This window comes from Hippocampus bargibanti, linkage group LG01 (genome assembly GCF_051943395.1).
Source record: "Hippocampus bargibanti isolate YZ-2025 linkage group LG01, ASM5194339v1, whole genome shotgun sequence".
In the NCBI taxonomy this organism is placed as follows: Eukaryota; Metazoa; Chordata; class Actinopteri; order Syngnathiformes; family Syngnathidae; genus Hippocampus; species Hippocampus bargibanti.
In genome coordinates, this window is record NC_142734.1 from 34,583,971 (window position 1) to 34,872,328 (window position 288,358).

The window sequence follows — 288,358 nt, forward strand, 5'->3', positions numbered from 1 at the left end:
AAAATCTCCAAGGTCAATAAGTGAGACATACAGAATGCACATGCGGGTGCCGCTATAAACAGTAATGGCTGCGCAGTGGAGTATGAGGCCAGGCTAACAAGACGACTGGCCCGCCTGCCGCCACAGATCAGCTGTGCCTTCACCATCGGACGTGACAGCCACAAGCGTTCACGCTAAAATAGCCACCATACGGCTCTTACAAGGCTCAGTAACAGAGCTCTGCTTACGAGGGCTGACGGCATCACATTTCAGCCCCAGCTGGCAGAACTCGAAGCTGGAAGGCAAGATAGAAAGAACAAGAGATACTATAAAAGATTGCGAAAAAACTGTTAATTTGTCTGGATTTACTCACAATTTTACTGAAAGAACGTTGGGAACGTTCTACGTGTGAGAAAATTAGTTTTCAAATTATATTGATGATTCATAATCGCCACAAGTGTAATACCCAGTTTTCCGATTCGCTTGTCCTTACGAAGGTCGCTGGGGGGTGCTGGAGCCTATCCCAACTGTCGCGGGTGGTATTGGGGCACCCTGAATTGGTTGCCAGCCAATCCTAGGGCACACAAAGACAAACAACCACCCACACTTACACTTTCGGATGATTTACATTGCTTAACTCATTCACTGCCAGACGATGTGCAAAAACGTGTCGACTCGAGTGCCAGGGTTTTTGTCATTTTCACTCAAATTGAAGGACCCACAGAATATTGAGTTTTAGGGCTACATAATCATTCAATGCGGCGGAAGAAATCACAGAATCTCTTATTTAATCAGAAAAAAAGAGTTAATTCCTAAGTTATATGGGTCTGGAGTTATCTGAACATGAAACGTGGGTGGCTGTACAAAAGGCAAATGCTGCCCCGTCCTGGGAGGGAAAAACCAGCGCTTTTTCGGCAATCCCCCGTGAGAAAAACCAACACCCAAACAAATTTGGGAATGGTGCTCCACGTCATGCTTTTCAATTGTGGAATAAATTAGGGAATGGCAGACAATGAGTTAATGAGCCCGCCATACATGTTTTTTGGAATGTAGGAGGAAACCGTACTACCCGCAGTACTCTAGAGAAAACCCATTGGGAAGTTGATGCACTGACTAATTGCCCACAGAGCTTTAAACCAAAAACTTGTTTTGGCCATTTTGTTTTGACCTCGCTCTTGTTGTGTTCTTGTTGGTTCACTGAATTGCACTGATTTGGAGTGTTGATGATGTAAGAGGGTTTAAAATGTTAGCGCTGCCATCCACGTCACAAATTGGAACAGGTGAGAGGCGAAGAGTGACCGAGTGAAAAGGAAGTGGGAAGAGATTTAAGGTTTCAAAAAGCCACTTTATATTATCAGCCTGCCTCAGGCTGCGCGGAGTCCGCCGCGAGGCCCAGAAGCTGTTGTTATCTCGCCTATATCTCAACAAATTATCCTTGCCAGACCCCACAGCCTTTCATCAGCCACGTCTCACCATGTCCTCAGGAGGCGGCCCAAAACCCTCCAATCACCTTACCTTCTCTCTTTATATAATAGCTTCAGAACCAGCCTGCTTTATCATTCAGCTGATATTTTGTTCATCTTCTGGGAAGTGGATGAACACCATAGAAATCTTTTTGCGGCGGGGATGAAAAAAAGTCTCTTCCATTAAGTTTGTACATGATTGGCACATTCAGTTTGGCTCGACTTCACTCAACAGCACATTTTTTATTTTATTTTATTTTATTTAGCTAATGTTTTTTTTTTTTTTACATGAACCCAGGCAGTGCATGTATAATTTACAGAGCGACCCTTATGAGGAATAAGCGGTACGGAAAATGGATGGATGCATTTATTTTATTTTATGTCATTTATTCAATGTATTTTATTGTATTTTTATTTTTGTACCCATTCATCTCCAATGTTGCGCTGCTTTTCATCAGGCTTTTGATTGTCAAACTATAGTTATGTCTTATTGTAACCAAAAATAATGTTTCTATAGCACGTGGTTGATGGCCATTTTGGAAAGCAGACAGTAACTTCATACAATAGTGAAACAGCATCAGATTTGTTATCTTGCTCAAGGGAACTTGGGCAGGAGTACAAAGGAACAACCACATAAGGTAATAAACGTGTAGCGGAGTAAGCTCGTCATCGTCCTGACACGTTTGTCACTTAGACTGTCATCCATTGGCAGGATTTATTGAGAAATATAGAAAGTGTGTGTGCGGTGGTGGCGCTGATTGTGTCAGCGTTACGTGAGCCATGACTATATTTAGACGTGTTCATTGATTTGCTACTGACACATTACACTGGGCCTGTCTGCGGACCATAATTTAGGCATCCGCAGAGATAGGCCCAACCCTGGTGTGTAAACCTCATAAAAGGTATCAATGCGCTGCATCACTTGAACACTTATAATGATAGAAATTTGGAAAACTCAAAAACAAGCCCAGAGTTCTTTAAACCAGTTCCAATTTTGGAAAAATCTCTACAGACACCAACAGACACTTTTTGTGAGGACTTTGCAGACCCCTTCAAAAGTAATATCGATCACGTAAAATACAGTTAGCAGTCTTGGTCCATCTGATGTATCTGACCTGTTTTTGTCACAGCAGTCCTCGTGGATCCTAAGGTCCTCTGGAAATGTCCTTTAAAGACGAGAAAAGACAGCAACAACCATTCCAGGGAATCCATTTGTGTTTGCCGGATTGAAGACTCATGGCGCTGTGGTTGTGTGAACAAGTGTTCAGTCGTAAAATATGACAAACCACAACACAGAGGATGCTCGATCGTCCATTCGGATGGTTGGGATATGATCATAGCATTGCTGTTGTCGTAAATGCTTTCTGAAAGGACTTTGAAGTTCTGTTCGTGATGAATTGACGTCCACAGAACCTGTTTGAGACTTTATAGAGGAGGCTCAAAACAACCAAACCTTCCGTTCTTCCTTTCATTGACTTTAGTATGTAGCCAACAACAGTAGCAAATCTGCTGACAGTATGCAAGCTGAAATGTCACTCAAAAATGCATCTGTGAATATTAATGACACAGTCGTCTGCTGCTCCCGTGACATCTTGTTTTTATTACCTGCGCCAGAGAGGTTATCAGTTAATTACTTCGTGGTTCATGGAAAGCAAACTACAGTAAAGTCTCGTTATATCGATATAACCGGGACTATCGATATATCCGACCCTGTTTGCATGTAATTTTCTCCGTGCGTGCATACAAATAGTATCGATATAACCGGGACTATCGATATATCCGATATCGATATAACGAGACTTTACTGTACTTCAAACAACAAAAAAATTTCTGATAAACTTTGATGTGGTTCGGAGTTTAAAAAAAAGAAGAAAAAATATGTATCTGTGTTAAGCAATCAAAATGTAATTCCATTTTTTTTCTTCAATATATTTCACATACCTTGATGAATCCATGTTTAGATTGTTATGATTGACTATTTATCTCAATGTGTTTTTGTTCAGCATTAAATACAAGGTCAGGAAAAAAGAAGTTGAATATAATGTATAAAAATGGTGTAAAATTACAAAACATACATTCAAACAACTGACAAACACAGGAGGAGACCATGTGAGGACAACGTGGCAGAGATGTTTTTGTCCTTTTTTACAAGCCAGTGGATCATCCACTGGACCCTGATTTCCAGGCTCAAATTACAAAATACGACATCCGGCTCTATTTTGGTCATAAGGCCCTATGGGCTTCACGTGAAAATGGGTGTAGCTTCATTGTGATGCAATTCCTTTTGGATGGGAGTCTCATCTGGCCCTATCAAGGTGTCCAGATAGTGAGGAAAGGACATTTGCTTGCTAAAAGATCAATGGACTGAAACGGTTAGCATCAGCAACGTCAACAGCAGCACGAGCTCCATTGACTGGCATCCTTTCTCACCTCAAGTCTTCCCCACCCATACACTCCCACTTTGACACCCCCATCCCACCCCCCAAATACTCCCTGTGCCACTTGGGAGGCTATTTTTTGCCACTCTTCACTAAATAAGGCTTTGCAACAGGGCCAGGATAGCTGGCTGGTGAAGGGGTGTGAGCCCTGAGCTTGTACCTTGGTATAAAAATGGCGGAGCAGCGAGGCTTTCCTCTGATCACATCCACTTCTCTCTCTTTTTATCTGTTTCTCATGCTTGTCCTCCTTTGGACTAAATGTTGTCTTTTAACTCCATTCTGTCTAACCTGCTTTGCAAAATCTTTAACACCGCTAATCATAACATTGTTAAGAATGTATTTTTTCGGAGGCTGTTTTTAATTTTTTGAAGGGGTGTCTAAGAGGAATATGATGGCAAAAGGAGGAACAAGGCCAACAAAGAGAGTAAGCAATAATTGAGATTTTTTTTTCTCGCAGAAGTCGAGGCTCCTGATCATTAAAAAGTGTTTTTAACTGTTCGTCATGAAATCAACATACCTTCAATTATTTAATCTGTTTTTTTTTTTCAACAATGAGAATGTGTTTTACTATTTTCATATCAGGGGTGGAAACAAAATCCTGACAATGGAACCAGACTTCATTTTTAGTACCATTTCATTATTTTAGCATGTGGCGATGCACTGGAAATTTGATCTGCACAAAACAAGTGTCTCAACTGCCCGTAATTAGATTTTTATAAATCCCGCTTACAAGTAAGTAGTTTTGCTTTGTAATTGCTCTAAATTGTTCCACCCTTCTCCTCACCCTTGCTACCAGCATTCGTTCTCGTCCTCATTTGTCCTTCAACGTTCACGACTAACTCGCTCCATCTCCTTCTTTTCTTCCTCAGCCTCCTCATCCGCTTGCCCTCCGTTCAATATGGATGGACAGCTGACACATTTTAGTGCTCGGTCATCACTTCACAAACATTCCACTTAGACAAACCTCTCTTTTGCTCGCCTCTTTTTTTTGCCATCAATTTCTGCCTCTGCCGGGTCACCCTCCACCTTCTCATTTTTCCCCCCTTCCGTCCTTCCTTCCTTTCTTCCTGCCTCCTCCTCCTCTCTCATTATAACCATCAAGAGAAAGAGTAAGTGAGAGAGTAAGTGAGAGAGTGAGAGAGAGAGAGGCAAGCCCCATGACCCTTTCCTTTTCCCTCCATGTCCTCTCTTTCACTCCTCTTCCTCTCCGCATCCTTCAACTCTCCATCGCTGAATCAGCTCCCAGCAAGGAGGAGGAGAAGGAAGGAAAGCCACCGCCTGCAGCGACCGCCTCACTCTGTACGGGCCGCCAGCCTCATCTGGACCACTTGGATTCCGGTAAGTCCGGAAGAGTCTCTTTATTTGCATGATGGAAAAAAAAGTGGACTTTTTGAAGCATTTGTGCTTAACGCCTAGGAGTGTGTGACACTGCGTGGTTGGACGCTGCTGAAATCATAGCAGTTTGTCAACGTGTGTAACTTGTAGTCGATTACGCAAACATTTGAGAGATCCTGTGTCAGACTTGTGAACATGGTTGAAAATGCCGCTTAGGCACATTTAGTTAGGGTGAAAAGGTCAAGTGTTGTATTTGGGTCTTTTAATTAACTTTTACAGTGCCGTTGTTGTGCTTGAATATGACAAAAAAAACTGTACAAGCTCATTTATCAGGTTTATATTTTTTTCCACAATTCAGCCAGTGAGAAGGATCCTGTTTGCATTTTTTGGGTCCTATAATCCCATCAATCACTCAATCAATAAATATTGTCAATTCTTATATGTATGTATTAGCATGCTAATCATTCTACTCTTCCAAAAGATCTTCCCATGAGATTTGCTTAACGATTTTTTTTCCAAAATTCAAAGCTGAACGTCATCATATCCCAGGCGTGACCTGAATTCATTCTATTTGTCTCCATCTCATCTCCAGCCACAAACACGTGTATGTCATTCCCTAAGGGGGGTAATGTGGGGTAGGTGAGGGTTAATAATAGTTTGAAGCAAAGTTTCTAAAAGCGTCATGCATTCCGTTCCCTTAAGTTGCACCGGCTAATTTTACCCACGTTGCAAATGCCGTGAAGATCAGGGGGTGTTCAGCTGTCCTGCGGAGATGCTGGAGGTGGCAAAGTGTCAGGTTTCCGGGCCCGAAAGGACACGGCCTGGCATGGCTGAGCTACTTATACTCCACATGCAGCTGTTATCGTGGGCATCGGTGGCAGGTTCGGAGAGTGTATCGGCGCTATGCAGAGTGGATGTGAAACTTAATGTGGACTTTGACTTTTAAAATATAAATCCTTAAGGTGGAAGGGGGGAAAAAAAGCATGAACGCAGATAAGGTCATGCAAGGAGTTGTTTTTGTCGTTCCTTAGTGGGCTGTAAATGCTGCAGCGTAACATAAGTTGATTACCACGAACATGGGGGCGGGACCTTCTGAAACTGGCCACTTCCGGTTTCAAATTGAAGTATTTTTAGACACTTTAAGTCATTTTTATTGGTGTTTTGCATTTGACTAAAAATATCAATATTTTGGGTATTTTAGATGCTATAAAACGTTTTTCTGATGTCAGTTGGGAAACAAAAAAGTGACGTCGGTTGTTCTTTAAGACAGCTGAGATATGCTTTGGGTGCCCGCAACCTTGAACAGGATGAACGGTGTCGAACATTGATGGTCACGTCAAGATATTGAATTTGGCTTTTTCATTGTTCTCGTCACCTGATTCACTTAATAGAGATTAAACCTCATTTGGGGAAAAGGTCAATTTCATATTACCATATATGGTTACTTGCAGCATAATTTACAGTATTGCTTGCATAATGACGATGAGCAAACCAGAAGCATTTCCAAATCTATTATGGAAACAAGTACAAAGACTACAATGAGCTTTCTTTTTGTATATCTTACTGAAGTCTTGCAATGTCATTGTGAATGATTTTCAACGCTGTGTGTGATTTTGTGCCAGTTTGGTGCGACTCTCCTCTCATTGACAAGTTGATTTACGAAATCTTTGTTCCTTCCCGTTGAAAGCGAGTGAGAATGAAAGAGAAGAAAAGAAGAAGGGAGGATGAGCGTGATTTATGTTTGAGACTTTTCGTTTAATGACTGGGCGGGCAGGGCTGATGTGCACTTCCCCCATGGCCCTATTTACAAAACAACAAGAATTTTTTTGGAGGTGGGACATATTCACGTCGTTTGTGCAGATGTAGTTTAATTCACTGACGCGATTTCTGTTAAAAAAATACATTTGACGCAAATAAGTTTATTTGTTCTGCATGAAAAGAAATGCCTTTATTCATGAGAATATTGTGCTATGTCAGCGGTTTTGCATTGGCAGTCAAGGTAAAACCTTCGCACATCACGACTGTCTTGTTGTAAACGTTTGACAGGTGCAATTCCATTTTTTTAACGGGGATGCGCGTGTATAACAGCTGCTCATCCAATTGAATCTCACAAACGCTCAACACACATGCAAATTGCGCAACAAAACCTTTTCTTTAACAGTGATCATTAAATACCCAGTGCGGCGATAGTTCAATTCATTAAAAGCGCAGCTTGACCTTTGTCCATTTACTTATAAATTGGTATTGATCCCGGAGAAAATTGAGTGTGTTGTGTGTGTGTGGGTATGTGTCTACATGTCAGCTTTTCTGATCCTTTAATTCTATAAACGCTATTATCATCACAATCATCTCCGTATCTCCGTATATCTACTGAAGAAGAAAAATAGAGTATGCTTGCCCTAAAATGGGGGTTAGCAAATGCGTGCCGGACTCAAACTTTTGCACACGGAGAAAAGGGAAGAGGGAAGCAAATAGGAAAGAGAAATATAGACTGCAGAGGCAGAACCTGGGCTACGGTGACTAAAGGAAGGAAGAAGGAGAGCAAAGAATGTCCATTTCTTCTTTTCTTTGCTGTCTATACTCTCTCCTGATTCATCGGGGAGTGAACGCAGAGGGGTGGTTGAGGAGGGCAAGCGTGTGTGTGTGTGTGTACGTGTTGGTGCAATCCAACATCTGCCAGCAGGTAAGTACATCTCCCTCATTTTCCTCTTTGCAGCCCAGCCCCCAACATTCACACACATTCACATACATACACACACACATACACACACATGCACACACACACACTACGACTGGGCGTTTCACACTCAAGGTGAAGCGTGTGACAATGCTGATGGATGACATGCTCACCAGATGTTATAGGAATGCCAAGACCTGCGCAATTTATAGCGCTGCAATTTTATTTATTTATTTATTTTTTAGGCCGAGGATTTAAGTCTGGGTTTTAGCCTGCCCCTGCATTTATCTGTCCGGCACTTTTTTTGACATCAGCATAAATACTGCATTTGTCCTACAGTTTTGGTATTGTGCGTTTCGTCGCACGTTTTTAGCGCTGGTCTCTCCTCGGTTTCGTTTTGAGCACTATTTTCTATTCTGGTACTTAGATTATATTTACAGTGTTTATGATACAGTTTAGGGTCTCATCTTTTGTGTATGTTTAGTCGGCAAAAAGATTTCTATTAGTTATCCAACATTTAGCTCTTAGCGTTAATGTTTCCTTTCGCCTATGATTAGCCGCTGATTTAGCTTTTAGCATTACCGTTTCTGCTTACTCATCAGCATGAATATTTCATCCACAATTAGTTACTCCAGTTGTTATTCCTTAATCTTTTTGCGGATTTAGATTTGTTTGCAAAATTAACTCCTGTATCGTTTATCGTACATTTTTCGGCCACTTGTAAAGAAAAAAAGGCAGGGTTTGATCATTTGCACTCGAGTGTGAAAACAATGACTGTCTGGATTTCTGTAATGAGACTCATTACATTACTCTTAAAGCCACACTGAGTGTTCCACAGATGTTTTTGTTTACAGACAGTATTTCCCGATACACCTGACAATTTGCTGGTTAAAAGTAGACAAACTAACTTAACGGAATATTGCCGCAGTTTGCGTAATGTGGTTTTACTGATTTGATCAAGGTGCAGCCAGTCAGATTCTTATGTCATCTGACATCATTTTAAAATTTGGCAACAATATACATACTTTGAAATTCCTGAACGATTACAGAATCAATTCATTGAACAAATTATTTTCAATTATTATCATTTTTGTCAAATATCAGCCATGGAGGTTTGGCGAAAAAATGGGGATGGTCACACGTAACCTTATCTGTCTACAATCCACATGAAAGCCAGTTTCCAGTATCTATACTTTCCCTGCGACCAACTTTATATGATCTGGACATGGAGATTTTCTTGCAAGTTCCTTGTACAGTCAAACCTTGGTTTTCGAACGTCTCGAACGATTTTTTTATGCCTCGGTTGACAACCAAAAATCGGTTCTCGACCAAACTGAGCTCACCTGAATGCACCACTCGACTCCCCTCCGCTTCCTTATACGTCCCTTCCTTGCGTCAAGTCTCATGTAGTGTTCCATTGTGAGCAGGTGCTTTTGTATTGTTCAATCATGCTAAAAAAAAGCAGACATTGATTACATTGATTATAATGGGAAATGTTTTTCATCCAAATTGGGTTTTGAAAGGTTTTCTGGAATGAACTATGGTCAATAACCGAGGTTTGACTGAAAATGCACTACAGACTATACGCACCTTGACCACAAATTCACCTTGGGTCTTAAATTTAGTGGCAGAACAGTCTTCCTTTTCTCTGATGCTCTCATGGGGTTTTTCCCAGTTCTTTGGTTCACTGCACGTCAGCTGGGTTTGATTCCTGCTCACCTGTGACACTAATGAGGAGAAGCAAGGTAGAGAATGAATGGATGGGTGAATGGGTGGATGGATGATTCAACTGTATAAAATATTCCAAGCAAACTATTCAGCATTCCTCCTTTTGTGCCGAGCTCAAATAAATACAGTGCAGGATTACAGACAATTATCCAGTTCTCCAGGGATGGCCAAGCCATTTGTATCCCTGAGTTTACTTTATTAGGGAATGAGGAGGACAGGCATCCCGGTCCGATGATAGCGCTTGGTTGACGCACTATTTTAATGACACTCCGTTAGACGATTAGCTTCCACATCCGTTTGCGTCCGCAATCAAGTTCATTTTTGAGTTCAAATTGAACTCCACTTGCCGCCATTTATAGTGATTGCGTTGTATTTTTTCATCCCACAGTTTCAGTTATTGATTTTAGTCCTTAATTTCCTTCTTTGATGTCTTTTTCCCTGACTTTGTTATTCCCCTATTGTAATTCGGGTAAAAAGAAGAGAAATTGTGTTAACTTAATGTGTGTAATCGAGACTATGTGCTAAGTGGTTTCATTTGACCTTGTTCTTGTTGAAACTGATGTTGATCCGGCTTCGATTGGCCAATGCCACTGAATAGGTGGTAAGTGGGATCCAAGGAACCAGGACTTGACCTCACCAAGCCCCACTCGGGGGACATACTTCTTTATATGCCCATATGAACAAGAGCAGCTATGGAATGTAAAGAAGTATGTATCTCTGGTCGGGACATTTGACAGCCAACCAGTTGTCTCATCATGTACCTGTCTGCAAAATGACTGCAACATTTTGAGTAAACGTGCAGTTGTACTGTACATTTCTACAAATCTTACAGTATGCATGCCCTGACTGATGAGGTCCGGTTGAATCCAGTGGATTCGGCGCTATATAAATATTAACAGAGTGGGAATGTGGAGATGCTGCAACAGCACGAGTCAGCAGTTGTTTGCTTTACATAGCCTCACAGATGGTTGTTGGGTGTATCCCTTTTAGTGTACTTTTTCATTCTATTGAACAGGGAAGTTTCAAATAGCATCTTGTGTATTCTGCCCCGTTTTTCCCACCAATAGAAGCGTTAGTGATAGACAGCCGTTTCCGGTCAACGGTACAGTGATTAAATGCTTGCCTAATGGATAGCATGGGCCAAGAGTTTAACGGGAGAGTGATAGACGAGTGGATGTATGATGTCTTGTCACTTGAGACTTCTTTGTAGTCATCCGGTCTGTATCTGTAAATGAGACTCAAATAGACTGGCATAATTTTTCATAAACATAGACCACAAATCGATCAAAACAAAATGAAAATTGCTGAGCAAAATTTGAAAGATTTAACAATGCAGGATGCACTTGCCATTCCCAAAATGCTTGGGGCAGTCATGGAGCTGACATTGAGACAAAAAGAAGCGATGACTGGATTGATGTAATGCCCACTGCTGATGTTTGACCGTGTATGATATGGAAAGGGATGGGCTTGGTATTATAGTTCTGGGCGGTTATTGTTCTGTCACTTTTCCTGTGTCAGCAGGTGGAAGCTCTCATCAGGACATTAAATATGCAACAATGCTGACTGCGGCACCATGCTGAGCCAGCCGTAGCCGCATGACTGCATGTGGAAGGGGGTCCTTTACAAGTCAAACGGCAACACACACATGCAGCACACGCATACGGGGATGCCCCGACCTTCTTTACCCGTTCTCCCTCGCTGCCTGGGTACCGGCTGCTTGACTGCTTCCCCATCTGTGAGCCAACGCAAGAGCAGCAATGAAAAAGATAGTGGCCACTGCAGCTACAAATAGAGCAATGGTGGAAGATATGGAATCCTATTTCTTTTACAAGCCCCATGGCCTCCATTCACCATCCTTGTGTGATTCCCATTTATTGATTATCACTTTTATGCACCAATAATGATAGCTTGTTACCTGAAATCACAACAAGCCGTCCAGGTAAAAAAGTTAGACTGGTGTTTTTTTTAAGTCTCTTTAAAACCACATCACTGCCGGGCACACATTGAGGTTAAACAATAGTAATTCTGAGTAACTGGTTGGACTCTGAGTTGTTCGAATTTCGAATCAAACTGTCCCATAAGATGTAATGGCAGGACTGATTAATTTCGGACAAACTGTTACCATCCTAAAATCTTTCTTCATTGTCATTTCAATGTTTTAATATTTGAATATTCCTGAATATCCAAGTGAAACGTGAACGCCAGGCATCGAGTGGAATGACATGAAACTTTGACATTTTCATTATTGTTGTAATGTACTGTACGAATCATGTTTGATTGTGGCTGATTTTTTATATAGAGTATTGATGAAATAATCACTTTCAAGATGTATCATTTACTTAGAGTTGGAAATTTGACCCACATTCCACCCATTTGTTTGATTCGTCATTTAGTTCAAAAGTCTTACAATTGCGTCCCCTTGTCTGACACATTGGACTTTCAAGAAGCTGATTGAATTGGATTAGCCATGATTAGTATTTACATTTTACAGCGGCAAAGTTCTGAAAGGAAAGAAAAGAAAGAAATAAAACAACAAAATACAGGAGCTACTGTAAAGGCAGCCACTCTCACGGCCCCATCTTGATGTCAAAAGAACAAATAACGTGACACAACACAAAAGACAGAGACAGTCATTCAATCAATCAAGATGGTGCACTTTCTGCACCATCTTTGTTGTATGAGGCATTTTCAGATGATAGAGGAGAGGATCAAAGTGTCCTTTTCACCAGTGGATCAGGGACGTTATGGTGGAATGTGCATATCTGGTACAAGCTAAATATTGAAAGCAAACACAAAGCTGTAGCATCCATTGACGAAAATAGGTTGTCTCACATCTCCTGTCCCACGTAAATCCGCTTTAATTCCAAGCCGAGACAGTTCCACATACGCATCGACGCTCTGCGCTGACACTCATTTCTCTCATCGCAGGCTCCTCAAGCCATGCATCCATCCAGCCGCAGATTGTCCAACAACACCGACCTTACTCTGTACTCTGTACCTTACTCGATTAGTCCTTACTCTGGGATGGAGATCGAATCAATGCTGAAATCATTTGTTTCAGTCAATTAAACAGACATCTGTTTGAATTAGACACCGTTAGACTGCCAAAGGACCCAACCCCGACAATTGTGTGTGAGTGTGTGTGGTGTGTAACATTTCTCCATTTTGTGTCACTGAATAAAATTACAGCAACTTAGTTTTGTAAACGCTTCACAAATTTGCACTTTAATGTTTCACTTTTCTTTAGCTAGAGCCTCATGACCATATAGGGTGGTTTCTTTTGACATATGTTGTACAATAGCACCATGTAACCTGTTTAACACCCCGTAATGTTTCTATGCGCAATGAAACTCTTGAAATACCGTCCAGGTACTGTGTTTTGTTGAGCGTGCAGGGAAAGAATGAGCTCTGGGACAGTTGTATTAGCCGGAGTTTAATCTAATGTCTCCCCCGTGTATTTTCTGTACATCACGCAATACTGCCGACACCAGAGCTACAAATGAGTGCACGATATAATGTTGTCAATTGATTAAAGTAGTAAGAGGATAGTGGCACTCCGCCTCTTACTCAAATACGTGCGTCCACATCTTCCATTTGTTCCTGTTCTGGAATGTTTATTATTTAGTAAAGTCATCTTGAAATATATTTAAAATCATGTGTATGGTCCACTGTTCTGCTGTCTTGAGTTTTTAAGCATAATTTAAGGAAGACAAGAAAACGGAGTACAATTGCTCATCAACAAAAGAATACACGGAAACCAAGGGATACGTAGTACTAAAGTAAAACAAAATGTAAAAAAACAATGATGATGACGGCATATGTTCTGACATGAGGTGAGCAAAGCAAATGCCTATTAAGACAATTACAGAAAAAAAACATGACCAAATAAAGAGCAAAAATTGGATAATAATCCAAGAAAGAAATGGTTTTGTTACACACTTTAACGTAAGATAAAATGGTCTTAAGAGTAATGGATTCTAAATATATTGCACAGTGACAGCCTTGATGGCCTACGGGTATAGGTAGTAATCTGACAACTCCCGTTTTCCACGACAGCAAGGCATATAAAACCAAACACATTGCAGTAGCTTGCAGGTGCGCAGAAACGGACCCCACCCACCAATTCTTACACAGAGTCAAGAAACACAACCTATGGATATGCCATATGCCACTTAATGTCGCCTGCATTGACCAGCTTTTTACAATTTGAATTTGCATTATTTTTACGTTATCTAACTTAAATGTTTACGGGAAGACACTGCTTGATGTACATGAAATGGATGTGGCCAAATAGACAGATTTTTACATTCTTTGTGAGGGGGCAATAGAATGAATTGAAATATGTTGCATGTGAGTGGTGTGATGTCGGTTTACATTATGTGTGCATGGTTAGAATTTTTTTTTTCATTCTAGTTTTTTTTCAGTATGACAACTCTGTACGGTGTTTTTATTTATTTATTGATAGATTTATTGATTAATTTATTTATTGTTTATTTATATATGTATTTATTTTATTGATCTACTTATTTACTCAATAGTTTATTCATTTGATTTTATTTCTGTGTTCTGTTCATAGAAATAGTATCGTAATAAGCGGTACTATTGATATAACCGATATCAATATAACGAGACTTTACTATATATATATATATATATATATATATATATATATAAAGTCTCGTTATATATATATATATATATATATATAAAAACACCGTACAGAGTTGTCATACTGAAAAAAAACTCGAATGAAAAAAAAAAAATATACGATATCAAGACTTTACTATATATATATATATATATATATATATATATATATATATATATATATATATATATATATATATATATATATATATATATATATACAGTAAAGTCTCGTTATATCGATATCGGATATATCGATAGTCCCGGTTATATCGATACTATTTCTAAGCACGCACAGAGAAAATTACATGCAAACAGGGTCGGATATATCGATAGTCCCGGTTATATCGATATTTTTTTCGGACTCCCTTGAATATCGATATAACGAGACTTTACTGTATATATATATCACTGCGTGGACATATTGAGGAACATTTGAGGAATATTTAAGGTGAAATTGAGGAAAAGGACATGACGAGTGAAAGAGAAACACAAAAGAAGAGACAGAAGTAGACGTTGAAGTGCACAGGATGGGGACAAAAAATAAACAAAGCACAAGCGACTGGAAGAAAAGTAAACAAAGGTAACATAAAAATGATTTTGTGTGTTTTTAGCTAACAAGAAACACGTGGATTCCTTGATCGATATGCCTACAAAAAAGAGAAAAACCATCAAAGATGAAGGCTCGGTCGTAAAGGATATAAATTCCAAAGTGCACAAGCACCATTCCCTCAAAGTAAATCTTCCAAAACCATAAAGAGTTACACGTGATCTTTTCCCCAGATCGGTGTGTGCTTTGGGATAATTGCTTCCATTTTGTAGCCCTGAGACTATTACAGTATATGATCGCTGGATTACTGTCTGCACAAGTGCGCGTTCCACGCTTGCAAAAAGCGCTGAATCAGCAGCAGAGATGCGGCAAAACATGAAGCTTTAGTGTATGCAAGAAGAAAAACGAAGAACAACCCTTTATTAGTGTTAACAGCGGGTGTGCGTGCGCTGGCCTCAGGCTGTTGTACCATTTATGAGGTCCATTTTGTAGAACAGTGAATGCATTCTCACCATCACACCCCCTTTCCCTCTATCCGCTGGATCCAACCATATCAGTGCATTACCTTGGCGGGATCAAATTCCATTAAGTGTGAAACAAGTGAGCACACCTCCAACCTCAAATAGGTGTGCGCATGCAGAGAGAGAGTCAACCACACTGTTATACTGCATTAAAAAAAGTTCCAATTGCAGGGGTAGGGAACTCCAGTCCCTCAAGCGCCACATCCTGCCTATTTGCATCTCCGACACACCTTAATCACTTGTTCATAATCCTTTCAGGTTTCGACAGATCTAGCAGATGAGCTAATCGTTTCAATCCAGTTATTATTATTTGATCTGTATGACCCTGTGATTGACTAGGTAACAAGTCCATAGCCGTTCTCCCAATGGCAGCTGAGACTCCAGCATGGACGAACGACATGAATTTGGATAGAAAACCATTCATACAATCGCCATCGTAAATATTCAGTGTTATATTAATGTTTTATGTAGCTGTGTAGAAATAGGGAATTATTAAGCCGTTATAAATTTGGGGAAGCCATTAGGATGTTTCGTGCCTTCCACATATTACATCCAGTATTGACTGCACACCAAATTAATCAATAACTGAAGTTCAATCCACGCATCTCACAACTCGAGACTGAGCCCTAAATTGTCCTTGAATATAAGTGTGAATGCTAGTTCCAATTATCCCACCTCTGCATCAAGTCAGCGGGGATAGCTTCCAGCTCACCCGGGGTGATCTAATAACTATAAATAGTCCAGAAAAATGATTGATGAAAGATTACAGACAATTGTGAGTTTCTGAGTGTACTCTTAACCACATCCGCATGTGTTTGATGACAGGGATACTTTTTGAGGTTCACAAAATTCTACTTATAGATCATAAGTTTATATACTATAGAATTACCTATCAATGGTCCATAAAAGTAACTTCTTGAGTTTTTAATTGCATTGGATAGAATGTACATCAATTACACCCATGTGACCCCGGTACAGCCTTGAATGAAGCAAAGCTTAAATAAGTCAAAGTGGTGGTCGGTTGAAAGGGAGTGGGGGGGGGGGGGTGTTGTGGAGGAGAGGCGGAATCACGGCGTGCTCAGCGTATGAATCAGAGTCACAGATACAGACAGGAAGGTGAAGATAAAAGGCAGGTTACGGCAGCTTAGAGAGTGTGGATCGTGACATCATTCTCCCGCACGTTCAAAATGCATTTAATCCACGTTGACAATGAAGGAAAACTTTCAAAAGAAAAAAAAGTGCAAATACACAAATACACATTCTTGCTTAATCTACTGTATTATGTGTTTTAAACAACACAATACAGCACATAGGAGTGCAGTGAATGAAACGATTGCTTTTACCGTTCATAGCAGTAGCATTTTTCTTCCTCTGCTTTGAGTTATGTTCTTTATTTAAGTATTTACATCCCGCAATGAACAGTGAAGCCTGTTTAGAAAATAGAATTAACTATAATCTGTTGCAATGATTAAAAAAAACTTGAAACATAGACATCTAAAGTGACATTTGAACTCATCAGTGGTGATGATAATTTTAACGTCTGGATCCATGACACAATATAATTTCACATTCAAAGCCATTTTACAAATGGACCTCAAAGGAAATCATGTGTGCCTTGAAAACATCACAATTTGGAAATTAGGCTATGCTCATACTTCACCAAGACATGTCTCTCGTGGGTACACAACCAACCAACCAAACAAACAAACAAACAAACAAACAAACAAACAAACAAACAAACAAACAAACAAACAAACAAACAAACAAACACATAAATAAATGAAACAAACAAATAAACAAATAGATAAATAAACACACAAATATACATAAGATATATACAAATATTACTAAATTAATACACAAATAATACATAATAAATAAACAAATATAAATAAATAAATAAATAAATACATAAATACATAAATAAATAAATAAATAAATAAATAAATAAATAAATAAATAAATAAATCTCCTTGGCAGAGAAATTAATGTCCACTTTTTGGTGCAGTATGCTCTGTGTGTGTCTGCCAATCAATAAACATTGCTCATTATTCTTTGCTAACATTTTGTAGAATAACCAAACTTGCTGATGTTCTGTAAAATGTGTGATGTTTTAGATTGATACACCTTTTTCTGTAGATCAAGATTCTTAAATCCTGAAATGTTCCAAATGCCAAAAATGAATTGCAAAGTGTGACCATCCTCAAAGAAAGGCGGGTCAAGTGTGTACCAATGAGGAGTGGATTTCATTAAATATATTATCTAAATAGCTATTGATTGTCTGCGGAGTGTTGCTGTTCGATTAAAATGTGAAGGAATTAAAGAGCTTTTAGCATTAAATCGTTATGATGTAAAACCAACAAAATAAACACCGCACAAATATAGTCATTCAATAAGGTCCTGGACTGTTACGGTATTTAAGATTTTTTCTGGAATCATGACCAAAGGTGCTCACGTGTTAGTTTGCGTATGCTCTGTGACAAACACAGCAGTGACACAAGGTCAAGTAAGCGGCCGCGGGAAGTAGATAGCATTATCACCAACTGCATTAACCCACAATGGAATGTCCAATGATAACGCCGACATTTTTCGCTGAAGCATTCTCAGTACCTGAGCCGACCGATGTTGCCGTGCAAGGTCATCACGTGTTGTTTTATTTTACAATTTTATATTATTATTATATCATTTTAATACTACTACTACTACTACTACTACTACTAATAACAATAATAATAATAAAAGGAACCATATGTAACGTTGTGGCAGCGCTCAACATTCAGCATGCCCCATTTATCTTAACAGATAATATTACAGCATTGCACAAAATGAGGATACAAAATAACTGTTTCTTCACAAACGCATACGACAATTTTGGCCAGCCAGCACGTGATGGTGTTGCGTTTCCTATCACAATGGCATCGGCGGGGAGGGGGGGGGAAGTGTCCACCGTTGCCGAGGCGGTGGGCAGAGGGCTGAGGTGGGTCGGCCGTCGCCGCTCGGGTGCACGGATGCGCGGGATCGCCGCAACGAGAACCCCGCGTTGGGCACACGCCGCCATCGCCTCTTTGAGACTTTTTTCTTCAGTGTCCGCCTAAGTCCGAGCGTGTGTGTTGGCCGACCTCTTCTGGCTACTCCGTTAGCAGGAAGACCGATTTTTCAACAGCGCGTATGCGTGGGAAGCCGTGCGTATTTGGGTCTGCAGAACGACACAGTCATAAAAATCGATAATACAAAATATAAAATGATAAAAATGACACTAAAAGTTATAAGATTTATAATTGAACAGTAAGCAGTTTGGTATATAATAGTATTTAATAGAAAAAGTTCTTTAACAACAACAGATTGAGATCGTATACTATTCTGCCATATAAACCTCGCGTCAGTCATATAGAATGCATTTCGATTTACGATCGTTTGACTTACGACCATTTTGTCAGAACGGAACCAGGTCGTAAGTTGTATAATTGGCATAGGATTGATTATAAGGTGCACAGTCAGCTTTTGAAAGAAAGTGAAGGCTTTTAGGTGTGCCTTATAGTGCAGAAAATACGGTCATTTGAATCATCGAATAAATATTTACTTGAACTCAAAATCATCCTTTTTAACTGTATGTGTTTTTCACCAATCACCAATAGAGTAACTATTTACTATATAAACTAAATATGGACAGAGCACTTCTGTTTTTAATTCCTATTTTCTTTAACTAATCTAGATAAAACAAGGAGGAATCGTGCCCGGAAGATAAAGCTGACCACAGGTCAATGGTTTTTTCATTGCTATAGTGGGCATTGCATTAAGTTAATTACCAAACTGGCAGACACTCTCATCAGACATGCGCTATCATTAGGATACCATGTCTATATGTGCTTCATTCGAGCGTTCCCGAGATTATTACCTTCTTAAGTGGATTTTAATGGATATTACGTAACGACGGGCTCGCTGTTGCCCGGGCCTCTTGATAGTTGGTCGCAACGAGAGCGAGACCAACGCTCTCGTTCAATCAACGCTCTCGAGGATGTGGCGCATTGAGGTTAGGCAAGGCCTCGCCCGTGTCGCTCTCATACTGTAACTGGACAGCGGGTCGCTCGCTGAGATTTGCTCTGGGTTGATTATGGGAGAAGGCTGAGAGGGAAGCTGAGGGAAAACAGAAGCCGACACTCAGAGCTGTGTGAGTGATGGGGATGTTGGGCTCGTTGAGTCCTGGCGTCGAGCCAGGAAATGGAAAATAAGACTGTGAACGAGAGTGACAGAGTCTGCTGTGGGACTGACTTGGAAGTGGTGAACTCGGCGGTTGGCAGACAGCTGTTCCTTCACACCACACACTCGTACTGCGAGCGGGTCCCCGGGGATACCTTGCACCGTGACTGACCTTCCCACTGCGACCCCCTTGACTGACTTTCCCACTGCGTCATGCCCCTCCTTGTCTCTCGCTGCTGGTGTCAAACTGTCCCCACCCAATGCCTGTCCTTCCTTTCTTTCAATATAAGGCCAGGAATGCAGTGGACAGCACGCACCCGGAATAGAAAAGACGCCAGCTCTGAGGGAGGGAACTTGCATCTGCAAACATGACACAGCATAAATAGTTCAGAGTTTGGAAGTCTATAGTAAACTGCTTTAGGTGTGTTATGTATTTAATTGGACATTCTCTCTATGTTTTCAATTTTCAACTCAAACGTATTTATAGAGCACAACCACCGCTTTACACAAAGTGCTGTACATGGGACAAAGATCAAGTCTCACGCTTAGTCGAAAGCCGAAGTATAAAAATGAGTTTTGCGATTTGAGATGAGTGTTCATGACGGGCAGTGAGAGATCATTACAAAGAGAGGGACCAGCAATGGAAAAGGCTAGATCCGTACTGAGCCTGCTTGGTTCTTGGAACTTCTAATAATAACTAATCAACAAACCTGGGGCATCAGGCAAGTGAGTAGTAGAAAGCAGAGGCACTCAGAGAGGTAATGTGGAAAAAGGCCACGTAAGGATTTGAAAAGAAATGATTAAATGTTCAAAAGAACTCTAAAATGTATCGAGAGCCAATGAAGGGATGACAAAAGTTATGTGCTCCCTCTTATGAGTACCAGTTAAGAGGCGAGTAGCAGTATTCTGGACCAACTGGAGGTGTTTTATGGAAGACCGGCTGGCTCCAAAGTCAAATACATAACAGTAACCCAACCAGGATGTGATGAAGACATGAATCGCTGTTTCAAACTGCTCAATGTTGTAATTTGTTCGATGAACAAATAAACAAATGTCAACAGGCTAAGCAGAAACTCATGCTGAGTGTTTCCTAGTTCTTGTAGTTTTTGACCATTTCTTTTTGTAGATTACAAATTATGGACACAACTTCTCCGAAGGCGTCGGTTGTCCTTTAATAGTTTAGGTGATGAATTCCTTGTTTTGTACAACTTTGGTAGTTTCTTATCTTTTAAGACCAAAAAAAAAAAAAAAACATACACACACAGACACACACACACACCCTCCCACCATTTTCATCTTGTTTGCACTTTCCTTTTCCGCATTCCCTTATCCTATTAATTTTCTTGATCTACTTCCTCCATCTTCACTCCATTCCCTTTTTTTGTATACTTATGCTTCCTCGATGCAAAACAGGCAGTTTTTCAAGGACAACGACTGATTATCAGCGACTGAGTGTTGACTGTGTTTCTCCATATTCGCACGAGTGTGTTGCGCATGCTTGTTTCGATTCATCTGCCACATGAATATGATATTATTTTTCCTTGTCTGGCCCTTGCAGGTGTCCACCCAGATGGATTCTACAGCTGCAACAACCTTCTGTCCCAGAATCCACTTTCTCCCCATCCCAAGCCACTTTTGTAAATGCTTTGCTAAAGCTGGTAAAATGGAACCAAATCAACTGTTCAATGGATTTGGTCCCCTTCAACCAGCTGTAGCTGTGCATTGATTGCTCCGACTACTCACCTCACCCGCTCGCACCCTTGTCACATGCGTGTGCATGCAAATACGTGGGACCATTATGATTGTAATTTAGTATGTCATCTTCAGGGAAGGAAAACATTGTTGCCATAAATATTTATGACTGAATGAACATACCAGCTTTGATTGTGCTACTAATCTTTCAATCAATAAAAGATAAAACAAATGTATCAGGTGATCTGGTTTCTTGATTTCGGGTCTTCAATGCATTCTCAATATAATTGGAAACTGAATACCCATTTTGGACACTAAGTACAAACTCAAATGTGTGGTTTACATGTTTTACAGTTAAATGGATATTGCGTAAAATTATTATTATCTTTCAAAAGGTTGGCTACTTTGTTCGCTTCATATTTTTGATAATCCGTAAACTACCGTATTTTCCCGTGTATACGATGCACTGGAGTATAGGAAGCCCCCCCCCCATTGAATGGTGTATTTTCAAACGTTTTTCATATATAAGGCGCACCAGTGTACATTATAAGACGCAAGGTCATCCATTGAAGAAAATGAAGGTTTTTGGGTGCACCGTATACAAAGGAAACTACATAACTTTTGTCTTTGGGCCATCACGTGACTTGTCCCTACATACATTTGTTTAGGCCACGCTAATGAGAGGATCATAACAACTTTACAAGCTAACTATGCAACATTGCTCGTCGTTGTCCTGCAGCAGACGGCTTGCTCCTGAAAGTCATCCATAAAAAAATAAAATCTAAAAGTTTTTTATTAGTAGTAAAGCAGTAAGACTAACTGTCTGGCAAATTATCCGCAAAGATATACGAACCAAAGCAAGCTGGCAACTTCCAAATAAACATGAAAACTGGCAATGTCATACGTTTCAGTCATTGATTTTAAACAGAAATTGCGTGAGTGTGTGTTTCTCTATAATAAAAGCTAAATGGCTAGCAACATTGTTACCCAAACGTCCCAATGAACCACAACAATATAAGATACTACTTCAATCAGTAATAAAACACAATGTATAATATAGACGTAGTGTGGATTGGCGAGGTGTGGAAATATAAATTGACTGATTGGATATTGATATTTTGAGGCAAAACAACCCAAACTGATGAGTCAAACATTTCATAAGACTGCAGTTCAGAAGATTTTATGTGGAGGAATGTTGAACTGGTTAAAAACAAAAGAAAAGAGAAAAAAATCTTGTCCCCAGCATTTTTTTCGGGTGTGTTGGGGGTGGGGGGGGCTTTGTTTGGAATTATATTTCACTTTTCTAAATAATGAATGTGGCCATCAAACTTCAATATGCGTGATAGCTTCTTTCACAAAGGACACAATGATAGAGATGCAGTGGAGTCAACAAACAGTGTTTTTGCTGTCACAGGCAAGTGATCCATTAGAAAATGTGTAGGTTGTACGTGTAATTGCAGCAGGGATGAATCAGTGCTTGTCAAAATTGGAAACGCTCTGGCAGAAGTGAGACAATCAAGCGGAATAAGCATATTACAAATAAAGTCACAACTAATCAAGCAAAGCGATAGCATTTTGATTAAGATCGTTGTGTGTTCACAAGCCGTTAAATCCGCGGGATTATTGAAAACACTTGTGCTGCGTTTCAAATGAGTTTGAGGATCACCAAGGGCTGAAGTAATCAATCAAGTCATAATACTTTTGTGTGCAAAGCATTTCATTTCAGTTACCAGTCCTTATATGTGTCTCTACATCATGGTTGTATTTTTATTTATTTTGCTTGCGGAAGAAAAACCCATTCACAATAAGTTGTCTTGCTTTACTTCACGAATGGAGCAACGTCCTCCTGAATAAGGTCAAAATGATTGACAGGCCTTTCCTCCTTGCTTCCTTCTCTATTGAACTTCTTCACTTCTTTTCTGTCTCCTGCTTTTCTGCTTCATGTCTCGGTTTCTGCTACACAAGGGCTTTCAGTTAAAATGTATTGATTTCTGTCCTCTTGTCCCCTTCTAACCACCCCGTGCCCCATTCACACACACACACACACACACACACACACACACACACACACACACACACACACACACACACACACACACACACGCACACGTGTGTGTACAATTCTGTGTTCAGAAAATAATGGCAGCTTTGGTACCGGTGAGTTCCGCTAGATTGATGTTACAGTTGAGTAATTGTTTGGCATTTTCTATCATGAGTAAGGTTGGATGTACCAAATGATTGATACAGGACTTTAGAACTTTAGATGTCCAAAATAATAATTGTGTATTAAGTGATTAAAAAATGGACAAACAAAATCAGCAGAGCAAACATCAGATTGTTATTTAAAACAGGTACATCCTGTGGTTTTTTATGTTTGTCCTTCAAGTAACAGAGTACAAATACAATGTTTATTTTCTTTTAAGATGATGAAAGATTTTTAAAGATAGTTGAGATTTTGCAGTTCTTATAAGACCATGTTGGTCAAACATTTTGCTGAACGTGTCAATTTAGATAGTTATTCATTGGTTTAAAAATAAAATAAATACATACATCACAACATTACTAAATGAACGAATTACTGAATTACTGAATTACTCAATTAATGATAAAATGATAAAATGATAAAATGATAAAACGATAAAATGATGAAATGATAAAATGAATAAAATAATACAATCATACAATAATAAAATAATAAAATAGTAAAATAATAAAAGAATAAAAGAATAAAAGAATAAAAGAATAAAAGAATACAAGAACACAAGAATAAAAGAATAAAAGAATAAAAGAATAAAAGAAAAAAAGAATAAAAGAATAAAAGAATAAAAGAATAAAAGAAAAATAATAAAATTATAAAATTATAAAATTATAAAATTATAAATATATCACCTAATAAATATATAACATAATAAATATACAACCTCATAAATATATAAACTAATAAATATATAACCTAATAAATTATAAAATTAATAACTTAATGCAATAATAAATGAATACATTAATAAAAAACAAACTTTGAAAGTGTATCTTAAAGACACTCAAGCTGGCTGCTTAGGTGAGCACAACCGAAAGAGGTTGGGGCATAAATGAGACCACGATATAACATGTCCAAGACTATCCATTGAAATCTTTGAAACTTACAAAAAGAAGCAGAATTCACAACTCTGAAGATGACTTTTGCCTTCTTTGCAGAGACACGTTACAAGGAGGAGTCGGGTCACCTTGATTGAAATGGAAGTAATGTCATCGTCTTATTTATCTCAAGCTGTCTTTCTTTAGGCCAAGAAGCGAATGTGTGATGTGTTGGCACGCCTTCGTGCGACATTGAGTCCGACTGATCCAATTTGAATATGCACAAGCACCTTCAGCACACTTGTCTTTGTTTTTTTTCCTATATTATGTGTGTACGTACAACATTCTGTCTTGTCCTCACCTCATTCACGTCCAAGATGAAGTCATTACCTACTGCGTGCTCAAACAAATAGACAACCCAAGAGGTATTTTATTTTTATGCCGCTGTATAAAATCTCAATCAATGGGCCTTATTTCAATCTCTGACAGCGGAGGGGTAGAAAAATCATCCTTCGTCATTGTGGGACTTCCAATTGACTTTATCTCAAACACACGTTAATCTTAATTACGATCATTAATGTTTTTACTTACCATTTATACTCATTAACCTCATTTAGCTTGGGAAAGCGGTACACTCACACTTATCATTCCTCAACATTTGTTGGTGTGTGTGCGTACCAAAATCAAGAAATTATTAATGACCACGTCCTAGGGGGAAAAAAAACTACATTGTTAGTGGCACTGTGATTGCATTAGCATTGCGACTGCAGCGACGACAGTTTGCGTCACTTGGATGTATTTTTTGTTATTACAAGAGGAAATGTGGTAAAATGTATTCCAAAAATGTATACTGTATTTTCCGCAATATAAAGTGCTTTAGATTAGATTAGATTAGATTAACCTGTATTCATATCACAATGGAGAAATTAACATATTACAGAAGCAAAAACAAAGGAGCTGCTGTAAAGGCAGCCACTCACGCAGTGCCATCTCGAAGTCAAAAACAAAACAAAACAAAAAAACAAACAAATAATGTGTCATAGGCATACAACACTTGAATAAACGGTCTATTTTAAAACTGTTTCTAAATGTAGGGCACATTGCATGGTAAGGCACATATAATCAAAGCCACAATAGTGGCAGTGGTTACGTTGTGGATCCACGAGATGGAGCTGCGCAAAATGGAATGCAATAAAATACAATATACTGTATTTTTATTGACATAGCACTTTCACAATTGCTGTGCCAAAGCGCTTTAAACACATTGAGAAAACTACATCCCAGAAATCAGAATATTTCGGGCTTTAGCGTGTCAACATGGGTACCATGAACACCTCAGGCCCTCTTTAAATCCCGCCTCCCTCTCTCACTCCTGTGGTGGGTGGTTATTTAAACTGCTGAGGAAGACATTAGTCCCATTGGGCCAGCAGATAATGAATGACCTCCATCCATCCCGCTCAGTGAGAGCAATAGAAAAAAAGACAGGGCAAGGAAATAATATGCACTGCTTTCACATGATATCAATTGCATTGTAATAGAACCTATACCCCCCCCCCCCCAACTCCTTGCTTTTTTATGGAATCAGTTCTATCGCTCTACATCCTCCCCGATCACCTCTATTTGTCTTTTATCAAAGCACGCTCTCATAAGAATGAGGCTGAATCTGCTGGCCAGCCCCCTGACACATATCCATACAGTATGCAGAATGTGACCTTCATCGACTGAGAGAGGTGGACTTTCATCTTGGATCTGTAAAGTCAAGCCAGCGTGTTTTTCCTTAAAAATGCAGTGTGTGTGTGTTTGTTTGTATGACTAGTCTTGTGAGGACCACTAACATGTTATAACATACGTAGTGAGGACATTTTTGACAAGTGAGGACCTTTTAGCCGGTCCTCACAAGTGTTTTTATTGTAAAGGCTTCTAAAGGGTCTATATGTGCATCTGTTAAAGTTTCAGAGAGGCACTCACAAATTCATCCAAAATTATTTTTTTTGATGTATTTTCATTTCATTTGGATACACACACTTGTTATTCGCCCTGTGTGTTTATGTGTGTGTGTGTGTGTGTGTGTGTGTGTGTGTGTGTGTGTGTGCGTGTGTGTGTGTGTGTGTGTGTGTGTGTGGTTAATGAGAGGAAAAAGTTAATACCACAAAAAGTAAAACAATATATAACCAAATTCACCACAGGGGTGAGGACTTTGAATCTACCCATTCAGAGTCCTCACTCTTGCTGTTATTTCAGTTTCAAGTCCACTTTTTTTAAATTTGTTTTTAAAGAAGTTCAAGTGGGAAATGGGGTGACATTTACTGTTCAAATATCACACTAGTTCTTCTCTAAACTTATCAGCAACAATGGTCCTCACTCCTTTATCTGGAGTTATCCGGACCTCCATTGAAACAGGAATGTGTGTGTGTGTGTGTGTGTGTGTGTGTCTATGCATGTGTGTGTGTGTGCGTGTTTGTGTGTCACGTATGGTACTGACTGCCCACAGAGCAAAAAGCAAACAGCTTGATGAAGCAGTAAATTTCACTTCACTTGCCTGCGTGTGTCCCCTGACAATCACTTCTTTGCCGAAAATGCTTTTCTGCTCCGTCGTGACCCTCCTTCACACTCGAGCAGCTTTGTTAGTTGAAACAAACGACAACCCAAACGACAAAGTAACTCAACACTCACACAGCAGTCGCACACAAATGTCAACAACTAAATTAGCACTCGGTAGACTTCAACCACTCTTCACCAAATAGTTCGTCGTAGTTTTGGGTTTAAGACAAATCGAATCAAATATACAATAGACTTAAAATCACAGAGGTTCAGTGTCTTGCTCAGGGACACTTGGACATGGTCACAATAGCCCAGGATCAAAGCGACAACTTTTGAATTGTGAGAGGACAACTCACCGACCATTTAAAAATGTAAATAAATTTCTCCACTGTGAGACTAATAAAGGCATATCCAATCCAATTTCCACATAAATAAATACAAAATAAATGTACATAAATACATTGAAAAAGTGAAAATGTGAAATTTTGAAAATTTGAAATTTTTAACATCTGAACGTTTGAAAATTTGAAATTTTGAACATTTTGAAAATTAGAAAATTAGAAAATGTGAAAATGTAAAAATGTGAAAATGTGAACATTTGAAAAAGGAAAAATAGAAAATTTGAAAAAAATGAAATATTGAAAAACATTTAAGAAAATTGAAAACATTCAAATGAAAAAAAAGCCAGGAGGGGGATGAGTGAGGACAGTAGAAAGCTCAAGTTTGCTGACAAGGACATAAAACGAAGCCTCCTTTGAGAGAGCAGCCTGATGAGTGCAACAAATGAGGCGACAGGAAAGAGCAGACGGCTCTGTCACACAGATGGGTGTCTGCCTGTGAGGTCGTATGTCTTTTTAGAAGTGTACAACCCGAGTGGGTGTCACTCTTTCTGATGCGTTTATGAAAGGAAAGTATTTACATAAAAAAGAAAAAGTTGCAAAAGGTGCAGTGGACTTTTAGGGGCATCAAAAGCACTGCGATAATTATCCAACCATTCATTTTCTGATCTGCTTTATCTTCACAATCCTCACAGGGGGTGCTGGAACCTATCAGAGCCGTTTCCGGGCAGTAGGAGGGGGACACCCTGAACCTGTTGTCAGCCAATCACAGGGCTCACAGAGAGGAACAACTATTCGGAATCCCACTCGCACCTAGTTTAAATTTTAAATGTTGTTTCCACCTGCCATGCATGTTTGTGGAATGTGGGAAGAAACCAGAGGACCCGGAGAAAACCCACGCAGGCTCAACGGTCCATACTGGAAGGCCAGATCCGCTAACAAACCCGCTCTTTCAAAAATGTGATTGTGGCCCAGATATTTTTTACTTAAGATATCGACACTACACTTTCCTGTGTCCGATTCTTCTTTAATACTGTGCTCTTCTATGATGTCATACCAGGAATGATGCTACACTGGGGCATTGATAGAAATGTATAGATCCCCACTTTCAGCATTTCATTTGATTATTTAATGCTTGTTCATTAAATAAATTGATAGATAGATAGATAGATAGATAGATAGATAGATAGATAGATAGATAGATAGATAGATAGATAGATAGATAGATAGATAGATAGATAGATAGATAGATAGATAGATAGATAGATAGATAGATAGATAGATTGAAAACCTCCCGCCGAGTGTCACGCTTTTCAGCAGGTTTCATTCGCATATTCAACACGTGGTGTTGACCCCCTCTGAAATGCACACAGCTCTAAACTTTACAACACACACACGCACACACACACACACACACACACACACACACACACACACACACACACGCTTGAACTCATCGCTCATGTTCCACCAAGCAATGGTGCAGAGCAATTTAGGATCACATCCATTTCAATCTAAAATAATAATCCTTGTGGCTAGAATAAATTATGGAGCCAACTCGCGCTGTGTTAGCACCAAGCTAATGATGCACATCCAGGTTATGTTCTTCATGCTCCAACAGATTAATTTTACTCGGACCAACTTGGTTTTCTGACGTGTAATCAAAAGTACTTGTCCTCATTCGGTGCTTTTAAAAGGCAAGCTGACACAAGATGTTTCAGGCGTTTGGGGTCAAAGGTCAGGCAGGGGACAAATGTAGCTTTTTTTTTAACTTAAAAACGAAGGAAAGCCTGATGCCGCTGTATCCCAGTGCAGATAGGTTGAAGCTGCCTATAATCTTCCATAGAAAAAGAAATTATAGAAAAGTAAAGGATGGAATATCCCATAAAGTTGGAATACCCCCCTCCAAACGTTATTTATAACATATGTTTTTTTTGTGTGTGTGTGTAATTGTGTTTTTTCTTATAGAATGTAGATTCATTTCAGTTTCAATTCAAAATTTCCCATGAGTATGTACACGGGGCATGAATGGTTATTTTCTTGTTTCTTCTCTGTGCCCTGCGAATAATGACCATTTCTCTACTGTTGGCTCGTGGGAGAATGAATTCAAGGAATAAAAAAGGTTCAGAAATCCATTTTTATCTTTTGAATGTTCCTGAACCGATGTTACATTCGCTTCCAGTCAAACGTGTGCGAAGCATGAGCTGCACACCTTTCAAGCACCTTATAGATCATGCAGTTATAAATTACAAAAAAAAAAACAATATTATGGTAATCGAGGCTCAAGTCGCTTGAATCTGACATCGGCATAAATGCATATTGGGTGTTCAAATAAAATTATCTTTCTTTTTATCGATTGGCTGGATGACTCATAATTAAAGCTCGGGGCTGCTGCGGTGTGTATGACTGAGTGTGATGAATGCTGAAGCCCCCAACATCAGGATTCCACCACTCAGCACTAGCGCAACCTCCTCTGGAAGCACAGTGCATGATTACGCAGAATCGTACACTAGCCACGTGCGTGCACACTGAGAACAAAAACCCAAAAATATTAAATTGAAAAAAAATGAAAGAAAAAATATATACATAAAAATATATAAAAAAACGAGAAAAAAAAGAATACAAGGAAATTGATAAAATAAAATAAAATATAAAAAAGTGGAAAAATACAAGACAAAACATTCATTTATATAGCGCTTTAATAACAGCTGAATATATATATACATATATATACATATATATATATATACATATATATACATATATATATATATACATATATATATATATATATATATATATATATATATATATATATATATATATATATATATATATATATATATATATATATATATATATATATACACAGTAAAGTCTCGTTATATCGATATTCAAGGGAGTCCGAAAAAATATCGATATAACCGTGACTATCGATATATCCGACCCTGTTTGCATGTAATTTTCTCCGTGCGTGCATAGAAATAGTATCGATATAACCGGGACTATCGATATATCCGATATCGATATAACGAGACTTTACTGTATATATATACAAATTTTCAGCTGTATAAGCGCTATATAAATGAATATATATTGTATTTTTTCAGTTTTTTATATTTTATTTATTTTTATCTATTTTTTAACCTTTCATGTGAAGTCACAATCCAGAAAAGGACCTGGTAGCTGACATACAATTAATTTAAAAATAAATTTGACCTACCTGTATGTGGCAGCCCTCCGTTTTCGAGGTTTCACCATGAGTACGAGAGCACCCTCTAGTCTAGAGTTTGATAAGAAGAAAAACATTAACCTCAAGAGTGTCTGGAAACAGTGGCGCTTTCCATCACTCCTTGATAAAACACATCCGATTCAAATGATCAGGATCAATATCACCCTTACGCAGAGCTTGCTGAGCATTCGTATCAGTTGTGTTGCAGCAAGAAAGGAGAGAAAGCGAGCAGCCTCCAAGAGTAGAAAGAGACATTATCATGTCTCTACACAGCATGTGATTTATCGAACTATCATTTCATTTCAACTCTCACGGAAATGGCGCCATAAAAGGTGCCGGATGCCAGCATCTGCAGACCGAGGCATCTATCACTACCAAGCACATTTGTTCGTGGAACATGACATCATTCAGCTGGAAAGGAGTGGTTCAATTTTACATGGCATATTATTGCCGCCGTATAAAGCAAATTGAGGGTGTTCATCTCAGAAGGAAAGATTGTACACCCTCCTCTTGAAATAAGAATTGAAACATTAGGGCTGAAGCCTTTAATAGTCCCACAGTGGCGAAATTTTCAAATTTGCTGAGTTGTTGATGAGAGTCATGCAGTCATTTAAAGGACAACCGACGTCACCGAACAAGTTGTGTCCATAATTTTAAAATGGCTTCAAATGACTTCTGAGCGTATTTTAATAAGATTCCACAGCATATAGCTATATTTTATATATTTTAAGACTCGCGCTGAATATTCCGGAAGTCTTGTTTTTGAGTTGGTGACGAGTCCATACGTTACGTCACTGAAGGAACGCCCCTGACGGAAAAAAGGACACATTGTAGCAGTCCTTCCATCACGTCAATGCATTTTGCTGTACTTCGCTGTTCTGAAAACTTTGTAACACCAAAAAAGAGGCAGAAGAGGGCGACAAAGCTCCATGTAAGGAATTAATCAGCCTGTGGAAATGGGCTTTTTGCCGCTTTTTGTGCTACATTTCCCGCCCCCAGATACCTCAAAATGGCATGGAATAAATTCTTTAATCGATTGCAAACATGTATGCTTTCCTCTTCAGAACTATTTGAATCATATTCATAATTGGACGAGTAACAAGAAAGCATCTTCTCCGAATCTGAAGCCATTGTTTTGATTCTACAGCAAGGCAAGACATCTTGGCGCGACACCACGAACAAGGGTGCGGGACCTTCTGAAACTGGCCACTTCCGGTTTCAAATTGAAGTACTTTTTAGACATTTTAAGTCATTTTTATTGGTGTTTTGCATTTGACTAAAACTATCATCCTGCGTGTTTTGGGTATTTTAGATGCTATAAAACGTTTTTCTGATGTCAGTTAAGAAAAAAGTGATGTCGGTTGTCCTTTAAATATGAATAGAACGAAATCATTTTTGACAAATTGGCTTGAAACAACAAACGATTTCTATGAATTGAGCAATAAACCACTTTTGGACAATATATTAGGGTGATGTGTCACTTTTGAATGTACCGTAATCTAGAGTAGATATATTTAGGAAAATAGAGTCAACATGAAACAGTTATTCTCGACTGACCTTATTCATGTCCTTCCATATAAACATCTGCTTTCTTCAGCTGATACTGTTGACAATTCAGAGTTGGAGACGATCCCGTTTTATTCAAGTGAAAGGCGAGGTACACCATGCACCTGGACCTTATCTCGGAACATGGATGTTTTGGGGAATGTGGGAGGATACCAGAGAAAAGAAAAACGTTAATCATAAAAGCAATTATTTAATTTTGATCATCACAAAAATATGCATTCAGGTACATCTTTCAGAATCAAATCATTGCTGCTGAGAGTCTGGAAGTCAGATCGTTGAGACAATTTTAAATTGTCTCAAGGATATCTAAATGCCTCTGTTATAAAAAAAAATCATGGTTAATTTTGATTATCGATTAGTTATCGATTCTTTGTTGCGCCTCTAATCTCGATTCATGAGGAGATATATATCATTTAGAACAATACATTTGAAGATGGTATCTCACTGAGCAGTGCAATCCATAAGTTTATACCAGAATGAGTTGCAAAAATAACACGTTAGAAAGACACAGCACTGTTATTTTCAACAGCAATAAAGCATGACGTGAAAATTTTTAAAGAAATTGAAAAAACAGTTTTGCAGAGCGCATCTTGTTGTTACATTACCTTTTACTGACCTCTGCTGGTCAAAAATCCATACTACAGCAAATGGAGAATTATTGCCTCTCAGTTTTGTTGAGGGATTTAACATAAGTTATCAGAAATGCAATAATACTGTGTGGCTGTAAGTGATGCCAATATACCCATTCGCCTTTATAAATAGACATAAATTACAATGGGGTGCATTATTTATTTATTTATTTATACATTTTAACTCGTGAAAGTGGCTGATTTGCATTACAGCTCTTCAAAGGCTTCTGGTGATATCAGTGTTGTGGATGAAAATTCAGGCTACCTGGGATATACTGTAATTGGACAGTTCGACAAAAAAAGTGTTGAAAAAGAGAATAGCTTCATGCCATTATTAAGAATGGAAAAAAAAATAATATGTATGTATTCGTACATCGTGCAAGTTCAGTATAAAAACGGATGTTGATTGTCGATTAACGTGCTTTCAAACTTTTATTTTGTAGAGCCCCCGTGATGGCCTTGGTCACATGACAACACAAAGTCAGTTAAAAAATGTACAACGGAACTGTTTATAATGAATATGATGAAGACAACGAGTGTAAAACTTTTTTTATAATTATTTTTGTATAATTTTAATTATGATATACCTGCAATTATAATTATAATTATAATCACAATTATTAGCCATGCTAGCAATGTTTAGCATTGACTTGTGTGCAATATGAAATTGAAGCTAAGTCACCGTCATTGCACACACACACGCACGCACACACACACACACACACACACACTCATATAAAAACCTAACTGTTCCACATCCGTACAGCATGATGCAATATATGGCTCTGTTGGTAAACTTCCCATCAAACAGTTTCATGACTCGACTGTTTCCCTTACCGCTGCTCTCTAATAATGTACAAGTATGCATTGTTTTTTATGTAGTGGGTAGTTTGGTGTTATTTTATGTGATTTGTCGTTAATTGTCTGAAGGTTCTCCATAGTGAGTTGATACAGTAGTTATTAAAATCTGAGATAGTGTCATAAAGTAATATAAACAGGGGGAAAAAAAGGAACCAATGCTTTGAGTCTGCTTCTTCTGGAAACAATACCACCATTTTTGAGAAAGCAACTTGCAGTCACTGGTGTGTTGCGGCTTACATAACTTTGGTTCCATCTCAGTGAGTCTTTGAATGTGAGTGGCAATGGTTGTCTGTTTCCATAAATGCCATGCGATTGACTGGCGATGAGTCTACTGGAGGGCGTAGTCTAAAGTTTAGCCCATGGAATAGCCTGCAGCTACTCGTAACTCTCAACGAGATAAGCAGTGTGGAACCTGGATGGCTTTGGTAAAGCAATATATTGATTTTCATGATGTATTTATGGGCCTAATGCAAATGTTAAGACTCTTCAGTATGAACGGAACCAAACTGAATTTGGTGCTCCTGCCAAGCATAAGCCCAGGGCACGTCCCTTGCTTCTTCTGAAGCCTTTAGGTACCACAGAACAGGAAAGACCACCTGAGGATGCAAATGAAAACTATGTCAATGTTTGCATACTATAGTCACCGATTGGTGGAGCAAATCGCCTCATTTGGCTGCATGTAACTGGGTTACCTCTCAGTGTATATGTGTGTCCTGCGATATGACTGCCAACCAGTTCAGGGCAACCAGTTCAGTAGCAAAGAAAGCCCCCCCACCCAACCTCCCCTGCGTGGGCGTGTCCTGATTTGATGCCTCAGCGCTCCACGACTATAAGAGGCTTTCTGAGATGGGCTTAGAAGCTGTTTCACTTTTATCTTTTCCATTCGTTCTTCTCCAGACCTTCTTGCAGACCTCTTCCTTGTGACATGTTGGAGTGGAGGTAGGGGGCTGTAACTCGCAATATTTTACTTGTTTTTAGGACAATCTTCAACAATCAATTTTATATTTGCCAACAAATATTTTATATATATATATATATATATATATATATATATATATATATATATATATATATATATATATATATCTTTCTCAGAGCAAAATGGAAGATATTATGACACAGCACAGGTACAATTTTGTTTCAGCAGGATTATTTATTTTTCCTAGAAATGATTGATTGATGTAAACGTTTACTAAGTCGCACTTTCAGAATTTTAACTCATTCACTGCCATTCCCGAATGAGAGGGTGAGAATGAGAGTGGTTGCCTTTCCAGCAGCTCCTGTATTTTGTTTTTCTATTTCTTTCCTTTCCTCTTCCTTTAATAACTTTGCTGCTGTGAAATGTAAATTTCACAGCAATCCAATCCAATTTTTCCGCAGCTCAGCTTCGCTAGAAACTTTCGGCTCTTCAATATAGTTTGTCTCCATTCCTTGAGAAAGAGTCACACTCTCCTTGACCATCAAAAGGGATATGAAAATGGTCTGTGACACTATACAGTTTTGATAACGTTTTAATTCATCTATTGTCTTCCCTCTGTAGGAGCAGGCCATGAGTCAACCTATCGTGTTGCCTTATAAAGCACCAAAACAGCCTTGCAAAACACTCAGAAAGAAACAAGAAAGAAGTACATTGTTTAATTGCAGATACCAGATGGATTAGAACATTTCAATTTGCCCCCCTCCCCTGGATTAAGTTGTTTCACAAGTCTCGTATCTTGTCATTGCCAAAAAGCCGTGTCCCCATTCTGACCCTATCTGCAGCTCAAGACCCTCAATGCTCAATTTTGATACCTCCTTCAGCTCCAGGCGGGAACTCCTTGACTTATGTGGCCTCCCTCTGAGCAGAGATCCATCTCTGGACAACCTGAAGTCTGTGGAATCCCACATAGACGGCCTCGTAGACTCTGGGGACAGACGCACCGATGCACCCGTTCTGCCGGCCATTCTCACTGGAGTTTCCACCTTTCCAGGACAGATTTACAAGGCACAAAGCAACCTTTGCTCAGAGTCACAGATTATATTAAATGAAGCCCCCACAGACTCAAATCAGCTTTGTGGCTGGGGGGCTCTAACACCCAAAGCTGTCCAAGTCTTCAACACTCCCCGTTGGGTGTTGTTTTTCCTGTGCGTGGCTTCTTTCCTCCAAGGGATGATCATCAACGGCTTCGTCAACACCGTGGTGACAACCATTGAGAGGCGTTTCGACCTGCGAAGCTACGAAGCGGGACTTATCGCCAGCTCCTATGACATAGCGGCGTGTATCTGCCTGGCCTTTGTCAGCTACTTTGGAGGTACAGGCCACAAGCCTCGCTGGCTCGGTTGGGGGGTCCTTCTCATGGGTGTGGGGTCTCTGGTCTTTGCCTTGCCTCACTTCACCACGCCACCTTACCGGGTCAGTCTGTCCGTGCAAAGTGGAATGTGCTCCGCCAACCGGACCAGCCCTTGCCAGGACCGAGAAGGATCGGAATTGTCCAGCTATCAATTTGTGTTCATGCTGGGACAATTTCTCCACGGTGTGGGCGCTACACCCCTTTACACGCTGGGAGTCACGTATCTGGATGAGAATGTCAAGTCCAACTGTGGGCCTGTTTACACCGGTGAGTTATGTCATGCCATTATAATTTTTAAAAATTATATATATATATATATATATATATATATATATATATATATATATATATATATATATATATATATATATATATATACAGTAAAGTCTCGTTATATTGATATCGGATATAACGATAGTCCTGGTTATATCGATACTATTTCTATGCCCGCACGGAGAAAATTACATGCAAACAGGGTCGGATATATCGATAGTCCCGGTTATATCGATATTTTTTCGGACTCCCTTGAATATCGATATAACGAGACTTTTACTGTATATATATATATATATATATATATATATATATATATATATATATATATATATATATATATATATATATATATATATATATGCAGCACAAAGAGGATGTAATCTGCCCCGCACCAAACATCTTCAACTGACAATTACTAAAATATACACACTTGTGTGAAACGTAATGGATTAAGAACTAACTACCTGGTTGATGGCCTATCTACTGCACTTTGCGTGTAATTTGCGTGTCAACAAGACCAAAACAATATCATGTGTCATTATCCTTTCTGAAACCTGATCCATTTTTGGGCAGAAAAAAAACACAGAACAGAGAAACATGATCCTTTTGTCACAAACTAAGTTCTTGTTACGAAAAAGAAAAGAGAATGTTCCACAATTAACTGACACACCCATGCTTTCATTTTCTGTCCCAAGGGATCTTTTATACCGCAGCCATTGTTGGTCCAGCAACAGGTTATCTACTTGGGGGTTACTTCCTCAACATTTACACTGAGATCCACCTGACGTGAGTCTTCTTATGTGGCTGTTTTTGGGGAGTCGATTTTAATGGTGTGTTTTTTTTCTGTCAAATAAGAGAAAGGAAAAATAGGAACCACTGTGTTTAGAAAGTCTTTGACGGGAGTACTAGTCATCTCAGGGGACTGCACAAAACATGCCTTAGTGGCAACCAATTACTGGACAATACAACTCACTACAACTCCGCTAGCAAAACATGGTTTATGCTAGCAGAAGGTGTGAATGAAAAGAAAGTCGATGGAGCAGATGGAGGGATGAATCCATCCATTTCTATGACAACCTATTTTGTTCAATATTGAAGCAAGTAGGCACCGTTCCTCACTGATTTTAATTTAGCCTTAGTGGCATCCAATCATTGGACAAAAAAGTGCGCTACAACCCTTCACTTTCAAATGGAACAGGGACAATTTTGCATGACATTTTCATAGGTGTTAGATACTTAAGCATATTTACTTTGTCAGTGGAATTTTTAGGCAAGTTTTCATCCGTCTTGAAGGGCAGGCAATTTGCCACATGCTGTCAACTGAGTGGATTTCACAAACACGTATTCCACAAACGTAATATGAATCAGAATGCAGTGTTTACACTCGGGAAGTCACATTCAATCAATTTTTGTCAATAAAATTTGGGAGTTATCTTCCCGTTGATGCACACGTTTCATGTCGTAACTGCATATTGCGACAGAATCATGTAATACTGTAATATACATTGTCATTACTAAAACAGCTTTCCATTCATGACCGACGCCTAATCGCTGCAGTCTGCTGCCAAGCTATTTATTGAGAGTACTGTATATACAAATTTAAGTGATACATTAGTAAATCAGTCTTCTTAATTTGAATACCACGCTCCTGGACGTCTCAGGCACCAATATCCATAAAACAACAGAACATAGACATTTTAACAGGTTGTCTTTCCACGAACTGATAGATTTGTAACCTGGCTCATGAGCTCTTCCTGTGAAGGAGTTTACTAAATCCTACATTCCGCTCAAGGCCAAATCTCCTACCTCTACCTGAGGATGACAGTTTAACAGGCTGTGTCCGTTCACCTCAGATTGACTGCAGATTTTATGTGCTTCCATTGTGGGCCTTGTGTTCGGCCAACAAAACATAACACTTTTATATATGATAACTTCTATTCCGTCTCTTCACTATTATATCACTCTATTTTGACATTGGTCATGAGAAAATTACATTATTTTCTATTGTCAAGAGATTGAGAATAACTAAACTGGTGGCTAGCAGTGAAGTCATTTCTCAAGTTGGGGTTTACATCATCTTGTACTGCTAAAATGCTAAACCCGCTACATTCTAAATTAATGCTCACTGTAATTAGCATATGGATGGATGGGTGTGTGATGACAGGACAGAGATGACCCCAGAGAACCATCTTTGGGTTGGTGCTTGGTGGATTGGCTTCCTATTCGGAGGAGCAGCAGCTCTGTTGGTGGCGTTTCCCATCCTGGGCTACCCCAGACAGCTGCCAGGTACTCATCATTGAATTGAATTGAGTTCTGTCTTTCTATGGCCCCATCTCACTTGGTGTTCTGCTACAGGTTCTCATGAGCACAAAACCACGCGGGTGTCCGAGGCCCATCAGCTCAAAGATGGCAGTCACACCTCAGCTTCGGACCCGCAGTTTGGCAAATCAGTCAAAGACATGCCAAAGTAAGCGCGGCTCCACTCTGCAGCTTTTGCAAATGTTCCATATCCAGATGTGAACAAAAATGGTTTTGTCATTCAAATGACATCCTAATTATACAATAATTTCTCAGAAAATTGTTTACATAAAAAAAGCAAAAACAGGAAGCAAAAATATTTTCTCCTCACTGTATGAGTCACCCGGTAATCCGCTTCAGTGACCCGAGAGTGAACATTTGATTATGATTAAACAGTGTGTATCTGAAACTAAAATACAGAAGGACAAACAAATACAAACACAGAACAGCATCGCATAAGCCCCAACAACAAAAGGTCCGTTTTTATTTAAGGCATTTTTTGGGCCTTTCGTTTAACATTTGAACCAGGGCAAAGTCCCGGTGAAGTTGTTACTGGACAACTAAATTAGCTTTTTGTGGCACAACATGGTCAAGGAGTCATGGCGCCATCTGATGCTTTGGCATGTTTTTGCCCATTTTATTGTACAAATTATCTATAACCCTCCCCCCCCCCCAAAAAAAAAATCTCTTCATTCAAACATTTACGGTTTTACAGACCACTTCAAGGTTTAACAAGCGATCAGTGATTAATTAAGCATTATGTTATGATACCACGTATATATTTCAAAAAAGTCCCATAGTCATGTGACCAAACCAAGAATAGCTACGAGCTGTTGGAATTAGAGCAGCCGGTTTTAATTAAAATGAAGTAATTCACTTATTTTGGCCTTAATCTGCGATGCAGTTCACACGCATTTAACTCATTCACTGCCAGACAATGTGGAAAAACGTGTCCATTCCAGTGCCAGGGTTTTTATCATTGTCACTCAAATTTCAGGACTCACTGAATATTGAGTTTTAGGACTACATAAACATTCAATGCAGCGTAAGAAATCTTAAACTCTCTTCTTTCATCGAAAAAAAAAAAGAGTTAATTCCTAAATTATATGGGTCTGGAATAATATGAGCTTGAAATGAAGGCGGCTGTACAAAAGGCAAATACTGCCCTCTTGTGGGGGCGAAAAACATTGCCAGAGGTCTGGCCAGGGCTTTATCAATTTATAGATTTTTGGAAGTGTCCGTTTCAGTCCTCTCACGGGCCCACGCCTGGAGGCAGATTCCCGAAATATGTATGTTTATATGATTTTAGAGTGCATTACAAGTACGCTGCTACCAAAATTGGTTTTCTGCTAGGCTTACTCATTTTTTCCTTTTTTTTTTAAATTCCATCCATGTACATCCTGTCAATTTCCCATTCAGGTGCAATTTCGATGAGTACATGTTGAAATCAATGCTTAGAATTAATTATTAGTGTGCTGCTGTTAGCATGATACGGTTATTTGCTAACTCACTAGTAGTATGATGACTTTATCCATTGCGGGATGTCATGCACATAATTATTTAGCGACTGAGATTGGTAGTTATTAGATGACTGTATTTTGCAATCCATTTTTGTGATTTTAAACATATATATATATATATATATATATATATATATATATATATATATATATATATATATATATATATATATATATATATATATAATACAATTAAATTGGCTGTTATGAAATACTTGAATTGTGATAAAATGTTCAGTTGTATCGGGCTGCCAACTTCATAGTGTCACGCAAAACATGTATTATTTTGCACTTCAATATATTTTCAACAAGGAATAAGCTTTGGGGATTTATTGTTTATATTGTCACTTAATTTAGATTAAAAATGAATCCTCAATTTAGAGTTACTATTTTATTTTGGACTTCAATTCTTGATGGCAAAGTGACTGTTTTGTCTTTTGTCAGAAATAAACAAAATGTCTTTAAAAATATTGGATTGGATTTTCCTTTATTAGTCTTGTATATATATATGTCATTGGTTCAATAGATAATATATGTATCAAGTACTAGTGGTATCTGTTCATTGAATGCACAAGAATCAAGGATTTGTACTGGTATCGGTCTTTAAAAAAGTGTTTTAAAAAACATCCTCACCCACCCTATGTTCCAGATCCGTGCTGCTGCTGCTAAGGAATCCCACCTTCTTGTTTTTGTGCTTGACTGGTGCTACAGAGGCCACCCTCATTGCTGGCATGTCAACATTTGGTCCCAAATTCTTAGAATCTCAATTCAGCCTCAGCGCATCGGAAGCTGCCACCTGGTTTGGTGAGTGATGAACAAATCATTCTTTTAAAGGACAACCAACACCACGTTTTTGTTTCCTAACTCACATCAGAAAGGATGATATTTTTCGTCAAATGCAAAACACCAATAAAAATGACTTAAAGTGTCCCAAACGACTTCAAAATGACTTCGGAAATGGCCAGTTTCAGAAGGTCCCACCCCCTTGTTCGTGGTGTCACGCCAAGACGTCTTGCCTTGCTCGAGAATCAAAACAATGGCTTCAGAATCAGAGAAGATGCTTTCTTGTTACTCATCCAGTTATAAATATGATTCAAATAGTTCGGAAGAGGAAAGCATACATTTGCAATCGATTAAAGAAGTCCTGTCATATCATTTTGAGGTATCTGGACTCCAATATAGCTCCCCGGAAATGCAGAAGATGGCGCCAAAGCTCCGTTGGAAATGGGCTCATTTGTCTCCTGGGAATTTTTGTCAGCGAATATCAAATAGTTGTCTCGGTGCAACACACGATTCACCATCGCGTAATTTATGTTTTCCGTCTACTTTCGCCATCAACACGGATCAACACGAAGTTTTCAGACCAAACTAAGTACCGCAAAATGCATTGTGTGTCCTTTCTCGGTCAGGGGTATTCCTTCCGTGACGTCAGGAATCGTCACCAATTCAAAAACAAGACTTCCTGAATATTCAGTGCGAGTCTTAAAACGTAAAAGATAGCTATATGCCGTGGAATCTTTGTAAAATACGCTCAGTAGAAGTCATTTGAAGCGATTTTACAAGTTATGGACACAACTTGTCAGAAGGCGTCGGCTGTCCTTTAAAGAACAACTGACATTTTTACGGTTCAGTCCTTCTCGCGTTTGCGAAAATGTGAGAATTTAGATTTTACAGATGTAAACTATTGTAGAATTCTTGATTTGCTCCTTTGTCCATTTTTCCAGGCTACATGGTTGTACCCGCAGGAGGCGGGGGCACCTTCCTGGGGGGCTACATTGTAAAGAAACTGAACCTCCGCTGCCGAGGCATCATTCGTTTCTGCATGTTCTGTTCCACTGTCAGCCTGATGGCCATTTTCACCTTTCTCATCAATTGCCCGAATGTGCCCTTGGCCGGAATCACCACTCCATACCGGTCTGCTGTCAAAAACTCAGTGGACCAAGACCGCTTCCAGCAGCTTTATGACCGACCACATCATCTGAGGGCAGGAAACAGGTAAAAATCGAATATGAAGGATGAAGGGCAAGGATGTACACAAATGCTGGTCAGCTGCTCAGATGTTCTGGAATAAAGACCAATTCTTTACATTCAGGAAAATTGGAAATACAGTAGTCTCGTTATATCGATATTCAAGGGAGTCCGAAAAAATATCGATATAACCGGGACTATCGATATATCCGACCCTGTTTGCATGTAATTTTCTCAGTGCGTGCATAGAAATAGTATCGATATAACCGGGACTATCGATATATCCGATATCGATATAACGAGACTTTACTGTATATTATTTTACATATGAATTGTGACATGGTATCAAGATGACTGAGTCCATGTGTAAATGGCTGAAAATATGGAACAGGCTGAGTAAAATCGAACGTAGGTCTCAAAAGTAATCATCTTGTCTCACTAAATATTAAAAAGGCTTCTCTATGAAATTATAATTTTATACATGACAGCAAAGCACACTTGCCAAAATTATGTGCAAAATCAATTCCAACAAAGTTCTGGGATATTTTGCTCAATACATGTTGAACACAGTGATGTGCATATAATGAATATAATTGAGTACACGGCAAAATGATGTTTCCTGTTCAACCTGAGCAACAGTATTGTTTGTAGCAAATAATTGGTCCATCTTAGATGAGCCCGGGCCCCTGTTTTTGGGTGTTGTTATCGAATGGTGTTGTTGACATATTCTGTTTTCTTTATATGAAACACAACGTCAGTGAAGTCCCAACGTCAGTGGAACTTAGTTTGTATTTTATGGAACAATTTCAAAAAGTCAAAAATGACTGAAATTCTTACACCCATTTTTTATTTCTATGCTGTTTACTTGATAGTTTAGGAAGCATCATCTAACCTTCTCTTTCTGTTCCATCCTGGCTGCTGGGTAATTCCTTCAGCAGCTCTTCTGTAATGGAGAGCTTGACAGTGAGCTGCAATGAAGGTTGTAGCTGCATCTGGGAGTTGTATAATCCCACTTGCGGTGCTGATAACGTCATGTATTACTCCCCATGCCATGCTGGCTGTACCTCCGTCAACCACACAGAAGAGTCCACGGGCAAAAAGGTACATCAATATCAACATTTTTTCTCTGTATAGGGCGCACCACATTATAAGTGTCCTTGAGAGTTTTGAAAAGCGCTTATAAATTAAATATTATGACAAGGCGCAAAAAAAAAAAAAAAATGGTGTAACAATGGCTGTGATCGCATTATACCTCCACTAGATGGAGCTATGCTAAAAAGAATACAATACAATACAGCTTTCACAATTCAACTGCAACAAAAGTACTTGACGGGCAATTTCAAGTCCAACAAATCAGAATATCGATCATCACACACACACACACACACACACACACACACACACACACACACACGCACACACGCACACACACACACACACACACACACACACACACACACACACACACACACACACACACACACACACACACACACACACACACACACACACACACACACACACACACACACACACACACACACACACACACACACACACACACACACACACACACACACACACACACACACGTTTCAATGGGTTTGTGAGGTCCGGATAACTCCAGATAAGAAGTGAGGACCACCGTTGCTGATAAGTTTTGAGAAGAACTAGTGTTACATTTGAACACTAAATGTCACCCCATTTCCCACTTCAACTTTCAAGGTTTCTGAATGGCTACATTCAAAGTCCTCACCCCTGTTCTGAATTTTGTTAAAATATCGTTTTACTTTATGTGGTATGAACTTTTTCCTCTCATTAACCACGCACACAAACACACATAAAGATACACAGTGAGTAAAAAGTGTGTGTATCCAAGTGAAATGAAAATATACACCAAAAAATCATTTTGGGTGAATTTGTGAGGACCTTTCTGAAACTTTAACAGGTGCATATATAGACCCTCTAGAAGCCTTTAGAATGAAAAACTTGTGAGGACCGGTCAAAAGGTCCTCACTTGTCAAAAATGTCTGAACTACGTATGGTATACACACACACACACAAACACACATGCACACACACAGAGGAAAAAAAATGGAAAGATGATCCAGTGCATCACATAACATCTTGTGGCTTACACCTAGGTGTACTCTGGATGCAGCTGTGTGGTGTCAGCTAATGGTTCTTTGGACCAGAATGGATTTGCTACAGCAGGAACGTGTGGCACCAGCTGCCAACACATGTCAGTCTTCCTCTCGTTCCTCTTCATCATGATCTTCTTCACCTTTCTCTGTAGCATCCCAGCACTCACTGCCACACTCAGGTAACTTCATGTATTGCAGGAAACTTGATTTTAATTTGATCACACAAATGCTATTTGGCAAGTGTAGCGTTCTGGCATGTAGACCCGGATTACTTGATATTATCAGGGGATTTGTCATGATTATAACTCGTGAACTCTTTTAGGTGTGTTCCAGATAGTCAAAGATCGTTTGGACTTGGCATCCAGTGGATTGTCATACGCACATTTGGTAAGATTCATGTTTACTTGAAGGGAGTCAGAGCGAACTTATTATTTATTTATTTATGTACCTGTATTTATGTATTTTTTAAAGCACTACATAAATCAAGTTGTATTGTATTGTATTTATGTATTTATTTATTTATTTATTTATTTATCCACCCCAAAACCCATCTTTTTAAAATTGCATTCACCGTTTAATTTAATCAGCTCTTTTTTATTTATAATTTTATTGATGCTTTTATTATTCTGGTGTTTATTTTTCTTTTAATCGTAAAGTGTCCTTGGGTGCTTTGAAAGGCGCTTGGAAATTAAATGTATTATTATTATTATTATTATTATTTATTTATTTATTTGCAATTGTGTTTATTTTTTTATTTATGAGTATATTTAACCCATTTATGCCGACCATGTTCATTTGAACTCAGATGAATTCCTTTTTTTCAAATCAAAACAAACTGCCAAATAGCTTCAAAATAAGTTTATAAATAACAATAATATAATTGGAAAAAATTAACAATCATTATTGTGGCAAGAAACAACATTTGAAAATTCATTTATCTGTGTATGAACACGCTCGGCGTTAAATGGATTAAGATTTTGTGACCCCATCCTAGTAGTCTTGCTTTAAACTAACTCAATGCAATCATGTGATTTGGACTCATATTCTGAAGATCTGATATCAATTGATGTTTGCCCGCAGGCAGTATTCCTGGACCCATCGCATTTGGCTCCATGATTGATCTTTCCTGCTTACTGTGGCAAGATAAGTGTGGAGAGCAGGGCTCCTGCTATCTCTATCGGAACACGTACATGAGCCGATACACGCTCTTTGCAGGCATTCTTTATAAGGTAAATGTTCGACATCAGTGCTCTGGAGTTTCTGATGTAACCTGTGAATCATTTATATGTAGAATGCGTCTGTCCTCAACTCCAACAGTAAAGAGACTGAATGAATTTTAGCAGGCCGATGGTGTGTTTTTAACTGGTCGAACCTTGTAGAATCCCACTTTACATGCATAATGACAAGCGTAAAATACATTATGTATGTCATGGAGACTTTTCAAGCATGAATTCTCGTCTTAGTGTCAACTTTCTATCTCATTAATAACGGCAAAGACGCCTTGCCTCGAAGCTCTAATAATTTTGCAGTGGAAAAAGTACTGTGGATTGAGTACACGGTAAGTATTAGAAAGACAGTGTCATCTGATGGGGTAGTGAATGTGACATGATCATTTTTCTGGTACCTTATTTTCCGCACTATGAGCCTTATAATCCTCATATATGTGTCAATATTCTGATTTCTTGTATTTTAAATGTTCTGTAAAGTGCTTTGCTACAGCTCCTTTTCATTTTATTTTAGATGCTATGAAAGGTTTTTCTGATGTCAGTTAGGAAACAAAAAATGGTGTCAGTTGTCCTTTAAGGTGCATATTATACTCCGAAGCGCCCAATCGTGCAGAAAATACGGTACTATGCAGTTATACTAAATTAGACTGGTTGGTGGGAATGTGGCTGAGTCGACTTTGGTGTTGCTTTCAGGTTTTGGGGGCCATCTTCTTCTTGCTAGCCAGCATTTTGTACAAGCCTCCACCACAGTCACCTCAAAGCAGCTGTGAAAGCAGTGACCACGAAATTTGCAACAAGAATGACTTTCCTGTGAAAGATATTGCTGCAGACGGTGTCATCGTCAACCCGCATGCCAAGTTTTGACAACTGTGGAATTTCGGTTTTAAGTAAGAGGTGCTTATTTTGATACCTTGAGCCATAGGGAGGTGGTTGTTCCCTAGAAGAAAAAACAAAACTTCTATTCCATCACAATTCCACATTTCAACTTTAACTTCAAATGAGTGACAAACTAAAAGTAAAATGTCATCACTGTATGTAATTTCCGGACTCCAAAGAACAATCGATTCAATTCATGATTGAATGTTTAATAAATACTGCTTTCATTCCCCTCTATCTGTTGTTAACATACGATGGTGTCTCTTGTTGTTTTGGATGTATTTGCTATTTATGTTGCCAATGTTGTACTTAACAGCCAGCTAGCCAGCTGTGTTTTTCAGACATTTTCCATGTCCTCAATGTCTTTTTTAAGGAAAGTGAATTTGAATATATTTTTACGTGCTGTCTCAATGATGTCAAGTCTTATATAAATAAAGTTTGAGATAAAATTGTACCAGTGGTTTTTGTGGGGGCTCTTATTTTGAAATAAAGATTTGGAAATTTGGAAGCTCGGGGATCAATGAAATGACGTTTTGGATCATCATCTAGCAATACACGGCTCCACTTTTGCATTACAAGCTATCAATAATAAAGAAGACGCAACGCTTTTGGAGCTGTACAAAACTTTATTGATAAAGAGGTGATAGATGGCAGAGGGAGAAGGGAGTAGTCCTCTGCTCCCCCCAGTCTGAGAGCAGGGATCTACCTGAGGCCAAGGTGGGCTGCGCTACTTGAGTCCAGGCCATCCTCTCTCCCCACAGGAGGCCTCGCCAGAGAAGGACAGGGGTGAGGGAGCGTAGAGGTCAGAGTCGGTATCGGATTCCCCTTCGGCGAGGAATGGCTTCAACTTGGTACAGAGTGTAGCTGGGGCTCCTGCTTCTGTCCCTGCTGTCGTCCCTCCTCCGCCGCCACCGGAGCCGGGAAAAAAAGACGTCCCGAAAAAGTCCTCCTTGGCCTGAGAGATGCTGAAGCCACTGAAGGAGCGCTCCAGCTCCTCGTGGTCCACGGACGGAATGGAGAGAGACGTGTCGCTTCCAGCCTTGTTGGCGTCCTGCGGACGCCGCCTCTGCCTCCGGTGACGTCTCCTGCTGAGGGAGCCGCTCTCTTGGCTTGAACGGTCGTTGGGTGGCGCTGGCGGAGGGGGAAGGCGGAAGAGTCTCTGGGAATCGCTGCCGCAGACGGGCGAAGGGGTATTGGCCACGCTGCTGTTCCAGGCCGGCTGGCTGACAGGGTGCTGCAGCTGATGTTGCCACGAGGTACAAGGGCGACTGTGACTACCAGATGGGGATGGCACTGATCCCGACACGTATGCATCCGACAAAGACTCTTTGTGCTCTAAAGAGCCATCAGTGCACAAAAAGTCCATCTGCTGTTCCTCCTTGACCGTCTCCTCCATCTGCTTGGTCTCCACTGGGCTGTGGTAAGGTGGCACTGGATAAAGTTCTTTCGAGTTAAAAAAGGCCTCTGTCTCAGAACGAGGGATGCCCATGTGCTGAATGTAGGCGTGGACCAGAAAATCCAGCTTTCTGTCCATGCAAACCACCTGCAGCCCCAAACCAAGAAAAAACATCTAACACAAACACAGAGGAGCAACGATTCATTCAAACATCTCCTGCCGTCCTCACCTGTTTCTCAACTTTGAGCAGACGTCCCATCATGCTTGTGTCCTCCGCAGCCTCTGCCTCGCCTTTTGAACCTTTACCCACTATTTGGTCAACTCTAGCAGGAGAAAATGTAAGATTTGAGCTTACAAAAAGGTTATATTTGTATAGCATACACAAAGGTGAAAGATAATTTGTGGATTTTCTGGTCTTTAAGAATGTCATAGGAACATGTAGCATTGCTGGCTATCATATCTTCAAATTTGGTGCAGTTGCCCCATTTTTCATTGGATGGCAACGAGAGTTATTGTCAGAGATATGACAGTCAGACACTGTGGACAGAGACTCGGAACCAGAAAGAATGTCTCTACTGCCGGCAGGAAACGCAGTCATCTATGACATACGTCTGAATTCTGCGGCCCTCTGCCAAGCTATTTATTGAGAGTACATGCAAATTAAAGCGATACATTAGTAAAACATAGTCTTCTTGATTAGAATACCACGCCTCTGGACGTTCTGAGCACCAACAGCTGTCAGCAATAAAACATAGATATTTTAATTGGTTGTCTGATGAGTTTGTAACCCCAAGTCAAGGCCGGATCTCTTAGATGAAGCTGACAGTTTACCTTGCTGTGTCTGTTACACTCAGATTTACCGTGGCCATCTGCGCCTTGACTGCGGGCCTATTGTTTGGTTGGCCAGCTAAGCACTTTTAAACATGATAACTTCTTATTCTCCATCAGTTATATAAATAGAATTTCAAAAGCATATATATAGTGTTGACGAGACCTTTGCCCATAATTGCAAGCAGAAAACTCCACAGAGAATACCTTTGCAAAAGACAAAGTCTGACTAACTTTTACATGGTAAAAATATGAAAACAGTTGACATTGGCATGCTAACGGTGAATAAACCAAGACATTTGACTATCAAACTACAGTGGAACCTCTGATTTCCGCTCCCCCTTTAAGAGCACAATTCTTTAGTTTTGCTAAATTTAAAATTCAAACGAGCAAAGTGATTGCGATAGCGGTTAGTAGGAAGTCGCTAAAGCAACAATAAGTTACCAATCAAAAAAGAAGAAGAGTACAAAATGTGTTGCTTTTACTATTAATGTGAACCCACTAGCTTTTAGGTGTGCCTTATAATGCGGAAAATATGAAGCATACTACACAGAGTGATGTTTGTGTACATTTTTCATGTACAATATATATTCAGTCTCTGTGAGGTAACGTTTGTTAGGTTTGCCCTGGACAGTGAACGTGTGCTTGCCTGGATTGCAGGTTCTTGATTCGGGTTAACATGTCCAAGTGACCGGCAGAGTACTGCTCGATCACATCCATTACATCATATGGTCGGAGGCTCTCCTTGAATCTTCTCTTTGACACCAAGAAGGTCATGATGCTGAGGGAAGTCATACATTTTATCATTAAACCTTTCATGTACCAATAATGATAACCTGTAAGATGATAACATGATTGGGTGTCCACTGTAGTAACCGCTGTCCCCGAAAGGGTTAAACATTGCTTCCAACTGGATTGGAATGGTGAGGAAATTCATTTCATTTCGCTTGTCTTCTTTCTTTCTTCTTCTTTCTTTTTATAGTATTTTACAAATGACTTGCTCTATTATGACGTGTTTATCCAGTTCTTCTTTTCCTTTCGGCTTTTCCCTTCAAGGGGTCACCACAACAAATCAGTGTCCTCCATCTTTAGATCGTTTGATCCGCATGTTTGTTTTGGCCAAGCTTTTACATCGGATGCCCTTCCTGACACAACCCTCTGTACTTATCGGGGCTTGGGACCGGCACAAGAAGACTTATGTCCCTTTGTGGCAACTCACTCAGTAAAAGGCTCCAAACACAAAATGGTCATCGGCACAGCAACATTCAAAAAAGATGTGCAGGGCTTCTTTATCCAGTCAATGCTGTAAAATGGTTAAAAAGTGCTTTAAAAAGGTAGTTTTCTAGACTTGGAATGGATTACAAATTTTGACATTGATTATAATGGAAAGTGTTGTTTCGGTTTTCAAACAAATCTGTTTTGGAACAGCTTTCTGGAAAAGGATAATGGTCACTGTATATTATTCAACCAATTATTAAATAGCATGTTATGTTCAGTTTCAGCAGTGGTAATGTTGCCTTTTGCACCCAGCCACGACTGATCCCAAACCAGATCTGGGACGTCCAATGTAAAAACTTTGCCAAACAAATAAAGTGAGTGACTTACTCTGGAACAAGCTTTTTGCTTATGAATGCTACATTTATACAATACATATGAAAAGACAAGCATGGAAAATTCAGCAAGTGTGATGCTAAATTAAGGTATGAATTAATCAGGAATTGGACTAATATTTCCATAAACATAGCAAAGGAGAATTTCATGTGAGCTAGCGCTTACCATATTGCTCGTATTGCAACCTGTAACCCTGGTGGTAATTCTTGAGCAAGAAACTCACAGTGACAACTCTTGTCGTCGCCAATGTCCTCTCCTGGAAAGCTTGCCTCTATAGAACACAGAGAAAGATACGTTTCAGAAAATATAACTTTGGCCTACCATACACGAGAGATGAGAATCAGCGAAGAGCCAAGGCAAAGCTGCTGCTTTTGTCTTTGACAGAGAATTGAATGATAAGTGATCAAAGGCATGTTTGTGAGTCTTTGTGCAATACAATAAAATCAGTGAAAAACCAATGGATAGTTTGAATTGGGTGAAGCTTTCTTGAAACCTTTGACTAGTACTCCGAAATTCGGCGGAGTCATTCTGAAATTCAATTGAGCCACGTGTTGTTTTGATGAATTTGACAGCAGTCAGGCAAAGATTCTTTGGACTTGACTGCTGTTAACGGATGCTCAATAAATAGCGTGAAGACTCTTCATGCAAAATGGTGACTCGGGCAATTTGGAGGCATTTGGCCCTTTAATTTGACACCACTTGATTTGAACCCACTATGAACTTACTACAGCCACGATCAATGGACCCCAATTTCACAGGTTAAAAAAAAATAATAAAATGGGTTCATGTCAAGTGGAAAAAAAAATCTCATCAGATTTCGGCACGCATGTTTTTTTCAAATAAATGAAGCTTGTCTTAATGACAATCACCCCACCTATATAAGCCATCCCAAAATATCCCAATAGCTTACTTATTAAACCTTCAATTGCTGCAAGGAGAGAGAAAGAAACGACACAGGGAAAAAAATGATTATGGAGTCGAGTGAGAACGCCAATAACAAACTAACGGCTGCACGTAGGGGGGGGGGGGGGAGTGAACAGTAAGCATTTTTATGTTTCTACAAATGAATGTCAATAAAAACAATGTCATGAATTGAAAAAGAAATGCGTCAGATTTAAAGGACAACCAACGTCTCCGGACAAGTTGTGTTCATAATTTGTAAATTCGCTTAAAATGACTTCTACTGAGCGTATTTTACAAAGATTCCGCCGCATATAACTATATTTTACGTTTTAAGACTCGCGCTGAATATTCCGGAAGTCTTGTTTTTGAGTTGGTGACGAGTCCTCATGTTACGTCACTGAAGGAACGCCCCTGACCGAAAAAAGGACATATTGCAGCAGTCCTTCCATCACGTCAATGCATTTTGCTGTACTTTGTTTGGTCTGAAAACTTCGTGTAGCACCAAAAAGAGGCAGAAGATGGTGACAAAATACAAATACAATTATAAATAGAAATAAGAGATACACAGAAAATGCGATTTTAAATAGGCGTGTTTTGAGATGGGACTTGAAGGTGGGAAGAGAATCCATGTTACGAATGTTGGGAGGAAGTGAGTTCCAGAGTTTGGAGGCAGAGCAGCTGAAAGCTCTGTCCCCCATCGTGCTGAGACAGGCAGTGGGGGCATACAGGGGTGGAGGGAGGAAGAAGATCTGAGGGAACGAGAGGGAATAGAAATTTGAAGAAGTTCAGATAGGATGTGCGGGGGTTATGGATAGCTTTAAATGTATAAAGAAGAATTTTAAAGTTGATGCTATATTTCAACCATTCATCCATCCATCCAATTGTCCACCATCCACCACATCCATCCATCCATCCATCCATCTATACATCCAACCATACATCCACCCATTCATCCATCCACCCCACCCAACCATCCATCAGAATCAGGAAACCTTTTTACGTCCCACAATGGGGAAATTTCATCCATCCATACAATTATGCATCCATCTAAGCATCCATCCATTTTCAGCACTGCGTATCCTGACCAGGGTCATCTGGATTTGCTGGAACCTATTGCAGTTGACTTGTGCAAACTACACCCTGAACTGGTCAACACTCAATCACATGGCACATACAGAGACAAACATTTGCACTGTCACCGAGAGGGAATCAATCCACGCTGCCTTCTCACAAGTCACCGAGGGTATGCTTATACCATCAGCGACCCAGCAGAAGTATCTTCTTTTTTTGCCCAAAATTTCTGAAGGTCTGGGAAATTTCAAAGAGCATAAACTATATGGCCTTAAAAAACATATTATACAATTAAACCCAGAATTTACAGATTCATGAAGTAAAGAAGAACTCTCCGAATGGATTCACAGAGTGTACTTGATATGAAATGCTTTACCCTCAGAGTTTTGACGTGAGGAGCTTCCTCGGACTTTGAGAGAATGCCTGGGTCCTCGGTTCTTCTCCGTAAAGCTCCAGCTCTTAGCGACCTTGCCTGGGCTTGCTTCCGCACCATCTTCTGGCCCAGGAGACTGGTCTTTCCCTTTGGCCAATGGAGCTTTGGAAGGACTGGAGAACATCTTGTCCTTTAGGCTCGCTTTCCGACTACAAGGACCAAGATGAGAAATGGTGAGGGTTTGTGCAAATAATAGTCATATTTTCCGGTTATGTAAAGTCATCATCTGTTAAGTAAACAATATCAGCCTCATTATCTTCTTGCTAGTTCAAATGGAAGAAGGTATCGCGCTCGTGTGACGCTTACCTCAACAGAACCTACAGCGGTGGAAGCCATGTCCGTATCGGAACATAGTAGGGCACATTCAGCAGGTCAGGCAAGCAGCAGGAAGCTACAAGCAAGCATGCTTGGGAAGCAAAAGTGACATCTCAAAAGAATGAGCTGTGGCGTCTCTTTCTACTGTGTGTGCAAAAGGATGACACAAATCATGCCATAAAAAAGGGTCATACTCAATGTCCTTTTGTGAACAGAAGATAAAAATAATCAGTCGGAAGATCGACAGTGGCAAAAAAGGCAGCAAGCAAATTAAAAGCTTTATTAATAAAATTATTTAAATCACCGTTAAATACATTGGTCTTCAAATACCAAATATTTCCCTGAGTGTAAGAAAGAGGTGATTTTATACATAGGTGGAACAATTAGGTTATTAGATTACAGGATTAGATGAGGATACAATGATGAAAACGTTAATTTATTTCCCGTAATTATACAAAACAATTTTATTTACAACTAAATCACATGCTTTTTTTTCGTTTGTACCACAACACTCCTTGCATGATTGAGTGGTGGATTTAGAATGCAACATTACAATGTTCACTTGATTTTCGTGCTAATGAGGTGGTACCAGGGCGAATGGGGCAATCAGGGCCAGTCATAGACCATATTCAGTCAGGACAAAAGAAGTAATCAGTCTAGCCTCAGGGAATAGTCCTCTGCTCCCCCCAACCTTACGGCAGGGAGCTATCAGAGCAGAGGTCTGGCACCGCCACCCCTGGACTTTATATATATATATATATATATATATATATAGGGCCAGGCTACCAGCAAATTTTAGTTTGCTGATGAAGCTTCTCGGATGAGGAGAAAAACGTCTGACACCTTCAAAGAAGTACAGATGATGGCTGACGAAACCTTTTCATTGAATTTTCACTTGACCTAAATTCACAAAACTAAAATAAATAAATAAATTTGTGTTGAAGGTGGGAATGGTACGGGAGGTGAGACACAAACTTGCAGTGCAACGGGTAGTATCTGTGCAATAACTATACCTAAAAGTTCTTGGACAGCAACCACAAAGTCTTTCTTTGTGTGCATTGGCATGACTAGAGCAGTTAGAGGAGACAAATACAAAAGAGTGGATACAGTGACAAAATCAGCGAGCGGCATGTGCTACACTGTGTTTGTAAAGACACTTTATTGCAATGACGACGTAATTATAAATTTCAACATTTTAGTGTTTGGATATCCCTCGAATTACCGCAGTCACAATAAAGTGTTGATGCGATGTTAACCTTTTATTTGTCAGTGTGCTGGGGAGCGGGTGACAAACAAAAGCATTGAAAAGTGTTTGTTTTTTTTAATTTATGACAAAACACTTTTTTTCCTGTGGTGATGTTGAATGCTTCGCTGTCAAAAACCAGCTTATTGATGGGATGTATAAGGTAGTTGTGAACACTCATCCCTGAGCATCACACACTGTATGCAAATGCAGAATTGCCATTCTTCAAGGAGGAAGTTGGTACACACAGCCACACCCTTGGCTACCAAATAGACACACACGCTCACACGCACACACGCACACACACACACACAACACACACACATTTATGCTTCCTCCCAAGAAGAGTGGCTCAGCAGCAGCTAAAAGCAGAGTTGAAGTGAAGCCAACAGGAAGAAGAGACAACTGAATCAATCGTATTACAGACCTGGGAGAGGTTTCTGTTTGGGAATCCTTCCTGTGAACAGAATGCGCACATTGGCCCAAGTGAAGATAGTAAAAATTCACTCAGAGGAACAGATAATTTGATCAAACGACATCTTCTAAGAAGACTTTAACTCAATCACTGCAATTCACACATTTATTCGGGAATTGAATTCCCGATTTTTTTTTTATTTAATGCTTGGGTGCCGATAAAGCGCTGTCCTTGGCCTCTGGCAATGCCCCCTGGCAATATTTCTTTTTTTCCACAAGGGGGCATCAATTCCCTTTTTTCCATGTTAGCGCTTTCTTCCAGCTTCAGCTCTTGTTCAAGCGCTATATAAACCAATATGTATGCATTGCATTGTACTTTGGACAGCCGCCCTCATTTCAAGATCATATAACTCCAGACCCTTATAATTTAGGACTGAAATGTTTTTCTAACGCTGTATTGAATGTTTATGTAGTCCTAAAACATAATATTCTGTGGGTCCGGCAATCTAAGTGATAATGACAAAAACCCTGACACTGGTGTGGACGCATTGTTGCACATCTGACAGTGAATGAGTTAAAAAATTGTGGTTGTCTTTGAAAATCTGGTTAAAGTAATACATTAAAAATGAATGATTGTAAATAAGCTACTGGTCAACTTTTCTATATTAAGATGCATTCCTAGTTTATTTTGTTGCTGGTATAATCAACAATTGGCTTTTTTCAGTTGTAATATGATAGAGTGTTATACAAGATTCCTGGAATGGATTAGGTTTCCCTTTAGATGTTGCACTTTAGTTCTTAGTCATCCTTAGTGTGATGACGGTACCTGAAAGATCTTCCTTTTAGATTCCTCAGCAGATCCAATTGATTCAGTGGCGGAATTAATCTGAAAAGGGCGAAAAAATACAATTGAAACGTTCAGCAACGCTGTAGAAACAAACTCACTCCCTTGCTGACCAAAGGTTGATTTTCGCCTGTGGGCGTTCATGCCATTTAATCCGGCAGTTGACTTTTGCGTGGCTCATCACCTTTTCACCTTCGTTTACGACTTGGAATGATCGAGAGGATTTCTAAGCAGAGCAGACAAGCTGCAATATCTAGGAAAAAAATATTGGCTGTAAAATAATTGCTCGAAATGGGATTAATGGTTTCAATTAGAGTTATAAACATGGGTTAGGGTTTCCAATATAATTGTGTCGTAAAATCGGATTTTGAAGTACACTTTCAAACTTGGGTTAGTGTTTCTGAGTAGGGGTTTAAACTAGTGTTCTAGTTTTTGATTGTGGTTTCAGACGGGCTTGAGAACTTCATCAAAGAAAAATGTCTATTTAAGGATAAGGTTTCAAATAAGGATTTCAATATTTGATTATGCTTCAAAGTAGAGTTCAAAACTAGGATTAGGGTATGAAAGTAGACCTTTAAACTAGGTTTAGGGTTTCTTATAAAGGTTTAAATCTAGTGTTGGAATTTATATTTCAGGTTTTAAACTAGGGTTATGGCTTTAAAGAAAAGTTCAATCTAAGGATAGGGTTTCAAATAAGGATTTCAAAATTTGATCAGGGCAGAGTTCTAAATTACGATTAGGGTATGAAAGTAGACTTTCAAACTCGGGTTAGGGTTTCAATATACGGTTTCAATCGAGGGTTAGGGTTGCAAACCACTGTGTCCATTTCAAAGTAGGGTTTTAAACTACGGTTTGGGTTTCAAAATAGGGATTTCAAACTAGGGTCAGGGTTGCAAACCAGGGTGATGATTTCAAAGTAGGGTTTTAAACTAGCATTTGGATTTCAATATAGGGATGCCATCTAGGGTTAGGGTTTCAAACCAGGGTGATGATTTCAAAGTAGGGGTTTAAACTAGGGTTTGGATTTCAATATAGGGATTCAATCTAGGGTTAGGGTTGCAAACCAGGGTGATGATTTCAAAGTATGGTTTTAAACTAGGGTTTGGGTTTCAATATAGGGATTTAATCTAGGGTTAGGGTTGCAAACCAGGGTGATGATTTCAAAGTAGGGTTTTAAACTAGGGTTTGGGTTTCAAAATCGGGATTTAATCTAGGGTTAGGGTTGCAAACCAGGGTGAGGATTTCAAAGTAGGGTTTTAAACTAGGGTTTTAGTTTTTATATAGGGATTCAATCAAGGGTTAGGATTGCAAGCCAGGGTGATGATTTCAAAGTAGGGTGTTAAACTAGGGTTTGGATTTCAATATAGGGATTCAATCTAGGGTTAGGGTTTCAAACTAAGGTTAGGTTATAGTAAGCATAAGCGTTGTCATGACACAACTCTCACTTTTTTTCTTGAATTTAACAAAACAAATATCTCAGAATATCCTTGTGGACGTCTTGCTTGACAGTCTGGCTCACACTGACGCGGAAAAGTCATAGTTTGTAATTTGGACTTGTGTTGGTGTCATCAGCCCTTTGTCAGGGAAAATTGAATTGAATGATAGCCTACCTGTACATTGGGGTTGCTACACTTTGCTCATAAAAATCCCAAGTGGATATCAGATCCGTGCGGGAAAGGTTGGTTGCATAAAACCTCCATGCAGCCTTGAATGAGACAAGGCAAAAAAAATCAAATTAATTATGGTGGGGATGGTTTCTGACAAAGACAAGCGAGCCAAGTGAAACATTGCGACCTTCAAAACAGGTACCTGGATGAGGCTTGCTGCAGGATTGCGTCTCTTTTCAAAATGTTTCTGCCTGTGCTGCTCTTGGACTTTGAGGGCAAAACCAGAACCAAGAATGCCCTACAAAGATCACAGTGGATTTTTACAGCAACACACTATGCTGTACGTACTTTCATGTTAGTACATACATAATGTATACAGTACTTCTGTCCTTTTCTCTAATTATGAGACAATTGTTTTTTACTTTGACTTTTCCCTATGCAAACCGCTTATCGTCATGCCATAGTCTACCCCAGTTGTCTTGGAAGTTGGATGCATACACATTTTACATCCTTGCAAACCAAAGCTTTCTTCATTTTGCACGACGGAACAAAGCACACGGTCTATGTTACTTACAGCGGGAAGCGCAAAAAATGCCACGCCAAGCATACTGAAGGTGGCCGCCAGTAAACGCCCATTCCAAGTTTTTGGAACCTTATCTCCATAGCCAATGGTGGTAAGAGTTATCTAGAGGGAGTTTAAAAAATACATTTCTTCCATGAAATGTGGCATAAGATGATCAAGTGAATGAACAAATACCTGGAAGTTTGACTATTATTATGATAAAGAAGTATGGATAAATCCTACCAGTCCCCACCAAAGGGCATCTGCATAGGTCTCAAACTCTTTGTTGGATTCCTTCTCCACTGAGTAGACCAGGAATGAAGCCAAGATGAGACATAGGAATCCGATGTACCACGCTGTTATGAGCTCCTGCACATATAAGTGATGCAGGAAGGACCAAAAGGCCAAAAATGGTTACAAAACCGGACATTATGTTGTCCATCTCAGGCAAGTACAAGGGAACCTCATTTTCATACTTCTTTTTGTTCATTTTGATGTATTTTGATGTAAATTATCTATCCTTGTTTTCAGGTGTACATTTTATTTTTTGCATTTGACTAAAAATATCACCCTGCGTGTTTTGGCTATTTTAGATGCTATAAAACATTTTTCTGATGTCAGTTAAGAAACAAAAAAAAAATGTGTCGGTTGTCCTTTAAGTGTGTCAATCGGCAGCAATTTTCTGTTGAATGATCCCGATCATTGAGTACAAAGTGAGTCAATTCATATTGCACAGTGACCAAATTCATGTCATTCTACAGTGCATGCTGTGTGTCGGCCCACCTTGCTGTGAGCGTACACGACTGATCCAAGTAGCTTCCAAGTTCCCCCACGGCGGTCCATACGCAGCATGCGAAGGATCTGTAAGAATCTCAGGCTCCTAATGGCCGATGTGGCGAAAACATTGCCTTGCGATCCAGCTGCTAGCACCGACACGGAGGCCACCAGGACCATCATGTCTGACCACAGCAGTACGCCACGTTAAATACCGTTGCACAAAAACATGGATGGATTTTCAATGTAAAGGTTTCTCACCTATTACACAAAAAGGTTTCCTAGCAAATTTTAGTCTCCCTCTCCATCCTCTGTATCGACAACAGCAGCCAGCAGCCCAAATCCGCACAATGTACTCCACTCCAAACACTACGATGGTCACAATTTCCTGTTGAAGGAGAAACAAAAGGGTGGCGTTCACGGTTTGCTCTGAAGGCCACACACCAATTAAGTTGTGTGTTAAATTCTGAAAGGGATACCCACCAGGATGTACAAGGCACTCTCTGAGCTATTTCTGAACTCTCTAATGGTGGCAAAAACTGAGAGAATGAGACAGGAAAAGACCAGGAGGAAACTAGGAAAGACCACAAGAAGAAAAGAACGTAAGTATTGTTATATGATAGTGAAAATTTACGATTTTGTTAACAAGTGTCAAGAAAGTTAAATTCTCTGTCTTCATTGGCATGAAGCCCCAAAGAATATTGACAAGGGAAAAAGGTAAGGTGGTCTGAAGCAACCAAGATTATTAGTTCGCTTCAGATTCAAAGCTGAGCTTTGGCTTCGTATAGGTCAATTTCAGACCATGGATTGATTCCAGGAATTTGAATCAACCCAGTAGGGAAAATGAATGAATCATATCTGGGCTGTTCTCTCATTTCCAGAGGCCAAGTAGCTCATTAAGGATGACTGATGATAGCAGAAGTGAGTGGGAAAGGAATGAAAATGTTGAACAAAATACATTTGACAGAGGAAAGTAAGATAGATAATAGCAAGCTTTTGGTTTCTGCGATCGCTAAAAAGATGTGCTTGCACAGCGACTACTGCAGCTTAAAGTAATCAGTTAAAAAAGCTATCAATTCAATGACTATGAGACAAGCACATGATCGATTTTGAGTCACTGAAGTAGTAGTGGGGGAAAAAAATATAATTTCAGCAAACGCCTGGTTTCACATCACAGTGTCAGGAAGCTGACGTAGAACCACCCTGCTGGGAAACTACAAAGATCCGACTATAAAAACAGCAGTGCTGAATGAGCAGTGCAGTTTTGGTAGACATTATTTTTCAAAATGTAGTAACTGAAGTGTATAAGTTCATGAGGAGTGAATGAGAAGAGACAGTAGAATTCTTTGTGTTGTTTTTTTTTTATCACTGATGTAGAGCGCATTGGTGTGTACACGTCAAAATGTGTTTGATGCACACACTCAGTTGTTTTAGTCAAGTTACAGTGAGGTCATCTTCCGTAATGTACGTGTGTGTTTTTAGCATCTCATACATCATTGATGGCTGCTGTAGTCAAAGCTTGCTGGGTAAAACACAGCACTTACTATGTGTGAAATAAGCTTTTTTTGTGCTTTGCCGTCGAACAGGTTTTTTTTTTTGAATGGTCTGTGTTTTCCGTATTTCAATTTGTTGGAATGAGAGAAAAAATGTCTTTATATTCTCTTTGGCTTATTACATGTGAACAACATGTGTGCGGTATTGCTTCTGGCAGCGTGTGCACAACTACACACATTTCTCACTGTGGGCTGAAAAGGTTACTGCATTACAGCCATTAAATAAATCGAGTTATCCATCAGACCATCTACTACCGGGACTTCTATCTCTGGGAATGTCAATTCACAGGAAGCATTTTACAGCAAACCTCATCAGCAGTAAATACCTGTGAAGATATTCTCCCCCCGTAGCAGCTTTTGGGGGGAATGCAGTGATACAGAAAAATACAGCAAGTAGAAATGGGACGATTGATTAATCAAGGCAAGTAGATGTTTCTGGATATACAAAAATGGCCTTTTTTTTGCTGAACCGCAGATCAAGGACTCAGTGTTCCATTGCCTCCACGGATATGCTCGTCAAAGCTAAATATAGACTGCGACAAATTCAAGCTGGGGAAATCGGTAAATTGTTGTGGGGTTGAACCTATATATTTTTTTGCCTTTCCATTGATAAGTGTTGAAAAAAACTATTTTCATAGCCGTACCTTGTAGTAGAAGTATTATATTGTTGAAAAACTGTGCTAAAAGAATGAAGGGGGTTTAAAAAGGCGTTTGTGCGAGGCAGGTCAAAGCTAAAGATGCTCAGTATCGGGCAGCATCTGTTTGCCTCCACGTTAGTTTTCAGCTGACTTGGTCAGCAAAAAAAAGTCATCTGTCCTCAGTGTCCTTCCTTCCCTTTCTCCCTTTCTTTGTTCCCTCCTCTCTTTCCTTGAGGTGACCGAATTTCATCCTCACTGCTAGAGACCTGTATACTTTATAAAAAGAACATAAATGACCCCCCTAGACATGATCTGGACTCAGTTACAGCTCCATTTTAGCTGCCAAGACTGATACGTGCCGGTGGACAAGCTGGTCTACGATGTAGGATATATAACACTCTTATTGACAAAATGATTCTTTGCTAATGAGAAATTAAACAGCTTAATGTCAGTTATTGATCTGTAATCCACACAAATGACCTTGGTAGTCAGTCCATGATGGTCTCATTTGATGCTGGATGATAATAATCAGGGCGTCCCCTGCATACTGCTGGGATAGGCTGAGTCAAAATAGGAAATGGGCCCCCATGATGAACATTTACAAAACCCTATAGTTGAAGTGTTTTCTCATTGGGTAATCTAACAGAACCGAAAAACTGTTTCTGTTCATTTCTGAAATCCTCAGGCTTGCAATGACAATGGTTTGAAAACGAAAAAGGTATGAAACGAACATTTTAACAACCCCAGACAGTTTGTGTGTGCGCGAGTCAATGTGTGTCTGTGTTTTTCCATGAAAGCACCGTCTTACTACTCCTTACAAGGCAGTCAATTTGCCATGCACTGTAAATATTTCAGTAGTCGGGCCAATTTGAGTGCCAACTACCCGAGCATGCATTTCACCAACACAATAACAGCCAGAATGTGAAAGTTTCTCCACTATGTTACCTATTGATGAGAAGGTTTCTTCAGCCATCATCTGTACAATTGTGAAGGTTTCGGACGTCCGAAACCTTCACAATTGTACAGATGATGGCTGAAGAAACCTTCTCATCGATGGACCACTCCTGTACGACTGAGAGCTTACACAGACGTACTGTCTTTTTACACCATAATTCCCCAAAGTCTGAATCAATCGGTTGATGAAGCTCTCAAAACTTAAATGTCAAGGATAGAAAGCAGGCGTGCCAAACATTTGAGAAAAGAGTAGTTAGGCGAAAAATCCAATCACCTATCACCCATCCAAATGTCGCAAGACAGCAACACAATAACGATTACAAAAATGATGACATAGGTCAAGTGGTGCCAACTTGCCTGCTGAGCAGCATGAACACCACATGAACTTTTTACAACTTCGATCGTTATCAGGAAAGAATATGCATCGCATAACCCTCCTTTCTTCCCAATGGCACAAAACCCAGCATCTACGACCACCCCCTCCCAAACACCACCACCGCCCGTCCCGTTCCACGCCCGAACCTAAAAGGCCAAGAACAAGCATCACTCACACATAAGCGTGGTAGATGAACGCCCATCCCCGCGGTCTTTCCAGCGCATTGTAGAGGAAATTCTGCAGCTTGCGATAACTGGCATTCTTCTTGGGCGGTCTGGATCTCCCCCTGGCGGAGATGCTCCCTCTGGGTCTACAAAGGATGCCGCTGCCCCGCTTGGTGCTGCTCTCCGCGCCCGCGATGAGGAGCGCTCCATCCCGGCTCGATTCGGGACCTCCTGGCTCCAGACCCACGAATCCGACTTTTTGCTTCCTCTCTCCGGCTTGAGTTGGGTAAACACCGCCGTTGAGGGATTTCTGCACCATCCTAAAATCGGGTCGACTCAAGCGAGGAGTGGTCCGTGGCGTCGGAATGCATCGCTGTGTCTGAATGAGGACGCGTGTTTGTGTGTGTGCGTGTGCGTCTATGTGCGTGTGTGTGCGCGTGTGTGCGCACGTGCACAAACATCCTCATTGAGACAAGTGTTGCGGCCAATGCGGTCTGTGCGGGAGAGAAAAAAATGGAATATTCTCCTCACCAATAGCAGTTTGACTTTCACCTCGTCTTTTCCACATCCGCCTTCCTGGAATAACATGATCACGAAAAGCGAACACGTTTCTTTAGTTGACCAGTTTATCAATTAGGTGTTTCTCCAAATGATCAATACTGCCTTTTAGTGGAATTAATGTCTTGTTTCTTCAAAAAAAAAACTATAAGACTGCACAAATGCTAAGGCTTAAGTGCACAATGAAAAATGACTTAAAGACAGAGCGAGGCAGAGAGAGGCAGAGAGAGACAGAGACAGTGAGAGACAGTGCGAGACAGAGAGAGGCAGAGAGAGACAGAGAGACAGAGGGACAGTGAGAGACAATGCGAGACTGAGCGAGACAGAGAGAGAGAGAGATACACACAGAGACAGACAGAAAGACAAGAGACAGACAGAGAGACAGAGACAGAGAGAGAGAGAGAAAGACAGAGACAGACAGAGAGACAGATAGACAGATAGACAGAGACAGATAGAATTGATATACTGTACACAATTATTCACTTCCACAAATGTCCATGTTTGACTGATTTGATTTTGTCATCCATAGCACAGACAAGAATACTTGGAACATTTTATTGACTAGCTTGTTACGATTGCATTTACAGTGAATATCATTTTAGAAACAAAAGGTCCTTTGTACAGTTATTCTTTCCAGCGAGATAAAATTGCAAACATCGTATATAAACACAAGTAAGAAACGTTAGAATAATGTCAAGACATTGCGTCACAGACGACATGCTTTTTGTTTATTCAACATGCTGCAGTCATTAGCAAATTGAAATACGCGGAAAGTGAGCCGACGCGGTGATGATAGATCTCACCTTGAGGCCGAATTGGATGTGGGTTAGGGTCCTGATATCTTCTGAATAAATAGTAAGTCGAAGAAACCATCTAATAAACGCAGCATGTTGAGATTGCTGTAATGCATTTCAAACCTTTTTCATTGCCAGAAAAAAAAAACACTGGTCGATGAGGTTACACTGACAAAGCGTCCATTTTTTTGAAAGCACACCTTTGACATCCTACAATTGACATAAAAAAATATCCAATTCAATAAATGGCATTGTTTGTCTGCTTGCCACGATTACAGCTTGTATGTACAAAGAAATGTTACGACAATCCCTTTCTTGAGCATCGTCTAACTAACTCTTTACAGTACTTTTTTTTGTCTAACACTGATGAAAAGGTTTCTTCAGCCGTCATCTGTACTTCTTTGAAGGTGTCGGACGTTTCGCTTCGAAACTTCGTCAGCAAACTAAAGTCTTACTGGTAGTTTCGGCCCTATATATATATATCCCTAGGGCCGAAACTACCAGTAAGACTTTAGTTTGCTGACAAAGTTTCTTGGATAAGAAGCGAAACGTCCGACACCTTCAAAGCAGTACAGATAACGGCTGAAGAAACCTTTTCATCGATGGACCATTCCTGTATGACTGAGAGCTTACACAGACGTATTGTCTAACACTGTCATAATGCCCTCATTGAGTCTATTTTAATACCTAGTCGTATGACCAATTAAACATGTTAAAATAAACGCCAGTATCAGAAGGTAATCCTTCAGGTAGTACATTTTAATGAATATATTAATAATTTACCAACGATTAAATATTGTTGACCATTGACTGGTTTTATTTCGTTTTGTGTGTCCCAATTGCAGTAAATCACCGCTCTTTTTAATCCACCCTGAATATGAATCAAAGACCACCTTGTCAAAAGCTGAAATTGTATAAATAGATCACAAGAAACAAGCACTGATGGCAGGTCATTGGTCCTTTAAATACTGTTCAATATGCCAGCTGGAATGCTAATTGATTTTTTTTAAAAACCTGGTGCGGTATAAGGGATTTAAAAAAAAAACACTTCTTTCAAACACAATAAATAACTATCCTTCATTTTGTGCGGTAATACAGTACTCACACTAAGCCTACAGTAATTGCACAGTAACCACATGCACTGGGTTGGATTGGCCTTGAAAATCCAGAGTTTCCACCAGTTTGACTTTTTGTTTCTTCATCCTAGACAAACACTGAGCCCAGCAGAACAGCTAGTCTTCATAACAACACAGACAGTCGTCCGGAGTTGAGGTCTGAGAAAAATAAAAATAAAAAGAGGACAATCTTGGAGTTTTCAGGTGGAGGTTACAGCTAGTTTGGTCAATCCGGTTCTTGTGAGGACTGTGACGACAGCTCAAACGGATATCGGACTGCTTCCCGATAGAACTTATTCCCGATAGAGGATCTGTCCAAGCGCTTCTCCTTTTGATGATAAAGTGATGAAACATTTCAGTGTTTCGTGTCTCCCTTGCCCACCTTTGTATGTACTGTATTGAGTATGTTTTGTTAATGTGTTTGTTTTCTTAGAGTTCTCCATCTGAGGGTGGCAAACATAGCTTGAAGAGTCTGTTTCAAAGACAAAACATAGGATTAGGGAATTGCTCTTGAAGAAAAGCCATCCGTTGTGGAATGTATTTTTGTAGTACCTTGGTGCTGATGGCGGCATCTGGTCCATTACCGTGAGGTTTTTAGCGGAGAGCTCAACTCTGGCCCCCTGGTGGCAAGCAGAGATAATATGACATTTCCTGTGTTTTCCGCAACGAGAACCATTGCATTTTTTTTTTTTCAAAACATTGCGCCCTATCATCCAAAGCACCTAATACAAAAGGACTGTAATTATCTTTCTATTCCCACTTAACTTGTTCCCCTGTTAGTGTTCCTATGAAATTTGGTGATTATTAGCATAAACCAATTACGTCGCTGTAAGTTCTCAGTCGTACAGGAGTGGTCCATCGATGAAAAGGTTTCTTCAGCCGTCATCTGTACTTCTTTGAAGGTGTCGGACATTTCGCTTCTTATCCAAGAAACTTTGTCAGCAAACTAAAGTCTTACTGGTAGTTTCGGCACTATATATATATATATATATATATATATATATATATATATATATATATATATATATATATATATATATATATATATATATATATCCCTACTGTCCAGACAAGGCGGTGCCGGACTCTGCTATGATAGGTCCCTGCTCTCAGGTTGGGGGGAGCAGAGGACTACTCCCTGCGGCTCCACTGATTGTTCCTATTGTTCGTTCGTACAACAACTTGCTTATTATTATAATTATTATTATTATTATTATTATTATTATTATTATTATTATTATTATTATATTATAGTACAAACCCAAGTGTTAAACTATATTTTTCCCCAAATTAAATAATTGATATTATTTTTAAGTACAATGTAAGCTAAAATTCAAATGATATCAATGCATTTGTGATCAAGATTTATTTTTACAGTTGAAACTACTACTATTGAAATCCGATGGTTTACCTGTTTGCGCATGATATCCATGGTCTGCATGATGCATCGCGGCATAAGGCCGTGATTCCTGGCAAGGATCATTGCCTGTTCCAGTGTCACACTTAGAGTACTTCTGCAAAGAACACATTAAAACATATTTTAGGAATACTGTGAATTTATTCCACGTTCACATGAGGTCACCAGAGCACATGAGCAAGGCTGACCTCTGCATGCCCGTAGCACACATGGTGATGTGACAGGCTCCGAGGCGATTGCACAGCTCCGAGGACACGCACAGCACGCTGACACCCGAAGGGTGGCCGTGGGTACCGGGACGCACATTGACGTACGACTGCATCAGCCGACAAAGGTCGTCTAATGTGTTGAGGGGGCGGAGTAGCTGTGAGATGGAAGAGAGGGTCAAATGAGGGAGACTCTACGGTAGTCATTTCAATTGTATTAGGAATTTTTTCGGTAATGTACAAATGTCATTTTTTTTGTTCTAATTTCATTTCAATGTATGTGAACAAAAGTAATCAAAACACACTTGAATGACACTTCAAATTCAATCACAACTTTAGAATAATATGCTACAGGCTAGCACTAACGATTGGAGTATTTTAAGATATTATCGGGAAAGTACATACGCTATCATCAGTTCTGTCTCTAAAATATAATCAATGCGGATGGAGATGACAGAGGATGCGACGGCGTTGATGTTAGTTAGAGTTAATGGAGGGTTCTTGATAAGCTAACAGGGGTCCAGTGAGGGAGTGGGACACCAGTTCATCTTACTTTGGCAATGCTCGGTCGAAGATCTCTAACTTCACGGCCCAGTATCTGTGCTTGCATTTATACATTCAGTCACAACATTGCATACAGCTGGACTTAAGTTGCAGGAGTTGCATAACACTCGATATTGGAAAACAGCAAAAACAATAAAAAGAAGCGCACACAGTGAGGGAATATTTACCTGATCAATCTTCATAGCTGTGGTGTTGGAGTCTGTGGGGAGATTTGATTTCTCCAAATAGAAGGCCCTATTGTGACAGCAAAGGTTCTTGGGTTAGCTTCTCTGTTTTTGAGTTTAAAATCCCACAAATTTAGTCTCATGCACATTAGAATTCACATAAACCTGCCCAACACTAAAATGATCAAACAATATACTGAAAAGTTCTATTAATACGGGAAATAATGATCAATTAGCACCTGGCGTTTGTATAAATCTCCATATCTGCTTTTTTTGTTAATTTGTTTTAAATATGTTCATCCATTTTCTTCTAGCATTCATCCTCATTAAGGTGCAAGCTGCAGCGTCTTCCAGCTGACTTAGAAAAGAGAGCCAAATACTGGTTTGGATGCCAGCCAATCACAGAGCACAGAAACAAAGAAGCATTCACACCAAGAGGCAACTTAGAGACTTTCAATTAACCCGAAGAAGCATGTTTTGGAAAAGTGGGAGGAAGTTTGAAAAACAACATAAAAACACAGGGAGATAATGTAAACTTCACAGAGGAAGTCTGAAGCCTGGATTCAAACGCCAGATGTCAGCATGTGGGGCAGATTTGCTAACCACTTCACCAATGCGTTGTACAGCCCCCAATCTCGATGAAATACCGATTTGTCACGCCTGCTGACATTCAAATAGTCTATCCACAAACAAATTAAATCCTTGCTTGATCATGTCTGTCAACCATGTGTTTTGTTGTGGAATGCTTTGATGTTCCATCTTGGAATTTGCAGCAATGCAACATTTCTTAATCATATCAGACAGTTCGCAATTTCAGGGGAAACCCGCGAGGATTACCCCAAAAGTTGTTTGAGTGAAGGAATGTGTTCTAAGTAACTACCTGAGTTTGCGGTAGTAGGCCTTGACCTTCTCTAAGGAGACGGCATTGGTGCGCTGCTGGAACTCCTCCATGGTGATGTAGTCCTGCTGGGACAGCCCCTCTGGGCGCTCCAATGCTGGAAAACATGTCGGGTAAGAGTCAAATCTGCACAGTTAATCTCTGTAACACGTGGCTGGTGACAGATTGTGACACCTTTGACATATTTGCAATCTGTGATCTTGAAAGGACTGGGAAAAAAAAAAATCTGCATTTGCTCTCTTCGACACGTGGTGTGATATGGGCTTCGAGGCTTAGCTTGTGAATGTCAAATGACCAAACCCAGAAAATAAGGTGAGCCATGACCGTCGTTACATACGCCCGAGGGTACTATGAGCCCATTTTCAGTTCACAGCAACGTTGATCAATCATCACATCACAAGTTAGTCTCTTCTTCACCTGTATATGAGAGGGCTTTCCACTAGGGGGCGATGTACGTCCTCCTATTCTCTTACATCTGAGCTTTAAACAGCTGCGCTCTTAATAATCAAACATATGAACAACATATGAGCTCTTTCATTGGATGAGTGTTGAAACTAGCGATTGTCTGTGGAAAATAAATGACTTCATAGAACCAGCGCGATGATGCATGAGGTGAAGTATTCACATGAGGCTGATACCGGCTGAGAACCGAGCACTATTGAAGTGAAGTGGGAATGTGAAAGGTGGATCAGCAAATTGATTCCAACTAATTGAATAAAAGCACTTAAATTTGCTATGAAAGCAGCTGAGAGCACTAGTGATCCATTAAATCAGAGTTGAAAATGTTAGCGCTTGAGTTTTGATTGACATTTCCTGAACACTTCTGTGAAATATTAAAATGAAGCAATGCTTTTGAATGAATTTTGTTTTTTGATCACAACGTACAGAGGTTGTGGGTTAAATTCTAGCTCTGGCTTCCTGTATGGAGTTTGCATGTTCTCCCTGGGCCTGCGTGGTTTTTTTTTATTAGGGCAGCTGATAACAAAAAACAGAGGTACACACAACTACTTTGGATATGCATATCGGACATTATTTGAGTAAGATGTTAATATAGAGCAATCTGGTTCTACGAACAGTCTCCTGCATACCTCTGGTGAAGAGAATGGTGTGAAGTTTGAGATGGCCTCCGTTTTGCAGCCGGCTCGGCAGCTCACTGAAGTGCCAGCTATCAAGGTAGAGCATCACCTTCAGGGCCTGTCGGCTCCCCTCCACCTGATAGCACACGGGTGAGTCTGCAACACACAAACAGTCATTTTCGAGACATCCGTGAAACACAATTAATTAATGTGGGAGATAGTATTTAGATTTTATTGTACAGTACAGTTTATTTCTTTAATCATAATAATATAGCACATTTATTATACATAAACTAAGGTACATTTTGTGTAGTTTTAAGGCTTAGAAAAGTAGAAAATTAGGTTTTATGGGGACCTGGGAACAGATTATTCTCATTTTACTGGTTTCCTATGGGAAATTAATTTTTGGGATACACACTTTTCGCCTTACACACTCTGTCTGGGAAGCAATTAAGTTTGTAAGCCAAGGTCCCACTGTATCGATATGCCTTTCTTGATACTTGCACTATGTACAGTTTTTTTTATGAAACTGTTTTGCACATTTACGCACAGTTGACATTTTCATTTTGTTATGCTTAGAATATCTTGTTTTCTATCCTTTCACACCCCCCCCCCCCCTTTCAAATTGCTGCTGTGGACTGCAAATTTCCCCGTTGTGGGACGAATAAAGGTTTTCTGATTCTGATTCATGTTTGAAAATAGCATACGACAACTGGATGTACAGATAAACACATGCAAGTAAGTCTTTTACCAAAATATGTATAAAAAAAGCACGGTATTTTCCGCACTAAAAGCCTTCAATTTTTTCAAAAGCTGACCATGCGCTTTATAATACAATGTACCTTATAGATGAGAAAATAAAATATGTCATTCATTCAAGGTGCACCTTATAGTCTGGAAAATATGGTAAGTCTGTTTGTAGAATAAAAGTAGGGATTGCCTGCTTTGGCAAATTGTTTAGTGCTAATGGAGACAGAGAAACATTAAAAAGAATTTTGTTCCCTTCTTGTCCACAAATAATCCATGCTTCTCCTGATTTTATTACTCTGGCACATTATATCTTTCAACATCTGTAAAAGCAGTAATAGGATTTTTACAATGGTGACACATCACTCAGAAAAATGAAACGATGACATTTACAGAGTCTTTCTGGGGTCAGCGCGTTTCCTTGCTGTCAGCATGTGAAATTGGCTGAGATGCGTACGGCAGCGACGATGAGGTGATTGCATACTTGGCATTGCTTCTTTTACAGTAGTCCTGGGAGGGGTGATCAATAACGTCTAATGGACATTGCCACTATTAATTGATGGAGAGCGTTGTCGCGGGTCTGAGTTGTAAATAACGGTACAAGTAAAGCAGTTAAAAAAAACAGAGTTGAGCTTGGTCATTTTCATGTGAGAAGAAAAAATGTTTTTTAGATTTACAAATGCTCTATTTTGGTTATAACTATATAGCATATATTTTGGAGATGGCCACAACAATGACTTTAGTTTCCTTTTTTTTATTGTGGATTAATATTTAATGCAAATTTCTGATGATGTTTTGCTGTGAGTTCTAACACGTTCCATGCCATGGCACAAATCACTCTTCTAAGTATTCATTCTCATTTGAACAAACTACAAGTTTCAGTCAGCATATGCATACATTATGCAACATTCTCCCAAATTTAGTTTAACCATACAGCTGCTCATCATTGACTGGGCTGGACCGACTTAAGACGTCTTTGTTATCTTACTTGCGACGAGACATTCATCCTCCAGTTGCCTGAAGAACACTGTGACTTTGTCCAGGTCTGACAGAGCCGCCTTGATGTCTTCCAGCATGGTCCGTTCTTCTTTCTGATGGGGAGGAAGAGGCGCAGCAGTTTGAGAAAGTGCACCGGCAGGATAATTTTGATACATTATAAGCACAAACCTATTCCAACAAATATATTCATATCAATTCCTGCCAGGTTGTTTTTTATATCACATTTTTGCTGGTCACCAGTTACAAATTCACATATCTTGCTGGTGATAAAATGGATTGATGGAAAGACGGACACTTAGGGACATTAGGGTAGAAAGTGTGTGTGCTAATCTGCAACACTAGTCCTCACCACATGCGGTGCTAACGTGGACTGCAAGTGCACCAGCACGCCAATGGCAGATATTTGCTCCAGCCATTTGCGGCTAGTTTCCTTGCTGTCCTCCTGGTACTCGCCGGCGTTGTTGAAGCGGCAACGTAATGCGGCAAGCAGTTGCTCGGCCAATGTGCACACAGCCGCCGTGGCGGCCTGGCAAAAGATGACATCGCGCCGAAGCTGCAGAGCTGTGTCTGGTGAGAGAAAGATGGAAATCTTGATTTTAAAAAAGGCATTTTTTTTATTGGACTGCACGCACAAGTGAACTCACTGAATCATTAATATGGTTCAAATATAGACTTCAATGTAATTTAGAATTTTTAGTTGACCAAAGTACTTTGAAGGTAAAAAAATCTATCTGTTAAAAACAATCTGAAAGCAACACCTGCTTGAAAGAAAAGTACTTAAAGGACAACCGATGCCTCTGGACAAGTTGTGTCCATAATTTGTAAAATGGCTTCAAATGACTTCTACTGAGTGTATTTTACAAAGATTCCACCGCATATAGCTATATTTTACGTTTTAAGACTCGCGCTGAATATTCCGGAAGTCTTGTTTTTGAGTTGGTGACGAGTCCTCGCGTTACGTCACTGAAGGAACGCCCCTGACCGAAAAAAGGACACATTGTAGTAGTCCTTCCATCACGTCAATGCATTTTGCTGTACTTGTTTGGTTTGAAAACTTTGTGTTGCACCAAAAAGAGGCAGACGAGGGCGACAAAGCTCCGCATAAGGAATTAATCAGCCTGTGGAAACAGGCGGATTGCAAACATGTATGCTTCCCTGTTCCGAACTATTTGAATCATATTCATAACTGGATGAGTAACAAGAAAGCATATTCTCCGAATCTGAAGCCATTGTTTTGATTCTCCAGCAAGGCAAGACGTCCAGCAAGGCACGACCAAGGGAGCGGGACCTTCTGAAACTGGCCACTTCTGGGTTCATTTTCTTGGCAGATTTTGGACACTTTAAGTCATTTTTATTGGTGTTTTGCATTTGACAAAAAATATCATACTGTGTGTTTTGGGTATTTTAGATGCTATAAAACGTTTTTCTGATGTCAGTTAGGAAACAAAAAAGTGATGTCGGTTGTCCTTTAAATGCAGCTACAGAAAATAGCATTCCACAATTAAGGAGCAATGGATTGCAAATCATAATCATTTTTCATATTTAATGTGAAAGCCATTCAGTAAAAGTCAGTCACAATACCGCAGTGACCTAAGAGGACATAAAATGGTGTCACATCCACCAAGTATGCAGTAGTCTCTTGCTTTCTGCTGGACTGCTTGCTCCAGAAATTAAACAGCAAACATAAAACAATTCGAAGCAGGGAATTGTCTACAACTCTACACTGACCCGCTACAATATTGGATCCAGCTGGGAAAGACAAAATATAAACTCTCACACAATTGTTGTCATCTTACTTTTATTGTCTGTCACAGTTAATAAAAATCATGTTTTTCACTACCTGTGCATTTAAGCAGGGCCAGGAGAAGCTGGCTCTTTCCATCTGAAGAAAAAAATAACATGAAAAATTGTACAAACAGAATACAGTCATACTGGCATTTGTATATTGGTGCACATGTATTTAACAAACCTTCCACAAATCTCTGTAGGCTCTCCACCAGCGTTTTAATTGAGTTGGGAAGATTCCAAGGGTCCTCCTGGATGTTCTTGTGAATGACATAACGACAACGAACTGTCCAGTCTTCCGTCTGGCGAAACTCTGTCGAGATAAAAAAAGGCAAAATGAGTGAGTGTTGCCTATGGCGGGCGACACGATTAACACACACAAACATACACACTTCGGCAAATATGAACCTGGTTGGCTGTGATCAGAGTAGAAGTACTTGGTCTCTTCACAGGCCTTGGTCATGACACTTCCTTTGAGTAGGCAGTTGATGGAGTCAACCTGTGTTCAAAACGCAAATAAAAAAAGGAAATTATGCAAGAATGTCAACCAATTTACAGCATTCACCAGCGGAGAAGCACACAGAACTTTAGTGCAACCACTGTTGAACACATATATACAAAAATGAACACACCTGGTTGAAAAGGTGCTCCAGACAACCATGTAGTTTGTCTTGTTTGTCCGTGGGGATTCTCATGTCACAAGGCAACTCATCCCCTGGCAAGCAGAACACATACAGTTTAAATAGATTTTTTTTCCGGCAATATTTAATATATTGTACTGTATATTCAATTGCATGAGCTCCTACAAAAGGTGGTGTGGGGGGATGAAAACTTATGCAACTTTAAAGGACAACTGATGCCTCCGGACAAGTTGTGTCCATAATTTGTAAAATCGCTTCAAATTGCTTCTACTGAGCGTATTTTACAATGCTTCCACCGCAGAAAAGGAAAGGACACACAATGCATTTTGTGTGTGACTTTGGTCTGAAAACTTCGTGTTGCTGGCGAAATTAGAAGGAAAACACATGTATAGCACGATGGTGAATCGTTGTGTGTTGCACCAAGACAACTATTTGATATTCGCTGACACAAATTCCCAGGAGACAAATCAGCCCATTTCCAACAGAGCTTTGGCACCATCTTCTGCATCTTCTGGCATTTTCTGGCTTCTTTAATCGATTGCAAACATTTATGTTTTCCTCCCCAGAACTATTTGAATCATATTCATAACTGGATGAGTCTTCTCCGAATCTGAAGTCATTGTTTTGATTCTCTAGCATGGCAAGACGTCTTGGCGTGACATCACGAACAAGGGGGCGGAACCTTCTGAAACTGGCCACTTCCGGGTTCAATTTGAAGTAGTTTTTGGACACAAGTAATTTTTTAATGGGGTTTTGCATTTGACTAAAAATATCATCCTGCGTGTTTTGGGTATTTTAGATGCTATAAAACGTTTTTCTGATGTCAGTTAGGAAAGAAAAAAGAGGTGTATTTCTTGATGACTGTGGTCACACCTCCACTGTCACTCCTTGGCGCCTTGGCCCATACGTAGTAGTCCATCAGTATTAAAAACCAACAAAGTGGAAGATCTGGAAATGATCAGTGGCCATCCTAGCAACCACCAATATACACTATTCTCCAAATGTGATCCGAAGTGGTTTACCGCTCACAAGTTATGGAGCTGTTTTCAGACTGGATTCTTAATTGTTTTACCTTTAAGGTGTGATGGGAGATGTTGTAATCTTACACTTTTGTTTTGTAAATAGAGTATATAAAAAAGAATACATAGTATTTTTAATCATATTAGTGTCAAAAAAGAACTGCACCTGAGGGCATGTTTGTTTCAATATTAGTAATTATATGCACTGACACATTTTTTCTCACATTGGATCATGACGTGAGTCTTTACTGTGGTGAAAAGCCAGGTAGGAAAAAAAGGACTGAAAGTGTGTGAGATCAGACTTAAAACAAAAAAGAATGACCGTTTGATATTTTGGATGAAAACCCAACAACAACAATATAAAGAGTTGCCCTACATTTTTTTTTTCAGGTTTTTCTTACCTGATCCCATTTCGTCACTGCCCAGGTAAGAGCTGTTACTTCTCACACTCGTGTAGGAAAGGACGGAATCTCGGTTGCTGTTGCATTCGCTAACATAGAAGCATATCAAAAAACAAACACGATTAAAATGTGACATGTAGAAAAGGGGGTCATTCCTCTCATGAAATGATGCTGTCAGATCCAATTCTGATAGTCTAGAACACAGGTGTCAAAGTCAAGGCACGGGGGCCAAATCTGGCCTGCCACGTTATTTTATTCAGCCCGCGAAAACAAATCAAGCTTGCTAAAGTCTGAACCAAAATTTCAAATGGTCACATGGAAACCACAATAACAGTCATTATTTTTTACTTCAGATTTGAAAACTACCTAGTTCTTCATTAATTTGTGATGCGCTCTGTCTGTAATAAGTGAGATGAAACATTCTAATTATTTCATAGCGGCCGTAAAGGGGAAACCGTAACTACAATGTAGCCCGTGGCTAAAAAAATTGTTTTTTATGTATTTATATTTTTTTGTTTTTGGTATTTGATTGGTATTCATAACATAGGTATTTATATGTTGACATGTTCAACAGGATTTACAAGGAGCACCACAACGATTTATGTGCTTTTAATTACACAGCAATTTTAATTCTGACGACTTTAGTGGCTCAGAGACATTTGCAAATGATTCACAGAGAACAAAGTGATGAATGGCCAAGCAGTAAGTAAGTGTTCCACACGACAAGAACCGTCTTTCTCTTCCCCCCGGAGGGCACGGGAAGGGGGCAATGACTAGTTATCACCTGCTTCACTATTTCTATGACGGCGTGCGTGTCAGCTTGGTGGGTGGGGCCGGATGTCAGCAATTAAGCGGACAGTGTTAAAACAGCAATCTGTCACCGGTTTGGCCCAGGTTCACTTTTCACATTTTTCTTCACGGGTGCACTCATCCAAGCAAGTACTCACTCTAATAAATGTGTTTATTTAGGCTGCTGTAAAAAAAGTATCAAGTATTTTAAAAGGTTTTATAGATTCGTTGTTACAAGTATACGCCACAGGTTCAGAGCCAGAACGCATTAAATCAGACATAATAAAAATAAATCGTATAATAAGTCATAAATATGGAATGAAATATCCACAAAGTGATGAAATACTATAAGAGTAAAAATAATTACAGTGTATTCAGATGTATAAATAGAAATGCAATCATAAAGAAAAGTCAATACTCATACTGGAAGAGCTGTAATTTAGTCATTACGGTAACAGGCAGCAGAGAAAGACTGTCAAAACAATCTGCGTTCATTGACTTAACGCACTGTCCCAACCATGCCAATCGGCGAGGTGATGATGTCACCGTATAATTTCAGGTTGTATTCAAAGCCTGGATCATTTTTCAAGAATAGAGGGAGACCAACATAAACGTAATTGAACATCAAGAAGCCAGGAAGGGTCAACAACATGCCTAAAACTCACTACTCGTCTTCTTGGACCACTGGCACAAGTGAAGGGACTTCATCGTGATATTTGCACATACTTCCTGCAGTCATATTTAATATCACCCTATTTTCGACAAGCCCAGCTCTTGACCCAGCACAAAACAGATGATTAATAAACATATTACCCTCTCTGTGCACCTCCCCGACCTCAAAGTTATTGTGAAAGTAACAAACAAAGCCTGGCCTACATTTTTCATCATATCCTATTGCGATGAGGTCTTTCCAACGCGTTGTGGAAGAACCTTAATGAGAGACTGGACCAGAAGGCCACACCCCAAAAGCTTGGCTGGATTATAGACCGTCCCACCGCACCAACAACCAATAACTACATCTTTGTGGGTGGTGGAGGGTGGGCCTCAGTGGGGCAAAACACACACGTGCACACACAAAAACACATCTCAAATGAGCTCACAACAAGCAAATAACATAACCAGATTTTCAGACCAAAATATTTTGAAGTCATTTTTGGCCACACGGTCTTAAATTACAATGCCAACATCTGGAATGAATTGTCCGGCTCCGAGAAGGAGGGGAAATGAGCTGCATTATGGGTTTGTGAAGTCAGTCAATGAATTGAAACACTTAGTCATGTTTAATCCAGGTGTGAGACAAGAGTTTCCTGTGTCTCCAAGAACTTGGGAATTTGATGTTGGGAAAATATAGTGCAATGAGTCCAAATAGCTCAGGTATTGGGATACTATTCTGTTACCTGTATGAATCTCTGTAGCTCATTGTGTCATGACCCGAGTCCTCCTGGTCTTCCTCGTTCACCTTGAAGCAAACTCGTTTGATACCACCTTGCTCCACTTTGTCTTGTTCACAGTTGTCCTCAGGGGGGCTCAAAGACGGGGGATGGCTTGTCTCATAGACGGGAGCCTCTACTCCACCTGTTTGGATCTGTGTCGGCTCGGTGATGGATGACAGGAGACTACAGAAATACAAGAAAACATATTGTGATTTAAAAAAAAATCTTATAAACAGGAGTCACTACAATACAATAAACCATGTGTTGACTGGTACTCGTACGAGGGAGCATATAACTCCTAGTCTGGCATCCCTATCCATTTTAGTTCTTTTCAAGATCTTTTTAAGATCTTACTCGGTGTTTTCAAATCTTTAATCAGAATCATCTTTATTGCCAAGTATGTAGAACACACAATTAATGTGTTTCCGGTAGAGGTAGAACACGCTGTACTAGTATCATCATCAAAAAATTGCAAAGAGGCACTATACAGTTCCATTTGGGCTACTGTTCAAAGACTTCATGGCTTGGGGGAAGAAGCTGTTTAAATGTCTGCTGGATTTGGTGCGCATGGATCGGTCGCGCCTGCCTGAGGGGAGTAGCTGGAAAAGGTGGTGGGCAGGGTGCGGAGGGTCCAGTAGGATTTTCCGCACCCTAGTTTGGATTCTTGCAGTGTGCAAGTCCCCGAGAGTGGGTAGGGCGGTGCCAATGATTTTTTCCGCCGTTCTAACTGTCCGTTGAAAATCCTCCTTGCGTCTTCAAGCTCATCCACCCCTACACACCTTTAGGACGCCTCAAGTCGGCTGACTAGAGTTATTAAATGTGCTAAACACTAAACGGAGGCTCATAGGGGAACGCGCCTTTCCCATTGCTGATCCCACTCTCTGGAATGACCTGCCACTGAACATTCGGCAAACCCCCCCTCGCTGCCCATCTTTAAAACCCGTCTCAAAACTCAATTGTAATATTTGGCATTCGACTCAGCATGATTCTGACTTGATCTTACTCCTTTGTGCTTTCTTCTATCTTTGTGACTGCTTTATTTCCTGTATATGATAGCTGTCCATGTTAAGCACTTTGTTACGGCTTCAGCTGTTGTTAAAGCGCTATATACATCAATATTTATTGTATTGTCGCAAGACAAAGAGGGGTCTTCCCCCTCCCCTTCACAATCAATCATTGCTGCACGTTACACCCTTTCGCCCATACTGACTCACAATCAGCATGTATTTCTCCCTCCTATTCATGAACTGACCTGGTCCATAAATATTTTGGGCCTGAGGAATTTTCCTTTTTTTGAAGTGTCAGCCTTAAACAAAACAAAGAGCAAAAAAAAAAATGTACGCCTGACAACCGACGGACTCTTTCCACAAAGTTTTCTAAATATCATTGTGGATGCGAGACGCCCATAAACGTCTATGCCAATGTTATGTTAAGATAAGTAAAGACTTCCTGTTGAATGAAAGACAAAAAGGGAACAATCAACCAATCCCACTTACACGTCAATCTGAGCCACATATTGCTTCATTTCCCGAACGGCAACGTCCAAGCGGCTGTACAAGTGAAGGTAGGCATCCTGCGTCTCCGTGTCTTCCTGCTTGAGCAAAAAGCTCAAGCCGCCTTCGCCGTGACCCCGGCTGTCCATCAAACCATCTCCCCCATTCACGGACTCCTCTCCTTGCTCCCCATCCAGGCCCGTAGAGTTCCACGAAGGCGCACCCATGCTTGTGACACAATGCTGGGTGTGTGACATCGGGTTCAGTTGAGCTGGGTGTGAAAAGAAATACAACGATGAAGAGTGGAATCAAATACCGCAGAGAGAAGAGCACATGTGGGCTGTGACGGTTGGAAATAAAAAAAACACACTCGATGATCTGACATTGATATCCACAACAGATGTTTCAACGTATGAAGTTAACACTATTGTCTGCCTTCCATTTAAAAGCGAGAACATGTTGAGATGCACTCCGGCGGTTGACACTCAGTTATATAAATACGTTGAAAGACAAAATAAGCGGCAGAAACCTGAGAAATCCCGCTATGAATCCAGACTCAGTAGTATTATTAGGAGCATTGAAATAAAGCAGTGCCTCGTCCTCTATTTTTAAAACCGGCATTTTTAGATGAATAACAACATCTGCTCAGTGCAACTGCGAGGCAGATGTCTGACCGAGTATGAGTAAGTCCTGATGAACAATGCAAGGGATGTTGTCGGGACAGCTGCATTGCATTTACATCTTTCATGATGGAATTATTTCACTGTTTAGGAAGTCCAAATGGAAATCTACTATGAAAAAAATAGAATTGCTTTGTAGAATTATTTTGTGAATACATCCATGAAAAGGTTTCTTCAGCTGTCATCTGTACTTCTTTGAAGGTGTCGGACGTTTCGCTCCTTATCCAAGATGCTTCTTCAGCGAACTAAAGTCTTACTGGTAGTTTCGGCCCGATATATATATATCCCTACTGTATAGGGCCGAAACTACCAGTAAGACTTTAGTTCTCTGAAGAAGCATCTTGGATAAGAAGCGGAACGTCCGACACCTTCAAAGAAGTACAGATGACGGCTGAAGAAACCTTTTCACCGATGGACCACTCCTGGACGACTGAGAGCTTACACAGACGTTATTTTATTTGATATACACACAATGTCATTTTTCACTGACCTTTGTGCCATCACATTTCTACATAGGTAAATGACACCCATCACTTCAAATGTCGATTAAAAAAAAAAAAACGCAGCCAAGGGCTTAATGGGGTCCGAACAACGAAGCACTCTTCAGATGTAATATGGGAATAGCTGTAGCGAACTAATGGCATTCCATTCCCTGCACTGAGGGATTTCACTGGCCATAAAGGTCAATTAGCCAGAGTCATTGCAGAGCTGCTGTTAAGCCGGCGCTTACGACCCCAGACCATAAAAACTAAGCTATAAGTACAGCACTTTTTTTCACCACTGTAACTGAAATCCGATGAAATGTTTTCCATTTTCAACATTGTGTACAATTATTTATCATGGGGTATTACCTTGATCCGGGTCGAGACCAAACAGAGAGTTCTTCCGTCCAAAGCGGATACTAAAGGTCCTGCCAGCGGAGGTAACACTTTTAGGGTAGGAAACCTGCATCAGGTTGACGTGGAAGTTGGTAGGGACAAAGTCCATGCAGCTGAGTGGGTGGGTTCCGATGCTAGCTTGCCGAAAGTTGGGCCAGGCCATGTTTCGAAGTTCCAAGGAAAACTGGGAGAAAAATACAGAAAACACAACTAGAACTAGTTCATTATGTACATAGGCTCCTTAAATCATTCACTGCCGGATGATGTGCAAATATGTGTCCACTCCAGTGTCAGGGTTCTTGTCATTTTCACTCAAATTCCAGGACTCACAGAATATTGAGTGTTACGACTACATAAACATTCAATGCAGCGTAAGAAACTTTAGACTCTCTTCTTTCAGTTAAGTTACATGTGTCTGGAGTTATCTGAGCTTGAAATTGGGGTGGTTGCATAAAAGGAAAATGCTGCTTCCTCATGGGAGGCAAAAACATTGCCAAAACCTGAACAAATTTGGGAATAGCACTCCGCGTCATATTTTCAATATCATTCACGAGCTTTGAAATAAAGAACTGCAGGTCTATCTCACCTTAGCTCATCTCAGATTAAACAAGATAATGTCAAAAATGGGCAAAAATGACATCTATGGTATAAATCGCTTGTGACCAAAACATAGTATGGGGATGTTTTGCTCGTCCAGGACTTTTTGATTTGTTGCGAATAATTGAAATGTCCCAAAGCGATGTGAAGCACAATCGACATTAAAAGACAGTCTGTCTTCTTGAGAAATATAACTAGCACGTCAATAAGTACCATACTCGACTCATATGTTCATGAAACAAGACCAGTGAGCTTGCAAACCTGTTGGTAGTTGTTGATGCGCCATCGGATGCTCTCCAGCTTGGTGTCACAGATGTGCCTGAACTCGTATTGGGGCATAGTGACCACTTTGTCACTCCGCGAGATGAGCTGGCTGCAATTGCTAACAAACAGCCTATCATCACGACAGAAGGCCTCAAGGATCTGTGTGCATCGATCACGGAGAGGTTCAGGGAATGTACCAGTGAATTTTTGAGATAACACATTCATGTGATTTTGGAGTAAAGCCAAAATACTATTTTATCAAGTTTAACCTGGTAGACTACCTTAGCAGTGAGACTAAAGCAGCCTTTGGGTTGTTTTATCTTCTCCAGAACATGGCTCTTGATCCCAGCAGTGCTTACATATTCATAAAGCACCCCATGCTCCAGATGGACATTATCCACAGTCAAATTGACAAGCGGTGTCTCCTCTGAGATGGAAAGGCTTCCCAGGCTATAATCTGTCAGCCATAGAATAAGAAATGACAAGGAAAACCATGAATAACTACTTTGTGCCAAACTTCAGACGGCGTAACATATTTTGTTTTCTTTTTTTTTGCCGCATTTATCATCCATCCAGTTTGTGAATTTAACTTTTGTGCAATACTTCCAAATAATTAATTTCTCACTCAAATGTGTATTGAATTGACTGTGATACCGGGCTTCAGTTCTTACAAGCTGCTGAACTGGCTTTTTAACGGGCCTGTCACAGATTCAATGCAGACGTCAATAGCCTTTGGCAAACGATATACCGGTTAATCAATATTTTTATTTTATCATATTGTATGTGGATGGAAAAGTGAAGCAATGACCGAATGTTATGGTTGCAATTTTACTCAATCATCAATAAGATAAGGTCGGCCCGGTAGTTGAGTGGTTAGCACGCCGGCTTCACAGCATGCTCCGGCCTTCCTGTGTGGAGTTTGCATGTTCTCCCCGCGTGGGTTTTCTCCGGGTCCTCCGGTTTCCTCCCACATTCCAAAAACATGCATGGCAAGCATATTGAACACTCCAAATTGTCCCTTGTGTGAGAGTGACTGTTGTATGTCTTTGTGTGCCCTGCGATTGGCGGGCAACCAAATTAGGGCGTCCCCCGCCAAAGACAGCTGGGATAGGCTTCAGCACAGACCCTAATGAGGAATAAGCGATAGGGAAAAATGGATGGATGGATCAACAAGATACAAACTATAGCTCATCAGTCAGAATGAAATGGCTGTGCGACGAAGGATTCACAAAACAGTCCAAAATATGCGGGGGAAAACCCAGCGAATGGGTCACCTGTTCCGTTGGTGCCATTTTCTTCACTGTGGTCAGAGCCGTTTTCGACGGGGAAAGGCCTGAATGGGCTCTCTTCTTTTTCAGCTGAAGTATGCGGGCCTTGAAGCTCTTCCACATCCTCAAAAGTGCGGTACACCCACTGACACTGAAGATGCAGAAAAGTAGTACTGAATATTAATCGGAAAGTCCATAAATAGAATATTTAAAGGACAACCGACGCCTCCGGACAAGTTGTGTCCATAATTTGTAAAATCGCTTCAAATGACTTCTATTGAGCGTATTTTACAAAGATTTCACCGCATATAGCTATAGTTTATGTTTTAAGACTCTCGCTGAATATTCCGGAAGTCTTGTTTTTGAGTTGGTGACGAGTCCTCACATCACGTCACGGAAGGAACGCCCCTGACCGAGAAAGGACACATTGTAGCACACACATTGTGTTGATCCGTGTTGATGGCGAAATTAGAAGGAAAACACATAAATAACGCGATGGTGAATCGCTGTGTGTTGCACCGAGCATCTATTTGATATTCGTTGACAAAAAATCTAAGGAAATAATCAGCCCGTTTCCATGGAGCTTTGTTGCCATCTTCTGCCTCTTTTGGGTGCTACATTCCCCCCTCCAGATACCTCAAAATGACACGGAATAAATTATTTAATCGATGTATGCTTTCCTCTTCATAACTATTTGATTCTCGAGCAAGGCAAGACATCTTGGCGTAACACCACGAACAAGGCGCGAGACCTTCTGAAACTCACCACTTCCGGTTTCAAATTGAAGTACTTTTTAGACACTTTAAGTCATTTTTATTGGTGTTTTGCATTTGACTAAAAATATCATACTGCGTGTTTTGGGTATATTAGATGCTATAAAACGTTTTTCTGATGTGAGTTAAGAATGATTTGAAAATCGATTTTTAAATATCAAGTGTGCTCACTGCGCAACCTTTCTTAAACTACCTTCAGAATTCCAAAAGTTAATATTTGTGTGTATGCTTTTAAAAAATGGAATTAAGAAGGCCCGCCCAGACTGCAGTCAAAGCGCTACTCAAACCTCGGCGGTGCAATCAACCACATGAACAACAACATCCTGATATCAAGTGAAGCTGCAACGACTTAGTGAAACAAAACCAAAGAGGATTCACACTTTGGCTGTGCCTGCTCATTGGGTGTGAACGAAAAGGATTTGGGAAGAGAATAGTAGGCGGGGGATGACTGAAAGAGAACAAAACACTGCAGTGGCCTTAATACAATGAGGAGACGTCCCTCTCTCTGAAGCTCTGCGAAAAAGTGCCTGGCACCAGCGACTTCCTGTGACCCAGACGTGAGCCTTGCAGGTTGGATGCTTCCCGAGTAGAATTAGGAATGAACTTCTGAACTCAAATATAACTTCGGGAAATCATTTAGAAAAAAATTCAACCGAAACATTCTTGGCAGCAGTGGTTGGCAATTCTTGAGAAAAAAAATTCAAGCTAGTTATTTTAAAATATTTGTCTTGTCGACATGTTGAACTTTTAGAGCGTAAATAATGTTAATGCTGATGTCTTCTGTACCTACCAAGACATGAGTTGTGTATGCACAAAGTGGAATAATGATGTCATCATACTAGTTGGCTTACAATATATATCCAATAATAAATCTACATGTTTGGTTCTTACTCGCGTGTGTCTTCTCACCACATGGGGAAGCTCAAGATTTGTCTGTTGTGCGCTGAAATGCTCCAAAACCTCTTGGCAGTCACTACGGTTGACATTGTTGCCGTTGACCTTCAGGATGATCTGACCAGGCTGAAGCCCCGCCCCTGCCGCCTCCCATCCTGTGTAGAGTGTCAACGAGGAGGGTCAAAGGGGATATCGGTTGGGTTAAAAAAAAAAACAAAAAAAAAAACATGCACATGCAATCTGAAACTGCTGGGTGACCATTGAAAGCAAACGAAAAACATGTGGCAATTGCTGACAGATAAACCTCAGTTTAAAAGGAACCCCAGAAATGTATAAAGACATTTAAAACTATCAGCCTGTGTGTTTTCGGTATTTTAGATGCTATAAAATGTTTTCTGATGTCAGTTAGGAAACAAAAAAATGGTGTTGGTTGTCCTTTAAGTGTTGATATTTTTTTATATGTATTTTACCAGCTATCAAAATATTTCTACTGCGAATGATTATTACCATTATTTTGTAGGGGTTTTAAAAAAATCCAATTAAATTGAGATAGAACACAAAAAAAAAAATCAAGCTTCCACTGCATGACATTTTTTGGTGAAACTTGTTTTAGACTTTATCAGAAGATAACCTCTTGTTTTTTTACTTGTTTTTTTTTTCTTTTGGGTCTAGCAAGAAAACAGATGACCCATTGTCCCCAGAACATGCTGTTCGAAGCCACTAATGGTTTCACAGAACGGATGCCCAATCAACACCTCCATTAATTGCAACCCTCCCATTCTAAAAATATCCCTTGCATCATTTCCTTCCCGGAGCGCCAGCAGTTACCTAACTCCAACTCCACTGGATTCACATTGGACAGCACAGAGGGGAACTAAATTAGGTGATACATGTTCAATTGCATTTCATCCAACAGCTTTGGTTAGGATTATGGCGATGTAATTATGCATAAAACCACTATAATTAGAAGTGTCTGGGAGGTAGATTTTTTTTTTCAGGATTTGAACCTTGGCCAAAATGCGGCGTGGGTAACAGGTGGTCATAAAAACCCAATAATGGCTCACTAAGGGCAGAATGGAACAGGTGGCTAAAGTCTCGGGTTACTTCATCCTTGCTTGATTTCAGACGTGTTATTCATCTTTTTGACACCATAAACACTTTCACAGCATTCAGCAGTGCTGATGGTGTCATTGGAAGGATAGGTTTTACTGAAATATGTGCATGGATCCCCAAACATTGGGGTCCGGCTTGCAAAATATAGGAGGCCTATAAGTGAATTTGGGAAATTCAATTACACTTCGGCAGCTGCGCACTTGTCATTAGCAAAACTACTTTTCCCAGTGAACATACAAGCTGAAATTAAAACAAGTGGACATTTTGTTGAAGATGTTCTTGGGATTTGGGAGCTTTATTAGCTTTCGAGGTTACTTCCACCATTTATAATGTGGTTGGTAATGAGCATCTGAAAAAAGATATAAAAACTTGGAAATATACTACAATGTACATTCTATACAGGTACAATTGAATAACTAAAGTGGTTTGGACTTTAGCAAGCATCAGGGCACTTGACATGTTGATTTGGTTTCGTGGGCCAAATATAACGAGGTGGTGGGCCAGATTTGGGCCTCGGGCCTTGACTTTGACACCTGTGCTCTAAACTGTTCCATTACGAGGATGCTGCATCAACACTATTTATCTATCGAAACACAGACACATTGGATAGAGGTCCCTCTTAGCCAATGGGATGCCAGGATGATGTTCGATGATAGCCAATGGCAGAGCAGCTCTCAGTATGTTACGTTCAGGAAACTCGGAGTTACGATAAGCAGCCCATACTATATTTTTACTTTTCTATCTTGAAATTTGTTTTGTAACAAGAGGCAATATTTTCCTGTGGAGGCGTTTCGTCACTTGAACATTTTGTATGGAGAGGCGACGTCACTATAGGTACCACTGTACAATCGTTACAAAGGAAGGAATGTCATTTCAAGTATTCCAACAGGGCACTGTAAAGGGGTTCAAAATCTGGCAACTGTGGAAATAGCGATCTTTTATTGTGTACTCTTTGGTGCCGACGTCAATAAGAAATGTGCAGCCTGGGTGAAGGTTTGCTCTAAGGTATTCAGACTGCATGCCACAAGGGAATACATTTCACTATTGTGTACAGCCAGTCAATGAAATCAGTCACTCACCTATCCTTACAGCGGAGACATGAGGGGGTGCCGAGCCGCATAGTCGAAAGGAAAGGCGGTCTGGGTTGTCCGGAACCTTCACAATCCTGAAAGAGATATAAACCATCAGACCAAAGCACACCCACGCCTGTGAGTACGTTAATGCGTGTGTTCACTTACTCCTTGGCTTTGGTGGCCACGAGCAGCCGCAAAGAGCGTCGTATGCAGAAGGCCTGGTTGATCATGGCTTCCACCTCGGCGAAAGGCCTGAGGAACAACAGGTCCTCGTTGATGGCGTGGATCTTCCTGCCCACCTGCAGACCTGCCATCTGGATGGACAGATGGACATGGGTGATCTTTTTAATAATAGTTTACACCGTCCCACCAGGCGCGTGGTCTGATAGTGTCACGAGAGCACTGCATTGAGTTCATGTATTACCGGTGTGAGTGTGAACAGCACTGTTAAATTTTGATGCCAAGATACAAACCCTGAGATGCATCCATTAGTTTTTATTCAACCTTCCATTAGTTGCTCTAAAAATCATTTCAGCCATAAAATGTATCTTTTCGCCCTTCATCTATGCCAATGCTGTGTACTGCCAGCCAGTGAAATGCCCTTTCATTTGACTGCACAAGTTTTCCCCCCTCTAATCTACTAATAACTTTCACACTACGTGGCAACCTGCTATAGGACATGAAATGCAGTGACGTTGTGAGAATAGTGTGAGAATAGTGTGAGTCTAGTGTGAGTCGAGTGTCTTGGACACATATGCGCAGGGGTGGCCTTAGTTGAGTTGGGGCCCCGACTCTGGGTAACAGCCCGGGATGGATGAATGACCAGGAGGAGCAGAGTGAAGTTTGCCTGACTTGATGTAATTGTATCATTGAGCAGCGTATGTGTGTGCGTGCGTGTGTGAGAACCCCTTTCAGAGCCCCATGGGAATCGGCTGAGCCGTATTCACTGCGCTGGCACACTGGCGGTGTCACAACGACCAATGGTGTTATTGTGGAGAGGTTGGGGATGATGAATAAAAGAGCAAGAGGGAAAAGAGAGGAATGGAGAAAAGAGAGCAGAGATTGAGGGTGTACTGTGAATACTTCGCAGTGAGAAACAGAAAGAGAAATTATCCAGACGCCGACAAGGCGCGAAATGTGGGAAACTGAAATAACAGAGTAATGGTACCAAGTAGAATTGACACACTTGTCAAGAACAAGTGACATTAATTTGGATCAAACACTAAATTGCTCACGTTTATACACCTGATGCACATACCTGACTTGTATGATTAACCCCGTCAGGCACATCGGTTATATCACATCTTATAGTGTATAAAAAGGTTAAACTCCAGCGATTATTTGACATACACAAAAAGTAAATAAATACAAATAAAATGCTCTGTCCTAAGCATTAGTCATCTATGAATTCATCATCAATCAAAGAGCAACCACCTGATATTGAAGATCTATATCCAATACATATTGATTTATATAGCCCTTTAACAACAGCTGAAACTGTAACAAAACGCTTAACATGGACAGCTATCATATACAAGAAATAAAGCAGTCACAAAGATAGTAGAAAGCACCAGGGAGTGAAACCAAGATCAAGTCAATTGGTTGGAGCATAACGGCAGGAGAGTGCACCGATTTAAATCACAATTAAACACGTGTAAAATACATGCTCCGAATATGATTTAGTTTTTAATCATACATTTTTCAATGTAGGTACAGTATTTAACAGCCACTATCCTAACCAAATAGGTTGCAGCAAACAAGAAAATAACCACATATTGTATTTTTGTTCTACTAAAAGGCTCGCTCGCATAAAAAGGCACTTTTCTTTTGCATTTTGTTACAGAAACTATGTCACTGAAAATAATATCAGAATATCAGGTACTGTTTGTCCCACAAAAACAAATTCGAGTGTAGGGATGTAAAACCAAGTGTAAACACAACTCAGACATGTCTCACAACTCGCAAACTACAGTCGAGTCCAACATATTTGAAGCTTGACACACACAGACTTGCATATTTCTATTATTGTTTTGTTATTTTACTTGCAAGTTTGTTGTCATTTTGCTTGCGTACAAATGAGAGTGCAGCCAGATGCACTATCTGTCTTCCCACAGTAGTTTCACAATCCATTTTGTCCAGCTACCATTCATCGTGGGACATTATGACTTCACTAGTTGTTTGTCTTATTTTTTGTGAAGAGAATGTGAGTGGGCCTGCCCAGTGGCTCAACATCCAATCACCACAAAGCTCCTTCAGGGAAATAGAAAGAGACAGACAGCAGCCGTCCAAACATTAGACAGCCTTCACCTACAGGAACGAATGCCATGGGGCAGGGAGAAGGAACACTCTGTCTGTCTGAGTGTGTGTGTGTGTGTGTGTGTGTGTGTGTGTGTGTGTGTGTGTGTGTGTGTGTGTGTGTGTGTGTGTGTGTGTGTGGTTAAGAAATATACTACAAAAAGTAAAATAATATTTTAACCAAATTCACCACAGGGGTGAGGACTTTAAATGTACCCATTAAGAAACCTCACTCTTGCTGTCATTTCAGTTTCAAGTCCACTTTGTATTTCTTTCTTTTTAAAAAAAAAGTTGAAGTGGGAAATGGGGTGACATTTAGTGTTCAAATGTAACACTAGTTCTTCTCTAAACTTAACAGCAACGGTGGTCCTCACTCCTTTATCTGGAGTTATCCGGACCTTACAAAACCTTGAAACGAGAATGTATGTGTGTGTGTGTGTGTGTGCGTATGCGTATGCGTGTGTGTGTTACCTCCGCATGTGAGCCTCTGGTGACAGACCTCACCACAATGGCTTTGTTTTTCTCCTCAATCTCAAAGCCGTAATCCTCCTCCTCGGGGTGAATCTAGTACACAAAGATTGAATTACCCAATTTAACCTGTCTCGGACGTACATTCATTGGCCACTTCTGGCAGAATCGAATAGTCGCCCTTAACAAAGATAATAATGCTCTTTTTTTTTATTTGAACTATTAGTATTCCAGCATGTCCGTTGTTGTCGCTGTTCGACTTCGCTATTGGCTGGCTGGCTTTCAGATATTTACTTGCTCTGGTCGGAATGTGAAAGTAACCTATATTAACCATTTCAGAGACAGTGAACAACTTTTCAGGTTATCATGTTACCGGTTATTATTAATTGCGCATGGAAAGGTTAAGGTAAACAAAATATTAAAAATACATCTGATAAAAATAATAAAAAAATGATATTGAACACAGTGAATTATAGCATGGGTCTTGTGTATTTAATCCGATATTAAACTTTGCAAACAGTACACTGGCATCTATTGGTGTAGATATGCAGTTATGAGCATATGTTTGCATCATGTAGAGCATGTGAGTCAAAGTCAAGGCCCGTGGGCCAGTTCTGGTCCTCCACTGCGTTTTATTTGGCCCGTGGAAGCAAATCAAGCATGTCAAGTTCCATATTGTTGGATCAAGCCTGAATCAACATGTTCAATCGTCTGATGTAAACAGTCATTCTTCTTGACTTGTGATTGTAAAGCTAATTCTTGATCAATTTGTTGCACGCTGTGTATGTAATATGTGAAGGAGATTAAACAGATGTTTCCTAAAATTCACAACGGGCCTCCAAGGGAAAGTGGACCTACAACGTGGCCCGTAACAAAAACAAGGTTGACACCCCCAATATAGAGCATTAAAGTGTTCGCGTTCACCTCGAAATGTTTTTGACTGTGTAGCGCAAGGATCACACTGAATACAAATTCCGTCGGGGGCCGTAACTCCGTGTTAAATTCCACGGTCTGCCACTATCCAGATATACTCAATGACGATTTATGTTGCAAAGCGGCATTTCAAGAATGTGAGTTCCAAGATGCCACAGTCTGTGTTACGGACCTCCATTGATGTTTCTTACCAGCTCCATGTGGTAGAGCCATGGATGGAAGATCATGTCAAATTTTAAATTCTGACTTTGGGTTTTAGTCTCTCTGACTTGAATAACATTGTACCAAACTCATAATTTATCTGCAGTCATGCCCCTGTGCAAAACATTCTGTTACAACAAGTTTGTCATTGTTGTTTCCAGTAGGTAGTGTTGTGGTAAAAGGCGTTTTGTTGGTTTAATACGAGAAAAATATATGTAGTTAATATACTTATTCCAGGAGTGTTGTTTTTTTCTCCATCTTTGAAGTCTTCATGTGAATCACTCACATTTTTGTATTAAAGCCAAACTATCCCACTCCTGCCTTAACTTTGTTGTGCTCAAAAAAAAAAATTCTCCCAAAACATTATATCACATAAATTCACCCAAGCAACAAGTAGTAAAATTGATGTCCCAAGAGACTAACAAATGTATTCTCCACTACTGTGACAGAAAATGGCCGATGTCCAAACAGGACTGCTGTTTTTATCAGTGTTTGTTTTTTTATCCTTTTGAATTATTTTGCCTCAAACACCTTTTGAAACTCACCACATGAGATTTCACCAAAATGTTTTCGATGAGCTTGAAGTCATTCCGCTGGATCTGTTTGCTCTTGGAGCTGGTTCCTTCCGTCTCTTCGTCAGCATAAAAGCGGAAAAACTGAGACTCGTCTTTGAACTCACTCTTCTCCAAAACTGTGCATGAAACACACAATATAACAATGAGACAAAAGAGAGTCTGGTGTTTGAAAAATTCAAGTACATGCCACAACAAATGATACCAGCGAGTTTGACAGTCATTTGTGTACAGTGAGTATGTGACTGGCAACGAGTCCAGAATGCACAGCTCAAAACTGACACTGAATAGACCAAGCGATAGAAAATGGATTGAAGGCTATTTGATTGTGTTACCTGGAAGCAAACATGTTAATTCCTTAATTGCTCATTTTTATCCTCATTTACCCAAAAATGTATCAAAGTCTTTCTTGGTTCCATGTTCCATAATGTTAATGTTGAACCCTGCTAGCTAAATCTAAAACCGACAAGCTAACCAACTAATGACAAAAATACATAGAAAATGGATTGAAGGCTATTTTACTGTGTTTCCTGGAAGCAAACGTATGTTATTAATTCCTTAATTGCACATTTTTATCCTCATTTACCCAAAAATGTATCAAAGTCTTTCTTGGTTCCATGTTCCATAATGTTAATGTAAAACCCTGCTAGCTAAATCTAAAACCGACAAGCTAACCAAAATGTAACTTGTCATATTGCTAAAGATAGCAAATGATATTTACTTTTTACAAGTGAAATGTCTTGCCAAGACAGAAAAACTAATATGTTGATGTTCTGAGGTCAGTATTCCTCACTATGATAAACAACACATTCCGGCAAGTGTGCTGCAATGTAATGCTTTGCTAGTAACCGCAAGAGACCCAGTTCTCACAAGTACTTAGCATGGGGGGTGTATGAAAAGCATATGTTTGTTTGCTCGTACATAATCAATACACTGTTTAGTGTTGTTTTCAAAAGCATTTTTTATGATGTAGATTGACATTTAAAAGTAGTATGATTATCAGAAATGCCCCCGTGAATGCTTAGATATGAATTGAATGCAAATAATATATTGATATGGTGTCAAATATAATATAATGGGGGGGGGGGAAGCATATTTCGCAAAAAGTCTCCACACTAACGTTTCTTGGAAATGTTTTGGTTTAGTAAAATGCACACTTGTGATTACTACAAAAGTTGTGTTGGCACAAGAGTTTTCAATACACAGAACTTAAGCCTGAAAAGTGTATGATTCTTTACACGTAACGAAGCCTTAGTAGTCCAGTAGTCACTGATGCTGACAGTAACATAGTCAAAACAGGATATAGTTAGCACCCCCCTCGAGGGTTCAAGAAGCAGCCTGGGTCGTGTTTGTCTCTGCTCAGCCTCACTCAAACACATAGAGACGCTCAAACAGGTGAGCAGCACATTATAGATACAAAACACAGCATTTTTGTGACATTGCGGATTCCCTTGAGGTTTAATAAAGCATGAGCAAACATTTGCACAATACTTCACTCATAGCATTCACGTTTGCTGTATTTTGCATAGTTGCCAAGAGATGCTAAGCATGACTCTCTAATTGTTCATAGATTCCCAATATATTGAACCACAAACTCAATGCAATGAATGCCTGTGGTTTCAAAATGTTATCTTGAGTCAGAGCGTTAACTGTGTAACATCTGGATTAATGTAATTATAAAAGGCAATTGATGATGCAATTGTTGTATTATGCAACAAATAGAAACATAAAAAAAACAATACAAAACCAAACCAATACAATGTATGTGGTTTTCTTGGATTCTATCATATCCCAAATGTGTGTTTTGGTGATATAACATGTAAACAAATGTAAGACACCAGGCTGCACACAGCCAAAGGTAGCCAGCTGCTGAGAAGTTTAAAACCACCTGGCACCCAAGTTCCCTAAAGCCTCACAAACTGATTACACACACGGTGATGTTGGTTTTGTGCCACCTCAAATTAAAGTGAGTTATTTCCTCTGAGTCATAGAGGCTGTGGCCTCATAATAACAATTATTCAACCGGACTGAGTACTGCACCGTGTCTATTGAAACAAACAAAACGAAAAAAAAAAAATAGGCCAGGCTTGATGCTTAACCCTTTCTTGGATTGGCATTACTTCAGTGGACATCATCCTTTGAGGAAAACGAGAGTACTCTGAGAAAACCCACACAGGCACGTGGTCAACACTTCACCATCAAACCAACCGATAGGCATACATGTAATAGGTAATCGATAAAAATTCAAAGGAAATCTAACATTAGAAATCCATATCAAAATTCAAATACATATCGTGAATGCAAAAAAAGGAAAAAAAAAAGGGATTGAATCATTTGAGATGATGTGGCATGACTTAAAATGTTCATTGTTATGTCGAGGCAGATGAATGCATGCGAGTGAAAGTGGCATGTTGGCTTTCACACTGAGTTAAACGCCTCAATGTTTTGCTTTTTAAGTCATCACATTGCCTGTTTTGCACCACAACACAGCGGGGACTGTGCAGCGATTCAAGGACAACCAAAAAAAAAGAGGAATGAAGAACTAAGTGAAGGGCAACAGATGTGCTGACTGAGGTGAAAGTGTCTGAGAAGAAAACGGTTCTAACCTTGAAAGAGGAAAGAAAAAATAATGGACACCCCAGGACAGGTGACTCTACAAAAAGTTGGAAAATGGAGCCTGTTCTTAAAAATGTCACTGTGAGATTTTCAAAAAAAAATATATATATATATATATATATATATATATATACAGTAAAGTCTCGTTATATCGATATCGGATATATCGATAGTCCCGGTTATATCGATACTATTTCTATGCACACACGGAGAAAATTACATGCAAACAGGGTCGGATATATCGATAGTCCCGGTTATATCGATATTTTTTCGGACTCCCTTGAATATCGATATAACGAGACTTTACTGTATATATATAATTGGATTGGATTTGCCTTTATTAGTCTCGCAGTGGATTTACATTTCACAGCAGCAAAGTTATATATAAATTATATAAATAGGTATAAGTATACAATATATATAGTATAAGTTACAATATCCTTGTACATTCATTAATAAATAAAAATAAAAATAAAAATAAAAATAAAAATAAAAATAAAAATAAAAATAAAAATAAAAATACAAACACAAATACAAACACAAATACAAATACAAATCCAACTGTAAATATAAATATAAATATAAATATAAATATAAATATAAATAAATAAATTGATAAATAAATAAAGTGATAAATAACTAAATAAATACATAAATAAATAAATAAATACATGTGATCCAACTTTGCTAACTTGAAAGCTCGGGTGGATTAGCAACATTCATACATAGTACATGTGTGAGCATGGGTAAAACTGACCGTGGTGCAGGAAGCCATTGTTGCAGAGACCCACACCCAACGTCACTGCATCCTCTCGTGTCGAGCAGTCTCCCTGGGAAACGATGACGCACACTGTCATTCACCGTCATCACCTGTTTACATCTTCAGACACCTTAGCGCAAAAGCGGATTACCAAACCGTGGGGCCTTCAGTGTGTTTTTTTTTTTCACTCAACAAGACGGTGTTTACGAAACATGTCTGAGAAAGTTTAGTAAACATCTGGAGATTTACTTGATTATTAAATAAAATAATAAACACGATTAGCAGCAGTGTTCCCCCAACCTTATTTAAACTGAGCTCCTTTGAATAAATCCCTTATACCTATACTGCGGGGTAGGTGTACCACACAAGTATACCGTGTGTTACCGTGACGACGGGGGCAGAACTAGAGATTGCGATGAGGCGAGCAGCTACGTGTGTGCACAAGCAGAAGAGGCATGCACAGCCTCAAGATGAACAAGCCCCAATACAGATAGAGAAAAAAAAAGATTTATTTGTCATTCATGGAGGCAGCACTTATTTAGGAAAACTAGAAATCATGTGTCAATTTCAGGTGCAGATCTGTGCATAGGGTGCATGCAGATACATGCACAGGACATTCCATACTTTACATACATACGGGTATAATGATAATTGTTCCTTACTACTGTTTTAATTGAAACATAGTCACAGTACCTGGGAGAGGAGCCAATCCACCAGTTTACAAGCAGGCACCACGGATTTAAACGTTTTCAAATGATGATCTCTGTCCCTAAAGAAAACAAGTGCAAAAATTTGGTGATACAATGTTAAATAAAAACCAAGGACGAATATACCCCATTGGCTGCTTGTCATTTTGATCCGTTCGGGGTTCCCCCCATTTTTGTCATATTTTATAATTCGTATACAACTACCCTAAGCCGATTTTGTGTTACTGAACTTATTCAAAAACATAGTTGCTTGATGTTTGTCACATTTAAGATCTCAATCTTAACTCGACAAGTTTGAAACATGGTGGACAATGTCAATTTTACGTTGGACTTAAAAAAGCTGGTGCATATGACATAATGTACGAACTTGTCTGGCATGCAGTGATTTGCCTTTATCAGTTTAGGATTTATTGACACACAAGATTTTGTTTTTGCACCGACGCCACATTCGAGACTGTAATTAGATGATTGAAAGATGAAAAGCTCCATGTGTACTAAAAGGACAACCTACGCCTCCGGACAAGTTGTGTTTTTTAAAATCACTTCAAATGACTTCTACTGAGCGTATTTTACAAAGATTCCACCACATATAGCTATATTTTACCTTTTAAGACTCGCGCTGAATATTTAGGAAGTCTTGTTTTCGAGTTGATGACGATCCCTATGTGACGTCACGTTTGGAACGCCCCTGACCGAGAAAGTGACACACAATGCATTTTGCGGTACTTTGTTTGGTCTGAAAACTTGTTGATGTGTGTTGATGGCAAAATTAGAAGGAAAACATAAATAGCGCGATGGTGAATCGTTGTGTGTTGCACCAAGACAACTATTTCATATTCGCTGAGACAATTTCCCAGCAGACAAATCAGCCCATTTCCAACAGAGCTTGGGCGCCATCTTCTGCATTTTCTGGGACGCTACACATCAGTCTTGATGCCTCAAAATGACTCGGAAGAACTTCTTTAATCGATTGCAAGCATTTATGCTTTCCTCTTCAGAACTATTTGATTAATATTCATAACTGGATGAGTAGCGAGAAAGCATCTTCTTTGAATCTGAAGCCATTGTTTTGATTCTCGAGCAAGGCAAGACGTAATTTTTTTTGCAGTTTTAGCACACTTGAAGTCAATTTTATTAATGTTTTGCATTTGACTAAAAATATCGACCTGCGTGTTTTGGGTATTTTAGATGCTATAAAACGTTTTTCTGATGTCAGTTAGGAAACAAAAAAATGGTGTCGGTTGTCCTTTAAATGAGTAGTGCACTTTTGAGACTATTTTCTCCTCAGTTTTGGCAACTTCATTTTTACTAGTTGAGATAAGCTTTGTAGAGAAAGAAAAAAAATCAAGTCAGCAAAGAAAATGGGCAGGTACTTACTTGATGACGGGCGTGTGGAGGCTGTGAAGGCGGCAGTACAGCCTGACCCCCTAAAAGAGAAGAACCAAGCTGAGTTTGAGTCAGAGAACATCACACACCTTTCATAAACAAGCACATAAACGGCTTCAAGTTGGGAACATTTTAGCCGCGGTGCCCTGAGGCCAGTCTTTTATCAAACCTAATGTTGCCAAATCAGATTAAAGAACAGAAATCTGTGCCAGATGAGCATCACTGAAGTGATAACCTCAATGTCTCATTAAAAAAAAGGACAGAGACGGTGACGCCAATAGAGATACATTAAGTTTGATACCTTGGACATGATGTCCTCCATCTCGCTGCGGGCCTTGTAGGTGCCGTCGTCATAGCGGAAACGATACAAAACCTGCTCGTTTTTGAACTGATGCTTGTCTGATACTGAAATGACAATGGAGAGGAGAGGGAAAAGTGTCATGCAAATATTTTTTTAGATGCAGAAAATATCTGGTGTTGACTATATATCCACTGATATTACATTAAAGTAGCAACATGATTACTTCAGGGCAAACCTTGGTTCTACATTCACGAATGGACTTTAACGTTCACCTTGATAGAGAGTTATCAATTTCAATAAACATTTTTCCAAGCATCGATGAAAAGGTTTCTTCACCCATCATCTGGACTTCTTTGAAGGTGTCGGATGTTTCGCTTCTTATCCAAGATGCTTCTTCAGCGAACTAAAGTCTTACTGGTAGTTTCGTCCCTATATATATATATATACAGTAAAGTCTCGTTATATCGATATTCAAGGGAGTCCGAAAAAATATCGACATAACCGGGACTATCGATATATCCGATATCGATATAACGAGACTTTACTGTATATCCCATACTGTCCATATATATATAGGGCCGAAACTACCACTAAGACTTTAGTCTTTATATCCCATACTGTCCATATATATATAGGTATACCGTCGTAGACCACCACCTTCATTCATTCATTATTTACAGCTGCTTGTTGGTCTTTCATTGCCCGATGCATAATTCAAGTAAGTGGAACTGAAAATGTCATGCTTGAGAAAATGTTCAGTGCGGAGGGGAAATAGCATGGGAATCAAGGTTTTGGGGAAAATCTGTTGTTGCCTTTTAACAGCCTTCAATATCATCAGTCAAATAATGGAAACAGGGAAATGATACTAGAATGGTACTAGAAGTGCAAGGTGGTTCTAATTTGAATGGGTATCAGATTTCATACCTTCATCGATACCCAGCTCATACATATGTATGAATTTTAGAAGGACTCATGCATGAATAACCATGAGGTTTGGTCTCCATCGATACTTGTTTTTCTTTTTTTCCCCCATGAAAATGACTCCCTGGATCCCAAATCCAGATAATTGTAGGATATGAATGTCATAAGGGTGAAAGTCTCACAGCCCAGAAAATTGCATCATTGTTCTCATGCAGTGACACTAAATAGTGCACACAAACACACGCACCACAACCGCCACGGAAACAGTTCATTTTTATCTTATGGAAAATGACATGAAATTACTTTCTCCAGATCTTACAAAAATACTTGGCTTTCAAAGGAACCCTGGAAAATCAATTTTAGTGAGCATCTGCTTACCACTGCTAGGTAACAAAATGGCAATGAAAACTTGGTGGAGCTAAATTGATAAAAAACATGACCTATTAAAGGTTCTGTTGCTAAAAACAAAAAGTTAAAAATAAAGTAAGAACAGAGAAGGGAGAAGAAATCAACGTGCACTCTCACCGTGGTGAATGATGCCATTTTCCAACAAGGCTTGTCCTAAATTGACCCCTTCGTCAGGTTTGCTGATCTCTCCGCTCTCAATCAGCCACGATACAAACTCGCTGAAAAGAACAAAAGACAAGGAGGTCAAATATGGATTGCTTTATTTTGCTTCTTGCAGGCTGATTTATAGCTACTCGGTCGGCTGTCGCAGGAATAAAGCATTGATGATCACAAAGAACTTTTGATTGCCGCAAATGAAAAAATGTGGATCGTCAATCAATTCAGAGAACATCAGCAATCTGCTGAGTGAATTTATTCCCCAATTTAAAAGCTACCTACACTGCATCGGTTAAACACGTTGCCATCTGAAACACATCAACATGTTAGTTGCTCAGAATTTCCGTCAAAATGAATTCAGTCTTCAGAGCGAGGGAGTACATCTCTTGGGACTCCAATGAGATAGGGGAGCAGCTGGATGTGGTTTCACTTTGTGAAAGAAAGAAAGAAGGTGTCTTTAGTAGTCCAGCAGAAGCGGCGGCGGCGGCGGCATGCACTTGGGTGGTAAAGACTCAATAATATTTGTCCGCCAAAAGAAACGGAGCGGATGTGAAGAATCCAACTGTTTTTGTTGGATTCTATGTGCCAAAGAAGCTTGAATCTTTCTTCAAAATTAACTGCAGACATCACTCCAGAGATGCAGACTAATGTTTTGTGGACTAAGCATCTTTTTTTTTGCCCAAAGCTTTGTCTCTATATGACAAAAAGAGCAATGTATTATTGACCGTGCTATTGATTGCTAAATGGCTCTGGTGTACTAATGGGGAAGCAGACTATTTGAGGCAGCATTTTCGTTGGGTCAAACAACTGACAAAAATGGAAATAAACAAGGGCAAAGAAACTAGACGCGCAATCAAATGTCAGAAATCCACCAAAAATATCACATCGCCTGTAAAATCAATGTGGGGCGTTCATAGCTAAAGTAAGGTGATGTCCCATTTGAAGTAACATGAATTATTAGCATAGATGGGGGGGGGATAACAGTTTTAAAATAAGCCATTCATTGAAGGTGTGCCTTAAAATCCAAAGTGCCTTATAGTGCAGAAAATATAGCATCTATCCACAAAGCCACAAGGTAAAACAACAACATTAGCAACACCAAATGAAAACATATCCTTCGCAGATTGTCATCAACATGTGCAAGCGAGTAAGATTTATACGTTGTCTTTCAGGAAGACCGCAAAATATACCCTGAAATGCAAAGATGCTAACCAAAGTATAGTCAACAGCATTTTCTCTTTCTAAGAATGACACGGGTGTCAAAGTCAAGGCCTAAGGGCAAATATGGCCCACCACATTATTTTATTCGGCCCGCTACAGCAAATGCAATGAGGGAAATTCCATGATGCTTGCTAAAGTTCAAAGCAAAATTTAAAATTGTCCCATGTAAACCAAAAACAGTCATTTTTTACTTCAAATTTATAATTCCCCTTTTGTAATTATTCATTAATTTGTTGTGCACTCTATTTGTAATATGTAGAAGGGAGTAAACATTCTAATGGCATCTCCAAATTCATAATGGTACTCGAGAGGAAACCATAACTACAATGTGGCCTGCAGCAAAAAAATATATATATATATATATTTCACACCCTTGAAGTATGACATTACATCATCAAACACAAATATAAGATGTTCATGCTTATTGCACATATACAATTTGAATATGTGTTCTTATTTGATCGTCTTCAATTGAAATGTGTAAGGTACGTGTACGTAAAAAAAAAAAACAATCAAATCATTTTCTTGAATCAAATCAGTCTGTTCACATCACTTGAGTGCAGGAGCGCGAGTGCGCACTCACGTATGTGTGCGTGCATCCAGGCTGAAACGGCGAAGAATTTTGACACATTTACATTTAGATTAGGCTTTCAGGCATCTGTGTAATTAATGTGTGACGTCTTTGGATGGCCCTCTTTGTGCACATACACGTCGAGCTGGTATTCGTCTCCAAGCGTGTGCATGCACATAGAGGACGCAACAGAAGCGAGCGGCCACCTTGAACCATCTGCCATAGCAACCTTTGTGACAGCCTGCAGCATAAAAAAGTTGCATCCGTCCGTTTGTTCATTATCTCAGATACTCGTTATTACGAGGGGGTCGTGGGCGTGCTGGATTACATGACAGCCGGCATTGGGCAGCACCTGATCAGAATTTGTTTTGTTCCAAGCGATGAACAGCCAGGTGCATCAGAAGCCTGTTTTTTTCTGTATGTCCATAGTGGTGTGTGTTCAGGTACAGATCGCATGGCGGCTCTTTGTCCGTGAACTCTCACGTCGAGGCCAGTGATGGTTAATCAAAGTTGACGACAGAGAACTCAAGTGTGTGTGTGGATGTTATATGTGATTAATTTTGGTTACGGTGCTGTTCAAGGAATTATCTTGATGACCATGGTTAATACAATGGGTGAAGAAGTGTGCTCAAGCGAGAGAAAGCAAAGCCAACCTTCCAGAGTAAATGGTGGATGACAAGGAAAATGTCTTTGGTGTAATTATTAGTAGTTGTAATTTAGTGTAGTTAAGAATGAGAAAGTTTGTTTGCATCCAGGATTTGTTATCATGAATGATTTGGCCGAGGAGTAAAAGGTAGAGGATGAAGAGAAGAGGATCGAGTACAGAACCCTGGGGGACACCTTGGGACAGTTTATATATATATATATATATATATATATATAGTATATATTTACAGTATATACATACAGGTAACATCCGAGTTACGACCAGGTTCCGTTCCGACTAAAAGGTTGCAAGTCATACGGTCGTCAGTCAAGAACCATTCAAATTGGCCGGTGTGACGTTTACACTATAGGATAGTATACAATGTCAATCTGTTGTTTTTATGCAACATTTTCTATTGAATACTATTATATATAACTTTCAGTGTCATTTTTATCATTTATATTTTATATTATCGATTTTTATTACTGTGTCGTTCTGCTGACCCAAATACGCACGGCTTCCCATGCATTTGCGCTGTTGAAAAATATCTCGCCCTGCTAACAGAGAAACCAGAAGAGGTCGCCCAACACACACACATATATACGCACACGCCCAAACACACACAGCTTCATTACTCTAATGTATTGGATGCCCCGACATGGAAAAAAACAAAAAACGGATGTGAACTTTGATCTGTTAAAGCGTATTCACGCTGACCAGATTGGTGGCGACATTATGTTATCAGGACAACAGGCTGTTATCAAAGCGGCCACTTGATTTAATGAATTGGCTGCCCATTCGTCAGTTAGACAAATCCACAGTGCAAATATGAGTTGCCCTCGTCAAAGGCTCTTGACGGAGTGATGGAGTGAAGAGAGCGTGGACTGGCAGCAATAATATAAAGCCCACGTCGACTATCATTACAATCTGAATCCGATTTAAAGCGACTGCTGGCACTGAGCTGTGACATGCAAGTGGATGGGCAGAGCATGATAATTATGACTCACAATTTTAAAATAGGGTCTCCGATGGGAACAAACGGAACGGTGGCATGTTCGGTTAGAGGGCAGTGAACGCAAAGCACAGGCAGAGGCACATCACAACCGTCCCACACTTTTACAACTATATTTATATTTCTGTTTGATCTAGATCCAGGACATTAAATCATATTATTGAACTCTGGTACTTGAAATCATAATAGAGGTCAACAAAGACCAAAGTTTTGCTATTTAGGAAGTGCTTTGGACCACTTCAGTGTGGCCCCCGCTCCGCTACGCAAAGGGTTCGCATTACACTTCAAAAGCAAGCCAGAGCGTGGATTGCGTTGGCTGCCTGAGCTGCAATTGATCTCTTTGTAATCTGACGACTTTGTGTGATGACGCTGCAGAAACACTTGTTTGGAAAGAAACAAGTATGGTACTTTTTCTTGTACTTTTCCCTTGAGGAATGCTACACTTTAGTATGAATAATGTAAGTAAATGTATATGCATTTTGCATTTATTATCTTCAATGTGTAAACAGAGTAACACTTTTCTTCCACTTAGATAGAGACTATTAATTAACATGAGTAGGACTATATTACGTTTATTATTTTCAAGGAATGTTTATATGTTATCATTTCAAAAAGCACCACGTTCTGGTATCAATAGCCAACTGAAAAATGTGAACATTTTAAGAATTGGTTTTAGGAACTGAGTAAATGAAGGTTGATGCAATACAGCTACAGATATCAATATGCCTTTCTTGATACTTGCACTATGTAGTTTTTTTTTGAAATGGGTTTGCACATTTGCAGTATACAGTTGACTTTTTTATTTTACTATGCTTAGAATATCTTGTATTCTATCCTTTCAGAATCCCCTTTCACATTGCTGCTGTGGACTGCAAATTTCCCCATTGTGGGACGAATAAAGGTTTTCCTATTTTGATTCTGAGTGAAATATTTTTGTCAATGCTTGCAATTTTTGGGGATGGATGGATTTTAGTTGTGTGGAACAAGCCAGTCCACATTGGCATGCAAAGAAAAAGATTCTTTCTGAGGTCTGTAAAGTAAACCAAGTGAGCACAAATGACAATAAAGACACAACACTGTTTAAAATGGTGAGGAGGCCGTTTGGTGGTTCATCTCTCATAGGTCAAATGAATAATGAACAGTAACTGCATTTTAAGGTTTTTTTAGAGACAGTCTTGGCCATGTTTTTGTTTTCTATTCGGTTCTTGCTTTCATTGTCTCGCTGAGCAGTATTTGTCTATGGAAAGTCTGAAAAGGCCCCTGTTGTTTCTTTGCGTTACAGACACAAATGAAAGAGGGACAAGCTGAGGTCTTCTAATGGCAAAAGTCTGCAAGGTACCACTTACTATTCATGACGTCAGATTGGCCTCGCTTTTCGGGAAGACTTGAACTAAAGACTTGGCTTAAGATCAAGGAAAGACTTTGGGATACGAAGCCAAAGCGGAGGTAGAGGATATAGAGGATGGAGGGAAGACAAAGCAAATCTTGCCAAGGCTTTCCAGGAACAGTGAATACAAGCTCTCGCTAAAAACACACGGCAGACTTGCACTCACTTTCCCATGAAGCACTTGGGCACAATGCTGAGCTTCCTGCGTCTGTCCTTAATGAGGTGTCGGCTTTTGGTCATCATCATGTGATAGAGCTTCTCTCCTTTTTCGGCTATCATCACGTAGGCATCCCGCTCCATTCCGAGTTTGAGACCTGCGACGAACAAGACAGAAAAGGTGGTACACAGTTAAACAAACAACTAGCTGACTTACTGGCTAACTAACTCACTAACTAAATAGCTAATTCACTAGCTAACTCAATAGCTAACTGGATGGATGAATGGATAGCTAGACAGACAGACGGGCGGGCGGACGGACAGACGAACGAACGGACAGCCGTTTGCGGCCAATATGTGTGGGCAACCCTGAACCAGTTGCCAGCCAATCACAGGGTACACAGAGACAGACAACCTTCCGCGCTCACACTCACACCTAGGGACAATTTAGAGTACAATACAATCAGGCTGCCATGGTTTTTCGAATATGGGAGGAAACCGGAGTACCTGGAGAAAAACCACGCAGGCTCGAGGAGAACATTCAAAAGTGAGGAGCCGGGATCGAACGTACGACCAGTGCACTGTGAGGTTGATGCACTAACCACTGGACTACACATAGCGCCATAAATGGCCAATTTCTACTTGAATCTTAAACTGGACATTAATTGTTCCCTTTTCCGTGTTTTGTTGTTTTGTTTTGTTTTTTTTTTTGGGGGGGGGGGGGCTATGGCACAACATGGTTACAAGCGAATCCAATGAAAAGACCTATGTGGCTCATTGTTGAAATTGTGCTTTTAGAGACCAAAAGCCTACCACGACTCCTACAACACGTTTCCATCTCCCAGAAGCCTATTTTGGACAGTAGTGCTACAACATCCCACAGAGCCAAAGAATGAAAACATGTCTTTGGGCTATTTGAAGAAACAAGCATGGCTGAGCTTCCCAGCTGTTTAGACCTTGATAGCACGCCAAACTAATCGTGAGGGGAAATATGAAAACAAACCCAGATGTTAATCTCAATTGAGCAAGCTATTTGTTAGCGTTAAGGAGGGCACTGTGATTGGGATCTTGTTTCTGTGGGGATATGTTAACGATTATGTGGCTTGTAGTGTATATAGCAAAGCATGTCCTGGGAGGGCCTATTGTGAGTTAGGCTGCCCCTCCTGCGAGTCCACTTTTGGAGCTCCCTCCTAAATCCCTGGTGGATTTTGGTGAACTTCTGAACTACATTGTGACCTTGTCTCTCATTTGATCACCAAAAGTCTGAGACTTTATGAGCGAGTCAAGTCTATTCCGGGGGCAGGTTGGTGGCGTTTTTAACTCATAGAAAATCCCTGTAGTTCATTATTTTGGAGGGCTGAAGTGTGGGGATAAAATAAAATTCAGTTCTAATGACAGTTTTTTTGGGGAGAGGCAGACAGTGATCAAGTGTATATGTCACGTGATGATTTGCGATTGGATGTAAGAGAAAGATGAATGTGGATGAAAAAATAAATAAAAAGTCAATTTGGGCGGATGTACTGATGGCCATGATGGATGTTGGATTTTATAATATGTGACAGCAGCTGAAAGACAATGGGGGTTATTGAACAACACACGGGGGTCTTTCCAGAGAAGAGACCGCTCGCCTTCTTGTCCAGCTGCCACAGTTTGTCTAGAGCTGCTTCTTGTCATCTCTCACTTACCAGCATGACCTAATCCCATTTTATAAGGAGGGTGTTCCCACAAGAATTCAGTGACATCTACTAGTACTGCTATGTGTGTACGTCCGTGTATTTGTGCGTGATCAAATCAGATCTAAAAAATTGCAGCAAAGCGTGGTGAAAGGGAATGCTTCGATCGTTAAATTGGATTTCAAATAAGAGCACAAACGTAACATGTTTAAAGTGCTTAAAACTAAATCTAAAATAAGTGTGAATGAAACAAAAATAAATAAAATGAAATACATAAAGTAAATGAAATAAAATAAATAATAGAAAATAAATTGAATAGAAAAAAAATAAAAATAAAATAGAAAAAAATAAAATAAATTAAATAGAAAAAAATAAAAACAGAAAAAATAAAACAAAATAGAAAAAACTAAACATAAAAAACAAAACAAATTAAATCAAACAAAACAAAACAAAACAGAATCTTGTTAAGGGAGGTAAAATGATTGATTACACGGATGATTGATTAACCAATGGGGGTAAAATTGCTTTATTCAAAAAAATGAATGAAAGGGGGCTGGTCTGAGTGATAAAATTCCAGATTCCAGGAATGTTCTTAACATCATGTTCAAAACAAGGACATTCAGAAAAACACTAGCATGTGTTGCAATCAATGGAGGGTGCTGGTGCACTAATTTACCCCGAATACGTATAACGTGATGTGACTGGCGTACAGTTCATAAACAATTAAGCTCTTTGAGGACAATTGATTGCAGCCATGTGTGAGCACTGTGAAAACACACTGAACACAAGCGGCATTAGGTGAAATGTCAAACTTTGTAGAAAAAAAAATAACTTTTCCAATGAAAGTCTAAAATAAGAGGCTGACAGAAAGGTCCCCTCACAGTGAGAGGTTTAGACAGTCAAAAAGGAAACGCGGGTGGCAAAAGAGGTGCCGTGACTGATCGGGCATCTGTTAGCCTCAGGTCAGTTTCCGCCGACCTCGTAATTTAACACCACAAGCTGCCGCACACTTTTGTGCGCTTATTCATCAGATCTGAGGTTGTTAAAATCCACTCTGGGTGATTATTTCACATAAGCCAATTTACAAAGGCAAATTTACCAACTTGTGAAACATGATTCATGAAGTATTCCTGCATTTCCGACCAAATCGTGTTCCAAACAATCACATTTTGGATCTTTTTCACCCATCAAGACTATCAGGTGGCCTTTTATGTTACACACCAAACCTCGTTAAAGTCATTCAGTGTGAAATATGCAACATTATCGAGACAGACGGCCCACAACAAACAGGTGGGCGCACTTTCTAAGGCAGAACAAAATAATTGAATAAAGCATTCAGTCACATGGTCAATCTGAAATTGGGTCTTGCTTCATTATGTATTGCTGATAGGAAGTAAAATTTGGAGTTTAAAACATTTGTACAACTGCATGAAAGCACAACAGGATTTCAACGAGTTTACCTTCACAGGGCTGGGTAACAAAAATCCAGTGGTAAACCGCATCGGTCATGGTGACAACTCAGAAAAAGGTAAACTTGTTTACATTGTGGGACAGTCATGCTGGAAGATCAAAGGGGTTTCCCACGAAGTTGAAAGCATCCGATTGTCCCCGATATTTTTATGGGAGGAAATCTAGTGGAACTTAGCCCCCCCGCACCCCCCACCACACACACACCCCAGCTCAGCATATAATGAGGTTAAAAAATGTTACTCACACTCTCTCTGCTCACGCTCCCTCAAGATGGCATCCAGCCACTTCTGCTTATCCTCCGCCGTTTTGGCCATGCAGACGAACCACTTGTTTTTTGCTGTGTTGTGGATTTTCCAACCGTTGGTCACTGTGTAGTTGTTGCTGTGATAATCCGCTGCAGAAAATAAAGCATATATTGACAAAAAAAAAACAAAGCACATCAAATTGACAAGAATAAGATTGATACAATTATATTGCTTTAATCACTGCTGTTTATATGGGATTAAAATATATGTAATTATATAGCATGTACAGCATAAATAAATAAATAATAAAACTCTACAGTGGTGCCACAATGCACAAGATGGCGCACAAGCTCCGTTGGAAATGGGCTGATTTGTCTGCTGGGAATTTGTGTCAGCGAATATCAAATAGTAGTCTTGGTGACGATTCACCATCGCGTCATTTGTGTGTTTTCCTTCTAATTTCGCCATCAACACAACACGAAGTTTTCAGACCAAACAAAGTACCGCAAAATGCATTGTGTGTCGCTTTCTCGGTCAAGGGGGCGTTCCAAATGTGACGTCACGTTGGGATCGTCATCAACTCGAAAACAAGACTTCCTGAATATTCAGCACAAGTCTTAAAAGGTAAAATCTAGCTATATGCGGTGTAATGTTTGTAAAATACGCCCAGTAGAAGTCATTTAAAGTGATTTTCCAAATTATGGACAAAACTTGTCGGGGGCGTCGGTTGTCCTTTAACCTTGTGGCCAAAAGTCAAATAAATACTTGTGATACTTCAAAGCCAATGAGGAGTAGCCCCAGTGTGTATTCTGAGACGAAAATGTTATACCGGGGGAGTATTTTTGCTGCTGGTGAAATCAATAGAAACATCGACATCTGGTCAGGTTTAGGAGCCCTTGGGGACATTTTTAACTTTGGCCTTAGAAGCTAAAACTTTGCTGTTCTTATCTCGTTCCACTTTAGAGTTGGTTATGCTTGACATATTAAGACGAGAAACGTACACCATTAATATCTTAGTAGATGTGATTGCGCTGATAGTCTAAACACTCAGTGAGTTATGTTTGTGTTTTGGTCGTATTCTGGCAGCGTGCAGGAGAAAAAAAAAAGAAACAAAGCAAGAAAGAGGAAACATGCGATAGAGAGGAAGACGGTGTTTCGAGACGCATTTTTCACAACAGTGTCGGGCTGAATCTCATTAAGTGCTGAACCACATTCAGCCCACAGACGAGGCGTTGGCACGCGGCATTAACCAGAATGTGAGCTTCGCTAAAGTTGAGATAATATTTGCAACTCGCAGTTGTAGCCGCACCTTAAACGGAATATTGGACATCAAAAAGGTGAAATTCTACATGAAACTCGGAGGAACGACAACGCCCCACCCAAAACGGCAGCAAATTTCAGTTTCGGTCAAACTTTGTTAGTTCTATTTAGACCTGGAAGACTCAATTGTTAAAACAAGACAATGAAGAGACATTTCAAAATTAAAAACGGATTTTGTACTGATTTTGAACGATGTTTCTAAAAGTTTGATCATGTTACTTGAACTAGAATAAAGAAGCTTTTTATTTTGAATGGCGCTGAATGAACACGAGTTACATTACTAAATGTCATGAAAAGGAACTAGAAAGGGGAAGAAAGAACATCTACATTTTCAGGAAGCATGCTTATGAAAGTGTTTAAAATGCTGCGAGGCAAATCTGGTATGTTTAGCCTTCGCAGAAATCTTTGCTCCAGTGGCATTCTACTTGGATCAGCTATATATATCTATACAGTATATATCGCTTGTTTTATGACAGCCATTTAATAATGTGCTCCGATGCAGAGACAGAGTTTCATGACTGAATCGCCACAGTTCTGCACACAACCTGAGACACAGAGCGAGAGAGAGAGAGAGAGTCCCAAAAATGTAATATTGCTGTGTAAACACAAACCTGTTCCATCTTCCACATTTTCCACCTCCATCACCTCCGTGTTGATTCTGCCCCTGAACACATACAGGGGACCGTTGATAGACTTGGTCCTCTTGTTGGACTTCTTTCCAGAAACCCTAGGAAATGAGACAGCGGTGTGGTTACACTCAGCATGGAAAACATCCACCGCCTGTGGCACTGAAACAGCGTCTGCAACACTTACACATTCATACAAACAAGCACAAACATGAAGCATGCATATACTGCACATGTGCATAGACTGAATACATACACACATATATATCCATATACACACACAAACACACAAAAAATTTATATATATATATATATATATATATATATATTTTTTTTTTTCCAAATTACTTATTCTTCACCTGGACTTCCTCTTACAGTAGACCAAAAGATTATCAAACAGGAAGAAGACTCGCTCTTGAATATTGCCCGCTGAGATCTTCAGGAGATTTCCATGAAGCAGCAATTCTGTGCAGATATCCGTCAAGTTAGTGCCCTGAAAGAAGAAGGGGAAGGGAGGAATAATGAAAATCATCCATTTTTTTTTCATATGATGTTGCGAAAAAAACACTGCCATTTTTTAATTGGGTCATTTTAAAAGAATGCATTGGGTGTGTGCATTGTATGTGGGTCGTAAACGTCTCGAAAATCGTAAATATTTCGACCAAGCTTCTGACCAGCACTTAATGTAAATGTGGTCATCAGGCTGCAGCAGTAATGGAAGGAAAGTACTAAACATAGATGGAGTTTACCTTGCTCTAAATTTTCCTACGGGAAATGTAAATCCCATTTAGGAGGGAAAGTGGTGGGGTGGAGCCTGAAACATCAATTCTGCACTTAGGATGTACACTTAAAGCACCAGTACATGGCTTCAGATAAAAGTAATCTGCATTTATTTTCAATCGGTGTTTAAATTGAATTTAAAAAATGGATATGAGCTGATAACTATTCTTTTCATTTCACACAATGGGTGAAGCGCTTATTTTATTTAGCAAAAAAAAGCATCAGTAATATGATTATGTATTGCATGTATGCAGGCAAATAACAGCAGATACAGCAATACAGGACCAACTGAAATTTAAGATGATCAGGTCTCTCTAAGCATCGTAAAACAGCTCATTCCACTCTTAATTATCCGGAACTAAACACAACCCATGTGTGAACACCACCCCAGGCACTCACATATGTATATACATCAAATTAGGACCACGCTGTGGTCTTTCAAATTTGGACCCTGCGGAAACCCCCGTCGACCAGCCACACCCGCACTCGTGTGTCCATTATGGAGTCCTGTCAGGGCGTTTTTTGTTAATGGAAGGTCACAAGTATATAGACAACAAGAAAATTGTTTGGAGCTCAGTATCGGACGACAATCGATTTCACCTCACATTAACTACAGTGTGTAAAGATGTGTGAGTGTGTATGTGCGTGCATTTGTGTGTAATGTATCTGGACCCAATTGGGTATGAGCTGAGTGGTCCATTAAGGCTGCAGGTGAATAGCCTAAAGAGAGTCTACTGAGAGATGAAAAGAACAATGAGACTAATGCTGTGAGGGATTGTGTGTGAGTAGGCGTCTTTGAGAGTACGTATATTAGCCTGTTGCTCAGAGGTGTAAGACAACAATGCCTGGATTCAAACACAAGATAATATTCTCCATTTGAAGTGGTAGCGATTTTGTGAGTGGAGTATTTACGTCAATTCCATTTCGCCATTGAATTTTTTTTTTTTGTCATACAGTCAAACCTCCATTTTCGACCATAATCCGTTCCAGAAATTTGTTCTTAAAATGATTTGGTTAAGTTAAAATGATTACGTTAATTACATAAGGTGTTGGACGTTTCGATTCTTATCCAAGAAACTTCATCAGCAAACTAAAGTCTTACTGGTAGTTTCGGCCCTACATATATCCCTACTGTCCAGACATGGCGGTGCTGGACTCTGCTATGATAGCATAGTATATATATAGGGCCTAAATTACCAGTAAGACTTTAGTTTCCTGACGAAGTTTCTTGGATAAGAAGCGAAACGTACGACACCTTCAAAGAAGTACAGATGACGGCTGAAGAAACCTTTTCATCGATATAAAAAAGTACAGCATATTAATGTCTAATCAGCTATTTGGCGATGTCACTTTGTCAGGAAACATAACATGAAAGGGCACAGAATGGTTGTTTGGCGGCTCTAGTCTGAATCAATTGTCCGAAATGCTGACAAAGGGCTTTACTTTGTCAGCATTTCTAAGCAATTTGACTGGTAAACAGTTGCGATGGAGTAAACAAAGTAACAGCGTCCTTATTTTACCTGAAATGTTATCTTGACCGCACCCTAATCATCCTTGCGCACTATTGATGAGATGATTCCATTTTTTTGGAATGATATGATCTCATGAGTATCAACAAAAAGGCAGTAGTATAACAACTTTTTTTTCTGCATCAGGATCGAAAGTATTTTATGAGATCTGTCGTATTTATTGCCATACCCTCTTTGCAGAGCAGCTTCTTGGTGTTCTGATAGTTTTATAGTCAACTATGACCGCGGTCAAATGTTGACATTTTTGTGGAGGGGAAATTTAAGATGGCGGTTTGGTTTTGGCAAGCAAATGGTTCGATGTACTAGTGAGGCCCACTCGCAGGGTTCATCCTTTCCGGGTTTTTTGTTGTTGTTTTGTTTGTTTATTGGCCTCTCTTCCCTCCAAAGGTCCCCCTCATCAAACCACCCAACCGCCGCACCTCCTTCCTCCCTCCAACCACAAGTGCTGGTAAGACGAAAGCTCAGCATCCTCCATCTCTTCTGATTGGGCAGAATGCCTGTTGGCATCCCCCCCTGGCACCCTGTGTAGGTGGATTGTCCCTGTGGTGCCTCCTAAGACAAGGCCTCTGTTGTGGTGGGTGATGGAGGCGTGAAAAATGCACTGAACCCTTCATTCGGCTCCCAAGCCCTATTCGTGCCCCTGCTGCAGGGTGCTGGCTTTGGTGGCAATTAACTCTTTAGAATAGATATGCATCATAAAAAAAGATGAATATACTGTTGGTTTATCTGGTTAAAAAGTATAATGGAAGTGAAATCGTTATTTACGATATGTAAATATTAGTCCAATTATCATTTTTTCATTTTAATATTGATGGAATGCTCCTTCAAATATTGGTGGGCCTCTTGCAGGATAGTATGGAGAAAAAAAATCTGCCCAGAGATTGATTTTGCATACATTGGGGTTCACAATAAGCTTCCACGTGAAGTGTAATCGAATAGTCACACATAACATATACAGTAAAGTCTCGTTATATCGATATTCAAGGGAGTCCGAAAAAATATCGATATAACCAGGACTATCGATATAGCCGACCCTGTTTGCATGTAATTTTCTCCGTGCGTGCATAGAAATAGTATCGATATAACCGGGACTATCGATATATCCGATATCGATATAACGAGACTTTACTGTATTCAAAAGAGCATTTTGCTGCGTTAAATAGTTCACACTAATCCTGTTAGAAGACGCGTGTGTTATTTTCCTACATCGTAACATTCCAAGCTCAAACAATGACATCGTTTAGTGTCAAGCTGTCTTCCTTCTTTTATAACCAATAAAGTACACAAATATGAAGACAAAACAATTCGGATTTATGAGTCAATAAGAAGTTGGACTTGTTATTGTCATGATCTGGTTGGCAACCAATGGGTGGCGCTGTCGGCCCCACCTGCACAGGTACTGGTTGTTCCAATCAGTGGCAGTCAAAAGGACTCCCGGCATGACCATTCGGCCTCGGGTCATTGTATGCATTGTGCATGCATTGTATGCTGTGCATGTGTTTGTTTCATCTTGGTAGACTTTTGCTCCTGTTTTTTTCTTTGATACTTTGTAGTGTTCTGTTCAGATGATTTTGATGTTTTAGATTTTGTTCCTGTTGACTTTATTTTAATACAATTTGTCAAATACAACCCGCTGCTCCCTCCTGCCTGCTTTTTGCTATCCCCAACTGCCATCACCACCTTGCAAACCATGATAGTGATATTTCTTTGTCACTGCGGCTTCACTTTTTTCACCTCTTTTTAGGGTGGTAGGTTTCTATTTTAGAATTGTATCACTGCAAAACCTACACCAATAGATTTCGCAGGATTGGGCTGTCACCCAAATGGTATGTGCTTAGCAAACTTGGCTCACCAGGTCACCTCAATAGTGGTCCTACCTCACTATTGAGGTAGGATTATGTCCATTAATAAATAAAAGTCACGATATACTGTAAATCATTTTTCCCCCTTTGAGATTGAAGTTACTTCCCATCGATTATCTAGAAAAATTGAGATGCCATGCGAATGTACGTCCTTCCCTTGCCAAGATGGACCGTCTCTCACGTTTCAATGCGATACATTGTGATAGGTTGATTTGCTTTCACCCCCCATTTGATACGATCACCTCTGTTTGTCATCTGCACGGCGACTGCCACGGCTAATTTTTGGACAGTTTATGAATCGCAAATCGATGACTTGTAACATAAAGTGAGTGTCGAAATGTTTAAAATGACAATATGACAAAGCAGAAGCTTACGAAGGGAATGTTCTCCATCTCCCCACCCCGCCCCCATATATTACAAAACTCAGGCCTCGCTCTGCTGTCATTCTGTCCTTGTTCTCACCTCCCAGCCTTCAATGTGAGACTGCAGCTGTTCCAGGGCTTCCATTTTCTCCATCTGCCGCTTAGTCTCATTGATGTTGGAGCAGACAGCCTTCATGGCCTGCAGAGCTTCCTCGACAGCAGGATAGTCAGCATGCTTCTTCGGGGTCCGCTTTAGTAACTCCTGCCAATGGTAACCAGGAGAAGTGGAGTAAGATTTAGAACGAAGACTTGCCGTATTTGTCATCTGAAATCAATAAATACAACATGAGCTACGATTCGTAATTTTTTTTGACATCTTGCATTTCTGATTTGCCATCAAGTTTGAATAAAAGCATATGATATTATTAGTCAAATGCAAAACACCAATAAAAATGACTTGAAGTGTCCAAAATCTGCACAAAATTGAGCTGCGAATTGGGCATTTTACGAAAGTCCCGCCCCCAGTTCATGACGTCACGCCAAGACGTCTTGCATTGCTGGAGAATCAAAACAATGGCTTCAGATTCGGAGAATATGCTTTCTTGTGACACATCCAATTATGAATATGATTCAAATAGTTCTGAAGAGGAAATCACACACGTTTGCAATCGATTAAAGAATTTATACCGTGCCATTTTGAGCCAACATTGAGGTCAAATGGATCACCAAAAAAGAGGCAGAAAATGGCGTCCAAGCTCCTGTGAGGAATTAATCAGCCCGTTTTCACAGGCTGATAAATTCCTTCCATGGAGCTTGGTCGCCCTTTTCTGGCTGCTTTTTGGTGCAACACGGGGTTGTCAGACCAAACAAGTACAGCAAAGTTCATTGACGTGATGGAAGGACTGCTACAATGTGTCTTTTTTTTTCGGTCAGGGGCGTTCCTTCAGTGACATCACGTACGGACTCGTCACCAACTCAAAAACAAGACTACCTGAATATTCAGTGCGAGTCTTAAAACGTAAAATATAGCTATATGCGGTGGAATCTTTGTAAAATACGCTCAGTAGAAATCATTTAAAGCCATTTTACAAATTATGGACACAACTTGTCCGGAGACGTCGGTTGTCCTTTAACCCTTCCATGCACCCTGTAAACCGATAACATGGTAAGCTGTCCACCATTATAACCACTGTTCCTGCAAGGGTTACACGTGATTTAAAAAAAAAGGTTATGCTATTGGCCACAGCAATAAAAATGCAATTTGAAAGCAGTGAAACAACAAGTAACAATGTCTAGTAGAGTGCATTAGATGATGGTTTATCTTAGTATACAAACAAATCACTGGCGCCAAATAGCATAGCGTGTTGTTAGCCTGTTAGCTTCATTATCTTTTTTTAGGAAGCACTTTAGTATTTTTTTGCGTTTCACTGACTTTTTTACCTTCAGTAGCAGCGGATACTTGCAAATCCTCTGAATGGGAGTGAGAAGATAACCCTCCAATGGAATATCTGTGCTCTTTTTCCCTCCCAGTAGCATACAGTGCTAAAGGAGAGACAAAGCCACATGAAAATACATCCAAAAGACACGTGCAATTAACACATCGCGACGCTGTGCAGCATTCATACTTTGAACCTAAAAGAAGAATGTCAATAAACATAAAGTCTCAGGGCGGATGGTTGTTGCTGTGCTGTTGGCAATATGAGATGGGGAATATGATAGAAGTACCATCACTATGCATTTTTTTCACTTTCAATTTGAGTGTCATTACTTGGTTCAGTTTAGAATTTCTTTTAGCTGGTTCCTGTTTCTTTTATGACTCACTTTATCAACAAATTTGCACGACAGGGATATACTGTATCCATCAGCTAAATCTAGAATGTGCCTGTTACATTATTTCTTGTAGTCTAAATTGTGGTGGAATTTTTCAGTGTAGCATTTGTTGGCATTTTTGTTCTTTTCTTGCAGTACTGACCTCTGCTAATTGTTATCATATTAATTCAGAACGGTGTCCTGCAGCATGAGAAAATGTGAAAGAAGCTCTGCATATTTTAGAAATATCTTTTTTAATATACAAACTGTTACATGTTTATACAGCGAGAGTCATGCCTTCAGTGCAAAGTATGTCAATGTGACAATAAGGTTTTTTGTGATCAATGAAATGGAATGTGTCATGTAACATTTTTGTAACAAAAAACTTTTTTTTAAAACATTTTTAACCATACTGAGGTATGGCGAGCGTATCCTGCTTCTGTAAACACACTATCTCAACATTATTGTCATTTCTTGTGTTCGCTTTGTTCAATTTAGGGTAAAGAAAAAAATGTCTATCATAAAATCCTTTCACTTTTTTCAAATGTATTGTTGTATTGTTGTCATTCACTCGAAAAGAGCCATTTTGCAAAATTCACTGTGTAGTCACTGTATGTATTACTTACAGGTGTGGGTGAGTGTGTGTCAAGCATTCCGAATTTCCTATGGGAAGCATCTTCCAGGCTCTGCCCAGTTCACTCTGGTGGGGCAAACACCCTCTCTATATTTAAGAACAGCCTTAAAAGCTATATTTTGGTAAAGTTTATGCTGTGGTTAAGGCTGGCTCGGGCTTGCCCTGAATCTTCACTTTGTTATCCTGCCACAGGCCTTGACTGCTTGGGAATTTCCCAGCATGCACCAAGCTGCTGTGTTTTCATCTCTGTCACATTCAAAAGGCTGTTTTTTTTTTTACATGCTAATTATAATATGTTTGCATATAGACAGACAACAGACAGAAAATAATTATTTATTACAGGTATTTATTGTTTATTGATTTATGATTTATAATTTATAATGTATAATGTATAATGTATAATTTAAAATTTATGGTCTATGATGGTTCCAGTGGAAATTTTGAAAGTAAAGTTCTGTTGAGTTGTAATTGATAAATGGACATTGTACTTGATGAAAATGGGTACATACAAGCAGAGAACTGGAGCAAACTGAGTTCAAGTGGCGGTTGTGCTGCCTATTTTTGAAGAAATAAACCTCTTAGAAACTGACTGTAGAATCCCCCCCAATCCATATTTTTCCACTACCCCACTTTCTAAATCCAATGAGGCACTCTTTTTTTCTACTTATTTATAATCTGCCATTTTAAAAGCTAGAACTCTCCCAGTTCTCCCTCGATTCTTCAGGATGACCTCCTTTTTGAATAAGTCTTTTTGAATGTATTTTTTTTTCTTTTAACTTCTCTTCTCCTCCTTCGAAGTAATTAACACTACTTTTTAATGGAATTCCAGAGGCTTCCGTCTTTGTGTGAATCAATTAGCATGAAAATGGTCACATTCAGTGAAGAAAATTTTCAACGCTGCAGTTTATCCCACCGATGCCACTTTGGGCTATAATCTCAAATCCAGCGTGGAGTTTGCATGGTCAGCCTCTGCTTGTGAAGCTGATTGAAGACTCCAAATTTTTATTCACGGAGGACGTGAGAATCAACGTCTACTTCTCTATAGTTCTCTATACTTATTTTGGTTGGCTTTCAATCAGTCAAGGGTGTACTCTGTGTCCCTTCTTTGAAGAACTGGAAAAACAAAAACACTCAACCTTTACTTTGATAACAACACTGGACCATGAATACTTTGATATTAATTCCAGTTGATATTATCCATTCTTCTTTTGGGGAAAAAGCCTCCAGGTGTTAAATTGTTCATGTACTGAATGGAGCTAGTGACACGTCCCAAGACATGATAGCATGATGCCTGAAAATGCTGATCAAATACTAAATTATATCACTTGAGCAAAATTCAACATGAATTTCTCGTGACAATGTTTTTGATTTTTGCTGAAGGTTATGAGACCAAGGCAATGGCATTGTCCAAGGTCAATCCGGTACAAAAGCAGAATTTTATACACATAAGGACCGGTTATGCACAGTAAATCAAAAGTCAACATTAACATTGTTCCTCTGATCATGCCGTTTCCAGACCAGTGGGTCAGAAGAAAGTCACGGGAGCAGCACACATCTGGTGGCAACAAAGTCATGGACAGCGGATCATTCCGCCAATCCCCAACAAGGTTGCTAGGAACACCAAGCTGGCTGACCAACCCCCGATATCCCATTAAGTCTGAAAAAAAATTTCTTCTGCAAATCCTAGTCACCACTTTGAGCTTATTGTCAGGGGCCCAACGGGGTGTCAAAACATGGAAACAGCTGGCAGAGGAAACACTACAAGAGTGTCACACAAAGATGACCTTGAGAGCCATTGCATCCTGTCCAGGCAGGAAGTACCTCTATGACCCTGTTATGGGCTCAACCTCTTTATACAAGTGTTAAAATGTGGAAATGGATTTGGCATGATGACAGGGGGAAAATGAAGAGGGAGGGAAATGACCATAAAAGAAATATGTCACTGGGAGATTCAGTGAGACAGATGATGATGGCAGTAGGTGGGAGCAAATTAAGTCAAATGTAAGGACAAGCACCATTAAGGAATGTATCGGATTCACAAATGATGTAGGGTACATAAACAGAAAGGCATGTACAATAAAGGAGGAAGGTGTTGCAAAGCTAGAAAGTGGTGAGACGTTTTTTAAGAAGATAAAGTATAAAATAAAGTTAGTAGGGGGGGATGATGGCAATGAAAAAGGCCAAATTGTCTTCTTACCAGGAGGAAGGTCCTGATGTGGGGTATCTTGTTTAGCTCCATGAGGAGTCGCAAAGCCTTCTCATGGTTGCTACAGTACTCGCCATACACGGAGAACCTCTCCCTCTGTCAAACAGAAAACACACACACACACACACAATTGGGATGACAGATATATCGTTTTTCTGCTTGTTAATAATGACATGTCAAATGTATTGTCAACTGCTATGGCGCCTTAATTGTTTTTCAAACACATGAACTCAAAGAACCCAAAGACTGAAGACTGATACCTTTGAGAAAGTTCTATTTACGTCCTGTTTTTTTTTCCAAGTGTAAAGTGATACATTGGCCTCTGGAAATCCTGTGGAGTCATTTGTCATACATTATTCACATAGCGAGCATTAGCCCGACAATGCATTGACACCACGAAGGCCGCAATTAAGCCTGAAAGGTATCTGCCTTCTGTTGTAAGCCTTTCGTGTGCCTACCGTTTGCTGAAGTCGCCAAAATGCGGTGCCACATACAACATCAGGCGACGGTTGTGGTTTATGCGCGACACTCGCTTATGAATGACCTCATATGAGCTGCTGTTCAATACACCTTTGCTGAAACTTTCCCTGCACATGGGGTTTCACATGAATAACACTATCATTATTCAGACATTAAGGCAATGGGAAAAATGGGCCTGGGGTCCTACAATGTGGAGTTTAATTGAACTTTAGGTATGTTTCTAAATATGTACTGACAGTGTAGTGGTACACAATTTGCCTTCAGTGCTTCATTACCCAACCACAAGTCTCGGCATTCAGCATGAAACGATGCCCCCCAAAAAAAGACATGATCATGTAAGCAACGCTGTGGTGGAAAAATGCCAAAAGTTCTTTGAGTTAAATTTTGAAATACATGCTTCGCAATATGTATTATACGATTACCCACCCTACAGTTAGGGTAGAAGCAACCAATGATCCAAAGGGCGCCGAGTGGCATTTGACAGGAAGATTGAGGCGCATTTTTAAAATCACATTAGGAAGCAGAGTGGCAGTTATGAATTTAGAGGTTCCACTGTGATGTATGTTAATTCAGATATGAAATCTAAAAGAAAAAATAGTAATAATAACATTATATAAATAAATAAACAAATAACCGCAAATAAGCAAGTAAGTAAATAAATAAATACACATAAATACAAAGAAATAAACAGATGGATAGACACAGACAAATAAATAAAAATAAAAAAAAAATAAAAAAAAATAATGTATTAATTAATAAGTGGGAAGTTATTTGTGGGCCAAGTGATATTTCCCAAATATATTTTGACATCACCCAATCTGTAATTATCATTTGCAGTTTCAACCGGAACCAGGAAGGAAATCTTATCATGCAGCAGAAGTGCGTATGCCGTTAAATGTGTGCTTCAAACCAAAGCTAGACTTGAAGAATTTTCTGTCCTTGGATGTCAACAAACAGTCGCATCAAGTCCACGTAAAGTAGGGTTCTTCCATTCACAGGGGTTGAATTTAAACATCAGGACAACAGTGAAAGATACCTATTTGTGCCCAAAATAGCTCTCTTTGATGAACATAAAGATTTATTTATATTCCTAGTCCCTGGAATGTTATTCCCAAAACTGGATGAGAGGTTTGTGTCACGCTATGAGAAGTGAAAGCATAATGGCTGCTAGTTCAGAACACATAATGACATGAGTGTTGGAGGACTCGCTGAAGAGACGCCCAGATTGTGCAAATATTGACGCCTCTGATTTCTCATCCAGCGTTGCAATTACTTTTTTGCGCTGCCGAGAGGTGGAGTTACCCTAAGGGTAAAAAGCCTTCAGCTGTGATTTCTTGACTCCAAGAAACAGTATTTGACGAAACTATCTTTGTAGTAAAGAAAGCCGAATCGGGAACGACACTTCCTGGACGAAATGGGCCGTGATTGGCAGCTGCTTTTTATGGAACAATATGGGAGGTTAATCTAATCCAAGGCATGGCGTTGACCTCGGTCTGGGGTCAAGGGCTACGACCTGAGGGTGCCAGACGGGGCCGACCGATTGGCTGAGAGCTATCATTGCCGAAGGTCATGGGCTGCGAAAGGAAGTGGAATGGATATTATGCGGCTACAAAGGGGCCGCGTGTGGAGAAGCGCATTATCTCCAAAGCACAATACCTCCAGTTTGCGCCCCTTGTCAACATCACGACCGTGAATGCGTTTGTGATATGTTGGAGCCTTTTTCCATTAAATCCCTGTCCACATACATCAGATATATTTCATACACAAAAACTGTGGAAGATTATGTTCTGTATTTTGTGTATTTAACCCTATCATGCACCAATAATGATAAGCTGTAACTTGATAACACGATAAGACATCCGATGTAGTAACCGCTGGCCCAGAAAGGGTCAAAGGCAAAGTGCAGCAGAAATATTCATCGTTAATTCATATTTTACTGTTTTGGGGAAAAGCGTTGCCAATTGGGGTGTCTCACAAAGTTATGTTGCTGAAAATATTTGAGCTAGCAAGACATAGAAATGCATTTTGCAACACACCTTAAATAACATCAACTGTTTTCAAATGGGCTCACCCATCATTAAAAATAGAGTTATGTCTTTTCAGTTCATTTTCGTGAAATTAAGTTAAATTGTTTGATGTGAATCTGAAGACTTTCGTGATCCCTGCGGGGTCTGGTTGTTTGTTTTATGCGGATGTTGCTATGTCTGACTGTTGAAAGGCATTTGAACTATGTGAATGATTGCAAATATGAATCCATTTCTAACGATGTAAATGTTTCTTCAGCCGTTATCTGTACTTCTTTGAAGGTGTCGGACGTTTCGCTTCTTATCCAAGAAGCTTCGTCAGCATGGATAAGAAGCGAAGCGTCCGACACAGTCAAAGAGGTACAGATGACGGCTGAATAAACCTTTTCATCGATGGAACCACTCCTGAACGACTGAGAGCGTACACAGACGAATCAATTTCTAACTTTTTAAAATGCACTTACACAGATTATACTTCGTTAATAACATTGTACATGTTCCAAGTGGATTTTTTTAACCATTTTGCAATGTTGCATTGGAAAATGAATTACTATGTACATGCTGCCAATTTGTCGGTTTTGATTGATTGTTTTGACTCAGTATCCCTCACAAAACTTAGTATTAAATACCGTCTTCAGTCATCCATCTTCTTCTCCGTCATATTTACCGTTGTCACATTTTCTTCCCCAGCAAATTCTGTTCCAAATCCATGCACCTTCTGCTCGCACATCCACCGCCTGACCTTTCTGTGGCCCGTTTCGACCACGCTGTGATGGAAAAAGACTCCCGTAATCAATTTTCCACCCTGACAGACGGAACGGCCTTGACGTCTCTTGCACATGTGTGAAGGTCTCATCTGATGAGCCACTTGAAGGAGTCATCTACAGACACTTACAATGAAAGGCATTTTGTGCAACAAGCGATTGCTGAGTTGTTTGGGACAGATGACTATTGATATATACTCCAAATGCCATCGCAGAATTGAAAAAGAAAGACATTCGCAACACTTAATGCTCATTCATCACAGCACAACAGAGCAATTCCCTGATGCTGTTAAAATATGCTTCCTGAGATCTGTGAAATGAATCAGGGATGACATCACAGTGATCTGAACAAAGTGTTGCTTTTTTTTCAATACATTATATTGTAATAACTTTTAATGGTATTTTAATCCATTATTGTTCCAAACACTGCGTTGGAGCGTCCATCGCAGTACCCTTATGAAAGGAGGACGCTTGACTCACTGCTGACTATTGATGACGAGGCAGTGTAGCAAAAAGTGCTTTGACAAAACATTTTGTGAATTGTGATCACTTTTGAGTCATAGTAACGTTTTGCATTCACTTTCTTTAGTTACTTCATAGGCAAAATGTCCTCTCATGTGACCTATGAAGGTCTCACTATATATGCATTCGCGGTGGTTAATTGTGGCTATCTTCATGTTGGACGAGGGTTGTGTTGGTCTGTGTGTGTGTTGGTCTGAAGGGGGTCCCACAGATGGAAAAAGTGCCTGACCACCAATAAACACATTACAGCTACTGCATCACAGTCAAATTGAAATTCATCATGTAGTACAGTCCCATTCTTGATGACATCTGATACTTCTTCAAACTGTACATGACAAATTTCATGTCCCTGAGCAACAACATAATTATCGCAACTCTTCCGTGATAGCGGTTGAGCGCGATTGTTTAAGGATGCTGTTAGCCGCGACAGACAGTGGCGCAGCACCCGGCTGCGACATTCAAAGAACTGAGTGAAAGTCGACTTGAAAATAGTTGGTCAAAGCAAGACAAAGTGAGGGAGATGGAGATGGAGTGTGACCAGAAGAAAAGTCATTGTTCCCCCTCGCAGACTGACACAGAAGCTCTTCCTCTCCAGGAGACAGACCCGTCTTTGTTTGTCCCCAGAGGCCATGACAGTTCAAACAGAGGGGAGCGGTGGTAGTGGTGGGTGGGGTGAAAAGCAGTGTGGATGGGTGGAATGTTTACAAAGAAAGAGCCAAGGAGACACTCCAAATATACTGGACGTCGTTTACATGACAATAAAGTTACATCACCTAGTCCAACTTTTCACAGCTTTGAACACCATTTGAATAGTACGATTGTGAAGCTCTATCAAGCTGAATCAAAGTCATTTCGGAAACAGTTATCTTATTCACTGCCATTCACGAATTTATTCGGGAATTGAAAATATGACATAGAGCGCCATTCCCCAATTTCCCTTTTTTCATGTTAGTGCTATGTTCCAGCTTCAGCTGTTGTTAAAGCGCTATATAAACCAATGTGGTATGTATTGCGTTTCTTTCATTACAATACAATAGCACATTTATTATACATAAAATAAGGTATATTGTGTGTAGGTTTAAGGCTTAATTAGTTGAAAATTATATTTTATGGAGACCTGGGAACGGATTATTCTCATGTTAATGGTTTCCTATGGGAAATTAATTTTTGGGATACACACTTTTCGCCTTACACACTCTGGGAAACAATGAAGTTTGTAAGCCAAGGCCCCACTGTACTTTATTTGGGGGTTGAATACTAATAAAGAGAAAATGTTTTCCTGTATCTGTGGTTCAGGGTGAAAAGTGTGCATGTATTCTGCATGTCCATGTTTTTGCGGTCGATGCGTTTTTGCATTACTGGACTTACTAATTGGAGAAACACGTGTCCCAGTGCATGATTCGGCTGGGGTTCGGGCTGCAGGATGGCCTCCACAGAGGACAACACCTCTTTGTGCAATTCCAGGATGTCCTCAATGTTGGAAAACAGAATCTATACACAGTGGGATGATAGAAACGGAGAGCATAGAGAGGAACAGGGAGATAAAGGAAAAGCAAAAGAGGGAGGAAGGAAGTGGCCAACAGATGGATCAAGACAAGGGCCAGAAAAGGGAAAATGTAGTCAGTGTGGAAGAAAATCCAGATTTATGTTGTTTTAAAAAAGGCAGTCCTACCTTGACGTGTTCAGGTGAGAGACATTGTTGGTCGTCTGCAGTTTGTCTGATTCTGTGCAAAAATGCCTGGAAAGTGGAAAACAAATTATGATAAATCTGTTCAGTGTGTTTGGGAAAACTGTTTTATATACATACTAAGGGATCACACATGGCATTGATAGGGTTGAGCCCACATATTGTATGCACTGAAGTTTATACGCAAAAGTCTTAGTTTTACTTGTTGAAAATCTGAATGCATAAATGCATAAATTGTCGACTTTTACATTTAACTCAATCGATTCCTGAATTTATTCGGGAATTGAAAAACAGGATGTGGAGCGCCATTCCCGAATGTGTTCAGGTTTTGTTTTTTTCTTGCAGGTGGGGTGCGTTTTCAAGCTTCGGTCAGACTTCTGCCAATGTTTTTTTCCTTCACAGCCGCCCCCATTTCAAGCTCAGATAACTCCAGACCCATATAACTTGGGAATTAACTCTTTTTTTCTGATGAAAGAAGAGAGTGTAAGGATTCTTACGCTGCATTGAATGTTTATGTGGACCTAAAAATCAATATTCTGTAGGTCCTGGAATTCGAGTAAAAAATGACAAAAAGGCTGCCACTGGAGTGTACACATTTTTGCATATGGTCTGGTAGTGAATGGGTTAAAAGGGAAGTCAATACAATTATGTTCTTCACAATAGCATAGAATTGAGATTACATGATAAGACGGCGCCGCGAGAGTGTCTCCCTTTCCAGCAGCTCCTGTATTTTGCTTTTCTACTTTCATTTCTTTCATAATTTTGCTGCTGTGAAATGTAAATTTCTCCACTGCGACACTAATAAAGGCAAATCCATCCAATCCAAAGCATCTACTGTAGTAATCGTTGTGCCTGAAAGGGTTAGTAAGGCATATTATCTTTGTACAACATTATGCCAGATAAGGATCAAAACTTTTTCCCACATTTGATGTGATGTCACAACCAGAAAAAGAACTGAATCCACCAATCAACTAATCAACACCTTGAAATGAATCGTCAACTACTTTCATCAACCAATCATCATTTCAAATCACTGTTTAATTTAAAATGATCCAAATAATGGTGTTTTAGCATTTCAACAGAAACAATTCTCCAATTGCTGTAGTCTTTTACGACGCGTGATGGTTTCATGGACCGCTTCCGAATTGTTACGCTTTTCTACTAGCCTAGCGGCAAGCAAGTCCGACCCTCAGGGGCCACTCCTATGGACGTTTTGATTCGTTGCTCCAACACACCTGAATCAAATGATGAGCGTGTCAGAACACTCTCCAGCCTATAAGTGATTTTGAACACACTTACTTGCTCCTCGTCACATATCACATGACCACTGAACCAATCTTAACAAACTGCCCCATTAAGAGCTCACTTTACTTCTTGTGCATAAAGAAATCAATAAATACAAAATAACATCACATAAATATGCAAATATGTAAATAAATACAGTAAAGTCTCGTTATATCGATATTCAAGGGAGTCCGAAAAAATATCGATATAACCGGGACTATCGATATATCCGACCCTGTTTGCATGTAATTTTCTCCGTGCGTGCATAGAAATAGTATCGATATAACCGGGACTATCGATATATCCGATATCGATATAACGAGACTTTACTGTAATCAGTAACTAAATACATAAATGCATGGATAAATACATAAATAAATACATACATAAACGCAAACATTCTTCCACGTCGATGCTTGCTTCTTTTGTAACTGCGTTGCAGGTCATTTTATGTCAAACACAACAAGAAGTGAAGAGGGTGCAAATTCGTACACTGATTACCCAGTAATAGAAACAAAACTGTGCCGTGTGATATGGGTTTGCTTACAGTCCTGCCATGGAGACATACTCTGTTCTTTTATTTATTCATTTATTTATTTATTCATTTATTTATGTATTTATTTGTGTATTTATTTATCTTTGCTTGCCATCTGACACCGCCTTTAATGTTCTACAGGGTGAGTTAATGTATCGGAAAGTTGATGTCGAGGATAGAAACCAAAATAAGTGCTTCACTGTCCAATTGCTTCCAATATGATGAAAATAACAAGATCACCACTTCAGTGTTCAGTTGAGGTTTTCACGTTTCCGCTGGCCAATTGTGACATGTGGATAAATACAGTGAAAAAAAGAGGGATGTGAATTTTTCTTTTGCCATCACTTCCCTATTCTTCTGGCCATTATCCCTTATCTGACAGTCTTAAAGCTCTTCCAGCTGTCTGACTTTCGACCTCAAGTCCAGACAATCGTCGTATGAAAAAAAAGAACGAAAAGAGGGAGAAAGCAAAAGACGTCCATTCGAAAACCACCAAGTGAATATTTTCTCATCTTCCTTCCTTTTCCTGTCAATGTAATGAATGGTGCTGCGCTCATAAAGTACTACCTCGCCTTGCAGTTCTGTTTTGATGGCATTGAATTTAGCCAACAGTTGCACATAATAGTGTAAATGTTTTGTGAAATTTCCATCCCGACTCCCACTGTCTGATCGACACAAGTATAATACCACCAGCTTTCAAGAAATCAAATCAAATGTAATATTATATTTAAATCATTGTATTTATTTGTTTGTTTTAAAGGACAACCGACACCACTTTTGTTTCCTCACTGACATCAGAAAAACGTTTTATAGCATCTACAATACCCAAAACACACAGGATGATATTTTTAGTCAAATGCTAAACACCAATAAAAATAACTTAAAGTGTCTAAAAACTACTTCAATTTGAAACCGGAAGTGGCCAGTTTCAGACGGTCACGCCCCCACGTTCGTGGTGTCACGGCAAGACGTCTGTCTTGCCTTGCTCGAGAATCAAAACAATGGCTTCAGATTCGGAAAAGATTCTTTCTTGTTACTCATCCAGTTATGAATATGATTCAAATAGTTCTGAAGAAGAAAGCATACATGTTTGCAATCGATTAAATAATTTATTCTGTGTCATTTTGAGGCATCAGGGGTGGGAAATGTCGCACCCAAAAAAGGCAGAAAATGGCGACAAAGCCGTGTAAGGAATTAATCAACCCTTTTCCACAGGCTGCTTAATTCATTGCATGGAGCTTTGTCGCCCTGTTTTGCCTCTTTTTGGTCCTACACAACGTTTTCAGACCCAAGTACAGCAAAATGCATTGACGTGATGGAAGGACTTCTATAATGTGTCTTTTTTTTCGGTCAGGAACGTTCCTTTAGTGACGAAGGGTGAGGACTCGTCACCAACTCAAAAACAAGACTCCCGGAATATTCAGTGCGAGTCTTAAAACGTAAAATATAGATATATGCGGTTGCAAAATACGCTCAGTAGAAGTCATTTATGGACAACTTGTCCGGAGACGTTGGATGTCCTTTGAGTGACTTGTGATACCGTGGAAGCAAAATACCATGAACTCAAAAATCACCAAGTGTACCGATTGAACTTCATTGACTGATCTGATGGAGAAACGGCCATAACTGGCCACTTAAATAGGCGATCTGAGTTTCAATGGCAACAGAAGCTTTAGTCCTATTACAAGCCACCGCAGCATGCAAATTATTTTGAAGCTGATATTTTTGGCTAAAAGTAACATGTTGCTGCTTCAAGTTCAAGTCTGGTCAAACATAACAATTTACGCTCTATAAAAATGAACTCCAAGTCAAAACTAACATTAGCAAGTGTTACTTACAGTAGGTCCCCCTCCTTCAAGAAAGCCAACACTTATAATCACACATTTGCTCACAAGATTGAAGTGATTATAAAGTCTGAGGAGACCAAAATAGAATGCAAAAACGGTGAGGTGCCCCCTCTCTAATTAAACGGTAGATAAAGGGAATCCGTTATTGAGTTACTGGCTGTTATTTAGGGGAGGAACCAACAACACTTTGTGCTTGAGCCTTGCACTTATCCCCCCCCCCCCCCTTATGGCAATTTGTCACAAGTCCACACTGAAGAGTTCAATCAAATGATAGAGTGCACAGTGCCAAATAAGACAAGAGGTGGCTGATGATGACTATTGTGGGCTAGGAGACAGCAAAACATGAACAAATAAAGGCAAACAGATAGTGGTACAAGTTAAAGACAAACTATATCTATATATACTGAAAAGAAATGTGCTGCGCAGATGTGGTCACAGAATGGATTATAGTAGAAAGGGTGGTGGGTCAGAACAACAAAGAAATCCTTTCAATCCAGTTCTCACTCTTTTGCCCACCCGCATCCAGGATTGTGTTGGCTGTTGTCATTGTTCCATTACAAAGCACACAGGTTTGTTTAGAGAGAATATTCTGGCTTTCTCCCTCCATCATCCTGTCTCAGACACCGACATCAGTCGAAGAAGCAGGTTGTGCACATCCAAAACAATTGGAAAGTGAGGTGTCAGAAATCAATACTTTGATCATCTAAGCTGAAAAAAAATGCAAGTGGAACCAATCAAACGCAGAACAAAAACAAATATATGATCCTCAACATGTCTGACGCTGCACGAATGTGTGTGTGTCACAGAATGCTTTCTCAGCACACTGTACATACAATACATATTGTCCATCCATCCATAAACACACACACACACACACACACACACATAAATATATGAATAAATCTGCTTGAATTGATAAATCACAAGAGGCAATCAGTGTCCACAATATACTTATGTCTTTCACACACAAACATCCAGGTACGAAATCACGCATAGCACACGCAAAGCGCACGTAGGTACACAACCTGGTGAAATACCGTAAATAACATCAGACAAAAAATCACTGTGGGCACAGGAGATACATAACCCAACAGCTTCCAGTATCAGGACTGGAGCTAAAACTGTGGTGACTTGGACAATGGTGGGAGAGGAAGTTGGCGTATCTAGACAGAGTATTTATTTGTTGACAGCTGTTGAAGGGTGAACCATAAGGATTTATCATTTGGCATGAGCCAAAGTTGATGCAGAATCCCTGGCAACCTGTTTGACTCTGTTATAATTTATTTCGTTCATGGGAGAAGAAGGAAATCGGAGTAGTGAAGAGGCTGTTCTCCATGTGAAGCAAGACCCCTGTAGTTCGTCCGTGAACAAATTTACAATAGACATGCGGGGGGAACTGATAGTCCAACTTAGTACGTCACTTTTTAAAACACATGTTCTTCATCGTGGAACCTTGAGTTACGAGTTGCGATATGACAACTCAAATCGCAAAGGCAATGGAAACCTTTCTCCGATTGTGTTCATTGTCATTTATTATCTGAAGCTAAATGTCCGAAATATGGCAAATGTAGCTTCATTTAAACTTTCATTTGTCAATATGATGTCACGCCGCTGCCACCAGGTGGTAATCTCAGCGACAATACGGGAAAAGTAAATATCTGCCAGCAGGTAGTTGGCAGGATCGGGGTGAGACGCTGCAGCAGCTAGCAAAAACAATTTTAGCAACAATCCTCTGCTGACCGTACTACGACCCTCTTAACACGTTGTGGTTTCGCTCCAAAATTTCTATTGTAATCACATTTTAAATGGCGGCGGATGAGATACAATCCATTCCAGGGATCATTTTGTCAAAATGGATTGTGAAGAATAATACAAGGTAGGAAGGCCGGCGAAGCCATGCTAATCTCAAAGATAACAATGTCACAGTGAAGAATAACTAATATATATATATTGTCGGATAAGTTGTTGTGACATAAAATGCCACATGTATTGATTTATTTTTCTTTCCATCTCACCCAGCATTAGCTTGTCATTTTCTCCACAAAGACAATACCGCAAAGCCCTTAATATAATGACATTAAGGTATGAGTTGTATTCTGAAGATGTTATCTCTTACGTGGGCCATAGCTAAGCTGCTTGCTGCGGGAGTCGTGAAAAGAAAACAGTGTAACTCGATTCTCCCATCTGAACACATTTGTTGAGCTCATTACTTCTTAATAAACATACCGAGAGGATAAGGACGGAGCTGATGGTCACTGTTTACTCTCTCCTACCGACATCTCAAATGACCTTTGTGCTTTTTTTTCGGACATCGGGTAACTGATGTGAATAGTGAGGTCCAGTTGAGGGCCATGCATTATGTTATAATCTCCCGATTAGAAAAGGCAAATTTATATAGTGCTTGTTCTACCAGAGACAAATTCCTTGTGTGTTCTACAAACTTGGCAATCAAGATGATTTTGATATCTTCATCCAGTGGGTACTCACAACAGCCGCAATTGTGGTTTGCTTTCATCGAACACGAAAGATAATGTCTTCATATTAACTCATTCACTGCCAGGAATCTGCAAAAATGTGTCCACTCCAGTGCCAGGATTTTTGTCATTATCACTCGAATTCCAGGACCCACAGAATATTGAGTTTTAGGACTATTATGAAATTATATGGGTCTGAAGTTATATGATCTTGAAATTAGGGTAGCTGTCCAAAATACAATGCAATACATACCTATTGGTTTATATAGCGCTTTAATAACAGCTGAAGCTGGAACAAAGCGCTAACATGAAAAAAAAGGGAAATGCTGCCCCTTGTGGAAACATTGCTAGATTTCTGGCCAGCACTTTATCGACGCTCCAGCAGGAAAAACAGAAACCCGAACAAATTCGGAAATGGCGCTGTACGTCGTATTTTCAATTCTCGAATAAATTTGGGAATGGCAGTGAATGAGTTAATCACATATGAGCTTTTGACAGCACGTTAGCGAGATGTAAAAACGAGGCATTGTTAAATTTTGGTAATTTAGGTAACATAAATAAAATATTCTTGGCTAAGTTCCTGTTTTTAAGTGTTCATCACATTTGATTGCTCACAGACGATGCAAGTATTGTTACCCCGATAAAAATAGCAGCAACATCCATCAGTTTGTTGACATTAGCTGATCAGATGGGACCCGAATTCCATCTTGCTAACTGCCAGAAAGGACTCCAGAGAGAGGTTGCACATGACGGCTGAGACAAAAAGGTTGGCAGGCTTTACAGAAGGCAAATAAGATTGTTCAGCTCTTCGTAACGCGCTTATAAAGCCCGCCAAGTACTATTTCCTCGAACCTAAAAAGCTCAGTATTTTCACACATAAAACAAGAACCAATATGGTCATAACATGATCAGCGTGGAGATACCACCAAGAAAGCAAGAAGTGGTTATCACATGAGAAGAAGCATCGCGTGTGTTTTAAAGTCGCATGTCACTAGATACATTTTCATCACAGGGGCACGTTGTTTTATCGACCTACAGTGATCAAATGAGGACGCGAGTTGTGAAACCGCCCGGTGCTGTGTCACTGTTCACTTTATTGCAGCAATGTACAACACAAAGTACACTTACACAACCTAACACACTCAGATAGAAGCACAGTATGTGATCTTCTGTTTCTAGAAAGATGATCACGCTATTTTTTTTTTTATTATTAACACAGTACGTGGTATGTATGCGATATGTTTAGTATACCACTTATAGGTTACACTGCATTGCAGGATACCATTTTTGATGTGGCTGTAGAATATTGAAAAAAGATGCAAGAGAAGTCGGAGTGAAAACAAAGTGCTACAGAAGTTTACAGGCAACACCTTAGCAAGCGTGTTTCCGTGTGGCCTACAAACAGGAAGAAGCGGAAAGAGAACAAAAAAAAAACTCCTTTTGGGCGCACACAAATATCAATCTATTCAAGTAGATCAGCGAGTGGCACAAGGAGCTGGGACAGGAAAATAAACAGTCTGCGCAACGAAGCAGTGCCTCTCACGGCAGATGTTGTTTCAGGGCAGGAAGTGTGGCCGTTGTGAAAAAAAGGAAGGACATGTTTAACTACTATGCCACTGCTCCGTCTTGTCTACGACAATCAGTCTTACAAAAGTGAACCTTGCAACAGTTATTTATGCATATACTTTCGCAGTTCAAGACAAAAATAATCATGAACCTGGGTTCCTCTCCTGGACTTCAATGTAGATCAACATCCATGTACAAGGACATACACAAATGTTACATTACACACGGGAAATAAATGTAAAATCCTTTTTAAAGGCAAATCCAATTCAATTAAATGCCAGCTTTGTCAACTAACATTAGATTTGCAGAGAAAACAATCATTTCAGCAGGTGAATAAAAAAAAAAAATACCCAAACAGCCACACTGTAATGTATACAATTTTGACTAATCCATATTACTTGTTATTAAATGCTCACTGTTTTATTGATGTCAGGTTTTGCATTTTTGGTAGGCATTGGGATGTCTTGATACTTGCTGACAATTTAGAATGTTGAAGAAGAATTTGTGTGAAGCATATTTACACCTTCCTCATTCATCATACGGGCAAAAAAAAAAATGTTCTGCAATGAAAATAAATTGAGGGAGACCCCCTTTGCTACCTCCCAATCCTGGAACTGATTGTATCCACCTCAGAAGTCAGTCATTTGACCCGACCTTAACATTTAAGAGCGCATCCATCATCATTGCCACCTGACACATTGCAAACACTGTTTATCACAGCCAACTGTACTCAGTGTCATGTACTATCCATCCGGCGTGACTGTATGACCTTCAATCAAAGGGTCAGATACGTGTCGGAGGGTCTGCTAACTGCTGCAGTAAATGGGCAGCAACAAAGAGCCAGACAGAAAGGTGTGAAGAGCCAGATGGACCATATGCTGATGTAGCCTTAAGTTCGCTCCAATGGGTGATGAGTAAAGAAGCCTGCTGCCCTCACGTCTGCCGTGTCAGCCTCGGGATCCTTTTTGACCTCCACCATCAAGCGAATCCTCACAACTTCATTATTTACAGTCACTCCTGTTTTGGAAGATTTTGAGTCAATGGCGCTATTCAAGAAAAAGCAACCCTAGAGAATCTCAAGGATATTGAGTTGACCCTCAGAGTATCAACAAACTGAAGTCAAGGTTTTAACAGGAAATATCGAGCACAAAGGTAAATGCAGTAAAAAGATCGTGCGGCGTTGCTTTTCTACTTTTACGATAAACAAGTTACCGATACGGCTTCGATGATAAAATACGGGATTGCACATCTGTGTGTATAATGTTAAACCATGGTCAACTTTTTAGCGGGTCGCCATCACAGTGAAGAGCTGCAGGGTTCGATTCCGACTCTGGCTTTCCGTTTGTTACAGTTTGCAAGGTGGAGTTTACATGGTCTCCCAGTGCCTGCATGGGTCTTCTCCGGGTATTCCGGTTTCCGTGGCAGGGTAAGGGAATACTCTAAATTGTCCCTAGGTGTGAATGTGGGCATGAACGGTTGGATGTGTACATAAATTAAACTAAGCATCTCAAGGCAAGGAAAAGGAAGCATGTACAACTTTGTCAGTTGGGAGGAAAAACAGGTTCTTCATCAAAAGTATAAAGAGAGTTACAGGCATGCCTCTTGAGAATCACCCAATAAGGCTTTTGCTAAAACTTGTCAGTGTTAGTTTACTTGACTTAATTTAGAGGCTTAGCACTTTGCTAACGGTGCGAGCCACCCACATTGTTGTGTCCAAGTTCTTTGGTCACCAGCAAACTCTCCAGCCCCTACCATCCACAAGAAAACAACAAGCTGTAAAACAATGAATGTGTCCATGAATTGTGTCTTTTAGGTTAGCCAGACACAAAAGGGAGGGGACACAGGCCATTTTTGGAGAAGCCTTGGGGCTACTTTGGGGTCATCATGGGAAAAAATTGAACAAATAAATGTCAAAATTCCCTCTTCAGAGGGCAAAGTGCAACAGAGGCTGTGAATGTTCCGTGTTGCTGCCACAATAAAGGATTCTAGCAAACCTTCAGTAGACTTCGTTCTCCCTGAGGCCCAAATTCACAAGCTCTTCTCTCAGGCGGCCTTAAAACTCCCACAACGCTCAAACTAATCGCTCCCCATCTTCCAAAAGAAAGTGGTCTTCACACAAGCAATCACAAAAAAACAAAGACGTCTTCTTTGACTGTTGTCCAGTTTCTACCCTCAGCCACTCCCTCCAACTCACTTCCACTTTGAAAGACTTTAAAACGTCAGGGTTCTTTCAGTAGCTCACATGGGGGTGGACCAATGCTGAAAATTTGCGAAGACAGAGAAGTAGTACGCAATTGTGCCGATACTTGTATCGTGTTTATCACCATTTCAATTCTCCTAACATTTGGGCCGCGGCATTAACAGCGTCCGGTGAGGCACTTCAGCATTTATATTAAAAAAAAATGATAGCACAACTGCGAGTAGGCTTGGTTTTATGACTTGCTCCAAGCCTGTTAGCTTGCGAGCTAGCCGTTGGCTGCTCATGTTATGTGCATGAGGTAATTGGGTCCGTCATCTGTCCACATACTACATTGATATCACTCCATGTCATGGTGCCATCCATGCCAATCATCGAGATAACGGGAATCTGCTGATTCAAAACCTGCCGAGGGAATCAGAATCAGAAAACCTTTATTCGTCCCACAATGGGGAATTGCAACAGATACATGTACCACCATGGTGGTATCTGTTGCCGTGATTGATCATTGGTGTTGTCAGAGAGTGATTCGCAGATCAATTCGGCTCAAACCTTCCATTCAGAAAGCATTAAAATAGTAACTCTGCGGAAGCGTTTAAAATTGTCTTTGGCTTTTAAGAAAACAATATACACTCAGTTGACATGAAGGCAGCATCTTCAAAAGACTTTAGCGCCTGGTCAATTTAGCGCGAGCGAATGCTAACGTTGGCATACATCCCATAGTAGCAGTAGAACAGCACATATTAAATGGCAACCCCCCACCCGCCAACCATGACCGCTCACTGGAAAAGGCACACAACAAAAATCTCTCTTCAAACACCAACACCTTTGACAAACGGTAAATCCCTTAACAGCACGTCACTCTTTAATTGTAACCCACTTGTAGTGTGGGTTACGCTCTGTCTCCCATCGAGCAGGGGTGTCAAATTCATTTTTGACGTGGGCCACATTTTAGTTGCCATTTCCCTTGGAGGGCCGTTATAACTCAAACTAAATTAAAAAAAAGTCAATAATTATGATGTATTACACTTTTTTTCAAGTTACCGTAATGAGGGGTTTGGTTACAATTTTTTTTTTACAATATGTCTCTTAGTTGTTACATAAGAGAATTGTAAATTGTGTTTGATATTTAACAAGCATAATGGAAATTGACATTTGATTTGCTTTTGCGGGTCACATAAAATAATGTGGCAGGTAAGATCTGGTTCCCAGGACTGGAGTTTGACTGACATCTTTGACCATTAGTATTTTCCCCCCAACAGTAGACATGACTTTACCTTAAAAATGATCAGAACTTAAATAATTAAAATCATAAGCTGAAAGATCATCTCAAACTGATATGAGAATTATAGTGTAAAAATATATCGAGTTCCAAAATGCAATAAGAGACCGGCATAGCTATTTCCAATTGAGCTCGTCATGTGACCTGCTTGCTGCCACAGACCACAAGCAGCCTGGGACTTTTAGTCTGACCTTTCCTTATTAGACAAAGAATTCAACCATTCAGTAATCTTAGACAGGTTTTAAAAGTTCAAGAAATGTGTTTGCTGTTTTTTTTTTTTCTTCCCGAATGGGCAAATGACCTTTTGACCTGAAGGAGAAGGGACACATCTGGTTGTACTTGAGGAAGCTAACAAACACGTTAAGGCCGCTACCTCGATTGGTGAAGCCTCTGCGAGCCTCGGTGATGACATTATCTAGCATGAATAAATGTACTGTACACCACACTTAAACAGATACATTTGACACATGTTACAAGATATTTCATGTTCTGTTTACAATTCGGTTGAAGGAGCCCAAGCTGACCTTTTCATACACATTAAACCAATTTTCTACACGTGATTCCTCCAATATTTACACACGGTAGCAGCAACTTTTTGATGGGAGGAGGTGGGGTAAGATCAGGGTGGGGCTTTTGACTTATGCCTCTGGGTATTACAGTGGTTTAGACTTGTTAACTTTTAATACCTTAAATTCCTGTCGCAGTCTTGTGCCTGGAAAAGCATGGCTTAGTAACACACATTATCGCACGTGACCCCCCCCCCCCAAAAAAAAAAAAAAAAAAAAAAAAAAAATCAACTGCCATTCACCTTTGTTTTTTTTTATGATGATGTTGCGCCACAAAGCAACGGACCAGTCTTCAAGTACGATGAGGTTCAACACACACCAAGTGACAATGCGATTAGAACAGTTTCCTAGCATTCGGGATACCGCAATGAGATTTTAAAGGACAACCGACGCCTCCAGACAAGATGTGTCCATAATTTGTAAAAATCACTTCAAATGACTTCTACTGAGCGTATTTTACAAAGATTCCGCCGCATATAGCTATATTTTATGTTTTAAGACTCGCGCCGAATATTGTTGTTTTTGAGTTGGTGACGATTCCTGACATCACGTCACAGAAGGAACGCCCCTGACTGAGAAAGCAACACACAATGCATTTTGCGGTACTTTGTTTGGTCTGGAAACTTCGTGTTGATGGTGAAATTAGAAGGACAACACGTAAATAATGCGATGGTGAATCGTGTATTGCACCAAGACAACTACAGTAAAGTCTCGTTATATCGATATTCAAGGGAGTCCGAAAAAATATCGATATAACCGGGACTATCGATATATCCGACCCTGTTTGCATGTAATTTTCTCCATGCGTGCATAGAAATAGTATCGATATAACCGGGACTATCGATATATCCGATATCGATATAACGAGACTTTACTGTATTTGATATTCGTTGACACAAATTCCCAGCAGACTAATGAGCCCATTTCCAAAGGAGCTTTGGCGCCATCTTCTCCCTTTGTCTGGGACGCTACACATCATTCCTGACGCCTCAAAATGACCCGGAAAAACTTCTTTAATCGATTGCAAACATTGATGCTTTCCTCTTCAGAACTATTTGAATCATAACTGGATGAGTAACAAGAAAGCATCTTCTCCGAATCTAAAGCCAGTTTTGATTCTCGAGCAGGGCAAGACGTCTTGGCGTGACATCACGAACTGGGGGCGGGACTTTCTGAAAATGCCCAATCCACAGCTCAATTTTTTGCCGTTTTAGCACACTTTAAGTCATTTTTATTGGTGTTTTGCGTTTGACTAAAAATATCATCCTGCGTGTTTTGGGTATTTTAGATGCTATAAAACGTTTTTCTGATGTCAGTTAGGAAACAAAAAATGGTGTCGGTTGTCCTTGAAGAATGGCCGAACGTGCTATGATATCAAATTTTTAATCGCAAGTGAGCAACATTGCAGCACGGCAGCTATCACCACCTTTCCATCAATCATGTTGAGCCGCTTCTTTCACGACAAAAATTAATGACATGTCTTGGAAATCAAACTATCCACGACAATATATAACACCGGATGTGCCGTTCCCCAATGAGAAGACCATTAGTCACTTTTTTTCTGGAACAAATTGGCCAGGCATACTCTCCAGGTATGCAGGTGCGAGTCTCTGACAGTCATTTTTATTCACAATTGTCTACTTCAATCGTGTTTGATTACATTGCTGAATGATGTGTCTTTTCACAGTAGATGGAACAATAACATTTCTAAGGGTTACTCAAGATGATGTACTTTGAAACCAAAACAACAACATAATGCTGGACTGCAGTACTGTGATATTAATCAGTCATCATCTAATCTAAATAAATAACACAGGTGTTTTCAGTCTTTTCTAAAGGTCAATGCACACAAGTACTGTTTGGAGAACACTGTTGTCTTCATGTCAGTATTCAGCAATTCGAAGAAGCCCATTCTCATTTCTATTAAGATGTTGCCGCTTCACCGTAGCTGAAAACAATCAACCTGAATCGTTTAATTCTCTCCCCTCCGCTTTATCAAAGCACTAGAATATCAGACAACGGGTAACGTTGGATGTCGAGATTAAAATGGGTGTAACGCATTACACGTGGAGACTAAATGGCTTGTTTAAAGCTCCAGAACCTCGTAAAACCTCAGCAGGCCTCCATCGTAACCGTCCTACCTGCTGTTATTAAAAAAAAAAAATTACACGATGCGTGCCCTGCTATGACTTCAGCTCGGCTGAGGTTGCAGTGGACTGAAATCACCAGCGTTGGGAGGCTAAACAGAGTTACACTATTTATACCAACTCTCCTTTGAGAAAGTCCAGGGAAACTTGACGCTTGTGTGTGCCACGAACAGGGCAGGCGAAGGAGCAAAGGAAACAGAACACAAAAGGAAATTGACACATGCTGAAGATTGGAACAGAAGTGGAGACGACTTGCTGCATGACGGCCTCGCTACATTCACGTGTTATGTGTAAGCACGCGTGTGTGTCATCCTGTTTACTTACGATTACAACAACATGCTGTAGAGAAGCAAACGCGCGGGGCAGAACAACAAACAACATCTGAGCTTTTCATAATCTCACGTGTGTGGCCCAAAGGAAGGACGGGATTTCCAGATCCTTCCTATTATCCCACAGCAGTGATGATGCAACCCCCACACACCAGCCCCCCGCCTCAATCAGCATTTACTTTTCACGGGGTCAAGAAAGAGGTGCCACAACTGTTGTCTATCGTGAACAGGCGTTCGAGATAAGGTGAGAAGCTCCGTCACCACAAGAGAAGGGGGGTCAGGAGGGTGATTGGGGGGGTGGTTAGTGTAAGTCAAGAAGGCCCACTTGAGGTGGTTTGAGTAACGATAATAGAAACAAAATAATCTGATGTGTGTGCCAAGATGGTAACTGGCAAATTACAACAATAACATCGTGTTCCACCATTTTGGGTCTGCTGTGCTCGCACATGCATTTAAAGATGTCTTGATTTTTTTTTTTTACAACGGACAGTTAATCATTTATATGAGGGGGTGTATATGGCGTGGTGTCAAACTCATTTTTTACCGCGGGCCACATTGTAGTTATCCTCTCAAGGGTCGTTATGAATTTGGGGAAACCATTAGAAGGTTTCATCTCCTCCACATATTACATACAGAGCGCTCAACAAATGAATGAATAACTAGTTTTCAAATCTGCAGTCAAGAATAATGACTGTTATTATGGGTTAAATACGACAATTTGAAATTTCAGTTCAAACTTTAACTCATTCATTGCCAGACAAAGTGCAAAAATATGCCCACTCCAGTTTTTCTCATTTTCACTCATATTGCAGGAGCAAAAGAATACTGAGTTTGTTTTAGGACTACATAAACCTTCAATGCAGCGTAATAAACCACAGAAGCTCTTCTTTCATCAGAAAAAAATAGTTAATTCCTAAGTTATATGGGTCTGGAGTTATCTAAACTTAAAATGGGGGTGTCTGTACAAAAGGCAAATGCAAATCACTTTATTGGCACCCCCCATCCCACGCAAGAAAAACAAAAACCCAAACATATTCAGGAATGGCGCTCCAAATTATGCTTTTCAATTCCCGAATAAATTCGGGAATGGCAGTGAATGAGTTCATAAGCATCATGGCACTTGCTTAATTTGCTTTCGCGGGCCGAATAAAATGATGTGGCAGACCAGATTTGGCCCCCAGGCCTTGACTTTGACACCTGTGCCATAGTGAGAGCTGCATGGACAGCTCAATAACCTATGAGCAAGGCATCAAACTCTTGTAATTTGTCACAGTTATTTGCATAAAGAAATTGATGTGGAATGGATGTCAAACAGTGAATCACTACCATCAAGGGAGTCGTCGGTTTTAGCGCTACTATATTCTACTGATCTTCGGTGGAAACGAGTCACAAAGGAGGGCGGATGTCCAGAAAAAGACCCTGCAGCTTTTATGGCAGCAAACTCCATTGTTAAGCTTCTATAGGGAAATCCCCTCACTAAGAAAAAGAGGAAGAGAAGATGGATGGCCTACATTTTGGTACTGGATATGGTGAGATACAACACAAAGCTGATTCAGATTTGATCCCCACTAATCTAAGGAACTAAGCAGTGATCAGATGCTAACAAGGGAATTTGTGGATGGGAACAAAAAGTTGATATTGCAATTGACTCTGGCTTGTTTATAAAGCAGCTTTCACTCTGGCGGGAAAATTGAGACATGCAATGATAGCAACTCAAAAAAGAAACCCAAAACCAACCCTGTAATCCCTCATTTCAAACTCCCATCCACCTCTTCCAGCCCTACCCTGTTGCATTCAGAGCACAGAATGAACTCATGAGCGCCACCTACTCGTGTTTTTTTTTCGGTGCAACTCTGGCTAGGAGTCTTGTTTTGTGCCGTGACAGATTTACTGAACCCTCCATAAAGGGTGGAAATGGGAGGTTAAAAATAAATCAGTGTTAATTAGTGTAAGAGGTGATGTTTGTTCGATATTTGCCGCAGGATGAAAAGTTCCAATGAGAATGTGGGAAAGCAGAAATATTCATCAAGTCTTTCAGCGATGGCACTGAGTGGAGCTCAAATCAATGCCAAGACTTTAGAAACGGACATCTAACTAAATTTCCTTAACCGAGCTTGGGATGATTAAATGACCGCCATCCGACTCTGTGGTTACTTGTAAATTAACATTAATATTCATTGGACAGATCGAGGTTTGAGAGCGGGAATAGACAGTGAGAAAATAGAGAACCTTAAAGGACAACCGACACCATTTTTTTGTTTCCTAACTGACATCAGAAAAACATTTTATAGCATCTAAAATACCCAAAACACGCAGGATGATATTTTTAGTCAAGTGCAATGCAGTCAAGTGTCCAAAAACTACTTCAAATTGAACCTGGAAGTGGCCAGTTTCAGAAGGTCCCGCCCCCTTGCTCGTGACGTCAGGCCAAGCCTTGCTCGAGAATCAAAACAATGGCTTCAGATTCGGAGAAGATGCTTTCTTGTTACTCATCCAGTTATGAATCTGATTCAAATAGTTCTGAAGAGGAAAGCATACATGTTTGCAATTAAATAATTTATTCTGTGCCATTTTGAGGCAACATTGGGGGGAAATGTGTCACCAAAAAAAAGGCAGAAAATGGCGACCAAGCTCTGTGTGAGAAATTAATCAGCCCGTTTCCACAGGCTGATTAATTCCTTACATGGAGCTTTGTTGCCCTCTTCTGCCTCTTTTTTGGTGGAACACGAAGTTTTCAAACCAAACAAGTACAGCAAAATGCATTATCGTGATGGAAGGACTGCTACAATGTGTCCTTTTTTCGGTCAGGGGCGTTCCTTCAGTGACGTACACGTGAGGCCTCGTCACCAACTCAAAAACAAGACTTCCGGAATATTCAGCGCGAGTCTTAAAATGTAAAATATAGCTATATGCGGTGGCATTTTTGTAAAATATGCTCAGTAGAAGTCATTTGAAGCAATTTTACAAATTATGGACACAACTTGTCCAGAGGCGTCGGTTGTCCTTTAAATTATTCTCTATCTTTACAGAAACCATGTGTTGTAATGTACCAGAGGCCGGACCCCCTTATCAACACCCCTGTGGGCTAAGTGGTAACAAAGACTTCGCTCCCGTGGAGGTAAGAGGGCAAGCTCAGCTGGAGTCTGGATGGAGAGCAAGTGAATGGATTAGCAGCAAAGGAGGCCTCTTGGAAGAAGACTTTTTTAAGTTTAAGTAGTACATTTTCTCCTTGGCCAACCCAATCAGCAGTGCTCCAATGGCACAATGTACAGAGAACTAAATCCCACGTGAATATGTTTCATATTAAAATGTGTTAAGGGCGCCAAACTCATCTACACCACATTTTGGCACTCCGACATTTGGTTAGTTCTTCAAGGGTTGAGCAAGAGATATGACAATTTGCTGACTGGTTTACAAAGATCGTAATTTCCACTGTCATGGTTCTGTTTTCATTTCAAAATGTCTGTGGGAAAAACTGAAAGGAAAAAAAACGACACCAGATGGACAGAATCAGGTGGAACAAGAGACTATGACAACAATGCATGAAAACAAGTTTTAGTTATCAGTGTGTGTTTGTGGGAAACAGCAATGGCTTTCTAAAACGACACAACATTTTGTTCTTGACGACCGCCACGCCATTAGACTACCAGATACGGAGCATTCTATGTCTTAGAGCGGGTCACACTAAAAATCCATCACAAACAAGACTGCCCGGCTATCATGTGCTTCCGTCAAGATTCTGTCTATCGACGCAGTTCTGCCGGGGAATTCACGCAAACAGACGTAGCCATGTTGAATGATAAATGGACAAGCAGCCCTCCCACCCCCCACCCACAAAAGAGAGAGTATAAAGCTGTTACTGTGTGGTGGTGGGGGGGGGGGGTTCTTCTCCAAAAAGAAAACAAGGTAACAAATGTGTTTCATGACTCCAAATTGGCTAACCACCTTTGCGTTCATCAAACATAGCATGAGTTGAAATGCTATGCATACTTTCCAACATTTTCCAATGTGTTGTTTAAAATACTGGATACCAGATTGTGATATGTGACAAGACGAAAAAGCAATCCCAGGCTTTTGGTATCGTGGTTTTAAAGCGTCCTAGTTCATCTCATGGTTAACTAATAGAATGCAACTACCGAAGCTCAAAACATGTACTCTACGGTACCTCTTGAAAGACCAATAACACCAATTTCTTCAGCAGACGTACAAGCAAAATGTCATCACAAACGACTTCTATTACTGCCTGAAAGAACAACCGAACCCATTTTTTTGTTTCCTAACTGACATCAGAAAAACGTTTTATAGCATCTAAAATACCCAAAACACGCAGGCTGATATTTTTAGTCAAATGAAAAACAGCAATAAAAATGACTTAAAGTGTCCCAAAACTACTTCAAAATGACCTCACAAAGTTTCAGTTCTAGAAGGTCCCGCCCCCTTGTTCATGACATCACGCCAGGACGTCTTGCCTTGCTCAAGAATCAAAACAATGGCTTCAGATTCAGAGAAGATGCTTTCTTGTTACTCATCCAGTTATGAATATGATTCAAATAGTTCTGAAGAGGAAAGCATAAATGTTTGCAATCGATTAAAGAAATTCTGTGTCATTTTGAGGAATCTGGACTGAAATGTAGCGTCCCAGAAAATGCACAAGATGGGGCCCAAGCTCCATTGGAAATGGGTTGATTTGTCTGCTGGGAATTTGTGTCAACTAGTATCAAATAGTAGTCTTGGTGCAACACACAACAATTCACCATCGCGTTATTGATGTGTTTTCCTTTCAATTTTCGCCATCAATACGGATCAACACGAAGTTTTCAGACCAAACAAAGTACCGCAAAATGCATTGTGTGTTGCTTTCTCCGTCAGGGGCGTTCCTTCTGTGACGTCACGTCAAGAACAAAACTTCCTGAATATTCAGCGTGAGTCTTAAAATGTAAAATATAGCTATATGCGGTGGAATCTTTGTAAAAGTCATTTGAAGTTATTTTACAAATTATGGACACAACTTGTCCGGAGGCATCGATTGTCCTTTAAGTGATTATGTAATTGCTTGGTGTTTGTTATATTTCCTGTAAAATATGATGTTGAGGAATTGGTCTGCTTGGTTTATCCCAAGCACAAAGATTGGATTGGATTTGCCTTTATTAGTCTCGCAGTGGAGAAATTTACAATTCACAGCAGCAAAGAAGACGACGAAACATGGAAGTGTCCTGTAAGGAAGCCCTCTAGTATATAATTTGACATCCTTTCAACTATAAGTCAATTAAAAATATATCTATATATTCTTTGCGATTGGCCGGCAACCAATTCAGGGTGTCACCCGCCTCGTGCCCGAAGACAGCTGGGATAGGCTCCAGCACCCCCCGACCCTAATGAGGAATAAGCGGTACGGAAAATGGATGGATGGATATATATTCTGTGGATGTTACAGGACAGATGTACACAACCTTCTCGAATAGACTTTGGCCCACTTAAACGGGGGAGGTACCAGCTTTCACATGTCCACCGACATCTCGGCTAAATCTTGGAGGCTGCGGCCATTATCACTTCTCTGTGGGGGGGCGGAGGGGCTACAAGAAGAGGCAGACAGAGCACGTCCCTCTGCTGCTGCCCAAACCGTCTTGCAACACAAGATAAGCACCGACTGCCTGTTACGTGGCGAAGACGTAACGAGGTGCTTTTTTTTTTTCCAAACACTGATCGTATAAATGGTGTCAATGCATCACACTGGTGCAGTGTTCTCCTGGCGTTACATAATGACTGAACAAAAAAAGCACACTACAACATAATAATGTTATGAAGTGAGGGCTAGATTAAAATACCTGTTTCAAAGTGAGGAAGTGCACACAAACATGTGACAGAAAAATGATGAGAAAGAAGAAACAGCATGACAAACCTTTGCCATTGTTAAACAACCACCGGTATGTGGATAAAACAATAGCGTGTTTGTTGACAGCACCATTTAAAACAGAGCGAAGCCACATGAAGACGAGACTGGCTTTTGACCATGTTGTGACCAAAAAAAGTAATAATGCACACAAATAAAAGACACACTCCTTTTGGCATATTAAATGCTAATAATTCGATCCAGGTTCAATTGGGATGTTTTGCTTATTTTGAATGTTGCTGTCCTGATGACCATTTTGTGTTTGGGAGCCTTTTGCGGAGCATCTTCATCTTTATTAAGTTCACTGAGTTGATTGTTCTGTAGCCACAAGGGGACATAAGCCAGTGTCTTCATGTGCCAGTCCCGAGCCCGGATAGATACAGAGGGTTTTGTCAGGAATCCGACGTAAAATCTTGGCCAAAACAAACATGCGAATCAAACCTCTGAAAATGGAGGATACTGAAATCGCTGTGGCGACCCCTTAAAGGGAAAAGCCGAAAGAAAAAGAAGTTCAATTGGGATGCACGACAACACCTGACCCAAGTGAGGAGCAATTTGCGAAACAACGTGCATGTGTTTACTTTGAAAAATATTTTTTTCCAAAAGTACTAGTATGACGTTATAGTTAAAATGGTCTGGAAAGGGATGGAAGGGATGCCTTGATGTTGATTGCTCATGAATAACAATTTACGTGCAATAATGTTGATTTATTTCGAACCTGCGTAATCAAACACAATGGGGATGTGTGAATGACGCCTGTGAGATAAGATCACAGCAGGTCTGTCTGACTTCACAGTTACAGCATACAAAACGAAAAGATGTCAAATGCTACTATGTAAGGACCGATTTGTGCGCAAATGCAAAGCAAAGTGTTCTAAAGGTTATACAAAAAAAGTTGCTCAAATAGTAGAAACTGCCGTCGTAGATTTTCACGCCAAATCTGGTTGAGATTCCAGAGATTTTACGAGACAGGGCTGCTTTATTGCAACACAAAACAAGCTGAGCTAAATAGAGAATATATAATTAAATGTTTTGATATGCAGCGCCGAATTAATGAAATTAATTTATTCTTTCGGGGCAGCCCGACACTCGTCTCGACGGTTGTGAACAGAGGATGTTGCGTTTAAAGTGATTGTGGTCGGAGTTTGGTGTGTTGGAGTGAAACATGTGGATAATAAAAAACGGGACCACAAAAGGAGTGAGAGGTTAAATCAAACTTACCGACTGGAGGAAGAGTAAAGTTCGCACATAATCCCGCTCTGTGTTTAACGTTTCGTTGAGGACACAAAGCCTGAGTCGCTGCTGACGATCCGACTCCTTGACGGCGTGCACCGCGTTCTCCAGATGCCCGTCTTCCTCGTCCATGGTGGGGAGAAAACCCCTCAAAAAGGTGCCTCGCAACAAGAAGGTTGGAGGGTGCAAAAGTAGTCTTCTCGCGTCGAGTTATCCCCGCTTGGCTTGCCAGCGACCCCTCAGTCCATTTCGAAGCATTCAAGCAACAAGGTCCCCGGGTGGGAGATGCTTGGAGCACCGCGCACCACGCGTGAAGCTCTACCAGCAAGAGAGGAGACGTCCGCTTGTATCAGCAAGCAGCAGCTGAGAGCCGAGCAGCGGACACCCGAGGATGAAGAGGAGGAGTGGCTGATTCACTTTTGGGGTGGCTAAAGACCCCTCTAGCGGCGAGTCAACTGTTGACACCTTCGGTCGGACCCAGGGGTCAGCAATGAATGGCCCTAAGGAATATAACTAAGACAGAGGGAGAAAGATGTCATTTGCATTTGAAATGTAATCACACGTTCTATAAAAATCAAGTCAAATTTGTTTATTTGTCGTGACACATAAGATATCCAACATGAGTCAACAGACGTGTGGTCAGGGTAGGCAAGTGAAGCAGTGACCTTACCTGCTCTCCCCTCTGTTGGTGAAATGTTAAAACAAAACAAGGAATAATTTATGATGTCATCAAATTGTTACATTTTAGCTGAATAGTTCATACTAAGACCAAGAATTATTAATGATTTTATCACTAAAATTGACTAATCTTAGGTCAAGTGCATTAGTTTGCAAGTACTGTACTGCAAATACCAATTGTTTTTTAGCCTTTTTGTTCAGTGAACTGTTGATTGATATTCTGTAAAATAGAGCATCTTAGGTGTTTAAAGTTACGTTTTGGATGATTGTATTTACACATCGATAAAATTTAGCTACAATGAGAAACTTTTTTAAAAAATTTAAGTGAAGGATTATACAATCTGTGACTCCAATGATAACAGACATGGGAATTTTCCGTATTTTATAAGTATATCACATTAAGAGACATTAACACTTCCACAAAGTGGTATGTGAAAATGTATGTCTTGAGTATGCTGTTCAGACCTCGGTTGCATTCAGGCTCTAAGAACTGTTTTTCAATTCTGTGGTACAATTTTTACTGCGCTACGTTTTTCTCATATGGTCATGATGGCAGTACTGTACTTGGAGAGAATTACTGATTCTGAATTGTTCAATTAACCTGCCATCACATTTTTGCCATTTTGACACAGCAGACAGACAGTCAAATAGAGAGAATGAGATAGACAAATGATCTTATATACTGTACATATCCTGTAGTGGACCATCACCTACTCGCATGTAGGCACCTGAGAATTCATATTTTTGAATCGTTTTCCCCTTGTATTCTGTTGTTTATTGTTGTCAATTTGTTTTTATCTTGATGCCTTACAATGAACAATTATTCGGGATTGTCTGCTTTTTCACTGTTCTCCAAACAGGACGTCCAGATTCAAACCCAGAACATTAGAAGTGACAGGCACACGTGCTATAGCAATTTTCTAGACTCCCCAACGTGAACAATGAAACAAAGGGAAAGCAAGCTGTTAACACAACCACTGGTTTGCATGCCAACATGTTGGCTTCGATATTTTAGGGAAGGGCGCCGTATGGCGGCCAAAAACGTTACACAACATCAAAGTTATCTGAAAGTTATCTTTTAGTTAACTAAAAATTCACATATTTTTAATAAAGATTAAAAAACTCGAGTGGGAATGAAAATATCAATAATAGCTTTAATGGGTGTATGTTACATTCGGCACTCATCCCACACAAAGACATACACAACCCGTCTCCCCACCTGAAGTGAGGAATGCAACAGACAACTTGTAAATGCCTTATGCTATAGTATATTTACAATTCACCCTTCATTGCGTCTGTACACGGCAAAAGTCCTTAAATACGATCCAACCAGTGAAGTAGTAACAGGATACAAGGTGGGTCATATTGATTGTATGTGGGCTTTCCTCCAGGTTTTTTTTTTGTCCTCCTTCCCATTAAAGGCATGTGCATAAAGCACAGTAGTAAAAAGTGAGTCACACAATTAATCGTGCTAAGTCAAAAAGTCCATGGCGCCATTTCATTTACATTTTTCACACGAGAAAACTTCCTTCAGCAGGGGTTTCTTTGCTTATACACGCTCATTCAAAAAAAGATAAAAAAAATGTTCAGGTAACCAAAATCGACTAAGAAAATAAACATAAAATGTACTCAGTGCATTAAGACTTTCCAAACAGAACAAAATACACTCACTGTTTCCCATGTTTGTGATAAATAAATTCACATTTTTGGAGGAAAGACCGTGAGAGGGGCCTTGAACCAAAATTACAGTGACTGAACACAAACAATTACGGAAGCTACTGTGTTGACAAAACCGCACGTCTTTTTGTACAGACACAATATAAAGGGGTGCCATTATAATATAGGATAAGAATGTAAAAAAAAAAATATGCAGCCAAAAGTTTTGCAAGTTTGATATGTATGTCAACAATGCTGTGATGCTTGAACCAATAAATTAATCACCAAAAACATGACACAAAACTCTGTAGTTCCGTTTCAGGGAATTGAGAAAATTGCATAAAGCCTTGTAAGTCGTATTTTTCATACAAAATTCATAATTAGAATTATATTATAAGTGGATTCCAAAATTTTGACAGTCGTGTCCATAATCTTTTGGGGTGTTTCTATCGCTTGTGAAAAGTTAATGGAAGCTTCAAAAGATCACAGCTTTACATGCGATTGTAAAATTCAATTGCAAAGTTACATCACCCAAAACCCCAGTGAGGATGAGCTGTTTGGAAAATGGATAAATGCAAATTACCTGTACGTCATTTGTTTAATGTTTGGATTAATGATTCTCCTTATTCTATAATCCCAAGTACTTCGTCACAAATGTTGGCACTGAGCTCAGACAAGCGTATCAAACGGGATTGTACGATTCTATGATTTAAAGGACAACCGACGTCTCCGGACAAGTTGTGTCCATAATTTGTAAAATGGCTTCAAATGACGATTCCACTGCATATAGATATGTTTTAGACTCACACTGAATATTCCGGAAGTCTTGTTTTTGAGTAGGTGACGAGTCCTCATGTTACGTCACTGAAAGAACACCCCTGACCAAAAAAAGGACACATTGTAGCAGTCCTTCCATCAAGTCAATGCATTTTGCTGTACTTTGTTTGGTCTGAAAACTTCGTTGCACCAAAAAGAGGCAGAAGAGGGCGACAAAGCTCTGTGTAAGGAATTAATCAGCCTGTGGAAACGGGCTGATTAAGTCCTGACACGGAGCTTGGTCGCCATTTTCTGCCTCTTTTTTGGTGATACATTCCTCCCCCTTATTGCCTCAAATTGGCACGGAATAAATACTTTAATTGATTGCAAACATGTATGCTTCCCTCTTCAGAACTATTTGAATCATATTCATAACTGGATGTCTAACAAGAAAGCATATTCTCCGAATCTGAAGCCATTGTTTTGATTCTCCAGCAATGCAAGACGTCTTGGCGTGACGTCACAAACCGGGGGCGGGACTTTCTGAAAATGCCCAATTTGCAGCTCAATTTTTTTGCAGATTTTGGACACTTTAAGTCATTTTTATTAGTGTTTTGCATTTGACTAAAAATATCATTCTGCGTGTTTTGGGTATTTTAGATGCTATAAAACGTTTTTCTGATGTCAGGGAACAAAAAAGTGATGTCGGTTGTCCTTTAAAGTGACAGTGTTATCTTTTAAATGCCTTTTATTGGGTGTTGGGCTGTGGGGGCACACTCTCGGTCAGTCTGACTGGCTGGAAAAGCATAAAACACACACAACAGTGGCTTATTAGATGGGCCAGTTCAGGCACATATAAAACAACACCTCCATATAGTAAAAGAGCACAGCCAAAAGCCCCGCGCCGATTCATAACAATAATTCAAAAATCAGTGTGCGTGCTAGTGAGCTCCCGCCATGGCCACCGGCGTGCATAAGGAAGACTTTAGCGTGCTGATGAAATGAGATGTCGGTCGATTGGTAAACAATTCATGGCTCCACCTTGGCCGAGATTCCATCAGCTGTCTGTGGAGATGTGTAGTAGGACACAAATTAGTGTGAGCAACAAGACAATTATGTTGTCATAATTGCAGAGGACATTTTTTTTACGTTTCAGCTGGGTTTTTTTTTTTTTGGGGGGGGGGGGTCGTTTTTGTTTTTGAGCGCGAAAACGGAGAAAGGGGTTGAAAACATGTACGTGAGAAAAAGATGTTTGGTAACACCGACTGTCACATTACCAACAGAAATGAGATGATGTTTTTTTTCCAGAGCAACACTTGCAACTACCGGCCCAGCATACATATTATGATATCTTCTATTATGTTATTTCATTTTAAAACTGATTTTTAATCGTGGAACAAATGATCAATGTGGCAATTAAACATATCATTTATCGCTGACAAGAAATATTATACTGTCACAGGAGCATCAAACATCCACATCTGTGTATATTTTCTTTCGTCCTCCTGATAGTGATGCATCTCCAATTTTAAAGGACAACCGATGCCTCCGGACAAGTTGTGTCCTTAATTTGTAAAATCGCTTCAAATGACGTCTACTGAGCATATTTTACAAAAATGCCACCACATATAGCTATATTTTACATTTTAAGGCTTGCGCTGAATATTCCGGAAGTCTTGTTTTTGATTTGGTGACGAGTCCTCACGTTATGTCACTGAAGGAACGCCCCTGACCGTGAAAGGACACATTGTAGTAGTCCTTTCATTCATGTCAATGCATTTCGCGGTACTTTGTTTGGTCTGAAAACTTCATGCAGCACCAAATTAATCAGCCCTTGGAAACGGGCTGATTAATTCCTTACACGGAGCTTTGTCGCCATTTTCTGCCTTTTTTGGGTGCGACATTTCCCACCCCTGATGCCTATTTTAGATGCTATAAAACGTTTTTCTGATGTCAGTTTGGAAACAAAAAAGTGATGTTGGTTGTCCTTTAAATGTTTTAACTCCTAATTTAATAATCGAATTACCATATTTTGATTCCGTTGTTACCACTGGTAAAGTAAATGCGATTCCCGCCCCCCGTATGAATTATGTACAGTATTATTTGTGAATGCAGACTGCACACAAACAAAACTAGCTGTTCTATCCCTTTTCACCGACAACATGGAAATAGTAACAGAGATTTTGCTCAATTTTCACTTCAGGTCCATTAATGGTAGTTTGTCAGGCTCAAACACCAAAACGTTTGCGTTTCTGTCACATGTAAATGGATATTGAGGGAGGCGGTGCAGTCACAGCCGTTCATCTTGTGGGTAAATTGTTGTGACCACGAATTGTAACCTTTTACCCCTGACACAATTTACTCTCCAAGTCAGACAGTGTTGCTAAAAGGAATTTATATAAATAACATAATTGAACTAGTATAAATATAAAGATTCTGTGTTTGTCGATGACATATGTGTGTTTCGCATAAATGCGTGGGTTTGTGTGCCTTTGTGAGCCAGTGTTACGACAGGACATGGCAGAGACTGTTAGAGGTGAGGCTTTCCTTCCCCCACCTCGTGGAAGAGCGAGGTGTAAAATTCGGGCTCCAGTTGCTTGTTGCGGTAACGCTGCACAATCTCTGTGATTCTCTGCTTCCGCCTCACGTGTGGCGGGTTGTACGAGTCACTTTCTAAGCGTTTCCGTCGACACACGTTGATGATGGTTTGGCGCACCAGAAAGCCTGCGAGGACACATTTGTAAGTCAAGATTTCCTGATAGAATGCAGATTAATAAGTACTAAGTGCAAGATGGTTGTAGTCTACATTTCGTCTTTAAAAACTGAATCATTTCAGGAAATACACCAGTAAATTTGTATGGGAGACTGTCTACTTGTCACATTGCAAGTTATTTAAAAAAATGCACTATGGGTGCAAATTAAACTGATACAAAATGAAACAATATTATTTCCATTTATATGAAATGGAACAAAAAGCTTTTCCTCCTGAAACCTCTGTCTGTGTAAGCTCTCAGTCGTACAGGAAAGGTCCATTGATGTCGTCAGCAAACTAAAGTCTTACCAGTAGTTTCGGCCCTATATGTACACAATCTATATATCCCTACTGTCCAGACGTGGCGGTGCCGGACTCTACTATGATTGGTCCCTGCTCTCAGGTTGGGGAGAGCAGAGAACTAATCCCTGCGGCTCCACTGATTGCTTCTATTTTCCTGACTCACGACTGGCCTGATTGCCCAATTTGCCCTGGTATCATCTCATTAGCATAACTAAGCGTATGTTGCCTAATCCTTGAAAAATAACATTCATCAAAATACTCCGAAGACACATAGATAAGAGAAGTTAGTACCTAGTGCCCGTCGGCTGACCACCATGCCATCCACCAGAGGGATCACCATGCTAAATTTGCCCACAGCTCCATGCAGTCGGATCCGAAAAAGGCCCGTCTTCAGAGGGTGGATAAAGATCAGAGGAACGTCCTTCTCAAGTAACCCTGATCTGAAGCAGCAACAATGGTAGCGATAATGTGCATGACTGAAAAATGCATGTGCATGAGTGAAAAATCCTGAATTAAAGGACAACCGACACCATTTTTTTGTTTCCTAACTGGCATCAGAAAAACGTTTTATAGCATCTAAAATACCCAGACACGGAGGCTGATATTTTTAGTCAAATGAAACACCAATAAAATGACTTAAAGTGTGCTACAACTGAAAAAAATCGAGCTGCGAATTGGGCATTTTCAGAAAGTCCCGCCCCCAGTTCGTGACGTCACGCCAAGACGTCTTGCCTTGCTCGAGAATCAAAACAATGGCTTCAAATTGGGAGTATAAGAATTAATCAGCCCGTTTCCACGGGCCGATTAATTCCATACACGGAGCTTTGTCGCCATCTTCTGCCTCTCTTTGGTGCTACACGAAGTTTTCAGACCAAACAAAGTACAGCAAAATGCATGGGCGTGATGGAAGGACTGCTACAATGTGTCCTTTTTTCGGTCAGGGGCGTTCCTTCAGTGACGTAACGTGAGGACTCGTCGCCAACTCAAAAACAAGACTTCCTGAATATTCAGCGTGAGTCTTAAAACGTAAAATATAGCTATATGCGGTGGCATTTTTGTAAAATACGCTCAGTAGAAGTCATTTGAAGTGATTTTACAAATTATGGACAAAACTTGTCCAGAGGCGTTGGTTGTCCTTTAAGTCTATTTGAGCATCACAACATTTACAGTACCTGCAGGAGGTGCTGTTGCTCATGCTTGCTTCTAAACCTGTGCTGGTTTCACCCAGAAGATCAGACAATGGGAAATTTTCTACAAACACAAAGAAGCAATTTTCAAGAAACCATTTCAGACCAGAGAATCAAGTTTTGTAGAACATGAAAATCTTTTTGTGGAAAGTGATCCACAAGTACAAACATGCCTACCTATATCATCAAAGCGCTCCACCCAAATGACAAACACCTTTGTCTCTGGGCCCAAGGGTGGGAACGATTTTCCGCTCGAAGATCTTTTGGTCTTCACTAATGGACTCAGCTTGAGGAAATCACACACACACATACATCTTAAATTAAACTGCCCTGTCAAAAAAAGTGCCCAATTTTCTCCATTGTGAGACAAATAAAGTTGTTCATATTTTCCTATTAATAAATTAAAATGCACCTTTTTGACAGACTCCAGGTTGTCCGAGTGATTAGGGAATAGCTCCAGTGTGAGATTGGGCTGTTTGAGTATACTAGGCATAAGGTCCATGCTGGTGTCAGTCTCCAATGTTGAGTCACTGTGAACTGATGACTCCTCTGTGAGATAAAACAGCTTTTTTTTTTTAACCGCATCAAGTTTTTATACTCAACTTCCGGTTCCCCCTGGCACAGGTATTTAAAAAAAAAAAGATTCAGAATATAAAAGCACATTTTTCATCAATGTAAGCTGTGAAGCACAAGCCCGAACAGGTAAAATTGAAGGAAAAAAAACAAAAATGAAAAAGAATAACATGGGTTGATAGTATGTAGATACTGCAGATACTGTAATATAAAACCAAAAACAATAAGTAGAATAATAAAATTTAAAAAAACTATGACCAAAAAAGAGAGAATTTTTTTTAGGAATCTAAGGAACTAAATGCAACAGACCTACAAAATTATGTTTTATATTGAGTAATAAAAGAATTAAATGTATTACAATTCCACTATTTACAACCCCATTTTTCTCTCTCTTATCCCAAACACGGGAGTGGCCCTGCAAAAGATGGGGTGGGGTGAGAAGCCACCTTCTATTAACTAATTTCTAAAATAGATTGCAATGTTTGCTCTTTTGGGCACTGTAATGAACGCATGTCACAGAAATGTTGTCTTATTCACTGTCAGACAATGTGCAAAAATGTGTCCACTCCAGTGTCAGGGTTTTTGTTATTTTTACTCAAATTGCAGGACCCACATAATATTGACTTTTAGGACTACATAAGAAACCGTATGTCTCAGCATAAGAAACCTTACTCTCTTCTTTCATCAGAAAAAAAAAGTTAATTCCTAAGTTTTATGGGTCTGGAGTTACCTCAGCATGAAATGGGGCGGCTGTACCAAATACAACACAATATTGATTTATATAGTGCTTTGACAACAGGTGAAGCTGTAACAAAGCACTTACATGGACAAAAGGCAAATACTGCCCCCTTGTGGAAGGGAGAACAATGTCAAACCAGCGCTTTATCGGCACCCCCGCAAGAAAAAAAAACCCGAACAAATTCAGGAATGGCGCCCCACGTCATGCTTTTCAATTCCCGAATAAATCCGGGAATGACAGTGAATGAGTAAAAGACACCTAGTCAGTACTGCTTTAAATTCTGGGAAATAAAGAATAATGTGTCTTCATTCAATTGATGTACTCTGAAATAGTTTGGGACATCGTGAAGAAACGTTACTGTCTGAAATTGTAGTAATACGATAAAGGGAAATCATCAATCTTAAAAAAAAGTGTGGCTGTGATTTCATGTTTTTGGGGACATATTTAAAGTTGTCTGAGAGGACAAATACTGACCAGAATGTTCAGTTAGCGATGGAACAACAAAGGCAATTTCAGTCAGGGCATCTGCGTAGTACAAAACTTTCTTCTCGCCATTGAACGCAGAACCCCCCGTATCCTCCGGAGTAGCTGCTTCGTCTGCAGAATAATAGAAACAATATCAGTTTCTCATGTTACTGGCGGTGACAAGTTGTTCCTGTTTCACTCACTTACCAGTTTGTTGAACATCACTGTGAGACCATGAGTTGAGAGACCAGCTAGTATCGAGGTGTCCTGTCCACCCAGGGTGGCTCCCGACGTCCACAGGCCAGCCTAAGGACAGAAGGAACTCCAAGAAGTGGGGCTGAACGCTGGATGATGATTCCACGTTCTTCAGGATCTAAAATACAAAGCAGAGCGGTAGTGTGAATTATTATTTTTTTCATATAGCACTTTCACAGCGGCTGCAAGAAAGCACTTTATTAGAGCATTTCACATAAAATAACAATCCAACAGAATGCATCACAAATCAACAATAATACAACCGGAACAAGTGTTGCAGCAGCCACACCAACGAATACTGTCCATCTGTGACAATATCACCGCTGATTAAAACGGGGCTGTGAAAAATGCCCTCACAATCACACCGAGGGACAATTTAGAGTGTTCCATTAACCTGTTGTGCATGATTTGGGAATGTCGGAGAAAAGCGGAGTTCCCGGAGAAAACCCACACAGCTATGGAGAGAACATGCAAAATCTATCACAATGTCAGACGGGGGACAAAAAGGTTGCTCTAATGGTTAGTCCCTTATAAATGTTACGACATCCATAGCTCAAGAAATATTTAACTATGGAAACATCGAATCTATCGGCCAAAAAAATGATGTTGGTATTGCCATAAGAGTAAGCAAAGTATATATTTTTGTTCCATCGGTATATCACATGCAATTTTACAATGGTTGCGTGATTAGTTTTCCTCACCTCATGACTGCTTTTCTGTCCAGCCTTCATGTAAAAAACAAAGACCGTGTCAAATGGGCGGCAGGGGAGCAGGTCTAGGTAGTTGATGTCATCAAAGAATCCAGGCAAGGATGACTCCAAGCCAATCAGATGAGGAGGTAGACGACTGTTGTTGGGCTCCTGCCAATAATTCAACACCATTGAACGGAGTCACAATTTGGGAATAATACAATACATATTGATTCATAGGGAGTTTTGCTTACATAACAATAGCATTTTGTTGAATTTGAGCAACAATAGCGTTACAATGAGAAACTGCACCTCGAGATCCTCAATAAACTGTGCTATGTGCAACTATAGCAAAAGATTTAACAAAAATATTGACAAACCTTGAGGGCCTCCAGGGAAAGAAAACCAAAGTGGGAGAGGAAGAGCCTAGCAGTCTGGAACTCCTGCGAAGGCGGAGGAGGTTTGCAGTCTATCTGCGGGTCAGGAAAAGGCTTGGACTTCCAGATGTCATCACCGTGCCGCTCCAACGTATTCTCGTAATCTATCTGCTTGGTCATCAAAATGCGAAGCTTTTCGTGTTGAACTTCCAGCTGAATCAGGAGGATGAGAGGAAACATGTTTGAAGAGGATTCCAAGTCAAAAGTGTTATGGGCGGACATGTCTGATTGCACAAAGCACATTCCAAAAAGAGCGTTATCTTCTCCCAGTGCTGAAATGACTCAACTGTGGTTATGACTTCATTGTAACAGCATTTTAAAATGGATTTAAACAGAGGACAAATGTATATTTTTCACTTTATGGACAGGAATGAAAGGGGGATTTTTTTTTTACGCATAAATGACTGAATTAACCAAACGAGGTTTGAAATACTGCAGCCCAAGAGTTGGCATGTGCTACATTGAGACCTCAACAAAATATTTGCAGCATCGGAAGCACAAACCAAGTTTCCAACATGTCTACGTTGCTCCTTGCCCAACGTATAAATTGGCACCATGCTTTTGGCAATGTTTAACTTGACAGATTGCCTTCTTGCAGGCTACTTTCTTGCCCCTATGCCAAACAATGTCATAAAGATTGAAGATGCAGTGGCAATTTTCTGGAGGGGTTTAAATGCCTCAATGATTCTCATGATTTGCCAAAATGAAAAAAAAACTTCAAGAGCACTACTTTCATTTCCATGGAATCAAATACAGTCACTTGACCCTTTTCTTCCCTGACAAGTGACATTTCCATCACCCATTAACTCACGTCTGGGGAAAAAAAATATCTCAGCAGATGTGAAGCTCTCATATTAGCCAATACAACACACCCAAGTTTATATAGTTGCACATTTTTCAGACTGTCAGGCATAATAATAATAATAATAATAATAATCATGAATAATTGATGCAATAATTCAGCAATTAGATGTAACAGGTGAATATGTGGATGAATGATGGAACTTTCTCTCACCTCTTTACTGACAATGTCATCCAGGTCAGGAATGCTAACGTCAGCTTTGACCAGGGGGATCTTATCCACCTCTTCGGGGAACGGCCTCTGTTTTACGTTGTATTTGATCCCGACATCGTTGTTTGGTGTTGGACGGCCCTCGGGAACAAACACCTGCTGTGGGAGGAAGAAGGAGAAAGGTGAACGGAAGATCATGAGAGTTGTCAGTAAGGTTATGTAATTTTGTATAATAATCAAATATAAATTGTCTTTGCTACTAGGTAGGTCAAATGTGATTTAATATGCACTTATATTTTCAAGGTCCTTATCCCATGTGTTTTTTTAAACAAGTACAAATGTGTCTGTATAGATCTCTGGTGTGATTCTGATTTGACATCATTTTTGGATGTAGTAATGTTGGGTTTGATTCTCACCCTTTGATTTGCCCGAGCTCCTCTGGGTTGATGGAAGAGCTGCATGGTCCATGCATGTCTGCCAGCAGTCCCTCGGATCAGAACTGTCACTGAGGGGCTGGGGTCTGTCATGAGACAGGAAGAACACAGGACATTTAAGTACACTCATTTGAGGGTGTTTTTTTTTTAGAAATATAAACAAAAATAATTTCTGACTCTGTTCATTGCCCAGAGGTTGCTCCAGCATGGCGAGAATGACTGAGTTGTCCAACACAAAATAGCGGAAGTTATTGGCCCCTGTGGCACCAAGTCGGGCATAGCGAATCAGGGTGTCTTCATTGAGCAGACTGCAGGTTGAAGCAGGCCCGCTCGGGGATGGAAATGCTCCTAAAACCTGCATGATACTAAATTACCACACAACAGCACAAGCAAAAATGATGAGTTCTGGTTTAAAAAAAAAAGTGATTGAGGCAAGGAGATTTTTACGTTTTCATATTCAAATTTATTACTCTCCCAAATCATTACACCCAAATTCACAGTTTAAAATGAATCACTCAATGGCAACATCATTAGACAAATTTCAACTCTGATACAATATGTTTTAATCTCACCAAGATAGGGTAGCCTCCGCTGCATCTTTCACCCTCATGGAAGCGGGGTTATGCTCCTTTTCTCCTTTATGGCGCACTTCCTGTTCCTGACGGGACTTGCTGCCAGAGATTCCCAGCTCCACTATCTCCAACACTTCAACCAAACAATCCTTGTGCAAAAAGAGGTAATGTTAAAGGGGAGCTAGAAAACAATAGATTATTGTCTGTAACGCGTTTTATGGAAGAGTTATTCAATTTGGTCCATGTACCTTTTCATCCAGCATGTCAGGGTGTTCAGTGAGCCACACACAAAGAAATTGGAAGGCAGCTACAATCATGGAGTGAAGGTCCCTGGACTGAAGAGGAGCCGGACGGCTACACTGGTACACAATGTACCCACATATCGAGCTGACTGCCCGTTTACGGTCTGCGGAGTCAACCCCCACCTTGACCTAAATGAAAGACAAAATGATTTTGAGTGTTCTTATGTGTTTCTCTCACTCAAAGTAACACAGAGGCATAATTAATTAGCAGACACCTCTCGTATATTGAGGAGCAGAAACAAACATTCTAAAATATACTTATCATTTTATTTACATTAAAATTAGATGTTCTCCTTTGAGGGTAGAAGGCTACATTTGGATTTAAAGAACAAAAGAAAGCATTCGAATCTGTATATGTTTTTTAATTATATATTGTGGTTTCCAGAAGATATTATCAATCTGCACCACTTTTAAATTACAAAGGTCCCATATTACAGCAGCTCACTTTTGGTATGTAAGTGATTTGTACTGAAGCTAAGCAACATTTTTGGTCGGGTTGGGCTGTTGTCGCATTACCTTGGCTAGGCCAGCTAGAAGTTCCAAGGCAGCTAGTGAAATGCTCATGTCTTGCCTCCATTGGGAATTGAGCCTCTGGGTTACCAGGTGGATGCTACGCACCAACAGGCCTGCCGCTGTATCTGGAAGAACTAAAACATATAACAGCCCGAAATACCAAATAGAGCACAGCATAGAAAACACACCACATTTTGGTTTTAAAAAAGGAATAGGGGAGGACGGGACCATACAGGTTGAGCATATTTTGCACATATCCAGGTCTAGATATAAATGTCAAATGGTACAAAATAGAGCAGTTGACATCTTATTGCATTCCTTCCTTTACAACGTTCTTTTTTTTCCTCCACAGTAGAGTCTGATGTAGAATTTAATATACAATACTGTGTGCATTGCATGTGATGCATTCAAATAAGTGTTAGCAACTCATAGGGTTGGCTCCAGATTTAAAACTTTTTTGTGGTATGTGTATACCGTCACGAAATCATGTTCAAATAGAGGACGTACAAAATTGAGGGCCTGGTGATGGTTGTTTTCCACAAGTCACATTAACATCGGACCATACTGTACATTCAGTTTGTCGCATTCAACTCAAGTGTATATTGTAAACATTGCACAGCCCTACAGAACATGTGAAAAAGACATGTTTAAGAAAGAGAGAAAAAATGCATCTCTGAAACTTCATTTGGCAAAGACAGTTGGAATAAAGCACAGCACCACAGCAACTTAATTTGACGTCACCTACGCAGGCATTTTGTCCAATGTCTCTTAACTCTGCACATCACTTTAACAACGTTAGCTATTCAGGAGGCAAAATGTTCAATCAGTACATTTCATACTGAAGGTAAGCAAAGATGACATTAAACGATTTATGTTATCATTTGAAGTAATTCCTTGATTCATCAGATACTCTGGAATGAAAATTGTCGGTTGAAACCGAGAACGAACAATAGGGGCAACAATTTCACTTGACTGACTTGAAAATAAACGCACAACGTGTCACCACATATTTTCTGGTCAGTCACAACCCAGAGGAGCAGGGCAGCAATACATGTTAGCATGTGTGTATTGATGCCTCCTACCATAATCTCGAAGCAGGGCTTGGGCAGGACGCTCACAATCTGGACTGGTAGCCTCCGTGCTGCCCCCACTGCTGAAACTAATGCCACTATTGTTTCTGCTGTGACTCTGGTTTCTCACCGTTGTGTGGCTGCCATCGATGCTACCCTAGCAACATCAAAGCAAGGGATGACAAGCCTATACCAAAAGACTGATCTGAATACCACTCTTTAATGTCTTAAAATAAGTAAATAAAGAAAATAAATAGATGTTACTCATGCAGAAGTAACACCTACTGTTTCAGTCTGTGCACCTATGGATTCCAACAGTGCAGAGTCTTGAACAATGTTTAGCATCGCACCTGAGAATGGCAGAACAGATTAAAATGACAACTTTAAAACGAATAAAAGGTGCACTGGCCACAATGCACAATTGAAAAAAATAACAATTTGATAATTTGTTAATCTCTACTCAATGTTTCTAACAAATTACAGGAGTGATTTCTATTGAGCACGGAACGATCTGTCTTCAAAAGTAAATCATTCAGTCAGATTAGAAATAAAAACAATTCTAAAACTTAAAACACTGTATACCGTACCGGCAGATTCTGGATCTTTTTTTGTATTAATGAATCATTTTTTTTCCCATTGAAAAAGCAATGTTAAATAGATGAGACCTATCTTGAAATAAAGGAAAGATACCCAAAATGAGCTGTGTGTTAGCAGGATCAGTCTCCGTCTGCAAGGCTCCGATCAAAACATTGACGAGGCGCAGCCTCAGGGACAAAAAAGACACAGGCTGATCGTGAGGCAATCCATCCTCCTCGTTAAACTTGCCCTCCAACAGAACCTTTGAAGAGACACCATCACTCTCAACACTGTGAAGCGAATGCATTATGTAGAACATTCACCTTCAGAAAGCTCTAGGAGTGACTTACCTCTGATTTGATGTTGCCAAAGTGATGTGGCAATGGCAGCATGGCAAGGAGAATGTTGATGGAGGCTCTCCTCAGATCGGTGGGATTTACATATATCTTGAATTTGGACAGCTCCCTGATTGAAATGACCACAGCAGGTAGACTTCAAGAAACTTGAGGTGATATCTTGAATTCACCCGTGGAAATATTGACGAAGAAAATGAATAAATTGACGAATATGTGAATAAATGAACAAATAAATAGGTGAATTAATAAATAAATAAACAAATAAATAAATAAATAACGGGGATGCACTTGTTAACTCATTCACTGCCATTCCCATAAAGCTGCCAACACTTGCACCTCAGATAATTCCAGACTCATATACTTAGGACTTGAGTCTTTTTTTTCTGATGAAAGAATAGTGTCTAAGGTTTCTTATGCTGCATTGAATGCTCATGTAGTCTTAAAATTCAATATGTAATATATAATAATATAATAGAATGAAAATTACAAAAACCCTGGCACTGACATAGCACATTTTTGCACATCATCTGGCCGTGAATGAGTTAATATCAATCTAAAACGTTTTGCAAGCTGGTACGAGCCTGACCTGTCTGGCACAATAGTCTCCAAAGCCGCTATGAAGTATGGGACAACCACATTGATGCCCTTCAGGTCAGTACAGAAGAGAGAGGAAGAATTAAGAATGATGGAGGCCAAGACAGGTCTACAGATGTAATCAGAGATCTGGAGACCTTGAATGAGCACCATGTAGAACCTGTTGAATAGGGGAAAAACATTTCTCAGCATTCTTCGAAGATTTGACATAAAAGATGTGATATTAAATTAGAATCCTTAACGTGGGTAGCCAAAGTTATGAATTACAACCAGTGAGCATATCCACCTGTTTTTTCCCCAGAGTGTTAGTGTCAATTTGAGGCAATGTTGTGCTTATCTGAATTGGTGTCGATAAGAGTGTATTGAAAAATATATATTTATTTTATTGAGATAGTGTGATGTTACCTGGATAGGTAAACAGGTAGAATTTCTTCACTGGATTTTTTGCTACAGAAGATGCGGCATAGAGTTCCGCAGGCCTCAGCTCGGCCTGCCTCATAGCTTTCTGGGAACTCATTTGCGTCAAACATGGGATTGGACACCATTGATTCGGTGGACAATTGGGAACCTTTCCTTCTCAGCTCCAATCCTACTTGGGTGGCTATTGCTGCATAGAGTGGGAAAAGACAGAATGAAAGCGCCCTGAATTCTGAGGTTGCAATTCAAGTACATAACTAGTGCTCATGCACATCGAGGAGAGGCAAACTTAGATGCTAGCATTAAAAAAAAAAAAGTACAACAAAATACCATCAAAAGAAAAATAATTGATATCACATCCATAGAAACACAATACATCCATGACAATCCAATCACATAATTACATAACATACAATCGAGGAAATTCTGACACAAAGAGTTTGCCGTCAAGTTCTGCTCCTCGGGGGCATAAAACACGACCAAGTAAAGGAAAATGAAATGCACCTGTTGCAAGTTCACTAAACAAAATCCCTGTGTCAGCTTTCTGGCTGTTGCAATTCAATGGCTACCACTTTTTGCACAGACCATTCACTTCATGCATTGAGGCACCAAACCAGTATCACCAGAGATCAAGTCAAACGGATGAAACAAAATGCACAAAATGAAGCTGAACTCGAGATGATCTGAAGCCAAATAAGAAGGATTAGTGAGACCGAAGGAAAACATACTGGCAATGTTATGGTCGAGACAGGTGGTCAGTTGGTGTAAACCATTCCATCACTCCCAGAAAACGCTGAGATTACATTGATGACATTTTTTCGGTGAATAATGAGAAGTGAAAAGGATGGGAGTAATGGCGATGATCATGGGGCAACTCAACTCAAAAACAAGATTGATCAAGAAACGCAAATCAGGTGAGGGGGGAAAAAAGCTGCTGTTCCTACTTACAAGATTTATAAGAAAGGAGAATTTGGATAAAAGAGGCTGCAAGATAACAGAAATAGTGGAGAGAGACAAAATCAAAGATCAGCCAATTCATTTCGGGCATGAATTGTGTTTTTGCTGTTCATGTCTTCTATAAATGACATTGACTCACTAGAAACAGACACCGGAGAAGCGTATACAGGACACTCCACAAATAGAAAGACGGGGAAAAAGAGGGAGCGGCATAAGCAAGTACTCGACATGCTGTCACTCAGTTGGCTTAGAATTACCATAAACTGCTTTTCCAAATACTGTAGACGCCTTAGCTCTGAAGGGGAACCCCGCCGCAATTAATTGCAAGGTCTGTAATTCACTGAGAAAAATGCATCACCTTAAACAGATTGTTCTTTTTGTCACCATAAAGGCAGTATCACTGTCTACAGTATCTTCACAAATTATAGGTGGCTCTGGAATGTATCCTCATTCACCGACGATAAATGGGTGTGTATTATAGTCATGTTTACGCTGTTGGCTGATGTCAATGGATTAAAATCTAGCACGAGTCTTCTCACCAAGCCCTCCACAAATAAATAGGCACAAAAAACGTTCAAAGTCAATGATTGACAAAGAAAAAGGAAAGCACATACCAATAACAGAGTTCAAAACAAGACACCAAAAAAACACAGACAACGCCACAAAAAGAGGCATCTTAATTGGCCAGCAGCAAAACACCCAACTGCCCATGCACGGAATGGAAACGCTAGAGTGCGGTATCGTTTCATGCCTTACCGGTCATGCTGGGGTCTCGACTGACGCCGCTGTGGAGCTTACAGTGGACCAATGCAGCGTCAAACAACCACTGGCCAAACAGGTTGAGGATGCTATTGACTTTTGGTCGCGCTGGAGCGGGGAGCGGCCGCGACTCCCAACTGGTCTGATTTGGGCTGGACAATAGTGTCGGAGATGAAGAAGTTTGTTGTTGCTGCTGCTGCTGCTGTTGGATGCTTTCGTTGGTTGACTCCCACTACTCTGTATTGGGGAAGATGTCACGTTAAACAAATGAATTCATCAGCACGTGGGACAGTAGGCATGTGGTGAGCACATCAGTCTCACAGTGCAGAGGTGCAGGATTTGATTTCCTTCCACATTCAAAAAACATACATGGCAGACTAATTGAAATTGACATCAAAATCCCCTGCGGCCTGCACTGAAATATCACAAAAGAAAAAAGGTGAGCAATGATGATTGCCATGCGACGACGAGGGCAGTATGATGTCAATTTCAGTCGACAACAAAGGGCAGTAGTGGCAAGATGGCTGCCTCTCAAAATAAAAGAAAATGGGTGGATTAATCGGTTTGATTATTCCTCCACCGATGCAATATTAACTCATTTACTGCCAGATGTGCAAAAATGTGTCCACTCCAGTGCCAGGTTTTTTTGTCATTGTCACTCGAATTCCAAGACCCGCAGAATATTAAGTTTTAGGACTACGTAAACATTACAACACTAGTAAGAAATATTGTGCTCAGCCTATTCTCTTTGCTAGCTAGCTTTCTATCTATTTGTATTACGTTCGGGTGAACACTGGCGTGTGTGGCTGCCGCTGCTCACCCACAGAAAAACTTATACTGTGACCGTAAAGTGGCCTTGAGAGTTTTGAAAGGCGCTTATTATTATTATAGACTCTCATCTGTTATCAGAAAAAAATAGTTAATTCATAAATTATATGGGTCTGGAGTTATATGAGTTTGAAATTAGGGTGGGTGGCCAAAATACAATGCAATACATACATATTGGTTGATATAGCGCTTTAAAAACAGCTGAAGCTGGAACAAAGCGCTAGCACGGAAAAAAGGGAAGTGTTGCTCCTTTGTGGAAGGGAAAAACATTGCCAGAGGTCATGGCCAGTCTTTATCGGTACCCAAACAAGAAAAAAACAAAACAACAAATTCGGGAATGGCACCCTGTATCGTATTTTCAATTCCTGAATTAATTCGTTAATGGCAGTGAATGAGTTCATCACAATATACAACAAAGAATATTTCATTGCAAAAATAAATGATTTTGATTTCAGATGGACTTACAGTAGAACTCTTGCTTGTTGTTTTGGTGACAACCGTATGCCGCTGCTTGCGGCTGTGAGGGGGCGTGGTGTTGGCAATGGAAGGGGGCGGAGACATGCTCATTCTGTTGACCGGCGTGGGCGGGGCACTGTCAGCTCTAGGACGGGATATGCCTGTTGAGACACAAAGTTCAATGACATCGTGCCTTTCTTTAAGAGCTGCAATGGGAAGAATGAGGTGATAATCACTGAAAGGACAACCGACATCACTTTTTTGTTTCCTAACTGACATCAGAAAAACACGGAGCATTGTCGCCCTCTTCTGCCTCTTTTTGGTGCTACACGAAGTTTTCAGACCAAACAAAGTACAGCAAAATGCATTGACGTGATGGAAGGACTGCTACAATGTGTCCTTTTTTCGATCAGGGGCGTTCCTTCAGTGACGTAACGTGAGGACTCATCACCAACTCAAAAACAAGACTTCCGGAATATTCAGCGCGAGTCTTAAAACGTCAAATATAGCAATATGCGGTGGAATCTTCGTAAAATACGCTCAGTATTTGAAGCCATTTTACAAATTATGCACACAACTTGTCCGGAGACGTCGGTTGTCCTTTAAAACATTTTTCTTTTTCTTTTTTTTGCTGTTAATAGAGAAGGAAATAGAGTGACAACTGAATTTGGGAGTTGATTTTAGGCAGCATTAATTTGTTAACATGCGAGACAAATGGTTAGAACCAAATCACAGGTGCTTGATATTCATCCCGATTGACTTTTTCTTGCCCACAAAAAAAGCCCTTGCACGCGTTACAGATGCACCTGTTAGGTGGTCTGGAACTACAGTTTTTAAATGTCATCAACACCAATGAACAGAATACTTTTCTCATTTGCCCATATTATACAACATGGCAGTTGGTGTCGGTACCATGGGAGAGCAGCACTGGACAAAAAGTGAACACCCTCTCCCGCACATCTCTCTTTTCAAATGAGACACCTATAGTGTAGAGAAAAAAAATACACACTGACATGGAGTGATTCTGATCATTTCAGTGATGTCAGAATTTATCGCAGGGAAGTGCTCAAGTAACTACAATAATGTACAAACACAAAAAAAAAGCAAACATGTTGCCTTGTAAATCTTGACGGTTTTGCCTATTCAGGTTAAGGTACAGTAAATGGATTATTAGGTATATACATATTACATGCATGCATTTTGTAAGTATGCTGTTATAATATACTGCATAAATGTACAAAACAAACATTTAAAGGACAACCGACGTTTTTGGACAAGTTGTGTCCATAATTTGTAAAATGTCTTCAAATGACTTCTGAGCGTATTTTACAAAGATTCCACCGCATATAGCTATATTTTACATTTTAAGACTTGCACTGATTATTCCGGAAGTCTTGTTTTTGGTTTTTGAGTTGGTGACGAGTCCGTACGTTACGTCACTGAAGGAACGCCCCTGACCGAAAAAAAGGACACATTGTCGCAGTCCTTACATCATGTCAATGCATTTTGCTGTAATTTGGTCTGAAAATGTCACGTAGGACCAAAAAGAAGCAGAAGAGGGCATCAAAGCTCCATGTAAGGAATTCATCAGCCTGTGGAAATGGGCTGATTAATTCCTTACACGGCTTTGTCGCCATGTTCTGCATTTACCACCCTTGATGCCTCAAAATGACACGGAATAAATTCTTTAATCGATTGCAAACATGTATGCTTTCTTCTTCAGAAATATTTGAATCATATTCATAACTGGATGAGTAACAATAAAGCATATTCTCCGAATCTGAAGCCATTGTTTTGATTCTCAAGCAAGGCAAGACGTCTTGCCGTGACACCACAAACAAGGGGGCGGACCTTCTGAAACTGGCCGGTTTCAAATTGAAGTACTTTTTAGACACTGTCCTTTTTATTGGTGTTTTGCATTTGACTAAAAATATCATATTGTGTGTTTTGGGTATTTTAGATGCTATAAAACGTTTTTCTGATGTCAGTTAGGAAACAAAAAAGTGACGTCGGTTGCCCTTTAAAAGTTGGCGAGGTTGCAATCAGTAATGTGCTTTGGAAGGCTTACATATATATTAATATTTCCTTACCAAGGAAGGCATCCACAAGGCAGCTCACCCCTCTCATGGCCCTGAAGAAAATTTGGGGTAGTTGCTTGAGGCAAGGGTGCAACACCACCTCGTGTGGTATGCTGCTGGAGTTGAGAAATTGTTCTTGAAACTTTGGAGTCGTGCTCACTATCGCTGGGTTGCTCAAGTCCACTGGGTTGCTAGCACCAATTAAAAAAAAGTACAATTGCAATGGAATTATTCTCAGAAATATTTCTCTTACAGCCTTTCCTACAGACATGATTTATGATTGGACAAAAGGGGGAAATTACATGCACTGACATCGGGCTAAACTCACATACCTGAGCATGTGTAGGAAACGATACCATGCCTGTGCCACACAGTCATTGTCCATCTCTAAAGGGATCAGGTTGGCATCCTCATCGGGGACTTTAAAAGCCGGGAAGGAAGGCCCATGGGTGAAGCGCAGAAGTCTGAATAAAAGACGGCAAATGCTCCTTCAATATTCATTGACAGAACACGAAACCTTCTTGACAATTTTCATTGTCTAGGAATTTCCATTCCCCCCAAAAAAACATTAACTAAGAACTAAAGACAACAAATGGACTAATTACTAATCTGTTAGAATGGGAAGTAGCAGAGAATATTACTGCAATAAGACATATGTAAATTCAGCTATTTTGTTTTTTTTTTTTAACTGACAAAAATAAATGTAAAGCATCAAAGTAAAATGGAAAATAATACTAAGCATTTATTTATGTACCTATTTACTTACGTATGTACTTATTTATTTACTTACCTATGTATTTACCTATGCGTTTAACAGTGTGTTTAACTATTTTTGCCTATTTATTTGCTTACTTCTTTGCTAACTTCTTTGCTAACTTCTTTATTTAGTTATTTAGTGACTTGGTTATTTACTCATTTATTTACTTACTTATTTACTTATTTATTTGTTTACTTATTTATTTAGTGACTTAGTTACTCACTTATTTGTTCATTTATTTACTCATTTATTTACTCATGGATCTATTGATGGATCTATTTATGGATCTATTTATTGATCTACTCATTTATTTGTTTATTTATTTCTTTATTTATGGTCACATGCAAGGGAGGCGCTTCTTCCCCTTCAGGCACAGAACGCACATTCTGGTCAAGAATGAATGTTTATCTCCAAAAATTATTTGTCACGCACGTTGAGCATTAAAACAGAAATGCGACTTGTTGCCAAACCAACCTGGAGGTCAGGGCACAGGCGATCCGACTCCACTGCTCTACAACCGGCGGATGATGTCTCCAGTTGGCCAGCATCTCCCTCGCTGTCTTCCAGTATGGCGGCGTGGGAAAGCAGCGGGCACATGCCAGAAGCCACACCTCAAACAGCACGGCCATTAATTTCTCTGCTAGTTTCTCTGCGACGCCCACTGGAAAACAAGTTGGGAAGTTGTGGTGATTAGCAAGTAAATGCAAGTTTGTGACATCAGCTAGAAAGTTGGGTTTTCATTCTGCAATCACATGATTGGAAATATATAGGTCGCTTCCACGAACAGGGGCTACATTTATTGGCGCTGCAAACTAAGCGGAGGGAGAACATGAATTACTACCTCCGACGGTCGGCGGAGCAAGCAAGGTGTCGTTGATACGAAGTAGGAAGAGTAGCAGCACTTCCCAGGTCTCCCTCACCATACAAAGTGATTCTCGTGCTAGTTTTTGGACAGCAGTCAGGACTTGCTGGCATAGCCTGATATGATTCAAGCTGTGCTGCTCAGGCCTGGAAGAGGAGAAAGACAACAGTTTGACATGGATCAATGACATTTCTGACATCAGATTTCAAGATTACGACAGACAGTATTCAAACAAACATTCGTTTCACAAATTAACCTACATTAAAACTGTTTGGAAATGGGAAAACGTGAAAGAAAATCATACAGACAATGATTCAATTGAAATGGCTTGCAGCTCAATTTTTAGGGGGGAAAAACGTCTAAATGTTTGTAAACAAAATGAAATGATAACCCATGTGATACAATACAATATAATACAATACATATTGATTAATATAGCACTTTAAAGGAAAACCGACATCTCCGGACAAATTGTGTCCATAATTTGTAAAATGGCTTCAAATGACTTGTACTGGGCGTATTTTAAAAAGATTCCACCGCATATAGCTATATTTTACGTTTTAAGACTCGCGCTGAACATTCAGGAAGTCTTGTTTTTGAGTTGGTGACGAGTCCGTACGTGACGTCATGAAAGGACCCCCCCCTGACCGTAAAAAAGACGCATTGTAGCGTCCTTCCATCACGTCAATGTATTTTGCTGTACTGTTCTGTTTGAAAACATTGTGTTGCACCCAAAAGCCGCCAGAAGAGGGAGTCCAAGATCCATGGAAGTAATTTATCAGCCTGTGATTCATTCCTCACAGGAGCTGGTCGCCATTTTTTGCCTCTTTTGTGGGACGCTACATAGCAGTCCAGATGCCTCAAAATGACGCGGAAGGACTTATTTAATCGATTGCAAACATGTATGCTTTCCTCTTCAGAACTATTTGAATCATATTCATAACTGGATGTGTAACAAGAAAGCATATTCTCCGAATCTGAAGCCATTGTTTGGATTCACTTTTACTTTAAATTTCATTGAATTTGTTTCTTTAAACGGTTGTGAACTTGTCAAGTCGTAAAGACCCAACACAGACTGTGGCCAAACATCAACAACGAATGCTTCAATGTTGAAGACACATATTCGAGACCCACCTTGGTACAAAGACATTGTGGAGATGTTTGAGGATGGTCTGCACATACATATTGGGCTCTCTGACCACAGGCTGAGGCATCGAGTCTCTTGGCGTCACAAGGGCCATCATCCAGTCTGTATACACGTCCACGCACAGCTTGACAGTGTCACCCTCTAAGGGAAGGGTGAGGCCATAACACAGCACCTCCATGGTCCATTTCACCTTAGGAGCCAAACGGTTTTCATGAATAAATGTCGAAAACATCAAACAAACCTAAAGCCAGAGTAAACGGTGCTCCAGTTGAGGGCTAAATTAAATGTGTGACAGGGCAAGTTCATTCATATCTCTGCAATATTTTGTCATACCTAAGGCAGCAATCCTTGGGTATGCCAAAAAAATTCAATGCCGTCGACATTAGCTTTTCTCACCTCCTTGTCCGTCTTGAGGATGTTCTCTGTGGCTACAGGGCTGACGGCCGTGCACAGTGGCTTAACCACCGCGTTGGCCACCTCCGTGCCCACATTGGTGGGATAGGAGTGCAAAACACTCAGATGACCCTGGTCGCTATGCACCACCAGCTGCAGCGAGCGCCACTCTGAGTACATGGTGCCGACGTCTGCTGCGCTTCTACTCGCACCTCATGCTCACACCTGCAGAGAAACATGTTCAAAGGTTTACTACATATACTGGAGGTACACAGGGGGCTCTTTCTTATTTATTGTTATTCTTATATGCGGGGTATTGTGCTGGATCTGTTGCTACACTATGTGAACAATGATTGGTGGTAATGTAGCTTCACCTACTCCAAATGAATGTGTCGAGATTGCACTAGCATTTGGAAATAAATGTTATTATTCCTGTTTATGGCACATGCAAAATAGAATTAGCGTCCGAAAAGCGTTGTTTGGGGCAAAAAGATGGAATTAGTTTTATTTAGAAAGGTTTTAAGCCGACCACAAAACAGCAATCTGCAAACTGTGAGGCAAATTTGTCAGTTACACGAAACTAGAATGCATCAACGCTTTTCTTCCACTTAAAAACATTACATGAAGAATTGTGGGGAGAAAGCATGAACCTGCTATGACGGATGAATGCATCAAACCTACAATGATGAAGGGGAAAAAAATGGCATACATGAGTCATAAAAGAACCTTTGAACAAATGCGATGCCCAAGCAAGACACTATGAAATTATAAATAAAAACTAATACATAATATCAGACCTACACACATGATATAGGGCAGAGGCCCCAGTGTAAGTTCAGTTAAGATATACACAAAACCGATTCATCAGTTCTCGAACTAATGCTCTCACCTACTTAAAAAAAAAAAACAACATTCTGAAGTTTTCATTAGCCCCCAGGATATTAATGAAAGATAAATGCTTTGGGATCCAAGTTTGAAGTATATTTACGTCTGTAACTGTCAATATTTGAGGGAGTGTTAATTGCTCTGGCAGCACTCAGACCCTATGTTTACTGCATCTTACAATGAGAGGAAAAGCCGCCATCTCTGCTCATTAGTCACACACTACCGGTATTTGTGCAAAAGATACATCAGCCAATGTTTCGTTTGATGTTCAGTTAAACCATAAGCTGCGTGTGAGAAAACAACATGAACTAAAGTGCAATTTCTTCATGGGCTAACACTGCGCATAAAGCAGTTGATGACTGTAAATACACTCGAATTGATGTGAATGGTGTATAATTTGACAGTAAAAGGGGACGCATAAATCAAGCCATACGCTTCACACACAGACATTATTGTTGTTAAATTGCCATGTTAACCGGCATTTTATGGTCGAACGCGTCTGTGATCATCAGGAAATGCTAAGCATTGGGTCAGAATCTCAACCAGGAAACGGTACAATTAGCCTGCTGATGCTAGCTAGCAGAAACATCACAACATATAAGCTTAGCTTGCGATAGCCACTGATTGGCTTTTGCGGTTGCGTACAAATAACACCATATGTGGAAAAGCGTATCCAAAAACTTAGCATAACAGTTATCCAATGCAATGCTGTAGTTTATGCGACTTCCAACCTCGCTTTCACCGAGTTAGCGCCGTCGTTGACATTAGCCCAGTCATCAGTGCTCACTAATCAAACACGACTGAAAGGCTTTCGTTTGTCCAGTTCGCAACGGGTGTTTTCATTTTACCTGACCTTAATTGGGATGTCATAACAGGTATCCAAAAGGTATAGTTTGTTCTCCAGGTTATTACCTGGGTTTAGACCCAAACAGCCTCCATCTTCGCAATGTCAAGGCTTGAACAACCCAGCTTCACACGGGAAACGGGATGTGATACAGTCGCCTCCAACTGGTTGCCAAATAAACAGCAACAGACTTCACATTACTCCGCACGGTCCTTAGTTTACGACAGGTTCACCGAGGGCGAATTGATTTAAACGATTTTAGATACCATCCGTTCATCTTCAACACATGTTGGGGGTGTCGGCGTTTGCTAAAAACAATCACAGTTGACTTTGGTACCAGTCAATAGTAGGAGATAGACTTGTTAGTCCGTCTCACAATGCTGAAGTGTAGTTTATTCCGCCGCTTACCGTCTTGAGTTTGCACGTTTTCCCCGTGTCTGCGTGGGTTTTCTACATGATAGTTCCTCCCACATTAAAAAAAAAAAAACATGCATGTTAAATTGAACATGAAAACTCCATACAAGTGTCAGAATCGAACCGCCCTGTTAATTAAAGGATAACCGACAACATTTTTTGTTTCCTAACTGACATCAGAAAAACGTTTTATTGCATCTACAATACCCAAAACACGCAGGCTGATATTTTTAGTCAAATGCAAAACACAAATAAAAATGACTTAAAACTGTACTTCAAATTGAAACCGGAAATGGCCAGTTTCAGAAGGTCACGCCCCCTTGTCCGTGACGTCACGCCAAGACGTCTTGCCATGCTCGAGAATCAAAACAATGGCTTTAGATTCGAAGAAGATGCTTTCTTGTTACTCATCCAGTTATTAATATGATGAAGAGGAAAGCATAAATGTTTGCAATCGATTAACGAAGTCCTTTCGTGTCATTTTGAGGCGTCTGGACTCCAATGTAGCAGCGTCCCAGAAAATGCACAAGATGGCGCCCAAGCTCCGTTGGAAATGGGCTGATTTGTCTGCTGGGAATTTGTTAGCTAGTATCAAAAAGTAGTCTTGATGCAACGCACAATGATTCACCATCGCGTTATTTATGTGTTTTCCTTCTAATTTCGCCATCAACATGGATCAACACGAAGTTTTCAGACCAAACAAAGTACCCAAAATGCATTGTGTGTCGCTTTCTCGGTCAGGGGCGTTTCAGACGTGACGTCACGGTAGGCATCGTCACCAACTCAAAAACAAGACTTTCTGAATATTCAGTGCGAGTCTTAAAACGTAAAATATAGCTATATGCGGTGGAATCTTTGTAAAATACGCTCAGTAGAAGTCATGTGAAGTAGTCAAAACGTGCTCAACCGTGTACGTTTTCCTTTAAAAATACTGAAAAGTGACAAAGACACAAAAAAAATGAATCTGGATACATTAAAAAAAAAACATTAAATGGCTGTATTTGTGCTGGTGTTACAAAACAGATAGCCGGTTAACATGTTTTAAGTCTTCGGGGACGTCGATCTCTTTTACGAAGAGGAAAATGTTGTACATGTTGACAGTAGAGGGCAGCAAATACTAAATCAGTGACAGTCTTAACATGGAAAAAGACAACATTTTAGTGTGTTGACAATTAATAATCCTAGTTACCTGGTGTGAATAAATATGACTAATATAATCAAGGCAATTGTATTATGTTTGTTTGGTTAAAGGCCACACTGAAGGGTTATTACAGAACAGTACATTGGCCTCTAAAAGTTGCCAAATACTGTACAATCAGTACTTTATATAAGAATAGACCAATGTTAACTTTTATTTTACAGGGATGGTGTGTATTTAAAAAAAATCAAAAGAAATGCTTAGGGCATTAATGCCCCCTTCGTGCAAACTATTCTCCAAAACAAGCCACATCAGTCACTCAATGGATGGCCAGCATAGCCTTTCAACAAAGACATGAGATACATTAATTAGTTTGAATGGGCCTCTAACAGCTACTGTATACACAATTTGCCGCATTAAAGGCAATTTTTGGATGATATTAAATAATGTTGAAACTGAGATATGTTTCTAAAATTACACATGCCTGGGAAAGCATTAACACAGAGCTAATTGAAATATGAACACAAATAGTTCTTTTGTGTTCAAACTTTTTTTTCAGACAGCAAGCTCCACATTGTGGCGGAGCACTCCTTAGTGTCTATGTTTTCCACACGAGTGCTCAATACGCCAAGACACACATCATTCCTGGATGATATTCACAGAACAAGGAGAGCCATGGGAAAATATTGTGAATGAATAGTCAAAATTGTTCTTTTTGCCGTGAGCCTCCATGTTTGGTTAGGTGCTTTCGTTGCTACCGCAGTGTTATGATCGGTAGCCGTGCGTTGACACATCTGAAAGGGCAGAAAGAGAACAAGACAATAGCATAAATAAGAATGAAATGGTGAGTATTCGGGAGGACAAAGTGCAGCACCAGATTAAAAGGAAAAGTTAAACGTTTTACTTTTGTGTTTAATTAACTTGTTTTTGAATTACATTCATCCAAACTATATACATACTCTATATATTTGTTATTTTTTTGTTTAGAAAAAGCATACAGAGCATGCTGCTCACCTGAGGCAAATTTTGCCACGCAACACAGTCCCTCCCCTCGTGCTGTCTTATAAATGGGTGACACACACACCCTCGCGGAAGGAGGAAGGTTGGTGAGTCGCGTCGAAAGAGAATTGGGCGGCAGGTAGAAAGAAGAGCGCTGATCCACTCTTTGTTGTCCTTCCCAGGTGAGCCAGTAGCCCTTCAAACCGTCAAAGCTTCCTCTCCAGTCAACTTGCACAGAGTGGCTGTCCACTGTCGTCAGGTGCAGGTCAGCCAGAGCTGGAGTCACTGCAAAATACATCAGAAATCAGGAGCCATACAACAATAGAAAGTGGCAGTTGTCATCAATTACTGGGTAGAATGATTATCCAACACGCCTTGGTTTTGCACCAGTGAAAAGGAAGTGTATAGTACCCGTCAGCACACATGGGAACACTCATGTTACTTAAAGGACAACTGACGCCTCCGGACAAGTTGTGTCCATAATTTGTAAAATAAAAAAAGAAATAAATATTAACATTTGAGTTGTAAATGTAGATCAGTATGTCTGACACTGTTTAGGATAGCAGAGAAGGCCTTGATGGGCCGGATGCTCCACCACTGTTCGTTAGCCACCAAGTTGTTCGTATAGCTCACCTTCTTGCGTGCAGGCTTTGACCGACATTGCCTTGTCCTTCCCCGATGAATGCCGGGCACTGACCGTAACCAGGTAAGTGCTCCCTGGTTGGAGGTTCTTGAGGAGCGTGGAGTTTTGAAGTTTGTCCACTGTGACAGTATGTAATTTTCCAGTGGGCAGGGAAGAGTATTCTATGTAGTAACTTGTGACAGTCTGCGGCTGGACGGGACCCCAGCTCACTCGGATGCTGGTCGGTCCTGATTCTGAGACCGTGACCATAGCCGGACTTTGGATTTCTGGTTGGACGAGACCAAATAAAACATAAGCAAAGATCATATTTGAGGAAAATTGTCACGCTCCAAAGTTTAAAATCCAACCTGATTGTGTCGTGAAGGTGACCGACAGAGTGTTAAAAGCTTGTTCATTGGACTCTGGAGTCAAAATGGCAGTATAGGTAGTGTCAGGCTTCAATCCTGTTAGCCTGACAGTGTCAGAATCTGATGATTGAACTAGTCTCTGGTAATGACTCCCACCAGTGCTCGGACTGGTCCCAGGTCCACTTCCTCCACTTCCTGTCCCACCCGATGGATGTGAACCGTAGCGGATCTCGTAGTAACCCGCCAAACCGGACAGAACAGGTCGCCACTGGAGCGTGGCAGCGTGAGAGGATACATCCCGGACATTAATACGTTCAGCACGGATTATCTCTGTGGAAGGCATAATGGACAAATGTAAACATGAGTGTGATGTTTGCTCGAAATCAAAATCTGAAGTTGCTCACTTACTAAAATTATTGTAGAGTCTTGTGTGCTCTTTCTAAGTCAATGTACCGTATTTTCCGGTGTGTAACGAGCACCGGAGTATAAGGCACACCCCCAATGAATGGTGTATTTTCAAACGTTTTCCATGTATAAGGCGCACCTTCAGTGAATGAAAAAAGTTTTCCAAATAGTATAATATATGTGTCCATAATTTGCAAAATCACTTCAAATGACTTCTACTGAGTACATTTTACAAAGGTTCCACCGCATATAGCTATATTTTACATTTTAAGACTCGCGCTGAATATTCAGGAAGTCTTGTTTTCGAGTTGATTACGATGCCTGACGTGACGTCACATCAGGAACGCCCATGACCGAGAAAGTGACACACACAATGCATTTTGGGTACTTTGTTTGGTCTGAAAACATTGTGTAATATCCACCTTTATAAATAATATATAGTATATTTATATAACTTAACTATGCAGGTAAATTTGTCACTTATCCCCAATGCAAAATTCACTCTATAAAAATATTTGTCAGTATTTTGGACCACACTGTCATTCAGACGATGGGGCAAGACAGAGTGCTAAAAATGTCTCAGCTTGAGACAGAAACCAGAGAGCAGACCACCTTGGATTTCTCAATACATTCGTAACCCCTGCAATAAGACCTCGATATAGACAACCCGGTCAGATACTCTGAGGCAAAATAATAACATTGAGGTGTTATCTGGGCATGTAACCTGATCTGTTTGTCTTTGTTGTGCACATACAGTAAATTGAATTCAAACATGGCTTTGAGCAGCACTGTGAAGGTAAAATTGTTGAGGAGTCCCAGGGGGGTGTCCAGGCAGCTTCCTAATCTGGTAGCAGGGAACTGGACATGGTCCTCGGTCTATATATATATAAATGAATATATGAATTTGTACGCGTCTTGTCTGTCACAGTAGCATCGGATGTATTAATCCCTGAATAGATCACACTATCTCATTACACATGAGCTCAGTTATGAATCTGGATTGCCATCCCGTGTCCATGTCTGTAGAAGGATGCATGGAACTCACAGCAACTCGAAATGAAACCTCTGATCTGGGTATTGGCACTTCCAAGAGGTCATTGCGGTTTGGTAGCATAATGTTTATGTCCATCCAAGAGCAATGACCTTGTGCTAGTGAGACCTGCTGTTGACTTAGCATAGTGTTTCAAGAGATATTATTTGTTGGTGGCTCTGCATTATATAGCAGGTTTATATTTAAATTTTGCATCATCATCGTCACTGAAAGCTGCATTTTCAAGTAAACCAAAACAAATACAGTGACGTCTTGGCTTACGTACTTAATTGGTTCCCAGAAAGTGTTTGTCAGGCGAAAAGTGTGTATTCCACACATTAATTTCCCATAGGAAACCATTAAAATGAGAATAATCCCTTCCCAGGTCCCCATAAAACATAATTTTCAACCAAATAAGCCTTGAAACTACACAAAGTATACCTTATTTTATGTATAATAAATGTGCTATGGTATTGTAATTAAAGAAATCAACTGTACAGTATAATAAAGTCGTTTTATTTACCTTTGTGATGGTCGTTGGTGGCTTGATGGAATGGATAGCTTTTTGCATAAAGTGTCTCAAGGAGCTCTGCGTTGTACATCTTAGAAGTTGTGATATTGCAACAGCAACAGATGAAGGGAGATACACGAGAAACTTCATTAATAGTTGGTCCCTTGCTTGTATATTCTCGTCAAATTGTACAGATGGCTTTGTGGAGCCTGATGGGATATTTTAACCTTGCAGTCTACACGTGGATCAAACCTCTCAAGATGGAGGACACTGATTTGCTGTGGCGATCCCTTGAAGGGTAAAGCCGAAAGGAAAAGAATAAGAAATCTATACTCTGCCTTTGAACTATCAATAAAGTTGAAACGAGTTCAAATTTCACTGTGTTTTCTATCCATTTTCTCACCATTTCAATTTTATTTGTTTTTTTTTCACTTTTGTTTTTTTGTTTCAAGCTCTGTCGTCTCCCTTTCGTGTGTGTGTTTCTGTTTCAGACTTCTTCTTCTTGTAGGCTTTGATATCCATCAAACTCACCGATGATGGCATCTCGCAGATCCTCTAAGATGATGCTCATGTCATCAATGTCCACGAAGTACAGGTGGTTCTCGACAGGTGGCGACACAACTTGCCTCAACACCTGATAGTTACCGTGGCCGGTGGAGACCACCAGCACGGCCACACCTTCATCCCTCAGCTCGGCCATTGGGCCAATCACATCGCCCGGTTTCACTCCATCCGTCAGCCACACCAGGACCCTCGGGAGCCCCGAACGAGCCCCGCCCACAGTTCCTGGTCGCAGCACTTGATCCTTTGCAATTTTCAACGCTTCAACGGTGTTGGTGTCCCCCCTCAGGGGTTTGGTGGCTCTCAAAGCCCCTTGCAGGCCACTTTGAGTGCGGAAGGTGTCGAAACCAAACTCCAGACGAGGTTGGGTGCCCACTTGAAGAAGGCCAATTCTCACCTGATCCTCCCCAAGGGAAAATGGTAGGAGGAGTCCAGACAGGAAGTCAAGCATGCGGGAGTGCTCATAGGACGATACGCTGCCGGAGGAATCCAACAGGAAAAGGACGTCCCCCTCGCAGCAGTTAAGAACTGTATCGAAAAATATGAAAGGGATAAAAAGGTAGAAGTCACACATTGTTTGTTCTGTATTAATAAAATACGGTATTTCTAATGTTGACCCACCATCAAAACTGCTTTTCTGCACCCATCTAGATCTCATTCTCTGAACTGCCATTACAATTCTATATCTCAATCCCTAAAATTACTCCGCAAACAGGTACATACGTACTTGATTGTGATGTTAATCTGTGGTGTCAGTAGTTGTAAACCTTTTCAGACATTTCCTTTCATGCCTCCAAGATACACATGACACATTTTCAAACTCAGAAAATGTCTTTGAGCATTGCCTCCCACCAATAGTTAGCATGAACGTCTGCAATTACAGTGACGATAAGAGAGATAGACGCACAACAAATATAGCAAGTCCAAAGTGAAACCGTCAATATGATATCATCGGGGTCGCAGTGCTTAGAAAAAGCTGCCAAGCTAAGCACATGTCAGTTTTTGTAACTGTTACATTATGTACAATATGTCATGTTTTCACTGGGTATATTTCTTATATTTGTCTTTATTCTTAGAAATAACAAAAAAATGTTTTAGATAATCGCCTAAAACAAGATACAGAATTTGATTCTAAATCTATCTATCTATCTATCTATCTATCTATCTATCTATCTATCTATCTATCTATCTATCTATCTATCTATCTATCTATCTATCTATCTATCTATCTATCTATCTATCTATCTATCTATCTATCTATCTATCTATCTATCTATCTATCTACCTAGGGGAGAAGGAACAGAGAACACTATAAAAAAGAAGAGGGGCAGTCTGCGGGTAGTTCCATGTGAGAGAAGGCAAGGAATGTTTATATGGTCACGCTCACCTCACAGAAAGTGACAGCAATAGAGGAAAAACTTAACAGGATATTTTGGAGTGTGAGATTTTTAGACCGTGAATGAGAATAAAGTAAACCAAACATGCAAGTGTCATAAATCAGATATGCACTCAGAGAACGACTAATCATAATTATAACCTTTTCTCCTATAGTGTATGAGAATGTTGAAAGATCTCACTGTTTGCAGTGAGGTGTGAAGCTATACACAATTATAACATATCCAAACACATTATTGCTGCTTGTCTTTCCATCTCAATGGAGAATTATTTCCAATAAATCTCACTGTTTAGACTTGGGAATGCGTGGGGGGGGGGGTTCGGTTTGCCATATCATAACAACCGGCTCCCTCACCACCATCTGTAGTTTTGTGCAGGTATGTGGTTTTCTTTAACACCTGTAGCCACAATATGAAGGCTTGAGGTACAGAAAAGGGAGGATCGTATAGAGGCAGTTCTGAGAAAGGGCCTACTGTCTCTCTGTTTCATTCCAAAAAAGTTTGACATGTTTCAAGGTCAGGAACTGTCAGTTTTTCCACACCAAACTCGTCCAAGAATGCTCTTATGAACTGTGTGAGGCGGGTTTAAAAGTGACCAGAATATTTTGGTAAAATTAAGAATTTAAGAGGTGGGATCTAGTCCAGTAGTACTCAAAACTTTCACACCAAATGCCATCTAAAAATAAAACACGTTAAAATGTGATTGGTTTTCATGGAAATAATATTATGTGCGTCTTTAAAACATTGGGCATATTTTGAACAATGACACTCCACCTAAATATTGGAAGAAAATGTCCTAAAAAGTCCAATGCAAAGAACTTTTGAGCAGTGCTTATTTCGAGAAATGACCGTTAAGATGTGTTTCAATACTCGTGTCCACATTTTGCATCTGTTTCCGAGTTTGTGTAGTCTAGGGATTTAACCCACAAGAAATTAATTCCACATTTATTGGTGGACTCCTGATTGAAAGATGAAGCCAATCCACCCTTTGGTTTCGCAACAGAACACATGGAGAGAGTTTTTTTTCAGCAAATGTGAAGTGCAGATGGCTTTAAGATACAACAGAAAACAATTCTGCAATATTCTAATTTACAGTACATTTCACACAACAGGGCCATTGTTTTCCAAATGTAACTGCGAACAGGCACATTTGCCATTATTTCTATATGTTAGGGTTGAATAGATGACATGTAGACAGGTGCAAACCTCTTTTTTGCTGCTGAACTTTGAGTGGGTTCAACACAATCATCACCTATTCATGGACATAGCACAGTGTCAGCATCTCACCCACAACAACTATCTTAACTCTCAATGACAGACTCAGCAGTTAAAATGTACCACTGAGTTTAGCCTCCTGAATGCTTAAGGTTTTAGTTTTGAAGGAACCATATATTTTAGTTGCAATAATATGATGATGCATCATATTTTTTTTTCAAAGGAAACACAAACAGACACACTGACGGAAAGAAAAGTGACAATAAAAGAAATAAAACTTGTCATTAGGATGAAGATATATTGAAATAAATGTACTGTGTTGTGTCATCGTCCTTGTGAAATAAAAGATTTTCTGATTTCTGTTGTCCTTTGTAAAACTGTCTTTTTTTCATCAAAATAAAACATCTGATTTTATTTTAGAAAACATTTACTCTCCCAGTGATTGAATCTCTTTCAAAAAGATTGGTGAGCAGTTTTATAATTTTAATGTGTTATTGCCTAATTGTTATTATTTGTTTAAATCTTAAGCAATATCAAATAAACAACTTGTGGTAATATAGACAATAAACACACGTAAATGCAGGATAAAATGGAATAGGCAATCGTAACAGAATAGAACTATAAACAATAACGACATAGAGATGCATGTATATAATGTACACATAAGTTCTCTCTCTCATCAGAATCGCTATTATTATCATAAAAAAATACTAATATAAAAATGCTTCAGGCTTTCATTAAGCTTTCATTAAAAAAAAACCCTCTCTGTCCTTGCTCTTTTTTCCTTAATTGTCACCATTGCATGATCCGTCCTTCAACCATATTATACGTTATTGTGCGAGCGTGTTTTTATGAGGATCTTATCTTTCTGTCCAAATGAAATGGATTATTATTATTTAATTATTTTTTTTAATTGGATTTAGATTTGACTCACCTTCCTCGGGTGCACCACCCTGCGCATTCAAAGTATTCGGGAGCAAACATATGAGCATCCATGTCAGAATCAAGTGGCTCTCCATTCCTGCACCGACAAAGGTCCAGCCACCTAATTACAAAAAAAAATTAAAACATAAATGCGTTGCTGCGGCGTTTCAACATGACCGTACATCCACAAAAATCAACATGGGGCGACGAACTCCCAAGTTTAAAAATGAAAATTCCAGTCAGAGCATAATTGAGGATTGGTTTTTGTTGCGGGAAGAGACAACTTGGACAGGCGAGTGGTACTCGTCTGACTGTCCTCCGTCGCATGAGTACGAAACACCATTGTCAAGAGCACTGTAATAAAGAGCCGCGTTTCCGGTTATTTGGAGTTTTCAAAATAATAACTATCGTTTGCGCTTTCCTATTTTTTTTCTTTTTAATATCAGTGGTGGACTTTTAGGGACGGCAATGCACTCTCTGGCCTCAGAACTACAGACCTACATTTTTCTTGATCAATTGGTATTTATTCAATGAAAGATGGCTCTCGGTCAATTCATTAGATAGAAATAATGTTTGGGTGCACTATTTCCTGTCCATATGAACCCAAAAGATAGTGTAGATCACATACTGATTTAAACAATAATGACCAGATGTCAGTCCCTCGTTTTTATTTTTTTTATTGATACACTGTGCAACCAGTGTTAAAACTCCTTTCATCTTCCCCCTTGGTGTTTGCCCTATTATTGACAGACAGTACATATCAACAAGTGAGATTTCATTTTCACACCGGTATTGGGTAGCATGGGGGTGGTTATTATTTTAATTAGTCCAATTATTATATAGCATTGGGGATAAAGTAAAAAACAATTTGCTTCTAGATAATTTTTCAGAAGTTAAAAAAATGAACAAAAATGTAGGTGAACTCAAATCAAAACAAATTAAATTATTCGATCAAATTAAATTTCAACTCAGTATGTTTAATCTCGGAAACCGTAAAAATTGGGTTTCATTTGACAAAAAGAAACACGTTTACAGAACGAGTGTCGCTTGTATTGATCAGCCAAGTAAAATATATATTAAATAATTGCCTTGGTTGGGCTAAGGTTGTTGTCATAAATGTCAAGTTTTACATTTATTTCAACTTAAATTATTGTTCTAGCTCCAAAAACACAGTGTTTTTGTTTTACAGATTCAGTTAGTTGTTACCACTTCCTTACTTCTTTCTTCTCTACTGCTGTAAATCCACTTTAAGACCTAATTGTGAAATGAACACGTCAGAAAAAAACCTCCGGCATTTTATTTGTCCAACTTGACTTACCTCACTTGTGTTCTCTCCTCACTCCTCCCCTGTCAAGTTTCCCCAACCAAGAATAGTCAAGAAGCTCGTGTTCACCATTCCACATCTTGGATATGAGACAGAATAGTTCTCCTTGCAAGGACAGAAATACATTTTAAGTGCAGCAAATCTTCTTCCCACTTTGTCAGCTATAAACATGAGGTTGTAAACAACACAAGGGGAATAGCATCTGTACCATACTGTAGATAAGGCTTTTGACTTTGATAGCCGAATAACGACTGTTCCCTAATTAATTACTGGATGTGTCATGCTCAAATAGAGATTTTTTTTCCCCATCCAGTAGCCCCACAAGGTACAAGTGACATAATTACTGTCGCAAAACACATGAAATACAGTGCAATATACTACATAAGAGATGTGTCAATTATTATGTAACAATAGAGTCAGTCAAAAACATTATATTTACCGTAATTTCAACCAACTGGGCAAGAGTAATTTCAGGCCAACTAAATGGTATGCGATGATCAATATTTATGTTGACTGTTCTCAACAGTTTGGGCATTTGCATTATGCACTTTGTCTTTTGGCTTTGCAACAATTTGAGGAAAATCACAAGTGCATCAATGGCGTTTATCTAGCTACATTTTACCAAATGCATATTTGAAAGTACTGTTTTCATCTGTGACAGTTTTCAGCACTTTTCAACAGAAAAAAAACAACGTGCATTTGCGATCTGAGGCCTGATTTAATATATATGCATTGTTATCAAAAAATACCCCAAATGAAAGCATTTTTTATACATATAAATGGGAAAAACGTGTTTAAAAAGTCCTCAGCAGAGTGTTTTGGACATCTTAAACTTTGAGATTCACTGGGGGGTAAGTGTTTCTGCCATTGAAGCGATTCGGGAACGACTAGCACGCATCAAAGGCATAACAAAAACTTCAACACTGTTTTTGTATACGTGTTGTGTGACAGAAGCCAAGTGGAAAAAAAGACGGGAGGAGGTCCGATGGGATAAATGGACTGGGGAGGATGCTGGAATTCAAGTGGGATTGAACAAAAGTCTGGATTCCACTGTGACACTGGATTGAAACATGTCTTTTGTTCCATTAAAAGCACTGACGATTAACGCACCCTTTTTCACTCACACGCAACTGGCAAATTAACTCATTCACTCCCGGTTTTGGTTTTTCTTGCGGGGGAATTATAATTTAGGAATCTTTTTTTTCTGATGAAAGAAGAGAGTCTAAGATTTCTTACGCTGCATTGAATGTTTATGTAGTCCTAAAACTCAATATTCTGTGGGTTCTGGAATTTGAGTGAAAACCCTGGCACTGAGTTAAATACTACACTCCGATTAGGATTTATAATTGCATCTGCATCATCAATGCTGGCATATATGCAAGACTTCTGCAGAACTTGAACATGTTCTTACATGTGAATGAGCAGGACTGTACACAGTCAATGACTGTGTTATTACCACACATGGGAGTTCTCTTCCAGCGTTTTTGGCAGTAAATCGGCTTGATGTATGCTGAATATTCTCCCTTGGATAGGTATGAGCATATCTCACTTTTTTTGCACGTGTGTATTAAATCACATAGCATATAGAACGCACAGATGACTGACCCGTGTGCAACGCGTGCACATTCAAATCACAGTCTGCATTTCGTCTATATTGCATATCAATCCACATATATTTTTTTTCATTTGCACACTCTTGTGTCAGCACGTCTAAGCATCTCAAACTGTACGTGGCATTCTGCAATCTTTGCTGTAAGTGGACGCAGTTGAGGGGAAAGAAATATGTCACGCCAGTCCTGTGCTGTAAATTTAAAGGACAACCGACACCATTTTTTTTGTTGTTTCTGAACTGACATCAGAAAAACGTTTTCTAGCATCTAAAATACCCAAAACACGCAGGCTGATATTTTTGGTCAAATGCAAAACACCAATAAAAATGACTTAAAGTGTCCCAAAACTGCCACAAAATGAGCTCGGAACTGGGCAGATTCAGAAAGTCCCGCCCCCTTGTTCGAGACGTCACTATTGGTTACAAACTGCCTTGCTCCAGAATCAAAACAATGGCTTCAGAGAGTTCAGATTCAGAGAAGATGCGTTCTTGTGACTCATCCAGTTATGAATATAATTCAAATGGTTCTGAAGAGGAAAGCATAAACGTTTGCAATTGATTAAAGAAGTCCTTCCGTATCAATTGCAGCCATCTGGACTCCAATGTAGTGCCCAGAAAATGCACAAGATGGAGGCCAAGCTCCGTTGGAAATGGGCTGATTTGTCCGCTGGGAATTTGTGTAAACTTACACCTTCTTTATGCACGTTACCGCAATTGGCTGCGACACATACCGATTCACCATCGCGTTATTAATGTAGTTTTCCTTCTAATTTCGCAATCAACACGGTGTTTTCAGACAAAAAAAAGTACCCACAATGCATTGTGTGTCCTTTTTTTTTTTTTCGGTCAGGGGCGTTCCTTCAGTGACGTTGGGTGAGGACTCGTCACCAACTCAAAAACAAGACTTCCTGTATATTCAGCACGAGTCTTAAAACGTAAAATATAGCTATATGCGGTGGAATCTTTGTAAATTGCGCTCAGTAGAAGTCATTTGAAATGATTTTACAAATTATGGACACAACTTGTCCTTTAAATTCAGTGCCAGAACAGAGCAGTGCCCCCGGTGGGAGGTGCAGGAAGAAGAGGCAAAACATGTAAAATGACAGCAACGGAAAACATTCTGACATTTTGTACATCTCATCCAGGGTGTGATATAATGGAACTTTAGCAGCACATCCTTTGGGGGAGGGAGTGGGCTGAAATATTCAGTGAGCCTCTACACGCTGTTTTGACTGCGTGCAATATGATTGCCTCTTTGAGAGAATTCCATACCATGTATAGTTGGGGCAGTGTTTTCTTCCTTTCTGCCATCAGTCTTTGATATTTGGTATCGTGTGAGTCATTATGTGTGGAGAAAAAGCCTGTGCATCAGTGAAATAGGCTAAACATCAAGAGAAAAGCTTGATGAGAGAATAGATGCAAGCGTGATGATTATGGGACGTGATAAAGATACATCCCATGGATCGATAGAGGAAAGATCCTGACAAGTGAAGCTCCAAATGTAAGGTATGGTTGATCATTGGGTCCGCCTGAGCCTAAAGTAACCGGACTGTAAAAGACAAAAATGAAAGGATTCAGATCCTCGATCCTGTTTGGAATTCTATTTTGAATATGAATCTGAATCTCTGGAACTCGTAAATGTTTATCAAATGCAGCCAATTGCAAATTCTGTTTATTATTGTTATGGGTCAATGCCAGGCCCCTCTCTGGGCCCCTTTCGGTTCAAGGCACCAGCCACTTAATGGCCTGACAAAAGGTTCGGGAAAACAGCCACAAAAAAAATCCAAAAATAGAGAAAAGGATTTGACGGTACATGTACTTCCCCTCACATGGCATTTGAAGATGATCAGAAATGCAGACGAGTGGCTTCTACCTTCCTGTGAAGCGCTGACAGAATGGTACCACCTGACCTGCGTCACTGGTACTTTCCTGCCCTCATTAAACAGCATCCTGTGTATATTCGCAGTAGGTATTTTTTTGTTTAGCTCCATCTGTTAAGGCATTTCAACTTCAACCGAGGGGACATTGTTTGGTCTTCCTAACATGGCTGAGTGTGCATCTCAAAGGAAATACTAATTTAAATGACAGGAAGATATTACTCAGATTGATATTGTTCATCTGTTTTAGGATGACTCCATCCATTACTTAAATAGGGAGGCCGTGGGATATTCCAGGCATCTTATTCTGAAAAAAAAATAAGCGTCAGGAAATTAAGACTTGAGATCACAGTGTTTAAAAAAGGTTGTTCCTGTGAACACATCTGCTAAAATAAAATATCAAATGGCACTTCAAAGCGACCTCTCCACCTCAAATTCTCAAAATCTTGTTCTCGAAGAACCCGAGACATTGACATGCTTAATCTTAGACTCGCCTAAACAAATATGACAAGTTAGATTAAACACAAGCCCTGAAGAAGCTGGGTTGCATTTTACCATAGCAGTTGAAAGTGCACATTCAAGTTTCCACATGCCTGCTAGCTTTCATAGAGAAACCCTCAGTACTACTGATTGTCGTTGGCTATGGTTGGCACATCTGTTTTGAAATAAACAACAGCAAAGAGGCCAACACCCACAAGTTTCCACTGTAAAATGTCACAGCTTTTGGTTCGGCCAAGTTGGGCGAGTGGAGGTTCTCTGTCGAGCAGCCTCGGCTCTTCTTGAGAACTCAGCTCACACAATGGGGTCTCTTCTCTGGAGGAACTTATATGAAAACATGTATGGGTATGATTAAATTAGCAAAAACGCAAAGTGAAGGGTGTCACGATCTGGTTGGCGACCATCGGCTAATGCTGTCGGCCCCGCCCACAGTTGCAGAGGTGTTGGTCGTCTTCATCAGTGGCAGTTAAAAGGACTCCCGGCACGACCATTCAGTGTCTGGTCATTGTACTGTGTATGTGTTTGCTTCACCCTGTCAGGTTTGTTTCATCTTGGCAGATTTTTACTCATTGTTTTCTTTGATACTTTGTACTTTTCTGTTCGGATGACTTTGATGTTTTAGATTTTATTCCTGTTGATTTTATTTTAATACAATTTGTCAAATACAACCTGCTGCTCCCTCCTGTCTGCTTTTTGGGATCCACAACCACCATCACCACCTTGCAAACCGTGACAAAGGGAAGACAATCAAACAAGTAGCAAGATTTGCGAAGATTCAAAATAAAGAGGCACATGCAGTTTTAGACTACATGTTAGTAATGACTTTCTTGAGATAAAAGGTTTCATGTAAGCAACAGATGCTGACTCCATCTGCGTGGGAGAAACTTGACTACTAATGAGCCTAAAGTCTCATGGAAACACTTCACTGGTTGTTTCCAAAACCCCTCAGCGGAGTAAACGATACTGCATTGGTAAGCTGAATCCTGCCCTGTCGTCGACAGTTCAACAAAGTGACAGGAAATCAAATTGCATTCAAATCGTCAATCTGCCTCAAGCGCTTCCTTGCACTCGGTGGAGTAAATGACATTCACCCGAAAGAATGAGCAACTTACAAAATAATGATGTATCCATTATTCAGAAACCACATAAGAAAGGTCAACAGCAGTGACTCATCGACTTCAGCCCGTGGGAAGAGCCACAAACTGACTACACATGGTCGGATTTTCACAGAAAAATCTCACACATCACAGTCGAGTACTGTGCCTGTACTGAGCGTTACACAAGGAGTTCAAATAAAACCTCTTTTCTTGACGGGCTCTTTTTCCGCAATGGAAGCGTGAGGCATGGCTGAAGTTTTGTGGTCAGTGCGATAGCTTAGATCAGGGATGGGCAACTGGCACTCTCGATCATAAAAAATAAATAATAAAATGAATAAATAGATAATAATAATAATTTTTGAGGGTTGTGGAAAAAAAAACAACATAAAATAGGTACATTTTAGGTTATATACTGACAATATGCAGTACCTGTAATTTTGAATTGTAATGTCACCATTTATCACTAGATGGATGACAAGGACTTTCATCTTAATGTTCGTTTGCTGTTATCATAATAATAATAATAATAATAATAATAATAATAATAATAATAATAATTTGGAGACAATTTGAAGTGTTCAATCTGCCTTCCATGCATATTTTTGGAATGTGGGAGGAAATCGAGGACACGGAGAAAACCTACGTGGGAATGTGTCATGAACTCACCATCTCTGAGCTGTGACGTAGGTGTGCTAACCATTCAACTACTGGGCCGCTCTATTTATTAATTATTTATTATTAATAATAATAGTAATATTAATAATAATAATAATAATAATAATAATAATAATAATAATAATAATAATAATAATCAAAACCTTTCAAAAGTGTCAGATGTCCTGATGCTCCAAAGCAATTAAAGCCACAGAGGATAGCAGTTGGACTGTGCATTCATTCTTCCTATTGTGATTCATTCCACCCTCACTTCTGCTTCACATCCTGCAACCCCAGCTGCTTTCCACCCTTAGTGACACTCCATACAAAACTCCCACACAAGCCCTCACATGTCATATGGCAAACGCACTTTTCGACTACAGTAAATGCTCTGATCAACCGACACGTGCACGCAAAAGGTAGCTGAAGTCACGTTTGTGGTATGTGAGTCTGATTTTTTTTTAAAAAGGCACCTGTTATAATTACATGCACATTTGCAAAAGAATTTGTCTGGACAGGTTGAGTCAAGGGTGGCGCTTGTAACCAATTAAAGATATCAGACAAGCCACGCCTTTTTCCACTCCAAACTACAAAGTAAAAGAAATAGGAAAACAGACACAAAAGACCACAAAAGGCACATTCTCCCACCTGGCCAAACCTTGACTGTTGACCGACATACCAGAGCAGATCCCACGGGTGAGGCTGAAACTCAATCTCATACCTGAAAGCCTCACCAGCTGTGATGAAGATCCTGACGTCCTTGAAACTGACAGAAGGATGACGAGCTTTCCATTGGTCCTTTTAACATCGTCCCCCTTGTGATCCGCTCAACATCCGCCAATCAAGTCTCCCTCACCTTTCATTTCAAAACGTGTTTTCTTCTTTTAGTTCGCATGTGTCATTTCTTTCTCAACTTCCTGCTTTTACTTTATGTACATACACATACACACCCTCCAGGAGTGCCCTCAAGGTCAAAGAGTCCACTCAGTTGGTTTCAACTTCTATCAATTGACATGGTGACAAGTGGGAGGAAAGGTTTGTCATTGTCTACTAGTGATAGAGGAAAAGGTGGGTATTTGTTTGAACCTGTCTGATTTGAGCCAAGCCTGTCTACCTGTCTGCTCACCAATTAGTAATCCATTGTGAGGCTGAGCATACACAAACAGAGATTAGGCGGAAGTGGAGGAAGTAAGTATTGGTTTGGAAGGCGGATCGATAGCTGACGACTGACGGAGAGAACTGATGTCAAAGCATCTGTCTTATTACGAGGATGCTTGTAAAGCTTCTGTTCATTCAGACAAAATCCACGTGAAGGTCAACTGTTTTTTTTACATGTACAAAGAGTGCAACAAGATGCCATGCTCTTACAGGCATTCTTGAGCTATTTAAGTTGTTTTATATTAAATAACAACCGACACCAAGTTACAAATATGATTCAAATAGTTCTGAAGAGGAAAGCATAAATGTTTGCAATTGATTAAAGGAGTCCTCCCATATCAATTCGAGCCGTCAGGACTCCAATGTAGCGTCCCAGAAAATGCACAAGATAGCGCCCAAGCTTCGATGGAAATGGGCTGATTTGTCTGCTGGGAATTTGTGTCAACTAGTATCAAATAGTAGATGGATTCACCATCGCGCTATTTATGTGTTTTCCTTCTAATTTCGCGATCAACATGGATCAACACGAAGTTTACAGACCAAACAAAGTATCGCAAAATGCATTGTGTGCCGCTTTCTCGGTCAGGGGGCGTTCCAAATGTGACGTCACGTAAGGGATCGCCATCAACTTGAAAAAAAAAACATCTTGGATATTCAGCGCGAGTCCTAAAACGAAAAATATAGCTATATGCGGTGGAATCTTTGCAAAATACGCTCAGTAGAAGTCATTTGAAGTGATTTTACAAATTATGGACACAACAAGGCGTTGGTTGTCCTTTAAGACCACATGAATGTGTATTTCATAAATATTGATGACATTGAGCCATGTTTAGATACCAATAACATGCAATGAGCTAGTTTGTGCAGCACTTTACGAATACACATGCGTCAATTACGTGGGACACAAAGACAGGCTGATTTACCGTACTGTTATTGTTTAATGTTGATGGCCTAGAGTTGTGTTCATAGAAATATTACCTGTAATCATGATCTTACGATTGTGTTTGTTCCTCCGTCATTCTGCGTGTTGCAACTTGCACACAAATCCTTAAACTGTATAACGTTTGTTTACCTGTAATACATTTAATTCCACCATGTAGCACAGTTAGTTGTTATAAATTATGATGGATGGATGGATGGATGGATGGATGGATGGATGGATGGATGGATGGATGGATGGATGGATGGATGGATGGATTTGTAATGAATACAGAGCTGCATTCAAGAATGATTGTACATTATATTTCAAATATGGTCCTGTGACCTACACTACATGAGGAGCAGTATAGTTTGTCTATTTATAGTTTTCGAATGTATCATCACTATCAAAAGAATTCTCATCATTAAACTTTTCTTGTACCTTTTCTTGTCCGATATACACAAACAAGATCAAGACTGAGGACTTGAGAATCATAATCTGTGTCTGTTTCTCATCACTGGTCAGTTGAATGAGTAGGACTCAGTCGTTTATTATCCGTAAATCTTCACAAGACAGAGATTCCAAAACATGGAACTACTGTGTATTATTTGGAATCTGAGATGATGATGTCTGTAACTCAAGTTCTGGTGTTTTATAGATTGTTCAGTTGAAACATAAACAGGATGCCTTCCTGGGTTACACAAAGTGAACAGGTGGCTCTTGAAATTCTTCAGTGACAAGGTAGGGATATTATTTTGACAAAGTACTCTGAATGCACAGCCTGGCTCCGTACTTGTGTGGTGTTACGGTTCAAGCCCTTCGTTTTTGTTTAAACACATGATTCTGATCTCATTCCCATTAAAATGTCGAATGGATGGGAGCAAGGCCAAGTGTAGACAGTAGTGTACTGTACTACGCTATCCGACAGACTGAACTTGGACTCATCCCTCGCGTAGATTTGCAAGTTGAAAGCTGCCCCTTGATGGAGAACACTGAAACTACACTCTCCAGTGGTGTTTCGTCATTTTATTTTGTCTCAAACATCTGAAGATGGAGGACACTGATTTGCTGTGGCGACCCCTGGTAGGGAAAAGCCGAAAGGAAAAGAAGAAGATTTTGTCTCAACGTGAAAAGGAAAAAAGTACAGTACTGCAGACTGCAGTGCGTTATGACATACGGGCACGGGGTGCACATACATATTCTGTTTTTTTTTTAAATTCATCCATGCATCCGTCTCTTCATTATCCGCACCTTAAATCCGCACACGGCCACAGGCGTGCTAAAACTGGGTTACATTTTAGTTTTGTTTTGTTTAGATTAGTTTAGTTTAGTTGATGATACTAGTGCAGCGTGTTCGACCGGAAACAAATTCCTTGTGTTCTACATACTTGTCAATAAAGTTGATTTTGATTCTGGTTTAGTTTACTTTAGTTTAGTTTAGTTTAGTTTAGTTTAGTTTAGATAGTTTCGAGGTTTCTTTGACGCCACAAGTTCGGTGGACAGAAACACCGACTAAATCTCTTTTAAAGCTCCACCCAGTTTTTGGTCACGTGGAATTACGTCATTAAAAAAATCCACCTCGAGATGCTTTCAATTTCAAGTAACTTTGTTGACTAATAATGGGAACTTTATTTTATATGATTAAAAATGTAGTTCTTGAGAAGATAGAGTACTGGTTAGAATTATACTGTTGACATATACGTTCCATGTTTCTCTGTATCACTCTTAACGTATGTTGGCGTACGGGTTTGTAATTCTCCGAGCATGTTCGGAAGTCTTGAAGGCAACTAAAAGTTCAACGGTGAGAGTTGTGACATTGCTCAACCAATGGAGGCAAAACATAACAGTGTCGACGCGAATTTTACTCCTGGTATGTGAAATAATCCGTTGAAATCGACTTCCGTCGATTGTTGTTCTTTAGAACAAGTAATGGCGCTGTTGACGTTATGACAATTTTGTTGTCATTTGCTTTCCCAAGTCACCGAGAGTGCCCACGCATCTGTTTAATGTATGTGTGTGCTGACTTGAGTGTTACAATTTGTAATGGCCCAAAATATGTCTTTCTTTGACAGTTTTTGTTGCTGTTGTATCCTACATTTTTTAAAGAAAGCATTTTTCGACCTATAGCCTTCCTTGCCTAAAAAGCACAATACAAGACAATATAGTACAATACGATACATATTGATTTATATTAAAAAAACACTGTAATATGCATTAAACATAATAAAATCAAGTGTCCATGAAATAATTATGTAATATTCTTAACACTGTGTTTGTTTAATCCACCAACGCTATTCCTTGGACAAATTAGTCATTTTTACGCAATATGTCACCGTTGATTTAATTAATAATTAGATTGCAGTACGGTACTGTTTATCTCCTTAGATCCAGGGGGTGCAGAAACAACACAAGATGCCTCCTGTGAACAAAGCTCTGAAGGAATTATCGCTAGACAGATGAGTGAACAGGGCCGATTTGCCTATGCTGCACTGTGTGGTGTCTCATTGGGACAGCTGTTTAATGGGGATGAAAACAGGTAAATATAAAGTTGGACAGTGTTAACTTATATCTAATGTTAAAACAAATGTTAAAAGGGTGTGGTTTTTTTAAACTAGTGTGTTCAGGGAACAGTACTTGCAGGGTTTGGTCCACTGGCTTGACCTGGATGACTCTGTTATGCCTGTCATGGGGGCCTTCCTGTCAGGCTTAGGCTTTGAGGGCTCAGACACCTTTTTATCCATCCTGCAATCTGAATCACTGATGTCGACAGGCGCCATGCCCATCATTCAGGTATTGCTGCAATCACAAATCAGACTAAATTAAACAAATGTTATATCGAAATCTTAATCTGATATGATTCATATGTTACTGGATTTAATACATGCTAATATAAGATTGACATTGTGCTCTTCCTTACCTGGATGTTGTAACTTTGTGCCACAACTTTTGTAGTTTCTATCTGCACTCAAAAAAAAAAAAAAAATAACATCACCATCGTGTACCTGGTTATCATGCACTTTGACAAATCCTCAAATAAAATATAGTATAGTATAATCTTTTTTTAATATGAAATTTTGCAATGATAAATAAACCAACACTAAATGTAATTGTACTGTCACAACATGTTGTTCTGTTTTTATTAGTATTTAATTTATTTCTGAATTGCAGGACTTCGTGTCTTTCTCTGTCAAAGACGGTAAGAAACCTTACTAAATAAATTCCAGTGAAAATAGAATTTTGTGCAAAATCTTTTTGATTTTGATTTAATAGTGAAACATAAATAATGTGTTCCACTGCCCAAATGTCTCGACCATAAAATATTGGAAAAATGTAAAAACCATTTTGTTCATCTTCAGCATTTTTCATAATATAAACAGAAAAATCTGTAAATTACTGCTAAGGAAATAAAACCAAAAACACATTCTTTACATTCAGATGAGCATCTGCAAAGGTTTACGGAACAGAGTTAGACTGACAAAACATTGGTATTTTTTTTTAACTTTACACAGGTTTTACAAATAGATTTTTACCAAAATATTGTTTTCTCCTTTGGAATAAACTGAAAGTTGTAACCCATGCTCTCAGGCCACTACGATGCCAGAGCGAGGGTGCTCATCCGTCATGTCGGCTGTCTGCTTCGAGTTTCTCCGCAAGAAATGGAGGAATTTGAGGAGACGCTTGGAGAAAGGCTGACAGAAGGAGTAGAGGAGAGCGAGTAAGATGCTGAACAAGTGCCTTACTGTTTTCAAGTCTCCCTCCGCTTCACATTAAGATTCTTTGACACATAATATTGGTATTGTTTGATAATATAGCAGCTAATTGCAATGCTTTGTTTTCTAGGGAGGAGTCATCCCGGCGACGGAGAAAAGAAAGAGGTCGAAAATTAAGACGCTACCTCCTCATTGGACTTGCGACAGTCGGTGGTGGAACATTGATTGGTGATTATCCATCCACTATACATGCCATTTATCATATGGCCATAGCATAACTGGAAGGCATCTCATGGCGAGAGGTGGGATGGAGAGATCATCTGTCAATCAAGGCTTTGATATAAAACAAACTACACTTTGCCCTTAATAAATGCCTGGTACCTTCTGCAGCTGAGTGAATCAATGTCCCTGGGAAAACAGCTTTATCCATCCATCCATCCATCTATTTATCTATCCATCCCTATCTCGCTCTCTCTCGCTCTCTGTGTGTCCGTTCGTCCGTCCGTCTGTCTGTCTGTGTAATTTAGCTATCTAGCAAGTTATCTATCCATCCATCTATTATTTGTTTGTTTGTTTGATACACAACTGGTGGGCTCACAACTAGTTCCAAAGCCTTGATGAATTATGTGGTCGACTCTTTTTGCTATGCCACTTATTTTTGCATCCTTGTTTGTCAGGTGTGACTGGTGGGCTGGCAGCCCCCTTAGTGGCAGCAGGAGCCGGCGCCGTACTCGGAGCTGGAGGCGCTGCCGCTCTGGGCTCAGCCACCGGCATTGCAATCATGGCCTCCCTGTTTGGAGCAGCTGGGGCGGGACTTACTGGTGGGTGAAAAGAGGAGTAAATGTCATTGTTAATTGCCTGAAATATTTTATTGTAATGTTTGATTTTCTATCCATTTGTTGGATTCACTAACCAAAAAGGTTTTGTTATCATTGAAGTGCGTTTGTAGTTTTGACGTTGTATTTCTCATCAGGTTACAAGATGAATAAGTGTGTCGGTGCAATAGAGGAATTTGAATTTCTGCCGCTCAGCTCTGGAAAGCGTCTTCACCTTACCATAACAGTGACAGGGTGGCTCTGCGCTGGTAAATACAGTAAGTGTTGAGTGTCATCTTGTTTATATTTGTGGAGCATTAATTAATAAACATTACATTCTTCTAATTTATGTCATGAGAACATTTGGTACACGTGTACTCTTAATGAGATTTAGCAAATAGTCTGCCAACAAAAAAAAAAACAATGGCCACTCATATTATTGTGGTTGTAGGAACTTAACTTCGAAAGGAGATGTTACTTAACATGCAGTATCGAAGTAGCACTCCATTTCAAATTGCCACCCAGACGACTTGACATAAGAGGCTAACCGCTCTCATCCAGGCTCATTCCAGGCCCCTTGGTGCAGCCTGGGAGAGTGCGGAGAGCAGTACTGCTTGGTGTGGGAGTCGCGTTTCCTCAGGGACCTGGGTTCAGCCATGACCTCACTTTTGGATGGGCTTGTCAGTATGATGGCTCAGGAGGCCCTGAAGTACACAGTTCTCTCAGGTAGGATAAAAAGGCTAAAAAAGGTGATAGCTTGCATGAAATACTCCTAAACTCTTGGTGTTCAGTGACATGTTTCGACAATGTCGTCCAGGTATCGTAACAGCTCTGACATGGCCCGCCTCTTTGCTGGCGGCTGCCAGCGTCATTGACAATCCCTGGTGTGTTTGTCTGAACCGTTCGGCAGAGGTGGGGAAACACCTTGCTCAGGTTTTGAGAAGCAGGCAACAAGTAAGAACGCTTTTTGAAATTTATTTGTTTGTTTGCAGCTGTTTGAAGCCTGTGGTAGTGTGTCATCTAAAATACGTCTTCAATAATATTTTTTAGAATAAGACAGAGACAATTCAAATTGATTTGAATCAGGGTCTCCTCTGTATCTAAAGGGGAAGCGGCCAGTGAGTCTGATAGGATTCAGCCTGGGGGCCCGAGTTATCTATTTCTGTCTTCAGGAGCTCGCGAATGATCAAGGTATGAACATCAAGTTTTGTCTTAAGACTCATATCTTTCCTCTTATATGGTACTTTACTCATTTCAACTTGCTAGTTGCACTGTTACATAGGCAAAAGATAGAAATCGTGTCATTCAGGCCAAAAAAAGAAAATGACCATCCTGATTGTTATCAGCGCAAAGTTCAAAAGACTGTGAATGTGATGGGAAGAGGTTGTGTGAGTGCCTATCTGTGCAGGCACCAATAATGCTCAAAGGCACAGTCATTTTCAGTGGTGTCCGTACTTTTTAAAGCAAGATAATGCTAAGCCACATTCTGCACATTACAACATCCTGACTAAAAGAGTATGAGCACTAGACTGGTCTGCCAGCAGTCCAGAACCGTCTCTCGTTGAACTATGTGGCATTTATCATAAATCACTGTCAAGGAACAATCACATGCAGCGTCTGAAATAACGTCTGCCCGGTCGCCCGTCGTTTCTGTTACGGTTCTCCAGGTAGTGAAGGTGTTGTGGAGGATGTGGTCCTACTGGGTGCTCCTGTAGATGGCTCAGAAAAGGCATGGGAGAGAATGACCAGGGTGGTGGCTGGAAAAATAGTCAATGGATATTGCAGGTAATCTGTGTTTACATATTAGAGGAGAGGCTGGGTGTCAAATTGCAATCGTTTCTGACTATTTAACAGCTGATGTCTTCTCAGGCGGATTTGTGACTAATTATAACCCACTTATATTTTCTCTCATCCCTGTCCACTTTTCAGAGGGGATTGGCTCTTGGGGTTCTTGTACCGTAGCTCAGCTGCTCAGCTCTGTGTTGCTGGGCTACAACCAATCAGCACCCAGGATCGTCGTGTTATCAATGTAGACCTCTCCTCTGTGGTGAGCATATTTTTTTATGTATTCATTATTTTTGGGGGGATAGAATCACTGAAGGGTTAGTACATTTTCAATCAATGATTGAAATCCCTAAAATGAAAATGTTGAAAAAGTATGCAGAAATGATGGCACCAGTTTATTTGAAGAAAAAAAAATGTGAATAAGCCCCGAGTGTTACTACCACAATATCATAATACACTTCAGCAACCACACACTGAACTTTTTTAAATTAGTACAAACATACAAAATCTCAGCACATAAATTTTTTTCCCCACTCCCTCATTGTCTGCACTAGTCTAAAATTTAGCATTAATAAAAGATTAATATTGTGTTAGTGGAACACCGTTAGCTGTCTGAATGGAGCTCCCACTGCTGAGGGCTGTATCATGTCAAAATTATAACCACCTGAGATGGATGGAAATTGGTTAATCTATCATCTTCATACTTACTCAACCAATACAATATTCACCAAAATTCAGTACGATGTTTCGGCCAGTGTGAGCACATTTAAAATACAGGAAAGTCTCGTTATATCGATATCGGTTATATTGATAGTACTGCTTCTTACGATACTATTTTCATTTCCTGGCAATTTTATAGTCTTTTTATGTATAATTAGTTCCGTTTAGTACGATACATGGTTATTACGATAATCCGGTTACTACGCTGCCCTTTTTCATCTCCCGCCGGCCATTTTGCTCTGCTTATATCGATACAAAAGCAGCTTAAGATGAATCGATATTTGCTTAGGGATTTCTATACAGTACCACCATTAGCGAAATCTGTATAGGGAACACTGTTCGTCACGTGACCAGCTTTCGTGTCTTGTAGCAAAGCTGCAATAGCATCTGAAACATACTGTAGTCTTTGTATATACAGTACTGTTGTTCAACACCAATTTCAACCATGGGGAAACGCAAGAATTGTGAAATCGGAACAATGTACAAGGCAATAGTAGCTGTGGAGGGCAATCCAACAAGAAGCAAATCCTCCATCGTGAAAGAGTTTGATGTGCCGCAGAATACTTTATCAACGTAAGTAATGTAAACGATGCAGTTTTTGTTTTCCATACATGTATTTAATTGTGTTGTATTCTGATATATTTATCGCTTGCAATAATCAGTTTTTCATATGTAGATTCTGGCGTTCGTGGTTTCTCTCATGTGTATAGAACAATATTGAGTGCTACTCAGTCACTATTGCAAGAGTGCGTTATGAAAATTATAAATGACGTTTTTATTTAATGGATAAGTTTATTTTTCACTTCACTACAGTACAAAAGCATGTTAGATACGCAATCCATGAACTCAAGGAGAAAATTACATGCCATATCAAAGATCCCCCATTTATTGCTGACTTTTAATGACGTTCGTCGCAGGATCGGATATATCGATAGTACGGTTATATCGATATTTTTTCAAACTCCCGAGAATATCCATATAATGAGACTCTACTGTATTTTTTTACTTGAATTTCCTTTTATGCTTATCAAAAAAGTTTTTACAAAAAATGTACATAATAGACAAGTAATAAGAAGAAAAATCTTGTTCGTAAAGGAAAAAAAATACAGACATGTATTTTGATGTTCCCCAGGTGAAAGGTCACTTAGACTACATGCGTCAAATGGAAACCATTTTGGTGGCGGTGGGGATTCCTACTAAAGAAGTCCCAGGGTCTTTCTTGGTGCTTCCTCAGCCTGTAACTGTTTGTAAGGGCCTAGTAGATGCCCCGGACAAAACCCAAATTGAGCAGCAGTTACGGGAAACCCAAAGTCCAGTACAGCGGGCTGAAACTCTTCTGGCAGATATTGGTGAGGACTCAACAAGGACAACGGAGATCGCCGATGGCTGGGATGTCCCTGATATCTCAGACCTGTTGGACGCTATCACGACTGATGATAACGTGTCAAAAAGTCCACCCAGAGACAGGAACAATATCCCTCCCTATCAGGAGAGTGCCACGAACGGTAGACTCGTTTTTAACGAGAGTAAAGACCAGGATGAGGTGGATGATGATCACGTCTCATGGAGCTGGGATGATCCATATTGGACGGCATAAAGAGGACCAAAAATGTAAGATGGCTGGACCAACTGCTTTATTCAAGCTTTTTATCCACTATTTGCTTCAGTATTGAAGAGACTTTGAAGAATGGAGGAATTTAAACAAACTTGTCATGTTAATCGTGTTTCTGTACGTAAATAAGTCTGCAGGACTCAACTGTGTTTTTTTACGTTTTGATCTGATCATTCAACATTTGATGGCAGACATGGCTTAGTTGCACTTACAATAGGTCTTATCGTACCAATACTGAAACATAATTTCCTGTTTTTTTTTTGGGGAAAACAGTTCAGCCACATTCCAAAAACATGCATGTCAGGCTGATTGAACACTAAATTGTCCCTAGGTGTGCATGTGAGAGCGAATGATTGTTTGTCTCTATGTGCCCTGCGACTGGCTGGCAACCAATTCAGGCTCACAATGCATTTTGCGGTACTTTGTTTGGTCTGAAAACTTCGTGTTGATGGCGAAATTCGAAGGAAAACATAAATAACGCAATGGTGAATTGTTGTGTGTTGCACCAAGACTACGATTTGATATTCGCTGACACAAATTCCCAGCGGACAAATCAGCCCATTTTGAACGGAGCTTTGGCGCCATCTTTGACCAGTAACAAAGTTTTTTTTTTTTTAAGAGTACAGAATAACTTATTGACAGTGGTCACCCTTCCAGTCATTCAATTTCATGTAACTACCTGATTGGGAAGAAGAAGAAGAGGCACTTCAATCCCAGCGTGCTCGGCATCCACCAAATTCACAGCATCAGTGGCAGTGGCAGGAGGAGGTGTGCTGTCAGAGTTCAGAGGAGACGGGGGTTCGCTGCAGATGTTTGGGTCTCCCGAATTGCGGAGGGACAGGGAAAGCGCTGGTGACGGTTGTCTTGGCAACCGTGAGGAGGAACAGGGAAAGAGCTTCCCAAGTGCTCGCTTGAAGTCCCTCATGAAGAGCGGGTAGATGATGGGATTCATGGTGCTGTTGCAGTAGCCCAGCCATGTTATGGCGTCAAAGAGCGCCAAGGGAAAACACTCGCACACCGCCTGGATGAAGAAACACAGCCAAATGTGAAGTCTGAAGATTTCCATTTGTTTCAGTTTTGATTTTTTGAGAAACAACTCTGTTCATAAATGTTTGCAATCGATTAAAGAAGTCCTCCCGCATCAATTCGAGCCATCAGGACTCTAATGTAGCGTCCCAGAAAATGCACAAGATGGCGCCTAAGCTCCGTTGGAAATGGGTTGATTTGTGTCAACTAGTGTCAAATAGTAGTCTTGGTGCAACACACAATGATTCACCATCGCATTATTTATGTGTTTTCCTTCTAATTTTGCCATCAACACGGATCACTATGTTTTCAGACCAAACAAAGTACCCAAAATGCACTGTGTGTCGATTGTGTGTGTGTGTGTGTGTTCTCTGGAGGTATCCGGACCTCACAAAACCTTTGAAACAGGAATTTGTGCGTGTGTGTGTTTCCGTGCGTGTGTTTGCGTCCAAGCGCATTTCACACGCCACATTGAGTGTGAGTAGGAAGATGAGAACAGGCACAGGCTGCTCTGTGTGATGCAGTTTTGGGCTGAGGACGTCGGATGGGGGGATGCTTATAAAAGGGCACAGATGGGAAATCAAAATGTCTACATTGAAAGCTCGAAAAACAACACGAGTGTCATCATTGACAAATTATTAGATAGATTAATAGATATCGTAAGACTGATGTGAAAATTTCGGAGAAAAAAAACTGACCTGAGCCATGTTGATGATGAAAAAGGGAAGCCAAGTGCAGAAGAAAAGTCCCAGAAGAACTCCAAGCGTCAGGCTGGCCTTCAATGCCCTCCGACCCTGTCTGTGAGCCAGATGGCGCTCACTGTTCACTGATGGCTATAGTCAGAAGTGAAATATTAACGTATTTTAGCTTGATTTAGACAAAAGATTGGATTAGACATTGCGGGATTGTATGTAGTTTTGTGCCGCTTGTTGCTTCTAGTTTAGCTATAAATCTATTTGAATATAAAAGGAGGAAGAAAGGCTACTTTGCTTATTGTTCAGTAATGTTGCCATGTTTTTCTTCTGACACCCTCCTTCGATCCATTGAAAGTATATTTTTTTTCATTGCTTTGAATCAGGATAAGTTTTTAATGTCATCAATTTTGTTTCTGGCTATTAAAGAATTGTATTGTATAGTGTTTAGTTGATACTGTATTCCTTGGTACCAACCAATTTTCAGTCTAGTATTTTTTGTGTTGTCATGTCAACGTTTCAAATTAAGTTATGATGGGTTTACTGAACCACCACAAATTTGAAAATGTGCAGCTGAGACCTCTCGGTTTTCACTTTGCGTCTTTTTTTTTTACCTACTCTCATTAGTGAACGAATGCTATGATGTCACACTTTTTACATAAGTAATGGAATTGTTGCCAAACTTGAAGTTGGAGATAAACTTTCAACGAAGTGACAAGTAAAAGTATCATGTACAATTTGAAGTGGTTGTCATTTTGGATCTCCACACTTTAGGATTGATTCCATTGTCGCGGCTTGGAATTGAAGCGGATTTATGCGGGACAGGAGATGTGAGACAAAGTCTTTTCATGTTTGCTTTCAACATTTAGCTTGTAGTAGACGTGCAAATTCCACCATGGCGTCCCTGATCCACTGCTGAAATGGATGCTTTGATCATCTCCTCTTTCATCTAGAATTCCTTCATGTCATCACAAAGAGGGTACAGCAAGTCCTGAAGAATGAATGACTGTGTGTCTTTGTGTTGTCATATTTGTTATTTTTGGTTTTCCCAAGATGGTGCCTCCCCTCTCCCGGCAAATTGCCGTTTTCATGTTTATTATGTTTGTTAAAGTCATTATAAGTGCCTTGCATGCTGCGTCTGAGAGGACAGTAATTTCATCTGTGGTGTATGTCATGCATATTAGCATATTTGACAATAAAGCTCACTTTGACTTGACAATGGTAAAGCTGATAGGATTATCAGCAAATATGGAGGTTGGGAATGTGGGCTATGAAAGACTGAATCACGAAACCGGTGCAGTAATAGTGTGTATTAAAGGTCAAAAAGTAGTACTGGACAGGTTGATGAAACTCACTAACTACTTCACTGAAATTATGTCTGGTTGATTAGTTGTATCATTCAGGTGTTTTAGCAATCTGTACTTTGGCAAAGCATGCCTGGCCTCGTAAATCTAATGTTTCATTATGTGGCTATGATGGAGCATAGATATGCAATGGTAATTTTTATGGCACGTCAGCATGTTATCGGACAAATGTGAATACACCCTTACTTACTGGTACATTCTGGGGTACAGGGGCCTCCTGGTGACTGCACTCATCTCCATCTGGGTGAGCTCCATCCCCAAGTGAAGGAGGCCGAGATGGTTCCCCGAGAGAGGGATGAGGGTGCGGTGGGTGGCTTAAGGCCTCGACCCTCTTGGCTTGTCTTCGAGCTACCAGAAGAATTCGACAGTAGGTGAAGCAGATGGCACTAGAGGGCAAAAAGAAGGTGAGCAAAGATGCCACCAGAGCGAAGGGCAACGTGACCTGCAGGCGACACTGAAAGTAAAGGCCGTGGGTCTGGAAATAGGATGCCGGGTACAGCAAGTCCGAGTGGGAGCTGATGTTGGTACTACCCCCTTCTGGGGACAAAGGCTGCCCACTTAAGTGTCCCAAGCTGTGCCACTTCATCTCGATGGGCAGGAACGAGGCGAACGCTGCTAACCCCCAAGCCCCTCCGACCAGCAGCAGCGCCCGAGGAAGGGTCATCCTCTGCTTGTAGCGCAGTGGCGAGATGATGAAAAGATAGCGATCCAAGCTGATCATACACAGGTTGAGAATGGAGGCGCTGCAGCACATGACGTCAAAGGACAGCCAGACGGGACAGAAGGCCGGCCAAAGCACCCAGGACCCATACAGCACGTTGATCATGGCGGGCGGCATGACCGCCACCGCCACCATGAGGTCTGACAGGAACAGGGACACTAAGAAGCAGTTGGATGTGCATCGTAAGGAACGGTGGGCAAAAACCAACACGATGAGCAACACATTGCCGCATACGGTGATGAGGATGATGACGGTCAACAGAAAGGCAAGCAACCAGGGACCGCCATTGCTGATGTTCCAAGCACCGCTGCTTGGAAAGACGCTGTTGTAGCTTCTGAAAGATCCCGAGTCAGGCATGGTGATACTCGGTAAGTTAAAAGAAAAAAACTTACTTCCGGTGTTGTGATCTCTTTGGAGACAAGCCATACACAAACTTCATTAACTAGATGAAGTTTTTGAAGTGAACATTCTAATCCTAGCGATGCTTTTGGAAAATTCCAAACAGTCCCATCAATCCATCCACAGGAAGGAGCAGGATTGAGCCTCCCAATGGCGACAAAGGTCCAAAAGAGAAGCGTGATCCAAGTATAAGAAGGCGCAACAGAAGATATTCTTCAAAATGTCACTCTACCCCCCTACTGCAATTTTCTTCACAATGCTGCGGTGAGCTCCATGTTCTGCCTGCGTTTCATTCTATTCCGGGAGATAAGAGTAGGGAAGCAAAAAAGCGCCACCAAATTAATCCTGAACGAGGTATCACGGTCCTTGTAACGCTGCGTTTAGTCTCTCGCTCCCCTTAATCCCCGCATCGGCCACTCTGGCGCGCCTCCTCTCCAAGGCGCGCCAATTCTGAGAAGGAGTGTGTCAAAGCGTCGGGCTGTTAATGCATAAGCATGCATAATTACAGCCAAGACATATTAATTCATCAGCATAGGCGCTCAAGTGGGTGCTGGTGTTCCCTGTTTGGTTATGGTGGTCTGTACCAACAGAGGAAGTTGGGATGCTTTACAAAAAGCTTTATGTGCTAAATGATTCATTTAAAAGATGTTTGTGAACTTGACTACTGTCAGGTTCCAGTTCACGGTTGCCTCTCTAATCAAAATATATTGAAACGTGTTCTTAACCCATTTATGCTGAGCATGTTTATATAAACAGAGATGAATTCATTTTAAAAAAATCTAAATAAAATCAAAACAGAGTATCAAATAGGTTCAAACTGAGTATAAAATTCACTCATTCACGAATTTGAGAATTACAAATGTGAGCCCCTTCTTTGTGACGTCACGCCAAGACGTCTTGCCTTGTTCGAGAATCAAAACAATGGCTTCAGATTCGGAGAAGATGCTTCCTTGTTACTCATCCAGTTATGAGTATGATTCAAATAGTTCTGAAGAGGAAAGCATAAATGTTTGCAATCGATTAAAGGAGTCCTCCCATATCAATTCGAGCCGTAAAGGACAGCATGTAGTGTCCCAAAAATGCAAAAGAAAGGGCCAAAGCTCCATTGGAAATGGGCTGATTTGTCTGCTGGGAATTTGTGTCAGCGAATGTCAAATAGTAGTCTTGGTGCAACACACAACGATTCACCATCGCGTTATGTAGTTTTCATTCTAATTTCGCCATCAACACGGTGTTTTCAGACGAAAACAAAGTACCGCAAAATGCATTGTGTGTCGCTCTCTCGGTCAGGGCGCCTTCCAAATGTGACGTCACGTAGGGGATCGTCATCAACTCGAAAAAAAGACTTCCTGAATATTCAGCGCGAGTCTTAAAACGTAAAATATAGCTCTATAAGCGGTGGAATCTTTGTAAAATACGCTCAGTAGAAGTCATTTGAAGTGATTTTACAAATTATGGACACAACTTGTATTCTATTCTCACTTTCTGTAAATGTAATCAATTTCTTTTTATCATACATCCCTTTTGTTTCCTGAGCATTTGTGTGGAAATACCACAGCCATCGCTTTGTGTAGTTTTCATCCTGATTTTAATACATAAACACAAACTGTCCAGATCAAGCATACAAAGAGCCTTGCGAGGAGAGGGTCTTCCATCGAGCAGACATGGGTGTCTTTAATGGGAAGACAGTTCCAAGGACGACTCCCATAGAAGCAAAACAAAAGATGTTTCAAAAAGAACACACACTCCTTTGGTGACTTGAGATTACAGGTCCTGTTGAAGAAAACAGACATTGGTTACATCAACTTCGAATCATGACACAGCTCACGAAAAAAAGAAACATTTCCATTGCCTGAACAAAAATGACTAGAAATCCCTGGTTGTCGATAACCAGCATATTTGACATTGGTCATCTTTTGAATGTGCTTGTACATTCTGATACACAAGCAGATAAAGGCACAACAGGTGAAGACTGGCTGTAACTAGTGGTGATGTTGGTCAAAAATAGATCATTCAAATCATAGGTGTCATGATCTGGTTGGCGACCAACAGGTGGCGCTGTCAGACCTGCCTGCAACCTCGCAGGTGCTGGTTGTTCCAATCAGTGGCAGTCAAAAGGACTCCCGGCACGACCATTCGGCGTCGGGTCATTGTGTGCAATTGTATGCATTGTAAGCAATTGTATGCTGTGCATGTGTTTGTTTTATCTTGGTAGACTTTTTACTCTTGGTTTTTCTTTTGATACTTTGTATTTTTCTGTTCAAATGATTTTAACATTTTAGATTTTGTTCCTGTTGACTTTATTTTAATACAATTTCTTAAATAAAATCTGCTGCTCTCTCCTGCCTGTTTTTTTTGGGGGGGGGGATCCACAACTGCCATCACCACCTTGCAAACTGTGACAATAGGTGCATCATAAAATAATCTGAATTGGAAAAGTAGTGTAAAAATATGTGTCATGGAAAGTAGTTTTGGGACAAAAGCTGGATTTGTTTTTCGACTTCTTTCTTTCCTTTCATAACTTTGCCGCTGTGTTATTTCCGGGTAGCGTGAGTGAACTTTGAGTGTCTACTGTATGGGTGTGTCCGTCTGACCTACCTTTTTAGGCACCAAATAATGTAACCTCAGGTCAGTCTGACAGTTGGCATATGCCATGCCAAGGCCCATCCCTGAACCAAGCGTAATAGGCCATGTGCGCCCTTAAATCACAGACAAGATGTAGGCAGCATCATTATTAGTCTGTACTGGTAGAACAACATCGGAAGGTAACTTACGTTTAAAGAAGACAACAGAGAACACAATTCCCAAGCTCAGACCTGTGCCTGGGGGGAAAAAGATTGTGAATTTAATCCACGATGAATCGTGTGTTGCACCAAGACTACTATTTGATACTAGTTGACACAAATTTCCAGCAGACAAATCAGCCCATTTCCAACAGAGCTTGGGCGCCATCTTGTGCATTTTCCGGGACGCTACATTGGAGTCCAGACGCCTCAAAATGATCCGGAAGGACTTCTTTAATCGATTGCAAACATTTATGCTTTCCTCTTCAGAACTATTTGAATCATATTCATAACTGGATGAGTAACATGAAAGCATCTTCTCTGAATCTGAATCCATTGTTTTGATTCTAGAGCAAGGAGAGACGTCCTGGCGTGACGTCAAGAACAAGGGGGCGGGACCTTCTGAAACTCGCCATTTCCGGGGTCATTTTGAATTAGTTTTGGGACACTAACTAATTTTTATTGGTGTTTTGCATTTGACTAAAAATATCAGCCTGCGTGTTTTGAGTATTTTAGATCCTATAAAACGTTTTTCTGATGTCAGGAAATTAAAAAATGGTGTCGGTTGTCCTTTAAATGTACGTATATTTAATTATTTGCGTTCTCAAATAACAACCACTACAACAAGAAAATATATTTTATATTATATAATAAAAGACGCAAAATTCCATTGCAATGATAGAGGAAATGACTGTCAACCTTCACAAATACAAATTTGTCGATGTGAAAAACAATGTCTCAGAATAACTAAATTCAAGACAGGTATTAACAGTGTTAAAATGACACGTGTTTTAATTTCCATAGACGGAGAACGAACTATCCAACATACTAGTAACAAATTATGTTTTATGTGTTAAAAAGTGCCGAGAGACGTTTTTTACGTGTAAAAATGTTTAGTGGTCAGTGGCTTGCCCTTCGCTAGCTAGCAACCTAATCACTCAATGACAACTGGTGTTTTAAAAGCCGTTGTTCATTCAATTCCACGTCGTTGCCATAATCACGGAAAGCACAGATAAATGGGGGCATATTTACCAAGCTTAATGACACCATCTGCAAGGCATCGGTCCCACTTTTGTCCTAACTCCTTTTCAGACATGCTGAGGTCTTAGCTTGAAGCAGCCTCAAGTGTCAAAGGCTGACTCGTGGTGCTTTCAATCACGATTGTTCGGAACAGAAATCCGGATAAAAATATAATAATAATAAAAATATAGGCAGTGACGAAGGAAAGGGGTGTTTGTCGGAATAGGTCAGAATAAGATAAAACCAAGAAAATCATACACCAGAACAAAAACACGTCCAAAATCGAACGAAATTGCGATGGCAAACGCTCAATGCGAAACATCCGTTTCGGCATGTTTACCTGAATGCAGCACATAGTTCTCGCGATATTATCAAACGCCACGGTGGAACTACTACACGGACGTCACTTTCCAAAAATACGTTCATTTAATTACTAAGATCGTATTTACAATTATACGAGACATTTTGTTTGTCATAAAAGTACACCTTTTTTAGTATAGTATTTTGGATTTCCTGAGACAACTATATAAGTGGGTTGTATGACAAGATTACTGTATATGACAAAATAGAACACTGTACTCTAATATGAAGAAGCGTGACCACATTTGGAAAGTACGACGTAAACGTGCTGTCTTCTACAAATCAAATGGTATAAAGGCTTAAATTTGAATTAAATCAACACCGTGTTGGCATCAAACCGTCTTTTCCTTTTTTTTCACTGCACAATATACATTTGGCTGCTTCAAGTAAAATGTATTACATGGGTGATGATAAATGAGCAAGTAAGTGAAAAGCAAAGAGGTAGAAACAAACAAGATTAAATATATCTTTGGCCTAAAGCAACTAAATTCCCCATTGCTCATATCGTACACGTGTTCTTTTCAAAAAATATTGATTGAATTTACATCAATTTGACCATGCACCTAATGAAGAAAAATTATCATCCAAACTTTTGCACCGCTACAAAAATGTTATTGTTGAACAGAGCACCTATTAATGATGAACACAATAGCATGGACCAAAGCCCTAAAAGTTCCAGATGAAGCACTTCACATTAATCACTGGACTCCTCCGGCTGGCGGTTGTTTTCATTTGTTGCATTTGCTGTCTGGGTGCTTTCCTCTCTCATAGCTGCCATTGAGTCTTTACTGATTACCAGCAGGTCTCGGAGCTCCTTGTTCTCAATCTGACCAAGAGAGTTTGACAAGGGACAAATTGTGAAATTGTGTCATTCATTTACCGTGACACTATTTTCATATAAATGTGAGATTAATAATTCCATTGCTCAGAAGTGAAACATGACTGTAAAAGCAATAATATATGTATTTCAGGTAAAGTATTAGGGTTTGTAATTCTGGAGCACAACACTAATTACAATTTTAACAGTTCACATGTATAAAACACACGATTTCTTGAGAAAAATCCTTTTCTCCTTCTTTGCCATGACCTGCTGTGAGATGTAACAAGTGGATATTCAAACCGCAGCCCAGTTTTCATCTGGTATTTCACGGTGCAGCACTCTAGCCGTAATACAGATTTTTAAAACTAATGCCAAACATTCACTACGTGGAGATTTCAAACATGTGACCATTTTTGCGTGACTAACAAGCACCAGTTGGACATTTCTTTTGTTTAGTTTAAACTTACTTTTCTTGAACCTTTTTAAATGTTTGAACATGACAATGCTTGTAAACATCACGTCACACAACATAAATATTGACAGAAGATCCAACAGTATGATTTCTTCCTCTATTTTTACTATTGAGCCAGACAATTGCGATAGGTTCCAGGATGCCTGCCCAATTCTGATAAACCCGTTTGGATCAGAGATGGAACTAACATTTATTATCTTTTTTTTCCCCCTTCTTCTCCATGCCATGGCACGGTGAATGGGACAAAATAAGTCTAGTCACCTCCAGCTGGGCAAGTTTCTCTCGAATGGAACAATAGCGCTGATCATCCACCTGCACAGCTTTTCTCATCACCTGGCCCATCTCGCATATTCGCTCCACCTGGGTCTGCACTTCCTGTATAAAAACAAAAGCGATATTAATCTATTGAATTTTGAGGATTATGAAATGAAGCTGCAACTGTACTTTTCCTCTGCGTTGGATTGTAGCAATATGTGAATACTATAAAGACCACTCTACTTTTGCATGGTGCTCATGAAGTTCAAGGACTGGTTTGGTGTCCACCTCCTCTTTAGACATCATCATCTGGAGCATGTGTTTGCGGTAACGGCCCATGATCAATTCTAACGTGCACTGATGCTCTTCAAGAGATAACCAGAGCTCTGCAAACATTAAAAGCATACCTTACGATCACACTGCGAGAACATACAGAACAGAGATTATTTGTTTCTAAACCTTTATTCTCCTGTTGGAGTTCCTTGATTTGAGTGTTCTCCTGAGTCAAAAGGACATGAGGCTTGTACTTGATCATCTCCTGGGTCACCGAAGTGTCCTCTGCGTGCTGAGGAGAGGGGAACGGATTATGTAAAGCCATGCACACAAATTAGAGTCGATGGCTGAGCATTGCATACGTTGTTAGGTGCAGAGTGTCTTGTTTTATCATTTACCTTATCTGGAAGAGCATTTCCCACTTCTTTCATGCTATGCACCTTCTGATTGAGTGCACCGGACTGTTCGATCAGGCCCTCGGCGGCCGTGTCGTGCTCCTTTAACCTCTCCAGCAGTGTCCGCGCATCTCCCAACACTTTCTCCAAAGTGCAGGCCATCTGCCTCAAGGTAGAGTGTAAATGTAACGCCGACAAGCTACTCTGCGTTGGCTTCAACAACCGTGCGTTGTTAAGTCGACGCTTGGGTTGTTGTCTTGGTGCACGAAAGATAGCTCCACGTCTATTATAATCATTAAAAACCAACCGATGGAATATAAACAGACTAATTTCCGTCTTAAAATGAACACGTATGAAACAGTGAGTGTTGACAGTCAAAACTCGTATCCGTAAGCGCAGCGTTGTTATGATGTCACTTCCGCCAATACGTTTTTTTTTCCTTTATTAGATGGTTTTTCATGTACGGTGTCCTCGGTGGCAAAAGTCAAGGACACTAAACAGCAGAAAATAAAACAAGTTTGCCAAATTAGTCGGCGTAGTTACCAGATTGCAAATACAGTCACCTTACAAAATAAATTGTTTTTAGAATGGGAGTAAAACCCATTGAAGCTAATGCTTTAGAAATTGTCTTCCGAATTACCCTCTGGTATTAAATAAAGATCGTGGGTGAACAAACAAAAACAACATTTACATGTCGGGTAGGAGAAGCCTCTCGTGTCTCTATACTCTTTGGTTCTCGAGCGTTTGGTAAATATCGCGATATCAGCCGTCAGACTCACTACGTAATGTGCCGTGCTGCTTCTAGCGGCGCTGGTGACAGTGCTGAAAGCTGTTGGGGTGAGTTTTTATATTCGTTTGCAATTCCTTACTCGATTCAAACACACGTATGAATATGTGTAGCGGGTGGATACAATTTATGACGAGGTCGAGTTTAAAATTGTAAATTGAACTCCTTAACTCTCGCTTCGTTGTGCTTGTTGAGGCCTTGGTGGGAGCAGACGTTTTCCCTTCTACATAAATCACCATACACAAGGACCCAATGGGTTAGCATATCAAGCTAGCTTTAGGTGCTAGCACCGGGCACGGCCTAACCAGATTCCGCTTGTAAAACATTCTCGCGATTATATCTGGACAATTACAATGTTGTGTTAACACGACTGTTGTGTAATAATTTCGTTTTGATTACGTGTCGGTGGCAGTTGAATGGCACCACAGATAGAACTCGATCTTTGTTACATCATTCGGCTCTTTGTTGTCCGTTCCTCGTGCGACTATATTTTTAACGGTGCCCGTTAACCCGGGGCTACACGAATCATTAAAAGTCCACGTTTGGGTACGGTTCGAAGACTACATTTTAGAAACTCGCTATTAAAATAAAACTCGTTCGAATGCGGTACGGGTGGTGTAAAATTGGGGAACATCCCCTCAAGTTGATCTCTATCCAGAAATTGAATTTAAAATATGAGCAAGGAATCCGTCCAAGGAGGGGTTTGCCTTGAGCGTGTATCGTACCTTTTAATTGTACAACAGTGTTCAATTTATGGTCGTGAATGCAATAAACAAGAATATCCCGTAATTAACTTTTTTTTCGGGACACTGGCTGTCCCACTGATTCGTTAATCGATTGGCAACGCCCTGGAAATAAGCACCCAACAGTTAGCTCAGTGCTAACCTACGTGGTTCCATTTGTTCAGACAAGGTCATTGAGAGAACGCAGATTGTTTTTGTTAAAGCGACAGGCATTTACGCCGATCCAAACCGAACGACTGACAGCAAAAAAACTTTCGCTTGCTTCATGACACACACGTCCTTTTGGAAATGGTCTCTCGCCTTGGACGGCTGCATTGTGTTGCAACGTGTTTGCTCAGGCCGCTGGCAGGTCCAGCTGAGCATGATGATTGCTGGGAAGTCACATGGTGATTCCTGTCAGAGCACTTGTTGTGCCGGAGCAGGCGTGGGCCCACTGCGTGGTTTGCAATTGCAGCCTTTTAGAACAATTTCCCCACTTTCTCCTCTTAAAATTAATGTATCGATTGAACGAGAACATAATTCCCAGATCAGGAAATCTTGAAACAATTATTAGCAACCCTGATATTAGTATTTTGTACAACCACCCGTTTCCAACAAATCAGAACCTAATCTCTATAACGTTTTACAAGATGGGAAGGAAAACAAAGAAGACATTTCAACCATTCCTCTTTGCGTTGTCTAAAACATCCTGTGACCTAGTTTCTCTTTTCTGCACTCTCTTCTTTAGCTCTCGCCACACATTTTCAAAAGTTGATTGAGTTCTGGACATTGAGTTGTCTGTGGCAGGAGCTTGATTGTGTCTGATAAACCGTGTCTACAATTTTGACCATGAGAGTATGCTTCTGCAATTAAAATGACATTGAAAAAATTCAACACATCTAAACACGGCGATTATGGGGGGGGGGCGCTTTCTATGTAGTGTATCATACTTTAAAAAGTTCAGCAACATTGACAAGGACAATAATATGTGACAAAATGAAGTTAACCAAAACGCAAAGATCTCACTGAATTTGTCCATGTTGAAGCTTTTTGTGATTCTTGACAATTTCCCAAACACAGCATACATCTCTACTCCCTCACACCTTGAAAAAGGGGAACGAGTTTTAGATTCACCCTCTCCTCTCCAGTTGTCTTTCATAACCTCTATACAATATTTAGGTCATAAAGTCTCCCGTCTAACCCACGGATGGAATCCTTTTCCTGTTCAGCGGGCTCTGCTTTGACTGAACATGTACTCTTGGATATAGATAATGTGTTTGTGTTAATAACTGTTGCGCTAGATCACATTAGTGCAATGCCGGCAGAAATATCACGACCTGATCTGAAGGTATGCACGAGCACTTGTCGCTCCCGCCCTCTTGCTGTACTCTATCTAGTCAACTGCAGTCAAATGCATATGAGGAGAACCTATTTTGAGACCTGTGCGTTGCGGTCCCCCTCGAAAAACACTTTGCGACACAAAATGTGACACAGAATACAGACTCATTATGATAGTCTTTCTTTGGTCAATCGCGAAATACTTCACTACGCTTTACATTCACGTTAAATTGGACAGGGACTTGATTCGAAAGCTGTTTTTACCCAATAGGATGGAGTTCAAGGAAATGCCAGTAGAACAATCAGATGTCAGTAAAACATATTTAATAAAGCAGCGCCATCATTCGCCAAACAACAGCAAGTTATAACATTGACTCGTTAACGTTGAACTTTCTTGTCCCTGCTCTATTTCCATGTTCTACCGGGAAACCAATTGCTTTAAGTTTTAACTCTGCATTGTCAGCATGTCGCGTGCATGGAGCCTTTCTGAGGTCGAAATATTACCAGAATGACAATACATACACAAGTCCAGGGTTGCATCTGGGAATCTTGCGCCATTTACGCATTTTGACAGCCACTGGCGCAATTTTGTAACTTCACTGCACCGGCGCACGTCTATTAATATTGGCGCATATTGCTACATGATCTGCGCCACATATGACATACTTCTGTTAAAATGCTAAATAAACAATGTTTTTAGGCGCGCTGTGAGCTTTTAAGAAAATGAAAGGCTTCTAGTCCAGAAGATATTGGCTTTTTCCAAGGGGCATTTCAAATCTGGGATACCACCACTGTGTTTTTCTGTCTTGAACCTAAAACTTTGGTGAATATTTTCTTGTTTGGAAAAAAAAAATAATGGTTTGTCACTTGTGTTTTTGTCCCCACAGTATGAACTGAAACGGGACTGATTTTTTTTTTTGTACCATCCGCAACTGCTTCAAAGTTCAGATCACAAGAAAGAAACCGAAGAAGAAATTTGCAAAAACCAAATAAGCAACGTTGCAACTCCCGAGACTCCCAAGATATGTTGGCTCCATGATCATTTCAAGGGTTGAAAACAACAAGTGTAACCAAATCCTGACTTGACCAAAGACCAACATCAGGCCAGTCTACAAAAGCCGAAGAGAAGCAATCCTACGCCCCAACCTATTGTGAGAAGACAACTGATCTGAAACCAGAAGTTTGTGCCTACTCAACAGCTTTGACAAAGCACACGTCCCAACGCTGCTCCTAGCTCTCCTCATCCTCATCACACCACCGACTCGACACCGGGGCGTGGAGTGAGCTGCTGTCTGCTAGTTTATTTTAATTTTATCGTTTCCTCATACTTAAACCCCCTCTTTTTGCCCGCATTTTTTTCATCCAAGATTATTTTTCCAAGCGGTGTTTTTCCCTTCTACCTTTGCTCCATTTCGTTCTGCTTTTGCTTGATGCGAGCATCTGCAACTTGTGCCACAAGCCTGTAACAAGTGTGTGAGTGCGTGCGTACATGTTGGACCGTGAATGAAGAGATCTGCAACAACGTATCAGTCATCAGTAACCTGCAAAGTACCTTTTCAGGACAACTAGTAAAGGTGGGTCTTAATATATTCTTAGCACAACATGCTAACCGGTGTTTAGCTATGCATCCGATATTCCCCCGATTTTAAGCTATCTGTAATTTTCCTGGAAGTTGATGATTGAACCACTTCACAAAAATGGTTGTTGTGTTTCCACTTTGTAACTTATCTAAATAGAGAAATTTTCAACGGTAAACAACAATAACTAGTTTTTGGTGAGTGTATCAAATACAATATATATTGATTTATAATAGAGCAGGAATATGTCCCAAATTTTCTGCATTAGAAGCGGTGGCATTAATTGTTCTAAATGCTTAACTACTGATTTGCTATTGTGGGTTCAGCCTAATAAGAACCGCTAAGTAAACTGTATACATGTTTTAATTCTGATAGTAACCCATTTGGTCAGGAATGTTACTACAGACCAGATGAGAAATCCTTCAAAAAGTACGGCATACGCAACCAACCTTTTTAAATTTGGGTATTTTCAAATCATTCAAATGCATTTCTCATCTTGAGCAACACTTGGGAATACCCATCAATTGCTCTTGCAACCCTAACCTAGTCTCCTCAGTGTTAAATGAACATTCTGTTGCGTGCCAGCACAGTAATTTAGGGACACATTTGGGCCGAACGAGACCTTCACCAAGGGTAAAGAATACTTTTGTGGAATCTGCTTTTACACTACATTCTTGGCTGGCTTCCATTCGGAGCAATTACCTTGGTTCAAGGTTGTTGGGCTCCCACTTGAAAGTAGTACAGTTAGAGTCCCATTTAGTAAAAAGAAACAAAACGTGTGTTATACTTGGAATTTATTGAATAGGTTCTCTCTTGAACCACCTAAATTGTCACAATTTTATCGTGTTTGATACTTGCCCGTTTTTTTAGAAGCAAAAACAAAAATTAAAAAGATACTTGAATTGTCTCAAAGTTGAACAAAAATGAAGAGCAAATTCAGTTTTTCATTTTGCTATGGTTGATTACGTTTGATAGAAAACGCCGTGCACTTATTATCAATTCAAGATATGTTCTTCTAAGTATTAGTTTTAGACATTTTATACACTTCCCTGACAGTGAAGAGCCCGAAGTCCCTTCCCGCTTTGTAAAATTATGGCTGGCTGACCTATTTGCCTCACCCCATCTTGTTTGTTCCTCTCTTCGCCCCTGCAGACATCCAGCGGTGTATCATTGGGTGGTTTCATTTACCATCAAGCAAAAAAAAAAGGGGGAAAACAGTCACTTAAAACTTATTTATCAAAATCAGCAAAAGTGTTAAAGCAAGTGTGGTTCGAGTTTATGGGAAAATATGGGCAGCCCCTGGAAAGGCTTTGTTGAATTTACCATGCCTGCGTCGCCACCCACCACGTTCGTTAGCGCTGACCTGAGCAGCACATCCCCTGTCGGACTCAGCCTGTCGCCATATGGCCGATCTGTAAGTTCCACCTTGCCACCTCTTTTCTAAAAAGCCCCACCGCCCTTCCATCGAATGCTCATCCACCCTTCCCATTCAATGCCCACCAGCCTTCCCCACTCCCACATCTCTATTTGCTGTGAACTACAACAAGGGTGTCAAACTCCTTTTTTTGCCATTGTAGTTACAGCTTCATCTCGGAGGCCGTTATTAATTTGGGGAAGCCATGAGAATGTTTCATCCCCTCCACATATTACATATCGAGCGCACGACAAATTAATGAATAACTAGTTTTCATTTTTAAGTAAAAAAATAATGACTATTGTTGTGGTTTACATGTGACAATTTGAAATTTTGGTTCGGACTTTTGCAAGCATCATAGAACTTGACATCCTTGATTTGCTTTCGCGGGTCGAATAAAATGATGTGGCGTGCCAGACCTGGCCCACGGGCCTTGACTTTGACCCCTGTGCCCTAGAACCTTCCATCGCCTCTGGGCTCCAGAGACTAGCCTCTGCTCGGGTGGCTGGTCCAAGAAGGGTATCAAACTTTTCACATCTCCCGTTCTTGCCACTTACATGCCCCTGCCCCAACCCAAAACCAATCAACACACGCTCCCCAATTTCACCCAGACCCATATGCAAAGCACTGCCCACAAACTAAGTCCAAGAAAAGGAGATAACTTGCTGTTGGGTGACAAAAACCAATTTTTGTTGATGCGCTTTAATGGACAAACAAAAATAAAGTTGTTCTTTACTTGGTCAATAAAGGAGGCTGATCTTAGATCCCGTCCTCTCCCCATAACCCATCACTCATCACCACTCTCCACTGAAGGTGCACTACTCTTTGTGTTTTCGTTTAATATTTCCTCTATTGTGTAATATTTTGAGTCTTTAGGAATCTTCCATAGAAATGTTTGATCTGAACTGCTTTTTCTTATTCTTCCGTAGTTGGGGAAAATGTTTAACAGTGATGAAATGTGTTTTTTTTTTGTCCCCTGCCCTGTTTTGTGACAAAAGGTTTCCACGTTTTCCAATTGATTGCCATGATGCTGAGCGATATTGTGGCAATGGTGTAATAATAGTTGTGCCTCGAATGAAAATTCTGCAGTAATTTGGCAAAAGTTACATGTTGATGTTTTGAGTATCTTTCGGTCCTGCACTTCACAGAAAACTGCATTTTATTTTAAGTGGTTGAATGTAATAAAATCGTAAAATCCAGGCTATTTTGCGAATAAATTAGACACACCATTTGTTTCAGTGAGCAATCTTGGCTTTTCTGCATAAAAACGTAGTAAAAACACTCCTCTCCAACAGCATAGCCAAGCGCAAGCCAAAATGTCAAAAGTGGGAAGGGGTACTTCCGAGCCCCCAGTGGCTCGCAACAACAGCCCAGCCACCTCTACCGATCCCATGTCTATTCCCCGCTCCTCGTCAGTCTCTTGCCACCACCTGTCAAGAAGTAAAAAACACAGGCGGACTCCCTTGTATCAGAGATCAGTAAGAGGGCATGCTGGGATTTTTATAGTGATATAACATCATAGTATATCATCTGCCTTAACAGCATGACCTGAGCGTGGTGTTGTAAAAACCATGTTTAACCAAGGTGTGTGGGCTGTGTAAGTCCAGTGGATAGACGAAAAGCATTACTGAAACCTGCTCTCGTTAAATGACAGGTTTTTATTAACTCACTCATTGCCAGACGATTGGCAAAAAAAAAAAAATGTCCACTCCAGTGCCAGGGTTTTTGTCCTTTCCCCTCAGACCCACCGACAATTGAGTTTAAGGACTGCATAAACATTCAATACAGCGTTAAACACCTAAGACTCACTTCTTTCTTCAGGGAAAAAAGTTAATTCCCAAGTTCTATGAGTCTGGAGTTATCTGAGCTTGAAATGGGGGCGGCTTTACAAAATACAATACATATTGATTTATATAGCGCTTTAACAACCGCTGAAGCGGTAACAGCGCGCTAACATGGACTAAAGGGAAATGTTGCCCCCTCGCAGAAGGTAAAACATTGCCAGAGGTCTGACCAGCGCTTTTTCGCCATCCCCTGCAAGAAAAATCAAAACTTGGAACACATTCGGGAATGGCGCTCCATGTCACACTTTTCAATTCACGAATACATTTAGGAATGGCAGCGAATGACTTAAACTAATACTAAAATAGATTTGGGTCTATCACCACACGTCTGTGTTTAGATCTGGACTAAAGTCGACCCATACAGGTTGTCTGACAGGAGAGGACATTTTAGTGCATGCAACCCAGATTATTCTTGCAACACGCTCTACTTACGTATGGTTTGAAATGTTTTGAAATTGTAATGTTTGTTGTACAGAGAGACTTATTGGATGTTTTTTTTTACCCCCTCCCTACTTTACGTGTGGTGTATGAATGTTTTTGCAATTTTTCTTTTTCTTAATGTTATCATTGGCAGGGAACATCTTTACACTTGTTTCTCATTTCGGGATTGTCTGCAATGTTAACTCCAGATTGTTTCTTCTTCCCTAGATGAGTTTTGACCCGGGCATGCTCCATAACAATGGGCACACTGCATATGCGAATGGTACGGGTCCTGGCATCAGAGAGATGGGGGTGATAGAGAAGCTTTTGAATTCCTATGGCTTTATCCAGTGCGCTGACAGTCAGGCTCGTCTTTTTTTCCACTGTTCTCAATACTGTGGCAACTTGGAGGACCTCAAAATAGGAGGTGAGGAATATTTGACCCACTGAAAGTTGCGTGCCCCCTTCTGCCTACATTAAGTTATTTTTCCTCTGCTTTTCTCTTTACAGATGATGTTGAGTTTGAAGTGTCCTCTGACAGGCGCACTGGCAAGCCCATAGCAGTGAAGCTGCTAAAGATTAAGCCAGAGGTGCTGCCAGAGGAGCGCATTTCAGGCCAGGTGGGGCCAGACTTGCACAGCTATCCCTTTACTGTGCTGCATGGTTATATTCATCCAGTTAAGGAACACCGTTTTATATTTGGTTCTATCCTTGTCTGTCACCTAAAAATGCTTAAGTTGTGTTGAAGTTTTTCAAGCGAATGCATGAGCTCGCCAGACAATCCAGTATGAAAAGACACAAAAACAAAGTGAGACAGACTGGTCTGCCACAGCACGGCCAATTGTACATTGACAGCCGCAATGCATAAGCTGCATGAAAAATTCTGCTCTTTAAGTATTTCCGAACAAATGAATACAAAGACTATTTCAATCTATGACTCCAAATATTGAAAGCAACTTTCAGTATCATGCCGTAAAGGCGGTCACAATTGACACATGCAACAAGGAGCAAAAAAATATAATTCTGCTCTATCAATCAAAATGGAACTATTAATGTTTTAAAGGCAGGCATTTTCATACAGTTTTGTTACATCAATTGAGATGAATGTTGCATCAGCGTGCTGTCCTTCATACTGTTTGTTTTCATGCGCTTTGGGATGTCTGGAAGATTAATAGTCATGCTCAAATGGTCTGGAATTGTGGGTCAAGCCCTCGTTGCTCATACCCCAATCAAGGAGTCTTCCAAATGGGGTTGATTTATTATCAACTGTAGTTCCTTTTGCAGTGGAATGTGGATGAGCAATAGTCCATCGGCACGCATGAGATTGATTACCATCTCAAAGACAAATCAATAGTTGTCGAGCAGCATACACCTGATCTTTTAATAACCCACAATCGCAGCTGTACCCTTGAGCAAGGCATATAAATCCTCACCTCCTGCTCCGGGAAAATTGACCACTGTGGCCAGTGCGTCATTAATGGTGAGCGCTTGTGTTTGTTGTCATGGTAAGTGGCAGTCAACTTGTGTGTGTGTGTGTGTGTGTGTGTGTGTGTGTGTGTGTGTGTGTGTGTGTGTGTGTGTGTGTGTGTGTGTGTGTGTGTGTGTGTGTGTGTGTGTGTGTGTGTGTGTGTGTGTGTGTGTGTGTGTGTGTGTGTGTGTGTGTGTGTGTGCGCGCGCGCAGGCATCTGTGTGAATGTGCCGACTTAAACTTCAACTTAATTTAAGAATCACGTTATACATTCGGCAAAGATGTTTGTTAAATGACCATGTTTTGTCTAGGTTGTCTCCTCAATTCCTGGAAACCTTGATGGGAAATCTGCTCCTGGCCAAGTGCCCACTGGAAGTGTCTGTTATGAGCGGAATGGGGTAATGTGTCAAGACATTTCCAAATTATCCATCTCTCCAATTTCATGGCAACATACAACAGGCATCATTTTCTTTCATGTTTTGAGTGCTTGCTTTTTGGCCAAGCGCAAACTACAGAGATGTAGCCCATATTTTACCTGGCAGGCCAACATTGTCAGGGCCGATTTTATGTTTACTTGAGGCGTTGTCTGCCAAATGTTATATAATCAACGACTGGTTGTCTGGGATGCTTTACTGCCATGACAACATGTCTGGCGTGTCCGATGGTTATTTGTTGAATTATTTGTTAATATATTTCTGTGTTTATTTTTAAATTCTAAATATTGCCATGTAACTTTTCCTATGTGGCCACACAATGTGTTCTTAGACATTGATCCAATAGTGAGATGGTGCAAAATGGCTTGTCATTGTTGACAGATATATATCGTGGGACACAAACCCAGGTCCATGTTTTGCCACTATGCCCTCAATGTAAAAGCCAAGCTCTGATAACTCGTGTCCATTCTTACTATGACGCCGACGCATATCAGATTACTGTTTTGAAGCAGAAGCTCGTGCCCTGTGCTGTCTCTCTTCCTTCGGAGCCTCACCTCACTTGACCCCACCTACCCAAGGAAAAGCTAATCCAAAATTCTTTATGCGCAATTGCAGACTACATCGGGAGTGCAATTTCCTGATTTTGTACATGTGATCAATCCTATCTTTTATATTAAAGCTTGACTGTGGGTTTGATTTCCACAGGAAGTGTTCTACCTGACCTACACTACTGATGATGTGGAGGGCAATACTCATCTGGACACTGGTGACAAAGTCAGCTTTCATATGGAAACTAACAAGCAGTGAGTTCACGCTCTCTGTCGTTGTCATCTGTTTTTTCCCCTTTTCCATTAAGATTGCATGAATTCTATCCACCTATTTTTCAGTACCGGTGCAGTCAGCGCTCGTAATATTCAACTTGTAAAGAAAAAACAAATGAGGTGCCAGGGTGTGGTGTGCGCGACAAAGGTAATCGCCACTGATAAGTGTTTGACCTGTTGAGCAATAATTGTTGGTTATTTAAGCCACTGATGATTTCATAACATGCGAGGCTTGAAATATTTTTTTTTCCTAAAGAAGTTTTGTTAGTCTGTGACCTCGTTAGAGTAGTAATGTTCCAATTTTAAGGACCTTTTTTGTGCAAGTTAATCCAAAGCAATTGTTTTATTAAACAATAACATGCCAACATAAGTCTACAATTGAGTTTTCAGTTAAACTTTGGACACTTATTAGACACCTACTACGACAAGTTTTTGTAATAATGCACATTTTCGACATGAATCTTTTGGCTTATTTAGCCCTCTATTGTGTTTCCAGGAAGCATTTGGTTTCATCGAGAGGGCTGATGTGGTAAAGGAGATCTTTTTCCACTACAGTGAGTTCAAGGGTGATCTTGAGGCCCTGCAGGCGGGAGATGATGTTGAGTTCACAATCAAAGACAGAAATGTATGGATAGTCCAGCTTTTTACATGAACTTGACTACCCATGAATCTCTTCTCTTTTCTTGAACCATGTGCTTCTGTGATCATAGGGTAAGGAGGTTGCCACAGAAGTGAAACTTCTTCCTCAAGGAACGGTAATCTTTGAGGATATCAGCATTGAACAGTTTGAAGGAACCATCACCAAGGTCATCCCCAAGGTGCCCACTAAAAACCAGGCAAGTCGATCACACCTCAAAATTTGTTTCTCAAGTGATAGAAAATAACATGAATAGAATACGCATCTTATCATTGATCACTCTTTTCATTTACCGGCACAGAATGACCCTCTCCCGGGCCGTATCAGTGCTCGAATTGGATTCAGTGACAAAGAAATGCCATTTGGTGAAAAGGACACCAAGTCAAAGGTGACTCTTTTGGAGGGCGACCATGTGCAATTCAACATCTCTACTGACCGCAGAGACAAGCTGGAGAGGGCGACCAATATTGACATTCTCCCAGACTCCTTTGATATGACTAAAGAGTCTCGTGAAATGGTGAGAATGACAAAACACTGGAAGGGGTGAACTGAACTCACACCGATTGGGTTCTTATGGAAGACACCGTTATCCAGATTGACGTTGATTTTAATTTCAGGGGGTGATAGCTGCTATACGTGACGGCTTTGGCTTCATTAAATGTGTGGATCGCGATGCTCGGATGTTCTTCCACTTCAGTGAAGTCCTGGAAGAGAGCCAACTGCACATCTCTGATGAAGTGGAGTTTACTGTCGTGCCTGTATGTGACCTTTTCCCCCATAATGCTGTTGAGCAAATAAAACTCAATCTAATGATCGTCATCTTGTCTTTTTCCAAGGATATGCTCTCTGCTCAAAGGAACCATGCCGTGCGCATCAAGAAGCTGCTAAAGGGCACTGTGTGCTTTCATACACAGTCTGAGCAGCGTTTTGTTGGTGTGGTGCAGAAGGAAGTTGTGTCAGCTAATACTAAAAATGCCAGTCCCAGCAAGGTCAAAGAAAAGGTACCGTATCATTCATTTGAACAGATAATAGCAATTTAGCCATATTGCATTTGAAAAAGGGTTCCTCGTGGTTCATGTTATTTTTACCTTCTTTTTTTTTCTTTTCAATGACCACTTCCTTTCCCTTCTCTTGTGGTTAGAAAAAAGACAAGGTAGGACTCAGGAGTGCTGCATGTAGTCAAAATCGATTATATGATACGACAATGCGAGCTGAACATTTCTAGCAGGGCTCCAGACTAAGTTTTTTTTTTTTTTTTTTTTTTGTGTGAAGGAGAACATTGTCAGAATCAAAAAAATATTCCATCTTTCTATCTAGATTTTAAATATCACATGTGCAAATAGATGCTGCAATGTATTTGCAAGGTCTCAAATGATTGTAGTCAAAATGCTCAGATGTCGAGGCAGTCTGGAACCCTGTTTAGTTTCGAGAATTTTTGTCTAATAGCTGCCTGTTCCTTTCATCTTTTTAAGGGTAAAATGGTAGACAAGGTTGTTTTTTGAAGACGGTTTGATTATTTTCCTTTTTTTACTTTTGCAGCTGATAGCATGCATTTGGTCACCATTTAACTCAAAGCAATGTAAAAAACAGCAATTTAATAAGGCGTATGAAGCACGATTATTTTAATTGGTTTTGAATCACGATTCATAAATAATTCATTGCTCAATTCACCTAATAGACTCCATTTTAAATATAAACTATGTGCACGTGTGTAATCATGACAACATGAGTCAGAGGTAAAATTTTGAGTTTGACTTTTATTTGGTCTCCCATAGGAGAAACTTGTCTCGCGGACTTGCCCTCTGTGCAGCTAAATCCGTTGAGCAATACATTGAGCCGAGAACTTGTTGACTAGCTGCTCTGTTTCCAGCCGTTGTTATTGGAGCCAGCAATACATTTTTCCCTGGTCATTCTTTGAGCTTTGGAATCCACAAAAAAATTAATTTAACAATCTGTCCTGACAAATCTCTTTTAAATATCAATAACGTTGCACCTCCCAACTATTTTCACAAGGAAAGATAATGTTCAGATCACACGAGAGCATCACTATCACAGAAGTGTCTGCCATCGCCCATGCCTTTATGCTCGTACCGCGAATCTTCATTCGGCACACATGCACGTAATATTTCTAACAATCTCTTCAATCATATGATCCACGTAACTTGTGTGTTTGACGTGGCTAATGGATAATTTCTTTTAGAAGTGTTTTGATTGCCATTTGGATCCACGCGGTCATGTACTTATCCACACCATTCTCTAAAACGGCAAATGGATCTACAAGCTGTTGGATTGAATTCATTTTGTCGCGTTGTAGGAACCAGAAGACGGAGTGATCGCCTACGAAGACTGTGGAGTGAAGCTTACTGTAGCATACCATCCAAAAGACCTAGAGGGAGGATATCGCCCACAGGTTGGCGACAAGGTATCTTGTGATCATATTTTTTTAACACAATTTTTTGCCCGTAACCTTGTATGAGGATGAATTTAAGATTTATATTTATCAGGATGCCTCACTCATGAGTTGTGTTGATTTTACGACCTGGTCACATTCAACCTCTAGGTGGAGTTCTCTATCAACGAAGTAAAAAGAAGCGGCCAGCAGAGTGCAGTTTCCATCCGGGTTGTTCACCGAAGCGCCTCCGGTAGCAAGAGACTGAAAGGCTTCATCGCCACACTGAAAGATAACTTTGGCTTCATCGAGACCGCAAATCACGACCAGGAGATCTTCTTTCACTATAGGTGAAGTTTCAAATTGAATTATTCGTTTGGGTTTTGGAGGACTTGCGTCAGATTTTCTCGACATCGATAACTATATTTTTATTGTTTCCAACTTTCAGTGAAATGTGTGGGGATTTGGATGATCTAGAGTTGGGTGACACGGTGGAGTATACTCTCACCAAGGGAAAGGGAAATAAAGTCAGTGCTGAGAAGGTCACCAAAGTGGCTGCTGGTAGGACTTTGGATTATCTTTTTCAAATGTCTGTTTTCTTGGAAAAAAAATAAGCCAGGGGAAAATCCACTGTTTTCAGTGAACAGCATTGGAGATGATGTTGGAACGACAGTGATGGTGGGGAAAATCATCCGTCCAATACGCAGTGTGGACCCCTCTCAAACAGAATATCAGGGACTTATTGAGGTCATAGAAGAAGGTGTGGCTCATCTTGCAAATGCGTTATTTGTGTTATATATTTTGTATATTATAGATACATTTTTTTTTACATGAAGAAAACTCTTATTTTCATCGACACTCTGGTCTTTTCAGGTGATGGTAATGGCCAGAGTTATCCCTTTGGAATCATGGGAATGGCTAAAAAGGTTGACTGTCTGCAAAAAGGGGAACAGGTAAAATTCCAGGTTTGCACAATACCTCAGACCGGACAGAAGATGGCCTGTAATGTGGTGCCTCAGCGTCTAGCCTTGGTGGAGTCCGTCAAAGACCAGGTTGGTGTCGCGCACCAACTCAATCCGACAGGATTCTTGCTGGGGAAATAAAATGAATCTGAAGTTGATTGTGCTTCTCCTAGTTTGGTTTCATCACATATGAGGTTGGTGACAGCAAGAAGCTTTTCTTTCACGTCAAAGAAGTCCAAGATGGCTTGGAGCTCCAGACTGGAGATGAAGTGGAGTTTTCGGTTGTCTTTAATCAACGCACAGGAAAATGTAGTGCCTGCAATGTGCGCCGAGTCAGGTAGGACCACCTTTGACGCTTCCATTCATCAAATTGCTCCACCGATCATTTGTTAAATGTAACATTAATGTAGTGGCATGCTAAGCTCAACCTTCATGATCTTTTCCCCCCCTGACATTGCAGTGAGGGGCCAAAACCCGTGGTGACTCCACGTCCCGACCGCCTGGTCAACAGACTGAAGAGCATCACTCTGGACGACGCCAGTGCTCCTCGTCTCGTCATCGTTCGACAGCCACGTGGTCCGGACAATTCAAAGGTACCACGATCAGAATCTTTCCCTTGAAAGCCCCGAAGCCTCTCACGAGTACCTCTATTGATCTTTGCAATTTGACAATTATTATTTCATGACATATTTGTTTAATTTGGGCACTCTTGGACCTTCTTGTTGAACAATAGATTATGTGAAAAGAATTGATTTTCATGGCACACTGCTTTTTATGTCTGGATATTACTGTAATGGAACATATGTGCGATTATTAACATGACATTCAATTGTTTCCCAAACAGGGCTTCAGTGTGGAGCGCAAGACTCACCAGCCTGGTGTCATTGACTGAGCAATACTGTTTGGTGCAGGTCGAAGAAGGGGGGGGGGGGGTAAGATTTGTGAACCCGATATGTCATGCTACGCTTAAAACCCAGAACGTACGCACTCAATGCAGCAATTGGCCCACATAATTCATGGAGCCACGGAGAAATGGGGACCTGTTTTTCCCACCCCCGCCTCCATCGTATGTTCTTGATGAGTGCACGTGTGAGATCTCTTGAAGCGTGTGCATGTGTGATGTATCATCGCTGTGCGTAAGGATGGGGCTTCGTCCCACTAAATCAGACTGTGCGGCAATCTGTGCCCCCATTGTTTTGGAATTAGCTTTTTTTTTCTGGAATTCTGCACCTATAAATGTGTCCATTTGTTGAGTTGATGTGAATGCGTGACTGCATGTCTTTTGAGTGTCACCCCAGCCCCCCGCTAGATATCGTTTCCCCGATTGAGTGTGTTTGCTTCTTGACCCACAGACACTTGAAATTGTTTCATTGTGCGATTTCTGCTACTGTATGCTTTCCTACAAAATGCATAAATTAAAAGTTCCCTCCATAAGGAGGATCATATTTCTCATGTGCGAGCTTCAATCAAGGATTTTTCTCTGCTCGTTTTTTTGAGCAGTTTTTAAAATACTTGACTTGAGAGCTTTTTGAAAGCAAATGGGCTATGTATGTGTGTGTGTGTGTGTTTGCGATTCTAATGGGATTTAATTTTTACCAAGCTGGAGCCTTTCAATATTTTTTGGGGGTATTCACAAGCTCCATTAAAGCAATTTCTCCTCGGTGCAGAATTCCTTATGGCATCTTTATATCTGCAATTTTTTTAAGTATTATTTTTTGCACATGTTGCTTTTTCCATCGAAACTCAGTCTACTATAAGAAACAAGGTGCCTGAAAAACCTACAAACAAAATAAAAGGGGGTGGTGGAACTTAAAAAGGTTTGTTTCCCAGCCAGCCACCGTAATAAAGAACAATCTTCGAATGGCTTTCTTGTTAAGTAGATTTAATGATATGCATCCCAGACCTGTGGGTTGAACAATACTGTATGTAATGTGTGCTTTTATTTTCACTTAGTTAAAATCAGACTTCATATATAAGATAACAAATTTATGGGGGGAAAGTGAGGTATTAGAAACTAAGTTTGAAAAAAAAAATCAGGATCAGTATGCAGAGATCACTGGGTTTCAATTGAACCGCGTACAGGGGTTCCTATGTACGTGAATGATCTTGAATGAATAAGCAAATTAAAGTTTTATGAAAATCAAGTGGTGGTCTTTTTTTTTTTAACTCCCACCAATGACATTGCATTGTAGACCTGCCTAGCATTTGAAAGCTCCACAGATTAGGTTATTTTTTTGTCAGTCACTTGTTACATCCTGATATTTCCACACGAATTTTGCTCAAAGTTAAACTCCTGAATTTGATTCACAAAAAAAATGATCACACCCGTCCGAGCTTTTGTCGAGGCAAAACATGAGCGCCTTTCATGGAAGTGGTAAAAAAAGCACAACACAAAGACAATGGGTGGAGATATCATAGTTGGATTTAATTTAGTTTTAGGCGGAGAATAAGCTACAACAAAGGTGTCAAAGTCACGGCCCCGGGGGCCAAAAGTGGCTCGCCACATATTTTATTTGACCCGCACAAGCATGTTAAGTGCCATGATCCTTGCAAAAGTCCGAACCAAAACTTCAAATTGTTCCATGTAAACCACAATAGCAGTTATTATTCTTGACTTCAGATTTGAAAATTATTCATTTGTTGCCCGTTCTGATTGTAATGTCATTGTAAATCAGTCAGGGATGAAATATTCTAATGGTTTCCCAAATTCATAACGGCCCTCGAGAGGAAACCGTAACTACAATGTGGCCTGCGTCAAAAAGCCACCAGTGCCCACAATACGAAAATGACAAGCAGTCACCATAGTAACCATCATTCTTGAAGCTGGTCATGACAAAAATAATGGTACACTAAGCATCGTTGGTTCTACAGCATTGGTCCATGCAAAACATTTCCACAAGAAATATCACAATCATAAAATACCCAACAACTCAGACTTGACATTTCCCTGGCCTCATGAATCTTTGCTACTACCTAAATAAATGGTGAGCTCCGAGCGATGTATCTCAGTCGTCTTTTTGTTTGATTTGGAGTGTTGGCCTGCAGACCAACATGCCCACCACTCCCTGAGCTCTGCCGGCCCGGTGGGTCGGCGCTCCTTTATCTGACTCGGGGGAAATGAAGCAGGAGAAGGGTTGAAATCTTTGGGCGGCCACTTCCTGTTTAGTTCTGTCTCAAAACGCTCCCCGTTGGAGTCGTTGGTCCGATTGTCATCTGCAGCGTGTCGGCCCCCTTTGGAGTCAACATTCTGCACCTCACAGAAGTCCAGTTTTTGCATTTCGTTTTTGTAGTCTTCCAATTTGGCTTTGCAGTCCACAACCTTTGCCTTCATGTCATGAAACTGATTCTGCAAATCTCTCTCAAACTCTTCTTCTCCTTTTAATTCGTTTTCCCAGAACCTGATCTGCTCTATTTCTTCTTCAATGAGCTTCTGCTCGTTCCTGGTTCTCTCGCTTTCCTCCAGCTCTAAAATCTCTTTGTCTAAAAACCCTATCTGGACTTGGAGCTTTTGAAGGTAGCTGAGCTGCCATATGATAGTATCTCTTAGATTTTTTTTTTCATCTTCACTATTGGAATTGTAGAAGCGGTTGAGTTTTTCTGCTTGTGTTTTTTGGGACTTTTTGTTTTCTTTCAACTTCTGCTGACTTCCCATGCAGCAAGATGTCTGATCCAAGTCGGACTTTGAGTTTCTGTGACCTCGGATTTCACCCTGCTCGCGTGAACTCTTCCTCGCGGCTGAAAGTGTGACGCTCAGAAATGTCCGTTGCTTTTTTTCTGTCTTTTTCTTGCCACTGTCCCGATCGCAAGATGTACTATAAACCTGTGTTTTGCCAAGATTCTCCAGCCATTCCCAAGCCTCCTCCATGAAGGTTAGGGACTTTCTTTTGGGTCTTTTCAGGTGCTCGTTGTTCTGATCTGTGTCACGCCTCAAGCAGGACAGTGGTAAACTCTGGCGATGTAGAGTCAGCGACCCGCTGCGAGGCCAACTTTTTACGCCGGCTTCTTTTCTCCGAAGTGGCGGACAAGGCTGGTGTCGACCCACTTTGGTCCTGCTCATTTCGCCGGAAGCTGAAGGACCGCTGTGGAGCAAAGTCAGCCGGACCTCCTTGGCATGTTCTCCATATTTCCTTAGCATCTCCAGAGGGCGCTCAGCTGGCGCCATGCACCTCTCGAAATCTTTGAACGTCTCGCGTAACATGTAGCGTCCAGGTTGGCCTGTATGAAAACAAGGACATGATTTTGTTTTCAAATGTATGGGAGGTCATAAAAATAAAGGTCTAGCTTTGGCCAGATGGACACATACCAAGTGCTTGAGCCAACACTGTGACCACTTCTTGGCATGTTGTCTCATCTGTCACTCCACAAACTAAACGTGGCAGACCGTCCACAGACACGGTGATTTCCATTGTACACAATCTGAGGGGACAAATAGATATACAGTACAGAAATGGTCCATCGATGAAAAGGTTTCTTCAGCCGTCATCTACTTCTTTGAAGGTGTTGGACGTTTCGCTTCTTATTAAAGAAACAAAGTCAGCAAACTAAAGTCTTAATGGTAGTTTGATCAAAAAAACGTCTTGGCATGATTGAGGTCTTGATTTTTCATGCATAGTATATTTGAAGAAAATGGAAAAAGATCTACTAACCTTGACGTGGTGCTTGCAGCAAAGATGTTCCGAACTGTCTGCTTGGTTGAGGACTCTGCTATGCAGCAGGAAAAACAGACCAATTAAGAGTCATTAGAACTTCCTAAGGCATTTCAAGAACCAAAAGGCGCCCCTATTGTCCCACCCATATTACGGTCCCTGACTGTATTTTGACTGTATTTGTTTCATTTTAAACCATCAAAATCAACCCCTTTATCCTTTCAAAAGGTTCTCAGATGCTACACTGGAGGCAAGTGTGTTCAGGGTATTTTTTTTTCCATAAAGCAGATAGGAAAATGGATGGATGGACAAAAGTACCACTAATGATATGCTGTGCTTCACGCAGCACATGAAAGAATCACTTTCTAAATACAGTTTAGGTGGATTTACTTTGCATTGCGTCTGTGTAAGCTCTCATTCATACAGGAATGGTCCATCGATGAAAAGGTTTCTTCAGCCGTCATCTGTACTTGTTTGAAGGTGTCGGGCGTTTCGCTTCTTATCCAAGAAGCTTCGTCAGCAAACGAAAGTATTACTGGTAGTTTCGGCCCTATATATATCCCTACTATCTAGACGTGGCGGTGCTGGACTCTGCTATGATTAGTCTCTGCTCTCAGGTTGGGGGGAGCAGAGGACTAATCCCTGCGGCTCGACTGATTGCCTCTATTGTCCAGACTGACTACTGGCTTGATTACCCAATTTGCCCTGGTATCACCTCATCAGCATAACTAAGCCTACGTTGCCTAAGCAATCTATTGTACGAACGATCCAAATTGAACTTGAACCCACCATTAAGGTTAAGGGAAGGATTTTGCTGTTTTATGACGAAGCTTCTTGGATAAGAAGCGAAACGTCCGACACCTTCAAAGAAGTACAGATGACGGCTGAAGAAACCTTTTCATCGATTAATTGCTGTGTTCAATACATTTGCATTTCAAGGGTCAACCCAATTTGTATTGGTGGTGATTTTTATGAATAAAACCCCCCATTTTTTTAAAAACCACTTAGTCCCTCTATACTACTTCGTATTCTAATGTTGTAGCTCTGCCAGTCTCACCATTAAGGCCTATCATGATGGATTTGTTACGTGTTATTTCTTGGAAAACGTTTCAAAATTAAGTACTAGATTAAGACCATCAAGTGTGCCAGCAGCTGTTGTCGGCTGTTGGAAGTGGCGCGAGGGCATTGGAAGGTAACATGATAGGAGGTGACTTGGACCCCCTACGTTTGCGTGTTGCCACATGCCCTGCAGCTCTGTGTCCACTTTGGCAACCATTCACATTTCAATCTAAGAGTGATGATTGATTCATTCATTTATCTAACTTTTCACTTTGAAGTGGTGTCCTTCAACTTCAACCTCACGTTGGAACCTTGGAAAAAGAACACCTGAGTGCAAGCTTTCACGCTTCCGGGTGTCAGTATCATGAGAACCAACAAAGATCAGATATATCATAACCACAATTTGTTGTTATTGGGTGAGATTTTTTTTTATGAGGCAGACCGATGGCCACGTTCTGAACTGCTGAAACCTGCGAAAAGTTTGTTACATTAGGTGTTGCAGTGATTTTTTTTATGCTTATACTGTATATGCTTTGATTGTAACCCTAAAGTGAATTCCTGAGATTTGGACTCTATCTTTTTTTTTTTTTACTTTTTAAACTAACTCGTTCAACTGTAAAACGAACTCTGACATTTAAGCTCACATTCTCTAAAAATAGAAGTCTTGCTGACTTTCTTCACGCTGCAAAGGCTCATGATGGATAGCACACGAGAGGCGTTTTTTTTTTGCATGACCCCCGGATGCTATTTGAGACATTGAAAGGAGAAAGACTGCAATACCATAGATGTTGCTCATTATTTACCCTTTCAATTACGTTTTTTTAGAATCACTATAACCCAATAACCACTGTTATCATTTTTATTTTTGTAGGTTAACTTATTTTCACACTTGTCTTATATTAAAAAATATTCACATCAGGTCGATTTTTTTTATTTGTTTTTTTATTTAAATTGGGACTTCTGGATGTATTCCTATCACAATGGCATGCAGTCCATGGATTACTTGAGCTGCTTGTCCTAATGAGGGTCGTGGGGATGCTGAAACCCATACCGGCAGTTTTCGGGCAGTAGGCGGAGCTCATAGCCCACAAAGACGAACAACTTGTCAGAGGCACACTTAGGAGTAGTAATTTAAAATCAAACTCATAACCTCTGCACTGCAATGCGAATGTACTCATTTTTCCACCACACTTCAAACTCATTTATTAAGTTTCTCAATGACAAACTGTGGCGGGGGTTGTAACTTTCTGGACTCCACACCTCTGCTTCTTCCCCATGTTTGTATAGAAATGCTAAAATTCAGCTGCGATGATGATTATTATTTTAACTCTTCAAGCAAGGGAAGCAACATGGAAGCTCTGACCACACATCTCTATTTAGTAAATTACACATTTTGAATGACTGTACACCCAATAAAAATATGTGATTGATTTGCGACAGTACGTATTTGTGAAAATGTGCACGCAACGACCTCTTACATTTAATGTTGACTTATGTAATTGGTTAAAAGCTACGTGGACACCTACGGACGCGACAATAAATAAATACCTACCTATCTACCTACGTACCTACATACATACAAACATAAACGAACAAATACAAAATATATGAATAAACAAGCAAACAAACAAAAACAAGCAAATAAGTACAGTACATTAGTTATAATAATAAATAATACTAATAATGGATGGATTTGCCTTTATTAGTCTCGCAACGGAGAAATGTACATTTCACAGCAGCAAAGTGATGAAATAATAATAATAATAATAATAATAATAATAATAATAATAATAATAATAATACATTTCATTTATAAGCACCTTTCAAAACTCTCAAGGATGCTTTACAGTCACAGGATATTTTATTCTGCAGGTTTATTCTGCATTAATCATTGAACGAACGGACAAACAAACGAACGAAAAAAAGCAATCAATCAACGTTAATAAAATAAAATAACATTAAATTAAATTAAAAAGCAAACCTATCATACATTTTTTTTTCATTACTAATCTAACCACTCGGCCACTTTTTATTACAAACGTGGCTGGCGTAGTTCGAATTGAATTCTTCGAGATTTTGGGCATCTTTTAAACACGAATTACAAAGAAATACTATACCTGGCTATACGTGCATTTTAAATGATGAAGTTCATTACTTCCAGTTTTGACAGGCCGTGCGTCTGCTTTTAGTTGTCAGTTTGACTCAAGTCACCAACATAAAAACGCACGAAGGTTTCCCCATAATCGCTAACGCCCTTACGTATGTCTTTGTAACGTGTGTGGGGGGCTCTGTGTGCGTGGGTTCAACAATTTAACATAGAGTGACACATCTATGAATGCGTGTGGTGTCAGGGGGGGTTGTTGGTGATGCCTCTCCTCGGCGTGCACTTTTTGGGCTCAGCGGATTCCAGTTTCATGTGAGACCCCAGGAGCTTCATATTGCCGTGACCCACCACTTGGACACATTCACCAGCATTGCAGTGGTCCGGTGAACGACCACCCCTCCTTGATTTATTCTCCAGGAGACGTTGCACGAAGCGAATCACCATGCCGAAAGTTCTGGTGCCGGGTGAGTGTGAGCAATGTGTTTCAATGCGTGACATCTTAATTTAAATGGCAAAAGTGGAATAATAGTAAATGCTGTGTCGGTGTCTTGGAGAAGAATGGAGAGGTGGGGTTAAAAAAAATGAGAAGCGTAATCTCGTGAAAGCATGTGTGAGGGGGTCACTGCTTCGCTGTGTTGTGCTATCAACAACAGGTCTGATAAGAAACGTGCTGGTTCTAACTTTAGAAGGCCGGTTCATTTTGTGTAATGTTGAGAGTCAAGCATTTATGATATGATGTGACAAACTTTACCCCCAAAAATGATTTAAGAAATGGTAGTTGATGTCCCCCTCAAGTACTTATCTGGACGTCAACATTACTTGATCTCCCCTAATGGACATACAGTAAAGTCTCGTTATATCGATATTCAAGGGAGTCCGAAAAAATATCGATATAACCGGGACTATCGATATATCCGACCCTGTTTGCATGTAATTTTCTCCGTGCGTGCATAGAAATAGTATCGATATAACCGGGACTATCGATATATCCGATATCGATATAACGAGACTTTACTGTATTATAAAGAATACACTTTTTGAAGAAAACATTAAAAACAATCATATTAAGAAGGTTTGCCATCACCTTGCTGGATGTCAACACATCCCATGATACTTCAGCCCTATGCGCATTGAACAGATACATTATCGATTGGCACCACTGATGACAAACATGTTTTATTAACCATGGAACCCTTAATTGACTTCATCTGACACGGGGAGAAGCCTGGGTGATCCGTATGCATTGAGTTACTCTACAAAAACACACAATTTAAGTGTTTTGGGTATTTTAGATGCTATAAAACGTTTTTCTGATGTCAGTTAGGATACAAAAAAAGTGATGTCGGTTGTCCTTAAGGGTTTGTAGTAGCGCTTTTGTTCAAGTGCAGCATGGCAATATGCAGGAACGTTGAGCTTTTCCAGGTGCTCACAGGCCATCACTGTCTTTACCGTCTCCCAGAGATGGATGACAAGATGCGGGCCTTTGCCGAGCAGATCTTTGCATCTGAGAACAAAGGCGAGGATATCCGCGATGAGATCTCCGTCTTTGACGTACCCGAGGACTGTCCCATCCTCCACCATGAAATGGCGCACCATTTTCATGTTGATGACGATCTGGAGAAGCGGTGAGTTTTGATCGTATTGACATAATTGCCATATCAGGGGGAAATTGCTCAATTTTGTAATGTACCTGAACAATAACATGATCACCTTCAGTTTGGATAAATCTGACATTGATTGCCTGCTAAAATTAAAATTAAAATTAAAATTAAAATTAAACTAAATAAATATAAATAATAATAAAAAAACATAACAAAAAATAAATAATAATAATATAAAACAATGTATTTATTTAACTGTTCTCCTCAAGATACATACAGCAAAATATACAGTTAATTGTTATGTGCCCCCCTCAAAATACAGTACAACAGTAGTTTGAAACAGTGTGCGTCAAACTGCGTTCACTGTATCAAACGACAAGCAACAAGTACATGTATTGATGAATCCATAATATATATTCAGTATTTACATATAAGCATGTACTGTTTATGCATATATTGAAATCATTATAAACTCCCCAAATTATAAAAAAAATGGATCAACATATTACTTGAGTTTTTCCACAAAAATAAATAAATACACAAATAAACACAAATAAATAAACACACACACACAACAAACAAACAAAAAATAAAATAAACTAAGAAAGAAAGACAGAAGGAAAGAAACAAAAATAAATACGTAAATACAGTAAAGTCTCGTTATATCGATATTCAAGGGAGTCTGAAAAAATATCGATATAACCGGGACTATCGATATATACGACCCTGTTTGCATGTAATTTTCTCTGTGCGTGCACAGAAATAGTATCGATATAACCGGGACTATCGATATATCCGATATCGATATAACGAGACTTTACTGTACATGTTCACAGCGAATCAGTGTCCTCCATCTAACCTGGTTTTGTGCATCCTCTTCTCTCACACCCTCTACCTTCATGTCCTCTTTGACAACATCCATAAATAAACCTCCTATTTGGTCTTCCTTTCAGTCTTCTGCCTGGCAGTTCAATAAATACAAAAATACATAAATAAATAAATACAAACATACATACATAGATACATAAATGAATAAGTATATGAATAAACAAATACATGAATACATAAACAAACCCTCTCCCAAAGTGTAAAACAAAAATACTGGACATAATGTATGGTGCTGTAATAATTCAAAACAAGCTTTAAAAAAATCACTAAACAAATCTTTAGGTATATACATGTGAGCTGGGATTTACATGTTATTAACTCCATCCATAGCAAGAAGCGCTTTCGCAGCATGGCCGCACCAAAGGCTGATAGTCAAGCAGCTGAGATCCCTGTGGTAGCGGATACACCCACCTATATGGAAGTGCCGGACTTCCAAAGAGTGGCCATCATCGGGGACTATGTTTCTGGGGTAAGTGCAAGAGTTCCATTTCTTGATGAACTTTGCCTTGATGACACACTTAAAAAATAGATAGTGATGAGAATCTGTCTGTTTCCCTCGAAACAGGTTACAATGGATGACTTTGAGTTGTCCTGCAAAGGTCTTTACAGAGCAATGAGCATCAGAGAGAAGTACATGAGGCTGGCCTACCAGCGTTTCCCCCGTACCGCCTCGCAATACCTCTGTGATATTGAGGGAGAGGCCTTTAAGGTGGAAGACCAGGTGCAGCCTGGTAAGGACAATGACTTGTCATATAACAGTGTCTGAAACTCATGTCAAAGTTAGCGAACACCAGGGCAGACAACGGCCAGAAAGGTGCCTGCCCAATTTTTGCCAACTTGAAACACAATAAAATGACTAATCGGAGGAAAAAAACATTGTTGCGAAGTATAAAGGAGTTTTTTTTTTTTGAATTAAGGAAGTACCTACCACAAATGCTCCCTTGCTTAATTTTAATTTGAGGTATCTGGGGGCGGGAAATGTAGCACAAAAAGAGGCAGAAAATGGCGACAAAGCTCCGTGTAAGGAATTAATTAGCCAGTTTCCGCTGGCTCATTAATTCCTTACATGGAGCTTCGTCGCCCTCTTCTGCCTCTTTTTGGTGCTACACGAAGTTTGCAGACCAAAGTACAGCAAAATGCATTGACGTGATGGAAGGACTGCGACAATGTGTTCTTTTTTCTCTCAGGGGCGTTCCTTCAGTGACGTAACGTGAGGACTCGTCACCAACTCGAAAACAAGACTTCTGGAATATTCAGTGCGAGTCTTAAAACGTAAAATATAGCTATATGCGGTGGAATCTCTGTAAAATACGCTCAGAAGAAGTCATTTGAAGCCATTTTACAAATTATGGACACAACTTGTCTGGAGACGTCTGTTGTCGTTTAAATCTGCACCATTTTTTGTTTTGTTTTCAGTCTTCACACCCCCACCAGAGAACGGCAAAGACCCATTCGATACCTCCGACCTGCCAGAGAATCTGGGCTACGTCGCACGGATGAAAGATGGTGTCATCTACGTATACAATGACGTCAACGCCGCGGACAAACATGAACCCAGAGACTTGCCGTGCGCTAACCACACCACCTTCATTGACGACATGAATTTTCTCATCGCTTTGATTGCTCAGGGTCCCACGTGAGTCCCCTTGAGGGGGTTGCTTGCCTCTGTATTCGTATCATGTGAGCGATGTTCACTATCAACCAGTTACATTCAAATTCATTTGTGTTAGATCAAGGGTGTCAAACAATGTTTTTGCCGCGGGCTACATTGTAGTTACGGTTTCCTCTCGAGAGCCGTTATAAATTTGGGCAAACCATTAGAATGTTTCATCTCCACATATTACACAACAAATTCATGAATAAGTCGTTTTCAAATTAGAAGTCAAGAATAATGACTGTTATTTTGGTTTACAGACGACAATTTGAAATTTTGGTTTGGACTTTAGCAAGTATAGTGGCATTTGACATGCTTGATTTGCTTTCACGGGCCCAATAAAATGTGACCGGCCAGATTTGGCCCCCGGGCCTTTACTTTGACACATGTCTGCTAGAAGGTAGACTCAGAATAATGTTCAGATGTAGTAGTAGACTTTTTTTTCGTCATTTTTGACCTTCATTTTTATAAATGGTGATCTATTTTCAGCAAGACCTACAGTCACCGTCGTTTGAAGTTCCTCTTGTCCAAGTTCAACGTGCACGAGATGTTAAATGAGATGCAGGAGATGAAAGAGTTGAAGAAGAACCCCCACAGGGATTTCTACAACTGCAGAAAGGTAGTCGTCCGACAGACGTGTTTGCTCCCTTTTAGTAATAGTCAGTCTTGTCACATGTGCGTTATTTTACGTCCGCAGGTGGACACCCACATCCACGCCGCTGCCTGTATGAATCAGAAGCACCTTCTGCGCTTCATCAAAAAGTCGTACCGTGTAGACTCTGACCGTGTCGTGCATAACCTTCAAGGCAAAGAGGTCACCATGAAGGAACTCTTTGAGTCGCTCAACTTGCATCCGTATGACCTCACTGTGGACTCCTTGGATGTGCATGCTGTAAGTTATTGACTCCTGCAGGAAGTGAATATTATGGATTTACAAATGCATACCGCGATTTTTAAATCATGTAAGCATGATTCATTTTTCACACAGCATACTATCTACAGCACAGGTGTCAAAGGCAAGGCCCGCGGGCCGAATCTGGCACGCCACATCATTTTTTTCAGCGTGCAAAAGCGAATCAAGCATGTAAAGTACCCATGATGCTTGCTAAAGTCTGAACCAAAAATTCAAATTCTCGTATGTAAACCACAATAACTGTCATTATTCTTTACTTTGAATTTGAAAACTAGTTATTCATTCATTTGTTGTTCGTTCTGTATGGATTCTAATGGTTTCCCTGAATTCATAACTTGAGAAAAAAGAACATAACTGCAATGTTGTGTGCGGCAAAAAATGAGTTCGACACCTCTGACCAAGAGGAAATATTAAAATACTTCAATCGGCATTGAAGATTCGATTAAACTGGCCTGCCAGACCTTCTAACATTGGCAAATTTCGTACCGTCACCAATTTGAATGCTGTCCACGGGTAATGATCATTTCTTAATTTACCACATACACACAAAAACAATCAGTTCAATACAGTCATTCAATAGTTCAATAAATACCCTCTTTTTCGCACTAAAAGGCCCTTCCAAGTATAAGGCACACATCAATGAATGGCCTATTTTAAAACAGTTTTCTTAAATAGGGTGCACTGCATTATAAGGCCCATAGATGAGAAGCTTCAAAATGTCTGTGGTTCTGTTATGCATCCACAGATGCAGCTATGCTAAAGGGAAGAAAATACAATAAAGCTTGATTGAATTAGAATTGTTCAGTTAGTCAGTACTTAACTATGGTTTTGTTATTATCATCTTTGTTTTATTATAGCCGCACAGAGCTCACAAAGTACAGTAGTTGTCAAGTTGAACGTGTTTGAACGTGCTAACAATCACCACTAGATGACAAAGGAACACGGGAAACAACTCAATGGGGAATATAAAGAGACTGTGTCACACCATATATAAAACGCATCAGATTATAAAGCCCACTTTTCAGGCTTTTGAGAAAATTCACTGGTTTTAGGTTTATTCGTAACATTTTTTTCTGGTTTCTATTATGTGGTGTTACAGTTAACTGATTGTAATGTTGGAAAAAGTGAGTGGTCATGTTAGTTTGACGAAGTTGCAATTGTCAGACAAATATTTGGACTGTTTGACTGAAAGGAGACATCATGTTGTTATTCGGTGAATAAGACGAATGAGAAGTCGATTGACACATAACACCATGTCAATCTTTACTTGTGTCTCCAAAACATGTGCACCTTCATTTTACAACTGCCCTAAAACGCCCAAATCTACATTTACAGACTCAAACTTTGTCCTGTCACATTTATCCTGCTTTTCACGGAATCGACAATAAACAGATTGTATCTTATTTAAAGGGCAGACAAACGTTTCAGCGTTTTGACAAGTTCAATGCCAAGTACAATCCTGTGGGAGCCAGCGAGCTGCGTGACGTCTACCTGAAAACGGAGAATCACATCAATGGAGAATACTTTGCCACCATCATTAAGGTCAGTTATTGGATTGGATTCAACTTTATTAGTTTTGCAGTGGAGAAATGTACATTGCACAGCAGCAAAGTGATGAAAATAAGAGGAAAGGAAATGAAGAAGTAGAAAAACAAAATACAGGACCTGTTGAAAAGGCAGCCATTCTCATGGCGCCATCTTGAAGTTAAAAAAACAACAACTATATAATAAATAATGTGACGCAACACAAAATACACACATTCAATCTTAAGCACTTTCTTTGTTGCATGAAGCAGTTCTAGATGAAAGAGGAGAGGTCAAAGCCTCATTTTCACCAGTGGATCAGGGACGTCGTAGTGGAATGTGCACGTCTGCTAAAAGCTAAATGATTGAAAGCAAACACGTAGCTGTAGCATCCGTTGAAGAAAAGAAATTGTCTCACATCTCTTGTCCCATGTAAATCTGCTTTAATTCCAAGCCGTGACAGTTCCACATTATTGTTCTAAAGAATAGTATGTCTGGAATATAATGTTAGGAATATTAAAGGACAACCGACGCCTCCGGAAAAGTTGTGTCCATAATTTGTGAAATCGCTTCAAATGACTTCTACTGAGTGTATTTTATGCTCAAAATGACCCGTAAGAACTTCTTTAATCGATTGCAAACATGTATGCTTTCCTCTTCAGAACTATTTGAATCATATTCATAACTGGATGAGTAACAAGAAAGCATCTTCTCCGAATCTGAAGCCATTGTTTTGATTCTTGAGCAAGGCAAGACGTTTTGGCGTGACGTCACGAACAAGGGGGCGGGACCTTCTGAAACTGGCCATTTCCGGTTTCATTTTGAAGTATTTTTTGGGACACTTTAAGTCATTTTTATTGGTGTTTTGCATTTGACTAAAAATATCAGCCTGCGTCTTTTGGCTATTTTAGATGCTATAAAACGTTTTTTTCTGATGTCAGTTAGGAAACAAAAAAAAAAACGGTGTCGGTTGTCCTTTCAGTCTTGGCTTTACCAATAGATTCATTCCTTCCTTCATTCATTCATTCATTCATTCATTCATTCATTCATTCATCCATTTATTTGTTTGTCCATTTATTTATTTATTTATTTTACTGTATTTTACTGAAATGGCATAACTATAAATTACAACACATGTTAAAACCTGTATTGTGCAAACATTCATAGGGTAAACTTAAGAAAGACATTTTTTTTGATGAAGTTATAAACCATATGTTCAGGCAAAACAAAATATGTGACTTCTCGATTGCCTTCTTCTGGATTCACTCCATGTTTGTTTCAACAGGAGGTAGCCAGCGACCTGGAGGACGCCAAATACCAATATGCCGAGCCTCGTCTGTCCATCTACGGCTGCACGGCCAACGAGTGGACTAAGTTGTCCGGTTGGTTTGTCAAGCACAGGGTCTACTCTCCTCACCTCAAGTGGATGATTCAAATTCCCAGAATCTAGTATGTCTTCTTTCTCTCCTACTAAACTCATCATCCGATCTCGACCCCCCACTCTTTGTGTGTCGCTAAATCCTCCTTTACACCCCAACGTTTTGCCCCTCGTCTACTCTAGCGACATCTTCAGAGGCAGGGACTTTGTCCCTCACTTTGGCAAGATGTTGGAGAACATTTTCCTCCCCGTGTTCCACGCCACCATTGACCCAAAATCCAACCCCGAGCTCAGCATTTTTCTCAAGCATGTGAGCGAGAAAAAAAGCCAACGTGGATAGCTGTAGACACGCAGCATCGCTATTTCTTCTTTTGCAATTAGCTTGAACGTTTTGACCAGTTGCTTCTCATTTGCTTAGGTGACTGGTTTCGATAGTGTGGACGACGAGTCCAAGCACAGTGGTCACATGTTCTCCACCAAGAGCCCCAAACCAGAGGAATGGGACATGGCTAGGAACCCATCCTACACTTACTACATTTACTACATGTATGCTAACATCGCTATGCTCAACCAACTGCGGAGGTCAGTCACTCATAACTCGGAACTAATTTACTAAGTTTTTCATCTTTTTGAATATCCCTCCCGTTTATGTACATCAGTTTGCATTCGCCAATGGTCATTTAATTTTTTTTGGCTATTTCAGGCAGCGGGGGATGAACACGTTCATGTTCAGGCCTCATTGTGGTGAAGCCGGCGCCATCACTCATCTGTTGGCCGCCTTTATGACAGCTGACAACATTTCGCACGGCCTCAACCTCAAAAAGGTCAGTGGTTATCTGTTGAATCACACTCCAATCACATCCTGCACGTTTTTATTTCAATTCCATTGCGTTGGTGTGTAAAAATACGAGTAATTCTCGCAAAGAAGTGTGACGACTCAAATCCTTGGCGAGCTCAATTGGGATACTTGGAAAGTATCACCCCCAAAAAAACCCTCAATGCATTCTCTTGCGATGTGCTAACATTTGGAATGACGGCCAATGAATGACGCAACCTGATGACTTTTTGTAATAAAACAATTCCAGATGTGTATTTAGAGGAGCAAAAACAAGATTACCTTTGGTCAACTTGACTAATTGGAAATGAATGTCGTGTCATACATGAAAAAAAAACCCACTTCATTTATCGACTCAGTTTATTCTTTTAAAGACACACATGTGTGACGGGTGTCACAACATTGACTATCTTGAGCTCCACATTGTTGCCGTCTTAATAATACCAGACGTGGATGTGTCTTTTTATTTCTTTTATTGCTGCAACACATTATGGCAGAAGGGATGGGTGAAGTCGCATGGGTTTCGTCTTGTGAATAACATAAAACTTGTCCAAGTAGTTCTCAATATCCAAAAACATTGTAGATAACAAAACAGAATGAACAACGTGTGATCGTATCGTGGTTATTTACAGAAAAAGAGAATACAACACAAGTTCACTGTTATTTACATGATGTCCCTGAACGAATCACATGCGAGACAAACACGCGGTGCGCTGGATAATGGCGGCACAGTACGACACGCCACTCACACTCACGGTCAAATGAAACACGACACAAGAAACGACACACTATACAATAAAAACGAAATGAAACAATCATTACCTGCAACACAGTATGGCAGAAGGGATGGGTGAAGTCGCATTGGTTTCGTCTTGTGAATAACTGCACAACAGAAAAGCACAAGTGCTTCAAAGTTCCACTCGACAAAACTTGAATTAAATAACAACACAACAAGTAATCTGGACTCGAAAGGAACACACTAGACAGTACAAAAGGGGAAACAAAATAAGATATTGTCATGAAAATCCGAGTTAATCCAGACCATCTGACAAATGCGACTCACCATAAAACTTGTCCAAGTAGTTCTGAAAACTATGGGCGGGACTTCGTGCCATGTTATGCGCCGATGCATCACTTCCGTCATAATTTAATAATCTTAGTGCACAACTGCGTTACACATGGCTACACAAACAGTAAAACAAACTCCCGGGGGCCATCTGAATCAGCAGACTCGGCTAAGCAACTCTACCAAGGTCGTTCTTTGGTCACTACATGTCTTTTATTCTTCTGGATATTTTCTTGAACCACCAGAGTCCAGTACTGCAGTACCTGTACTACCTGACCCAGATCCCCATTGCCATGTCCCCTCTGAGCAACAATAGTCTGTTCCTTGAATATGCCAAGAACCCCTTACTGGAGTTCCAAAAGAAAGGTCTGATGGTCTCCCTCTCCACCGATGACCCCATGCAGTTCCATTACACAAAGGTCTTTGACACGGGCTAAGCAAGTGAACCGAAACATGATTGAATGAGAGAGCTTTATCCCATTGCTTTGTCTTCCCTGCAGGAACCTCTGATGGAGGAGTATGCCATTGCGGCGCAGGTTTTCAAGTTGAGCACTTGCGATATGTGCGAGATATCCAGGAACAGCGTCCTACAGAGTGCATTGTCTGATGAGGTAGCGCTGCGACCCCATAGATTTAAAAAGTCAAACTGGCAACATTACCCGTGACACTTTGATGGAGGCTGTGCAGTTTATCGGGCAACGGACGGCGCTGTTGCCTCACGTTGTCAACGTAGCGGTCTTTAAAGGCAGCTGGTCACAAGACATGATAACAGACAGGTGGGGCACATGGAGGGAAAGCCCTCCTCTGCCACCTACTGGAGCCAAACAGAAAAAAGATCATAACAAAGTCACATGTCATGTTTTGACATAATATAATTTTGGGTGTTTGGGTGCCAAGTAATTTAATTTGAAGTGAGTTTCAATATACTCTACTGTAATTCCAATTTATGGAGGAATTTGAGTTCCATTTGATGCTAAGACTCGTGATTTACACCGGGATTGAACATGACTCATTTTTGTAACTTTTTGTGTAGGTTCATCAGTCCAGGCTGTACTGCCAATCATCCTAAATTCCCTCAGAGTGACTATATTTACTCCACATTTGCTTTCAGTTTTACTTTTTGTAGGGCACTTACGTTAGTAGCTAGTTAGTAGGAAGCACTTAGTAGCTAGCAGTTAGTAGCTAGTTAGTTAGCTAGTTGACAACTAGCGAACATGGTGTAGACAATAGATGTTAACATAAACTCTTCTGTTTTTCTGTGCTCAGGAGAAAAGTCACTTTTTGGGTCAGAACTACCTGAAAGAAGGTCCGGAAGGGAATGACATCCGTAAGACCAATGTGGCTCAGATCCGTATGGCTTATCGCTATGAGACCATCTGCTATGAACTCAACCTCATCAAGGAGGGTCTAAAGACTGAATAAAAAATGTCAAAATTTATGGCATGTAACAAATGTTTTATTTATGGGATCACTCAAATGTATTATCTGGAGCCCAGAACAATTTTCATCACTGTAATATACAGTACTTTGTGTGCGTTCTTGGTTTTCTTTAGGAACATCATGGACAGAAGTACATTAAAAAGGGATAAAGCGGGGAAAATGTGTCTGTGATGTTTGCATGTGATTAGTCCAGGAGAATATTGCGACATTACAAGAGTATCTTATAAAATGACTTGACAAATGGTTTATTTTTACAACAACCAATTTTATGGCGCTGAGAATTCATTTTTATTTTGAAAGCTCTCCCAACTTGTGTTTTAGGCTTTATGTTGAAAACTAAACGGAATATGTTTGACCTGAAGTTTTTTATTGTCACCAGAGGAGGGCGAGAGCTGTAAAACTCAACTTGTCCCTTCTTTTTTTGTCTCCCACTTTTCTTTTCTTGTGACTGGGCTGCACAATACAATACTCAACGGCACGCATTCGCAAACATTTATTTTTCCAAGTTCAACTTTGATCTTATCGTCAGTCGTAGCTTTGAATGCAGATCTGAAAACTTCTCATTGAAGCATGAGCGCGACCGTAGTCTTAACTTTAAGTCAAATATTTGATGGCCGAAGGGGACGAGGATGAGTTTTGCGGTTCGTTTAACCGGTAAGATACTTTGCTTTTGAATTTTTGTTGTCTGGAAACAAGCCACTGTGGTGTGAGTCGACAACGCATTAGTTAAAGGACGTTCTTTGTTGGCAGCAAATTGTTAGGAACGGTTCATGATTATTACTTTGCAAGAATGGGAGTTTACAACGTTTTATTTGAGTCGTTGTGAAATGTAACTCCTTGATTTTGAGTCAACTTTCAAGACCCACATAAAATTGTCGCCTATAACACCGAATCAATGCATCAAAAGAAAGAATACAGTATTCCCTTTTCCCGATTAAAAAAGTTGTTTCTCGCGATCTCAGAACAAAAACATTGATAGCTTTTTTTTGGTGAAAAATACAGTATCAAGCAGGACAACAACTTTGTGTTTTGTTCGTTTTTCTTATGAGATCGTACAGACCATAAATCAACAAAAACAACACACTGGCCCAACTTCATTAGAAATGGGTTTGTGGAATGCAATTTGCATATCCTAAAAGCTGCAAATGTAAAAATGCAAATATTGGTGGTGTGATCTCATGTTTTAATCTTATTTTCCTCGATTTCAATCGTGTCTCCACAAATTCTTTCCTTAATAAATGTAGTCCATATCAGAATGAGGAAAAGTTGGAATGATAATTGCACAAATTTGTGCAATTATTGCTGTAATGTAATCTATTATTTACAGATTTATGTTTACTCCACAAACTTGTGGGACCCAATCTTTTGTTATGTAAACACTTAAAGGGCTGCAACTCAAGGTTAACAAGTCTAATTGAAGTAGATAAATTGTCCTTTGATTCATGTTTTGTTTGTTTTGGTATACACCCCGAGTGTAGACCAAAGCATTTATGTATAATAAATCTGACATTATGGGTAACAAGTTATTTTGAATGGTTAGCATGTCTGCCTCACAGTGCAGAGGTGCAGGATTTGATTCCAGCACCCAGCTTTCCCATGTGTAGTTTGTATGTTCTTTCTGTCAATATGTGGGTTTTCTCTGGGTACTCAGGTTTCCTCCCACATTCCCAAAATATTCATGGTAGGTTAATGGAACACTCCAAAACTCTCCCTTAGTGTGATTGCCTGGCAGCCAGTTCAGTGTATACCCCGTCCACTGCCCAAAGACAGCTGGGATAGGCTCATGAGTATAAATGGATTAGAAAATACATGACTCAATGGTAGAAATCTAACTTTATTTATTGTAATACAGATTTGATAATATGTGCTTCCAACCAAACCTTTCCTACTCAAAATATGCGTTGAATCCAGAGTGATGAAACGCTGCTCTCTATGGGGATGTGTTCTTCAACGCTTTACAATTAGGAATTTCACAGATAAGTAAACTAAACCAGTCGGATTGGATTGTAGTTTACATATTTAAATATTATTGGCAGTGAATAAGATACAAAAAAAAAATCGGGCTAATATGTCCTTCAACCTTGAGTTTAAAATGTGGAAGTTGGACTGGAATACTTGTTTTTTTTCTTTTTTAAATAATTGACTTCAAATAGGTGTTCCCAAACATGACATTAAAGGCATAATACCAAACAAAAAGATTACAAAAATCACTTGAGCATTTAATTGTCCTGTATCTCAGTAGGTTAGGATACTTGCACATTGGTTTATTTCTAGTCAGTGATTAACCGGAATAAAAAAAAGTGAAAGTTCCATTCTATATTCCAAAGCTGTCTTTTTTCGCCACAATTTCTGTTCTTGTGGTGAGACTGGAGAACCGAGAGACTACCTCCTGATATTAGTTCCTCCCAAAAGACGGTGTTTGACATGATTATGCTTCCACGTTAAACAAGCTTGTCTTTTATGCGTTATGTCGACTGGGGCACAGCCATGCTTGAAACGGACAATTACTTACGCTGAACACAGCTGGCCAGAATGTCCACAGGCTTATCCTGGGAAAACCAGTCAGTAGTCCGACAAATGAACAAGTGTGATGAATCAGTTTGTACAGTTCCAGAGTCGACGGGTTGTGCTGTCTGCGCTGCGGGTTTTGGGTATTTTAGATGCTATAAAACGTTTTTCTGATGTCAGTTAGGAAAAAAAGAAATGGTGTCGGTTGTCCTTTGATAGATTTTGATTTATAACGCGCTTTCACAACAGCTGCAGCTGTAACAAAACACTTTACAAAACGGTTCACTTCAAATAATAAAATCCAATATTGCCTCATGTGTTTAACTTAAAAGGCCAACCCTCCTCTATATGTCATTTATTGCAAGGGTGCTCTTTTATGACTGTCACATGGTTCAAATGTATCTTATCCCAACATAGCTCAAATAAATGGTTGCAGTTGTGCCCTATAATTATGGATAGTCCGCTGAGCCGTCTTCCTGCAGTTCAGGAAACACAACTCGGACCTTCCTGTGAAAATGTGCAAATAATGCAAGTGGGTCAGTTTGGGAGACACATTGTCATCGCACGCCACTAGAAGCGCATTCCAGTCCAGACGCATATTTGATTGAGGTCAGACCAAAACAAAGGCGACGTTTGACTGACAGAAAGGCTCTGGTTAAGTGCTCACTCCAAATTCCTTCATTTTAGCTCCATATAGCGCATATCATTATTACGATAATGAGTTGTGTTGTGGTATTTGACAAGATTAGCCCTACCCCCACCCCAAATTCCACACCCACAGTCATCAAGCATTCTGTCATCCGTTGAAAACTGGAATCTGAAAAGAAAATCTACACGGTAGACATTTTGTTGGCGCCAGAACTGACTATACAGACACAAGAGTGACAAAGAAAAATAGCAAAAACACAATGTTCGGGGTGTCAAACTAATTTTTTTTTGCCGCGGGCCACATTTTAGTTACGGTTTCCTCTCGGGGGTCCGTTATGAATGTGGGTAAACCATTAAAATGTTTCATCCCCTCCATATATTACATATGGAGCACACAAATTAATGAATAACTACTTTTCAAATCTGAAGTCAAGAATAAAGACTGCTATTGTGATTTACATGTGACAATTTGCAATTTTTGGTTCGGACTTTAGCAAGCATCATGACACTTGACATGCTTGATTTGCTTTCGCGGGCCGAATAAAATGATGTGGCGGGCCAGATTTGGCCCCCAGGGCCTTGATTTTGACACCTGTGCTCTATGTGATTAGTGTATTACTGGGAATGGGGTCGAGAATAAGGTCAGAGAGTGAACAGGAGGGAAGAAAAGACTCGGCACAGAACAGCAATAGTATAACAGTATGACGGAAATTAGATACGTGGGTTGGATTTTATCTGCCATTCTGTATTTGTGGACCGAGGATGGGAAAAGGACGGATGAGTGTCATGTGACAACCAATCACATGGCACATGTTGACCAATAAGCAGTCACATTCACAAGTTTTCAGTCTCACATGAGTGAATGTGCATGTTTTGGGACATGTGGAATGAAAATGGAGAAACCGGGGGAAACCCACACTGACACGCGGATAACTGAGAAACTTAACACAGGAAGGCGGCGACTGAGATTCAAACCCCAAACCTCGCAGCTGTGAGGCAGATGTGTTAACCGTTAGCGCCTCATGTTGCCATATGGGGATTTAGTGACCCGTAGTTAAAAAAAAAAAAAAAAAAAGATTTTCAGTTGTGCTCTTGTAACAGATTAGTCATGAAGAAGTCACGATGTTCTCATTTAAGATTATTTTAAAAATCCTCATGCTGCACACGACTTGGCAGAATCCACGGATCTCGAGGTTGAAATAATTAAGTGGGCCGGCGTGACCACATTATTGGATTGGATTGGATTTGCCTTTATTAGTCTCACAGTGGAGAAATTTACATTTCACAGCAGCAACCTACCTACTACTACTACTAGGTTCTCATTTTCTTCTTTCTATTTACATACTGTCCATGTAAACAAGTCTGAATGCGGAACATAGAAGGTGCACACATTGGGGACTTGAGTTATACTCTGCAGAAAATGTGGTCAAAAACATTTCTATCTGTCACTTTTTACAGTATTTATTTATTGCGTGCTCTTTCTGTCGACGCAAGCACATTCCTGTGCAAAGTATCTCACAATACTTGCCTATATGCTATACAGCACTCTTATTTTGAAGCCCCTGAAAACCACAAAATAAGATTCGACGTTCCGTTGTGTCATTGGTAATTGAGATGAAGCCGTTGATGTCTGTAAAAGACAAAACCAGCAGAATTTGCCTGAGGCCTAAGCGAGGGTTGGGTCAGCTCAAGACACGACATGTAGTTAGTTACCCTGTTTCTATCACTTGCCTTCCCTTGTATTTCCTTATTCTTACTCATTTTATTTTTGGAAAGAGGCCTTTGACGTCTTTTCTGCTTCTGTGACCATCTTGTCGTGTGTCCCCCTTGCGATGAGCTGTTTGGATTTGTTTTGAAGGACATCCGACAACATTTTTTTGTTTCCTAACTGACATCAGAAAGCGTTTTATAGCATCTAAAAATACCCAAAACACGCAAGCTGAAAAACACCAAATAAAAATGACTTAAAGTGTGCTAAAACTGCAAAAAATTGAGCTGCGAATTGGGCATTTTCACAAAGTCCCGCCCCCAGTTGGTGGCGTCACGCCAAGACGTCTTGCCTTGCTCGAGAATCAAAACAATGGCTTCAGATTCAGAGAAGATGCTTTCTTGTTACTCATCCAGTTATGAATATGATTCAAGTAGTTCTGAAGAGGAAAGCATAAATGTTTGCAATCGATGAAAGAAGTTCTTCCGGGTCATTTTGAGACGTCAGGACGGAAATGGGCTCCGTTGGAAATGGGCTGATTTGTCTGCTGGGAATTTGTGTCAGCGAATATCAAATGGTAGTCTTGCTGCAACACACAACGATTCACCATCGCATTATTTAGGATTTTTCCTTCTAATTTTGCCATCAACACGGATCAGACCAAACAAAGTACTGCAAAATGCATTGTGTGACGCTTTCTCGGTCCGGGGCGTTCCCTCCGTGACGTCAGGAATCGTCACCAACTCGAAAACAAGACTTCCTGAATATTCAGCGCGAGTCTTAAAACGTAAAATATACCTATATGCGGTGGAATCTTTGAAAATATGCTCAGTAGAAGTCATTTGAAGTGATTTTACAAATTATGGACACAACTTGTCCGGAGGCATTGGTTGTCCTTTAAAGCACAATGTGATTCAAGAGTGATTTTGTGTGTGTGTGTGTGTGTTGACTTTTTAGATTTACAAAAGGAGACAAGGATACAAAGGCGACAACTAAAAGGCACGTGGAGACTTCCTCGGTGCACGCATGAATGGAGGACTGGAGGCGAGTTGACTTTTACCCCCTCTGAACATGCTGGCTCCGAGTGTGGAGCAGGCCAGGCGAGGGGGTGCTCATTTGCAGAAGGCGGCCGCCGTCGGATGGCAGGGCCGGCAATCTCCTGAACAGGGACGTAACATCAGGGAGAGGATCTCCCAATGGGAAGGTCGCGGCAAGGATCTTTCCGCAAAGGCCAAGCCTCTGAGCGTCGCCCGGATTTCGTATGAGGGTGTCCTGAGCAACGGGGCTTCAAATAATAAAGATCCCGCTAAAGCTCAGAGTTTGGCTTTAGATTTTCGGGAATCCCAAGCACAATCAATAAACTCCAGGATTACTCCAAAATTGGAGTCCCCGTACAAATGTTCCACAAAAAAATTCACCTCAAACCCAGGAGACAAACCTATACAGAGACTGATGTCGCCTTTTATAGATTCCAACACGGACAAAGTCGCGATCTACGGCGAGCGAAAATCAGACGGCATCTTGGATGTCGAGACCGAGACCAAATCACATTTAGCAGACGACAACCTGCCAGCTGGGAACTTTTATACTTCTCGGGGTTTCTGGCGGAATCTCGAAGGGGACCAATTTCTTTGGGAGAAAGGCAGAACATCCTTAGGCGAAGCTCCTCCTAAACCCCAGCGGACATTCAAGTATCAGGGAGGTCAAAACGACGTACTGCCACGGAATAACAACCACGCCGGTGGGAGGGATCACAAGCTAGCTCACCCACCGAGCTTCCGACCCCCTCCCTGTCCTGTCGCCAGGACCAATGGACTTTCAAGACATCAAAATAACAGGTGCGTTGATGCAATCATGTTGTTGTGATGTTCCCAACTGGGCGGTGTGAAATGTGCAAATTTCTAATCAAAAATTGATCAGCTTTTTATTCACATTTATTAGGATGTATTTTCCATTGATAAATTCGTTATTGTGTTTGTATCTGAATGATCCTTTTTCATTCCTCCGCGAGAAAAACCAATACCCGAACAAAGTGAATGAGTTAAAGGCCTTGTTCAGACAAAAGCGCTGCCTTGCGTTCGATTGCTGATAACATTATTTGCTATTATTTCAGGATGTAGCCTCAGCGGAGTCGTCGTTCGTCTCTTGACTCCATCATCCTGTCACTGGCATTTATTTACTTACGTAACTTGCAATTGCCCAAGTCCGGACTTGTTTGCCTGTATGACCTCATGCGAGGAACGAACGTTCACACCCATGATTCTGTGTGAAAGAAAAAAGCTTGAACATTGGGACGAATTAAGATATGTACTGACTAATATCATGAACCAAATCAGAGATTAAAGTACAAATCTTCTTATCTATGACACTGTTCAAGAGCCACAACTCTTATCAATCGTCTTTCACTCCACTTTCACTTCCTATAATTCTACAGGAGGTCCTTTGAGTACGAGGACACACTGCATCCCGCTGTTAAGCCAGGCACACTACAAAGCCAAACGAGGCACTCCGGCCTTCACCATGCATACTCTGATGACAATATTTATGAAGACATCATCTGTAAGTTGAGCGTGTGTGTGTGTTCTAAATTCACCATTTTTTTAGCATTACATTATCACATTCTCTGTCGACTGTATGTTAGATGTTAAGCACTTGAGTTTATTGGACTTGATTTGTGATTTAAATTTCTACACTCAGTTCAAGTGACTGGAGAGAACCCTTATGAGGATGTCAAGTTACCCCCTCTGTGCCTTCCTGTCAACAGACCTCAGAGCACCAAGGTAATAAGGGGACAATACGGTTAATACACTGAGTCATGGATTTGCGATGAAGCATGTCCTCCATTTTCTGCTGGAAAAAAAACACTCTGATTTGGTCATTTGCTGTTTTTGTGTTTGAGCTGAAGCTTGGCCTAAAACCCAAATACAGTGATACCTCCGCTGACGAACGCTTAAATTAAATTAAATTCCACTCTGATTTGGTGGGGAAGGGAAAGGGAAATAAAACCACTTTATTATACAGTACAGTTTATTTCTTGAATTACAATACAATAGCACATTTATCATACATAAAAGGTATAAAAAAGGTATATTTTGTGTAGTTTTAATGCTTATTTAGTAGAAAATTGTTTTATGGGGACCTGGGAATGGATTATTCTCATTTTAATGGTTTCTTATGGAAAATAAATGTTCGGAAGACGAACTTTTCGCCTCACACACACTTTCTGGGAACCAATTATGTTCGAGAGCTATCACTGTATTGTTTTGGCATAAGTTTTTGGGGCATGTTCTACATCCCAAGCAGGCCGGTAGACTTGCCTCGTAAAAAGTAGTGTTTTGTCACAACCTTGTGGCCTCTTTAGGCACTTACAACCCGTTTTGTGTGAACGTCTCTTTTTCGGGCATTTTCGCTATTCGCCGCAGGGCTCAATCCCAGTTCCCCTCACGATTACCCTGAGTTGATTTTATGGCAAAAGTTCCCTACAGATTTATCGAACATGGTTATAAAATGTTTTACAGCTACACATAAAAACCCAAACCATACAGGGGCCATCTCGCAAAGTGGATAGGAGGACTATGCCACCATTAAGATCCTTACGCATAAGCGCTCCTAAAATTCAGAAGACTCCACAGGTAATAACTCCACTTTGTCATTGCATTCCTTCTGCCATTCAACCGGTGATGCACTAATGTTTCTGCAATGTGGTCGAACGAGTGACGTCACTTGTTTAGATGGAATACTGTAAATGGGAGGCGGGTTTTGTTAGTAGACGGAAGTAGAAGAGACCACATAGTCTTAGAGCAACTTAAGAGCTCTTTTATCCGAATAACGACGCAATATATGAGTCATGGCGGTAGAAAGTGATTTGACAGAACCAATCTTTACCAATCAGGTATAGTAACACTTTATTATTAAAGAGTCTAGCATCTATACATACTTTTATTTACTATACCTAAAGTATTTGATGTTGCTATGACCAACTTAAAGGACTCTACAATAATGCCGGGATTCGGTTTGTATTCACAGTTTTTGTTGGTTGATAATAGTCACAATTTTCTGGTTGGGTTTAACGTGTTTTCGAATGTACTTTTCAACATCTTTTTGCCATACATGTATATGCCATGTTTGTTTTTTTTCTTCATTTTTTTCTGTAATAGCTACAAAAACATGGAGGGGCTGACAAAATGTGTTTTTCTTTCCCATACAGTATGTCAGTAAGATTAAGACGATATTTGATGACAAACGAGGGAGGAAGCGAGTGAAAAACCAAGGAGTTCCAGTGCGAGGTGATACACACACAAACACACACTCGCACATACCTGTACATGCCTTTTGATAAAATACACACAAGGCCAAATGCAGCCAACTCCAAGTGACAATACCCTCTGTGACACCTAGATACTGTGCATCTTGCTAATTCTGCCTTTTTTTTAACTGATCAGGGGAGACTAGCGGGACTGAGAGTGACCCCGAAGACAACGGCAAAGGTATCTCACAAAATGCCGTCTTTGCATATCCGCAATCTGACTTCAAATGACACGTGAATAGGAAAATGTCCATAATCTTTACCTATTCTGAGTCAGTCAAAATTATTTTTTAAATTGATTTATTTTGTTTTTATTTTTATTATTTTTATTTTTTATTTGTGTTTGTATTTTTATTTGTGTTATTATTTGTATTTGTGTTTTTATTTGTATTTGTATTTGTATTTTTTTTCATTTGTTTTTTTTTTATTTTAATTTTAATTTTAATTTTAATTGAGTCAACCGCCACAGAAAAAAGTCCAAATTTTGAACACGACTCTCCAAATTTCTTGTGTAAACGCAGGAAGCTCTTTGTGTGCTGTGCAGCAGGTTTAAGGAGATCCGTTTACAAACAGTCCACACTGAAGCAGAGGCCGGGCTACCGCACTCTGGAGAAAGACCTGATCCAGGCCCAGCAGCAGCAGCTTTTCCAGATGTTTGTGGTGGTGTCTTTGAGGAAAGGTTCTCCAGCCAATACCTACTCCCCTGAAATAACACAACAGTTCCCAAAAATGGTTTGTGACATCCGATTGTGATGAATTACTGATTGATTCTAAGTGTATCACATCAGTATTATTTTTCATTGTACGACTAACCATCCATGATGTTTGGTAGGTTGGGAGTCGCTTATCTGACATTGAACATGAATTGTTCCCTTTTAGTTTGAAAAGTCATCCAGACTCTCCAAGGAAGCTGAAGATCAGCTCAAGGTCATTCCCAAATTCTGTTTTCCTGACACACGGGACTGGAAGCCTTCATCACACACGCCAAGGTCAGACATCATAGAGCGTGACATTTGACCTTTTTTTTTTCTAATGATGACTTTGCTCCATCATCAATTACTATACGTTGTTACCTCTTTTTTTTCTTCTCTAGTGAAACCTTCTCCTTTGTCCTGACTGGAGAAGATGGAAGCCGCTGGTTTTGTTACTGCCGTAAGATTCTGGTGAGTCACTTTGGCGTGATGTTTTTGTGATGACGCGTACGGTCAGTGTGTGTGAATCATGGACCAAAAACCACATGCAGTGAAAGTGAGAAGAGTTTCCCATGTCTTTGACTTTGACGTCAAAACCTCATCTGGTCTTTTTGGCTTTGAATGATGTGGCCTTGTTAATGTGTTGTTTGGCTTTAGCCTTTTGTGCTATGCCATATTTTTTAAAGTTTTACAGTTTGATAAAACTGCTGCTTATGTAGTAACGAGACACTTGTTAACGACACAAGCCCCGTTACTTTCTGTTGGTTTCTTTTGAATTGAAATGCTTATAAACCCCCCTTTTGTATGCTGGAAAGCATCATATTGTTAAGCATGCTGAAGTGTTGACACTTGAGCAGTGATGTCAAAGGTATGTCTGACATACATTATGAAACCTTTTTGTCTTCTTCAAGCCCAGCGGGAAGGGCAAAAGGCTCCCCGAGGTTCATTGTGTCGTCAGCAAGTTGGGCTGTTTCAACCTGTTTGCTAAGGTAAAGTAAGGACACACTCAAGCTTGTGAGCGTATTGCATTACGATAGTGGAGTAAGAGATAAAATGTGTGTTTATAGCAGGGGGGGGCACCAACCATTTGATTTGATAGGTCACTGTCAGATATATGACAGTCAGACATTGTGGACAGAGACTCGGAACCAGAAATGACATACGTCTGAATTCTGCGGCCCTCTGCCAAGCTATTTATTGAGAATATATGCAAATTAAAGTGATACATTAGTAAAACATAGTTTTCTTGATTATAATACTACACCTCTGGACGTTCTGAGCACCAACAGATGTAAGCAATAAAACATTGTGTTTCCCATGAACTGCTAAGTTTGTAACCTGGCAAATGACCACTACACTGTGAGACTAATAAAGGCAAATCCAATCCAATCCAATGACCTCTTCCTGTGAAAAGGAGTTTGAAGTCCTAAATTACCCCTGTGATAAGGACTTCCCCAAGTCGTAAAGGACTCCTGTGAAGCTGACCATTTAAATTGCTGTGTCCTTTGACCTGATTGACCCCAGGTTGCCCGTGCTACACTTGTGTATTGAGTCACAAGTGTTGACTAAGCATACAACAGCATGAAACTTTTAAATATGCTAACTTCTTATTCTATAATCTCTATCAGTCACACACTAGGTTATCTCGTATTTTCACAACCCTGCATTTGTCCCAAAACTTTTCAAGCGATAGCAGTACCCAGAAGCAAAAATCATTTGTCTGCCTCTTTCTGCGCAGATTTTAGAGGAGGTGGAACGGCGTCGAGAAATCTCTCCGGCACTCGTTTACCCTTTTATGCGTAGTGTGATGGAAGCGCCTCTCCCTGCTCCAGGCCGCACAGTCACGGTCAAGAGTTTCCTGCCTGGCACCGGGAATGAAGTAAGTCGCCGGAGGGAAGGAAGTGTTAATTAGCAATTTTGTTCCTCGCTGTCTTGAGTTATGCGAGGTTGTCTGTGTCAGGGCACATTTGAACTTTCTGGCAGCCCTATTTGGCTGAAGTATAATGTGCCGTTGGATTTTTTTCTTTCATCAGAAAAAAAAGTGAATTCCTAAGTTATATGGATCTGGAGTTATCTGAGTCAAAATGGGGGCGGCTGTAAAAAATGTAAATGCTTCCCCTCTTGTGGGAGGGAAAAACATTGCCAGAGGTCTGACCGAAGCTTTAACCCCAACCCCGCGAGTCTTAAAACATAAAATATAGCTACATGTGGTGGAATCTTTGTAAAATACGCTCAGTAGAAGTCATTTGAAGTGATTTTACAAATTATGGACACTACTTGACCGGAGGCGTCGGTTGTCCTTTAAATATTTAAGAAAAAATACACATACTTACAAAAGGACTGTCATTTCAGGTGCTAAGTCTTTGTCGTCCAGTCGACTCCAGACTGGAGCATGTGGACTTTGACACGTTGCTCCAGTGTCTCACCGCGGGAAACCTCCTGCAGGTTTTTGCTTCCCTTTTACTTGAGAGGAGGGTCATCTTCGTCGCTGATAAACTCAGGTGCTCCCCCACCCTTCTCTCCACAAACATGCGTCTGCGTTGTTTTTCCGAATACACACAGCTCGGTGAAAAAGCATCTTTTCAACTTACTTGAAAGCTCCTCTTTATTTTTTTGATCTGATCTTACCAGTGTGTTGTCCCGGTGCGGCCACGGAGTTTTGGCGCTTCTGTACCCGTTTACCTGGCAACACACCTTCGTGCCTGTGCTCCCGACCAGCATGTTGGACATCTGCTGCTCCCCCACACCTTTCCTCATCGGGGTGCTGGCCCCTTGCCTGCCGCAGGTGCTTGAACTCCCAATAGAGGAGGTTGGTCGGAGTTCATTAACTGTTTTACTCAATTATTTGTACTATTTTTATTTGGTTGCGCTTTATGGATTCCAAAAAGGTATTGCGTTTGTCTTGTTTTTTATTCGAACAACCAATTAAATTTTACTCTAAATGTAGGTAAAATACCATGGGTGGAAAATGACAAGTACCTTGGCTTACACACTTAATTGGTTCCCAGACGCTCCATGTATATCCCGAAAAGTAGTGCAAATGCCAAGGTTTAATTTTCATTAATTTAACGTTCGTAAACCGAAAAGTTCGTAAGGCAAGGTGTTCGTAAACCGAGGCCCCACTGTGCTGTATTTGCCGGTGTATAAGGCACACCCAAAAGCCTTGATGACCCTCCGCCTTATATGCAGGTGCACCGTATATGTGAAGTAATATTGAGCCACAACAGGTCTCGCAACTACCACCAACTCCGTTTCCCCTCTGTAGAAGAAGTAGTACGTAACCCCCGCCTCCACTTTAGCGCCTTATAATGTGGTGTGCCTTATACATGGAAGTGTTTATATATATTTCGATATTATATTGGGAAAACTTTTTTATCCATTGAAGCTGCGCCTTATACTACGGTGCGCCTTATATATGGAAAAAGGTTGAAAATACACCATTCCTTGGGGGGGTGAACCTTATACACAGGTGCGCCTTACACCCCAGAAAATACGGTATTTGGATTTCTTCAGTCTATCTTTTACCTTACATGGTATTTTAGGAATGCATTTCTACAAATAAAGGCAGCCTTGCCTAGCAAATATCTCTGCTGTTGAGTTTATATGAAAACGCAACTTGAGGAAATCAGATTTTTCCATGTGTAGAACTGCAGATAGCAGAATTTGTTTTTCATCCTTTTTTTTGTCTGAGGCATAGTGGAACTGTTCCACCACTTGCAAAATAGAAAATGGTACAGTCCAGTGGTCTCATGTTGGAGAATCTGGAAGTCCCTTACTGTCGCGGGAAATGACATGTTTGTAAAACTTTAAACCTTGTGGTGGAGTGGCCATGTACGTAGATTTTGTCAACTTTTTTGTGTGCTGGATATGAATATGAATTTCGCTCATATCTTTTTGCAGGTTCTCATTGTGGATTTGTGTGCAAATGAAATTGTCACTGAGGTAGGATGATGTTCAGAGATACTTTTTCCATGCCATAAAAAATATATTTTCACGTACATTAACATTTGAGTTCATCAAACAAATGTCACGATTAGACACAGATAAACCACTTGTACATACCACGGGCTGATTAATTCCTTACACGGAGCTTTGTCGCCATCTTCTGCCTCTTTTTGGTGCGACTCAATGAGACGGAAGAGACTGGGCAAATCACTGCATTGAATAACCACAAAATATAGTGCAACGTTACTGAAAAATAAACTTCGTCTTAATGGATTTGCAGCTCGGGGATGAGGACTGCATCCTGCCAAGTAAACTGCAAGCAGCGTTACAACAGATTCTGGAAGAGCGCGAAGAAATTCTCAAACAGGACGACGCAGATGCAACTGAAGGTTGGTACTTTATGTTCGCTAATTGTCCACGAGGTGGCAGTGTTGTTATAAAAGTACTGTTGTAATGGACAAAAGTTGTGCTGTTAAGATTAGTGTTTAGGCTACACGTTGGCCTTATTTAACCTATCGAAACCACAAACGAAAGAAAATTCCGTCCTTGCTTAGCCCCTCCTTTCAAAATAAAAGAAAACAACATTCTTGTCTTCTGTCCTACATCCCAAAAATATCCATATAACGAGACTTTACTGTATTGTATTGTTGATTCATTCAGACCAGCCGGTGGACCTGTGTTCTCTGGTGTCGGAGGCCTTCGTGCGTTTCTTTGTAGAACTGGTGGGCCACTATCCTCTCCACATGACCGAATCCTCCAACGGGAGCAGAGAGCTTCAGCGCGACAACTTCCGCAAATCTCACCCGTCACGTGGCGTCCGTCAGTTCTTGCAGCTCTTTATGGAATCGCAGATGTTTGCCGGCTTTATTCAGGACAAAGAGCTGCGCAAGGGAGGAGGAAGAGGTACTGCTCATTGACTAAAAGTATTACTTTTTTGTTTGTTTGTTTTTTTGCCCATAATATGTGTTCTTCACCGAACATTTTCTCAAACATCTTATGACACTAACCAAACTTTCAAGGTTCATGTGTGTCACTAATCAATTAAAAAAAAAAAACGCCATATCAAATGCACGTAAACTATTTTTTTTACTTGCTGTTTGTTCTAAACAAATCATCCCCAGAATAAAATGACTTGAGAAACATTTGCAGTTCATGCAAGAGTACCTCTAATTTGTGTCTCTCCTGTGTTAGGGCTGTTTGAAACTAGAGTGGCCGAATATTTAGACTCTTCTTCCGACCCAGAACCGAGCGGAGTCAACAAGTTTCTTAAAGGACTGGGTGAGTCTTATCCTTTCCTATGTTATGGCTATTATTCTTCAAAGTGTAACTTCAACTCATTCGATGAAGAGGTTTCTTCAGCCGTCATCTGTACTAATTTGAAGGTGTCGGACATTTCACTTCTTATCCAAGAAGTTTCGTAGTGGAGCCGCAGGGATTGGTCCTCTGCTTCCCCCAAACTGAGAGCAGGGACCAATCATAGCAGAGTCCGTCACCACCACATCTGGACAGTAGGGATATATATAGGGCCGAAACTACCGGCAAGATTTTAGTTTGCTGACGAAGCTTCTTGGATAAGAAGCGAAACGTCAGACACGTTCAAAGAAGTACAGATGATGGATGAAGAAACCTTTTCATCGATGGTCCATTCCTGTACGACTGAGAGCTTACACAGACTTCAACTCATTGTTATTTTCTTATTCCAGGAAACAAGATGAAGCTTCTTCAAATGAAATGAAAATGATCAACCAACATTTCTGTTTTGCAATGTGATCTTAATTTAAGGATGAAAAAGTGACATTTTTTGGAAATAATTGTTTTCACTGGAAATGTATTCTAACTTGTGTACGTGTATAAGTGACTCAGGATAGAATGTCCCTGTGGAGCCGCTACCAATTGTCTTTCAAATGGATCTCTCTGCAACATTTGTGGTTGCAATCATTTTTTTTTAAATAATGTTTTAATATTGGAATCGTATCAACAAGAGAGTTCTATTCCTGTTTATATTTGCATGAAAAGTGTAACGTGGCATGTTTAGGACCAGCCAAGTCATCCACGGCAAAATCTGTTTAGATAAACTGTTTATTTGTCGACGTCTGATTTAAAGGTAGAGAATTATTGTCCGATCGTAACATTTCAGTTAGACTGAATCTCCTCTTCCTCTTGCGGAAATCTGGATTTGTACATATTTATTGTTTTCTTGTTAGATATTTTGCACATTGTTCAGAACCTGTGAAAAACATTTTGAGACTTTTTAAAAAAATAAATAGTCATGTGTCCCACATAAGTGGGACCCATGACCCTGACCCATGACCCTACAGTGCATAGAACATTCCCACACAAGAACATTGATGCATTCAGAGGAAATTTTTAAAGATGTCGATTCCTGGCTATGTCTATACAATGCTCCTTACGTCTTTCACGAGATCTTCACAGATGTAATCTGTAACGTGTGTGTAATCATCAAAATAGGTCCTCTGAGGCACCGTCGTCGATCTTAAATTGTTGCATTCTAAAGACTCACCACGAGATGTCACTACATTCTACACAAAATAGTGGACAGTATTACAAAATACTTCCAAGAACTAATATGTAGTACCTTAATCCATTAAAAAAACAATTCCAAAGCATGTTTGAGTAAATATAAAAAAATAAATAATTTAAAAAGATTGATGTGGTCAGCTTCATTGGTTCATTTTTCAAGACAAGAACCCCTCACCCCAGGTTTGAGGAAGTGGTTGTAGTATAGTATAGTATAGTATAGTATAGTATAGTATAGTATAGTATATAGTATAGTATAGTATAGTATAGTGTAATATAGTGTAGTATAGTATAGTATAGTATAGTATAGTATAGTATAGTATAGTATAGTATAGTATAGTAACTCGTACACATCAAATACCAGCCACTTAGTGATAACTGTTTCAACACTAACGGGAGTTTTTTTTTTCCATTAACATTTCATTTAGAGCTATGTGCATCAATCACATCTTTCCAATGTCCCAATAAAAGAAATATTGACTCATCGAGGACATACATGACTTCCTCACTTGTCTGGATAGATGTCAACAAGTGGAGGGCCAAAGTCGATTTGGTTTGAAACGTGACTGTATTGCAAAGCCATAAAGATAAAATTGATGGCCTAAACTGGCGTAGAGTAAATGGCACATTCAAACCTTGATAGTTCATCATCTCGTTCTCTATTCGGATGTTTGTTTGAAACAAAACATTCTGTGATTTCTGCTGAGTGATTAGGTTTCTAGGCCACAGCTTTTTTAAACATTAAAGAGACGGGCAGACAGAGAGAGAGTGAGAAAACACACACACACACACACACACGAAAGGGAGATGACAGAGCTTGAAACAAAAAACAAAAGTGAAATCCAGTCATACCTCGGTTTTTGACCATAATTCGTTCCAGAAACCTGTTCGAAAGTCGATTTGTTCAAAAACCGAAACAGGACTTTCCGTTATAATCAATGTAAAAAAAAAAATAATCCGTTCTAAGTCCGGACAACAACTGTTTTTTTTTATCTTTACTGAACAACAATCAGGCCAGTCGTTAGTCAGTACAATAGGAACTATCAGTGGAGCAGCTGCAGGGAGTAGTCCTCCTCTGCTCCCCCCAACATGAGAGCAGGGACCTATCATAGCAGGGTCCGGCACCGCCATGTCTGGATAGTAGGGATATATATAGGGCCTAAACTACCAGTAAGACTTTAGTTTGCTGACAAAGTTTCTTGGATAAGAAGCGGAATGTCCGACACCTTCAAAGAAGTACAGATGACGGCTGAAGAAACCTTTTCATCGACTTACTACATATGGTATAAAATGTTAGTGGTCCTCACAAGACTAGTCATACAAACACGCACACACAAAAGAAAAATCACTGACTAACCACATCCATCGAAAAAAAAAAGTTTGTGACTTGTGATTTGAAACGAACACAGCCGAAACTACTTTGAAAGTAACCTTTCAGGGATGGGCCGATGGGGGGGTTGGAATGCGAGTGGGAAACAAAACGTGTATTTCCTTTCGTCTCTTTACCTGCAGTCGCCACCTCAAGGTCGGGACACTTTTCGGAAGCATTTGCATTAAGTGCTCGCAAGGCTTGTCGGGGCAGTCGAGGTGATAAAAACCAAGGAAGGAGGAAGGCCAACGCACACTTGGAGAGGGAAGGAGGCACACCCCCCTCGCACACACCCCAATTTATGCACAAAACTGGAACAACAGAAGCTGCCAGACAAAAGACTACACGGTAGCACGCATGACTCTTCATTTTCATTAAAGGGACGCGAGGACATCAAAGGACACTTAGATTCCAGGTAAAATCACACATTGATAGGAATTACTTACGTGCGGTGTTTTCCGTTTTTATTTTATTCAGAGAAGACATCTATGTAACAAAAATAATAATTAGAATGTCGGTATAGCCTACTTTGCAACTGTGTCAAATTGTAACTGCATTGTAAAGACCTAAAGCAGGGGTTGGGAACCTTTTTGACAAAGAGAGCCATAAAAGTAAAATATTTAGAAATGTTTTCCAGAGAGCGTATTTTACAAAGATTCCACCGCATATAGCTATATTTTACATTTTAAGACTCGCGCTGAATATTCCGGAAGTCTTGTTTTTGAGTTGGTGACGAGTCCGTACGTGACGTCACTAAAGGACCGCCCTTTACCGTAAAATAGACGCATTGTAGCGGTCCTTCCATCACATCAATGTATTTTGCTGTACTTGTTTGTTGTCCTTAAAATTGACCAAACGCTCTTCTTGTCAAAAAGCAGGCAAAGCTCTTGAAATTGAAATTGATTTGCATTGTAAATGTTTACATCGTGTTTACTTTGGTGGAATTAATTTAATCACAGTCACAGGAAGAGGAGACAATGCAGTCCAATGTACTCTAGAAAAGACAAGTTATGTTTTTATTTGGCTAAAGTGTTGAATAGTATACAGCACAGTCAAATATTAACCGCAAAGCCTCTAAAGCGCCAACATTGAGTGATTTGTCTTCGCACCTGCACGTGTTGTTGTGTATTTTCTCCCTGTGCCACTGACCTACAGACACGTACTTTCTATCTGTTTTTTTTATGTGTGACTGTTTCCCTTTGTGTTATCTGAGCCTCGCTGTCAGTTCAACTGCTAAATGCCAGGATGATTGATAAAGAGGAAGGTGCTCAACCTGCCGGTTGGAACCTGATCCGCCCCGTTGTTTAAAGAGACTCAACTAAGACACGGGGAGGGGGCATTAGAGCTTGAGTTTACACAATGTAAATAAAATGAAATAAACACAAACCGGTCAGTGGAGCTGAATATGCAGGCTGAGATGGCAGGGAAAAAAAAACGTATAAGTAGTGACATCATGATAAACAGATGCAGGTGCCACTTTAAACTACAGGCTGCATCAACTTTGACATTTTAGATATTAAAGTTAAAGGACAACCGACACCATTTTTTTGTTTCTGACATCAGAAAAACGTTTTATAGCATCTATAATACCCAATAAACGCAGGCTCATATTTTTAGTCAAGTGAAAAACACCAATAAAAATGAATTAAAGTGTCCAAAAAGGACTTCAAAATGAAACCGGAAGTGGCCAGTTTCAGAAGGTCCCGCCCCCTTGTTCGTGGCGTCTCGCCAAGACGTCTTGCCTTGCTCGAGAATCAAAACAATGGCTTCAGATTTGGAGAAGATGCTTTCTTATTACTCATCCAGTTATGAATATGATTCAAATAGTTCTGAAGAGGAAAGCATACATGTTTGCAATCGATTAAATAAGTTATTCCGTGTCATTTAGAGGTTTCTGGACAGGAATGTGGCGTGCCAGAAAATGCAGAAGATGGAGCCAAAGCTCCGTTGGAAATGGCTGATTTGCCTGCTGGGAATTTGTGTCAGCGAATATCAAATAGTAGTCTTGGTGCAACACACAATTCACCATTGCGTTATTTGTGTGTTTTCCTTCTAATTTCGTTATCAACATGGATCAACACTAAGTTTTCATATCAAACAAAGTACTGCAAAATGCATTGTGTGTCGCTTTCTCGTTCAGGGGCGTTCGCTCCGTGACGTGACGTCAGGAATCGTCATCAACTCGAAAACAAGACTTCCTGAATATTCAGCGTGGGTCTTAAAACGTAAAATATAGCTATATGCGGTGGCATCTTTGTAAAATACGCTCAGTAGAAGTCATTTGAAGTGATTTTACAAATTATGGACACAACTTGTCCAGAGGTGTCAGTTGTCCTTTCAAGGACTGTCTAGTTAACCATTCATCCACTGAAAAAAACATGTTTGTGTTGCATCGCTGGCGAATAGATAGCCAATACCTAGCGAATAGATATTTAATACCTAGTGAATAGATAGCTAATACGTAGCAAATAGATAGCAAATACCTAGCAAATAGTTAATACCTAGCGAATATATAGCTAATACGTAGCATTCCTCAATTTGTTCGGGTTTGGGGTTTCCTTGTTTAGGGGCTAATAACGTGCTGGTCAGACCTCTGGTCAGACCCCTGGTAATCTCGAGCGCAGCGACGCAGACAAGTATGTGTTTAACTGGGCATGACGGGCACTGACGCACGCTCGAGCAAATAAAATCATTTAAAAACTGATATTACGAAATTAACAACTTTTTTTGTTATCTTTAGGGCGGGCGGTTGAGAAGTCAAGGACAAAGCAGGAGGACGAGGAGGAAGTTTCCATTGCAGCAATTTGGACTTTTCTTCAAAATGCAACAGTCTCCGCAGATTTGGAACACGCAAGGGGGCCACCCGGACCCTCCCGGTGAGCCCCAAAAGAAAGTGTCCATTACGAGCCATCTGGAGTGCCCCATCTGCTACAACAACTACGACAACGTCTTCAAAACGCCTAAATTGTTGACGTGTACCCACACCTTCTGCCTGGAATGCCTCTCCCGCCTCATGGCCATCTCGCCGGCCGAGCGCCACGGCGCCGATCAGGGGGCGTCGGACCTCTTTTGCCCCTTCTGCCGTCACGGCACCCCCTTGCCAGAAGGGGGCGCCCCGTCTCTGCCCAGCAACCACGAAATGCTGCACAAGCTGCCCGGTCACCAGCGGCACGTGGAGCCCGTGTGGCTGGATGGGGAGAAGTTGTGTTACAAAAGCAACGGGCCGGCCTCCGACAGCGTCTCGGCCATGTGCGTCTGCATCGACATTGGGGCCGACAAGGGGGGCGGCGCTCCGGTTCGCACCCCGTCCCCCAATTTAGGTCTGATGGACCGGCTGGGAGACTGGAAGCGGATGATCCTCTTCGTGGTTCTGATGTTGATGCTGGTCATTGTGGTTCTGTGGCCGCTGCAGTGTATATTCAGCACTGGAAACATGCGATGTATGCAGGTGGTGCGCCCCAACCGCACCGCCGTCACCGCAACCTTGGTCCCCGCTACCATGGCCCCCGTTTTTGACCCACTCAACCGACCTGAGCATTTGTCAGAATAGACAAGAACAATACAACTTGACTCTGTATATGGTTTGTGGATCACATCAGATTGATGGCCTGAAGAATATGATTTGTAAACTTGTGACGGACGGGTTCACTGTGTTTTACTTTAGATTTTCCTCTTGCAGCACATGCCCGCAAGAGGGCGCTGTACTGATTGTTTTCTTAGATGATGACACCTCCTAGTGGTAGTATGAAAAAATACACAGCATGTCGATGAGAAGGTTTCTTCAGACGTCATCTGTACAAATTTGACGGTTTTGGACGTTTCGCCTCCTATCCAAGAGGCTTCGTCAGCGAACTAAAGTCTGACTGGTCGTATCGGCCCTATTTATTTACGACCAGTCAGACTTTAGTCATTATAAGTGCCTTGCATGCTGGGTTTGAGAGAGGACAGTAATTTCATCTGTGCTGTATGTCATGCATATTAGCATATTTGACAATAAAGCTGACTTTGAGCTGTTGTTAAAGCGCTGTATAAACCAACATGTACATGTATTGCCTTGTATTTTAGACAGCTGCCCTCATTTCAAGCTCATATAACTCCAGATCCATATAATTTAGGAATTAACTCTTTTTTTCTGATGAAACAAGAGAGTCTAAGGTTTTGTCAGAGATATGACAGTCAGACACTGTGGACAGAGACTCAAGATTGTCCCTACTGCCGGCAGGAAACGTAGTCACCCATGACATACGTCTGAATTCTGCGGCAGGTTGTCTGTGCTTCAATTGTGTATTGAGTCACAAGTGTTGGCTAAGCATACAACAGCATGAAACTTTTAAATATGATCACTTCTTATTCTGTCTAATCTCTATCAGGTTTCTAACACTGCATTGAATGTTTATGTAGTCCTAAAACTCAGTATTCTGTGGGCCCTGGAATTCGAGTGACAATGACAAAAACCGTGGCACTGGAGTGGACACAGTTTTTGCACTTGTCTGGCAGTGAATGAGTTAATCATGATTTCTTTTCACAATTTTACATTTCTGTGAATGAACAAATTCGTCAGAAAAAAAGCGTAACGTGAGTCACGATATGATACGTGAATGTGATCATGGAAACGTTCTCATTGTAAAACAATCATTAACTTTAATGCCCTCCCATAACGAACCTTTGGACTCTTGACTAAACACAACAAAAGCCTTGTTAGGAAGTCGCGATGAAAAGATTTCTGGTATGAAGCAAGAATGGGCTTTCTCGGCAGGCTTAATGATGACAGGCAGGGGATAAAATTTTATAACACAAGACGAGAACGGTAATAAAAGCACCACTTCCTCAATAACCAGCAAAAAAATCATTCTGGTGTATTAATTCAAGCGAACTAATCGTGTGTGGTGGAGCATTGCAGAAGGACAAACCCCAGAATGGCAATTGCACATTTGTTCATGAAACAAAATCTTGTGTCAAAGGAATGCTCATTAAATGTCATCATTTTCCTCATGTTCTCGTGTTTCTTTTCGCCAAAATTAATTAAAGACATGATATTTTGGTTATTTATAGCATATATGGTATCATTTTAATGGTCCGGCCCACTTGACATCTATCTGAGGCCATATGTGGCCCCCGATGTGAAATGAGTTTGACACCCCTATATTAAATACAGGATATATAACATTATGATTAAAAATCGGTTGATGCAACTGACTCATCGTCATGACGACACCCGGTGGTTATCATTTAAAGGACAACCGACACCACTTTTTTTGTTTCCTAACGGACATCAGAAAAACATTTTATAGCTTCTAAAATACCCAAAACACGCAGTATGATATTTTTAGTCAAATGCAAAACACCAATAAAAATGACTTAAAATGTCTCAAAACTACTTCAATTTGAAACCGGAAGTGGCCAGTTTCAGGAGGTTCCGCCCCCTTGTTCGTGGTGTCACTCCAAGACGTCTTGCCTTGCTCGGGAGTCAAAACAATGGCTTCAGATTCGGAAGAGATGCTTTCTTGTTACTCATCCAGTTATGAATATGATTCAAATAGTTCTGAAGAGGAAAGCATACATCTTTGCAAACGATTAAAGAAGTCCTGCCGTGTCATTTTGAGGTACAGTGTCTGGGGGGGGAGGGGGGATGTAGCACCCAAAAAAGGCAGAAGATGGCGACAAAGCTCCGTGGAAACAGTCTGATTTTTTTCCTTAGAATTTTTGTCAGCGAATATCACATAGATGCTTGGTGCAACACACAATGATTCACCATCGCGTTGTTATGTGTTTTCTTTCTAATTTCGCCATCAACACGAAGTTTTCAGACCAAACAAAGTACTGCAACATGCATTGACGTGATGAAAGGACTGGTACAATGTGTCCTTTCTCGGTCAGGGGCGTTCCTTCCGTGACGTCAGGACTTGTCACCAACTCATAAACAAGACTTCCTGAATATTCAGTGCGAGTCTTAAAACGTGAAATATAGCTATCTGTGGTGGAATCTTTGTAAAATACGCTCAGCAGAAGTCAGTTGAAGCGATTTTACAAATTATGGACACAACTTGTCTGGGGCGTCGGTTGTCCTTTAAAGTGTGTCAATTGGTGCTGGTCCAAATTGAATGGATTTCATTGTAGGTATCCTTTCGTTATCTGTTACGGATTTTGAGCATGGCCAAGTTTCGCTAACATGGTTGCACTTGTTTTTGATGAGGATAGCGGCTAAAAATAAGTCACGGTAGGCCGGGTTCAGCCCCCCTACGGGCTTCCTTATCGCATCAGTGACGTAGCCTTTGCGGGCTCAGCTATCATCAAGCTTGGATTATGGCTGTCGTCTAAATTACTTTTTGGAGACCAATCTATTCTTCAATCTCGGGCAGATAGCCATCTGGTGCGGCGTAATCGCCATCCCGGGTCTCTTTGTGACCTTCGCTTGGGGCAGATGTTGAAGCGCATCAGACTTGATGATTAACGAGGACGGCGAGTCCAACAAAATCCACAGATGGCTATTTCTCATTCAGGAATCCTTTCATGCATTCTTCCTGAATAGTTCTGGTTATGAGCTAATTGGTGGTCACGCCCAAAACAAATAAAAAAAAGTAAAATGTACAATCATTTTCAACATGCTAACAAGAGTTGAATGTATCCTAGCCTCCGTTTACTCTTTCGTGCCCGGATCCTCGCGGACGCGATGAAAGGCCACGCCTCTTACGCACGTTCGTTAACGAGACGATCGTAGCCTCGGTTGCTACAATGCCAACTTCTTCTTTTCCTTTCGACCTTTCCATTGCTACAATGCTAACAATTATTTTTTATGTTGGTAGTGAATGAAGCTAAACTACCGTACAACGCACACTGCACGGCTGCACCACGTGAAAACAAAAGTAGCACCACTTCCGTTTATCTTGTCTCTGATTGGCTACTCATGTCGAGGCATGTCGAATATTTTAGGACCGTTGCTCCTAAAATTAATTTCTTTGATGAAATGAATAAAACCAGGAGCAGCCGAGTTAAGGATGTCTGTGATGTGACCTTGCTTTGACCCTTTCTTGGCTCCGATTTAATAATCCCTTTGTGGCCGCGCAACCCTTGCTTGAACCTTCATCTTTCAAGTAAGCACAAATGTAACGTCTTGCTTAGAGACAACAAGGCACTTTCATTGATTCATAGAAGGAAAGGCTTGTGGAGGCAGCAGAGGAAATGGAGGAAAAAGCAGGAGGGTCAGGAGCGAAATACGTGACAAGTCCTCCTTCTTCTTGGAGTTTCAACCCCAGAAGTGGAAGCGGAGTTTCCAACTTGCGAGAAGAGAAGCCGCTCACCGCAGGCAAGGTGCACTCTTTCCACAATATACTGCGATCTCACCCTCCTCACCGGAAGGATTTTGGGCGGCAGATGATGCCTCCGCTGAAGTGAACAGACGAGACAGACAAGTGCTGTTCAAGGCCGCTGTGTCTTTGGATTAAGAGGACATGAAACAGACGTCCTTGATGAGGCTAAGACGTAATCAGCGGACTTCGAATGAGCAAGCGCTGTGGAAATTAAGACAGACTCTACCTTTGTCATGCCGCGTTAATCAGGGATGAATTAAATTTCTGTGACCATCTACATACAAATGATTAGTGCACAATATTTGTTTGTTATAGTCAGAGATATGACAGTCAGACACTGTGGACAGAGACTCGGAACCAGAAAGATTGTCCCTACTGCCGGTAGGAAACGTAGTCATTCATGACATACGTCTGAATTATGCGGCCCTCTGCCAAGCTATTTATTGAGAGTACAAGCAAATTAAAGTGATACATTAGTAAAACATAGTTTTCTTGATTATAATACCATGCCCCTGGAACATTCTGAGCCCCAAAAGCTGTAAGCAATAAAACATTGTCTATTCCATGAGCTGATAAATTTGTAACCTGGATAATGAGCTCTCCCTGTGCAGGATGTTCAAGTCGTAAACTTTGGTGAGAAAGGAGTTTCCCAAGTCCTAAATTCTGTGTCAGGCCATATCTCCTAGATGAAGCTGTTGACCTGATTGAACCCTGGTTGTCTGTGCTTCAATTGTGTATTGAGTCACAAGTGTTGACTAAGCATATAAACAGCATGAAACTTTTAAATTATGATAACTTCTTATTCTTATTCATTTGTTTGGTGTCATTGTTAAACTCAGTATATATATATATATATATATATATATACACACACACACACACACACACACACACACACACACACACACACACACACACACACACACACACACACATTTAGCAATTACTTCAAAACTAGGACATGTAAAATGATCTCTTTTACCACTAAAAACTGTTCAGCAATTTGACACAAAAGTCTTCCGGGAAAAAAAGATTTGACACTGATTTTGAGAGTGCTGATGAGGAATTATCATCAGTTTAAATTTTGAATAGAAACCAATAAAGTGTCCGATGGGGCAGATTTTTATGATCGCCAGATGTTCTCTTACATAATCCGCATTGCAAATGATACTCACAGAGAGACTTGCGAGGAACACTTTCTTGTCCGCAGCTTTGGGATTTTTACCTCCTGGTGTTACTGTTGAAAGACGTCTGCGGGCTTTTAAAGTTGATGTTCTCGTACACGCTTGACGAATCATCGTTTGTCATTCTAAAACGGCACACAGGGATGATACGGTTGCTCTATGAATGCTCCTTAAAGGGCGACTCAGAAATCGGGCAGATACTTGCTAAATGGCAAAAGGCGGGATTATTTTAGCTCATTCTTAGACATTTGTACAACGGTAAGGAGGTTTACTAGAAGGTTAGTGAGGCTCTGAGACTTTTCCAAAAGCCCAAACATCACCAGACAATTAAATCATTAATTAAGTAATTAATTTCTTCCTTCCAATCCTCCCTCCCTCCCATCCTCCCTCCTTCCCTCCCTCCCTCCATTAAACCGTCATGTGGACATAAGCATCAATATTTTCCACACAGTTGCAAGCCCACTTAAGTCTCACGCCTGCATTATAAAAATGTCCAAAGTCACTTCAATATGAAAGTGTGAGTCATGCTTACACAGACGAAGAGCGTGACGATGCCATGTTGAGTTTGGACAGGGAATTGGCCATTGGAGGATGTTTGATGTTGGAGTACTCTCTCTCCTTCATCTTACTCCTCTGCAAAGGGACAACATTATAATTCTTCCTTACTAACTGATTAGAATTCAATGGAAGATCCACAATGAAAACACCAGTTAGCTGTCATCACATGTACTGGTATGTTGTGACATTCTAAAGCTTTTAGTCGATTACCTGCTCTTCTTCCAACCTCTTCTGAGCTGTGTCTATGTACTGCTGCACAGCCATGTAGATGAACTTGTACTGGGCCTCTGTCTGTACCATGCCGGACCTTTGCTGCCGTACCTTCTGGATTGTCTTCGGGATGTCTATATCGCAATCAAGGCCTGAGGCATAAACACACACGCATTCAATGAGGATTCAACACAAAAACCCTTTAAGATAAATGGGCTTATGTCAATTCGTGTATTCGATGTGATGGGATTCAGACAGGATAACGTTGGTTAGCGACTTAAATGATGGAAATGAAATTGCGGAACTCCGGACCTGACAAAGTTACGATGGAAGATGTATAGAGGGCACTTATGGAGAATGTATCGTCATGAAAACAAGGCCACAGAAGAGCGCACAGGCTTTTTTCTTGATGGAAAGGATCCAGGCCTTGCCCTACTTTTTCCAAGTTGCTTTCAGCAAATCACTGACAAATTGAAGCTTTGCACTTGTATTCTCTATGGCAGGGGTGTCAAAGTCATTTTTTGCCGCGGGCCACATTGTAGTTATAGTTTCCTCTCGAGGGCCGTTATGAATTTGGGGAACCCATTAGAATGTTTAAATCCCTTCAAATATTACATATAGAGCACACAGCAAATTAACGAATAACTCGTTTTCAAATCTGAAGTCAAGAATAATGACTTTTATTGTGGTTGACATCCAAAAATATGAAATTTTGGCTCAGATTTTAGCAATCATCATGGAATTTAACAAGTTTGATTTGATTTCGCGGGCCGAAAAAAATGATGTGGTGGGCCGGATTTGGCCCGCGGGCCTTGACTTTGACACCAGTGCTCTATGGTCTGGTGAGTGACGAAAATGACCGAATGTGAGAAGAATACTCCAACCAAATAACTTTTGAAATTATGTTCCAGTAGCATTGATTGGTGATAAAACATAATTAAGTAATACATTTTAATCTAAAAAAAAAGTTAGCCTACCTTGGTGGCTAATAATATCAATGAGAATGTCAATGACAATAATGGTGCCAGTCCTCCCAATCCCGGCGCTGTGGAAACAACAAGAACTTTGTTACGTATGAGGAAACAGATCGCGTGAACAAAATAAATGTGGGCGAGTTCAGCATTTCGGGCAGACTCTAATTTATGTTGGGCGAGATCAGTTAGTAAACAATAAGCATCCCACCCTTCCCCTAGAAAAATTCTCAACTGTAAACAATGGGACAGCGATCGATGGTGGGGAGACATGTGGACCGCCAAGGACGATATAAACTGTTCTGGTACCTGCAATGGACGATGATGGGCCCAGATTCTGGACTGGTCCTCTGCGTGCGGTTGATCTCCTCAAGAAACCAAAGGACCCCCCCGGGCTCGTTGGGAACTCCGTGGTCCGGCCAAGTCAGGTACTGGTAGTGCCAGACGTATCTCAGAGGTTCCCTCTGTGAGGATCAAAGTCAAAACGGTTTGGATTTTGAGGGACGGTTCTATTAGATTGTTATATAGTTATGCTTCTTTTTTTTGTGAACACATAAACTCTTTCCAAAGTTGTGAAGTAGAGTCCTGCGTGCTCCACAACACGAGTGGATTTCTAATTAAAATGCATGTATTTTTATTTATGGGCCTCACCCTGTCACACATCTGTTAGGGCAATTTGCTATACGAACACATTTTAAACATATTTTCTATTTGCTGCCACTGCTCACCCGCAGAAAAAAAAAATATTCTGTGACTGTAAAGTGTCCTTGAGAGTTTTGAAAGGCGCTTATAAATAAAATGTATTATTATTATTTCCTTACACTTTGTTTTATTTTCTCAGACTTCCTGTCACGATGTCACATTCTGTCTGTCTTTACATCATTTTATTTTCTCGGACTTCCTGTCATAACATCACATCCCGTCCGTCTTTATAAAAGCACTCCCAACCAGCCCCTCCTCTCTCTTCGCTCATCTCCTCTGCCTGCCTCTCGGGGTCGACCGTTACATTTTGTGCCGTCCCAAAGATTAAAGAATCTTTTTGTTTTTACTTTTGATTACTGCTTCATTAATATTGACCCGTCACACGTCACCACCTTGAGCCGACTACATATCGTTTTTATTGAATGTTATTCTTCTCAATAGCTGTAAATGCACATAACGGAGTACAGCAGTCCACACGTTTTTCATGTTTACAGACTTAAAAATGAGTTACCGTACTTGTATATGCTCAAGTGGTGACGTCTTTTAAGAATGGGGGAGGATCATTCTGAGTAGGGTGGGGCCAAGGATTCTTAGATTTTTACTTTTTGTTGCAGTTTTTGGAAATGAATACATGTGTCATAAGATATACTTTATGCATACTCATAATATTGTAAACAATTGCGTTAAATGTTTCCTTGAGAGCAACCAGGCAAAGCACGTGTTGAAAGATTTTGTGGATTTTAGAATATCATCCCCAGGTCAGTTTGTCAGCACGGATTGAGGGCACAGCTTTCCCTACCCGATCCAGACGGGTCACTTCCAACTTCCTCAGGATGTAGCTTTGAGCTGGCCACTCTTCCACGTTTCTCACCAGCATCCTTCCAAACTCCATGCTGGCGTGAAGGTCAGGCCAGTAACGGACACATTTGTTCTACAATGAGGGATACCAGAGCGAGTAAAGCTGGCGCAGCAGTGGTTAGCTCGGCGGGCGTTTGAAGGCATTAGACAACCTAAGCAACTGGATCCACTCAAGCGGCTTCTGCAATCGGCTTAAGTGTCATACTATCCTTGTTAGACATCTTCCTTATTTTGGCACACACAGACACACATGTGAACTAAAATAGGTAGTAGGTACAAAATTAACTAATGTGACAAGCGTCAGCACCTTAAACGCCACACTGGAGAAATGCTGAGTGACATGAGAGTGGATATTATTATGAGTATTTATTTTTTTCCATACATGGTAATTAAGAATGTCTCATCATGGACAGAAATACGCTTTTCAGTGCTTAATATTTGGGTTGTCTCCTAAGTTGAATTACAACAATAAACAAACAAATAAATAAACATAAACGAATGATTAAATATAGAGTATTTTCTAGTGTATAAGGCGCACCAAAGTGTAAGGCGCACCCCCAATGAATGATGTAAATTCAAACTTTTTCCATATACGTAAGGCGCACCCCATTGAATGAAAAAAGTTTTCCAAATGTAATATATAAATATATCACAGTTTTCCAAATATAAGGCACACCCACATTATAATAGAGGTTGGTTTATGCACTATTTCTTCTACAGGGCGAAATGGAGTTGCTGGCTACTGACAGTCGTTGCGAATCCTGTTGTGGCTCAATATTACTTCACCTATAAGGCGCACCAGGGTCATCTTTTGAAGAAAATCAAGGCTTTTGGGTACTCCATATACACAGGAAAATACGGTACATAAATAAACCAGAAGACAGATACACAAATAAACAAAAAATAAATAAACAAACAGCTCAATAAATAAACAAATACATAGTTACACCAACAGACACATAAACAAACAAACAAACAAATAAACAGATAGATAGACACACAAGCAAAAAATAAATAAACAAAATATAAACAGATAGATACCCGTCCTCTCTCCATCTCCCTTGTAGTCATGACGATGACGTGTGTATTTTCCTGATGCACCATCTTCCAGAAGTCACTAACTGTATTTTGCAGACACCCTTGGGTGGCGATAAAGAATTTGTCCTCCACCTCGCGCCCTTCTTCATGTGAGCCCTGCGTGAAAAAAACACACAAAAAACACAACATATTTTGAGTCGTGCACATTATACGTATCCTGATTGTGAAAGTACAGACAAAATTGCAAAGTGTGACTGTCACACTTCATACCAACAGAGGGCAGCAGATAACCGGTTTGATATCGTATCAAGCATAACTTGCTGCACCAAGCATCAAGTTGGAAACGGTTTTAACTTCACTTGCAACTTGCTCAAGCGAACCAAAGCAGACTCACTCTGATGTAGTTGGCATTAATGTAGTCTGAACCAGGAACATCTGGATCTGTGTCTCGAATTTCAACCCGTGTTGTGTCGACTGAAACAAAAAAAAAAAAAATGTTAATCCACAGCGCAGCTCTCGCAGACCATACCAATGTTCTCTGGGTGTCTGCAAAGTTATCGCAAACACATCAGGTGCCATGTCTGCTTTGTCTATTTGTGTCACGCTTTCTTTCCACAGGAAGCCGGTGAGGCAGGAAACAGCAGTATACTCAGCGACTCACAGGGGAGGATATTCTTGTATCTGTTTTTACTCTTGTTTTCTGGTTTCATGCCTTCCTTCCGGGGATACAGCAGTTTACACTCTTGTTGTTGAAGTACCTGTGGGAATCAGAGCAAGAGAAATGCTGTTTTCTGCCTGATTACATGCTACATACAAGATTAAATGTGACAAAACAGTCGTGTTGACAAAATAGGACACCCGGGCCACACGTGTATACACGGTGAAAATGGAAATAAATAGATTAAATCCAACGCGCCTTCCAATCACCTCCCACATCCCCCAAAGAGATCACTGAATACCTTGCTTTCATTTCCACGGAAAGCCGCATTGTCAAAGCAAAATTTTGGAACGGACTGGATGTATTTTGCCATTTTCCCCTGTTGCTTTACGCGAAAGCTATCCATGAGACAAAATAAAATAAAAATAAATGAATAAATAAAGGTGCCCTACTGCTACTAATAATAATCCGAATAATAATAAAAAAGAGTAGTAATAATAACAACAACAATAATAATAGTAATAACAACAATAATAAAAATAACAGTAATATAATGACAATAATAATAATAATAGTAATAACAACAATAATAATAAAAACAATGGTAATAATAACAACAACAACAACAATAATAATAATAATAATAATAATAATAATAATAATAATCAGAATCGGAAAGCCTTTAAATGTCTCACAATGGAGAAATATGCAATCTGCAGCAGCAAAATTGAAAGTCAAAAAGAAAAAAAGTATTGTATGTACTAAAAGAAAATGTCAGAACACTGAAATGTACAACTGCACAAATAATATTTCATAAAAGTTAGTGAGTGCTCTGCTGACATGTTTTAACTCCTCTTCTCTACCTTCGACGCATGTTGGTATTAGTTTAGCCCTATGCTGGAGGGTTTGTACCATATAAAGTGAAAGACAACGTACCTCAAACTCTTCCCAAAATCCTTGTTTGGGCTTCTCCGAATTGTCTGCTACCTTGTTGAGTTCTCGCACTCTATTCTCAATGTTGGCTGCGTTTATTCTTGTGGCATTGAAGGGCTGTTTGAAAAAAGGAGATCATAAATGAGTAAAGCAAAGTCAGCTGAGATGCCGCATCACCCTAAGAAAAGGTCAGCAGTACAAAATGGGAGGATTGATGATGACCTCTTTGGTTATTTATTGTATTCAAAGATGTACACATTTTCTCCCATTTCATCATTCCATTTTCTGATCCATTTACCGTCACATGGGGGTGGAACATTCTAGAGCTTATCCGAGCTGTTTTGGGGCATTGGCCAGGTACAACCTGAACTGGTTGCCAGTTATTTGCAGGGGCGCACAAAGACGACAACCATCTGTGCTCACATTCACACCGAATGTGGGAGGAAAGCGGAATACCCGTAGAAAACCCACATGGGCAAATTCCACACACACAACTCATTTTTTTTTGTCTACATTGTAGTTACAGTTTCTTCTTGCTGTTATAAATTTGGGGAAATCATTAGAATGTTTCATCTCCACCACATACTACATACAGAACGAACAACAAATTAATGAATAACTAGTTTTCAAATGTGAAGTCAAGAATAATGACTGTTATCGTGGCTTACATATGACAATTTTAAATTTTGGTTGGGACTTTAGCAAGCATCTGGAATTTCACGTTTGAGTTGCTTTTGCGGGCCGAATAAAATAATGTGGTGGGCCATAATTGGCCCCCGGGCCTTGACTTTGACACCTGTGTGCTAACCAGTCAACCATAAGGCCGCATGATACGATTACTTTGCAAAATGTAGCTTATTAAAAAGGTTCTTTGGGAGGCTATTGACAGCAAGAGAATGAAACATCGGCAAGACATATTCAAGACGGAATACGAAAGAAGTGGCAGCGAATTACTTTTTGTGAATCGAACCTGTTTGAGGTGCACAACAATGCCACTCTTCTCTACCATCGGGTTCTTTTTGTAGTGATCCACCAGGTCTGCCAGGGTGTCGAACTTCTCGCCACCACCTACGTCGTATTTGTTATCCTGCTGGAAAACACAGAATCCGAGTTTGAAACATGATTTGGACCAAAGTATTTTTGCTGAGGTACCTGGTATCGGATCATCACGTGGGTGACCTTGGTTTTGCGGTCGACATTTTCGTGCTTCTCCTCGTGGGTGAGAACCGAGAGGACAAAATCGCCCGGTTTGCTCTGGCTCTCCCGAACCAGAAAGCTGCCAGCCTTGCCTTTTTCAGTAAGCAGTTTCTCAGCGTCTCGACCTGAGAGGTGGCCGTGGTACCACCTGGAGGATGGCAAAATCATACGCAAACATATATGAAAATGGCACGTAGCATATTTTTGGAACGTGTCAGGAAACTAAGTAGCTACAGGGAAACAAACCCTGCAAAACAGAACATGCAAACATTTACTTGAACAATAAAAACATGTTGAACAACAATGTTGCATTTAGGTCAAGTCACCCCCCACCCCACCCCAAAAACAAAATCCGGTTGTCTTGTACTATGTACATTTTCACAACAAGTTCATTATTGTGGTTTCAGGTTGTGTTTGCGTCACGAACGGTGTAATGATTCCCTCTCCCGAGTTGTGACTTCCTTTCTGGCAGCAGAGGTTCAGTTCTCACTTACTGATGGTGCGAAAGGCAGTGTGTGTAGGAGTGGCGACCTGTTATGATTGCGGCAAGTAATTAATGGTTGATTAGTTCAAGGTGAAGTCCGCCTATACCCAAAGTATAAATTGGTATAAAGTATAAGTAAAGTATAAATTAACAAATAAGCAGTTCAGTGTGTAAAGAGGTGGATGTAAAATTGGTATTATTGTCAAAGTGCTTTCTACAAATGTGACCTTATCGTGTCATAAAATACGTTGAATACAATCGTCATCACCTCTAAGTCCAGCTGAATGCTAGTTTGATCAGTCCACACAATATTTTGAAATTTGTGCTTTGGAACTTCCAATCGCTCTTTCGCAAGCTTCGACTACAACCCAACAACATCCTTTTCCAGCTTTCGACACATCAACAATCCTGAACCGGAGGTCTTCTCAGAGCATCAGGCAACATTTCTTGAGAGAAGACAATTCTCATGCGGCCGCATTGATCTGACTTTAGCCTTGCTCACACCTGTACCCGATTAGGCCTTGGAGAAACTATAGTGGGCTATGAGTTCAATCCAGAAATGAACATACAATTTTTCATCTGGTATTTGCCGAATCACACTGCTTTAAAACTGATGCAGAAATGGAATGAATTCCAAAAGCTTCATATTGTTTTGCCTCCTACTGCGAACCGTTCAAGCAAAGCTCAACTTTTACTTATTGTGCAGTAAGGCAGCATTTTACTCACGTTATCCCCTGACTTGAAAACAAAACCTTGTTTTATTATAGTAGACATTTTTTTTATGTTTTTTCAAGGTGAACGTGGCCGTGATACAACAAAGAAAGAACATCAAGAAAAAGCTCAGCTTGAGGCAAGAACGATGTTTTCGGGGGGCTGAGCGGGGTTGGGGGTTTTGGTGTGGGGGGAAGACAAATGATCAAGACAAGCAAAAGGATCTGAGATGAGGAAGGCTTAACAATGTTCGAACTTCCTGTGGGGGGAAACGGCCTCTTAATGTTGCTGCGGGGGTCTCACAAGTCGCGCATACCGATTCCTCCTTGAACATTATGGCCGAGTTGACATGAAAACGCAGCCCATTTAATTAACCCCACCCATCCCAAAAAAAAAAACAATCTTACAAACATTGAATCAATTTCAAGAAATGTGTGTCTAAAAGAAATAGATGCCGAAAGGTTGTAATGTACATGCTGAGCCTGAAGTGGCGCTGTTGTACAGCCATGGGAAGTTATCAAACAACAAAGAAGCCCAACAAGCCTAAATAAGGGATAGTAAGCGAAGAAAGAGTCAATGCGACAATGGAGGCAAATTTAACACAATAATCGAACCATAGGAGAGTTTTGACTGGATGGAAGACAATGTATAGTCATAGTGCTATCAGCTATCAACCATTGTCGTTGACAATGATGGTGGCTAGACACATGTCATAGAACTCCAACAACACAGGTGTCAAAGTCAAGGCCCGCGGGCCAAATCCGGCCCGCCACATCATTTTTTTCGGCCCGCGAAAGCAAATCAAACTTGTTAAATTCCATGATGATTGCTAAAATCTGAGCCAAAATTTCATATTTTTGGATGTCAACCACAATAAAAGTCATTATTATTGACTTCAGATTTGAAAACGAGTTATTCATTAATTTGCTGTGTGCTCTATATGTAATATTTGAAGGGATTTAAACATTCTAATGGGTTCCCCAAATTCATAACGGCCCTCGAGAGGAAACCATAGCTACAATGTGTCGGACTATGAAAGGCTTTTTGGTTCTGATTCATTCTGGGAACTAAACATCTGTACTGAATACATTGAAATTCAAAGGGGTGATCTATTCATTCTTGGGCCAGGTTGTCATCATTTACAGCAGGGGTGTCAAACTCATATTTTGACATAGGCCACATTGTAGTCACGGTTTCATCTCGAAAGCCGTTATGACTTTGAGGAAACCATTAGAATGTGTCATTGCCTCCACATATTACATATTACATACAGGAAAATTAATAAATAACGATTTTTAACATCTGAAGTCAACAATAATGACTGTTATTGTGGTTTACATAGGACAATTTGAAATTTTGGTTCGGACAAGCATCATGGTACTTAACATGCTTGATTTGCTTTCGCAGACTGAATAAAATGATGTGGCGAGCCAGGTTTGGCCCCCGGGCCTTGACACATCCCCTTGGGGTGGATGAATGAATTGTAGATATGCTAAAATGCATCTTCTTGTGCACAGGATCTAAGAAACGGTGCATCGGTCAACATTCCATTTTGGAAAAACGCTGTCACGACAAAATATGTAGAAAGAGTCAAGCGATGTCAAATACTTTCCGGAAGCATTGTGAGTAAAGACACATCTGTGTGCTGCATGGTGAGCTTTTTCTTCCCCGACTAATTTCTTCCACATTTTAGGAGGAATTAATGATTCAATCAGGTGTTGGACTATAAACAGCTGGCTCCCCCGAGACTTATTTCTTCATTTTACTTGATGATATTTTCCACTTCACAAAATGAGATTAGTGCGGAACAAGCCCCGTCAAACACATTTAAGTTGAATTAAAATGGAGCTTGTGAGCCAGCAACACTTCTGTGAAGTCCAATATTACTGACCTCTGACCTCACATCATATTCGTTCAACGGAACGATTAGATAATAATAGCAAAGGGCAAATTCTGTGAAGCATATTTTTTTTTATCCGTTTTGGAAATACATGAGATCCATAATTTAGAGTATGACATTTCATATAAAAAAACTTGCAATTGATGCAATTTCTATTGTATCGCAGTAGAAATGATGAACTTGTCTCAGGTTAAAGTGCATCACGAGCGATGAAAGGAAAGTGCGCTAAAAGCTTCGCTAATAACACCTCTTAGATGGCGTAACTGCCTCTTCAACTCGAAAAGCAACACCGTGAAATCCATGGAGTGAAGAATTCTACCTAATTAAAAAAAAAAGAATAATATTCTGCAGACAGAAAGAAACTTGGATGTCGTTTTAATGGGTTTATGGAAAGTAGCCAGACATTCTGCTGACCTTACGGATGGCTTGCGTGTATGTTTGTGTAAGACTGTATGCAAATCGGATCCTATTTATCAGTGTGGGCGTGAAGCGGGCACCTTTCAGATGTGGGGTCTTTGCAGTTGAGCGGATACTTGAGCTCGATGACATGGCCGTTCCTCTCTCGCAGCAGGTCCTGTTGTTCAGTGTAGTACTGCACCAGCTCGGCCAGCGTTGCAAACTTCTCGCCCCCGTACAGGTCATAGTAGTCCCCGGAGTTCTGGATCTTGATGTGGGTCACCTCATCGTTGCGCCTTGGTGGGCAGAGGGGACAGTTCTTTTATTTCGGAGGTAGGCTTACGTGTCAAAATAACTCCCATGCGTGTGCTTGCAAAAGTAAACTGTAGATCATAATTTATTTGCCAGAACCTACTCGCACGCTATAGTACTACTCCATGAGTTTTATCAAGCCATCTGCTTGCTTTTCAAGGCTTGGTTTGACAAAGTTTATTTGAGAAGGGCTTCAACGTAGTTCAACTCATGATGATGCGACTTAAAATAATAAAAAAAATAATGCCTCATGCAAACACAATGAATAGCAAAAATTGAAAGCATCAAACACGTACAGGAAATGAAAAGAGGAAAATAAGCTATTCAATTGAGGGGAGCTGACTACGGCAAAAGTGGGGGAGCACATTTTGGATTGAAACGCAAGGTGAGCACTGTGGCTTGGTCGCCGTTAACTCATTCACTACCAGACGATGTGAAAAAATGTGTCCACTACAGTGCCAGGGTTTTTGTCATTTTCCCTCAAATTCCAGGACCCACGTAATATTGAATTTTAGGACTGCATCAACATTCAATACAGCGTAAGAAACCTTAACGCTCTTCTTTCATCAGAAAAAAAGACTTAATTCCTAAATGATATGGATCTGGAGTTATATGAGCTTGAAATAAGGGCGGCTGCCCAAAATACAATGCAATACATACATATTGATTTACATAGCGCTTTAACAACAGTTTAAGCTGGAACAAAGCACGACATGGAAAAAGGGGAAATGCTGCCCCTTTGTGGAAAAGAAAAAACATGGCCAGGGGCCATGGCCAGCGCTTTATCGGCAACCAAACATGAAAAAACAAAACCCGAACAATTTCTAGAATGGCGCTCCACATCATATTTTCGGGAATGGCAGTGAATGCGTTAAATGCCTTATTTATTACTTACGTAACTAGTACACTATGTGTCCCCGACCACCATTACATCAGAATAATAGGATGTGGGGTATTACTTCTTCGTTTCAAAGTATTCCAGTCAGCTTTGTGGACCCTCTATGTGTACAAAGAGACACCGGCAGCCAGTCATCTGTAGAATCGATTTTAAAATTCTGCTACTGGTCAATAAATGATTTGTGTCCAGGAGTAGTTGAATTTGTTCAATTGAATTGTTATGCCGAAGGCAAATTGAAGTGAGGTCAGCTCTCAGTGTAAATACATTAAGAACCAGGTTAACATTTGATCCGTCTTGTCCCTCATAAAAGATGAAGAAAGAAGATTCTGTGGGGGGAGTGATGAAGCAGTCCAGGTCAACTGATTGATTGATTGATTGTACTGCTGTTTCTAAACATTTCCATTCCTTTCCCCCTTCTGTCCCATGCGCCGCTGCTTTCTGTGTTCTGTGTTTCCCGGTAATTGCTTAACAGCTTTCGTATCGGCGGTTGGCACGGCGCCATGAATCCATAGTCCAGTTCAAGTGCCATTTCAATGCTCACGCCTTTCAGACTGCTTTTATCCCACAGTTAAACACCGTTACCGATGGATGAGCTTATCATAAGTGTTTACATTTCTTATTCACGTCCTTAATTACGCTACTATTGTATGTGTATTACAATGAAAATTACAGGAAATATAGTGGAGCAAATCTAATAAATGTCAAAGCGGGCGGATGGATCCGATAAATGTTTCCAAACCGACCCAACGATTGGGACACAGCATGAAATAAAGTGACTATCATCTCATCAACACAGGTGCAGCCACTAGAATCATCGTGGAGCACAAAGGAAGAAGGGAGGAAAGTGGAAATCCTCGCACACACCACTGGGGAAAACTCCATGATGGCAAATACTGAATTCTGGCTCAGTGTCACCATGACAACAACCTGCAGTGAATGCAGAGTGTCTGTGCGATGATGTGGTGTTTGCAACCTGAAATGTACTTAGCCAAGATTGAAAGTGAGTAGGGTAATATTCGCCCGGTTTCCAGTTGGGCAATGTGAATCAGATAGCAGAGAAGAAAAATAAAAGACCTGTGGTGCTGTCGCACTTAAATCTGAATGATAAAATCTTTTTGAACTATGCGCTCACCAGCGAATGAATTTGACAATCCAAACAACAAAAACAAATCCTGTTTAAAAGTCACGTCGGTTGTCCTTTAAATGACTGTGGATTGGTTTCTAAAAATACCTACAATGTCATTTTAGCGTTTTCTAAAATGGCAAACTAGTCCATCGGCCAGACAGTAATGATCTTTGTTTACTCTCAGTGCTGAACTTTGCAATTTGAGGACAAAAAAAAAGCTTGTCATCGATCAGAAAAAAACAGATGTAGAGGAAGCGAGGGAAGAGCATAAATACCTGACAGAAAGAGTGAAATCCCCCGGATTGCTCTTGCTGGGCCGGGCCAGGAAACTGCCGTGGACGCCACGGGTCAACAGGAGCTGCTCTGCTACAATTCTGGTGATGTTGGGGTGGAACCACCTGAAAACAAAAGAAAAACAATGTGCAGCTGCTGTCACACATAAATTCAGGAGTGAATAATACTGTTTCATTTGCATTTTGACACTTCAGTGATGCTGGGTGAATCCCAATCGGAATAAAATGGTAAGTCATGGTCAAGCACATAACCCAAAATTGAGGAGAGTGGGACATATTTCTATCCTCACAACAACATAGTTCAAAGGTCCTGTGGGTTTTGATCATACTGATGATCAAATCTTCACATGCCTCATGTTGCTTTAAATTGCAAACAATTGAAGGTGTGCCAATCCCTGTTCCATTAGCAGGTCCTGTCATTTGTGCTATTAAATATATATATATATTGAATATCAAATTGAGTGATAAACTTTACTATCGGCAGATTGTCGATTTCAGATATGTATGGAAGTAGACAGTTTAAAAAAATGAACACAGGGCTTGATACTCTTCATAAATTCTGCTTTTGTCAAATGATACAGTTGACATAACAGGAAAAAAGCAAGCATCTTTTCTATGTCTCTGTATAAATCTCATTAATTTCAATGACCTGAGTTTGAGACCCTTCCATAGCCCTTTTCAAACTGACCATCAATGTCTGCTTTTTCAGAATTAGAATTTGTATCTGTATTGGCCAAGTATGTGGAACACACAAGGAATTTATCTCCGGTGGTAAATGCTACACTAGTATTGCAAAAACAAGTAATCATGAGAAACAAAGACATGCCATGTATGGTTGCAACATGACATTGCAAATGTCCCTGAAAAAATGTTTTTCATACTAAAAACACGTTTTACGATAAACTGCCCAGGAGAGAGGACGCTACAGGCAACAACAACCACATTACATAAAACTCATGTGTCACCGCACAACCTTTATCTAACGTGCAAAATTCTCATTAAATTCTAACCGTTCAGTTTAACTGACAGTCATGGAAAAGGCAAGAAATATCATTCTGGGAGATAAATGTAAATGTCAGACTTTAGCACTCTGCATTGAGAGATAAAACCTTCAGTGGCTATTTTTTTACTTGATAGACAATTCCAAGTGACAACGGTGGCTTGGCTGTTGCAATTGGCATATTTCTCCACAAGTTTTCTTGAACTTAAATTACACTGGAATAATTGGGATGTACAGTTATTAGGAAAATATGCAGGTATATGAAGACGAGATAATTGCAAAATGAAGAACTGGATCAGCTCAAAATACAAGGCAGGCATCTGTCCCAGAATGTACCTGACCTGGATCCTCACCAGGCTGGATTTGGCGCCAGCTGATGCAATTTTAATCACTTCAAAGTGCAAAGTCCAAGCTGCAGCAGCAATGGTACAAATTATATATTTAACAATTTGAAGGGGTTACGTTAAAGTCTATATTTTGTGGCTCAATAGGATAAAGGCCTCCGATAGTTTTAGAAAAGGATTTTAGGGGATATAGGGGGTCCGGTCAGGGGATGCTTCAAAATTTAAGATTTTGATGATTATATGATAGTTATTCGCTCTGCTGAATTTGTACGCTGATTTAATTGAAATCGGACGCGCATGATAAACCAATTGGCAAAAGATTTCAATCAAGTGTGTTTTGCAGATGCTGTATCTCAATGCAAAAAAGTCGTCATGGATTTTATTAGTTGGAAGCAGAGGGAACAATTATTTCAGGTCATCCAAGGAAAAAGTTGGTCAAAAATAAGGTTATATGAGTCGATAGAGATGTTATTGTATTTATTTGTATTTGAGTGCGTTAAAAAAATCACTTGGAGATTGTGACAACTTGCGATTCACAACAGAACATGCCAACATTAAAATGACCATTCGTATACTGTACGTTAGATGTTAAATCTGTCTGGTTAAACATTGATCATGTTCAATCTGCAGCCAGCTAAATTATTAGCGATCAAAGCCTCTTCGGTTTTTGTTGGTCTGACGATAGTTGGTCATTCTCCAGTCCTAATTCGGATCGTCCAGTCATCTTTGCATTTAGGCAGACTTTGTCCTCCACTTGGAACTAAAATTCAAGATCACGTTTTTAGGCAGCAACCACCAAAATGTAACTTATTGTTGAAACACAGTCAATGTGTAAGAATAAGCATATTTTGGGGGATTTTTTGGGGGTCACAGGCCATTTTTTTATTTTATGTGACACCTCTGTTATAAAAAATGCTATGCTCGGATAATTTCTGAAAATGGACTCTACTGAGGAACCGCGGAGAGGTCGCGTGTGTCAGCTGGTGAACAGATTACTCATTGTCTTGTTTTTTTCTTTAATCCTTCACAGATACATCGAAAAAAGATAAGTGTGGGGCAAATAAAAAATGTGGTCTGTCACTAATCTATATTTAATCCTTCCATCCCAGAACTGCTGTCACAATGAAAACATCAAAACAATGGGGACATGCTACAAGAAATATGTGACAAGACAACAAAAGTTATATCCCGGATAAAAATGGGACTATGATTTTTATTTTATCGGATTGAGATGGAAATCAAGGTTCACCCAGAAGCGAGCAAGTCAATCAGATATAGATTGTGATCATGCCCAGAAACGAACATGTCAATCATATGGTGATTGTGAATATCAACTCGGAAATGATGCTGAACCAGTTTCACCAAAGACTGCGATGGAAAACACCAAAACTACCAAACAATTGGCATGCAGTAAAGTACAGTGAAAAAAAAAATCATGATGGCAAAACTTTGATCACTGCTGTGGTTTTAGTTGGTCATAATTCAGAAGAAAGGTCTGAATGACTCTTCCAAGTTATTTGGTTCTGTGCCAGGTGTCACTATCCCACACCTGTTGTATGTTTCTATTAAACGACATGAACATAGGTGGAGCTCAATGCATTCTTTCGTGAGAGCAGTAACATGGGGAAAGTTGAAGGGGATTACTTCTGCCTACCTCACCATTCTGGTCGAAGCCTTTCACAAGCCCCTTTCCTTCTCCAGAGATTTTAATAATCCAGAAAAGTTACACAAGTGAGGGCAGGAGGGAAGCAGGACAAAAATCGAGACAAATCGTGAGCCTGAGGGTGTGTAGGGGAGTTTAGGGGTGTGTTCTTGTCCGTGTTAGCGGGTCAGCGCGAATAAAACAGTGAGAGAACAACGTGGTGCTTTGCGCAAATGGTTGAAAGAGAGGGAGTGCGTAAGGGAGCGCAAGGGGCGGAGGGTTTGTAATCTGGGATTTGGATGAATGTGAGAGAGCCTGATAGCACTATCAGACTCCAGACTACCCCTCCACTGCCCCCTCTCCCTCCTTTCCCCGCTTTAGGTGAGTATGACAACCTTAAGGCCGACTGGTCTGACCGCCTTCCTCCCACGGGGTCAACAACAAACAGAATCCAGCTTGTGATCCCCCAAACCAAGCGAGTTTTTGCTGGCTGTGACAGGGGCCAGACCATGCCAGACCAGATCAGGGCACCGACAGGTCCTGGCTCGGACTTGTCAGAGGGGGTGAACACAACAGCTGTGTTGCCCGTGCCTGGAGATTACATCTAATCGTGTGTGGTGTAGTTACACCAGATCATAGTAGGCCCTGGCCAAGATAACACTATGTGCAATCCGGCCAATTCAGCAGCGTGCCATTAGGCTATTCATTTTTTAGCCATGGGATGAACGTGTAATTAAATCCAGTATCAGACGAGACATTTTCAGGATGACTTTTCGGTGACCCTTGGATTAAGTATTTAAAACACTTTGTACAAGGGAATTGCATTCACTGGACACATAGACCTAAATATTGAAATCAGAGAGAGAGAGACTGAGAGAGAGCGACATTCATTTTCTGATCCGCTTATCTCACAATGGTCGCTGGAGCTTCTCCCAGCTGTGCAGTTGGTGGGGGGCACCCTGAACCAGTTGCCAGACACTCGCAGGTCACACACACACACACACACACACACACACACACACACACACACACACACACACACACACACACACACACACACACACACACACACACACACACACACACACACACAAACCCTCAATAGCGCTTACACTCATGCCCAAGAACAATATTGAGCACAGGTGTTAAAGTCCAGGCCTGGGGGCAGTTCTGCCACATCATTTTATTCGGTCCGTGAAAGCAAATCAAGTATGTCAAGTTACATGATGCAAAGGTCTGAACCAAATATTGAAATTGTCGAATGAAAACCACAATAACAGTCATTATTCTTTACTTCAGATTTTAAAATTAGTTATTCATTCATTTGTTGTGCGTTCTCTATGTGATATGTGTAATGGCTTCCTCAAATTCATAACGCGCCCCGAGAGGAAACCGTGACTACAATGTGGCCCGCGGCAAAAAAGGACTTTGACTACCTTGATTTAGAGGGTTCGGTTAACCTCCAGGGCTTGTTTTTGGAACGTAGGAGGAAACCCGAGTACCAGAGAAAACCATGCAAGCACAGGGAGAACATGCAAATTCCACACAGGAAGGCTGGAGCGCCTGAAGCCAACATGCTAACCAGTCGAACACCAAGCCGCCACCTCTCCACATTATTAAGTTTGATGAATTTATTTCATTTATCAATTAAAGTCCGATAATTTGATGACTACAATGTCTCACTCGCTCCTTCTCAGATCATGACTTCTGGAAATCAGTGACTCAGGGCTTTCCAAGAATAGGATTTCCTTTGACAGCCACCATGCGACCGACCCACATTCTCGCAAAAGCCAGGAGCAGTGAACCAGACAAACAAACAAACAAAAAAATGAGTGCATTAGATTGCAAAATAACCTGCTTTGGCCTGATAACAGAAGAAAACAAAAGGTGTCATGGGAATGACACAGGCAGCTTGGAGCTTGGTGTTGGGCCTCAAGCTGGTTGGAAAATGGGGCACGGGAGGCATCAGCTGCTGTTTTGCCCCTTACGTCATGTCTCAAGGTATTTACAGCATGCCTGTCACGGCCGCCGACAAAAAGGTGGTTTACTTAGCAGCCCCAGCATGGCATCAGATGCCTCGCAAGGGCTATATTGGTCACAGACGAGTCTTGGGGTGTGGGTTTCGCTAATGTGATCTGTATTTTTAGCTGTAGTATTTACACGCAGTGTAAAACATACGACTTATGTCATCAGAGCATTTAAAAGGATTCTCATAAAGATGAAATGATGTATACTATACATGTTTCAAACCAAATGCGTAAGTATAAACTCCATGATGACGGACAAGGTTTTGATGAGTTCAGACCGTGTCAAATTGAAGAAGACTGAATGTCAAAGGAAGAAGAAGAAGAAGGCCATATACAATAAATACATATTCAACATCCAATAATATATGCTCACATGGCTGACAAAAAAAAAATAATAATCAAATGAATATTATTTTTGAAAAATACTTTAGGAGTAATGTCGTGTATTTAAAAAAACAGAACAATGTATTGAATTTGACTTTTCTTTAATTTAACGAACAGCAACTTCATAGTTATTTTTTGCTTTCTCTTGCACCTTTGGAAATCCTGCAGTAAAGTGATTTAAAAGTAATCAAATACTGTAAATAGATCATTAAAATATTTTAGGAGTTATGAAATGAGTAAAAATGTGGTCTACTTTTTAATTGAAAACACAGCAACATCATACTTTTTTCTCCCCTCTCTCTTGTATCTTCGGGAATCCTGCAGTACAGTGCATTAAAAAAATCTAATGAATACATCTTGAAAAAATATTTTAGGAGTTATGAAATCAGTAAAAAAGTGGTGTATTAACAATAGTACAATATATTCGATTTAACTTTTTTTTAATTGAAAACAAAGCAACTTTTTTCCCCTCTCTCTTGCAGCTTTGGGAATCCTACAGTACGGTGCATTCGAAAAAAAAAAAGCACGAACAGTTGGTGGTGAGGAGAGTTCTCCTGGAAATGTTGCCAGCGTTATCTTATTCCTCCACACATGCTGTTGTTTTCCTGTTGCCCTACAGAGAAAACTGACTCACTCTTCTCAAATGAGTCTCAATGACAGATGCGGTCTGCTCCATTAACAAAAGGGGGGTCGCCTATGGGGAGGGGTGGACCTCTTTTGGTGAGTTCAGAATGAATACAGAACAAGCAACAGGACGTTACAGTATTTTGGATGGATGAGAAGAGAAGGCGACAATATGTGTGGATTTAAATGTAATGAGACAGAGTGAGGAAAAAAAGTTTGGTGAAGGTTGAGCTGCGGTATCTTTTGTTGGTACTGTGAAATTTTTACATCATTTTGGGTAAAAATACTTCACTTATATAACACTAAACTTTGAAACACTGTCACACAATATTATGGTTTCTGAATGTTGTTTTTTTACACTTTTAACACATTTACGTTAATTCATTATTTTTAAGGCAATTGAAATTGTGTGACTCTTTAATCTTGAAACATATTAGTTCCTTTTGTTTTATTACATTTTTTTGGGGGAAAAAACATCATCTCAGAATGTGTTTATCAACTGTCCTGTTGTACTTTCCATTTTGTGAAGTTCATAGAATTTTACGAAAACCCAAGTACGTACAAGTCTCGGGGGAAAAACACAAATTAATGATTTTCAGGACAATACCGATGTCAACTAGCACTTCTGCCACATTAACCGGTTTACCAACCGTATCATCTTTACTGTGTCAACTACAAACTATAGGAGTGCAAAGAAAGCAATTTGTGAAGCGTGTGATGCACAAAATGAGTCAACATCTTCCAACTCACCTTGCAGCAGGACAAAATCTTGAAGCACGGAGACAAATACTTGGCCTGGATGTGAACAGCGAGTACAGCACATTTTTCATATCCGACTGAACTCGAGCATACCAAATATTCGTTAAAAAAGATATACGAAAAACAGGGCGATATTGGATACACTACTAACATTGGACGAGTACTAGTATTCCGCAGTGGTCGGCCTCAGCAACTGCGCCTTCAGACAAAACCAAATTAGAAGTCACAATAGATCTAAACTTTGTGCATAACATTAGGCTCACCGAATATGAGCATTGTTTTGAGATCCAATACAACATACAGTGTGTGTACATATTTTACATGAAGTCAAATCGACAATTCAGGAGAGAGAGAAAATACCACTGACTTTCTTTGTCAATGTTTTTAACGTGACTATTTAACCATAAGGGGAATGTTCTTTTATGAGAGTGTTTGTCTGAGTTTAGATCGCCAAAAAATGAAAGTATCCCCTGA

General features: G+C 40.3%; 15 protein-coding genes and 2 long non-coding RNA genes across 37 annotated transcripts in view; 8 read left to right on the forward strand and 9 right to left on the reverse strand.

Annotated features, from left to right (window-relative positions):
- Positions 1–4,107: 4,107 nt before the first annotated feature.
- LOC148904026 (uncharacterized) lies at positions 4,108–23,680 on the forward strand. The gene is made up of 3 exons (XR_016116091.1): positions 4,108–4,989; positions 5,120–5,218; positions 21,094–23,680. It is a non-coding gene; the product is annotated as an uncharacterized LOC148904026 (long non-coding RNA).
- Positions 23,681–34,875: 11,195 nt separating this feature from the next.
- slco4a1 (solute carrier organic anion transporter family, member 4A1) lies at positions 34,876–46,527 on the forward strand. Of its 2 annotated transcripts, none has more exons than XM_089005224.1 (11): positions 34,876–36,066; positions 36,771–36,861; positions 38,240–38,361; positions 38,431–38,542; positions 40,543–40,697; positions 41,618–41,888; positions 42,797–42,962; positions 44,006–44,184; positions 44,328–44,392; positions 45,086–45,234; positions 45,925–46,527. In XM_089005224.1, exons 1-11 carry the CDS (start codon positions 35,244–35,246, stop codon positions 46,093–46,095), a joined length of 2,304 nt encoding a protein of 767 aa, XP_088861350.1. In that variant the 5' UTR covers positions 34,876–35,243; the 3' UTR covers positions 46,096–46,527. The 2 variants fall into 2 exon arrangements, with proteins under 2 accessions (XP_088861350.1, XP_088861415.1); XM_089005289.1 differs by having other exon boundaries at positions 42,800–42,962.
- Positions 46,528–46,730: 203 nt separating this feature from the next.
- kcnq2a (potassium voltage-gated channel, KQT-like subfamily, member 2a) lies at positions 46,731–62,181 on the reverse strand. 3 transcript variants are annotated; one of them, XM_089005341.1, is made up of 16 exons: positions 61,805–62,181; positions 58,592–58,682; positions 58,370–58,496; positions 58,118–58,293; positions 57,578–57,703; positions 57,347–57,457; positions 56,975–57,070; positions 56,776–56,870; positions 55,148–55,207; positions 54,335–54,364; positions 52,293–52,498; positions 50,853–50,870; positions 50,108–50,213; positions 48,981–49,112; positions 47,733–47,826; positions 46,731–47,650 (listed from the first exon to the last, which is right to left on the reverse strand). In XM_089005341.1, the coding sequence occupies exons 1-16, from the start codon at positions 62,110–62,112 to the stop codon at positions 46,835–46,837; spliced, it is 2,592 nt and encodes an 863-aa protein (XP_088861467.1). In that variant the 5' UTR covers positions 62,113–62,181; the 3' UTR covers positions 46,731–46,834. The 3 variants fall into 3 exon arrangements, with proteins under 3 accessions (XP_088861467.1, XP_088861555.1, XP_088861632.1); XM_089005429.1 differs by lacking the exon at positions 50,853–50,870; XM_089005506.1 differs by lacking the exon at positions 58,592–58,682 and having other exon boundaries at positions 61,805–61,976.
- Positions 62,182–63,939: 1,758 nt separating this feature from the next.
- Positions 63,940–143,878, reverse strand: prex1 (phosphatidylinositol-3,4,5-trisphosphate-dependent Rac exchange factor 1). Of its 2 annotated transcripts, XM_089012909.1 has the most exons (41): positions 143,481–143,878; positions 122,128–122,193; positions 121,824–121,946; positions 116,657–116,761; positions 113,457–113,558; positions 112,117–112,278; positions 107,843–107,976; positions 107,469–107,584; positions 105,537–105,686; positions 102,160–102,307; positions 97,118–97,218; positions 95,672–95,775; positions 95,362–95,411; positions 93,971–94,046; positions 93,275–93,347; positions 89,875–90,020; positions 88,199–88,291; positions 85,598–85,746; positions 85,439–85,524; positions 83,262–83,401; positions 81,586–81,730; positions 80,593–80,768; positions 80,309–80,470; positions 79,424–79,634; positions 77,896–78,163; positions 76,364–76,582; positions 74,178–74,266; positions 72,749–72,831; positions 72,525–72,615; positions 72,301–72,429; positions 72,172–72,213; positions 70,681–70,898; positions 70,321–70,423; positions 68,598–68,741; positions 67,492–67,606; positions 66,615–66,681; positions 66,437–66,481; positions 65,866–66,041; positions 65,672–65,774; positions 64,813–64,880; positions 63,940–64,732 (listed from the first exon to the last, which is right to left on the reverse strand). In XM_089012909.1, the coding sequence occupies exons 1-41, from the start codon at positions 143,622–143,624 to the stop codon at positions 64,690–64,692; spliced, it is 4,965 nt and encodes a 1,654-aa protein (XP_088869035.1). In that variant the 5' UTR covers positions 143,625–143,878; the 3' UTR covers positions 63,940–64,689. The 2 variants fall into 2 exon arrangements, with proteins under 2 accessions (XP_088869035.1, XP_088869036.1); XM_089012910.1 differs by lacking the exon at positions 66,437–66,481 and having other exon boundaries at positions 143,481–143,877.
- Positions 135,563–141,007, forward strand: LOC148904030 (uncharacterized). Its single transcript, XR_016116154.1, has 3 exons — positions 135,563–136,330; positions 136,458–136,613; positions 139,399–141,007. It is a non-coding gene; the product is annotated as an uncharacterized LOC148904030 (long non-coding RNA).
- Positions 143,879–145,310: 1,432 nt separating the features above from the next.
- On the reverse strand, positions 145,311–170,002 carry LOC148904031 (ral GTPase-activating protein subunit beta-like). Its single transcript, XM_089012911.1, is given in 34 exon segments — positions 145,311–147,647; positions 149,140–149,306; positions 149,929–150,077; positions 150,810–150,888; positions 151,002–151,110; positions 151,237–151,373; positions 152,611–152,733; positions 152,809–152,974; positions 153,558–153,716; positions 153,926–154,135; positions 154,998–155,153; positions 155,411–155,514; positions 155,606–155,793; positions 156,001–156,149; positions 156,249–156,431; positions 156,819–156,949; positions 157,898–158,042; positions 158,171–158,235; positions 158,576–158,723; positions 158,812–158,926; positions 159,404–159,571; positions 159,817–160,018; positions 160,777–160,812; positions 161,542–161,743; positions 161,746–161,781; positions 162,838–162,989; positions 163,741–163,809; positions 164,919–165,097; positions 165,239–165,370; positions 166,138–166,324; positions 166,505–166,671; positions 167,660–167,862; positions 168,069–168,290; positions 169,863–170,002. Coding segments are annotated over 33 exon segments (4,629 nt in total). The 5' UTR covers positions 168,246–168,290; positions 169,863–170,002; the 3' UTR covers positions 145,311–147,611.
- Positions 170,003–171,165: 1,163 nt separating this feature from the next.
- vwa1 (von Willebrand factor A domain containing 1) lies at positions 171,166–179,696 on the reverse strand. The gene is made up of 6 exons (XM_089012912.1): positions 179,386–179,696; positions 175,813–176,370; positions 173,336–173,665; positions 172,979–173,254; positions 172,361–172,630; positions 171,166–172,140 (listed from the first exon to the last, which is right to left on the reverse strand). The coding sequence occupies exons 1-6, from the start codon at positions 179,468–179,470 to the stop codon at positions 172,112–172,114; spliced, it is 1,548 nt and encodes a 515-aa protein (XP_088869038.1). The 5' UTR covers positions 179,471–179,696; the 3' UTR covers positions 171,166–172,111.
- Positions 179,697–190,127: 10,431 nt separating this feature from the next.
- tmco4 (transmembrane and coiled-coil domains 4) lies at positions 190,128–200,580 on the forward strand. Of its 3 annotated transcripts, none has more exons than XM_089012943.1 (15): positions 190,128–190,381; positions 190,897–191,047; positions 191,127–191,301; positions 191,680–191,707; positions 192,097–192,226; positions 192,352–192,449; positions 192,899–193,042; positions 193,195–193,314; positions 193,598–193,762; positions 193,854–193,990; positions 194,143–194,227; positions 194,704–194,821; positions 194,966–195,083; positions 196,674–197,152; positions 200,446–200,580. In XM_089012943.1, the coding sequence occupies exons 1-14, from the start codon at positions 190,339–190,341 to the stop codon at positions 197,136–197,138; spliced, it is 1,977 nt and encodes a 658-aa protein (XP_088869069.1). In that variant the 5' UTR covers positions 190,128–190,338; the 3' UTR covers positions 197,139–197,152; positions 200,446–200,580. The 3 variants fall into 3 exon arrangements, with proteins under 3 accessions (XP_088869069.1, XP_088869059.1, XP_088869050.1); XM_089012933.1 differs by lacking the exon at positions 200,446–200,580 and adding an exon at positions 199,646–199,721; XM_089012924.1 differs by lacking the exon at positions 200,446–200,580 and having other exon boundaries at positions 190,129–190,381; positions 196,674–197,762.
- Positions 197,812–201,485, reverse strand: htr6 (5-hydroxytryptamine (serotonin) receptor 6). The gene is made up of 3 exons (XM_089012980.1): positions 200,426–201,485; positions 198,878–199,012; positions 197,812–198,174 (listed from the first exon to the last, which is right to left on the reverse strand). The coding sequence occupies exons 1-3, from the start codon at positions 201,380–201,382 to the stop codon at positions 197,821–197,823; spliced, it is 1,446 nt and encodes a 481-aa protein (XP_088869106.1). The 5' UTR covers positions 201,383–201,485; the 3' UTR covers positions 197,812–197,820.
- A 1,429-nt stretch (positions 201,486–202,914) lies between these two features.
- micos10 (mitochondrial contact site and cristae organizing system subunit 10) lies at positions 202,915–205,234 on the reverse strand. Its single transcript, XM_089012967.1, has 4 exons — positions 205,171–205,234; positions 204,130–204,177; positions 203,954–204,054; positions 202,915–203,128 (listed from the first exon to the last, which is right to left on the reverse strand). Exons 1-4 carry the CDS (start codon positions 205,232–205,234, stop codon positions 203,120–203,122), a joined length of 222 nt encoding a protein of 73 aa, XP_088869093.1. The 3' UTR covers positions 202,915–203,119.
- A 331-nt stretch (positions 205,235–205,565) lies between these two features.
- On the reverse strand, positions 205,566–208,127 carry sike1 (suppressor of IKBKE 1). The gene is made up of 5 exons (XM_089012953.1): positions 207,737–208,127; positions 207,525–207,630; positions 207,309–207,451; positions 207,072–207,185; positions 205,566–206,344 (listed from the first exon to the last, which is right to left on the reverse strand). The coding sequence occupies exons 1-5, from the start codon at positions 207,893–207,895 to the stop codon at positions 206,213–206,215; spliced, it is 654 nt and encodes a 217-aa protein (XP_088869079.1). The 5' UTR covers positions 207,896–208,127; the 3' UTR covers positions 205,566–206,212.
- Positions 208,128–208,430: 303 nt separating this feature from the next.
- On the forward strand, positions 208,431–224,690 carry csde1 (cold shock domain containing E1, RNA-binding). Of its 5 annotated transcripts, none has more exons than XM_089012991.1 (22): positions 208,431–208,570; positions 211,468–212,154; positions 213,310–213,571; positions 214,867–215,049; positions 216,064–216,262; positions 216,346–216,512; positions 217,615–217,701; positions 218,443–218,540; positions 218,625–218,706; positions 219,055–219,183; positions 219,269–219,394; positions 219,497–219,712; positions 219,813–219,953; positions 220,032–220,196; positions 221,510–221,617; positions 221,756–221,934; positions 222,033–222,145; positions 222,225–222,344; positions 222,458–222,636; positions 222,720–222,883; positions 223,007–223,139; positions 223,391–224,690. In XM_089012991.1, the coding sequence occupies exons 3-22, from the start codon at positions 213,446–213,448 to the stop codon at positions 223,436–223,438; spliced, it is 2,763 nt and encodes a 920-aa protein (XP_088869117.1). In that variant the 5' UTR covers positions 208,431–208,570; positions 211,468–212,154; positions 213,310–213,445; the 3' UTR covers positions 223,439–224,690. The 5 variants fall into 5 exon arrangements, with proteins under 5 accessions (XP_088869117.1, XP_088869127.1, XP_088869145.1 ...); XM_089013001.1 differs by having other exon boundaries at positions 216,346–216,455; XM_089013019.1 differs by lacking the exon at positions 214,867–215,049.
- Positions 224,691–224,964: 274 nt separating this feature from the next.
- Positions 224,965–233,566, reverse strand: rassf11 (Ras association domain family member 11). Of its 2 annotated transcripts, XM_089013148.1 has the most exons (6): positions 233,494–233,566; positions 233,256–233,361; positions 232,816–232,917; positions 227,193–227,247; positions 226,850–226,962; positions 224,965–226,761 (listed from the first exon to the last, which is right to left on the reverse strand). In XM_089013148.1, the coding sequence occupies exons 5-6, from the start codon at positions 226,950–226,952 to the stop codon at positions 225,500–225,502; spliced, it is 1,365 nt and encodes a 454-aa protein (XP_088869274.1). In that variant the 5' UTR covers positions 226,953–226,962; positions 227,193–227,247; positions 232,816–232,917; positions 233,256–233,361; positions 233,494–233,566; the 3' UTR covers positions 224,965–225,499. The 2 variants fall into 2 exon arrangements, 1 of the variants encoding a protein (XP_088869274.1); XR_016117099.1 differs by lacking the exons at positions 224,965–226,761; positions 226,850–226,962; positions 227,193–227,247; positions 233,494–233,566 and adding an exon at positions 231,834–231,969 and having other exon boundaries at positions 233,256–233,391.
- ampd1 (adenosine monophosphate deaminase 1 (isoform M)) lies at positions 230,042–241,900 on the forward strand. 2 transcript variants are annotated; one of them, XM_089013077.1, is made up of 15 exons: positions 230,042–230,819; positions 231,815–231,980; positions 233,175–233,313; positions 233,410–233,575; positions 234,261–234,480; positions 234,988–235,117; positions 235,196–235,390; positions 236,822–236,953; positions 238,221–238,384; positions 238,497–238,623; positions 238,732–238,895; positions 239,017–239,137; positions 240,460–240,633; positions 240,715–240,825; positions 241,481–241,900. In XM_089013077.1, the coding sequence occupies exons 1-15, from the start codon at positions 230,798–230,800 to the stop codon at positions 241,634–241,636; spliced, it is 2,187 nt and encodes a 728-aa protein (XP_088869203.1). In that variant the 5' UTR covers positions 230,042–230,797; the 3' UTR covers positions 241,637–241,900. The 2 variants fall into 2 exon arrangements, with proteins under 2 accessions (XP_088869203.1, XP_088869193.1); XM_089013067.1 differs by lacking the exon at positions 230,042–230,819 and having other exon boundaries at positions 230,844–231,980.
- Positions 241,901–242,094: 194 nt separating this feature from the next.
- dennd2c (DENN domain containing 2C) lies at positions 242,095–258,137 on the forward strand. Of its 3 annotated transcripts, none has more exons than XM_089013050.1 (19): positions 242,095–242,308; positions 247,476–248,356; positions 248,953–249,077; positions 249,216–249,298; positions 250,037–250,150; positions 250,726–250,804; positions 250,961–251,005; positions 251,372–251,556; positions 251,704–251,813; positions 251,918–251,987; positions 252,428–252,505; positions 253,255–253,395; positions 253,869–254,017; positions 254,148–254,325; positions 255,417–255,458; positions 255,742–255,850; positions 256,122–256,364; positions 256,653–256,739; positions 257,165–258,137. In XM_089013050.1, the coding sequence occupies exons 2-19, from the start codon at positions 247,590–247,592 to the stop codon at positions 257,194–257,196; spliced, it is 2,637 nt and encodes an 878-aa protein (XP_088869176.1). In that variant the 5' UTR covers positions 242,095–242,308; positions 247,476–247,589; the 3' UTR covers positions 257,197–258,137. The 3 variants fall into 3 exon arrangements, with proteins under 3 accessions (XP_088869176.1, XP_088869168.1, XP_088869183.1); XM_089013042.1 differs by having other exon boundaries at positions 242,098–242,308; positions 251,369–251,556; positions 257,165–258,136; XM_089013057.1 differs by lacking the exon at positions 250,037–250,150 and having other exon boundaries at positions 242,098–242,308; positions 251,369–251,556; positions 257,165–258,136.
- The window catches only part of ptpn11b (protein tyrosine phosphatase non-receptor type 11b), a 32,456-nt gene continuing 300 nt past the window's right edge, over positions 256,203–288,358 (reverse strand). Inside the window, exons 1-16 of one of the 6 annotated variants that reach the window (XM_089013125.1) lie at positions 284,103–284,306; positions 281,087–281,209; positions 278,577–278,771; positions 274,940–275,132; positions 274,758–274,877; positions 273,791–273,904; positions 272,858–272,954; positions 272,591–272,670; positions 272,200–272,352; positions 271,100–271,231; positions 269,908–270,062; positions 269,605–269,672; positions 268,628–268,779; positions 268,392–268,492; positions 267,851–267,984; positions 263,365–266,751 (exon numbers count right to left, since the gene is read on the reverse strand). In XM_089013125.1, coding sequence (XP_088869251.1) covers positions 267,897–267,984; positions 268,392–268,492; positions 268,628–268,779; positions 269,605–269,672; positions 269,908–270,062; positions 271,100–271,231; positions 272,200–272,352; positions 272,591–272,670; positions 272,858–272,954; positions 273,791–273,904; positions 274,758–274,877; positions 274,940–275,132; positions 278,577–278,771; positions 281,087–281,209; positions 284,103–284,110 — 1,779 coding nt within the window. In that variant the 5' untranslated portion in view covers positions 284,111–284,306 and the 3' untranslated portion in view covers positions 263,365–266,751; positions 267,851–267,896. Of the gene's footprint in view, positions 256,343–263,364; positions 266,752–266,795; positions 267,332–267,850; positions 267,985–268,391; positions 268,493–268,627; positions 268,780–269,604; positions 269,673–269,907; positions 270,063–271,099; positions 271,232–272,199; positions 272,353–272,590; positions 272,671–272,857; positions 272,955–273,790; positions 273,905–274,757; positions 274,878–274,939; positions 275,133–278,576; positions 278,772–281,086; positions 281,210–284,102; positions 284,307–288,358 lie in introns of those variants that run through there. The other 5 variants (XM_089013098.1, XM_089013134.1, XM_089013117.1 and 2 more) reach the window with 5 other exon arrangements.
- Positions 259,511–264,360, forward strand: rnf223 (ring finger protein 223). Of its 2 annotated transcripts, none has more exons than XM_089013166.1 (2): positions 259,511–259,783; positions 262,109–264,360. In XM_089013166.1, exon 2 carries the CDS (start codon positions 262,190–262,192, stop codon positions 262,916–262,918), a length of 729 nt encoding a protein of 242 aa, XP_088869292.1. In that variant the 5' UTR covers positions 259,511–259,783; positions 262,109–262,189; the 3' UTR covers positions 262,919–264,360. The 2 variants fall into 2 exon arrangements, with proteins under 2 accessions (XP_088869292.1, XP_088869301.1); XM_089013175.1 differs by lacking the exon at positions 259,511–259,783 and adding an exon at positions 259,802–261,579.

What these genes read in the sequence shown, in the direction of transcription:
- prex1 (XM_089012909.1), bottom strand. Translation starts at nt 143,624, where the DNA reads ATGGACGAGGAAGACGGGCATCTGGAGAACGCGGTGCACGCCGTCAAG. An exon ending in ACATCAGGACCTTCCTCCTG is followed by an intron (nt 113,559 to 116,656) that starts GTAAGAAGACAA and finishes TCTCTCCTTTAG; the next exon opens with CACTGTATGCTACTGGGAGG. An exon ending in TGTCTCCGCTGTAAGGATAG is followed by an intron (nt 83,402 to 85,438) that starts GTGAGTGACTGA and finishes CACTCTACACAG; the next exon opens with GATGGGAGGCGGCAGGGGCG.
- ampd1 (XM_089013067.1), top strand. Translation starts at nt 231,745, where the DNA reads ATGGCAATATGCAGGAACGTTGAGCTTTTCCAGGTGCTCACAGGCCAT. An exon ending in GGAAGACCAGGTGCAGCCTG is followed by an intron (nt 233,576 to 234,260) that starts GTAAGGACAATG and finishes TTTTGTTTTCAG; the next exon opens with TCTTCACACCCCCACCAGAG. An exon ending in ACTTTGCCACCATCATTAAG is followed by an intron (nt 236,954 to 238,220) that starts GTCAGTTATTGG and finishes TTGTTTCAACAG; the next exon opens with GAGGTAGCCAGCGACCTGGA.
- dennd2c (XM_089013042.1), top strand. Translation starts at nt 247,590, where the DNA reads ATGCTGGCTCCGAGTGTGGAGCAGGCCAGGCGAGGGGGTGCTCATTTG. An exon ending in TCAAGACATCAAAATAACAG is followed by an intron (nt 248,357 to 248,952) that starts GTGCGTTGATGC and finishes ATAATTCTACAG; the next exon opens with GAGGTCCTTTGAGTACGAGG. An exon ending in TATTTATGAAGACATCATCT is followed by an intron (nt 249,078 to 249,215) that starts GTAAGTTGAGCG and finishes TTCTACACTCAG; the next exon opens with TTCAAGTGACTGGAGAGAAC.
- csde1 (XM_089012991.1), top strand. Translation starts at nt 213,446, where the DNA reads ATGGGCAGCCCCTGGAAAGGCTTTGTTGAATTTACCATGCCTGCGTCG. An exon ending in TCTGTTATGAGCGGAATGGG is followed by an intron (nt 217,702 to 218,442) that starts GTAATGTGTCAA and finishes TGATTTCCACAG; the next exon opens with GAAGTGTTCTACCTGACCTA. An exon ending in CCAGCAAGGTCAAAGAAAAG is followed by an intron (nt 220,197 to 221,509) that starts GTACCGTATCAT and finishes GTCGCGTTGTAG; the next exon opens with GAACCAGAAGACGGAGTGAT.
- micos10 (XM_089012967.1), bottom strand. Translation starts at nt 205,234, where the DNA reads ATGTCTGAAAAGGAGTTAGGACAAAAGTGGGACCGATGCCTTGCAGAT. An exon ending in AGATGGTGTCATTAAGCTTG is followed by an intron (nt 204,178 to 205,170) that starts GTAAATATGCCC and finishes TTTTCCCCCCAG; the next exon opens with GCACAGGTCTGAGCTTGGGA. An exon ending in CTCTGTTGTCTTCTTTAAAC is followed by an intron (nt 204,055 to 204,129) that starts GTAAGTTACCTT and finishes CTGTGATTTAAG; the next exon opens with GGCGCACATGGCCTATTACG.
- sike1 (XM_089012953.1), bottom strand. Translation starts at nt 207,895, where the DNA reads ATGGCCTGCACTTTGGAGAAAGTGTTGGGAGATGCGCGGACACTGCTG. An exon ending in GAAATGCTCTTCCAGATAAG is followed by an intron (nt 207,631 to 207,736) that starts GTAAATGATAAA and finishes CCCTCTCCTCAG; the next exon opens with CACGCAGAGGACACTTCGGT. An exon ending in ACTCCAACAGGAGAATAAAG is followed by an intron (nt 207,452 to 207,524) that starts GTTTAGAAACAA and finishes TAATGTTTGCAG; the next exon opens with AGCTCTGGTTATCTCTTGAA.
- slco4a1 (XM_089005224.1), top strand. Translation starts at nt 35,244, where the DNA reads ATGCTCAATTTTGATACCTCCTTCAGCTCCAGGCGGGAACTCCTTGAC. An exon ending in CTGTGGGCCTGTTTACACCG is followed by an intron (nt 36,067 to 36,770) that starts GTGAGTTATGTC and finishes TTCTGTCCCAAG; the next exon opens with GGATCTTTTATACCGCAGCC. An exon ending in GGAAGCTGCCACCTGGTTTG is followed by an intron (nt 40,698 to 41,617) that starts GTGAGTGATGAA and finishes CCATTTTTCCAG; the next exon opens with GCTACATGGTTGTACCCGCA.
- rassf11 (XM_089013148.1), bottom strand. Translation starts at nt 226,952, where the DNA reads ATGGAAATCACCGTGTCTGTGGACGGTCTGCCACGTTTAGTTTGTGGA. An exon ending in AGTGTTGGCTCAAGCACTTG is followed by an intron (nt 226,762 to 226,849) that starts GTATGTGTCCAT and finishes GTTTTCATACAG; the next exon opens with GCCAACCTGGACGCTACATG.
- htr6 (XM_089012980.1), bottom strand. Translation starts at nt 201,382, where the DNA reads ATGGCTTGTCTCCAAAGAGATCACAACACCGGAAGTAAGTTTTTTTCT. An exon ending in CTGTACCCCAGAATGTACCA is followed by an intron (nt 199,013 to 200,425) that starts GTAAGTAAGGGT and finishes TTCTGACTATAG; the next exon opens with CCATCAGTGAACAGTGAGCG. An exon ending in TCATCATCAACATGGCTCAG is followed by an intron (nt 198,175 to 198,877) that starts GTCAGTTTTTTT and finishes TTCTTCATCCAG; the next exon opens with GCGGTGTGCGAGTGTTTTCC.
- tmco4 (XM_089012943.1), top strand. Translation starts at nt 190,339, where the DNA reads ATGGAGGCAAAACATAACAGTGTCGACGCGAATTTTACTCCTG. An exon ending in GCGCCATGCCCATCATTCAG is followed by an intron (nt 191,302 to 191,679) that starts GTATTGCTGCAA and finishes TCTGAATTGCAG; the next exon opens with GACTTCGTGTCTTTCTCTGT. An exon ending in GTCTTTCTCTGTCAAAGACG is followed by an intron (nt 191,708 to 192,096) that starts GTAAGAAACCTT and finishes CCATGCTCTCAG; the next exon opens with GCCACTACGATGCCAGAGCG.
- kcnq2a (XM_089005341.1), bottom strand. Translation starts at nt 62,112, where the DNA reads ATGGTGCAGAAATCCCTCAACGGCGGTGTTTACCCAACTCAAGCCGGA. An exon ending in GAAACCTTTTTGTGTAATAG is followed by an intron (nt 58,294 to 58,369) that starts GTGAGAAACCTT and finishes TGCTGTGGTCAG; the next exon opens with ACATGATGGTCCTGGTGGCC. An exon ending in CAAACAGAAACCTCTCCCAG is followed by an intron (nt 52,499 to 54,334) that starts GTCTGTAATACG and finishes TGGTCCTTGTAG; the next exon opens with TCGGAAAGCGAGCCTAAAGG.
- rnf223 (XM_089013166.1), top strand. Translation starts at nt 262,190, where the DNA reads ATGCAACAGTCTCCGCAGATTTGGAACACGCAAGGGGGCCACCCGGAC.
- vwa1 (XM_089012912.1), bottom strand. Translation starts at nt 179,470, where the DNA reads ATGGAGAGCCACTTGATTCTGACATGGATGCTCATATGTTTGCTCCCG. An exon ending in TCTGCGAGATGCCATCATCG is followed by an intron (nt 173,666 to 175,812) that starts GTGAGTTTGATG and finishes TGCCTTCCACAG; the next exon opens with AGATAATCCGTGCTGAACGT. An exon ending in CGTGGCAAAATTTGCCTCAG is followed by an intron (nt 172,141 to 172,360) that starts GTGAGCAGCATG and finishes CTGCCCTTTCAG; the next exon opens with ATGTGTCAACGCACGGCTAC.